Source organism: Myotis nattereri (assembly GCF_964212035.1).
Source record: "Myotis nattereri genome assembly, chromosome: 2".
NCBI classification, from domain to species: Eukaryota; Metazoa; Chordata; class Mammalia; order Chiroptera; family Vespertilionidae; genus Myotis; species Myotis nattereri.
In genome coordinates, this window is record NC_138076.1 from 59706366 (window position 1) to 59967813 (window position 261448).

The following is a 261448-nucleotide window of genomic DNA, read 5'->3' on the forward strand; positions in this document are numbered from 1 at the left end:
CAAAATTGATACTGGAGCATTTAATTAGATTGCTCAAAATCACCCAGGACAAGATGTTTTGTACTCAACTCCTGACTCTGAAGCCCATATTTTGCCACTTGAATGTGGCCTAAAGATAGCACTTCAAGTCTCTAATTTGCACCCAAGCTCTGAAGCATCCTACGCAGACGGTCCTGGTGCGGCCTGCAGCTCTGTGTTAATGTCACCTGGATGCACCAGCCAGCTCAGAAGGCAGCAGCTCCCTTTTACATCAAGCTGTTCTCCTTGGCAACTTCTTTTCTTTGGAAAGCAAATTAATGTATTGATAGCAAAACAGAGACCTCTGGCATATTGGAAACATTTTGACTATTAGATATTACATGCATGTGCTATGTTCTTTACTGTTGCATGAAAATATGGGGACAGCATCCATCAGAATCCGTGGAGGAGCCCTTGGATGATGAGTCAGATACGAGAAGAGTGAATAAATGCCCCCAAAATGAACAAATTCCTGTGTCTTCCTACCTCACTAGTTTTCTATCAAAATAACTGGGCTGGGGTCCATAGAACTTTAATTCCTCATCCTTGCCCTCCCAATTACTAGCAAGCTAGGTTCCTTGCCCAAAACGTCTACCTCATAGAGCCTCTGCCTTCTCATTTTCAAAATGGTGTCAACAAAGTCAACTTCAAATAGTTGCTAGAAGCTCAAATGAGTCTGTGTGTATCTGAAAAGGAGTCAATAGGGTAAGTGTAGCCCACATATATATTTCATTTAAATAGAAGAACAGTTTTTTAAAAAATATAAATGAATTTGGATTTAAGAGGGTGATGCATGTCCCAGTTGGCCACAGTCCCCACCATACCCTATTGTCTTATTCCAGGCAGCACCACCCATTGGCACTATCTGCCTGACCCCTGAGATATTTAAGTTTGTATCTGATATAGTCCTCTATGAACTATAAGGAAATATATGAATAATGTAAACATTATATATTTCTCTGAGGACAACAATCAGATCTCAATATCTTCATGTCATGATAATATACAACAGAATGCCAGGCAGATACTGAACTCTAAACAGAAGTTTCTGGAAACACAATCTTATTGGTGGTGTCTTGGTAGAAGTTGTGGCACTCTCTACAGAGAATTCATCCTCACAAACATGATCAAACTGCAAACACCAATTTCAGAGGACCAAGACACTAACCAGCCTTCTTTTTTGCTTTTCGGACAACACTCGGATTCTTTTAAGGAAAGAATGTTTGGTTTGGATTGAAACTTGTATTTGTATTCTGCTGCAATGGTTCAGGTCATGGACACTTTTCAAGGAAATCAAATAAGTAAATCAATAGTACAGCAACTGTTTACCCCAGGGCCCATCTGCTACCCTGTGGTTCATTCCACTACTTATAGTTGCCATGATTAGAGTTTCTCCCTTGTGAGTTCAAGGAATAAGCAGTATTTTGAATGTATGAAAAGTTATTATGCATTCATCTAAACAACTTCCAAAGAATCTTTATGCTCCACTGAGTCTTGGGTATTGCATGGCACTGAGGCGGGGTGGGGAGAAAGGGGGAGGTCGGGGGAGGAGGGGCTCAGCCAAAGCCTGAAGCTGAATTACAGGTCAGGCTAGCTGCTGGAAAGGAAAACAAAAAGAATAGCTATTTCAGTCCCAACTTTCTCTTGCAGGCTGGGTGTCTTTATTTCTGCCTACTAACAAAAAAATAAAATATATGTAAGAAAATTTATATACTGGTCCTCTTATGATTAAGCTGTGTAAATGGGAAAAACCCCACAAGTTTACATCAGTTCTACTTCTTTATCCATAATTGGACAGTTTTCTCTAATGGCTTAAATAATACCACTCAGCCAGAGCGTTCAGATTGTTGCTTCTTATTAACTTTATTCCTCTCAGTCCCCTTTGAGCTGGGTTAATTACAGGAGCACTGACGTCTTTATGTTGCACATAAAAAGGGAGACAAAATGATTAACCCCAAGTCCCAATCCAGCCCTAAAAACTGGTCACTCTCCCCCGGTTCTCTTTCTAGCCTCACATCGTATTGTTGAGATACACGCTAGGATTGCCAAGGACCACAGGCGGCAAGTTCGGCTCCACCAGGTGTAAATAGTGGTCAACACAGACATAAGTAGGAGAGAATACATTTCAGCCAGGAGACTCTGCACAGTGCATCTCTGGGAGAGGTTAATAAATCATCTATTATTTTTGCTTTTCCTGTATAAAGTAGTAATCCCAATTAGGGATCACCCAGAGATTTAAAGAGCTAATTAAAAGAGGGGTGAAAGAATCTATATTTTCAAAGCATATATCCTCAAACATTGTCTGTAGATGGCATAAGGTTTTTGTACATATGGCTTCTATTATTTTTTAATCTGTTTCATTTATATGTGCTGTTCTGATTTATGACATGCCAATGACTTGAAGTGCTATTAAATTCATTGTGGTCTTGTAGTTATGCATTGCCACAATTATATGATAAAAATACAAATACTATTAGGGGGAAAAGGGAAGTTTGGGGTCATTTAAAACATTGAGGTCCACTACCTGAAGGATATGCTCCAGCCTATGTTATAAAATAATTGATACAAGAAACTTTGTTTCTTTTTGAGTAATGAATAACTTGAAGCAAAATTTTCACCCTTTTATTCTTTCTACATTTTATTATTTCTAGTCATACCTTCATGTGCCCATTCTTAAAAAGTGTTGCTTCCCAAGAAACATCTATTAAATAATTCCTTATTTGATATTTTCATAGCAGACATATGCTCTTTATATTAGGACTAGAGGCCCGGTGCACGAATTCATGCACAGGTGGGGTCTGGCCAGCCCGCCTTAATTGGGGCCAATCGGGCTGGGCCAGCCGATGGGAGAGGATGCCCCCAATCGGAATGGGGAGGTGGTGATCAGGGGCAGGGCCAACAGTGGGGGAGGGGCCTCATGTGGTTGGCCAGCAGGCCCCAAGCCCCGGTCGAGCTCCCGGTCGAGTGTCCAACTCCCACTCGAGGGAACAATTTGCATATTAGCCTTTTATTATATAGGATTCTTTTTAAAAAATATATACTTTATTGATTTTTTTACAGAGAGGAAGGGAGAGGGATAGAGAGTTAGAAATATCGATGAGAAAGAAACATCAATCAGTTGCCTCCTGCACACCCTCTACTGGGGATGTGCCTGCAACCAAGGTACATGCCCTTGACTGGAATCAAACCTGGGACCCTTCAGTCCGCAGGCTGGCACTCTATCCACTGAGCCAAACTGGTCAGGGCATATAGGATTCTTTTTTAAGTTCAGTCTCTTTTCCCTATTCATTTTCAATTTAGAGACTCCTCGTTAGAAATTGCAGCTTTGACATTTTGTTTTATTTTGATACTATTTTTATATTGATCACAGAATGTCCAGCAGTGTTTTCTCTGCTTTGGAGTCTCTAATAAACACATGGGCATCTAATCACCATATCTATTTTCAGCACTTTCTGACATTCTGCATCACTTAGTTTAGTGATAGTACTATAACCAGTGACATGGCCTATGTTTTGGAACTGGCCCCAAGCCCGGTAAGTATGATTTATTCCTCTGCAGAAAGAGTTTTATTTCCCAGGATTACAGAGGTAATACCCCAGCAAACTTACAGGCAATACTGATTCAGTATAGACCTCCCACTGGCCCACCTGTTGACTAAAACACTGCTGCCTTCCAACAGAGAACCTGGAAAAGGGGCAATTGTCATGAAAAGAATTGTATGGTTTTTTTCTATTGTTGGGAAGTCTGTGAGAGATTAAAAGCTCAGAAAAGAAAGAAATCACAACTCTCTTAACCTAGAAGAATAAAAATATACCTGAGGCTGACTGTGGCATTAGGTAAATGCCTACCTACAGTAGCCATGGACTTGGCAGTGATGGGCAATTGACAATGTTGGGGTGGTTTACATGTATCATCATCATTATTATAATCATTACCATTGTACAAAAAATGAAACCAAGGCTTAAAATATCACATGTTCACTGGGCTTCATTATAAACTTAAAGACATTTCAAATGCATTACACACACACTGTAAAGACATGCTGTAAATCCTACTGAACTCCTTATTCACTTGTCCTTTTGCTCCAATAATTGACGTTTGTACACAGGGGAACAGTCCTGGATCTCAACCAGGAAGTGAGGGAGAAGTCTCAAGAAAACGTCAAGAACAATAATAGAACATTCCCTCGAACAAGTAATTTCTCAAACATTATTAAAATCACCCGGGAAATTTTTACTTTGTAAACGCAGCTTCTAACCCTCTCTGACTAAAAGTTCAATGGGTCTGGGTCAGAGCCTAGCATCTGTATTTCTTTAACCCACGAGGTAAATCCAATAATCATCCAGGTCTGGATACCCATCACTTGACCTTCTGTTCTTGGGATGTCTTATATCATTTCATGGCCCCTAGCTATTCCTCAGCACCCACCCATAGCCCATGTGGCCATCAATCCCAGTCTTCCCTGCACCTACAGCCCTTCCCCAAGTGGCATCACCACCTCTTCCTCGGCTGCTGGCAAAGACACAGTGAAGTACACGCTTGGACTAACCATATCTAATATTTGACACTTGCCCTCTACACGAGTCTTGTATAAAGATCAACTGTGCTGATGGTCCCTACATGCATGCGCCCGTCCAGTTGTACAAAATTGTCAATGTCAACACCAGTGCCAACCAAGTGAGGAGCTTGGGGCCATTTTGAGTGGTAAGCTTGTTAATAAAATAGAACATAAGGACTAAGCAAAGGCATGTTCAGAGTTGAGTAGTGATATTTAAGGAAAACATTTTGGAGGAGATATTTTGAACTTGGTATTAAAAATGAGAAGTAACCTATACGTGGTGAGTAAGAGAGAAGGGTATTTCAAATGCTAGGTAGCATTAGGAAACATATATTGATTTTCATGCTTGGAAATAGCAAGTCCATGCAAAACCCTAGCTATAGGAGTAGGAAGGGTGCAGAACGGTGAAGGTTGGATGGGAGAATTTGTGATGAATCCTCCTCTGGGCATTGGCAGCTAGGCTCAGCTCTCCCTTGGGCACCAGGGCAAGAGCTGGAGAAGCGGCAGCCTGTGTGGGAATGTGGTGTGGGCCTCAGAGCTACCTGGGATGCATGCAGACAGAGCCGGTGAATACAGCAATGTTCCAGAAATACTGTCATGCCTTCATCTCTTCTATACTAGTGATTTCTATGATTCTATGAGATCAGAATCGCTCATACAGAGAGAAACGTGACCCTGTGACTCTCTGCCTCTGGGTGACCTCCGTGAGGAGTGGGCCCTGTGCACACACTCATGAGGCTGGGAGAGGAGGGAGCCGTGGGAACACGCATGAAATAAAAGCAGGGTGTGGCTTTTCAGAGTTACATTGAATCCTAGTGTTGCCAGCTGAGTGATCTTGGACAGATTACCTAACCTTGCTGAGTTTCAGGTGGGAAGGCGTGTACAATGGCCACTTTAAAAAGTTAGTTGTACAAGTTAAAGGTAACATGTTCATCACAGTGCCTTGCACATATGAAGCACTCAGTAAACGCTAGAACTTACTGTGATATACAGTACAGGCAACTGAACCCAAATAACATGAAGTGTGTAACCCAGAGTTGAGAGTCCTCAAAGACCCTAACAGAAACCCTGTATTTTATTTTTTTTAATAATTTAAAATTTATTTACATTAAAACTTTTTATTGTTGACTCCTGAGTGACAAATATGCAAACACCTCAGGGGTTGTATTTGCCTGCCCCCTAGTGGTAACACAAACCCACTTCAGGCATGAGGCAAAATATTTCATTTTATTGTTAAGAAACCAGAACCTGGAGAGGTCAAGGTTCCCAAGGTCACAAGGTTTAAAAGGCAGAATTCAAATCCAGGTCTCCCATGCCTCTGCATGACTTTTTCTAACCTCCGCAGGACTGGAGAGAGCTGATGCAAAGTACTGGTCTCCCTTTACTGCACCTCTCCTAAGCAGTAAGGCTCTTTCCCTTCGATCACAAAGGGGTTTATGTTGCTTGACCTCCTATAAAGCCAGGTGTAAATGATGGTTGAAAAACAGCAGGAGGCCTGCCATGCTAGCGGTCAGATAGGGCTGGGCTCCCAAGGACAAAAGGAGCCAAGTCAAAGTGAGGAGACACGGGGAAGCAAGGTAGTCAGGAATTGGGACCGTGGGGGTGGGGTGGGGGAGGAAATAGAACCCGAAAACCCAGCTGGACAGAGTTACTAGGACAACCCAGCTGGTGGGGAAGGAAGGGTGCATGCAGGAACCAAACTTTAAAACGTATAGCTGTTGCTAAGACAGGCAGCTTGCAGATAACCAATCACAAGACATCGAGGCATATAACCAATCCCAAGGATGTTATTAAGGCAGGATTCTTTGGGAGGACCAATCAGGAGCTAGCCACTCCCTAAATTAAAAGGGTGTGCTTCCTTTCACTCTCGCTCCTCTCCCCTGCAGGCATGATGTTCCTGATGTTCATTCCTGTGGCGGGGAGCACAGCCCTGCACCCACGTGGCGTAAGGCCATGTGGGCCTCCACACATGGACCATTAGACTTTAATTAGCTTGGATGCTAAACTACTTCGGACTGTCACATGGAAAGGAGGCTCTAGACACTGGCCTGCTCCTGGAACCCCAGATGCTCCTTTTCCAGGACTGGCTTCTCCCAATAAACTTTGGTTCCATCCATCGTTTTTGTTTGAAATGTCATTCTTCAATTTCACAGACAAGAACTCAGACAAACAAACACCCACATTTTTTTGTATTGAAAGCATATGAAGAAAATTCTGATTTAGGAGCCACCAAGAATATTTTCTACCAGGAAACTGTGGGGTAGGGCCAAGGGATAAAAGCCCCCTCACCTGGGGAGGTGTTTGGCTGAGGATGGCATGATGGGCTTGCAGCCAGATGAACTGGTTGAAATCCTGCTCATGTCTCTTATTTGCTCTTTGGTCTTAAACTAATCTTCAGAGACTAGAGTTTGTCATCTGTAAAAGCCTGGTCTGAGAACCAGTCGTTGGGAAAGTTAAAAAAGAACTATATCTGATTACTGAAGGGGTTCAGAACAGGCCTCCCCTTGCGGTGCCACTTTGGCATGTGGATTATTTTGAATTGAAGGCAATTGAGACCCCCCAGGCTCTTGAGAAACTTTTACCTCTCAAAGAATCTAAATTGGGGACCATGTCCATAATTAGAGTTATTACCAGAGATAATATTCTATGACCTATCTCAAGGGCAGGCCAAGCATCTAATTACTGAATATCTGCTCTTCTCATCATCCTGCAGTGACCTTCCTGCCCTCCAAAACCCCAAGGCACCTTACCTCATCCTTAGCTCAGAACACTGTGTCCACCTCATCTTAACTTTCTGTCTCTGAACCTCTCCTGTACATGGGGTCCCCAGACATATGCATGTAATTAAATTCCGCTATTTATTTTCTCTTGTTAATCTGTCTCATGTTGATCTAATCATTAGCCCAAAATGGCATCTCTCGATACCATGATACCAAATCTTGACTTCATACCTGACCTAACTGCAGTTTTGACCTTCCCCAGGAATGTAATCTTAATCAACCAGTCTGGAATATTCTGGTCAATACCAGTGAGGTAATTAATGTGTCACTTGGACCCTGCCCATCCTTCAGGGAAAGAAGAGGCGATCCGCATGACAAAGCCCTTGCTGTTGCCTTCCCCACCAAAGATCTCTTGGTCTAAATCAAATTATTTCTTTTCTTTTGTCAATAGCTCCCCTGCCCCACCTTCTTCCTATAAAAGCCTTCAACCTCTCAGAGTACCTTTCTAGTTTCTAGATGGGATGCTGTCTGATTCATGAACCCTTAATAAAGCCAGTTCAATCTTGAAATTTATTGGTTGCATTTTTGTTTTGTTAACAGTAGCATAATGTCTAGATGTTCAATAAATATTAGTTGAAGCTAAAATGAAAAGAGGCAACCCTCACTTTTTTTCCCTGCCATCATCCACCCTAAAACCATAAAATACACCAGGCAAGAACTGTGGTAGGCAGTTAGACATGAGCAGAGCAAGGACAATGGGCCAGGCACAGAAAGTCACCAGGGCGGAAAGCCCTGGGTGCCTAGCAAAGGACAACTATAGGGTGGGACTCACCCCCAGGGTGGCCTTTCCTCCCCTAGCCTATCGCTGGTCACTCGGTTTGAACCCCCTGACCTTTCCTCCCTAAAGATAATATGTAGTTCTTAGCTGTATTTCAGCTCCAGACCCAGAAGAGGCCAGGTGCTTGGATAATGACCCTTTGCACTGGGGCTGGCCAAACAATCAGTGGAGACCATAACCCTGAAAGGACACACCCAGAAAACTGCAGAATATGCTATTGAGATCTTCCCTGGGACCTCCCCTAAAATCTCCACCCTTAAAGCCCTTAGGACAGAGGACACAGGGTGCTTCTCCCTTCAGAGAGCACATACTGGGACCTTCATTTGCAGGGGTTTTAAAGGCTGGGTGTTTAGGGGAGGTCTTAGGGGCAGATCAATAGAATATTCATCAGCTTTATGCTGATGGGCCAACATGAGATTTATTTTCTTAATTTGTCTTCTCCTTGGCTATGGTTGGCAAATGGCATTTAATTGGATTTTTGTTATCTGTCTCCCTGAGCAGGGTGATTTAAGCTATTTACCCTCTGGTTGGGGAGAAGTGCAAATCATTTACTCTTAAATGTCCTTGGTTTAGGGAAGATAGGATTTAATAGGTGGACCCAAACTGCTGTTTAACTGTCTGTCTCAGCTTCCCTATTCCGTTTTTCCTGGAATTTTCCTAGCTTCTTACTATTCTATAACAGAACCAGAGAAGAAACTCTGATCAGTCCATTTGACAATTTGGTCAGAAGTTTGGTTGACACAAAGATTATGATTCTGTGGGTTTACAGATACTAGTAAATAAATCACCCTCAGTAAACCTGGCCCCAGTAACATGACAAGGTGCCATGGCTCTATTTAGAAAAATCTGCCTTTCCTTTTGAAATTTAGGAAAGAGAATTTGATGAATTTCCAAACTGTGTTCTATGAAAGTATAAGATTTGGAAGGGTTCCCAGGTCCCTGGAATAGAGGGATAATAATATATAAGGGGGACATATATTGGGGCTTCTGGACCCCCACTCTGGTTCAACACAAGCAGTCATATTTTATATGATTTTATTTGGAGGGAAAAGTTTCTGCCATAAGACACTTAAAAGTATGACAGGATTAGACCATAGCTCTCAGGAGGTCTGGTGGCAACCCCATCCTGATTCATTGGCCTTCGGACAGGTTCCAGAAGGGGCACTGTGAATGCCAATGACTTGTCTTACCAGAGGGGATGGATGATGGCAGAGGAAAGAGGCTGAATAGGAGGCAAATGGAGAGATCATTCAAGTAGCTGACATGTACTGCTCACTTACTCTGTGCCAAGCACTGACTTACACCAAAAATTAATTCAGTTAATGCTCATTACAACTGCATGATTTATATGCTTTCATGATCCCCATTTTATACAGGAGTGTGGAAGGCAGTTAAACAGACATGAGCAGAGCAAGGATGGTGGGTGAGATACAGAAGGTCACCAGGGCGAAATGCCCCAGGTGCCTAGCAAAGGACGACTGTAGGGTGGGACTTCGCCCCAAGGTGACCTTCCCTCCCCTCGCATATCGCTGGTCAAGAGGTTTGGACCCCTGACCTTTTCTCCCTAGAGATACATCTAGTTCTCAGTTGTATTTTAGCTCCAGGCTCAGAAAAGCAACAAAACCAGCCATGGCTGACCTCAGGACCAGCCGCACTGAATAAATGACCCCCTGCCCTGGGGCTGACCAATCAATCGGGGAGACCTAGACCCTGATAGAACACACCTGAAAAGCTGCTGAATATTCTACTGAGATCTTCCCCTGGGACCTCCCCTAAGATCTCCACCCTTAAAACCCTTAGGAGGGAGGACCCAGTATGGTCTCCCTCCCAGAAGGGGCACTGTGAATACACGCTGAGCCTTTCCCTCGCCCAGGTGCATTACCATTAGCTTCCTCATTCCCAAGCTCCAAGGGCCCTTCCTTTAGCTCTAGAACTTGTTTCCTAAGCCCATGTCTTCTACAAATTACTTCTTTGACCTCTGTACTTTTCCAAATAAATGTTCTCTTATAGTTTGAGTCTTGACTCTGAATTCTTTCCTAGCCAGAACTCAAGTACCAAGTTTGCTGAACCCAAGTCTGGTCTGACCCCACCATTCTAACACCTGGTGCCAGTGCCTGCCACCCACAGCATGAAGAAACAGAACCACTAACCGACCAGAAAGTGAGTGGTGCATCCAGGTAAAAGGCACAGTTTCGCATCAAAACCTGCACTCTTAACCTCTGTGCTATAATGCTTACCCACAATCAGGTGAATCACCATAACTGAGAAGAAAAACAATCAACTCCAGTGTTGTCAGGAGTGTCCCACAAGGGGGCACAGGATATTACAGGATGAAATGTTTAGTCTAAATACACTTCCCTAAGTGTCCTACTGGGGAAGCCCCAACAGCAACAAGGCTGTATGGTGATGTCCATTTAGCAGTCAAGGGGGAAATTCTTCTGGAAGCTTGTTTAGCCTAAAAGTTCACATGCAATCAGCATCTATAATAATAAAAGCGTAATATGCTAATTAGACTGGATGTCCTTCCTTTAGGACAAAGCCGTGGCAGGCGGGGGCTGACCCCCCACGAATTTCGTGCATCAGGCCTCTAGTACTTTATAAATGGGTTTTACATAATTTAAAAATATTTCAAAATTGAAATGACTAGTAACTTAGTAAAGTGACCTATTCCCCTCTTCCCCTTCACCGACCACCACCACACACCCAGTAAAATCACCATCCCCAAAGCTGCCAAGTTTATCCCGGGGTCTCATCTGACCCTGTTGCTGAAGCACAGAACACAAGATGAGAACACTGTCTGGCACAGCCTGTTGAGTATGTTTTGAGTTTGATTATATTAAATTATTCTCCCAAACAAATCCCACACTCCTGGACCTCCTTTTCCTTCAATGACCGAACAGTAGGGCAGGTATATCTTCCAAATCGGGAAGAGGTGGGTTTACCATGGACTTCGTGAAGCTTGGGGTCCGGGCACCTTACTTGTACAGTAATGCATTGACATCGTCATAAGATTTTTGTAGTTTGAAAAAAATACTTTAATCAGAATAAGTTTAAGTCCTCTTATCTCTTTCCATTCTTCCTTTTTCCTCTTGTCAGAAGGCAATGGAGGGGCCCTGAGCATTTCTGGGAGCTGGCTAAGGGGAAGTTGACTCAAGGAAATGTTCTTTGTGTGCGATGTACCCGTGTGGCATTCAGTCACTTCTGTGTGTTGTTCGCTATCTTAGCACAGGAAGGCCTTCCAGGAAACGCCTGCCCTGCTCCGAACTGACCCACCCTAATGTCATGATATGAAGCTAGGAGGGCAAAAGTCAACTGAGAGGAGAATGTGGTCCCCTGGCACCCAGCTTCAGAAGTGTTTGGTCGTAGGAAAAAAACAGGGTTGACAATGAACCAAAACAATGATCTCTGTGGAAAATTCTTTCCAATCTTACAGCTCATATTTGAAAGAAATTTTTGAGGTTTTTCCAATTTTGAGATTCTTAGAAATTTACATGACATAACCAAAAAGAAGTGTGAAGCTGAAAATTTATAAACTGTCAATATTTTGCTTAAGCATAGTAAAGACTAAATTATCTTTCTATTATCTCTGTAAAAATGTATTATACCATCAGTCACATGAAGAAGCAATCAAGAGTAAAGCAGCCAAGCCCTAGCCAGTTTTGGTCAGTGGTTAGAGTGTTGGCCCATGGACCAAAGGGTCCTGAGTTCAATTCCTGGTCAAGGGCAGGTGCCTGGGTTGTAGGTTTGATCCCCTGCATGCCCAACCCCAGCGTAGGAGAGGCAACCAACTAATGTGTCTCTCTCACATTGATGTTTCTCTCTCTCTCTCTCTCTTTCTCTCTCTCTCTCTCTCTCTCTCTCTCTCTCTCTCTCTCTCTAAAAATCAATGGAAAAAATATCCTCAGTAAGGATTAACAAAAACAATATTTGTGGGTTGAATGAACAAGAATGTGTGTGTGTGTGTGTGTGTGTGTGTGTGTGTCCGTAGAGGTAGAGAGATATATGCTCAAATTTAGAGAAGAGTCGATCTGCCTCCTGGGAACTCTTTCGGCTCAATCAACACTATGAAAATCCAGTTCAGAGGAGAAGCTGGAGCAGTCAGTCTCCTCCCTGTGGGCCCCAGCCTAGGCCTTTGTCCCTGCAGGTCAGCTGCCTTTTATTTTTTCATTTTAACCGTGATGACTCCAGCAATCTACTCTCATCTTTCTCAGAGAAACCCCCAGTAAAAATCTTAAAACAATTAAAAAAAAATTCTTTTTAAACTGCCGGTTTTTAAAGTCAGGACATGAATGTTGTGGCAAACACTTGCCTCTCCTACAGTCAGTCAGAAATGACTGCAGCAAAATCCCACCGCAAAGTGTAGTTGGCTCATTAGCTGGGGCGGGGGGGGGGGGGGGGGGGGGGGGGGTGGAATGGGGCTCCTGAAACAGGACAGCCTCCCAAAGCTGCAGCAGCGGCTTCCTCACATCCACGGCAGCGCAGAAGCCCTAAGCCCCTGTAACCAGCCGAGAGAGAAATAAGGCCCCGCTTCTCCACGGTGCAACAGCCCGGATTTACTCCGTCCCAGGCAATGATCATTTAACGTTCCTGTTAATCCTTCAGCCTCTTTCCTGTAGGACTGAGCGCTGGGAGTGCCCAGACTACTAAAATTGAGCTGATCCGTGATTCAAAACTTATCTAGAAAGTTATAACACAGGAAGGGGAAAAGGAGACACTCTGGTGGGGTGTTGTTTTTCAATCTTGTGCCAACAGTGCCACCTAGTGTTCCACATACATGAAAGGAGCGCCGCGAGTAAATCCGTGCAAAGAACTGCAGTTAGGAACACAATTGCACTCCATGCTATTTACTGTCGATTTTTCTAAAATTGTGTCGATGGTGTATCATCTCAAAAGCTGAAATGCCGTTTTTAGACGATAGCTTCTTTATTTTTTTTTAAAACTCCGCATTCACCATTCAGCTCAGAGTTAACATGCATCGTTCGGTTCTATTTGCCAGACCTTTTCCAAGAGCTTTTTCCATGAATTGACTCTGTTCTGGTCGCAAGAAGCTTATGAGATATATAAGCCCCGTATTAACTGTGTCTTACACATAAGAGAGGCACGGAGAGGAAAAGCAAGGTTACACATGTAGTGAGCAGCGAGCCACAGACCATGTGACTGTCAACACGCATTAAACCAAACTGCGCCTCATTCTAAGCGCTAATTGCCATTAACAAAATAATTAGAAAACAGAATTACCAAACTTTTCCATTAACAAAATAATTACAAAACTTGAAGTCAACCACCAAGGAATTGGGAAACAAACACAGCTCTTCATGGGAAATGCAAAATTCAGGGTGAGACCAAGTGTTTTTATCTGATTAACCACAGCTTTTCACATGGAGATTTGATTCTCCGGAAGTTCAGGTTTCTGCCCAGGTGTATTATAACCAGACGAACAATAGCATGAGACCCACTGCTAACGGTCCAGTTCTCCAACAGGTGTAAAGGTGTTTTAGCACAATACCCTTCACCTAGAGCAGTGGTTCTCAACCTTGGCTGCACATTGGAATCACCTGGGAATCTTTTTAAAATCCTGATTTCTGGGCCTCATCCTCCGGAAATTCTGTTTCTTTGTTACTAATGTTGTGGCCCCACTCCATAACAAAGAAACAGAATTTCCAGAGGATGAGGCCCAGAAATCAAGATTTTAAAAAGATTCCCAGGTGATTCTAATGTGCAGCCACGGTTGAGAACCACTGACCTAGAGTAATAAAAACACATTAAAAGGATGTAAGATAGGAAAAGCCCGAACAAGGAAAAGCCTAATCTCTGGTCTGAGACGCTTTCATCAATTCACTTCACTTCGTTGGGTTCAGTTGCCAGGGCTGTAAACATTTTTAATTCCACCTTTAAAATAATGTATGACCTCAGTTTAGAAAACTTAAAATGAAAGAGAAGCACATAGCCCCTGATATTAATATTTAGGTATAAATCATATAAAGCAATATAATAACCTGTGTACTTACTAAAATATGCTAAAAATAGAAGGTAAAAAAGATGTAAGTATAAAAGGCAGTATTTTAAATTATTGGTATAAAAAACCGTCCTCATAATTTTTTCTAGATATTTTTTGGGAGCACAGTATAATTGAATATCCTCTAATTTTCAAAAAATCTTGGTGACAAAATGATTGGGAGGTTTGATTGGAACGAGTGTACATGGCTGTCACAAAGGGCCGGTGGGAAGAGTTTGTGCTGGGCTGCTTTAGGTCATGGCGCTCACGGCTCAACGCCATCTCCCATGCAGACAGACCCTGTGCTCACAATAAGCCGGTAAATTTCCATCCCACTACAGTCACTCACGGACTCTTCCTTCCTAAATATTTGTGTATATTTAAACAAATCGGTTCAAACTCTGCTAAAATATATCATTTGAAAATATTTTTCAACATATTTGTTTCCAGTGAGAAATATTGTTGAAATATTGTTGTTTTGTAACAAAACCATATAACCATGGAAACTTTTTAATCATGAATTTTCAAAATATTCTCTCTACAGCATGTTTCTCTTGGAAGGAGTAATTCTTTATTCATTTTTAAATTATCGCCTTTATTGTACAATATTAAGTTTATGTTTTTGTACTTTAAATGTCTACTAGGAAAACTATAGATAGCCACTTATCAGGGAAAAGGTCAACAAATTTAGAACACTTTTTAAAATTTTTTCCCTTTATTGATGATTAAGATATCACAAATGTGTCCTTATCCACCCAATCCTGCCCTCACCCTCACCCCCTGTTGTCCACATCCATCACTTATGCTTACATGCATGCATACACGTCCTTTAGTTGATCTCTCCCCCTAAACCCCCCCCCTTTTTTTTGGCAAGGAAAATAATGCATAAAATCTTCAAGTTCAACTACTGGCAAACAAAATAATGAAAGTAAAACCTTCAAACTGTGTTGCCATCAAGTGTGTAACAAAAAAAGAGACTTTCATGGTAATTCCCTATCTCATTACAAAGTTATTCTACTCTAGTAAAGGTCTTGTTTTTATAGTGTAAAAAGTGTTTGCTAGGGGCTAGGGAGTGGGAAAACAGGGAGAGGTTGATAAAGGTTATGCATGTTCAGTTGTAAGATGAATAACACCTGAGGACCTAATGTATAACATGGTGATTGTAGTTAATAATACTGTATTGTACAACTGAAATTTGCTAACAAAACAGAGCTTAAATGTTCTCACTAAAAAAAAGGGATAAATATGTGGGGTGATGAATGTATTAATTTATCCAATTAGGATATTTTTTCACGATGTATACATGAATCAAATCATCACATTATATACTTTAAACATTTTCTAATTTTTTTTATATATCTTTATTGATTTCAGAAAGGAAGGGAGAGGGAGAGAGAGATAGAAACATCAATAATGAGAGAGAATCATTGACCAGCTGCCTCCTGCACGTCCCCCGACTTGGGATTGAGCCCACAACCAGGGCATTCCAGTCCCTTGACTGGAATCAAACCGTGGACCCTTCAGTCCGTAGGCTGAACAGGCCACTGAGCCACACCAGCCAGGGCTAAACAGTTTCTAATTTTTAAGCTGAAAAAAAAGATCTTCTTTTTATAAAAGTAACCACATTTGTACTAGTAAATATCTGGCTATAATTTCTTTGAGGCTAAACTTGCAATAAATGATACATAAAAATAGTTTAATGATAATGATAATATAAGACTCTGTAACCATATTCTAGAATTTTTTTTATTCTAAAACTAGAGGCCCCATGCACGAATTAGTGCACCAGTGAGGTCTCTTGGCCTGGCCTGCGGGATCAGGCCAAAACTGGCTCTCCGACATCCCCTGAGGGGTCCTGGATTGCAAGAGGGCACTGCCAAGCTGAGGGACGCCACCAGTGCACTATCAGGGTGGGGAGGGACATGGGAGGTTGGCCAGCCGGGGAGGGATGGCAGGAGGGCTCCAGGGCAGGTCCGGCCCATTTCGCTTATTGGCCAGACTCCAGCAGCAAGCTACCAGAGTGTCTGCCCCCTGGTGGTCAGTGCACGTCATAGCGAGCAGTTGAGCGTCCTTAGCATATTACACTTTGATTGGTTGAACAGAGGACCAGACACCATATTAGGCTTTTATCTATATAAAGAGATAATATGCAAATTTGTCCGGGATGCCTTAACAGTCATGACCAGCTCCAAGTCTTAATAGTCACAACCGGAGCAGCGGACACACACAGGGCTGGGGGCCTGTTCCCAGCGGCCATGGCGTGGCTCAGAGCACTCCCCCAGCAGACACACACAAGGTGGCCTCTGCGTGTGAGCTGCAGAGGAAACACCTTTTCTGATTGCTCATTGGCTAAGCTCCCTGTACACCGCCACTAGCAGTGTTCTTGGTAACTTGGGTAATAAGAATCCAAAAGGTGATCTAGGGTTTTTCCCCACACTCCTGGAGGAAAAACTGAAGGTCCACTGCTGGAGGGGCTAAGATATGTCATATCCTGCCCTAGCCGGTTTGGCTCAGTGGATAATGCCTTGGCCTGAGAACCACAGGGTCCGGGTTTGATTCTGACCAAGGGCATGTACCTAGGTTGCAGGCTCCTCCCTGGCCAGGGCCCAAGTCAGGGCTCATGCAGGAAGCAATCAATCGAAGTGTCCCTCTCACATTGATGGTTCTCTATGTCTTTCCCTCTCTCTCCCACACTCTCTAAAAATCAATGGAAAAATATCCTCAGGTGAGGATTAAAAAAAAAAAAAAAGGAAGAAATGTCATATCCTATGAAAGACACATCATGAAAATGCCTAAAGAAAGTTGTCATTTTTTTCGTGGTGAAGAGACTGGAGTCCATGTTTATGAAAACACCTTGTCGGCCGGCAGTGATCAGCAGCAGCAGGGGTGGTGGGGGTGGCGCCTTCCCCTGATCAGCCCAGTCACCTCCTGCAGAGGGAGGCCAGACTGTGGCTTAGGCCCACTCCCCATAAGCCATCAGTAAGACATCCCCTGAGGGCTCCCGGACTCTGAGAGGGGGCAGGCTGGGCTGAGGGAACCCCCACCCCAGTGCATGAATTTCATGCACTGGGCCTCTAGTTATATAGAATAGCTGTTCCATCAGTGGGTAAACATACATAGTTTAACCATAAGTTACTATTTTTAGTAAAAGTAATTTTCTGTTCTAGTTGATGGTTCATAAAGAAATAGTTCTTGTATTTCATCACTAAAACCACTTAGCAAATACAATAAGCTGAGATGTGATGGAGATACCTAGACTAAATAGCCAACCTCCCACACTGTATTACTTGTTCTTATACTTATTTCTTCTTAACTTCAGTGATGTTTCTTGTGCCGCCTCCAGGAATATTTGCTGATAAAGGAATACACTTGTGTCAGTTTCCATGTTATTTTCAGTATATTATTTCAACCATTTTCAACCTCAATAGGAAGAACAAGGGTATTTGCCTTTCTACCATCTACAAAAGATGCTTATAAATATTTACCATTGTATGTAGTATGTAAAGGATGGGTTAATTCTTACTTGACTTTAAACATCACTGGAAAAAGTTGTAGAGGTTCTTCATGCTCTTCACACTTAGTTTTTAAATCTGACTTGCAAGGTGATGCCACAAGAAAATTGTATTACATCACAACATGCAAAACACGGGCACCACTGTCACCCTCCATAGTGTGAAACGCTTCAGCCCTCAGGAGGTCTCACGGTGTCTCTGCTACATGTGACTAATTTAGCCATAAAGACAGGCATGTTTGTGTCAACCCTTCCATGATATATTAGAATAGCTTAATTTTTTTTCAAACATAAAAACATAAATAAATGTTCTAATATGTTCTTCCTGCATGCACCTCATTTTAGAGACCACGCATAAGAAATGAGTTACAACTGGCAAAACAGGCAATGTAGAGGTCATTGGAGCAACCACTATCTCACTGAAAATCAGGTGGACTTGATACTATAAATGCCATTATTTCAGTGATGAGCACACATTTATAAATGCAATTTAAGTACTTTAATATTTTTAATCAGAAATATCCTAGTGTACTTCCTTTATTTATTTAGTTAGTTAGTTATTCCTCCCTGGATTGATACTTTTTCCATTGATTTTTTTAAGAGAGATTGGAAGGGAGGGGGAGAAACAGAGAGAGAAACATTGATCTGAGAGAAACACATGGATTAGTCGCCTCTCACACGCTCCCCAACTGGGGCTGGGAACCGAGGTTGCCATCGAGGTACGTGCCCTTGTCCAGAATCAAATTCGAGACCCTTTAGTCCATAGGCCTATGCTCTAACCCAGCTGTGGGCAAACTACGGCCCGCGGGCCGGATCCGGCCCATTTGAAATGAATAAAACTAAAAAAAAAAAAAAAAGACCGTACCCTTTTATGTAATGATGTTTACTTTGAATTTATATTAGTTCACACAAACACTCCATCCATGCTTTTGTTCCGGCCCTCCGGTCCAGTTTAAGAACCCATTGTGGCCCTTGAGTCAAAAAGTTTGCCCACCCCTGCTCTAACCATTAAGCCAAACTGGCCAGGGCCTGGTGTACTTTCTCTAAGTAAACAGAGGCATGAGGACAGGCTATTAATTTCCGTTTTTAGTTGGTAAATATCAAAGTAACTGTCTTGTGCTGAATAATGTCCCCACCCTAGTCCCTGGAACTATAAATCTGTCACCTTATCTGAAAAAGGGGCTTTGCAGATGTGATAAAGGACCCAGGGACAGAGATGACCTTTGGCTGACAGAGCAGGCCCGATGACCCGAAGGAGTGCCAGGTTTGAGGTGTAGGGATGGATGCCGAAGCTGAACGCTGGACAGGCTGTGCTGCACAGATCTTCCAGACGCTGAGCAGCCGGAAGGTGGACACCCCAGTGGATGCCATCACAAAGGGCTAACGATTACAAAGACCAGACAATAGATGCTCCGGTGAGCCAGGGAGAAACCAGGGAGAACAACGCGCTCCCCAGACCCCCCACAGGGCCAAGACTCCATCACTGTGTAAACAAAGGCCAAAGGTCAGATGCCAACTTCAGGGAAGAAGAGGGGCTAGGGAAAATCCTGATTTGACTGTTTGTATTTTATTTCAACTATAAAAATGTTCATTTTCATAGTTGAACTTTATAGTATGAAAATACCACACTTGTTACTGTGTCCCTAATAAACCTGGCACACAGCCAGTACCCAATAAACACTTGTCCTACCTTCTCTCTCCCATCCACTTTCATCTGGCCTCCTCTTCAGCTATGAGCTATATTCCTGAGACTAGAATTTAAACATATTCAGAATGGAGGCATCATGGCCATCCCAGACCTCATTATACTTCTGAACTTGAATGTATGACTAAGGGATTCTGAGAAGCTAGTCTGATTTGGAGGTAGAAATAAATTTAAGAGCACATGACTTGCAAGCTTGACCCGGGCGTTCTGGCATCTTTGATGGATGTTTTCCTGCTGCCAGAGAACAGGTTGAAAGGGAGAATGAGTTTCTGACAAATGTTAAGAGGAACTCTCTATTTAGCCTGAAATGGCAACAGACAGATCAATGCCTCACATGCAGGTCTGTGACAGTGAATTCATTATAGATCTTATAAAGCACTTAGCTACAAAAAAAAAAAAAAGAAAGGTAGCAGCAAGTAGCATGCGAAAATATGTAAGTTACAAGCCTGAATGGAACCTAGAAAACACTGCTGCACCATTTTCAGGTTCTAATAGTCCTTTCCTATGGAAATGCTGTTTTTCCTCCAGTCTAATTTTAAGAGCAAGGAGTTTTGATAATCTCCCACAGGATTGTGTTATAAAATTGAAAAATACTATCCATGAAGCGCTTTGAGGATATTTATAGTGTAAGCATTAACAGTTATCAAGCAGAAATCATCAAGAGAGCCACTGAGTCCCCTTAACTGTGTTCAAAGGTGTCTTGGGATTACAGTGTATAAACTCCATCATCTTAAGTTTAAAATTTAATTATTAAAAGGTGAGTATTTAACACATGATTTCCTTTCATGAATTTTTATGTAAGAAACTTGAAAAAGCATGAGACTATTTTTCATACTTTACATTCACAAAGTGTTCACGGGTATTCTCAAATTATTCAGGTCCCTGGTTTGATTTTTTTTTTTTTTTTACTTCAGCACCACCATGAGCTGAGCTTTCTTTTACATTTGCTTGAACAGATCAAATTTTCTACCAACTTTTTTCCCTCAGGTAATCCCTGTTGGGTACAATCAAAGGAAATATTCTTGTCCACTCTCCTGTTCTTTCTATATTGTTCCTTAAGAAACCCACTAACTTACAAGGTTTTAATTATGAAGGCACTGGGTCTAGAAGAGTGCAAATAATGTTTGAGAATTCATCAAGGCTAACTGTGATAAGCACTGTGGTTGACTCTCCAACCCTGACTCCAGCAGACTCCCATTAATTACCAATAGCCCGATTGGGAAGTTTATTCCCATTAAGGAGGTTCTGATGGCCAAGAGATGAGATTACCCTTGGTTCAAAAATGGGAAAATCACCCAAGTTTGGCAAATGTGAAAAGAAGGGTTTTGCTAATGGCTTCTGGGAAAGTTCCCTTACACATATAAGAGCCATGAGAACTCAGTCTTGCAACCATGGTAGTGACAAGCCTTTGGATCAGGCCACAGTTGTAGGTGGCCAACCTGCCTGAGATAAATGACACAGGTCTTCACTCACCTTATTGAACTGCTAGATGAACCGACCTTCTTGACTTCCTCTCAGGTGGGGAAATAAACTTTTCATTGAAGTCAATTCAAGCGTGCAAACAAACATTAATAGATGCCATTTCTTTCTCCTGCGTATACTCAAACACTTCTCTCCAGTTACTGTTAGGCACTTCTTATATGTCAACCCTGCAATATATCCAGAACAGACCTCATCTCCCTCCTCAACAATATCAGTCTCTAAACGACCTAAGCTTGAAGTTCCAGAGTTACTCTTTCACTTCTGTTCAGGTACCATCATGGTTTCGAGTCATGATCTCATATCATCCACTATAGTTCTAACCTATTCCAATACAGTTCTCATATCCTGAAATTATCCATCCACTCCACTCTCATTATTATAATAGAATCAAGCAAGTTTATATTTTTCTCAAAGCATGCTTCAGTGTTTTATTCTTTAATTCCCACTCCAGATTGCAAAACATTAGAGATATCAGTATTTTTACTGTACACATTTTCTAAACTCATTGTTATATATTTTTTGAGAGAGAGAGAGAGAGAGAGAGAGAGAGAGAGAGAGAGAGAGAGAGAACATCAATGAGGAGAGAGAATCATTGATTGACCGCCTCCTGCACTCCCTCTACAGGGGATCGAGGCCACAACCAAACCCCGAGATCCTGGCTCATAGGTCAATGCTCAACCACTGAGCCATGCCAGCTGGGCTCATTTTTATCACTGAGGAAGCAAAAGAATAAAGATTTTATGCAAATGATCCAACAATTCACCATTCACTTCACCTCTTACCATAAAAATGTACTGCATTCAAAAACAGCTTCCCATCAAAAATAAAGTTCCTTGTTAAAATTTTTCTATAAAAACAGCCGAAACCGGTTTGGCTCAGTGGATAGAGCGTCAGCCTGCGGACTGAAAGGCCCCAGGTTTGATTCCGGTCAAGGGCATGTACCTGGGTTGCGGGCACATCCCCAGTAGGAGATGTGCAGGAGGCAGCTGATCGATGTTTCTAACTCTCTATCTCTCTCCCTTCTTCTCTGTAAAAAATCAATAAAAATATATTTAAAAAAAAATTTCTATAAAAACAATATCAAGAGTGTGGTGATAGTTTCAGAGGTATACATTTACGCCCAAACTTGTCATATTGTCCAGTTTATATATGCAATTTATGATGCCAATTTATACCTCAGTGAAGATGGTAAATAAAACATCACAAAAAGTCACATACTGAAATATGACTAAAGTACTTGGAAGGTAGACACACAAAAAACACACACAAGAAAAATAAATAAAAAAAGAACCACTCCTTAAATGCATCAGCAATTTTATTTACAAATACAGTTGGACAGAAAGGCTCACTACTTCCTGGTATACAATTTTTGGTATACAAACTATAGTGATTTTTCATTAATGAAAAGCAGCAGCTTTCTATTGAAAACTGGCTAGTGACAATTCTAAAGAAAACAGGGCTCCCCTCATCAAGCAAATAGCATTTCATATAAGCTAATTGTTTTCAAATCATAATATATAGCTGAAAAGAAGGATACAGAAAGCAAATTTGGGGGTGCATTTTAGTGACATTTTCCATATGGTTCTGTATTAATTTAGCATACATTACAATAAACAGCAAATGCAATTATATATTTATATTAACTATTTCAAATAATGTTTTAGAACCTTTTAAAAAAACAATAAAATAACCCTCTTCAAAACCCCACTGATCATTATCAGCCTCAAAAATATTTTGAAGTTCTTTTTACCCTTGTGCTGTTAGGATGCTGAACTCAGAAAGTAAATACTGCACTTTTCCCCACACATAATTACCTCCTTATAAATAAACAACAACAAAAATACAGGTTCTACCAAGTCTATACTGCTCTGATGTAATCTACAGAGGCAAAAAAAAAAGTGTTATTCTTTAAAAAAAGAGAGAGAGAGAAAGACATACAACATATATTTATAGATCTACATCAGCAGCAACCAACTCTTCTTCTATCTGCAACAGCGCTTTCGTATGGAGGCTTACATCACATGGCGGTTGGCCGTCCAGCTGATCAGGCAGGGAGAGAAGAAAGAACAGCGCTTAGATTCAGAAACTCTGGAATATTGCCGTTTGGGATGCATAGCAGTAATCACTCAGAGAATGGCCTCTCGAGGTAGAAAGTCACCTTGTCACTCACTGAGGATAAAGCGAGGCAAATCACAGCCTCTGGATACTAGAAGTCTTGGAACTGCTGGTATAGAAGTAAGTTACACTCAACTCTCTTTTATTTGTGTTGGAGAAAAGGCATGGGTACTTTTTCCATGGTGAGTCCCCCAAATATAAATTCTATTTGGCTTTGAAATTTGATTGAAGAGAGAAAAGCACACACACATATACACACTCCCCCCCATTGCACACCCAGCCTTGACATTCTCCAAGCTCAGTGGCAGCATCCAGAGAAGGACTGGGCTGCTGGGGTAAGAAGACTCAGACCCCGCTGACAGATAAAAGAGAGTTGACTGGGCTGAAACCATTTCCAAAGCACTCTTCACATAAAGGGCCATATAAATACCTCTGAGTTCAAAAGCAAAGGGATTTGCTGATACCACTTGTAACACCCTTTCACATTGGGAAGAAACACATGTTACCAGCATCAAGGTTCAAAACATACACGGCAGTAATGGCTGTCTTCGTGGAGCTATAAGCAATACGCAATCTAATCGCGCTACCCGCGGTTTCATAGCACACTTAGAAACAAAAACATGATTAGACGCAAAATAGCATGTGACGTTGTTGAAAAACTCAACTTTTCCGAAAATAACAGTGAAGTGCCATATAATCAGACCTCATGCTCTCCTTTTAAAAATGGGTATGCTGATATCTGATTACGTAATAACGAAGCATAAACTGACTATTCTCTATGACCTTTCAAACCACAGTTTTTAAAACTGATCATATTCTAAATCACATAATCAGAGCCCCTTGTTAAATAATAGAAATCAGCTAACGGCTAATGATGAGAGAACACTTGATGACAGTCTACACCAAAAAGTCATGTTAACTGTGTTTCGGTTTGTTCAGATCCTCAGGTCATTGGCAGTTTCTCCAGACGAAGCAGACCCCACAGGACATCGTCCTGATTCGGGCACACGCCCCTCTCCAGTTCCTCAGCCCCACACCCACCCTGTGTGACTGCACTCCCGAGCTCTGACCCACCCACCGTACCCTCTTGGAATGGGTGGGCCACACTAAGGTTCCTGAGACCTGGAGTTCTAAGGCAGAGAGCTCGAGGGGGAGATGGACGCAGGTTCAGGGAAATGCATGGGAACGCGCGGTTTCCTTAAAAGATTAGAAATTTTCTCCCTGATTTGCTCTCTTACATTTGAATCGGAGATAGCAGTTGTTGCAGTAGAGTTGGTTGTTTCGGATTCTGACTTCGGCTCCTGAGGAAGAGCCTCCGAGGTCACACTCACAGGCAACACACTGAGAACAAAAAAAAAAATGCACATGCGATGAGCTCAAGAAAGGTTGGGGCGCTCCTGGAAAAAACAACTGCGCAAAATGCAGCTAATAAGCTCTTAGATATATTTCAGGGGAAAAAAAGCCAAAAGATAATTAGTAGATTAAAATCAAGCCTGCTACATGAGACATTAAAGAATTCATAGAGCCAATTTTAAGAGCCAAGATGATCATTCTAAATATATCAAAAGAGCGAAAACAATTCATTGACTGGCTTACAGAAAGCGAGTCTTCTCTTCTCACTGGGGAATGAGTGAGGATAAAGCACCACATGAAAGGACCGTGGGAGTGAATGGATGCTGGGGGTCTGGCACTCCGCTCTGGCGTGGGCCTCGCCCAGGGCTCCCACTGCACCAGCCTGGCAAGTGTTCGCACCTGAAGGCTGGGCATTTTGGTTCCAAGTGCTCCAACACTAATAATTGTGACTCATTCTGCTTTCCCTAGAAACTGCCCACGCCAGCAATATACAAGCTTAAACAAGCTGTGGTCTGTGGGACTCTGGGATCAACAACCAGAATCACTCTATGGCCCAACACAAGTTCAAGAATCAAATAGATGTGTCTCTAAAGACAGTTACCGCAAAGTAAAGTCATTACAGCCTTAGTTCTTCTCATGTGTAAGCAACCATCAAGTGCAAGCAGCTATGCAACTGTAAAAATATTTCCCATGCTTTTCCTTAGTCAAAGCTAGGCTTTTAGATACTTTTATAATTGCACGTCCCTTCCCCATGCTGTTAATGACACTATTAAATTATATTTCAAATATGCCGAGGACCGCATGACAGAGAAAGCATTTATGCACTGTAAATTTTACTAATGGAATCTTCACAGATTGGAGATGGGGAGTGCAGAGCATGTCTACAACTTTTGAAGCCAGGTTCAGGATTTGAGAACTAAGTAGTAGCAAGCCATTTGCAAATGATTCCAAATGCAGCACAGATCGACAAATACAGCAGCACCTAGCTCGCTAACGGCACGTCCATCCCCAGCGCGCAAAGCAGCCATGCGCTCTCCAAGCAAAGCTTTGCAGGGCAGCAGCGGCTGTTTATCTTAATCTCACCTTAAAACAATATAAATGATAACAAAGACCCAGGGACTCGATGATCATGGCAGCTCCTTTGCCCAGAATGTTATTACAGTAGGAGCACACGCGCTTCCCACTGACTGACCTAGATGCAGAACGAGAGTGGAATGGAGGCTTTCATCTGTGCAGCTCAAGGTTATTATCTTACAATCACACTTGGGTGTTAACAGTAACAATTTAGGAAAGTCTCTAATCTGTGGGAGGAAAAGTTTCACCAGCCAATCAAAATGTGCCCTGATTTTATTATACCTTGAAGGATCTCTGTGATGGTTCAGAAATCCTTGATGCCTATTCAATAAATGAACAATTTTGGTGTAATTAGTGCACTCTGCATTTCGAGAGGCTATCCTCCTTAGATCAACTTGTATTCAGCAGTCGTCTCCCCTCTTCCAAAGCACAAGTCTAATCATGTCATCTCTCACCAAAAGAGCAGCCCACCACTTCTTCCGAAAGGCCTTGTAAGCTACCCTCCCAACCTTAGTTTCCCATCCTCTTTTTCATTCGCCCAATATTTCATTTAAACAGAAGTAGCTGCTTTCCTTACTGTGCCTCTGGCTTGAGGACTGCCTCTGGAGAGAATGAAACGGAAAATGCCTGTTAGCTACCATTTAGATAAGTAAGGAGAGTTTCTACCTCCCTTTGGATAAAAGTCTCACCTTTTCTCCAAGGCGGGAAGGGGTAGGCCACTTCTTACCTCTGGATGCCACAGTACTAGCCCAGCACTTCGGTGGCACTGAAAAGTGCACAGCTGTGGAGTGCCTCATGTCAGAGCACCACCTCCCAGACACAGGCCTTTTCAGCAGAAAAGCCCTTGCCCGTCTCCTGTGTGTTCTCCCAGGGGGGGCTCTCAGGAAATGGGTACTGCCCCCCCCCCCCCACATGGCCTTCATCTCCCTTTATAATTGACCATAAATTCTCACCCCACCTTCTCTCAACTCAAACTCCCTGACACATTTTATAGATCCTGGTACAAGCAACATTTTTAGATGCATCTAAAATATATTCTCTTAAGAAAAACCCCTTATTTAATGGGTAAAAAAAATCCCAATATAAATCATTGTGTTTCTACTTTTCAGTATTTCATTAGCATGAGAAGCAGTATACTGGTACGCTAGCAGCACTACCTTTGGGTAACACTAGAAACACTGCTGTGTGTGTGGCTTCATGAAGCCTCAGTGATCAGTGGGGAAGCTACGCAGATCTAAACGCCCAATGCCTGCTGCTATCTGAGCCTTCCTCCATAGCAAAAGGCAAGTGTTTATTCAAGACCTATGGTTATAACTCCTCCACAGTTCCCATGGCATATGATCCACAGAATCAGTTGATGTCGTCTGAACAAAATGTCGGCAAACCAGTAAGAGGCAGGCAATACTTTTGAAAATCAAGAACCAAAAAAACAAAAAACAAACAAACAAAAAAAAAACAGTATCTAACTGCTTAAAAGTTCCATAGACAATGGAGCTTGGTTGCAATGCTTTCCTTTTACACTCAGTTTCTGTAAAATGAGTTTGTATTGTCTCATTAAAGCAGTCAACCCTTTTACAAGACTGCTTTTGCTCATAAATTTCAAATGCATTCATAGACTACTGTGTATCTGTATGATTGCATACTGAGAACGATCCAGGTACATCTGCACCCAAGTCACTGACCACAGCACTGGCCAATGAGACAGCGGCAATGATGCTGGTATTTGAGAGGTCACCAAGGGCTTCGGGAGACATCCATAAATGCTCTTAGAAAGCTATGAGGAAAGCCCTTTGAACTGATCTGACAAAAGAACACAACTTGATACATTCAAAAAGGCATGGCTTTCTTTGGGAAGCTTGGACAAGATTTGGAGGGAATTTTAATGAAAAAATACCCCTGAAATTAAGAAAAGGAGAAACCCAAAGGGCCTCACCTGTTACGTGGCTGGGATGGGGAAGTTGAAGGGAAATGGCTGCGTGGAGTGGGCGACGGTGCGGGGCTGGTCTTCACGGGCCCCGCTGCAGGCGGGGGTACGCTGGAGGACGGATTTCGCATGTAGGCACGGTTGGATGTGGACACCAGCTGAGGGGGTGGGCGGCTGAAGTCTTGGACAGAGGAAGAAGCATAGACCCCAGTGGACTGACTGAGCCAAGGCGACTGTCTCCAAGAATTGGACCTTGGGGACTCCAGGTTATCTAGAGATTCGCCTCTGAAACAGAAAGGATTAGCCACAATTACATAACACAGTCAACCAGAAATTATTTAACATTACAGTCACTAAAACATCACTTTTATATATTTTATAAGCAGGTGTTAATCTAACAAGTCCAAGTATATATAAATCTACTTTTAAAACTGAAGTTTCTTTTCATCAGAGGCATCCTGGTGTTTCATATTCAGTTAACCTTCATTGATTTCTATTTTTATTTACTTGGTGCTTAGGTTAAAGAATAAATACCAAAGTAGAAAGGAAAATACAAAGAAAAGTATTTTTAAATAAAATACTCAAAGACCACATATATTTGCCCTTTAAATCTTTAACTGTTTAGACATACCAATCTTCACTTTTAGACCCCAAACAAATGAAACCACACACATCTTTTTAAACACCTACATATGTCCGGTATTAGACTAAACACTGTCACAAAAGTATTGAATTATTTAATCTTCACAATACTATGTATATATATATATATATATATATATATATATATATAGTCTCATAGAAGTTAACTTGTCCATAATAAAAAGAGCTCGCCAGTGGTGGACTGGCTTTCAAACCAGTCTCCCTGATTCCAAAGTAATCCAGGCCATTGCTACTGTGTAGCCCTCATTCATTCACCACCAAAACCTCATGCAAATACAAAGTTTGGGAAATCCCTCTTAAATGAAGTAATATACTTACATTAATTCTTATCTATAAAAAAATGACTCCAAATTATGAGGGTATGTTTCTACCTAGTCAATTTTGTTATTATTTTTAAAACTTTATCTCTTATCCCAAATTTTAAAAATATATATTTTTTCTTTTGAAGTTATATAAGTACTACATCATCATGATGAGAAAGACCCAGGCAGTAGAGAGGGGTATCTGAAGGAATAAGGTTTTCCCTTCTCTCACCACAATTTACCTGTGCTAATCCCAAAAGTTACCATTATTAACTGTGTATCCTTCTACAAATTGACATATGTGAGTATAGCAATGTCTATAGTCAGATGCAATATATGTGATATGTTTACCATTCTTAAACAAATAGGATTATTCTACAATGCATATTCTTCATTGCTTTATTCCATATAATATATATGGTCTTAGAACTATCTTCATGTCAGTTCATGTGATATGACACTTTTGCGGCCCCCCAATGAACCATCCCTCCCGGCATCTGTGCCCTTGTGTAGTCCCCTCTCACTGATTCTGGGCTTGGCCATGTGACATGTAGACCTTTGGGACATGAGCAAGCATGATACAAATGGAGGTTTGCTAGTAAGCATTAGGGCTTATCCTCTTGCAAGGTTTCCTCTTTGAATCCAGGTGCTGTGTCATGAGGCTGCCCAAGCAGCTATGTGGAGAGCCCACATGGAGAAAAGAGGCTCCCAGCCGAGTTCTCAGTGGAGCCTTTCCCTCAGGGGTGAGCAAATCACAGCCAAGGCCAGCCTATGGACAACTCGTGGGCGAAAGGTATTTCATATTTTCAGTCATAAAACAACCAGAACAAAGAAAATCTGATGGAGACTTATGTGGCCTACAAAGTAAATTATTCACTATCTGTCTTCATACAAAAAAAATTTGCCAGCCCGGCTCTGAATGACTACAGCTGTCCAGGTTCCCTGATCAACACCATGTAAAGAACTGCCCAGTTGACCCTCAGAACTGTGAGATGTGAATCATTATTTTAACCCACAAAGTTTTGAGCAGCAATATGCTTCTTTCAATTCTTTAATAGTTGTATCATATTCTACCTAATCTGTGAGCCACCATTTAATTAGTGAGTACTAGGGACACTTTTTTTTTAAATTGTATATTTAATAATATTTAAGTACTAGAGGCCCAGTGCATGAAATTCTTACATGGGAGGGGGTGGGGGGTGACTCTCAGCCCAGCCTACACCCTCTCCAATCTGGGATCCCTCTCACAATCTAGGACTGCTGGCTCCCAACCACTCACCTGCCTGCCTGATTGTCCCAACCGCTTTTGTCTGCCAGCCTGATCACCTCCTAACCACTCCCCTGCCAGCCTGATCAACGCCTAACTGCTCCCCTGCCAGCCCAATTGCCCCCAACTGCCCTCCCCTGCTGGCCCAGTCACCCCTAACTGCCCTGCCTTGCCAGCCTGGTTGCTCCTAACTGCCCTCCCCTGCTGGCCTGTCCCCCACAACTGCCTTCCCCTGCAGGCCTGGTCCCTCCCAACTGCCCTCCCCTGCAGGCCTGGTTCCCCCCAACTGCCCTCCCCTGCCAGCCATCTTGTGTCCACATGGGGGCGGCCATCTTGTGTGTTGGAGTGATGGTCAATTTGTATATTACTCTTTTATTAGATAGGCGAGGCCCTGCATAGGTAGCTCAGTTGGTTAGAATGTTGCCCTAATGAGTCAAGATTGCAGGTTCAATCCCCAGTCAGGGTACACACAAGAATCAACCAGTAAATGCATAAATGGGTGGAACAACAAATCTCTCTCTCTCTTCCCCCCACCAAAAATCAATAAAGTAATAATAATAATAAAGTATATATTCTTTGATGTATCTTTGCATACTTAACAGAACATATCCAGAAGATAAAGTGCCAGAAACTAAAGTGCTCACTGGGTACAAACAAATACTTCTGCTCAAATAGAGTTTGCTAATAACTGAAAAACTGTCCAACCAATCAGGAGAATCCCTGTTTCCTTATACATTCATCAATACTAGACTTACACACTCATTTAACTCTCTACAAATCCCATATATGTTGATCTTTTATATGTTTAAAGACTTTATTTCTATTTCTATGAACTATCTGCTCTTATCAATTATCTATATATATAAAAGCCTAAGCGACCTCAGGACTGAACAATCTATGACACACACTGACCACCAGGGGACAGACACAACACAGGAGCTGCCCCCTGGTGGTCAGTGCATTCCCACAGCCAGAGCACCATTCAGCTGACAGACTCATCCCAGCAGTCCACCAGCCCAGTGGCAGCCACTCACTCCTTCAGTAGTCCTGCAGGTCCAATCTCCGGAGAATGGGCCAGGCACCAACAGACCAGCACCGATGGCCTGCTGGAAGTCGGCCTCTGGCACTGCATCCACTTCCCTTCCCTAGATGCTCCACAAGGAAGCATATAAAAGCGGCTACCAGGTGGTTCCCAACAACCAGTGCAAATGTCAGTGGAATGGATCCGGATCCCAGGCCGGCAAGGGCATCCCACCTCCTGCCTGGAGAGCCAATCGCATCCTGGCCTTTCCACCCCCCTGGGGGACCCCACCTGTGCACAAATTCGTGCACCAGGCCTCTAGTCTGTTTCTATAAAGCCATCAGGGTTTATCTACTGATTTACAAGTTAGTTGTGCATTGAGATAATTAGCTCTTTGCCTGCAATGTGTTGCCGATAATTTCCTTAGTTTCTTAGCTGTGGAAATACTGAATAAAAGTAGCCTTCGTATTCATTTACACAAGATACATCTTTTAAAATGTTCATCCTCTCATCTCCAATTAATTTATATCTATATATTTTTCAGGAAGTTCAAAAAATTGAGTTTTCACACTGTGAACACTATTATGATTCCAATCTAACCATTTTCACACTTTGTGAACACTATTATGATTCTAATTTAACCCTGGATAGGTAGCTCAGTTGGTTAGAGTGTTGCTCCAATGAGTCAAGATTGCAGGTTCAATCCCCAGTCAGGGTACACACAAGAATCAACCAGTAAATGCATAAATGGGTGGAACAACAAATCTCTCTCTCTCTTGTCCCCCCACCAAAAATCAATAAAGTAATAATAATAATAAAGTATATATTCTTTGATTCATTATCTCATTATAAACAAATAAACAGAAGCTTAATTTTAAGTCCAGCATCCAAGGAAGCACCAAGAACTGCATGAATTATTTAAGTGCCCAAATCACACTTCAGACTTTTACATCCAGCTCTGAAACCTATTAGTCATTTGGTTTTGTCCACATGTATTCCCTGCTGGAGCCACAGTCTCCTCATGTGGAAAACAGGAAGCTTATCCCTGCCTCAAAACATTTTCCCTGACAAAGCAACTGGTACGGGTCTGGCACCTGAGTGCCCAATGACATTTGCTTTACTTCCCTCTCTCCCACTACATCTTGGATTAAGAGAAGAAATTATGACATCTCTTGACCCACAGTAGCCAGCATGTCTAGAAATTAAATATTTGCCTCACAGCACAGAAGAGGAAGTAATTCCTAAAATGTCTCGTACCTTCTCATAATCCCAGGCAGACAAATGGGCTCTTTATTGACGCTGGAACTGCGCTGACGGATCCAGCTGCTGTCGGTGTGAAGGGATGTTTTCTTCCTCATTTCTTGAAGGATCTGTTGCCTCTCCAACTCTGCTCCTGATGGACCTGGTTCCTTCTTGGCGCTCCTCTGTGTTAAGCTCCCGTTCCCAACTCGGTCTAAATATTTATGGCTTCCTAAATTAAAAACACACCCAAAGCTGCAGGGTTAGCACATTAAAAAAGGAAGAGTGGATGCATCTCCAAATAGAGTGTAGCAAAAAATGAGCCATTGTGCACATATGCTAACATTATCAATTCTCAATGAGGCTGCTGCCTGGGAACCTACTCCTGGAAATTCCAATTCCACACCCAGAGGCACATCACAGAGCGCACTCCGGAAACCTAAGGAGGCTGCCTGAACAGGAGACAACCACACTGATTTCAGCAATAGGGAGTTACTAAATGCTCATCCAGAGGCGGTTTCTCTTCCACCTTTCCCTTCCTTACTAAATTAAGTCCATCGAGCTCATGCTCACTGAATGCTTGCTGTGACAACTCCACAGGGAGCTGGGTGTTCTCTCAAAAAACTTACACGTCCCCTGGGGAGAGAGTGAAGACATACAAGCATGCATCTGTAGATGCCATGACTAGAGCCTCCATGGTATAAGTCTATGACTTTAAGTCACGACCAAATTGAAGAAATAAGAGCATATTCAATCACTCCACTGGCTTTTGTGACACTGAAAAATAGCCACGTCGCCCGAAGGACAACCAAGGGATGTTATGAGACTTGTTTCTCTTCTAAGAAACTGACAAAGCGACAAGTCAAATTTATGAATGAAAATTAAGTCAAGTTTTATCCTGCAGGCTTTGTCTCATTGGATTTGCTGGTTACTTTCTGGTTTGGTTAGAACATCCATAACTTTGAAATCCTCCCCACCTTGATTTGGATTAGGAAATTTCACCTAGTGATATATTTTCTTTTCTTTCCAGATTCACTGCTATTGACATTCTTTCAAAATTCATGATGTGTCTCTGCCTTAGTTCATCTTCAAGTAAGCCATGAATAAGGCTGCCAAAGGTTCCTTATGTACATCTATGTTTATATTTGTGTATCACACAACTCACCAATTTCGTCAGATTTGAATTGAAACATTTTCTATTTTAAAAGTACCTTATTGGCATAACCAAGTTTTTTAGTAAAATATTTGATAACTTCCACTACCTGCGATTCATTTAGTTAAGGGGAGAAGACATACATGCCAGAATAATCAGGTTAACACCAGCCACAGATACTAATGAGTCAATTTCAGAGAGTCACACTTGCCATTACTAACACGTCATGTGTTTAAGTTCAGGAGAGAAAATGATCAATGCAGGTTAACAATGTTTCACGGCAGACAGAAGTACTTAAACCTTCATTTCCAGGGTGGTTAGTGGCAAATTCAGGGGAGAAGAAACTAGAAACCCAAATAGGTGAGACCAGAAGAACCAGGTCAGAAAGCATCTGGTAAGTTGGAGACTGAGAGAGAGAACACTTAGGTTATAGTTAAGCGTTCCTAATGGGAACAGCAGCAAACGAGGCTGGAAAGATAAACTAGGGCCAGATGACGAAAAGGAAAGGGGTGATCATAGAACCTAATAAAAACTGTAAATTCTACAAGTTTCAACAAGAAGTGACAAACTGACCATTTGGACCTGTACATGTGGTTTGGCTCACAGAGAGCTTTCCATTTTTAAATTCCTTGTCAGTGCTTAAAATATAACACAAAAATCCAGAGTTTGTGTGTTTGTTTTACTTCTCTTGCAACAGAAATGGTCAGTAATCACAGGCTTGCACTCTCCCACTTGGCAGTAACAGGCTGGAGCGGGTAGGAGTGGCTGTCCACTTAGATGGGTGTGTTCATGTTCACCAAGCTCACCTCAACCCTCACCTGGACCTCCATTCGTTTACATAACTGACCAAAGCCCTGCTTCCACAAAGCCTGGTATGCAAACCTTGCTTAAAATGATGCCTTTTTCTTAGTTTTTTTTTTCTTAGTTGTATAACATCAGCTACATGTGTGCCTAGCAAGGCACTCTATACTAACAATATCAGGTTCCAAATTGTTTTTGCCAAGTTAGTAAAATCATTACCACTTTGGGTTTTTTGACATCTAAATGTACAATTTCTACTTTATATGCAATTTTTAAGTCCTCTAGGGTTCTGCAGAAAACTTTTCTGTGCCATTCCTTTAGCTACAAGATGAAATCTACTATACAAACCTCTATCAGCAGCACTTGGCAAAATTCCCACATATTTCATTAGCTGTTTAAAACCATTTTAAGCTCCCAGTACTCCCCCCATTATAAAGTAAAGCCAAAATAAGCAAAAGATAGTTTGGTTTTTAAACACAAATGCTAAGAATATTCGGTATTTTAACTATGTAATCTTAATGAACCGGAAATATCTTGACCTTAAAAATACTGATCGTAGCGTGTGATAGCATAAATAAACAATTTTGGAAAAACTTCACATTTACCATTTTTATTTGTGGAGAAATCATCCAGCTCAGTAGTGGACCTGGATTTATTCCTAGAACACAGAACACAATGTATTACACATGTCTCATTAAGAACATCCTTTTCATATTTATGAAGAACCAAAAATATAACTTTTTAAAGAAGCAATTTATTTTCTATGTCTGTTGAGAACTACATTTATTTTTATATCAAGGATTTTTCATGTTGCACAAACTAGCAGGAAACAGTGACATCTCTAGAGGAGAGAAGAGCTTGATGCTAGAAATATATAATCATGTGAAAATCTTCTGCATCTTGTATGATGACTAATCTTACGATTTGACCCAATTATGTACTTCAACTCTCTTCCAAACCCCAGTCTTACCGGATGTACAAAGCTTTTGTCATCAGGGTTCCTAACATCAGACAGTCCTACTTGCTTCATACTGTCCAAGGGTCAAGAAGTCAACTTTTGGGGCACTAGGGTGCTACTCTGAAAGAGCAATTTACCAAATGCTATCCTAGCATTCTAAAGAGGCACTGAAGTGCACTGGCAGAAGCAACTTACGAAAATGCCTGACTTTGTAATGCCAACTGTAGGTCTGCATAGCAATACTTGCTGATCTCATTCTCATTCTACTAGGCACTTTAGCTTCAAATAATAGTAATAAAAATGAATGATGATATATGTTACCATACATATGTATGCTTGTCTTACATATGTACATGCATACAAGATATATGTGTGTATGTATACATTTAATAGTGGATAATATATAATGTAACATGACTGTTAGCAACATTTATGAATGGTTTCATTTGTATTCACATAGAAGAAAATACTTTTATGACACACTCCTTAATTCCTTGAGGGCATGCTATATCACAAATGCCTAAGTATTTCATATTTTTGAGGATTCCTTAAGTTTCCTATCTCTGCAATCTAATTATTTTCTCCAGGTAATGAGCTATATAATTAAAGCTTACTTAATTATACAAAGAAACCCATGGCTTTAAAAAGGAGATATACATATTTTAATCATCTACAGGTACCCAGAATCACGTATTATAAGTCAGGTGATTCACCACTAGAGCTTTTTCCTGCTGAATATCAGCCCGCCATTACCTGTATAGTCCTCTTCTTTTCCTATCTACTCTGAGTCCCAGTCAGTCTCCTGACTGCCTATACAGATGAGTCTTTCCTTATCTAGAAGGCAAACTTCCTTAAGAAATTTCAGCTCTGAAAACACAAATCAATGGTCATACACTGGATATTTTTATTCTGTGTAATGATTTCAAAAGTGGAACTCATTTTTTAAATTATTTAAAAACATTAAATTTAATGCTTTCGGAAATTTTGAAGAAGCACATATAACTTTTCAGATATCTGAAATCCTATCTGTATTCTCCCAAAACTGACCAGTAGTTCTAATCAAATTAAGAGAGGGGCCACATTTCTCATTGCAGATGTCCTCATGTAACTTCATTTTGGGCAAGCCTATGCCATGGCTTACAATCACTTTTTTAAAAATTGTTAAGGTAGATTGCAAAAAATGAACACAATTCTCCCCCTGTGCCCATTCCCCATGCATTATGGCCCCTCCCATAAAGAGGCAGAGTTCTTCCCCTCTCTGTGAACTTGGGCTGGCCCTGTGACTTTACTTGAAATAGTAGAATGCGGCAGAAGCAATGGTGTGCCAGGTCAGAACTGGGAGTGCGAGGTGCCCGGCATGCTTAATTCTCCTTAATTCTCTCTCTCTCGGCTCTCCCAGCCACCACGTATGCAAGGCTGCACTGCTCTGCTGCATGTTGAAAGCACACAGCCCAGTTGGTCTCCTCGCTCCAGCTGACAACCAGCCAACTCCCCGAAAGTTTACCTAGTAAACTGGTAGTAGACGCAGGATGAGCGCAATCAACTAAAAGAACTATCAACTGAGTTCAGCCCAAAAAGCTGACCCACAAAATCATAAATTAAGTTACTAAGTTGAGGGGTAGTTTTACATATCAACAAGCAAGTTCTCTTTGCATCCCACAAAAGATCAAGAGCTATAGTAGTTCTACAAAAACACCTAGGCAAGCCCTCAGAAATTCATATGAAGTCAATTACTCCTACCAAATTACAAGGAAATGTTCTACACACCTGTCACTAGGAAGCAAACCTGAAGATTCTTCCTCTCCCTTTGGTATATCATAGGAATCAACAGGCCTGAAAGATGGAAAAGGTTTATGATAAAAATAAAACTTTGATGCCTTCCCTGGGTTTAAGAAATAGATAAAAAAAAATCATGTTATTCTAGCACCTGTATGAGAATGCTCTCTTGTTTGAAAACTAAACACACAGAAGTATTTCAATCAATCATTGAAGAAAACAGACCTACAGCTACCAACAGACATTTGCAATTCATTCCACAAATACATGCTGTGTGCCTGCTATGACCCAGTAGGGTTCTAGGGAAACAAAACAAACTTATTGGCCCCCTAATGCTTACATTTTAAAGGGGCATGCAGGCCAACCACAAGCAAATTAATGCATATTATAAAGCAGAGAAGGGCACATGGAGGAAAGGGGTAGGGAGAGCCATGTTTCTTAGATGAGGCAGTTTAGAAAGTCTGAGGAGGTGACACTGCATCAGAGACTTAAACAACATGAGTAAGACAACAAACATGTGAGGGAACACTTCTCCAGGCACAGGAACTGGAAAATGCAAAAATCCAAGGGGCAGAATACGTTGTGCGTTCTCCAGATAGGAAAGGGATGATAGTGCAGCTATGACACACCAAGTGAGGGGAAGTCAGAGGAAGGTAGGTAGACCAAAGGGCCAAGACACTTCATACAAGCCTCCTAAGGCCCCAGAGAGGAGTTCAGGTGGTATTCTAATATGAGGGAAGCCATTTGGAGACACTGAGCAGGAAAGTAAGGTGATAGGCTCAGATTTACAATGGGATGGGTTCACTCTGGCTGCTTGTGTTCACTTGTGTAGAGAATGAATGGTAGGGAGCAGGAAAACCAGTGAGGTGCCTTCGAAGTGAGGAATGGATACAGCTAAGCCAAGCCAACTGAAAATGACATGCACCCATTGGCAAGGGAACAGACCTTCTATACTGGTATATTCTGACTGATGTCTCCCGCTCTCTCTCTGCCTGGTGCATCTGTTCTTCTGTGCGACGCTTCTGCACCTCTGCCTGGCGCTTCTGCTCCTCGGCCTGGCGCTTCTGCTCCTCAGCCTGGTGCTTCTGCTCCTCGGCCTGGCGCTTCTGCGCCTCAGCCTGGCGCTTCTGCTCCTCGGCCTGGCGCTTCTGTTCTTCTGCGTAGCGCTTCTGCGCCTCGGCCTCAGCCTGACGCCGCATCTCCTCCTGCTCTTCCTCATATTGTTGCTCCTTCAGTTCCCTCTCTTTCTCAATAGTGAGTTGTTCCTGCAGCTTCTTTCTTTGGTCCTCAATCATCCCTTCCTCGTGCCCCTGTCTCCTCTCCTCTTCTCCTGCTCGGGTTCCTTCCCTGTCAGAAGACTTGGACCCTTCATCCCAGGTGGCTTCCAAGGTGGCAACAGGAGGCTCCCGTGTGGTCAGAGCTATGTTTGAGTTCAGGACCATCAGCTCCTGCACAACCAGGGGGTGAAATTTGATTAAGATATGTCTACATTCAGTTTTTGATTATATCTATTGTAGTTGGCCCAGAATTCTATTGAAATGACATTAAATTTTATCACTAACAAAGCCACACGTGGGTGATGGAGATGTAACTTAGAAGACGATACACCTAGAGTCTGTAGATAGAATAATTTAATTATTGAGTAGAGAAACTAGGAGAAATGTTGAAACATCAAAGCAAAGTTCTGATAAATCAGAGCTCATTGTATTTTTCAAAGAGATACGTTGGCGAGTGCATGACAAAAGCCAAGTGAAATGGACAGTCTTCCTTTTTTCAGCAGATTTCATCAAGACAGAGAAGGAAGAACATGTTCTAACATTACCTCATTCAAGAACTTGTCATTCTCTCTCTCAGCCTCCTGCTGAGCTCTTTGCCACTCTTCCCTTAGTTTCTCCTGCTCACGTTGGTATTTTTCCTATAAAAAAAAAATGACAGCATATTGATTAATTAGCTAATTACTAGCCTGATGTTAATCTTTTTCATTAGCAGTTTTGTTAGCCCCGCCTTTCACCTCAATCTTTAAAGACAGAGATATTTATTTTAACCAATCAGATTTTAGTCCTCAAAATAGATAATACCTTAGATTGAAGTAAAATGCTGGTGCTGGGAAAGGGTAGACATTCAGAATTATACCCAAATGCACCCTTTAGCATGGTTGTAATTCATTAAAGCCCCTAAAGCTAACTGTAAGGGGGACTTAATTTCTCTGCAATAAACTGGCAGTAAGCCTCACAAAGCCTCCTACTCATACATGAATCTTATGTTCACTGCAGCATTATACACTATGGCCAAAACATGGAAACAACCTAAGTGTCCTGCGATGGATGACTTGATAAAGAAGATGTGAACATATATTTACTTGAATACTACTTAGCTATAAGAAAGGATAGAATATTACCATTTGCAACAGTATGAATGGATCTTAAGAGTATTGTACTAAATGAAATAAGTCAGAAAGAAAAGGACAAGAACCATATGGTTTCACCCATATGTGGGATATAAAACAGAAAACAACAAACAAACAAAAAGATACAAACTCATAGACACAGACAACAGAATGGTGGTTAACAGAGAGGAAAGGGATGGGGGGAGGAGGAAGAGAGTAAAGGAGGCCAAATATATGGTGATGGAAGGAGACCAGACTTTGGGTGGTGAGTACACAATGGAATATACAGATGATGTATTATAGAACTGTACACACAAAAATTATAAAATGTTATTGACCAGTGTCACCCAAATAAATTTAATTTAAAAAATAGTACATAGAAAAAAAAGAAATCCAAACTAGAGTGCCTCATATTTTCTAAAAATAAACACAAGGGTTAATAAATGATTTTAAAAGGAGGATTCTGGAAATCGTCAAATGAAAGGTAACTGTCTTTGTGTTTTAATAGAAAATTATTTTTAATACAAAAAATAATAATTGTATGTTAATACAAAATGCACTACCTATCAAAGTATTTGTTAATTATCAGGTTACTGGCTTTTTAAATTTATATATATATATATATAATTTTTTTATTGATTTCAGAGAGGAAGGGAGAGGGGGAGAGAGAGAAACATCAAAAATGAGAGAGAATCATTGACTGGTTGCCTCCTGCACACCCCCCCCCCCCCCGGGAATCTAGCCCACAACCCTGGCATATGCCCTGACCAGGAATCAAACCATGACCTCCTGATTCATAGGTCGATACTGAGCCACATGGGCCAGGCGAATTTCTTTTTTAATTTGCTTCTCAGTACTAGTGGCATTTACAGTAACAACAGGCCTACTTCCTGTTGCTCCATGTTATTCTGCTCTACCTGCAGCAGGCGGTCCTGCTCCTTCTGCCACCTCTCCTGCCGCTTTCGCTCCTCCTCTTGATCCCACGCCCAGCGACTCGGGGCACTGATAGTTGGAACTGGAAGCTAACCAGTTATGAGAGAAGAGGTGCAAACAAAGAATATGTTACATCATTAAGTCACCTATGGAAGCATATTTGCATACATAAGTTATTCATATCACCCTGTGTCTAAGTTATACTAAAGGACAGTTGGCTTTATATTTCAAAATAGGTCGCTTCAACTTAAAGAGACTGGGTCACCTTATTTATTCCAAAAACAAGTGAATGCTACTTACATCAGGAACCACAGAATCAGAGCTTCCTGTATGGCAGCATGTGGGTAAGGAAGAAAAAAACACAGTATAAGACTTTTCATTTCTATGAAATAATTTCTTTCAGAGAGTTATGTCACTAGCTGTTTCTATGCCAGTATACTAAGTGACATCATTTTTTTTAAACAACAGGAGTAAATCCTTCTTTTCCTCTTAAATTCCATCTGTTTGTTATCCATCTTCCAAATTCAAAGTCAGTTTAAAAGAAAAAGGAAAGAAGAAAGGGTCAACCATGGGTGCTAAGAGTACAACCAATTCTAGGTACAAGCGCTGGATCAATGGTGTATTTATGAATAAGTTAGAGGGTTTGTTTATTAATAGACTGGGATGCTATCTCATAGTTTGGCCTACTTAAAAAAAAAGAATTTCAAATGTTACAATATCTACCAAATCTAATTTTTACTTGTCACTATTCAATTATAATGTGAGAACTCTAAGCTAATTTTCTTAAATAAGCCATCACATCAAACATGTTCAAGAAACCTTTCTTTTTCCTCTACTATTATTTGAAACATAAATATTCAAACTTCATATGTATGGCATAGTGTTATTCTTTTGCTTTTTCACAGTGTTACTCTATTTAGTCTTAGCGGGGTCTACATAAGTGTGTGTCTGTCTGTAGTACAATGAATACAAACAAGTAAGCAAATTTCATAAAATACGTATCATATAGTACCTTTAAATTTTCCTGAAACCTCAGCTGTCAAATAAATTATTCACTTACACAATTATATTTTTAAGAAAACTGTTTTGAGACTTAGGAAAATATTCTTCCCTAAAATAGCCTGCTGAAGAAAAGTGAGTAAAAATTAGGATAAAGGAGAAAAATATTTGCTTTATTTTAGTCAATCTGAGCTAGAAGTATCATACTGCATCAATTAAGTTACCAGGGAGAAACAGAAGTTTAACAAAAATATATCGAAACCACTAAGAATACTGACACAGGTAAACCTGGTGCATGCACAGCTGGTGAACTATTGCTATGTGTGGTCAAGAGACCGTAATTCAACAAAGGAAGACTACCAGGAGACTGACAAAATATAAAAGTCCAGTAAACATCGTGTTACAAGGCAAGTTTGTAAGTCTTTGATCATCTTAAAAGTAAGAAACCATAACATTTTAGACACCAACAGCACACACTCCCCACTGACCATGCCATTGCGTCTCAAATGTTTGGATATTACTCTTAAGTTCTTGACAGTGAATCACAGAGCTCAAACTGCATTCATGAGACAGAGCATCAGGCACACGTGAGAGGGAAGAAGATGCCACATGCATAGCACATCGTAAGGGAGCATTGCCCAACTACACCAACACAGAGCACCTCAAAATTCACTTGTTCACAAATGTCACCAAAATTTATTTACTTTTAATTTACTTCTAAGTCAACAGAGCAGTACTATCAATACTCCAAAACCGCCATCCCAATAATAATAAACAGCTCTGCTTTTTTATTGGGAACATTTTCCAGAACCAAAAAGCAGAGGTCTTTAGAAAGTTAGCCAATGATATGTTGGTGTAATCTAAGATTATGCAATTTGTAGGAAGTAGTAAGGCTTACATGAAATGCCTCATTTCTTACTGTCACCCAGTGGGGAAAAAAGTGTGTGTTTAATAGCATCTCAATTTTTTAATTAAAAAAGAAAAAAGAAACTTCAGAGGTGCAAAGGACACGCAAAGACCCATTACCACAGAGGTAGACCCACGAGCTGTAAGAAAAGCCTGATGGCCCTGGGGAAAGAACGGAAATGGGTTATGTCGTTGGTCACGATGACAGCCACACCGAAGAGGCTCAGTGCCCAGCACCACAGACCATCAGGAAAGGTGGAGGGTGGGAACAATTCCATGAAAATGCATGAATTGTCAGCTTGGTGGTTTACCTTGTTCAAAAAATTGTGATCGCCTTTTTAAGTTTTTCAAAGAAATAGGTTCAGATGCTAGTTGAAAAATACAAAAAAAAAAAATCAATAAGATGTCATTCATTTTAATTTCTCACCACTGGAAAACTAAATGATACTTGCTATATATATATTTCTCATCTATAGCAATATTATTTTTTAATAATAAAAATGACAAAACTGATAGCCACAGAAGATATGTATTATTTCAATGCACAGAGACATACATATTTTTAGTAGTCTATGCTATATTCAAATTAGTAAAAGGAACTAATATTTTGATTAATAAATTTTAGCAGATAAGCAGTCTAATTTCACAAAAGTCAAAACAGCTTTAGGAAAGTAGAAATTAAATATTTTTGCTTAGGTCAGTAAAAAATCTCTTCTAGTACAAGGAACATTGTTTGTAACTAAGAGTCTTCACAATACAGGTGAGTAAAATAGAAACTAAAGAATAATGGGGAAGAGGACAAGAAAATAAATAATAACCAGAGAAAGAGAAAATAAAAGCAAGTGCTAAACCTAAATCATTCTTCTAACTAGAATACTTTGCCCTCATTTTCAAGATCTTTCAGCCTCCAACTTTAAGTAAAACAAATGGAGTCCTGTCAAATAGAAAGAAAAAGAAAAAATTCTGACTTCTCCTATGGGTCTCTCGTGAGATTATGGCAAATGATTATCATACTTCAATATATTCATAAACTATAAATGCAGTTATTACTTGATACTCATTGTTGTTTACTTATCTAAAGAAAAAACTGAAATGACAGACCTGTGTAGTGCCACAGTCACTAAGGAGTTAAGTGTCTTATCAGTTTGCTTTGCCTGAGTCACTGGCAGAACAGGACCCGGATGTCTTATATTTAAGATCATGAAGAAAAATAAGCCTTGCTTTAAAAACTCCTTTGATAAAGAATGCAGTATCAAACAAAACATAGTCACTTCTGATGGTCAGAAACTAAGTATAAAGAGAGGGAAATTTATAAACTTAGTTTGGCTTTGACATTGGACTATGAACTGGCAAATGCAGATTCAAAGCCACCAGCCTGCTGAGAAAACCCAGGCCGATTCCTGGCAGTCTAGTTTCATGTTAAAAGAAATTGCATCTTCTGTGGGTCGCTTTCCCGGACTATTTCTTTTGTATGCCTATGGAAACATGTGGTAGCTAAATTATTTATAAGCCAACAGAAGGAGGAAGAGAATGATAACTCCATAAAGCAAAATTATCCTCGATACTATGCCTGCTTTTTTATTACAAATGGGTACTTTTGCTAACAACTGTTACTGCCCTTGGCATTTCCCTATTAATACTAGCCGCCTCCAAGCTTGTCCCTTTCACAACACTAAAGGGAGAAAGGAAACCTCATTCATTATTTTGTATTTAACCAAGATTCCCTTTGGCAGCATCCCATAGCAAGAAGGCTGATGGCCTGGGCAAAACCAGTCTTTCTTCATTGGCTCAGGCACACAGGCACTCAAAGCTGTGGACATGCTGCCAAAGCTTTGCTTGCCGTGCCTGCACCATTCTACTCGGGAGCCCGGAGAGAGCCCTTCCACCTGGCTGCAATCCGATCTGGGTGCTAACCTTTTAGTTTCAACTTGCAGTGGATCAGTTTTTCTTTCACTCACAGGTATTAATGTTTATATTAACAGAACTGCGGTGCTATGACTTTGCTTACACTATAAATGTAAGTTATAATGGTGGTGTTTACCTTTTAATTCAAAAGTACTGCTTTCATCACGAATCCCATTGATTTCCTTGGACTCAGTATTCTGGAAGGAATACAAATGCCAGTTAACAACATTCTCTCCAGCTGGACTTTGGGCTTAAATAATGCATTTGCTGTTAATGCAAATATCTTTTAGTCAAATGAATTGTTGAGGATATTAATGTATTCTTTACAGCCTTTTACATATACAGTGGGGCCTTGACTTACGAGTTTAATTCCTTCCGAGACCGAAGGAGCTCCTTAAAGAGCTCGTTAACTCAAATTACTCTATCAACTCAATGCAAAAACTCGGAGGAGAGACAGCTGGTATCTCAAAAAACTCGTTAGTCGGGACACTCGTAAGTCAAGGCTCCACTGTAATAGTTACTTTTATTTTACTCTTTAAAATTTGTGGAAGGATTAATGACCAGCTGCAAGCATGGATGCCTTTAAGTTCAATCAGTCATTAATTTTCTAAGAAACAAATAATGATTAGTCCATTTGGCTTGTATTTATGAGTAAGCAACATAGTTATATAGGATTCTCTAACATTTATACTTGTCTTACACAATGTAGCAGGACCTCCTTATTAGATAAAAGAGGGTATCATAGGATAACAATAATATATCAGGGAGTCAATATAAACATTTATTTGAAAGTTTAAATCTAAGTATTCCTCTGATATTTAGAAAACTTTCTACATTATAATTATTTTAATCAATTAATGTAACAGGGTATCTTTTAACCACATACATAAATCTGCCCACCAAATTCACCTACTCAAGATTAAAAATACTTCATGGGGTTTTAAATTGCACACAATTACTATACTTATTTTACCAGTAAAGACCAAAGAAAGCATAGAAAAGCCATAGTATATAATTTTACATAATTAATACTTCACATTCACAAAGATCTGAGAAATGGGTATAATGATGAAAGATTGGTAAGAAACACCTGCAAAACACCAGTATGGGATCTTTTGATTTTACCATTATATAACTCATTATTACTCTAATTATTAATGAGTAATGCTCATGATGTTTAAAAATACATTTTACTCTCATTACTATAAATGATCTTATTTAATTATGTGGTTTTTAAAGTAGCATCAAAATTGTTCAGACAAAATAAATTCTTCTCCCCCAACACACATTTCCTACAGTTGCTTTGCTCTAAACAAATATTCCTCCTCAAAATACTTACAGAATTCTGAAGGCTTTCTGAGAAATCAGTCATTATTGATAGATTTGAAGATCTGTCTGAGTTGTAAATTCCAGAAGTTGCATCAATCCACTTTGTTTCAGGTGAACCTATAATTTTGGTAGCCATACTGGTGAGATTGAGGGTTTTATGCCGTATAAATGGCAGGGAAGGCTGGTCTTTGCCCCAATCTGATTGGCACGTGAAGATCAAGAAATGAGTACACATAAATGTTGAAGTGGAAAGAACAAAGTTACTGAATGCACACATACAATATGCACATACACAAGATAGACAAACAAATCAGGCAGTGTGTGAAAGAAACGAAAAGATTAAGGATTGTTACCAAGAGACCACCTTCCGAAAACACAAGGGTTAGATCATGTTAATAATGGAAAAGACTAGCAAATTTGCTGAATCTTTCTGTAAACCAGGACTGGAAATTAGTTTTTTTATATCAAAAGTTGGTAGGTCTGTGGTGGTTGAATGTCCATTCCCATCTAACTTCTGTAACTAAGAAACACAGTAATGAAATGTAGTTTGAAAGTTTCTTGAGAATGAAAGGCCATCCCCATTTCACTTCTATAAATAAGAAATGTAATAATGGAATGTATTTTGAAGGTTTCCTGAGAACGAACAACAGGAATATGGCCTACCATGTTCTCTCTTACACCGGTTACAGTTTTGGTGCTGTAGAGAAAGTCGAGTCGTAGTCTAATTCTTAATACTCAACATAATTACATGACTCCCCAATGCAGATACAATTACAATAGCCTTCAAAAAACATGAGAGAGATATTTGAACGAATTTTTAAAAAACAATAATCTTCAGTTGATATATGCATTCAAAGTCAGCCAAGCATATAAGTCAGTCACTAAATAATGTAGAATTCAGTAAATTTGCTAGTGAAAAGTTTTCAGACAGACTATTCAAGGAAGTATTACTCATGATTCGTCTTGACATAACCAAAAAAATATCTTTAAGCAAAAAATTCAAAAAACTAAGAGAAAAAATTGTTATTGAAGCAAGTTGTTATAACCACTTGCCAAAGACCAGTTCCCAATTTAAAAAGCCAGACACGATGATAAGCCAACTCACCAGACTTTCCATACCGCCTAATATCCATTACTAGGTTTCCAGTTTCTTGAGCATGAGCCATGGCTTCTTCCCACTCTTTTGTGTCCTTATATGAAAACTTGGTATTGTTGATGGCAATAATTTCATCATCTACCTGTAGCTGAGAAAATTCTGCTGGGCTACCTAAATAGAGCAAAATAAACAACCAATTTAAAAATAAACAGGTCCTACAGTCATTGATTATTTAAATTAAAGAATAAATGACTTTTTAACCTCAACTAACCATTTCTCATAATTTTTTAGGTGAAAAGGAGTCACAAAATTTCTTAGTTATCAAACATTTGAGTATCAACAATACACAAAGCACCAGAGGCATATTTTATTATATAGTATATGTCATCTTCATTAACATTTAAAGGACAAATGATAAGTTCATCTGTTCAAAAAAACTTTTTATTAACCTCCTAAGAAAAGAGAAAATGTTTATTTTAAAATTTTAAATGTGTAATAAACTGCATTTTAGTTGAGCTTCCAAATCCATATGTATTTTGGAACAGAAGAAAAGAGGGCCACTTAAAAATGATTAAAATTACTACTTACCATTATCTCATTGGAGAAGTCTAGAACTTTCAAAGGAAAAGCAATTTAGCATGCAATTTTATGTAGTTAAAATATGCAAATGAGGAACTCCTCTTAAATACCATAGTTTCCTTTTTATTTTTAGGCCCTGTGGTAAGAGTTCAGGGCTTGACTTGGCATAGTCCTGGGTGGGGGTGGGGCAATCCTTTTGTAAAAGTCCCAGAGCATCCTGAGGTCTCCATAGGCCCTAGTTGTATTAGGACGCTCAGAAAACACCATTTAATTATATAGCACAGAGAGATCTACCACATACACAGATGATTGGGTTCTATTAGCATTTTCAAATATTAAGCCTAACATTTTGACAAATATATTCTGTAAAAGTCACAAAAATAAGACTCTTCAAAACTACAATTAGTTAGGTAAGGAGAACAAACAACATGTAGTTTGTAACTCAACTATCAGTCTCAGGGAAGAGGATGTATCTTCTCACTTTACTGCTGCATTTTCCACATGTGTGCTCTCCTGTATCAAATAAACCAATGTCTGGGGGTTGGGGAGACAACATAGGGTAGCAAAGGAGAAGAAATTTCAGTAAAGCAAAATCTATAAATTACCTGCTTCCACTGATGCTATGAAGATCCCGGAAATATCCCATTTTACTGTAAACCCAAAGTCAAGGCCGTTCCCAGGCGTCTGGTTTATGCTGATTCTCATATCACTGAACTGATCCTGAAAACAAACATGAAACGGTGTGATCAGGTGTCCCTGGCACCCACGTGGAGGAAAGTCTATCCATGAAAGAAGGGAGGCTGCAGGCAAGGGACACTTCAATTATTTCATGATCAACTGGGAGCTTCATTCTTTTTCCTGGGTTTAGAAAAACCTTCATTTATATAAATATTACCAAGTTTATTATTTTTCTTCTAAATTAGGGGAAATTTATATCAACAGATGTTTTTCTTCACATTAATATAATAAATCAGTTGGCCATTGATAAAGCTTATGCTTTTGCTCACCATATAATTGGGTCTAATGTAAAGACTATTTGTTTATACCCAGGAATGCAGTTGAGTGAGAAAATGTGTGTGTGTGTGTGTGTGTGTGTGTGTGTGTGTGTGTAATGGAATATTCTTAAGTCCTGAGAAAAGGAACATTCTGCCATTTGCAACAACATGGATGAATGAACCTGAGTGTACGGTGCTAAGTGAGATAAGTCATGCAGAGAAAGACAAGTACTGTATGATACCATGTATGTGTGAAATATAAAAACGCCCAACTTGTAAAAATAGAAAATGGTGTTTACCAGGAGATGGAGTTGGGAAGGATAGGACAGATGTCGTTAAGGGTACGCACTTACACAAAGTCGTTAATAAGCCCTAGGGATATAATGCACAGTAAAGTGAACATAGACAACATATTATATTAAAATCATCACACCTGTTAGAGAATAGAACTTAATGATTCTAACCTCTAAAGAGAAAGAGTAATTATGTATTGTGATAGAGGTGCTAATTAACACTACATTTATACAGATATAAATGTATCAAATTAACATGTTGTACACATTAAATTTACAGTGTTATGTCAAATTCAATAAAATGTCAGTTTTGAAAATGCAAACAAATATGTAAATAATTTATTTTGAAAATGTCATTATGCTTATAAAAAAAAAAAAAACTTCCAACACTGAATTTAGCTGAATCATTTCAAGGGGTTCACAGACACATAATTCAGCGACCAGCAGCATGCTTATCTAGGACAAGTACCACCCCTAAAGAGCATTTGAAATTTGGCAGGGCATTTCTGCTTGCCCCACTGCCACATGAAGACAGAGCTGCTAGACAGCTGCAAGATGCTGAACTATGTGATCTCTGAGGAACCAGCAGTAAGACGTCAAAACACCCCCTATTGAGACACCCTGAGCTGTAGGCCACCACTTCCTTGAAGTGACATTAGCTCAATAGCCACTTCGACAATAGATAGAATTTTATTTCTGTGTCCATCATTATACTACACAGCAACAAATTCTAAGTTGCACAGACTTTCTTAAAGCCATCTTCTAAAACAAACATTTTAAGTTTTACAGTATCCCATGCCTGTGGAAATTTAACTATGCTTCATCATTTGCATGCTTTGTTTTGGGTACATGGCAGACATGAAGTTTAGCATAATGAGTTTTCCAGACTAGTGTTTTAGTTCTTTGATTCATAATCATAAAGAACTTAGACTTAAGAGTTTAAGATATATATATATATATATATATATATATATATATATATATATATCCTATATAATAAAAGGCTAATATATAAATTGACCAAACGGTGGAACGACCAGTCGCTAAGATGCGCACTGACTACCAGGGGGCAGATGTTCAATACAGGGCTGCCCCCTGGTAGTCAGTGTGCTCCCACAGAGGGAGCGCCGCTCAGCCAGAAGCCCGGCTTACAGCTGGCGAGTGCAGCAGCAGCGGCAGAAGTCTCTCCCGCCTCCGCAGCAGTCAGACATCACCTGAGGGCTCCTGGACTGTGAGAGGGTGCAGGCCAGGATGAGGGACACACCCCCCCCCCACCCCCAGTGTACGAATTTCGTGCACTGGGCCTCTAGTATATATATATATATATTCTTAAAGCCACTGTATTTTTCAGAAAAATAGCTACAACTTCTGCATTATAATTTGGCAGTTAAACTGAAACTTAGGCCCTACTGAGCAATTCCTAAAGCCTTATTTTTAATTTTTTAACCTCTAAAACAGGTTTAAAATCCAAGTGACAATATCTGAGAAAAAATTTCTCATTATCTAAGAATTAGAAGGAAGACAGTAAATAAAGGATTGAGAGCATATTATGTAATATGGGCACAAAAGTTAGGTGCTATAACAATACTCACTTATTCATTTGCTCAACATTCATTATTGTACATCTTATTCTGTATATGACACAGTGCTTAGCATGCTGGGAAATACAGATGGATTAGGCATGGCTCTTGCTCTTGAGAAATAATTACTGACTCTTCAACAGTGGGTACGGAATTTTTTAAGAAAAAGTTTGTCACCAATAACATAAAAAGATTTCATCAGAAAGCTTGTAAAGCAGTTCAAATATGGGAACTCAGATGCAGCTAGTGAGAACACTCATTAATAATCAGCCTAAACACCAATCCCCAGAATAAAACTCTGCTATGAATAGACAAAATTACTGGTTAGTTCTACTCCTTAACTAAAACCACCATACACTTAGAGATGACTCAACAAAAATAATTGGTCATCTTCACCATTCTTACCCTCCCAAATTCCAACTTAAACCCAATTAAAATGCAGAATCTATTGCTATATAAGGGCAGAGAGGCAAATGATAGGTTAGATATTCAAGGCACTAACTGAGGTTTTTATCATGAAGAATAAAAGACAGGGTGGAGACTTAATAAATAGTCTCAAACTACATAAAGAACACTTTGTGGGAGACAGCAAGTGAATATTATCATTTTCTGGCAAATATAGGATAAAAGTGAACAAGTTTAAGCCACAGACCGAAGTCTCCCAATTATATTAGACTAGAAGAATTATCTCACAAAGGGCTGCTCTTACCTTGGAAATAAATCTCTACTTGAACATATTCAACAAAAGGGCAGATAACCACCTCCCCGGAAGTTAACAGAGGACAGCCCCACTGTGGCTACAGCCTGACAGACTGTTGTGTGTGGATCCTTGGGACTGTACACAGGCAAAGAAGAAGAACGAACCACCTGGACAACTACAGTCCATTCTGTCAATAACCAGGTGACCTCAGGCATGTCACTGCGCCTGACAGAGCCTTCTCGCTCACAAATACATTGATTTTCAAGTTTTTGTTTTTTAAAACCCTATTTTCAAGTGAAATCCTGATGCATAGCATGTCCCTCGGAAAGCAATATATAGAAAGGATTAAAGTGGGTGGTTATAGTTTCAGGTTAGGGGCCTCAGAGCCCCACCTGCATGGCCTCCTCATGGCAATCCCTCAAGCAGCTCTGTGGGGGTCAAGGTTATTAAATTAGGTTATCCCTGAGACTTCTTACAGGGCAATAAAGCTATAATTATAGTCAAGCATAAACTATTCAGCAATGATTTCACTTAGAATTTCTACTTCCATGTTTTTCTCTGCATGATGCATGTCACATGAGTATTCTACAAAGGATCCATGCTTCAGAAGATAATGGAGAATTACCTTTTGAACTGGATGGAACTATGAATATAAATTATGGGGGGAAATCTAAATTCTTGATGGCTGACAAACTACTATCCCAAGTAGTTTAAGTACTCTATGCCAAGAACAGTAAAATATAGTTACTAACATATCAGCACTTAAAAATGAAAATAATTTCCTTCAAATCAGGTATAATTTGAACAGAAATATATACTGAAAACTGTGATTTTTAAACAAAAACATGATGATCGGGAGTAGTAATAATAATATTTATTTTTATGAGATCTAGTGAACTAAGATTCTCATATATCACCACAGATGGGAATTAATGAAAAACAGGGTCAATCTTACAAAATAACAAGAGTTATTCTCCCCAACTTTTCCAATTAGATAAATGTTTACTTAAGGGAAGCCTACTTAAGTTGATAAAATTAAACACTAAAAGTAGATTCAGACTATAAAGTGAGAAATTCCAGAGGACATCAATAATCTTGGGTTTCTGTACACATGGCATTCGCGTGTCTTTTTTTTCCAGGGTGTAAGGTGAGCCTTCAAATCATGGCTCTGATCCGGCACTGGACTAGCCTCCTTCACCAACGAGACTGTATACCTCCTTCCTCCACTTCCCCATTCCAAAGACTCAGGGCGTTTCCAGCTCTGCCACTTACTCAACCCTTTCCAAGCTTATCTCCTACACGCCCCACACTGGGGATCAAGCCCACAACCTGAGCATGTGCCCTGACTGGGAATCAAACTCTGACTCCTGGTTCATGGTTCAATGCTCAACCTCTGAGCCACACTGCTGGACACCAACAACTATTTTTGCTTCTAGGAAATAGTCTTCCAAGTCATCCATTATTTCACTTTCTCTTGCCTTTCTCCTCCATCTCTCTGGACACATCAGTTTCATTAGTGTTGTTCTTCTTTCTATTTTCATTTTGTTGTTCCCTCCGTAGTCCCCCATCTTTGTGACTACAGGCTTTCCAGAGTAACCTCCTTCACTGCTATATCTTCAGCTACTAACTAAACCCAACATTTCCAAAACTACATTCATTATCTTCCTCCCCTCACCTGCTCTTCCACCTCTTGTTTTTTATATATTGGTTAATTACATCACTATCCAACCAGATGCCTATGTTAGAAACACCAGCTTCTTTCTGGGGCTCTTCCTCTTTTCTTCTCCTAACTGCCCCCCGTCCCAACTCCACTCAATGATCCTCACCTGCACTATCCACCACACACACATGCATTTAATAGTGTGGTCAAGTCCACAATCCATAATTCCACCTGGAGCCACCCGTCCTTCCATCTTCCTTCAGGTTATCGTCTTAGTTTGGTGTCCCCTCTACACTACTGTGGTGGCCTCCCAATAGGCCTCCAGTTTACTTTTCCCCATCTTCCACACAGCTGCCAGAACCTGAGTAAAGAACATGGCAATCATTATATTACACCTTATTTAAATGCGCATAGCTCCTTACTGTCTACTGCAGTGATGGCGAACCTTTTGAGCTCGGCGTGTCAGCATTTTGAAAAACCCTAACTTAACTCTGGTGCCGTGTCACATATAGAAATTTTTTGATATTTGCAACCATAGTAAAAGAAAGACTTATATTTTTGATATTTATTTTATATATATAAATGCCATTTAACAAAGAAAAATCAACCAAAAAAATGAGTTTGCGTGTCACCTCTGACACGCGTGTCCTAGGTTCGCCATCACTGGACTCTACTGGGTAGATTTTAAACCCTACAATTCAGAAATAATTCAGCTCTGATACATATATACCTTTCTCAAAACAATCTTAAGAACTATTTTATCTTTATAAACCAGAAGGTATTTCCGTCCCTGTGGGCTCCAAAATTGTAAAGACAGGGCAAAGTTAAAATAAGTGAACATTTGGTGTTTTTCCTTAAGGCAGTTCTCAAATTTGAGCCTGTCATATTTCATAAATATTAAGGTCAGGGAAATCATAATTGTGGCCTGATCATTTAACTGGCCTGGAGCATGAATATAACTTTCAAATCTCAAGAATTTCACTGGTAATAATGTGGATGATACCACCTACTTTGCAAGGTTATTGAGAGGAACAAATGAAACATTTAAAAGGTGCCAAGGCAGGTGGTTGATGCCTAGTAATTACCTTCTTTTTCCCATGGAAACAATGTTATCCATTACATATATGCTGGTTAAGCAATTAGAGAAAATCCTATTTAACACTCACAAACATAGCTATGAAGCCAACAGCACTCAATCAGCATTCAGCAAATACAGATCCAGGCACTGTGGTAATAGTGAGCAAGACCGGCTTGTTTCCTGCCTTCACACAAAGTCAGCTCTAATGAAGGTGACAAGCAAATAAAATGCATGGTAGAAGCTGTGATAAGAGAAGCCCTGGGTGTTATTAAAAGGGGCATTTAATAGGCTCAGGGGTCAGGAAATGGACATGTAAAAAGCTTCCTTTCTGCCCTAACCAGTTTGGCTCAGTGGACAGAGTGTCGGCCTGCAGACTAAAAGGTCCTGGGTTCGATTTTGGTCAAGGGCATGTACCTTGGCTGCGGGCACATCCCCAGTAGGGGGTGTGCAGGAGGCAGCTGATTGATGTTTCTCTCTCATCAATGTTTCTAACTCTCTATCTCTCTCCCTTCCTCTCTGCAAAAAAACAATAAAATATTTTTTTTTAAAATCTTCTTTCCTTCCATACCTATCATCCTACATCTGGGTACTGCTTTAAAAAAAAACTCTGGGGAACAGATTCCAAAATGTGGGCTTGGATGGGATTTGAGAATTCAGGGCTCTGACTGGACAAAATAACGTGAAAACGTGTAGGTAACACCAATTTGGGGGGAAAAATTAAAGCCACATCTGTGGGAGGTTTGAAGAGGATGAAGGACTCTCTCCCCTTGCTCAGGGTCACCCCCAGAATTGTCCCAGCAGCCTGGACTGGCAAGGGAAGCAGGCGACGGAGCAACACAAAAAGAGAGATAGGGAGAAAAGGAACAGAGAAGACTAAAACCCCAGAGCTCAGCAAAGGAGAAAGGAAAGAAACCCCTGTAGGCAGGAAATGAGGTCATATCGATTTCTTCCCTTCATTATGCCTTTCCTTTTTTATGGCATAAACCCACAATTCTGTGATAGGTTCCTAACCAGTCTCTGCCCCAGACTTCATTTCCTTAAAATAGTTCTATGCAACATCACAGTGCTTACGTTCCTAAAACACCCATTAATCTTAAAATTTCCACATTAAAGATCCTATAGGACCTAAGTTACCTGCTGGATCAAGTTTATACTTCAGTCTAGTAATCAGGGCCATAAATGCAAATCAAGTCAGTAAACACTTCCAACTCTGTGCAAAGGCTGTGGAGGGTATAAAGAATACCAGTGACGAGACACAGGGAACGCATGGAACAGGAAGAATTCAGCAGATGAAGCTTTCAAGGGTGGAAAATTCAATTCCGACTTGGGGAAGAAGATATTTGTATTCACAAAGGAAATGACCCTCCTGGGCTGAAAAGAACAGGAGGACTTCTTTAAAAGACAGAAATGGGTGAAATAAACAATTTCAAATGAGGTGACAATAAAAACAAATATTTGATGTGTTGAGGAAAAAGGACGCAGTCTCATTTGGTTAGGTCACCTACTTCCTTTCTCTTTCCCACAACATAGTGTGGTGTAGGTAGGTAGCTTGAGTCAGACTGCCTGGGTTCAAATCCCGACGCCACCACTCAGTACCTTGCACGGCCTTGGGCAAGTACTATGCTCACTCCGTGCCTCAGTTTCCACAACTATAAAGCAGTGATCCCAAGGTCACTGGGGACTAACTAAGATAATGCCCTGAGACACCTGGGGTTGGCCCATGGTAATCCCTCAATAAACAGCTGCTCACTGCAGTACTAAAGGAGTTTGAGATCAGTGACGAGGGACCTCAATACTCCCCTGAATGCCCCGAACTTCACTGCACAGGTCACTGAGGCTTTGCAGCTGAGAGATTCGTCCAGCCTGGCACCACACGGGTGCCTCCGATGCCAGCCTCTGTGGAATGCACAAACACACATGACTATTTACAAAGCATCTGCATTAATGGGGACAAGCCTGAACTTCCACTGAAGCAGGGAGAGAAAAATATAACATCAAGGAAGATTCTGGAGGAAGAAAGAAAAGGACATTACTAGCAAAAGTGCAAGTAAAGAACGAGAATGAAGGCCCAAAGAACAGTTATACAACTACCCAGACATCAAGTTCAGCCACGCACTATGCTTTTATTTTTCCATTCTCTGAACTTCTGGAATTATAGTTTGGCCAAGAGTTTGGAGGAGGGTTCCATATGCCTTGACATATTAATGACCAACTGTTTTAGGCCTTCACAGTGTTTTCCCCAAGGCAGTGAGCCCCTTTTCAGTGACAAGGGCGGGGGGATGCTACATAAGCTACTTTCCTCAGAGCGCAGAAGTGACACACCAGGCATCTTGGTGATGGGCCAGTGGCCATATGGCACATACCTATGTTCAAGAATTCTAATGGTCCCACTTGTTATCTGAAGCCTAATTTTGCTTGGGAGAAGATCATTTCAAGTTTGGTGACAAAGAAGCCTAAACCCATTAAGGGTGAAACCTGACACCATGCCATGCTAATTCAGGTTCCTCTGATCTGCACTAACCTGGACACACCCACTCACCACACTTCGCCTCTTTTTCTTAATCCGTGGATGCAGCTAGTCAACTGTCGCCCTGAGGGAGTTGGGTGCACCTAGCGCCAACACACTAATCAGGCTGCTTGTTTGGATTTGCTGTTTGAAAGGGGAAGGCTTACATGCAAGTCCATAAAACAAAAGATACCTGGCTGCTGTTTCTATTATTCATCCACTAGTACCTTATGTTCCCCAAGTATAACATAGGCTATTGTTCTCATCTGAAACTCATAATGCTAATTAATATTTCCAATTCTTTAAAAATGAAGTTAAACACCTGAAACTGATACAAAATTTCATTAAATGTAAACTGTAATTGAAAAATAAAATTTTAAAAATAGAACAAAATAAAAAGTTATAAAAGTAACTTACAAGTAATGGTTTTAGCAAGCTGCAAAAATTTCTTTTAGATATAGGTTTGTAAATATGCATGGGAAAAGCTGAAAGAAATATACCTAAATACTAGCAAAGGTTACCCATTAATGATGGAATTACTTTCCTGCATTTCCAAATTTATGCAACTACATAGTACTTTATAACCAGAAGAAAAAGTTTAAAGCTGTAAAACTTTATAGAACTAATAAAAATCCAATATACCAAGTAAATATGCTATTTCGAATTATTTCACATGAAGTCACTTCATGAATATAACTTAGGCCAAGTTGTATACTTCATGTTGTACCTTGGGAGACAAATAGGAAGGAACCAGAGAAATCTACACTAAGCTAAAGAACCACAAAAGCTCCTCCATGCAAAGAGATTAATATATTAAAGTGCTTCCAAAGGGTTTTTTTTCTAAAAGAGAAAAGCTTGATCCAGACAACCAACAGCTATATAGCCTGCATGTAAAACATACTAAAAGAACAGTCATTACTTAATAATTCTGTTGTCATCTTTGGGGATTTGAAGAAGGAAAAACTACAAATACCTTCAGTCATTCTTCACCTGATGGTATATTTGTTTGGATTCCAAATGTTAAGGAACACAATTGTCATACTATAACTAAACCTCAATATTACCATTAGGAGACAGTGAGTGGTTCAAAATTCTAGACTTTCTAAAGTATAAATGAGCATTGAAAGTCACTAGCAGGTTAATATGATAGAGGAAGAAATGCCATGTCCCTAGAGGCCCGTACCTCTCGTGTGCACCAATTTCTCCTTGAGGTCAGTTAATGTCCCTGAAAAGGGGCCTTTATTACCCATTTATCTATTAGACCTGCATCTAAAGCTTCCTGAGTGAGTCCTGCACCTGAATCCAGGACTGCTGTGCAGCATAAAGGCAGCAGCTGCTGAAATGGGCGGTAGAACTAACACCCAGATAAACCCCAAGGAGACTGGCCAATGGTCTCAATACACCCAAGTCACAGGGTCATCTGAATCCATAAACTCAGAGTTGAAAGAGACCTACTTCCTCCCAGATCTGCTCAAAATAAATGCAATCTCACATTCCACAATATCAGCCCACGTAACCGATTACAACGCCTAGAAACATGGGCTAGAGGTATGGGTTCCAGTTTAAATACTTGTGTTTCTGAGCCTGGATGATTAAACGCCTTCCCAAACTCACCTTTGATCGTGACACCTCTGTCTGTGGTGAGCTTCTCCCTTCTCCAAGTTCAGACATTGAATTGGGGCCAGATACTGAAGACCAGGTAGCATTAGAAGTGGCAGCCCAGTCCTGGGAGAGAGATGAGAAGGGGGGTGTAGGAGAGGGCAACCTCATCACACCCTCTCCTGATGTCACTGCCTCTTTTTCACCAAAGTTGCTGGAAGCCAGCTGGCTTGGGTCAGATTTTCGCACAGAGGTGCTGACCGAACTGTACTGAGTTCTCTTAATGCCTTCTACATCTCCATTATACTTCCAAACGTCATCCATCTAAATAGGAAACATCATTTTAAACTTGGTATTGTTAGATTTCTGTTTTAAAATGTGTACAGTAATATTTTAGTAAAAATTACTAAAAGCTTGGAGCACATTCTTTCATACCAGCGTAGGAGGAGGAGGTGTTGTTTTCATAAGTGTTTATATTATAAACAGACCTCTGAAATTGCTTTGCTCATTTACATTAGTCCAGGTCAGTAGATAGAACTCTACTCTTATTAACTGTTGAATACTCTATAAGTATGGGTATCTACAATTTATTTATGTGACATGCATTCAGTGCTGTTCAAAGTTTTCTGTAACTTCCAAAAACATTGCAACAGATACCCATATATCTTTATAATCAGAATATTTTTATACCACAGATTTCCAAAAGTGGACTTGCTAGACCAAAGGATATTTATATATAAATATAAATTATATATAATATCTTTAAAAAATTATAGCAAAGCACACCCTAAGCAATGTATAAAAACATCTGTTTCACCTGGCCAGTATGGTTCAGTGGTTTAGCATCAACCCATGCACCAGGAGTTCACTGGTTCGATTCCCAGTCAGGATACATGCCTGGGGTTTGGACTTGATCCCCAGGGGCTGGTGTGCAGGAAGTAGCAGATTGATGTTTCTCTCTCATCAATGTTTCTAACTCTCCCTTCTCCCTTTCCCTCCCTTTCCCTCTAAAAATCAATAAGAATATATTTTTTGAAAAAGAATGTTTGTTTTTCTGTATCCTTGACAACACTAGACATTCTGAATCTGATGGATGAAAAGTTGTACACCTCATGCTTGTTCTAATGAGGTTGAACATGCACCTGGGTCCTTTATGTTATCAGCCATTTAAATCCCCTCTCTCTTGAATTGGCTATTCATTTCTATACCCATTTTCCTACTGGTTTATCTTTTCCCTACCAACCTGTAGGGCCATTTTAAACCTTAGGGATATTGACCCTATATTTATAATACATTCTACTAATATCTTTCCAAGTCTATAAATTATCTCTTGACTATGATAAAAATGTCTGTCACGTAAATTTAATTTTATGTTGTCAAATTAAGATGATGATCAGGAGTTCTTCCTGGCTATTTAGACAAGTTTTCCTCACTTCAATTTTTTTTAATCATATTTTTTTCTCTTTTAGATTTTAAGATTCCACATTGGCAGAGAAAAAAGAAACTTGAATATTGATAGTAAGAAGTGTATTGCTTCCTTTTACATAATGAAACTTAGTAAACCTACTTTCAAGTTTGTGATACTGCTTTATTCTGAGGGCAAATGATACCATGTTTTTAAAAATACTAATAGAAGTAAATATGCAATTTTTGAACATAAGATACATTTTAATAACTACACTCAAACATATCAAGTTCTAATGAAGTAGAAAATGGGGGAAAATAAACATTTGTACATAAGAACTGAAAACATTTAAGTCAAACCATATGGAACTGCTGTTTTGTAAGTCTAAAAGAACTGACAGCTGGCAACTTCATATAGTTCAATCTAATACTTTACAAAAGCTATACCTGAGAAAATTTGATGTTAAAAAATAAATTCTCTGCCTTAGAATGTGTAGCTTATTCATTCTTCAAAATGTATCAGTTCTCTTTTCTTTTTTTTTTTTCATTGAATTTTTAACTTAATCAATTCTGCATCATTGCTATATTTTAAGCATTAAGTAGCATTAAATATCTATGGGATCTACACTGGCTAAAATAAAAATTGCGTTATATATGTTATGTACATTTTACATATTAAATATACATAACTCAAACTTCTGCACAAGTACACCAACAGTTTGCTCATGAGAATAGAGTATATGAACTGAGAACACGTTTTTACCGTGTAGGATCTCGGGAGCGATGAGATTCCCCTTGAGTGAGAGCCAAAAGGTCTCGGTGTGACCACAGATGTCAACCTAGCTGTATCAGTTTTCTGGTAACTTCTGGGGAGAGAAGCTGAAACTCGAGTCGACTCCATTTGTGTAGTCAGTGAACGCTGGGAAGACGAAGAGGCTGGGCGTTGTTCTTCCGTGGGGCGCTCAGAGGGAAGCCGAATTTCAGCTGGTCGAGTGTCCTCTCTTTTCACAACAGCTGTAGAATCTTGTTTAGGAATTTCTGTAGGAAAAGTTGTTCCTTTCTCTTCTACTCTCTCACCCTGGTGACTTGCTTCTGACATAGTTAGTGTCAGGGGAAGCTGGTCTTCATTCAATACATCATCAGAAGAATACATTCTACGCCTCGATGTGACTGTAGACGTCTCGTTTCGGGATTCCCTTAGCAGAAACACACCATAGCCGCAAAGTTATGCATTTGGCACTCAAAGGTTGGGCGACAGATCTTACTTTGGTAATTAGCATACAAAATGAGCTGGGAATAATGGGCAATATAATACTAGCTTCACACCATGTGCAATATAATACTAACAGGATATGAGGACAAATACATGCAGTTGTTTTATGCCACACTAAGAAATATTGTAAGAGCTCGACTTTTCAGAGAGGCTCTCAAATTTTTCACAGAGATTTTTTTTAAGTTGTAAAGATAAATAAGGAAATGAAAATTTAATAAGGAATTATTCGCCAAACTTATCCACAAGTTTATAACTCTTCCAAAATTGACACACTATACATATAACTGCCTGACAACCAATTTGAACCCTCCAAAGGTGTAGATTCCTTGTCAGCCCTGTATTTCCTGTACATGATTTACAATAATTTAGTAAAAATAAAAGACTGCAAAAGACACAGACTTCCATTAAGTTCAAGTTATTACCTAGTTTCATACAGTGTCATAGAATTTGCACAGACAGTTATTACAGATTAAAAGTCACCATTCATACATATGGAGAAAATGATGAAACAGCCTCATCTCTAGCATTTAGTAAGGAGTGCCTCTGAAGCTGACAGTTGCATTTAAGTGAATGAAACTGTGTTTGCAGTTGGCTTCTGGGGCATAAAGGAGCTTTGTGTAATTTCACCTGACAGCACATTTCCTTTTTGACATTATCCTTAAAACATATTTGCCATTTCCCTGAGCTGTACCTATCCCAAGGTTTCACAGAGTAACTTCTCTAACAGGAAATTTTAATTTGACCTTTATTCTGTTATGTTTCAATGCAAAAAATAAACCCTCACAATTTCTTTTTATATAGTCTTCCTTTAAAATATAATGTTAATTGTACCACTGAAACATGAAAAATAACTGTTACATTTTATACAATTTAGTTGAGTGTGGGAGCTGGTTTTATTTGACCATTTCATTCCTAAATTCATTTTAAAAGGAGAAAAAATAGTTCCTTTTCTGTGCCAAATACAGCCAACACCACCCAATTCTGCATATGAATATTCAATGTAAAATGAAGAAATAATGTATATCTATTTAGTACAAATTTCTTTTGTCAATCCAAGCCACTATTTATCATAGCAATACTTTGCTTTTTCACGGCTAAGCAAAATGCTGAACGTTTCATTGCATATTTGGTTACAGTTTAATCACCCTGCACATGCACAAAATGTCCATTTCTAACCCTGGTCTCTCTGACCAGGAGATCTATCCAGCCTATTACCTGTCCTGCAGCATTTCCTTAAATGTCTTAGAGCTTTTCTCAGATTTCTCCAGCGCCTGCTTTTCAATTTCTTCCCTCTCTTCTTTTTTCTTCTGCAAGTCTGAAGTGTAGCTTTTTCGACGATCTTTCCATTTTGCGAGGTCCTAACAGAAGAAAATCACATCAGCACAGGCATACCTGAATTGCTACACACCCTTTCTAGCAGAGAGAGCGTGCCAGCGGATCCCATTACATTGCTGAAACTATTCACTCCCACTTGATGCCAAGGTGCCCTAATTTTGCTTTTTATAGCCAGCGTTTCTGTACCAAGTCTGTATCTCATGTGTCTGCCTAAAAAACCTGACCTAATAAGATAGACCCCATTTTTGTTTTCCTGCCTCGTTGCCCATTTCACAAAGAATGCTAAATGCTTGTAATTAGGTGCCAGGTCAGAAAGAGCAGGAACTGTTTCAAGTTCATTTTCATCTCACTCCAAGAATCTGGCTGCTGTATGAAATGACATGTCTTCACCAGTAAAACTGGAAAAGATGACTATTAAATGGTTAAGCGTGGGTGTACATGGGGTCTTCCATTGAACGAACCCTGAGCTCAGTCCCCGCTTGGAGGCCAAGGGTGAATAAACACAGATAAATCCGATGTGCTCCCCCCCTCCCAGGAACTCTCAGCCTAGAAGGGGAAGACAGGCATGTAAATAAAAACTCAGCAATGAGTGCGATAGGGTTGCTGAGAGAGTCAGGGTCCAAAGGAGAGCATGGCCTACCTCAGGCAGGGGTTTCAAAAGGCTTTCCTGGGGAGGCCAGCCTCGAGTACTGACTTCTTCAGAGTGGAAAGACTTTACATAAGGACAGGGCAATAAGGAAGATCAAACAGAACAAGGGGACACCTGTTCCCATATTCCTAGGAAGGGAAGTCTCTCCCAGCCAGGTGAACCCAGGACAATCAACCTAGTTCACCTGGACATTCGCCCTGGAAGTCTAAGATGGTTCTGACACCCAGGGGTTCAAGGCATTTTCAATGGTACAACCTTTTCTATGTCTCCCAAACAGAGAAGTCCCATACTCAGACCTGCTAGTCATTCCAGCCCAAATAGGAGCCTCTCCAAGTTCTCACACTAAATGGAATCTCACTCCTAGGACGTGCAACATTAAGTTTGGTTTAAACCCTCTGGGAGCAGACCAAGCTAGTCTGCTTTAAAAACAGCCTGAAAACTATATGAACTATTTGCAGAAAGAACAAAAGCAGTGTGCATTTCGTCCTATAGGATCACAAGCATGCATTTTTATCTGACCTAACCTAATTGATAACTCCTCAATACTTACTATTTTCACACCCAAACAGTTACCATGTATGTTGGCAAAATGACATTGAATTCCTGTTTCCTGACAATTAAACTGAGTCCCCCAACTCAAAGAGGCACTGGAATTTTGAAATGTGGCCACAGCAGGGGGTTTCTCCTTCATGAATTAGACCTTAATTCCTTTGAAAAATTAAGATTTACTCTCTCTGGGCCTTTTGTTCATGCTACCACTCAACGCTATCACCATAAAGATGTCCTCAAACATCTTTGGGTTTGCTTTCTATAGCTTATCATACTTATACACTGCTTTGGTTTATAACAATTATCCCTTTCAAAATAGGCCAAGCTCCTTTCTGTAGGAACAAAACTATGACAGTTCTGTGAAAACACCTAACTTTGATTCAGATTATACAATTACATTTTCAATCAAACTATTTCTTCTTAAATCTCCTCTACTAACTCTAAGAACCAGTTCATCTCTCCACGCTGATGCCCAGACTCTGCTGAGCCCCTGCCCCTCCACTTCCCAGACCCTGAGCAAAGCTTCTTCCTTTCACAAGCATCAGTAACAGTCCCACCCGAATTCAACTACCAACACACGTCAACAAGTTAGCAACACTGCCAGGAAGGACCTTCTCCTATTGGAGAATTCAGAGAATATTAGAAGATAAACAGCCTGTTGCGTTTTGCACAATGGCCTTTAAAATATACAACCGTAATGGACCAAGAAGGTTTAAAAATCTTCTTAAAGGAAGATGGTCACATTTTCTACAAGCCTGAATTCTTTCATAGCAAGGAAAATCACCTCTTGAGTACACTGACTTGCTTTGCAGGGAAGCAAAGAAAAGTCAAACCCACACACCTGCCCAGTCTTCCCATCTCCCAATACAAAGCATACTCACATCCTGCCATTTCTGATCTTGCTCTTTTAATTGGGATTTCATCTTCTGCATCTCCTCGTAACGCAGCTGCCGCAAGTTCTGAACATCCTCGGCGCTGACATCGCTCATGGACTTACTCCTATAACAAAAATACCCACGGTAACCAAGGTTCACATGACTGGATGTAGAGTTAAAACTGGGAGGTTGGGCTTAGACTTGGAAATTCCATCTAAATTTCTGCTGTACTACCTAGATGCTTTAGAGATAATATCACAGAAATAGCACTACAGAGATAAATGGTGTTTTTCCAAAACGCAGAAACAAGAGCCTTGCATGCAACTCAAGTGTGAATTCTTTCACAAAATGGCTAAATGAAACCTCCCAAGTCTGAAAAAAAAAATCCAATGCTCATATTTAGAGTGGTCTCTGCATAAAAGAATTGTTTCAGAAAAACAGTAATTATTATTAGTCACTAGAATCATTTGTCTTTATTTTTCTATCTCTCCCCAAGATAATCTTTTAAGGTTTGGCTGCCTTTTCTGGACACTTATTAAATAATTTAATGATTACCTGATATTTTCTCCTCAAGTTCAATAGCATGAATAAGTGTGCTGCCTTTTCTCAAAGACTGTATACCACCTGCCCACCACTGCACTGGACTTGTTCTCAAAGCACCACAGGTAGTTTCTAATACCCAGTTATAAGATAGCCTCCATAACTTTCTTTTTATTAAGGCAGCTCTCATGTCTTCCATGGGTGCCCCCTGCCATGAGGATGCACTGAGAGTTAGCTCTCAGAGAGCTCAATCTAGAGTAGAAACCAATGAACAAAGTTGGGTGTCGGACACAAGGCACATGTGTGCTACATACATGCACCCATAAAAAGTTGGGGTAAACTGCCCCCAGAGATGGTGAAACTGAGGGGGGAAGAAAGAGTGGAGTCAGGTCTAATATTGAATAGCAGGTAGGAATGAGTGAAGAGAGAGAAAGACAGAGCTTTTGAAGGTGAGGTGCCCAAAATGCTCTCTCCTACAAATCTTTTATATGGCACTACTGATTTTATTTCATTGTAACTGACTCCACCTTTATTCATTTAAGTAACACGACACCTCCTTCTTGGGCCCCTAAACTTTGCCTTCCCCTAGATCTTGCCATCACCACATTACTTAGCTCAGGAATTCAATTATAATCTATATAGATGACTCCCAAATTCACAGACAAGGACCAGTCCTCTCCTTAGACTCAATTCTAATTGCTCATTAGATAATTATCTCTGCATGGACATCCCCTAACCATCTAAATTGTAAAAGGACCAAATGAAATAATATCAAAAAGGATTCTGTAAACAGTAACTCACTAAACACATGGTTATTGTTAATGTAGCCAAACTCAATTCTGTCCACAGCCCTGCTTTTTCTCCTATAGCTGTTAGTAGTGTTACCAGCCCTCCAATCATCCACATCTGAAACCAAAGAACCATTTTTCACCTTTGCCTCTCCCTTCTCCTTACTTTCAATTAGTTATCAAGTCCTCTTACTCAGTGTCTTTTTCTTTCCATTTCTATTGCCAACACCCTAGATCAGAGCACAGTCAACTCTTAACTAGACTTTTTAAAAAGCTTCTTAAATTATCACCCAGTCTCCAGATCCCATGATGGTCTTGTCTGAACTGTTCCCTCCACTCAAAAGCCCTTCCCCAGTATATATGCCTTTTCAAATGCCCCTTTGTCCTCAAGAATCCTGCTAGACTAAACTCCAGATGGGTGTAAGCAATGTCCACTTGGAAGTCTAACAGGTTACTCAAAGTTGTCACAGACCAAAACCATGATTGCTCATTCTACTATCTGCTCAAAACCCATCTTTCTCATCCCAATAAAAGTCAACACAACGTTCCAGATTGTAGGCCAAAACTCTTGGAGTCATCCCAGACTCCTCTCTTTCTCTCATACTTGTCACTGATCTCCTTAGTAAAACCTGTCACTCTACCTTCTGAATATATCTAGGATACAATCACTCCTCATCACTTCCTTGCTCCAGGCTATTAATCTTTTGCTGTATTATCACAATAATCTGTCTCCCTACTTCCACCTCTTCCTGCCCAACAGCGTATTCTCAACATAGCAGTCAGAGGAGTCTCAAAATTGCACTCGGATCATGCGTCTACTCAACACCCCAATTCCTTCCCATCTCACTCAAGTTAAAAACAGGTCCTACCAAGAATTACAAGGTCCAACCATGACCTGGTCCCCACCTACATCTCTGCATCCTGAAATGTTCTCCTCCACTCACTCGGCTACTGCCAACTGGCTTCCTTGTTCATGCTCACATGTAAGCTCTTCACCCAAATATCCATTTGGCTTACCTCTCACTCCCAGTCACCTGCCTAAATGTTATCTCAGTGTTTCCTTGCAAAACTAGCACATGTCCCTCTCCCCTGGCCCACCTTTCTCCATAGCATATAATGCCATCTGAAATGTATGCTTATGTCAACATCACCTGCCTTGTCCTATAAGATTACAAAGCAGGAGTTTGTCCGGTTTGTTTACGGCTATATCACCTGTGCCTCAAAGAGAGCCCAGCCCATGCATGTGATCATAAATGTATTAATGATCTAGATAATATTCTGCCACTTTGATAAAGTCTTCCTAGCTCCTCCATGCCAAAAATGGTCTGTCTGTCCCTTCTCCCAACTTCTCTAGTGCTTTAGTTCTACCTTTCTCATGGTATCTAACAATCAGCATATTGTGTACATAGTGTGTGCACAAGCATGTTTGGCTTAGCTCCCTCACAGGTTCACACGTTGCCTGGGAGGAAAACATAGCACAAGGCATGCAGGATACATGCATTTAACATCTGTGATAAGAATAAGGAATGTTTTATCACATTCAATCAAGCAAAATAAACTTGAAATGTTTCTAATATTCTGTAAGAATGTATAACTCCTCCCCAAAGTTTTATAAAGAAAGCTTTATAGCACTTATTAAGGAATACTTAAAGAATTACATATAGGAAATATATGAATTTACATATGAAATTATATATTACTCTATGAATGTAATATTACTTAACTAGGTATGACTATATAAAACTGATCTGTATAAATTTGAGGATATAAATTTACTTAACTCACAAACTGCAAAGAATTGGGCTATTTCAGCTAATACTATAACAGACTCACCAAAAGAGGCAAGGAAAAATGTTCACGATCAAGACATGAAGGGAATCTGGATACTTAAAACACAAGGTTACGAAAATTTCAGAACAAAAATGGAAATGCAAATATGATAGTAATATTATGGTGGGGGGACAGCTGGCAGGTCTCAACTGGCCCAGACTTCTACACCGGAGCTCTTTGAGACCTCACCTCCTGCAATGCAGAACCTGAACTTGTGCCTTTTCAAAAAACATACTCATCATGGGCAGGGCAGCCTCCTGAGAGCCCACGCACAGAACCTGGCACACAGGCAGTGCCCAACGTGAACAAAGTGAGCCAAACACTATCAGGAGCTGACAAGTCCCTGCACTGGGCAGGAATGTGAGCGCCTTCTGTTCCCTGGGGAGCATAAAGTTTCCTACATAAGCCTGAGCACTTTCCATACAGGCTGAGCCAGGCACTGGAATGAGACAGGAGGTGGGGGCTCCAGGCCTGCCCGTGGCAACAATTTTCACCCCATCCTAACATCGTTTCACTTCTCTGAGCCTCAGTTTCCCATTCAAGAAAGGGATTTTTATGAGACTTGGGTAGGTTATGTGGACTGCATGTCAACAACCATCTCGTGCTATACACCAACTCTTCTTATGAAGGCAAATGTAACTGTGTGGGATCTTCTGAAAACTAACTCCCAAAGCAGTTTCAAATTAGAGAGGTCATCCCAGGCCACACTGATAAAATCTAGAACTTTTGGAGTGCGGGAGTGTTCTAGCCAGATCATGAAGAATTCTTTCTTTCCTTATCAGAGTTGACAGCATAATAAACTTCTGAGGGCTTACTGTGAGCCAAGCAGCCTAACCGGGATTATCTCATCAGACAAAACCTCAGTCCGGTTCTGCCACTCGCTAGCTGGACGACCTTGGGAAAGCTGCTTCCCTTTCTCCATGTTTCTAAAATGCATATAATACCCACCTGTCTACCTTACAGAAATGAGGTGAGCACCAGAGATAGTCTCAGGAAAACTGCTTGGGAAACTATAAAAGGCTGCACGCGCTACGTTCACTAGCCAATCACAATTCTTAAAATTCATTTATCTGCCACCCTTAAATCTGGAGAGGCTTCCATTTGGAACTGCTTTGGATTTTTTACAAAAATGAAAATACAGTTCTAATACGTGGCATTTTTAGCTGAATCGACTTTTCTTTAACAGCACTTGGGGTGAAGAGAGAAAGAAGGGGAAAGGAAAAGGAAAAAGGTATCTACACTAATAAAAGAGAAAAATGGTAATTGGCGTACGACGATACCCTTTTCATTGGCTAATCAGGGCTATATGCAAATTAACTGCCAACTATGATTGGCAGTTAACTGCCAACTAAGATTGGCAGTCGCCGAAACCGGTTTGGCTCAGTGGATAGAGCGTTGGCCTGTGGACTGAAGGGTCCCAGGTTCGATTCCGGTCAAGGGCATGTACCTTGGTTGTGGGCACATCCCCAGTGGGGAGTGTGCAGGAGGCAGCTGGTCGATGTTTCTCTCTCATCGATGTTTCTAACTCTCTATCTCTCTCCTTTCCTCACTGTAAAAACTCAATAAAATATATTTTAAAAAAAAAAAAAGATTGGCAGTTAACTGCCAACAAGATGGCAGTTAATTTGCATATGTAGGCACAATGCAGGGAGGCGAAAGGGAAAGCAGGAAGAAGCCCCCTACCACTGACAGTGATCGGAAACCCAGGGGGGAGCTAAGAGCTGGGGGGCAGGGCAAAGGCGGCCCTGGGGCTGCCTTTGCCCTGCCCCCCAGCCATGAACGGAGAATCAGGTGCCTTTGCCGCCCTGGCCAGTGATAGCAGGAAGTAGGGGTGGAGCCAGCGATGGGAGCTGGACACCGTCGAAGCTGGCAGTCCCAGGAGCTAGGGGTCCCTTGCCTGGGCCTAAAGCGGAGCCCACGATCGCGGTGCCCCCTGCTGCCACTGCAGGTCCCCGCTGCCTGAGCCGGACGCCTAGGCCAGAGGCGTTAGGCCTGGGCAGGGGCGGAGCCTGCAACCCCGGGGAGCTGGGGGTCCCCTGCCCAGGCCTGACACCTCTGCCGGAGGCCTCAGGCCTGGTCAAGGGGCCGATCCGGTGATTGGTGATCGGAGGGTGATGAGGGTCAACTCCTCTGGCCGAGGCATCAGGCCTGGGCGGGGGGCTGAGCCGGGGATTGGGGGGATATGATGGTCCCCTTGCCCAGGCCTGAAGCCTGGGTCAGAGGCGTCAGGCTTGGGCGGGGGGTGGAGCAAGCAGTCAGAGGGAGATGGGGGTCCCCTGCCCAGGCATGATTCCTGGGCCAGAGGCCTCAGGCCTGGGCGGGGGCCAGAGCCAGTGATTGGGGGGAGATGGGGGTCCCCTGTCCAAGCCTGACTCCTCTGGCGGAGGCGTCAGGCCTGGGCAAGGGGCCGATCAGGTGATCAGAGGGTGATGGGGGTCTACGCCTCTGGCTGAGGCATCAGGCCTGGGCTGGGGGCAGAACCAGTGATGGGGGGAAATGAGGGTCCCCTGCCCAGGCCTGACACCTCTGTCAGAGGCGTCAGGCCTGGGCAAGGGGCCAATCCTGCGATTGGAGGGTGATGGGGCTCAACGCCTGAGGGCTCCCAGTATGTGAGAGGGGGCAGGCTGGGCTGAGGGACACTCCCCTTCCCCCCACCCAGTGCACGAATTTCGTGCACCAGGCCCCTAGTAGATTATAAAACAATATTACTAAAATCTTAACTCTCTTCTCCCATGATACTGATCAACTGCTACTCTCCTGGCACTTTATGACTAGTTTTATGATGCATATTATTTTAGAACTCAATTTCAGAAAACTTATAGATGAATATCTAAGGAGTGAGGGATCAAAAAGGACCAGTATGTAGCAAAATTTTCTTACTGTAAAAATCACTGATAGCCTCATGGGGCAAATAGAACTTCTATGATACTAAGTTAGGGGGCCCCAACCTTCAGAGGAAGATATAAATATACTTATTAATGCACCTCCAAATACAGAGTGGGCAAAAGTAGGTCTGCAGAGTTTATTCTTGTACTATTATTAATTATTTTCCATATGAACAACTGTAAACCTACTTTTGCCTTACCCTGTATACCTCCATTAGATGTTGCAGGAATTCACTAAACTAAAGGGTAATCAATACTAAAACCAGGGTAAGAGGCGTTAGAGCTGCCACAAACTAGATTGATAAACAATATAAAGGAAACTTTTCATGTATAGGTTTATAGTCTAAGTCAGGGTTTCTCCAGAGCAGTACTATTGATATTTGGGGGCCAGAAAATTATCTGTGGTGGGCGGCTACCCTGCCTCCTGAAGGACATTTAGCAGCATCCCTGCTGTAAAGGAACTAGATGCCAGTAGCAATGCCTGCCTCCCCTGCCCCTCCAAAGGCTCACCCAGTATGACCGTCAAAAAGTCTGCAGATATTGTCAAATATTTCCTGGGAGCATAATCCCCAGAAAGTAATTCACATCAACATTTTTTTTCCTTCCTTTTTGTTGTCTTGGCAATAAAAAGATAATTGGCAGCAGATTCAATGGCTTAATCATATTGCAAAATTATAACTGTATATCCTTACATATTTGTCCTTAGAGCGTCCACCAAGACCATAAAGGCATAAGTCCATGCAACACAAAAGCACACATGTGAGAAATGACTGCCACACACAAAGCGTCTTACTAAAAATACACAAGTGACAAGTGTTAAATGCCAAATAAAAAGCAAGCCAAAAATTAATAATCTAAGATTTCAAAATCTAATACACATTTCTCTTTAACCTGGTTCTTACCAAAAAAAAAAAATAGCATTCATTATTTTTCAACCATAGGATGTTGAGCAATAATGATTTTCTAGGTAACATAAATTATGTCCAGAGAAATATCACCCAGGAATATCAGTTGTTTTATCCTTATAAACACTTATGAACATCTTTATAAACATGAAATAAGTTCCAGATTAAAAGCCTATATTCAATCCAATTTTTTGTTTTCATTGCAGATCAATTTAAGAAAAATATCAGTAACTGACAGAATGGGGGGGGGGGGGGAATACCATATAATAGATTTTTTATTACAAATGGCCTAAAATGCACTTGAGTTTTGTGAGAACATATTTGTATTTGTGTTACTTTCCATTATTTGACAAGGCAAGCATTACTAGTATTCATCAGTCTCAATTTACAGACAACCTTTATTTGTGCTGTTCCCTTGCCACTAAATTGCCTTTATAACAAACATTATACAAGGCAAACAGCAGTCTTGAAATAATCTACAGGAGGCATTCACTCCTGCTAGTGACAGCCCAGAAAAATCCTTTGCTTTCTGAGTCTTGGCATTTGGGTTTCTCTCTTTTCTTAACCCAGTTATATAACGTATCCTTTGAAATAGCTGTACATGTTTCCATCCCTCACATGACTTGTACTCAGGGTACTTGTATCCACTTTAAGAAAAACAACCTATTTACATTATAAAGTCTTATTTACCAATGAAAATTCTTCTGAAAATTATCACTCAAAATACTTGAAGCTGCAAAAAAGATTTTTCATCAAGTTACAACAGCTTTGCCTTGATGAATCAAGATGAACGGGTGCTTAAGCATCTTGTTGAAGTTGCCGTGTTCACCCTCACTGATGAGAAGGCTTTAATACCTGAGGAGCTGGGGCGGGAACAACGTGTCCTTGCATGGCATATTCAAAACAGGCTGGGAGCCTGATTTTTAAAATCAACAACTGAGAAGTACTTGCAATGATGTGCCTGTGGTTCAGTTACACATTTGACATCCAGAATGGTTATATTGCTTTAAACAGCAATTTTAGCAACTTTCAAGACCTCTACACTATCAAATTATCAAAACTAGAGAATCTTCGAGATGAATTAAATCTTAGAGATGAATTAAGTAGGGAAAGATACTTAGCTACTCAGTCTTAGGCCTTAAATTTAAGATACTTAATTAAAGATTAAAATATTTAAGTTTTTCTTCTTGCTCAAAAATGTTAGCAGTTAGATTCACAACATCAAAGAAAGTTTGATGGAAAATATATGTGCCACCTGGTTATTTTTTACTAAGAATAAATGATTCTATACAGTTAGTATGTAGTAAAAAGTAAAAGTAATATTTACTTTTAACTCTACTATTCTGGAAATGGAAAATATTTCCAAAAGTTATTTTTATAATATTTATGTCTATCAGGAGACTAAAATTAAAAAAAGACAGACAAAAATTAAGAATTAGTTATAAATACAGTCTTTGCAATAATACTGGAAACTACCAAGATTTTAATTTGTGCAAGTTTTGGAAGGCTAATTTGACTCTATAACATAGAATGTTTCCAAATCCTACTAAGGGAACATTAATGGCATTCACCAACCAAACTAAGAAAGCCTCCATATGTAGGAGTATTTAGACAATGCCAACCACATGTATTCCAACCTCAAAGTAAATGCTAATATCCTCTTTCCATCACAAATTTTTCTAAAATGCAATTATGCAGTATCCCACAGCTAGAAAGGAGAATTTAGGTCTATATAATAATCAAATACCAAAATAAATATACCCAATCTCAGGTAAGTGCTTTTGTTACTTTTAATCAACTCCTTAAAAAAACAAACAAACAAACAAACAAAAACACCTGAATTTTGAACCATTAAAACAATTCTATTGTTGTGATATAGCAGTTCATGCACTGAGCACTCAGACACACTACCATTAGGTTGCTAAATTAAGAAAAATATCCCATTTTAATATCTCATGCATAGCACGCAGCATCCGCGTTTAGTAACATGCCAGGATAGAAGTGCAATGACACATTACACAAAGGACAAACAATGTGCAGAGATTTCTTTTTTGCTGCAAACCACAACACTTACCCATTCTCACCATAAATCTTTTGAAAGAGTCTAAGAAATCAGAAAACCAAAAATTAAAAGTCATTTCTTCCAGTGTGTTATTTTTTAAATGTTCAACGTTTTTAACTTGTGTCTAACAAGAGATGGACAAATCTCAAAAGGTTGCTTTTCCAGTCACATTCTTGATCATGTCTCAAATTCTCATTGATCTCATATCTCAAGGAATTCACATTAAGTAAGATCAAGAGTTTCCGGATTTAGCTTGAACTAACAAATCCAAAACAAAAAGCTTTATTAGTTGCCAGGAACTAATAAAAAAGTTAGATTTGCATCTCCTAAGTTTATTCAACCTAATCACATTTGCCCATCCCGAAGTTCAACAAACTGAACATTCATTCATCAAACATCAAGTTGCATAACACATAAATGTGTTCATTATTCTAAAAATGGTCATAGTTACATACATGTAAAATTTAGCAGGCAGCAAATAATATTCATGCATTTTAATCAAGTTTGCACTACACTTTGAAACTATAAATTTAGAAATTCACACACTTATAGTCCAAGAAACCTAGGTCAAAAACAAAAGTCAAAAGCAAGTTAAATGAAATTTGCAATGCCATATTTTCAGGGAAATTTTTACACAAAAATCACACACTCCAAAATGAGAAACACATAAAACCACACTACAACCGGACTGTTTCAGAAACGCCTGGACAGGAGAATAAAAGTCTGTAAATGTAATCAGAAAACATTTTCATGAAACACCATGTCGCAGAACAGTACCACAGTCTCTCCTGAAGGCCCAAGGCAATGACTGTGTACACACTTTCTTAAACAGGCCTCGAATAGGCGATTCAGTGAGGTGCAAATATGGAATTGCACTTTTTCCATGAAATGTGCAAAGGTTTCTCAAAGCAAAATAAATGTTTAGAGGATGCTTCAAAATGGCTCATGACATGCAGTCGGGCAATATGATGCCACTTTCTCACACAAGAAAAGTAACACAAGACCATCCATTCAGTACAAGCAAAGTCCTTGCAGAAACACACTCTGACCTCTCAACCATCAGCCGTTTCCTGTGCCTAAGCCTGCTGGCCTCCCGGATGGCCTCCCACTTCCGTAAGTCCGCCTCACTGCAGGGACCAGGGATGAAACTGATGGGAGGCACAGAAGTTCCCAGCTTCCAATACTGGATCTTACGGGTCAACATGTCATCTGTCTTCCGCCGATATGAAGGAACTAGTACTCTACAGCTATTACTTTTCTCTTTGGATGGGCACGTCCTTTCAAGTACACAGAGAAACTTTGCTTGAATTTCTGGAGGAAGAGTCCAGGGCTCGGGGAAAGGGATTGGTTGGTATCTATCTGGGGCCCCCGAGAGAGGCACCTCTTTCTTCTGCGCTGGAATTCGGCGGACAATCATGTCATCTTTCTCTAGATCTGGAAGTACGAGTTCACCTTCTCTGCACTGCAGAATTATATCTCGCTCTACAGGATCATCTCGCCCAGAAAACCTTCTGAAGTCTTCGAAAGCTCGGAGGACACATGGATTGGCATGGAAAGCCCCAGTCTTTCTGACAAAGAAATCGTCATTCTCTAAGTCAGGATCGAGGGCTGACATCTCAAGGTCACCTCTTCTATACCCTGGTGCATAAGAGAGATGCCTCCTGCGAGTTATGAGCCTTGGGCCAGCAGTGGGATCAAGTTTGATATTTGTTTCAGAAGATAAGATGTCATCAGAATATGTTTGGAGGGCCTGAAGTAATAAAAACGGACTGAAGCACAGAAAAGAAAAAGGAAGGGAGAATCTTATTAAGTGCATTAAGGAGAACAGGTAATTAGGTAGCAGACCAACTAGCCATTATTGTTTAATTATAGGGGGCATGGGAAGGACTCGTGTGTGGAAGAAAGACTGGCATTGAATGCCACCACCTGTGCCTTTCCTGGGTACCACTTAAAGAAACAAGAGCAGAGGATACAGCTCAGGAAAGGTGGGCACCAAGCAGGCCAAGTGACAGGAGTCGAACTAGGAAGAGTACAGCTCCCTGAGATACAATGCAACTCTTGCTGTCACCTCTTCCTCATTCCATGAGCCACAATGACCTCATTCTCATCCCAGAGACACAGGAATGATCTTGAAAGGTTTTAGAGTTGGTCATGAAGCACTGTATGCAATAGGCACCGGTAGGAAGCAGACATTTAAAAACGACAATGCTCTGAAGCTGTACAAAAGACCCTGATGACTCTTCTCTTTGCATTTTCCCACCAGACTTGCCTGTCCTCCTGTCCATCTGAAAGTTATTTCCTTTATATCTCCACACATAGCACAACTGTAAAACTAGGTCCACTTTTCTTTTTCTTTTTTTAACATATTTTTATTGATTTCAGAGAGGAAGGGAGAGGGAGAGAGAGATAGAAACATCAATGATGAGAGAAAATCATTGATTAGCTGCCTCCTGCACGCCCCCTACTGGGGAGCAGGCCTGCAACCCAGGCATGTGCCCTTGGCCAGAATTAAATCTGGTACCTTTCAGTCTGCAGGCAGATGCTCTATCCACTGAACCAAACCAGCTAGGGCGATCCACTTTTCCAAAGGCCTTTTAGAAATGGTTTTCCAAAAGAACTGTCTATGCCACATGTAACTCCATACTGTTTTATACATGACTATGCTAAAGAATACTTAATCCTATAGACTTCCAAGCTTACATGTCTGCACAGAAAGCAATATGCTATACATTAGGCTTTTATACTAAATATTAAGTAAGTATAGTTTCATGATTCAACGCATCATGGTCAGAGGTTAATGGCGCAGCAGAAGCTGGCTGGGTGTTGCATGCCAGACTCCAAGCAGGAAGGCTCATGCAGGCAGGTACACCTGGGCTCCTCTGAAGCACCACTGGTTCTCCTGGCTGCATGGGTGTCCCATGTGCTCCTGGCTACTTCCATCAGGAGTGAGCGTCTTTGGCAGGTGCCGTCTAGCCTACGCTCTGCTTTCTGCATCCTACTAAGAATGGCAGAGCTTCTGTCAGAGCCTGAATCCTCATCCTCAAAGTCTGGGCTCCATCTACTGTGGAATGAGGCAGAGAAAGGAAGGAGAGAGGGAAGAAGACAAAGAATTGGAGAAAAATATAACTAAATAGTGTCAAGCTCTGACTATGTATAGAGGAGGATGTGTTAGGATCCAGATCCCAACTTTTACATTTAAATGACTTTTTTTTTTCAGTTACAGAGGTTCTAGAGATGTTGGAAGGAAATCAGTCTGTCTCTTTCATAAAAAGCACACACAGAACGCACCCAGCCAGGGCACTGAATAAACACTAGACTGACAGAAACAGGCATAAAGACAAACCTGAATCCCTGAAATTCTTTATACCATGGCTTATAAGTTTCCCTTTTTATTCTTTTCCAGTTCACATCTTCTGGGATCCAACATTTGGGAAGAAACTGATCAAAAGTGTTCCCTGGGTTTGGCATGATGGGGCTTAGCTTTCGCACATAAAGGTCATCCTTTACAGTGTCGGGGATGCTTGTCCTTTCTTCTTCCTCCTCCAAGTAACAGAAGGAGTCTGAAGTTTCTTGTACTGCTGTCCAGTTCTCCACATGTGTGCCCCAAGTTCTCCTCTCGTTACTGTTCAAAACATCCAACCAATTAAGATACTGCATGATCAACGTGTGACAGAGAACACAAAAGGCATGCTTCCTGGCTCACAAAGTCTATACCACTGTGAATGAAGCAAATTAGTTGCCCTTCTCATCATTATCGCTCCTAGAACAAAATTACGGCAGCATCACAGCACCTCATTTTAATTAGACAATAGCTTGATACACGAGGGCCGAAGATAACAATCGGTGCTAACAGGAGACAAACTGCAGACAGTTTGGGGGATTACTTTATGTAGCACAATCAACAGGATGGACATGTGGCCCCAGGAGAAATTTTTCTGACCTCCTCAGTTCGCATAGCCCGGTGGCTACCAGGTGAGCAGAATAAAACAAGTGTGAGCTAGAGTTAGGAGAGAGAGTTTTTGAGATGAAACTCTCTGGGCTCTTTCTCACCTGGAATCTAGGGTTGGCTAAGTCATCCAAAACTACAGGAAGGCAAAAAAAAACAAACAAAAAAAAAACTACAGGAAGGCAACCTTTGCTCATCCTCGGCATCCGATCTACTTTCGGGACCGAATGCCTCCTTCTGATAGGAAGCTGGATTTGAAAAGTCACACTCTGCTCTGCTAACCTGATGAGAAATCAACAGGGGGGTGGGGGCGGGGGTGGAAGCAGCTGCACAGCTGAGCTCCCAAGGAATAATGTAAGTCACCCAGTAAGCTGCAAGATACCAATAATGCTAAAGGCAGGCATCTAAAAAAAGAACCAGCAAATCATATGCTGACATTTTTAAATGGAAGATATAGCTTCAAGATATGAATGACTAAAAATATAGGGGGGGGAAAACATTTTCATTAATGAAGTTTAAAATATTATCTATGAAATACAGGTTAAGGACCATTCCTTTTACCACATTTAAAATATCCCAGCACATTTGCAAACACAGGAAATTTTAAAGCTCAATCATCAGATCGCATCCCAGTACCTTGGAAAGGTCCCATCAGCTTCTGTGCCGACCGGGCTTGCCCAGCTTCTTCTGTTATCCTCATGTCTGTCCGGCTTCTTCTTCCTCAAGGGCGCCGGCACGTAGGAAGGCTGTCTACTCTTGTTGGGTAAGAAACGATTGAATGGTAAAGCAGACTTTGGTTCAATGGCCGAAATCCTTCGATAGGACATATCATCTTTATTATATTCCTGCATTTTGAAGGTAAATTCAGAATCTGTGTCGCTTTCACAACCTGTAAAAATAAAAAGGCACAAGAACTGGCTTTATTCTCCAGATTATTCGTCTCGCTGAAACCCACACGGCATGCCTGCTTCGTCTTTCCCTACTGCTAACTGCGGGAAATATTTTTAGAAATTTGTCATGAAGTTGCGATAAGATCCATTAGGAGGAACTGGCTTTGCATACTGGAGGTGCCTGCGGTACATTCTTTCACTGTTGCACATTCTACGCAGAAAAAGTCCCAAATTACAGCTGAAACCCTTTTCTTCTTGACTCTCCTTGCCCATATAATTTTTTCATCAAATTTGTTGATGGAATACATGTCAATAAAACCTAACAATACATGTCCATAAAACACACTTAAAATGAGATATAAAAATAATTCTTGAGAGACAGTAGTTCAAAATAAAGCATGCAACCATCTAAAATTTGTGTGAGGTCAGAGATAAGGGAGGACACAGAAAAAGTAGGAAGCACAGAAGATCTTAAAGGGGGTCGGTAGACCATTCTGAGACCCCTATCAGCAAGAACCACACATTAGGTCTGAGACAGAACCAAATGTCTTCTAACGTCCCATAGGAATGTCAAGTCTCATACCTTAATGAGAACACAGAAGTCAGGCTTTTTCTAAGGGTGGCCGTGGGAATTACATTTTTGATACAAAGTCATTTAAACACAAATTCAAAAGACTACACCTTAAAGTCAGATCCATACAAATACAATCCACTCTCTTAAAACTAACTAAATAGATGTGCTCTTTTAAAGACGGGAGGAGAAGAGGTACAGAACACTGCTACAGATCCGGGCCAAGTTGTCGCCGGCTCCTGCCCTTTTTTCCTTCCTGCCTCTGCGTATTTCTCCTAGTAAAGGAAGTTTGCTAACGTGGCTTGCTTCCCACCTAGGCCGACTACCTGAGCACTGCACTCTCTCAGCACACAGAGCAGAGCGCCTGCAGGGTTAACCTGAGCCACAGGCGGTCTTCTCTCCTCCCTCCCGCCTGGCAGGAATCTACAGTAAATAACAGGGAGACTGGCCTACAGGAAGCGGTTTAACACACAGCTATGTAAGCAGGAGACCTAACAGGGTGAAGGAGAGGAACAGCAAAATGGGAGACATTTAACCAGCTCTCACCAGGAGGATTTACGGTCAATCATCTGGTGCTCCGTTTGCTTTTACCACCTCCTACATAAACAGTACATTTTTTGGAAATGAGAGAAATGTCTTAATTCTTGCCAAAATTTGTACATGTGAAATCTTAAATGCACAAAAGATTGTGCTACTTGGGAATATTTTCCCCATCTTTATTGAGTATAATTGACATATAATAGTGTATATGTTTTTGTTTTAATACATTTTTATTTATTTCAGAGAGGAAGAGAGAGAGAGAGAGAGAGAGAGAGAGATTGAGATTGAGAGAGAGATTGAGAGAGAAGCATCACTGATGAGAGAGAATCATCGATTGGCTGCCTCTTTCACACCCCCCACTGGGGATCGAGCCCACAACCTGGGCATGTGCCCTGACTGGGGAATGAACCATGACCTCCTGGTTCATAGGTCAATGCTCAACCACTGAGCCATGCCGGCCGGTCAATAGTGTATGTGTTTAAGGTGTACAGTATGATTTGATTTAAATATATTATAAAACAATTACCACAATAAGTTTAGTTAGTGATGGATAAGTTTACTTATCCATCATTCTTATACAGATACAAAAAAAGACCAAAAAAAATATTCTTGTGATGAGAACTCTTAGGATCTGTTTTCTTTTTTTTAATATATTTTTATTGATTTCAGAGAGAAAGGGAGAGGGAGGGAGAGATAGAAACACCAATGATGAGAGAGAATCATTGATCAGCTGCCTCATGCATACCCTCTACTGGTGATAGAGCCTGCAACCCTGGCATGTGCCCTTGACTGGAATCGAAACCTGGAATCCTTCAGTCCACAGGCCGGTGCTCTATCCACTGAGCCTAACCGGCTAGGGCAGGATCTACTTTCTTAACAACTTTCAGGTATATAACAGTGTTAATTAACTATAGTCATCATGTTGTTCATTTTATGAATTTTTAAAGTTATCTTTTTATTTTTGAGTCTAGTACAATGCTCTATAGCAGTGATGGCGAACCAATGACACGCATGTCAGAGGTGACACATGAACTCATTTTTTTGGTTGATTTTTCTTTGTTAAATGGCATTTAAATACATAAAATAAATATCAAAAATATAAGTCTTTGTTTTACTAGGGCTGCAAATAACAAAAAATTTCTGTATGTGACACGGCACCAGAGTTAAGTTAGGGTTTTTCAAAATGCTGACACACCATGGTTCGCCATCACTGCTCTATAGAGTAGGCAAATATTCTTGATATAGGGAGTTTCATATAAACCTAAGGAATTTGACCTTGCAATTCTGTTAACCTAAAAACATTATCCTAAGTTGTGGTGATTATCAATTTTGGACTATAACCTGGCGGGTAGCAGAATTTTAATATACTAATCACACAAAACAAACGTTTATCATCCTGGTGGCCCCCAGGCTCTTTTATGACCCCCTAGTTATAATTACCAAGTCTTCACTTCCACACCCTTTAACAAGGTCTGTAACTCCTTTTCCGAGATCAGGAAGCTGTGTGGCAGTGGCCTCTGCTCTTGGTCACACGGACAGGCACCAGTCCAATGAGAATCAGAGAAGACTTGGAGTCCACACCACAGGACCACTGCATCTGAACTGTCTCAAGGCTGCATATTCCCACAGTGCCTCAATCTTCCTCTCTTTCATTGTTTGCTGGCCAGATATAAATTTAAACTTTAAATGTTTTCACTTCTCTGGTCAGGACAGAGTAATATAATGAGTTCAGAATTTCAGCCTGTTTTTACAGCTTTAAATTAAAAATCAGATTCCATTTCTTTAAAACTATTATAATACTCATCTAGTCTATAAAAGTGTCACACCTAAATAGCAAACAGCCAACAACTGCAGCAGTAATTATAAAGGTTAACTCTTCCCTAGCCATTCACATTTTTCACTGTTAGTTTTTAAATGCCATTTTTTGTGACCATGCTTGACACTTTGCTGATTTTTATTTTTGAAAGACAAATTCATCGTACTTTGCATTTATGTAAATTTACCTAAGAACAACAAATAAAGATTGAACTCTAGTTAATGACCTGCATGCTAAAGTATTTAGGACAAGCGTAATGTGCTCTGAAATGCCTCCAAAAAATAAGATGGATAAATTAATGCAGGGAGAGGCGGGATAGGTATGTGATGAAGCAGATATAATAAAATGTTATGGCAGAATTATGTGGTGGGTACATGGGTGTTCACTGGAAAATTCTTCCAAACTTTGATGATGTTTGAAATTTTTTATAATAAAAATGTTAGAAAAGTCACTTAATATTAAAATAATAATCAAAATGAGCCAGTAAAATTCCTAACAATCTAGTACAAACTCACAACCCAAACTCTCAATTTTTTTCACATTAATGATAGAAGCACAGAAATACTTGAAGCAACTTTACTCATGGTTCCAATCTAGTCCAATTTGAATTGCTAGAGGTATACATTTAGGAATTTCTCAGACCACCCAACATTCATAGGAGTAAGACTTAGCATTTAATTAACTGATCTGACCAGGACACTGACATTTTGAAAGAAGTCTCCTCCCCAAAACAGGATGACTTTCATTAACATGCTCCTTTCATACTTACTCTGTCCTGGATTAGCTCTGACCCTTACAGAATCAAAAGATGTCTTTTTAACACCATGCTTATATTGTTATTTAATCAAAGTTTAGCACAATGTTATATCATGATAGATATCAATCATTTCTTCTCTTAGAGATCATTAAAAAGATGTCTGTCCTGTTCTTTTTCTTGAGAATTTTTTAAAATCTTTTTTTGGGGGGAGTAAGAGAAGGGAAATAAGAAATTAACTCAGGAATTAGAACAAACTTTTTAGGACCTTTTTTATGTTTAGATATACCAGTCAATAGGCCTCATAGGCACAGATTATTAACCCTGAATCTGGAGAGAAAATAATCAAAATATATTATCACTGATAAAACAGATCACAGTTAATGGTTCCTCTTGTCTCCTCTGAAAATGGGAAGAAAGAAAAATTGAAACCACTACCCCTCTAGTGGTGATACAGTGAGGGAGGAAAAAAAATTATTTTTCAATTACACTTCAGTCCAGCCAGTGTATCTCAGTGGTTGAACGTCAGTCCATTAACCAGGAGGTCGTGGTTCAATTCCCAGTCAGGGCACATGCCCGGGTTGCAGGTTCGATCCCAGTGTGGGGCGTGCAGGAGGCAGCCGATCAATGATTCTCATCATTGATGTATGTTTCTCTCTCTCTCTCTCTCTCTCTCTCTCTCTCTCTCTCTCTCTCTCTCTCCCCCTCTCCCTTCCTCTCTAAAAAATTCAATAAAAACATATTTTTAAAAATTAAAAATTACAATTTAATCTCTATTTTCTTGGTGAAATTTTTGCCCTCAATAGTTTTCACCTCATTTTTCTACTTTCTCCCATTCCCAATTTTTTCTTAACATGCAAACAAATTCAAATAAACTGCCAGTCAAAAATACGACTCACTTTACCTAGCAGGTTTGGCTCAGTGGATAGCATAGGCCTGCGGACCAAAGGGTCCCTGGATTTGATTCCGAACCAGGGTGTGTACCTTGGTTACAGGCTCCTCCCCAACCTGGGCCCTGGCCATAGCTCATGCAGGAGGCAACTAATCTATGTGTTTCTCTCACATGGCTCTTTCTCTGTCTTTCCCTCTCTCTTTCACTCTCCCTAAAAATCAATGGAAAAATATCCTCGGGTGAGGATTAACCAAAAAAAAATGCAACTCACCTTCACGCCCACCCCTTAGCGTGATATCAGAGGAGCAGCTTGTGAAGGACCTAGAGCCCAGAGAGTCCAAGCTTTCAAATGAATCTTCTCTCCTATGGCTGCCTGGGGGCACAGGGAACTCTCCCCGGTCAGCACACCAGATGTCTCCGTACCCACTGTCCCTGCCACTTCGTTTCAGGCAGCTGGAGTCTTCAAGTGCCTAAAAAAATTTTTTAGAGAATAAGTTAGCATAAAATCCCAAACTGTAGTTAGTCATTACTTGTTTGTTTGCATAGCTCAAGTTGTGCTTCATTTGATAGGTGAGGCAACAAGGTCTCCTGTTAATCATAAAAATCTGATTTTAAAAAATCAGAAAATAAATCTGCGTTCCCACAACTAATAGTTGGTCCTCATGTAACAACAAAGAGGTATTCATTATTATTTAATAAAGTAGTACAATCTATATAAAATTAAGGGAGGGGAGACATTTTAATACGAAAAGCTACTAACTAAATTAATATACTAAAATCAATTATTATCTAGAGTTATTTGGCAATAAATATGGAGTTAAATAGAAAAATCAAACTGGACTTTGATATCCAAAAGAAGACAAACAAATTAATCATAACCATCCTACATTCTGCAAATAGTTGAGGAGATATATGTTAAATAAAAAAAGTAGTTAAATTTTTTAACAAAAAGTTTAAAACAGAGAGGAGCAAGTACAGCAGGTATACACGTCACAGAATTTATCACTTTCATTGATTAAGAAACCTAGATCTGAACCAAGAAAAGCAGACTTGTTGGCTGACATACAAAATATTTTCCCTGAATCTAAATTAAATATTTGTTTGGCTCATGTAAGAGGTGCACAAAAACATGGCAAATGTCAATAACTATAGGTTTATAAATCACATAGCATTTACACAAAATCCGTATTTCTAATTAGCATTTCTCTATGAAAGTACATAGCAAAATACAACTGGATTTTTTAAAATTAGGATTTAAGTAAATGTATAAAGCCCTTAGCAGAGTCATGATACAGAGTAATAATTAATTAATGAATTAATACAGAGTAATAAACTCTTAATGTTTTAATATGGTGAATGTAACTGTCATTATAGTAAAAGTCAGGAATGTTAGCTTCAGGTGACTTCACTAAAACAGAGATGGTTTAAAGAACCTAGGGATTCCCAACAACCAAACGTAAGATGTGGGCCTTAATTAAATCATGATCCACACAAAAAAGCTATGAAACAGAGTTGGGAGATAATTGGGAAGATTTGAATATGGACTGAATATTAAATAATGGGGCATATTTATGAATTTTCTTAAGTTTAATAGATATTGTGGCTATATGGAAGAATTTCCATATACCAAAAATAAAAACTCTTATTCTTAAGACATGCATACTAAGTATTTAGGGGTGAGATCTCTGCAATTTACTTTAAAATGATTAAGTAAATAAAACATAGATGGATGAACAGATACATAAATAAAGTCAATACGGGAAATTTTTAATAATTGAATCTGATGACATATTTGTTGTACTCTAACTATGAGCATATTATAAACATTCTCAACATAAAAAAAAATCGACAAAAGAACATTTACAATGAATAATCAGCAGCTCCGTCAGGCATACTTTTGGCTAAGGCTGGATTTGTCAATCTGTAGTTGAATTTTTGGACAAGTGTTTGAAGAACCAATAAAGTCGAGTAGAACTAGATTTTTACATCTTTGGATGCCAGACAAACTGGTGTTAGAATTAACATCCTGTCATGAAAATGTAAGCACCTACCTTGTACCTTATTTCTAAGCAGATGGGGAAGCTGGGCCTAATGCTGGTATCACCTAGATATGTCTCATAATATAAAATGATTAAAAATTTCAAGTAAATCTTTTTTTTAATTGATTTCAGAGAGGAAGGGAGAGGGAGAGAGAGATAGAAACATCAATGGTGAAAGAGAATCGTTGATCAGCTTCCTCCTGCACACCCCACACTGGGGATTAAGCCTGCAACCCAGGCATGTGTCCTTGACCGGAATCAAATCCAGGACCCTTCAGTCTGAAGGCCAACCCTCTATCCACTGAGCCAAACCAGGTAGAGTGTAAGTAAATCTTTTGATCCATCAGGCTTCTATGGACATACTGTTGTAGACATAGGGTCCTCTCACTACACAGCGAGACGACTTTTGACCTCATAAATGTTAAAGTATTTATAACAGGCCACCACAGTTATAAAAGAGCCTGAGTCTGACCCTGGTGCCTGGTTATGTAGGACTTCTCTCTGACAAGTCACCTAAGTCACCTCCAACTTATAGGGTAACTCAGGTGCAACAGCTTATCCCAAGTGTTTTTTAACTGATATCTTGGGTTGGCCATTAATCATTATCTACTTAAGTTGGAAAGTTTGATGAACACAATGGTTTTGATTTTTAACAAAACGGATGCCAAACAGGTTACAGATCCACACACCTCTTATGGCTATTCCCACTCTATAATAATGGAATAAAACCACAACTATAGTTTTTAAGTATCAAAAAAAATTTTAACTGACGAAAAATGTTTACCTACGTCTGGTGACAGGAAACAGCCTGTAGAGCATTCCCAGCACTTGCACTGCACCCGCCTGATTCAGCCTGAGTCAGACTGCCATAAAAAGGACCAAGGGCTGTTGAGAACACTAACACAGGGGCCAAAGTCCCATATTGTTTTTAACTGGATGTTTTCTTAGCTGAAATAACTGAGGCAAAGCTATGATCATGCCCAAAGCCTCCTGCATGTTCCTCCATCAGTCTTACCCTCCTCTACCCTCATCCACTGCAGTGACTTATCTGCTCATCTGTCTCCAACAGACAACTGTGCTGCACAAGGATGGATTCTTTGTCTTGTGTGTTTTCCCAGCACCTGCTACAAGGCTTGTGCATGATAATATCTCAAATATTAACTGAATTAACTGTTTCAAGAATTTGAAAAGAGTGCTATAAACTCTTTACAATTCAAAAATAATAAAAATAAGCCCTGGCTGGTGTGCTAAATGGTTAGAGCATTGGCCCATGCACCAAAGGGTCTCGGATTCAATTCCCGGTCAAGGGGATGTACCTGGGTTGCAGGTTCAATCCCCAGTTCTGGTCGGCTCATGCAGGTGGCAACAATGTACCACTCTCACATTGATGCTTTTCTCCCCCCCCCCCCCCACCCACTCCACTCCCTTCCACTCTCTCTAAAAATCAATGAAAAACATATATATCCTTGGATGAGGATTAAAAATCATCATCATCAAAAAGGAAGACCTTCTAAACTATATAATCCCATCTTTCTATAATGTAGATGGCTAAACTCGGGCAAAACTAAAGATTAGGGTACATATAAGGCCTGGTAATCATTTTCATCTTGGTCTAAAATTACTATCTTCCATTTATGATAACTATTTTCATCCTGATCTACAATTTCTATCTTCCATTCATGACAACTAACATTTATTACATCTTTACAATGTGCTCGAGACTAATACCAAATGCCTTTTTGGTAAAGTATCACTTCATCATCATCCATCAAAACCTATGGAGCAACTACAATTAATTAGACGGTGATATATTATTTTGACTACCTATTTTCTTCTGAGCACTGCAAACTCCCCTAGACATATATCCCCTAAGAGAAGTTAATTTTCCCATTTGGATCTTATAAATGAAGATTTGGCAGAACTACAGTCAGACCTGGCACTCAACTCTCCTCAAACTGTCCTTAAACAATCAAAAGCATTACAATAAGCATTCTAATTTTAAAAAGCCATATCATGTTTCATGTAACAGCATTCACTACTCCTTAGGAAACAGAAGCAGTATGTAGAATTGTGGAGATATAGAAATATAGGCATTAGAGGTAATCCTCCATGAATAAAAGATACTAAAAATTTTTAAAAATTGCGTAGCTTCCATACATTTTAATAACCCTGAAGAACCTTTCTACTACAGGTTGAATTCATAATGAACATAGAAAGATTTAAGTATACAAAGTATCTAAGAAAGGAAACGAATGCCTATTGTGGAGTTAGCTAGAATTAAAAGATAAATGCCTAAATCCTGGACACTGTTCTGAAATAGACTCACTCACTCCCTAATGGTGGCATACAAAGCCAGTCAATGAGTAACACTCCTCTCTACCCATCCCAATCTAGACCAGAGCAAAGATAGTCAGACCTTCCACATTTGCTATAGAGAAGGAGAAGAATGAAATGGAAGGAAAACCGAAAGGGGGAGGGAGAGAAGAAGAGAAAATAGTATTAGTTATAGTGATCATCTCATACAGATATAGTTTCCTTACCTTGGTGAGAGCTTGTCCCAAAAGATTCTCAAATGCTTTCAAATTAAGATATGGACCATTATAGTAGGGGTTACTTTGTGCTTTTCTTCCCAGCCAGTACAATGTTATCAAAACCTTTCAAAAAATTTCATAAAACAAAAGGATCAGACTATTTATAATAGCATCTAACTGCAATCTCAAATGCATGTGAGCACTCCGGATAAAAGAGCATATCTATCTATAGCTGAAAGATTTTTCTTTTAAATTATGGGAAGGAAAAGGGTCATTAAAAATGTGATTCATTCTTCCTAGATTTCACAGTTAGATTCCTGGTCAGAGCACATGCCTAGGTTGCGGGCTCAGTCCCCAGGTGGGGGCATTCAGGCATTCTCTGAGCACATTCTCAGACCAAAAGCCCAGATCCCAACTTCGTATGTACCAGTAGAATTCATTCATGCATTCCACTGGTACATATGAAGGGGGGGGATTAAACTTTTAAAGCAATAAATATTTTTCTAACAACAAACTTAGTAAATGGACACTTTAAATCAATAAGTCTCAGCTTTCCTAAAGGTACTGAGCTCTTATGTGTCTAATAAGCTGTCACATCAGAAATTCTTCTAATACATGTAGAATATTATACATATTATACAAGTCCACATTGAATAATCATCTAGAGTTCTTACACATTCAGTGATGTTCCTTACAGTCTGATTTGATGGTTTCTGACTTACTCCCCTAAAAATCTTAACGTGTGTTTATTTGCCTTTACCACATTACTAACATATGAGAAACCACTTTCTAAGTTTAAACTATCCTCTTATTACCATGAAGACAGACAATATGTTTTAACCATATTTTAACATATTTAGAGTTTGTGACTGGTTGGTTTCAAGCAAAAATTTCATTGAAAAAAAAAGATAACAGAGAATATTAAATATTTTTAGATCCCACTGCCTTATTACATAACAAGTAAAAAAAAAATCTATAATATTCCATTAAACATATCTTACATTTTTCACTCTCCTATCGGTCTCTTCTTGCCTGTAAAGAAAAAAGAGAAAATACCTATTAATATCTAAGAACTTTAAATTATTAATTAGTAACTGAAGCTCAGTTCTATGGATATTAATACCACCTGGAAGCTCAGAAACTTCAGAAAAAAATTTCCTGCATTCATTGATTTCATGAAATATAAGCATCAGTTTCTGTTAAAAAGGTTGTATTTTCTCATTTTATTCATTACAATCTGGTTTCTAAAATGCAGTATTTGCATTTTTTGTATTTATTTTAAACAATGCTTAAACCCTATCAAAGGGGGGGAAATGTGCTCATGGCAGAGGGATCAGAAACAGGAAAAAGAAAAGCTATTTTGCACTGAGTTCTCATCTTCATCGTCCACATCAGTTTTCTCACCCAAACTCCCCAGAGCAAACTGCTGACCCCACAACTCTGCAGATGTTGGAAGCAATGTTTAAAAAATAACTGTGAGCCTAGCCAGCATGGCTCAGTGGTTGAGCATCGACCTATAAACCAAGAGGTCATGGTTAGACTCCTGGTCAGGGTCCATGCCCACGTTTGAGGCTCGGTCCCCAGTGGGGAGCATTCAGGAGGCAGCCAGTCAATGAATCTCTCTCATCATTGATGTTTCTATCTCTCTTCCTCTCCTTTCCTCTCTGAAATCAACATATATATATATATATATATATATATAAATTTTTTTAAATAACCATGAATCTCCCCCTGAAGAGATTTTGCTCTATTACAAGAATCATGGGTGTTTTTTTCCTTTTACTTATAACAGGACATGACATTTATGGGTGAAGTTAAAAATAGGCTGATGTCACCACAATGTTGAAGAAGCAACAATATGAATGAATTAATAAAAGGAACTTAGGTTGCCCTAAAACAATGTGCTTTCAGTCGTTAGAGACACTTCAGCAGGATCAATGTGAATTCAGAGAGACTTTAGAAGCCTGAGCTGGATGACTTCTAGGTGGCTTTTCAGTCTAAGAGTCTATAAGGGGTACATTTGTAAGATAACATATATATACACACACATATTCTATGTTTAAGGCATACATAAGACACATATAAGATATAGGAAGACAGAAAGAGAAGAGGGGAAAAATGAGCGCACAGATATTTAATTTAGCTTTCAAAGACTCAATGAGACAGCTATGACCATTCCTTTCCATAAAAAAAACTTGAAATAAAATGAACCTAAGAACATTACACCTCCCATCTACCCGCAAAACATCATATCAAAAATAACATTTACAAGCTTTCACACTACTGTGAAAATAGAAATTGGTACTACTTTAACTTTTAGCCTACTCAGAAGTATCTATTCAAGCTGAATATATTCATATTCTATGACCTAACAATTCCACTCCTAGGCATATACCCAACAGAAATGCTTACATAAAGTCAGCTTAAGTCATATATGACAATGTTTGTAGAAGCACCACTTAGAATTAGCTGTAAGCTACACAGAATTCTTTAACATTAGAATGAATAAATTGTGGAATATCCACACAATTAAATATTATATAACAATTAGAACAAATAACCCACAATTGCATTCAACCATATGGTTCAACCTCACAAATGGGAAACAAAAGAATCCAGACACATAGAGTACATAGATTGTTACCTATCATTCATGCCAAATACAAGAATAGGCAAAACAAAGATATGATGTTAGAAGTCAGGACAGAGGTTACCCTGATGGGAGAAGATGGTGCAAGTGACTGAAAATGTGGGGGTTTTTAGGACACTGATAATTTCTTGTACTTTGATTTTGAAGCTGACTGCTTAAGTGTGTTCCATCTCTACAGTCTTTGAATTGTACACTTATAAATCCTTTCTGTATGTATATTATCTATAATAATAAAAGTGTAATATGCTAATTATGCTGGACAATAGAACGACCTTCCAGGCGTCCTTCCCGACAACCTTCTGGACGAAGCCAGAGCTGCAAGGGCCAAGCCCCTTGCACGATGTGCATCGGGCCTCCAGTAACTCAATAAAGTCAATAAATAGAATTTCACAGCCCAAGTGCTCAAATCACAGTTTACTTCTTGAACAAAAAAAGAAAATCACCTTGTAAAAATGAACAACATTTAATTTTGGAAGTAATAGAGGCAAAAATCACTAGAAACTACCAATAAAAAATAGTACATAGAGTTGTGAAATATATAGCTTCTTTTTTAGATTAATGACCAACATACACACCTCAGATATGGAATTAGCCAAAGCACGAAAGAATAAGCAATACTCAATGCAAAGGATATACTAGGCTGAAAAATCACTACCCTATTAAAAGTGGGATGCTTTGTGTTGAACGTCATCATAAGCACACTGAGGGCAGAACAACAACAGAGCTCTCTTGAACCCCAGACTTTCCACAGCCCTCTATAAAGGTTCTAATCCAAAACACTCACTTACTATTCACGTTTTATTATGATAAAGCAATCGCTGTAAATACAAGGTATGGCCTCTTCTGTCATAAACAGGCACAATAATCAGTGAACTTGGCACTACAACCTTTCACTCTACGTTCCCTTCTAAATATGGGCATTTATAATGTGCTCTTGGACATAATGATACATAGGCCAGCCAACTTAGTGTCCTATCACTGAACGGCAGCACCAGGAATTCAAGTAGTCAATGATTTGCTGGAGTCATGAGACGCCACTTTCTGACACACAACACACTCATCCCTCTGCATGGAAGTCGGTAACCAGGCAGCTCTCTGCCTGCTGGGGCCAGGGCACGAGCTCAAGGCCTTTTAAATAGAACAAGCACCAGGGAGGAGGCTCATAACACAACACTCTCCCTGAGCCAGCCAAGCGCTGCCCAGCCAGTCAGAGCCAAAAGTAAGGTAGCCTTATCTCCAAAGTTGGCTAGCTCCTCCATAACAAATATTTCGAGAGTTGACTTAGCAAAAACACTGTTTAAGAGCAGGCCTTGGGTCTGATCTGCGTCCCACGAGCCATGTTTGTCTTGGCAATTTACTTGATTCTCAAACCTTCAGTTCCCATTCTGGAGAAACTGGCGATAAGATCCTCTAGTTCAGCAGTCCTCAACCTGTGGGTCACGACCCCTTTGGCAGTCGAACGACCCTTTCACAGGGGTCGCCTAAGACCATCCTGCATATCAGATATTTACATTACGATTCATAACAGTAGCAACATTACTGTTATGAAGTAGCAACGAAAATAATTTTATGGTTGGGTCACAACATGAGGAACTGTATTTAAAGGGCCAGAAGGTTGAGAACCACAAGTTCAACAGAGTAGCAGGAAATGTACACAGGTACTTAGCAGAGCCCCTACCCTCTTGGCAGGTGCTCATCAGGAAGCAGTTAATAACACTAAGCTATGTGAGAACATGAGAACAGAGTCCATCTTATTCTCCAATCTACACACAAAGGCTTCCCAGCAAAGCCATGTGGGACCCCAGTATTTAAAACTGCAGCCAGTCTGCCTGACACACCCATCTCTCATCGCTGCTTTATTTTTGTATTTATAACCATCTTCTGCAGGCATTCATTTATTAACTCTTTCCTCCACCAAATCCAAAAAAATTTTGTGGTGTTGTTTACTAGCATATCCCAAGTGTCTTTAAGACAGAGTCTACCACCTAGCAAGCACATAAAAATATTCTATTAAAAATATCTAATACAGCCCAGCCAGTGTGGCTCAGTGGCTGAGCGTGACCAGGAGGTGATGGTTCAGTTCCCAATCAGGGTACATGCCCAGGTTGCAGGCTCGGTCCCCAGTGTGGGACGTGCAGGAGGCAGCCACTCAATGATTCGTTCTCATCTTTGATCTCTCTCTCCCCCTTCCTCTCTGAAATCAATAAACTTACATTTTAAAATAAATAAATAATGTCAAGCACAGTGCATGGCACACAGAGGCTCTCAAACACTGACTGAACACATTTATTTAGCTTAAAGAAATGTAATTTAGCAAAAGATACCTTGAAATAATAAAAGCCAGGAAGATTCCTAATAATTATTCATATGATGTCAAAGAACAGTTAAATTGGACTAGCTTATTAAAATATACCCCAAAAATAAAATAAAATATATCCAATTTTGATTCAAATCATATTGAGATTCACAATTGGGTTTCTTTTTTAAGCTACTATCTTGAAAATCGCAATAAAATGAATTCTTTATAATCATACATCAGTAACCCAGAAAAGGGCACAGACTCAAAAACAAAGACCAACTTCAAAGCACTGAGTACAAAGATTAACTGCTAATCTCTCAGAAAAAACACTTCCCAGCATCCGGGCAGGTGTGGCTCAGTGGTTGAGCGTGTACCAGGAGGTCACTGTTCAATTCCCAATCAGGGCACGTGCCAGGTTGTGGGCTCAATCCCTAGTAGAGGGATGCAGGAGGCAGCCAATCAATGATTCTCTGTCATCATTGATGTTCCTACCCCTCTCCCTCTTCCTTCCTCTCTGAAATCAAGTTTTAAAAAAAGAAACACTTCCCAGCAGAGTTCTGAAAAACAGAGGCCAAAGAATCCAAGCCTACCTTGAAACCCGAATCTAACATAAAAAGGTGCAGAGATAAAACATTAATAGTTTGAAAAAAATGACTATGATCAGTATGTTGCTAGTATTCCCTGCATATCACACACTAATTTTTATTTTTTTCAATTACAGTTGACATTCAATATTATTTTATATTAGTTTTAGGTATACAGAAAAACGGTTAGACAACCATATCATTTACAAAGCAATCTCCCAATATTTCATGTACCGACCTAGTACCACACATAATCATTACAATATTATTGACTATATTCCCTATGCTGTAGTTTTTGTACACTAATTTTTAAATATTATATTTGATATTCAAGAAATAGCAAGTATAACATAAATATAATCTTCCACTCTGTTAATGGAATAGCTCTGGTAATTTCTTCACTACCTGACGAAGCCTAGAAGATACATATGCCCATTATAGACCTCAGAACTCTCTGTTAGAGGTCAGAAAGAGCCACTAACTGTCAAGTGGGCCCATCAGTAAACACATCCATCTGTCACCATCTTATCCTAACAGCTGTCAGGTATACTTACAGCCACAAAGCTCTGGGTCTGATCCCTTCTGTATTCAAAGCTATTTTAGAATACCAGTACAAAATATTAATGAAGAAGTACCACGGCTAACCAAAGGCCAGGGAAACAGAATCCATGTAGGTGCTCTGGCTCCCTGCAGGAGATCCCATGCCAGGCCCTTTCCTGAGATGACAGCTTGGCTAAGAGGGCAGGCTCTGGGGTCAGACTTCCTGGGTGTGAATTCTGGATCCACTCTGATAAGCTGTGAGGACTTGCTCATGTTTTCTTAACTCCATGTCTCCATAGTATCACCTGGAAACAACATACTGATCTCACTGGGCTTACATGAGAAGTTTAAAAAGTGCTTAACCCAGGCAGATCAAGTAAAGGAGATGTTTCAAGACTATCCTCCAATTACCCATATCAACCAACAGTATGGAGGAAGGGAAGTAGCCAGAAGACAGCCAGGTTTCCCAGCACAAAGTATTCCCTCCAGTAAAGACATTTCTGTGAAGCGCAATCCATCATTCATATTATGCTTTCCTTGCCCTCTTGTTATGCAAGATTATGAACAAGAAATTATTTCTAGAATAAGGGCAAACAAAAGGCAAGGCAAACTGGGGTGATATTTCTGTCATTGACCAAACATCCATGTTGATACCAAGCCAGCCCTCCTCACCCACCCTTTGTCTACCAGGGACTGCTCCTTGGCCAACACCCTACATTTTCCAAAAGCTCAAAATCTGAGGGGGAATAATGTGCATACATTGCCAAAATCTATCTCCCTCATATCTGAGAGCATAGTTTGAAGACAAAGTATTGAAGGATGGAATTATAGTTTCATTATAGTTTGGGACAGCCAGTTGTGTACTAGGGCCTCATCAAAATATTTCCAAATACCTTCTGTTTATTGAAGAGCTAACCCAGAGCCCACATGCATGCACCCACAACAGATGTTCCTAGAGTCTCCTCCGGTGGACTGCAAAGAGCTGGAACCATACCTGACTCATGGTTACATCCCAGAATTCAAGCATTCAGATGTTCATGTACAAGTTGCCTACAGCCACTCATGGAGCTAGTCCAGCACAGCAAGGGCAGAGAAAGATGGAGGGTATTTCCCCAAAAAATAAGATAAAGCTTCATGGAGTTTGAAACACAATCCTATTTCTCTTTTTATGTTCCTCTCCCATACTTGACATACCTTTTTTTCCTCAAAGTACCAACCACCTCATTTGCAACTCTGCAGGGTCCAGTCTCCTCATGTTCTGCCCCAATATCATAATAAAGAATGGAAATATCTGTGCTCCAAAAGCCTCTTTCCTTCTCAAATCCCAACTCCCAACTTGTCCAGTCCAACTTCTGTAGACATCAAACACAACAATCTTATCAAACCACCATCTGAGGAAACATATGATTAAAAACTCATGCTGGAATTTCTGATAGAGGAGAAGTATTTCCGCCCCAGGTACCATGAGAAGTTTGGCTCCACCTGCCACCACCCCAAGCCTCTCTGGCTAACAAGGAATCTGGAAGGCTGTAAAGGATCCCAGTATAGCTTCCTACTCCACCCAGTCTCCTCCCTGCCACACACAGTCATCCTTCCTTCTACCTCAACTCCTACAGTCCGTATAGTCCCTATTTCTTGACCCAGAATAAGCCTCCATCTTTATTCCTCAGAAAAAATACATGCGATTCACTGGGTGATTATGTTCCCAGGCATCTACTTCCTGAGACTACTTCCCAGAGTAAAGCATGGATTCTTCCTAGGGACCCACCCCATCTATAGTTAGTTCTAGCCCTGCCCTGCCCAGCCCTGCCCTCCCCTGCCCTGTCCTGCCCTGCCCTGGGTAGCAACTAGCTGAACTGAATGTTGCCTCTTGGGAAACGAGGTTGATGTTAGAGAAGTTGAGCTCACAAGTTCCTTGGTCCTTCTCCAAGCCACTAAGTAACCCTCCCCCTCCAGTTGTTGCTTATGAAGTCTGGCCACCTGTTCACAGCTTTAAAAAAAATTTTTTAAGAAATGGGGTCCTGATTCATGATTTCATAACCTGTCAGATGTGTATGGGGTAAGGGTGAAGGTGTATATGTGGCAGTGGGAGACCACTGAGAAAATTCAAAGCCAACGTCCTCCTCATGACAGCAGTGGCATCATTTGTACATATGAAACAAGACAGGCTGCCTCCAAATGGGCAGAAAGGAGGAATTCCAAGCAACTGGAAGATACTAAGTGAATTTTTAAGAAAGACTGTGCGAAAATTTCTAACACTACTTAATGTCTCTGAGAAAAAGGGCTGTTTTTATTCCAAATGCAGAAATCAAAGAAGGATATTAGGAATATATTAGGTAATGACTCCTTTTTCTATTAACATAAGTTCTATTTTTCTAATAATGAAGCTCATCTAATGCATTATTTAAAATAGAGCAAATACGACCACTTTTTTCTAATGACTATCAAATTATAAAAAGAAGAGATTTGTGAATAAAAAGCTAAAGAGGAATTGTTAGAAAACTGAAGTTATTCCTTCCTTCTCTCAAAAAGCAAAATACATTTAAAAAAAAGAAAAAGGAAACTCTTCCTTTCCTCCCACTCCCTGAAAATGAAACTCTATTCTAATTGACAATCTTCCAGTCATGTTAGACATATGTGACTCATGGATTTTGATCTGCCTTTGTTACCTGTGGAAACTGTAAAAAAAATAAAAAAAAAAGACACTTGAGAAAATAATACCACATCTGGAGGTAATCAGTGACCAGAAGTAGATAAACATGATGATTCCTGTGCTTAATTATGTAAGAAAAAAACTATTGGAAATTCAACAGCTTTTGCCTCATAACAAACACAGTGTTTATTACAAACATGACAAATGAGTAAGTACCCTCATGTTAAAAATAATTTGTCATTAAATTTCACACCCCTCCCACACACTACTAAAAATAGCTGTTTCACTTAAAGAGAAAGGAAATAAGCGCAGGCATTCGATTTGATGGTGGTGGCACACAGTTCCACTTAAATAATGAAGAGTGCTGTTGTGGGAGCTGGAGGGTGGGTTTTATTTCTAACTCTCAACCAGGCTCTTTTTGTACTTCTTCTTTTCTACTTTGTGCAAAACGTTTGCTATTACATAAAACTGATTTCACAACTGAGACTCACACCTGTACGTCCCCTGTGAGATTGCAACCCAGAAACAGACAGTCACTGAATACGGAATTTAGCATCCGTTATATGCTCTGGGTACTAAACGGAGTTATGACATTCACTTCGATCAGATGTGTTGGGGAGAGGCTACAGGGGATGTCAATTATAGACTTACCCATAATTTTCCTTCTCTAGGTAACAATGCTAGGGAGCAGCAGCACTGAAAATAGTTGGTTTGGGTTTCAGACATTTTACGTTTGAGACACTTATCAGACAAAGTGGGAAAGGTGAAGTAATTGATCATTAGACATACAAAGTAAGATGGTCAAGCTGGAGATCTAGGTGGAGATATAAGCTAGGGCAGTGATTTTCAACCTTTTCCATCTCATGGGACACATAAACTAATTACTAAAATTCTGCAGCGCACCAAAAATATATTTTTGCCAATCTGACCAAAAAAAAAAAAAGGTATAATTTTGGTTCACTCACACAGGAAGGCTATTGTGTTGGCTGTTGTCGTTTTCTTATTTGAAAATTTAAGGGGAGAGAGGTCAGTGCTTGTGACTAAATAGTTAAGTTTTGCATGTTTTAAAAATTCTTACAGCACACCAGTTGAAAATTGCTGACTAGGGACTCGTCAGCATGCAGATGAAAGGTAAATCCTAAAGCTAAAATGAGATCATCCAACAAAGAAGTGTAGATAGAGAAGAGATCTAAGGATTGAGCCCAACGCAAAGGGGTTAAGAAGTAGAGGAAAAGTTGGAAAAGCAAAGAGGAACCTCCAGTGTGATAGGAGTGGTGCTGGAGGGAAGGAAAGCAAGACGGAGGGAGCAAGTGTCAAAAAGGCTGCAAGGGCCCTAGCCGGTTTGGCTCAAGGGATAGAGCGTCCACCTGCAGACCGAAGGGTCCCGGCTTCAATTCCAGTCAAAGGCACATGTCTGAGTTGCGGGCTCAATTCCCAGTAGGGGGCGTGCAGGAGGCAGCCAATCTCATTCTCTCTCAATATTGATGTTTCTATCTCTCCCTCTCCCTTCCTCTCTCTGAAATCAATAAAAAAAAATAAAATAAAAAGGCTGCGAGAGCTGAGGAATGACCACTGGATTATTTTCTTAGCCCTTGTAATATCTTACAGATATACACAATTACTAATTACGTCTCCTCGAAGGAGGAAAAATAATATATTAACACCAACAAAAATCTTGTCGAACCCCTGATATTCCTAAAGATGCAATTTAGGAGAACACTGCACTAGAAATCTCATGTCTCCTCCTACACATTTGAGCCCATGGTTTTGAGCAAAGTCAGGATGAAATTTCACTACAAATAATAAATCTTTAGTCCTTAACATCATGATTTTGGAACAACAATGACATGCCAGGTGAGGTACTTTTTTCTTTCTTTCTTTTTTTACCAACATAAATTTTCTGTTTATTTAAATAGGAATATTTCCCACCTTGGGGCAAAAAAATCTATCAGTCACTGTTAACAAATACACATTTTTAAAATTGTGGACAAACATACCTGGTATGCTTCAAAAGAGCTTTGGAAAAAATAATGTAAAATACAGGCTGCTGCTTCTTTTTTTTTTCTTTTTTTTTTTTTTCTTTTTTTGGTTATTCCTCACCTGAAGTTATTTTTCCATTGATTTCCAGAGAGAGTAGAAGGGCAAGGGAGACATGAAGCACTGATGTAAGAGACACATCGATTGGTTGCCTCTTGCACACACCATGACCACAGCTGGGGATCCTGCAACCAAGGTATGTGCCCTTGACTAGAATCTAACCCGGGACCCTTCAGTCCATGGGCCATTGCTCTATCCACTGAGCAAAACCGGCTAGGGCCAGGCTTCATCTTTCTGAAGTGGTTTGGGGGAATGTTGAACTACTGAAAAGGCTTCTTCAATAGAAAGTCAATCAACTCCAAGAACAAGTAAACCTCCAGGTCATCTCTATCCACCTTCTTACATTCCATTTAACTCCAGTTTTACAATCCTTTATTGCCATCAACTTGTTAACTATTGTTGTCTGAATGTATAGAATAATTTAGGATTCCTATTCCCTCATACCAGTCAAGGGCATGTGCAGGAGGTAACTAATCAATGTATCTCTCTCACGTCAATGTTCTCTCTCTCTCTCTCTCTCTCTCTCTCTCTCTCTCTCTCTCTCTCTTTTTCTCCCTCCCCTCCCCTCCCTCTCCCTCTCTCTCTCTAAAATCAATGGAAACATATCCTCAGGTGAGGGTTAAAAAAAGGGGGGGAAAAAAGAATAATTGCCTTTATTAAGCATTTTTATAGTAATCATTACATTGACTATTCAACATCAGCTCCTTCAATCCACACAATGATCTAATGATTTACAGGTTAGGAAACTGGAACTCTAAAGCTTAAGAAACTTTCCCAAGGTCACGAAACTATTAAGACTTGATGTGACTCAGACTTTCCATAGACTAAGCTCTATAGACTAAGACCAGGATTTAGTATTAGTGCAGTCATGCTTTCAGCGTTAATGTATTTTTAAAATAATTTACTTCTTAATCCTGAAAAATAGTTGTCTCTGTAATATCCTGAAATAAGCCCCTGAATATTCTTTCAAAGTGTTGGCTCAAAACCTGTCTATGGCAACAATAATTTCTGCTTAAATTTGTCTCCAAAAGACAATGACACACAAGCTCCCCATTACCACCACTTCTGGCAAATTTTAGATATGTGTTCCACTATCTTGAACATATAACCCATTATGGGATTCCCCAGATGGAAAATTGCCAAAGCTCTTTTAAAAAGACATCTAAATGAAATAATCACAATAATTTCCATAGTGAGAGAACCACAAAATATAGAATTCCTGTGTGTAACCACTGCTAAGCTTTTATGAGTACAGTTTCTGTATAGTACCCTTCAATTATAAACAAATAGATAATAAATTAAGCATGAATAAGATTAAAAATGAAGATCTTTGGGTTAGTTTCCTGAAGGCATATTTTCTTACCTTAAAAAAAAACTATTATCTATACCTTTATGCTTGTGAATATTAAAACAGATTTGAAGTGCCTAGCATGTAAGCACTTATTTCTTTGCACACAAAAGTTCTCTGTAAAGCATAAGATGACATAAATTATTATTAGTCAGTTATCATTACACCAATTCCTCGGGTATAGTTTATATAAAATGTACTCTGTGGGTGTAGAGTACATATTGTCAAAGTATTACACACCAAACTAAGTTTTTCACATTATGTAATCTGAAGGTTCATAGGCTATATGAATTTAGAGTACGGTTTCTTGATCTTGGTGATACTGTCATTTTGAACCTTATAATTTTTTGTTGTGGGGATTATCCTGTGCATTGCAGGATGGAAAGCAGCATTCCTGCCCTTACCCACTAGATACCAGCAGCACTCTCCCCACCTGGGCAAGTCATTACACTCAGAATATCCAGACATTGCCAATATCCCCCAGGTGGGGGTGAGGACAAGGGGTGCCCATGGTTGAGAATCATGTATTAGAGATCTAAGAATCTAACTAACTCCCCTTAATCAAATAAAGCATACTCAAGGTTCCCATGGACCTAACATTAGCTGAAAAGGTCATTTAATGACTATAATCTAGAAAGTGATATCAAATACATGAGAGCAAAGCAAACAGCCAAGCAATTACTAAACATCTGAGAAGTTAATGAAAAACATATTATCAGATCCAAGGGCAAGACCTAGCCCAGTGCCTGAATTGTAATTGACATTCAGTAAATATATACTAAATGCTGAACAAATTATAACTTAGTGTAGCTAAGAGCTCAGTATTCTCATTACCTTAGGAAAAATGTATGCAACCCCGCGTGTCTCTCAGACTTCAGGTGGTACAAAATGATGCATTGGGGCTTCATTTTTTTCCATTACAGCTGTACTGCAATATATCCCTTATAGAGTCTGACCAACTCAGATGCTCCTCCAATTAGACCTTATCTAAGCCATTATCTAAAATTTATAATTTTAGGTTCCATATTCATGTACTCCAGAATGGTTAAGAACAGTCTTTAAAATACATCTAATCTAATAATAGACAAACATGGTGATTGACCGTACCTTCGCTATGCCTCCCATTGGCTAATCAGTGCGGTATGCAAATTAACCACCAAAAAGATGGCGGCTAATTTGCATACTGCAGGCAGGGCAGGCCAGCGTGAGCTGCCAACCGGGCCCCTGTGTTCCGCCAAAGCCCCGCCCCCAGCCGAGATCCCCGTGTGCGGCCCTGGGGCGGCAGGGCTTGGCGGAGTGCACAGGCCACCTAAGCCCCGCCCCCAGCCGGGACCCCTGTGTGCAGCCCTGGCCGGGCGGGACCCCCATCTGCGGCCCTGGGTGGAGGGGTTTGGCGGCGCGATCGGCCCGAGGAAGCCCTATTCTTGCAGGAATCCTCCTGCAATGGGCCTCTAGTCTACATATAAAATATATGGTATATGGAACATTCATGTTGTACTACCATAAATTTTTAGATTAGAACAATGCCATTTCTAATGTTTTATACCTGCTCACAATATTGATAATTTATTGAATCTTCTGGTAGGCTGAATACTGAACACACACCCCCAAAAATGTTCATATGTCCTAATCCCTGGAATTTTCTAATGTTACCTTATGTAGCAAAAGAAACTTTGCAGATGTGATTAAGTTAAGAATCTTGTGATGAGGATATGACCTAGATTCCCAAGGTGGGCTCTATATGTAATTACAAGCGTCCTTATTAGGGAGAGGAAGAGGGAGACTTAACTACTATACAAAGTGATGTGACCACAGAGGCAGAGATTGCAGTGATGCAACCAGGAGCCAAGGAATGCCAGCTGCCTCTAGAAGGGAAAAGGCAACGAACTGATTCTCCCTCTGGAGGCTCAAGAAGGAACCAGCCCTGCTGACACCTCGAATTTAGCCCCTTAAGACTCATTTTACACATGTGACCTCCAGAACTGTAAGACCATAAATTCGTGTTGTTTTAAGTCACTACCAACAACTTGTGGTAATTGGTTACAGTGGCAACAGGAAACTAACAGAAGCACTATATCAGCATTGCATGACACATTTCACATGAAGCTTAACTTCACCTCCAACATAGCTCTATATTTCATGGTGTCCCCATTTTACAGATGAAACACCAAAAGTTAATGAGAAGCAATCTTCTAGAAGTCACCTTTCTTATAGTTATAACTTAAACCCAAATCTATGTCACTTAAAAGCTTATTCATAGCAAGATGACTGTTTGGCTAAAAAAAGCACATCTACTGCTTATTCTCCATTTTAACCTTCATCCAGAGCCAGCCACCTGCATATAATTTGTGTTAACTCAATGCAGAGCTGAAATTTGTCACTAAATCTCATATGAAATTATTTAATTCCAAGTTTTTATAAATCCAATAAGTTTTTTAAAATCTACAAAGATAGCAACTTTCCCATAGCAGAATTACAAATATGTAAGCAGTACAGGTGACATTAAAAAAGGAATGAGATAATGAAAACTTTTTCTCTCTTTATGAATACATGAATAATTTCTCCAACCTCCCAAGATTAATAAGACCAATCTATCTCATGAGTCAAAATAAATGAAGTCTGCAGAATTGACTAACTACTTAAGAAAGATAAAATATTAAATTAAAAACAAATAATGACTAATCTTATAATTTGCATAAAGCTACCTATCTTTCATTAGAAAGTCAACACCATGCATTATTTATAATTTTCTATTTACATGTACTACCTTTGCTAGAGTTACCATTTCCTACTTGGCCTTCCATATAACACTGGAAATGTTGAATGTTATCCAAAACATCACCAATCACCCTGTATAAACCTTTGAGAAAAAATGCACATGCTTCTAAAGAATAATATAATTGGCTTCCAAATTCAAATTAACATATATCTCCCCACCTTTCAATTAATATACATCCAATACACATTCAATCCGGACATTCTTCAGACTCACATTTATTGTAATCAATTACAATTTTCCAATTTCATTTGTGAATACCTTTTTGAAACTTCTGAGATTAATGAATCTAATGAGTTTTTTTCCTCTCTCCCCCTTCACCATATTTAGTCCAAACCAAACTCAACTAGTATTTCCCAGACAACTTTTCTCAGGAAGGTCCTTTACATTCCAACTATGAATATCCCAGTTGAAAATTTAAAATTTAGTAAGTGCAGGCATCATCTAATCTCTAAGCCTGTTCCCCCTTCCACACGCTCTGCCTGGTGCAGGGCCTCAAGTCTCAAGGCCTGAAAGCTACTTCCTCAAACTCTCACTTGCCCACCAACCAAATCCTATCAATTTTAGCTCTTAAATATCTCTTAAATTCACATCTTCTTTCCCAGAGGTAATTCATTTCCTTTCTTCAGTCTTTCCCCACACCTCAGCCTCCTTCCTCCCTCCACAGAGATGCCTCAAGAACCTTCCTAAAATGGACTCCTCTCCATAGTTTCCCCCTTAAAATTCTGACCTCTGTGGCACTTATTTCCCTTGAGCAGTGGTTCTCAACCTTCCTAATGCCGCGACCCTTTATATAGTTCCTCATGTTGTGGTGACCCCCAACCATATAATATTTTCGTTGCTACTTCATAACTGTAATTTTGCTACTGTTAGGAATCATAATGTAAATATCTGACATGCAGGATGTATTTTCATTGTTACAAATTGAACATAATTAAAGCATAGTGATTAATCACAAAACAATTATATATGTGTTTTCCGATGGTCTTAGGCGACCCCTGTGAAAGGGTCGTTCGACCCCCCAAAGGGGTTGCGACACACAGTTTGGCGACCCACAGGTTGAGAACTGCTGTCCTCGAGGAAAGTCCACAATGTGGCATTCACATTCATGATCTGACCACCCTTAGTCACCTCATTTCTTGACCTGCCCCAGTATAAACCCAAAACTCTGTCCCTGAAACTCTATCAACAGCCCTGTTCTCTCCCATCTTCATATAAGGGACCTAAGAGGTTTTCTCTTCCCAGAAGGCTCTTAACTGTTCTCTCCCTCTTTTGTACTATTTCATCCTTTCATATATATTAAGCTCACCAGTCTCTGAAGCCTTCATCTCCTCAAGGCCTCACCCATATGAGCCCCTGGGTAACTCAGACTGCTTTAAAGCATCCCACTATATTATGATGCATCATGAATATCTTCCCAGCCTCTCCCCCTAGAGTGAGAACTCCACAGATTCAGAGATAGAATGCATTTATCTCTGGCTCAATACTTAAAACATAGGCACTAAAATACTACTGAAAAGAATGTACAGATTAATCTTCAGCCTCTCTCTTTAAATATCTAACCCAGCAAGCATCCAGAATCCTTTTAAGGAGCCATTTTGACCATGTCTTTTACTCCCTTTTGTTGCCATTAAATTACAGGGCTCCCCAGGCTTTAACCTGAAATTTAACTGCAGTTATATCCCCCATTTCCATCTTGCAGCCATTTCCCACTGCATCCCATCCTGCTCTGACTTCAGTCAAGCACAACAGAACTTGTTTACTCTCACTTCAGGGCCAAATGTGCCAGTCCTTGAACCTAAAATGCCAGAATCTGTCACACATTTAACTCTCAAATGTCAATTTCCAGGAAATTCCCACAGATAACAGCATGTAGCTGAAACACCACCCTTTTAGAGACCCAATAACTCAACAAAATACGGAGCCGCACCATTACTCATCCATACGTGTCCATTACTGATGTCTCACCACCTCCAACGGAACTTTGAGGACTAATCTCATTTTCTTTTCTCAAACATTATTCATAAACTGGAGATTTTGTTGAGTATCTATGTAAGCGGAAGTAAAAATATTCTTAGGATAATACATTTGAGTTGGTCCCACTGATTTATCTCCTACTAAAATATAGGTTCTCAAACCATGGTTCCCAGATCAGCAGCATCCACGGTACCTTAGTACTTGTTAGAAATGAAAATTCTCAGGCTCTACTCCATACCTACTGAATCAGCAACTCAGGAGTTAGTGGTCCAGTAATACCATCTCAGTGCACCTTCCAGGCGATTCTGATGCATGCTAACGATTGAGAGTCACTGAAATATACCCAAGTTAAAACGGCATCTTAAGGGAAACTACAGCTTCAACTAGTGGAACTGCTTCTTTGAAAAAGGAAGTTAAACTGAAACATAATTCCTCTAGCCTTTCCCAATTAGAATCTAAAACACATAATAAAAAGCACAAAGAAACTCAAAGTTAAGCGAAAGCCTGGAACTAATGTCAATAATTTTCAAGTGTTGACTAAAAAAACTCAGTGTGCTTCATTGCACTTGGGCATAATTAAGAGAGCACCACACACAAATGCACTCAACTTGCCGCTGTCACTGCACACTTAGGATGTCTTGGTCCAGAGATCTAAAGGGCGGGAAAGGTCACTGAGTTCATTACTTAACACTACACCAGCACCAGCACTCCACGGGATCCCAGAGAGAACACCTAACAAAAACAAACATGCATGAAGTCCACAGAACAAAATATTTCATGAGCACAAAAGTGATTTCTTCTGTAAGTTTTCTGAAAAGTCAACCACTGCCAGCTTTAAAGGAATGCTCTTCAAAATGTTAATTTTGTTGCAGTCATCTTCCAATTTTCTTATAATATCGTACAACCCTGTTTTAGGTCTTTGAAGAAGGAAAATTCGTGAGAAACCAAGCCTGGGTATATTTGGGAATTACCTAATCTCTAATTTGTTTGGCCCAGTTAAAAAGAAAGTCTGAATTAAGTAACATTGGACTAATTTGTCTGAATGTGGTGAGAGATTAAATGACCGTGAATATAAGGCCACCTTATTAGAAAATTCTAAACACAAAATTATAATCCAAAATTGCTTCCATAAAAATAGTTGTGTATAAATAGAATTATAAGGCACCCCTAGTAAACATTAGCACAGACCAACTTGTTGAAAACAAGTACAAGTCATGGATAAAGGAAAAAGTGCACTGGCTGCACAAATTACCACTGGTAAACTTCTTTATATACTGGAATGCGAAATAATGTGAAGATATTCTGGTCTGAGTAACACAGGTAGTAGTTGCCTTTGAATTTAAGTCTTGCCCTTATTTTATTCAAGTTATTAAATCTGAAATAGAGCAATAAATTAAATGTAGATAGAGTAGCCATATTGTAGATGTCACTTATTGATATAAGAAATGAGGTTAAGCCCAGCCAGAGTGGCTCAGTGGTTGAGCGTCGACCTATGAACCAGGAGGTCACGGTTCAATTCCCAGTCAGGGCATATTCCCAGTTTGCGGGCTCGATCCCCAGTGTGGAATGTGCAGGAGGCAGCCAATCAATGATTCTCTCTCATCATTGATGTTTCCATCTCTCTCTCCCTCTCTCTTCCTCTCTGAAATCAGTAAGAAAATATGTTTTTAAAAAGGATGAGGTTAAATCTGGTAAAATGAAATATTAAACTCATCTCAGTCTTTTGTTGTTCTGGTTGAGCTGGCAGTGCGATACAGTGGAAAAAACTACACCCAGCTCAGTGGGTGGCCTCGCAATAGCCACCTGACCTCCAACGGACCACTGATCCTCTTTTGTGGAAGGACTACATGGGATGAGATTCTTTCTAGTACCTTTCAGCTCTAATGTTCTGATTTTTACATCTTATAAAGGAGTATTCCCTAAAAGTATGTTTCTCAAGTTAAATATTCCCACTGCAATTTTAAGATTGATATGAAAGGCAACAGTTTTATGAGTCTCCCTAGAGAGCCTCTCTGGTTAAGTACCAATAAAACAGTCAGCAGTCACATCAACTTAACACATGACTAGGCATTCCAAACTCATATAAATAATGTTCCCATGTATTACTTGATAATCATTGTGGGGTGATGTGTTCCAGAGTTGAAGGCTGATAACTTTTTGAATATAGTATTTACCTCCTCATATATGGTATCAGAAATTACTGAGTTATTAAACAATTTTCAAACAATAAAAAATAAATTTTCCAATGATGTAACCCCACATTTCTTCTTGGAATGCAAGAAAGAGATCAAACATGAGAATATATACCTAGAAATGGTAAGAATGTCCTTTCCACAACAAAACTGAGTCCCCAATGCCTAGAACAGTGCTAGGCACACAGGAGCTCAAGAAATGTTTGTTAAACTCATGCATTTGTCCATCCGTTTATTTATTCATTTATTGAATCAAATCCCTACTGACACACATGCTCTAAAATACTGTCATTTGCCCAACCTTGATGGATAGAAGTAGAAGCAATTTTTGGTTATAAAATTGTGTCAAGCTGAATCTAGTGTTGTTTTGCAGTCCATAGCTTTGTTTTTAGTGTTATTTGGGAGTAGGGTTTGCAGGGCTGGTGGAAAAACAGATAATACATTTTGTTGGAAGCAAACAAAATAGTCTGCCTAAAATAGTCTGTTCTGTGGGGAGCTGTATGTATTCTTGTCTGAATACTTGTTTACAAAAGATGCAGAATTTAGACTTAAAAATGACAACAAGAGAGAAAAGCAAGCAACAGCTCCTACTTGCGCTGTACATCCTCCTACTTGTGCTGTAGGAGAATGTACAAAGCAAAACAGTGGGGTTGGGCATGGCCAACAGTGGCCAGAGTTGTAGATACTACACAGTGGTATTTATGATCAAAGGACCCCAAAGCTAGGACATATGATGATGTTGGATTCTCTAAGCTGATTTGAGCACCCAGCTGGGTCCAGAGGACAAGCCCATGTGTTTCCCTTGAAGGGGTGACATTCCCACTACTAGTTATTCCAAAGCTTCATAGTAGTTTCTACGGGAGGAATCAGCCCTAACATTTCCAGAGGGCACTAGAGGAAACAGAATTTGAACTTCAACAAAAAGAGAGGATTTTTATCTCACTTTAAAAGAAGGGGGGGGAAGAAAATGTTCCAAGCTATGCTCATCAAAACAGTAAGCAGTACTGGCTGAATGGAACAGAGCAGTCAGAAACAGATGAATGCTTACATGGACAACCAAAGGGGGGGGGGAGCGGGGGCGGGGGGTGAGCTCTTAGCCACCTACTTCTCTCTCCACCCTCTCTTTCTCTGAGCTGGGCTTCATTTTCCTACAGATGTCTATTACCGTCTCACAGATGACTCCCCAATGTAGTACCCAGACACAATGTCTGAGTAAATACACTGACCACTCCTACATTTTCATTTGAATGCCCTCTGCCATGTCCAACCCACTGTGTTAAAGCCTCATCTCCATTTTGCCCCACCCCAACCCCACCCCCGCCTCCGCCTCCGTCAGTGGTCTTTCCTGCTTCTGCTAGTGGCACAAGCTCAGAAGCTGACTCTTCTTGCTCCTTCCCTCTAATCAACCCCCATCCTGTCATACTTCAAACACCTCTGGCGTTTCTCCTCATTTACATTTTCACTGTTCTCAGCAGTTGGCATCCTTATCCTAACACCCAGGAACCGCTACAATTTCCTAACATCTCTCTAGCCCCCAAGCTGATTCTCATTCAATCCACTTTATATACTATTCAATACCCCAATCTTTCTAAATTTCTACTTTTAGCATTTTTACTTCCTGCTCAAAAGCTTTTGGTAATCATCCCACTACCTGTGAGATAGTGTTTAAACTCCCAGCCAGGATGCTCAAGCTGGTCCCATCTTACCTGTCCAGCCTGCTGACAAACTAGACTACAGGCTTCTGCCTTATGTTTCCCCTCCCCACACACACACACACAAAGTGTAGTCCTCAAGAGTGGCTACCTTATTGGCTTTACTCATTGCTTTACATCTAAGAGGATCTGTAAAATACGGGACCAGAACTTCGCGCCTCTGTGCCTTTGGATGTGCCAATCTTCCTGCACAGGTCTTCTGCTTCTCACGCAAATCCTACTCCGCTTTTAGATCCACACTCAAGCCTGACATCTTCCCCAATCCCTTGTTAAATCCTCACTCCTGTGTGTGATCACTATTGTGTGCTTTCTATAGATCAAGTAACTTTATTTACAAAATATTTGAAATACATGCTTTTACTTTAGTTTATGATCACTACTGTTTATTGCTTAAATCCTTGTAGCTCATAGTGTGGTCCTCACTGGCATGACCTGGAAGCTTGCTCGAAATACACAATCCCAGCCCTGCCCAGACCTGATGAATGTGAATCTCCATTTGAACCAGATCCCAAGGAGCCTTACGTGGACATTGATGTTTGTGAGGCACTTGTTTAAAGAATTCTAACTCTCAAAGTTTGGTTAATCTCTCACCCATAGTTTCTAAAAATGACAAAATCCTCTGTATCTCCAGAACTTACATTATGCACAACCGACTTCATGGAACTCAGGTCTGACAGATACACATTAACATGTTAAAGAATTCCTTCATCCAATCTTGTTATCTTCCATTAGGATACACTTAGAGGCTGAGTTTTATAACGAAAAGAACACTGGGCTTGGGGTCATAATAAGAGTTCCCACTTGCACTAGGCATGTGACCTTGAGCAAACCACTGAGCCTTTCAGCTTCCATATCTATAAATTCAGGCAACCACCCTATCTTCTAACATGGTTGTAATATTACACAAGGCAGTAAGCAAACCATTCAAGTGTCATTTGCTTTCCACTCTCCTCCACTCCCACTCTCAAAAGCAGTATTTTTCCCTCCTTTTACATATTTAACAGCCTTAAAACAACTGTGTTCTGTTATTGCATCTAAAAACATTGTCCTTGTTTGTGTTCTTCCACTATGTTCCTATCTTGGGCTCCTATTAGTTTCATGTGTCTTTGGTTCTCTAAACAACACATCCATAATTTTAATACATTTCTCTTCCTTGTAATGAAAGGCAACCATTTCTGATGGTCTACATTTAGCCACTACCAGGAAATAATTTCCAATGACTTGGTAAGAGAAGACATGATCACTCCATTCACTGTAAGTCTTGGTAAAGAAATTCTTAAAGTGTTTCTGTGCTTGAGTCATTTCTTGGACTTTGCTTTCCTGAGTCACTATCAGATGTGCAATGAAAGGGGAGTTTCATCTTCCCGGAAGTAGACGATGCTATTTATTGTCACACTGGATGCTCTATGCTTGCCACCTGTTTCAAACCCTCCAATGACTACACTGATTGCAGGACTTTGCACCATGTGCTGAATTAATTTTTATTGTTTAATAGACTATGTAACAACATGACTACAACTTATCTTTTTGCTTATAGTTTGGGCTTCAAACAAGATTTCAAAGCAGCATTAAGTCGTTGTATGGAATTTAATACACAATGACCTAAATTGTAACAAAAATAATAACCCATTTTGTATTTTTTGAATAAGTACTTATTCCCAGCCAACAACATTTTGAGGAGAGAATCATGGTTTAGTTTGGTTTTAACAATATTGAGTAAAATAGAGAATCAAAAGCTGGGAAATAAGAAATTATTCCATATAAAATATATTTACCAGTTATATTTTTTATTATTAATCCTCACCTGAGGATATTTTTTCCACTGATTTTTTTTTTAGGAAGAAAAAAGGGATAGGGAGAAACAGAGAAAGAGAAACATCAACATGAGAGAGACACATCAATTGGTTGCCTCTCGCACACACCCAGGGACTGAGCCTGCAACCGAGGTACATGCCCTTTGACAGGAATCAAACCCAACAGGCCAACACTCTAACCCCTGAGCCAAACTGGCTAGGACACCAGTTCTATTTTTAAAGACAGGTTCCACGCCAATGCTATATAGTGCAAAGTGTAGTGGTATGATTCTGGGCAATTTAGATTAGGAAGGTTTGCAATCTTCGTCATCTAACAGGAATGCTCCATTAGCATGGCAAATATAATTGAACAGTTATAAATATCTGCACGACAGTCATAAAACCTATCAAGGCATATGTACACATTGCAATAAAGTCCAAATACTGTACTCTGTTATTTCTCAACTAGCCAGTGTTATAAGACCACACATGTAGCCTATTTCTATTCTGAGGCACACATGTGTTCATTTAACATTCCTAAAATTAGGAGGTCTCGGAATCACTGATCTTAGATTTGGAGGCATATTGTATGTTCATTTATAGTTACTTAGTTCACAAAGTAGGAAAAACATTTTAAAATCATAATGCAAAGATATTTGCTATGTATCAAATGGGGTAATATCAATTATAATCACATCCATTTTGGGTATAGCTGGCCTGATTTAAAAGCAACTCATGACAATTTCAGCTGCATCGTACTAGAAAGAATTTCAGTCAGTTTTTTTAAGGTTGCTTAAGTCTCTTTGACAATACAGTGGAAGGAGTCCCAGTTTTGTAGGCTAAGCCCCACCCACCCAAAATAAAATCCTAGCTCTATTACTCACCCAAGATTATATAAGGCAAGTTACTCTTCTCTTTTCATTTCAAGTATCTGCAGCAAAATGGAACTAACATGGCTGGGCTGTTACTAAGGTAGAAATAAGTACTGTAAAACCCCTGACAGTGCCTGCCAGCACTTACATCCAGGTTGTCTAAACCTGATGGAACAGCAGTGACAGGAGTCCCTCTGACACACTCTGGCACCTAGTCTAGTGATTTTCCCACCTCGCTGCTAGTCATCACTCCAGCATTTCCTTAGAGTTGTGAACTAGAAATCATTACGATGCTCCTTGAAACATAAAACATTACAGCTCCAGAAAGCTTTTCATCTTCTCCACTGGGTGACAGGAGAGGAGAAGGTTTTATTTCTCTTCTACCCACCCAGGATTCAGGATCTATAGCTGGTGAATGTTAAATACCCAATGAATTTCACTGATAAGCCACAAGGTAAAAGGTCTACAGGTGCCCAGCCAGGGTAGCTCAGTGGTTGAGCGTCAACCCATGTATCAGGAGGTTGGGGTTTCATTCCCAGACAGGGCACACGCCCAGGTTGCAGGCTCAGTTCCCAGTGGGGAGCGTGCAGGAGGCAGCCGATCAATGATTCTCTCTCATCATTGATGTTTCTCTCTCCCTCTCCCTTCATCTCTCTGAAACCAATTTAAAAAAAATTTTTTAAAGAAAAGGTCTTCAGGTGAGATGATTCAATACCCCTAAGTTAGCTTCGCATGCCCACGCCCAACCCCACCGTCAGGACTGTGTTGCTTCTATCTGCCCTAGAAGCAGTCATTTCTGGTCCCAGCAGCCCAAGGTTTACATCAATTGATGTCAGTCTTTAATTAAAAAGATTTTTTTTCCTGCCTCTTTCTTGTAAGTAGAATGAAAGGAGAATGGAAATTCTGAGAAAACACACAGAGCTCTATTTCTTAGTAATCTGGGAAAGACATGCTCTGGACACCCATATTTAATTATCGTATTATTCCTATTTACCCTCCAAGTCGCAGAACAAAACCCCTTTGGTGAAATGAGTTCTTCACCAAAATAACCAAGGATCCAAGGTCTCTTCAGATTGGTGCCTAATACAAAATTGGTGCCTTACACAAATTTTCACATATGTTCTCTTTTAGCGTGTGTGCTCTCTATTGGACAATATTTTGAAGGTGAATGCACACTACTAAACACAAAATAAAGCACAAGATAATAACTACCTGGCAGGGATTTTCCCTTTTCAATATTAAGCCAAAAGAAGTTCTAGTCAGCCAAAATGTTTACCCAGATACACTAACTGTCTTACTCCTTTCCTGACTCCAAAAGTGGAAGATTATTCCCATATCTCAGTAAATTGAAAAGAAAATAATGCAGAACAAAAGCTTTTCCAAAAAAATCTAGCAGCCATCATTACTATGATAATGTAATGGAATAGTGAAATGAGTTAACAGTGATATTTAATATTTATTTAGGGATTTTTTCCCCCAAATTGCTCAAAGCCCAGAGCAAACCCTTGTTGATAGCGGTTACTGTAAACAGAGCTTAATTCAAAGCAGCTGCTTCGCCCAGCTGACTGGATCCCCCACTTTTTCCTTTTTTAACTTATGAAAAACTGGCTAACCTGAAGTTCATTCAAGGCATGTTTTTAATCTACTCCCTTTTAATGGAATTTTATAACACTATCACTTACATTTAAGAATAACATTAAAGCGGGTTATTTATATGGCAAATTTACTTTTTATGTGTTCCTAAAATTAATGGTCTTTCACTATCACTATTGGAACTTGTTTTCATGGGTTTACTGTACATATTTTGTATCTAAATCAATGGTACTAAGCGTTTCAGAAGAAAAAAAGTGATGACACAGCACCCCACCCACCCAGTTCAGTAGGGATACTCAGAAAGGTATGTCTCTCTGAGGATGGAGACTAAGTCCATCAGCAACCAATTCCACCTTGGATGCTGCTCACCAGGTGATTATACCAGCATCCAATTGACAGGAATTATACCAGGGCAATTACCCCCCAAACAGAGCTACTTCATTAACCCAAAGTTTTAAAAATAAGCAATAAATAGTGAATAAACTTTTACATAGTCTATTTAACATCTGATAGGCTCTACTTTTTCAAAGGAAAAAAACATCAAATTTATAATGTAATATCAAATCACATTAACACAAGTATACTACCTAGTTTGACATTTTTTTCATTGTAGACAAGAACAACTGGAAACAAAGAACAAGCAAGCCTTTGACCTCACAAACAGTGCCTATTGCTATTTATAATTTTTTAGTGCCCTGGGTAAAAACCACAGATGTTGATAGTATTATCTAAAAGACATTTTTATGTCGTTTGTGTAGTAGTCTTTTGATGGACAAAATAGATGGGGACACCCAGAAGGGGCAGCTAAGTCTTCTGCCCAGAAACCATGGCGGCAATGCGCACTGGAGGTCAGTCAGGGCAGATTACAAACACTAATTCCAAAAAGAATAATTCATAAGCCCTGCAAAAGCCTTTTAGAGAAGAGTGTGTGCTCTTGCCTACCTGCAGGATATATATAGCCTCCTCATGACCAAAATGACAGGAGGAAAATGGGATAATAAAATATATACATTAAAAAACCGCGTGAAGTCTTAGATTTGGGTTTGTTGTAGACTGATTGGTTGTGGTTTCATGAAAGTGTTTTGGGGTTTTGTTTGTTGTTTTCTCTTTTTTAAGTATGGAAATAAACAATTTGTTAAAAGAAACAGATCCAAGTCACATTAAAACATAATATGTCAGAAAATACACAACATGTTGAGGTCTCAAAAAAAACACACAACTGTATTGGTTCTACATACACATGGGCAAGAGCAAAGAACCTAAATGTCTATTCTCTGGTTTCCTGCTTTGCGAGGCTAACAAAATAGGTAAATTGCAAAAGGCTGACTAAACAGAAAAATGTCAGAAAAATGTATCTGTTTTAGTATCTGCTCCCAATTATATGGAGAGAAGCTTAAATGGCCTACAGTCCCCTAAAAAATAAAGAGCCGATAGTTCATCATCATAATGTAAGTAGCCAGAGGCCAGATCCTTTTCTTACATGTTCTTCTACAGGGAATACATCGTTATAAGGTCAAGAAGAGAAAGCCAAATTATGAAAATGATCAGAATGATAATTCAAATCATTTATTGAGCACTACTATATGCCTAGTGCCTATGCACTTCACATACCTGTCCTTGTGTAGTCATTACAACATCCGTGTGAGGCAGGGCTATACCCCGGAAGGTATTATTTGCAAAGCTCCAAGAGAGCAGCAACTACAGCTTTGTTCACTGAGAAGCAAAGTGATCACAGGGAGGAAAATAACCTTTCTTAGCCTTTCAGCCACCACGTGACTGAATGGGATGGGAGTTGTAAACCCATGTTCCCGGACACCTACAACCCCTGCTCTCATCCAAGATGCTTATCTGTTTATGGCAACTGATGTACATCAACTAAACTCCAGCCAAACTCCTTGTTCCATCCCGGGGAGTAGACCAATAGTTCAAATGAATGCTTAAGAAATCTGCTCAGTTATATTCTTGTTTGTTTGTTTTTTAAATCCTCACCTGAGGATATGCTTGTTGATTTTAGAGAAGGGGAGGGGGAGAAAGAGAGAGACAACCATCAATGTGAGAGAAAAATATCCATCAGTTGCCTCCCGCATGTGCCCCGGCCAGGGATAGAACCTGCAACCTAGGTATGTGCCTGACCTGGAATCAAAGTTGCAACCTTTTTCGGTGTAGAGGATGATGCTCCAACCAACTGAGCCACAATGACTAGGGCACTTAAAATAGTTCTTATCATGACAAAGTCAACGGTAATTTGTGGCTTTTTTGGAGGGGGGGGGGGGGGGGGGCGGGGCTTTGATGTTTAATGCTAGGCTAAGGTAAGAGGTACCAAAGCAGGTATCTTGACTTTGGAAGGAACTTCTATAAACTTGGAAGGCTTACTGTAAACTTGTGGGTAAATTTCATTAAATTTTAATGTTTCCTCATTAAGAAGCCACCTCTATTATAAGTTCCTGCTGTTAAAATTTTCTATTCCTTGTCCTTGAGTTTCTACATGATACTTCAACTACCTATATAACCATTATATTTTTCCACCCAAAAGTCTTAAACATGAATGTAGATTAATTTCACAAAATGAAAAGTGATTGGTGATGATATAAAAATATTAAAATGTTTCTAGCCCTAGCCAGTGTGGCTCAGCTGGTTGGAGCATCCTCCTATACAGCAAAAAGTGGCAGGTTTGATGACAGTCAGAGTGTGTGTGGGAGGCAATGGGTCAATGTTTCTCTCTCTCCTCTCTCTCTCTCTCTCTCTCTCTCTCTCTCTCTCTCTCTCTCGCACACACATGCTCTCTCTCTCTTCCTCTCTCTAAAAATCAATTTTAAAAAAGAATCAAATGTTTCTAAAACACTCTTAGTATTTATCATTTGCATATCAACATAAAGATTAAAATGTGCACCATTTGAGAAGCGCATGGTCCAAAGTTCCAATTTTATTTATTACTCACACATTGAGAGGAGACACACATTCTTTTAGATTGTGTAAATTTTAGATTATGTTGCAGTCTGCCCGCCCTATCATTATTCTGAAATGATAAGGGAAAGGCAACCAAAACCAAAAGTTCAATGACTGCTTTGCCAGATCTGCTTTGCAATTATGAAAGATGAGAATAGAAAGAGGAAGGCTTGGCAAGGAAAAATCAGTGCTCATGTTCAAAGCCTATTCTAAAACCTCAGGAAATCTTTGTAATGAAAATATAATTTTCAAATACACATTTAACACTTAAAGTGTCAGAGACTAAGGAGATAAAGAGAATGAGGTACTGTCTTTGTTCTTGGCTAGTTTCAAGCCTAGGGAAGAATTAGATGTAGGTGAACACAGTGAGTGCTCCAAAGTCCGGAGGAGAAACCAATGTCACTTTCAATGGAAAGTGTTCCCTGATTAAAAAGTTGAAATGCTTGTTCAACTCCATATTCCCAGAGAACCTGTGCATTTATCTTAACACAATGTATTCTAACTGTGAATTTATGGGGACATTTCCTCAGTTATAATGGAAAGCTCACCAAAGGCAGGATCCCATCTTATGTATGTCTGTGTAAGTATATGCCACAGAGAAGACGCTGAATCAATGCTCACACGACAAACAAGTGAACGATTTCTCTGAAACCCAAATCTCCCCTTCCTGCATTAAGTGCCATTTACTACTCTGTGGCTCTGGAAATAGATGTGAGGACACATACCTCACACATATATCCTCACACAATCAACTACATCAGACCAGAATACAGCATGACACTCAGAAAAACAATGCTTAGCACCTCTAGTCACTGGTGAAGCTGTCATTTTCGAAAATGACTGACTGGATTACAGATATTATAGTGCACGTTATTATTAAAACTTTGAGTAATTCAACATAGGCAGCCCTTTAGGTGATGACTAGAAAGACAAGAATCCCTACAGGAAATCTGAAAAACAGAAGACTCTTTTCACAACAAAAACATCTCTCTGTTCGGTTTAACCTTTTTTGAAAGACGTTGCTATAAAACAAATGCTACCTGGTCAGGAGAAGCAAATCCTAAATTCTCCCATGAACTGACTCATAACTCTAAATCAGATGAGCCCCCAGGTGAGACCCTTTGGCGCAATAAATACAAGTCGGGTTCCTTGTGAAGGTAAAGACCCTGCCCAGAAAAGTCCATAACGTGGAGAAAGTAGAGAGCTGAAGGAGAGCTGGTATCCAGAAACTTGTTTATCTGTCCAAGAAATAAATTAAGAACTAGAAATGGAGAGAAACAAATACCAGATAAAACTTTAGTTATTCTACAGTCTGTCCCAGCAACAGACCTGCCTCACTCCCACAACCTTTCTCTGAATCTAAGCTGACTCTTAGATATTCCAACTTTACAATTAAAGAACATTTGAAAGCATGGCTTTCCCTTTGCACTGCTGGCGTTAAACAGAGACTTTGGCAACCCAAAAGAGTTAACATTCCCCTTTCAGCACCTACCTAACACCAGGCCTGGGTGGGATAGAGATGTGTGTGGTGCAGCAAACTTCCTTTCTGTTTTACTCTCTCCCAATGGCTTGGGAGGAAGGGCACATCCTAAAATAGTAACATGAATTGACAGGTGGAAGTTCCCATGCTCAAGTTACAGATCCAAGTTTGGATACTATGAAGTTTACTTTAAAAAAAAAAAAGATTAAGATGTCGAGCAGCTCCTTTGAAAGACATGAAAGAAATGTAAAACCAGGTTTAAGTCAGAAAAAAGTAGAAATTACATCAAAGTAGCTGCATTTTTACCTACAAGAATAAAAATCTTAATCAATACACATAAACACATTAATATCTCAAGCCCAATTTGGCAGACTGCTAACAGTGTGCCATCTGGGAACCCAATTGCTAAGAAATAACCTTACAGTATTACCTTAAAATCAAGCACCTTTTTGAGGCTTTAGAGAACAGTTAAATCCTTAAAATACAATTTTGAGCCTCCCTTATTTTCACGAAGGCAATATGTTAACACTAGTTTTGTTTCCAATTACTATTCCTTTGGCAACCAGCATGTGTAAAAATAAAAAATAAATTAAAAGATTTTTCATTTCTGTACCCTCCATTTAATAAATAGATCTTTTTAAAAAACTCAGTAAATATCAACATTTAAAGTTACATTTTAAACCTAGTATTAATACCCTAAATAATGAAAGAGTGTACTAGAAAAGAATTTTTCTTTGCATGACTGAAATATTGTGTTCAAAAACACTGCCATCCTGTAACTGCATCATGAACAGAATGTATCTAAGAAGTGCTAAAAACTGGATTGGAATGATAAGTAGACAGAAAAAAACATGTTGAAAATATGTCAAATTCTCAGCTTAAAATTTTCAATATAATTGTTTAGAGCAATGGTTTAAATACAGGACTTAGTTTATGAGTCAAGCTCCTGTACATAAAATCAAAACCTTTAATGTTCAGACATATGTAATACTTTCAACAATAAAGAATTTTTAAAAAATTTAATGTTCAACACTACCTTCCTGCCAACTTCCTCCCTCCAATACAGGACGTCTGGACGACTCTGTTGGGTTGCTTTTATAACGTGCAATTGCCATGTGCCTCTTCATGGCCAGCAGCGCCACAGAGACCAGGACATGCCCATCGGAGCTGTCCAGTGTCTGTGCCTGGCACCAGGGTCGCCATGTTTGCTCTCATGAGGCCTTCTATAGAGGGTGTGCAGGCACAGCGAAGTGGGAGTCACACCACCTCTTCTCTGTGGGTTGTGTTTGCTTCTGAGTTCAGTGTGAACATACAACATGGTTTATTATAATGATGCAGCTATTCATTCGTACAGAAGGTAAATGTCATGGCCTCAGTAAACATCTGGATGTAAACATCTCAAAAAACCACTAGGAAAAGTTTAACTTCAATGTACCACTCATGGAGACGGAGTCACAAATTTATGTATTAGCCTTTTTGGGAAGAAAAGTAGTAAAGATGGATTCTACCCATTAAAGTCAGGGATGTCACAATTAAAAGTACCAACTGACTTTTGAATACATGAATCCCAAAGTAAATGCAATAATTCAAACATACTTGGAAAAATTTAAACTACATCTTGCAAGAAGTAAAATAATCCATTTAGAAAGTTAGATCCCATGTTACTATGCATATTTAAAGAAAATTATGTCACATATTAATATGTATAATTACAGAAAAATGAAGAATACTCTAGTTTGATTTGACTGGTACAACATTGTTCTTGCAAATTAAATTGTAAATCTCAAATTGTTGGAAAGTTAGGGTTTATGGTTAGGGTCTGGATTATCGACATTGCTCACGAGCAAAGGATCTTTAAATTGATTGCTCCTGCTACTCATTCTCACCACACACAACTCTCCTAGGCTCCATATGCCACTATGTTTTTAACACTCCTGTCCATTAACAAAAAACGCCTCCCATGTGCCAATGTGGAGAGTATAAACTGCTCTTTCCTCTCAGTATGTCACACAAATATGTATCTTAGATGGTACTTGCAGCAAGACCAACGGCAGGTCTATGAACTGTTAATGCAGTCTTAGACATTGAGTTTTTACAGAGCATTTAAAATAATCAAATATTTTGCCACATCTTTGCTAATTTTAATGTATACAGATGAGCAAACTAATGCCAAAGTACTCACATAACTTCACGCAAATTATAGTAATCCTTCCATTTTAGATGGACATACTAGCACAGAAATATATGAATTATTATATGTTAATAAATAAAAAGTTACATTTTAGGAAGACTGTCAATCAGTATCCTTCCTGCCCATATGGTTATCTTGCTGGCAGACTAGAAATAAGTAATAAACTCCAAGTCTAAGTCAGGGTTTGTCAACCTTAGCGCCACTGATATTTGGGACCAGAAATTTTGTTATGGGGACTGCTCTGTTCACTAAAGAACATTGAGTAGCATTCCTGACACACTAAGTGCCAGTAGCACGCCCCCCCTCCTCCCGCAGCTCCATCAACCATAAGTATCTCCAGGTCTTGCCGGTATCCCATGGGGGACAAAGCTGCCCCGAGCTGAGAACCATCAGTCTAACCAACTCCAAGTCCTTTCATCTATAATAAGGATAAGGCAGGATTTGACCAACAGGGGACTCCACGTTACATAAGAACAAAAACTAAAAAGAAATGCATTACTATTTAGTTAAGCAATCATTTGCTTTCCTTTAAACCTGCTTCCTTTTTGTAAGAATGCTATCTCAGGGCATAAGATCTGTGGCCAACGTTGTTTAATAAGCCAAATGCCAGCGTTTCCTAACCCCCTGATTCCATCTCAGCAGACCCAGGGTGGACGCCGGTGCCGCGCCAGTCCCAACAAGATGGAGTGGTCAGGGGAACTGTTCTCCCTCAGGGGATCTGGCCCGTACTCCTCAGGCACACCTTCGTTTTATGGCCTTGTGGTTTCAACTGAAACAAGTTGTTCTGCATACTTCCTACTACAGCTGTAACTGTGACCTCTGGTTTCAGTTTGTCAGTAACTTCACTGATACCTGGGCCCAGATATGATTTTTCCCAAACACTTTAGACCCAACATTCCACAAGGCTCCAGGGCAAGATTTGCTCAGAGCACCCTTGGAACTAGGAGCCAACAAACAAGTTTTGCCTAGTCCCCAGCCTACTCAAACATCAGCTATCCAGTTTCAAAACAGTATGATTTTAAGGGGAAAAGACATTCGACAGCGACAGCTTAAAAAGAATTTCCAAGTCAAAAATCTCTATGCCCATCAGATAGGTCTTATGAGAGAATGACGATTAGGAAAAATAAAACAAGTTTTTCCAACGTTATTGTTCAAGGAAATTAAACATGACCCCACATACTGCAGAAGTAAAAATACCACACTGACACTGAAACTTAGGATCAATCAACTACTTCAATGAGTCAGAATTAATCAGAAATGCAGACCATTGCATCCCTGCCATGCACATATCATTGCTCTGTACCTTAGAAAAGCGTATTCAACAGAACTCAAAGCATATAGGTTCAAATGGCTTGTTCATTTAAAAATATTTATTGTTAGGCTCTGAAGAGATTAATCCTACCTGGGATTTTAGGTTATACTTCTAAAAGATATGTATATATAGGGTTACTTGTTTTTAGAAAAAAATGTTGTCCCCATTTAAGATTTTACAGCCAATTTTTTAATAATTATTGAAGCTACTACAACAGGGATATTAACCACATAAACTAAATCTTTGCTGGAAATCATAGAAACTAAATTTTTCCATTTCTATTATTTCTATAGATAAATACTTTATTCTATTTTTCTTCCTTGGGAAAAAAATGTTTATTAGGTTTAAGAGCCATATTATAAAGAGGTGGTCATCATTACAAAATTAAATCATTTTCCTGTCACATTTATCTGATAATAGGAGTTTATTCTGATTCACTGAAAGCAGATTTATAGGGAAAGAAATCTCACAAGAAGCTCAAAACCAGATTTCCCAAAATCATATGAACACATGAACACCATTTTTCCACCTAAAACCCAACAGCATCACCTGCACACGTTTTCACCGCCCCTCACTTTCACTTTCTCATCCATACTATTAAAACAGTTCATTTTTTAGAAACCAGCCACAATTAACAAGGTAAGCTTTGCTTGCTGGTCCTAGGCGCCTCTGCTTTATCACTGTCCCTCTCTCATTTTTATGTTTTCAGTTAGGTCTCGATTCCAAACATATAAAAACTATCTTTAAATAAGTATTTTTACCCTGCAAGTTCTTACATAACTTTTAAATTAGCTTTATAAGTATAACAAGCAGTGTCACCATTAGCAACTGAACACCACCAGGCTGGACAAGCATTCAAATATAAACTGCCATTTCAGTTAGCAGGGAGATTTAAAATAAGACATGGCTTGTTATCGATTACAGAGAGCTTTCCCGTCTCAGTCCCCACGCTATTTTTTTAAGTAGCCTATTTTGGAAAGAGAACAGAGGAAGACAGAGAGAGAAACGATCTTTCAGTAACCAGGAACTCTCGGGAATCCTTTTCACTTAAGCCACAAAGCCCTAAGTTTAAAAAAATATATAAGCAGCCGGTGAAACTTACTTGACAGTGACTCGATTTGATAAATCCTGTAGATCCCCAGGATGGAAAAGCTGGGCTTCTTTCAATCCAATCTGTTCACAAGCTTTCAAAAAAACGTTTATATTATCCTGTGGAAAAAAAGTGGAAAGTGATTGCTTAGCCCAGAGCTCCGTCTCAGACAAAGGTTACAAAATTTTTATGATACAACTTCCAAGCTTCAAAGTCCAATGACAGCCAGCAAAAAAAGGAGACAGCAAGACCGATGAATACATGTATTAAAAAAAAAAAAATACACGGGCATGTATAGCCTTTCAGTCCTCCAGAGCATAAACGGTGGTGCTATCACCGGCATACGCCGTTTCTGTGATCTTTGTGACTGGCACGTTAAACATTACCTGTTACAGGACAAGTGCCTAGCCACTGAGCAGTAATCTACACTTTGATGTCAGCTCTGCTCTGCAAACAAACGCCCTCTTCCCAGCTTTGCACGACAAGCCTCACCTCTCCTCTTTAAAAATAACTCCAGCTACTGACATTCACCCACCCAGAAACTGTTGGCAGGGAGGAAATAAGAGGAGGAACATTCTGTTTCTATGATTACAAATTACAGAAACACTGTGGAATACCACACCTGGAATCTGGGTTTGGTTGCTGAGCCGGCTCTTGACAGACAGGGAAACCATACTATAGGACCCAGGAGAAGCCTAGCTTTCATTGGCTAAGTCACATAGTTTGGGTGTGGCACATTACTCAACGCCCTGCAACCTGCCTCAGGAACTGCCTCCAAAAAAATAAAAACCTAGGTTGTCCTCATATCTAATTTCAAAGCCCAAACCATCCATTTACAAGCGAATGCTTTCCATTTACATGAACTGCTACACAGACACTGACTACAGTATATTCTATGCTACAGTCGGCTGCATTTCAGAGACACGTACTTGGTGAGCAGAATTAGCATGAGCTTTCGTCCACCTCTACTCTTCCTAAGAAAACCCTTTACGGGGTTGAACTTGTGATGATCCCACGTGAACTCTTGACCTTCACTTTGTTAGGGTTCTCAGGCAAGAGAACAGCCTCCTCGCTTGCCAACACGTCTGTCCACTTACACGTGCTGGCAACTCCATGTCTACGGTGTGAGCCTCAGAGCCTCCCTGAAGCCTCACCTCCTTCCCTAACAGCCGGCCAAGATAAGTAGGGATAGAAGACAAGCTGCACTTGAAGAAAGGCCACTGCTCCTTTCCCATGTTGAGAAGCTCATTCTCAGAGGGAAAAAAGGCAGGATGTTATGGCAAAGTGGGAGGGAATGATAAGGAGAGAAAGATGAAGGAACTAAATTTAATGGTTTGCATTCGTCAAGAGTGAAGGGATTTAGGGAAAAGGCAAGGAAATATATACCAAGAGAAGAGCAATACTGGTTGCTAGGAAACTCAGGCACATTTTTTTAAAAAAGCTTTGTAAAGTCTTTATTCTAGTGTACTATCAGTAAAAGGCAGTGTGAGCTAACCAGGGGAAAGCTCAAATCCATGATTCATTTTAAATAGGAGGTCAAAGATTAAAGGAATGTATAAGTCAAAAGTTAAATAGCTCAATTAAAGGCATTTTATATGATCCTATGTGGGGGGAAAAAAGGGAAATAACGTTTTGGCAAAATTACAGGGGGAGCAAAAGTGGCCATTTTGTTGGTAAGCTCACATAATTTCTAGAAATCATACTATTTGTATACTAAATGATTCAAATTCATGGTTCTACGACTGACCCTCAGACAAGCAGACAAGAGTAAGTGGTTTGGTATACCAGTACCCCAAATCCTATGCGATGCAAATCTCATACCCAACAAGGAAAAATAATCCATGAGAAGTCTTCCCACAAATTCAATTTGGTTCTGAAAATTTTAAATGTTATAAAACATTAAAACAAAGTTAAATTAAAAGTAAACTTATGTAACTGACAGCCAAAATTATTCTTCACATATTTTATAGAAACATAATCACATTCATTCAGTTGACAAATATGTACAGGCTGATAAATGTGTACATGCCTCAAAACCCATCCAAAGTATTAGGAAGGAACCACTTAAAATATAACATGACAACACTTGATTGGAGACAAAGAAAAAATACAATTAATAGGAATAAATTCTAATTTTAAATAAAGCCTGTACAGTAAAAAGCAGAATCTTTTAAACAATTTGATGATGCTCAGGTATAAAACAGACAAAGTTCATAACAAAATCACCCATGTCCTAGGCAGCAGGAACAGGTTGGACTGGAATCAGAATTGTAACCTAAATCATGCTTACTGGACTACAGCCCATTGGTAATTTATTTTATGCGATTTCAGAGAGTTGCCTAAGGGAAGATACAAAATTATAACATTTTCATGTCTGATGAAACATCAAGAAACCACACCCAGCTCAACATATTAGAAGGGAAGCATGTAGTCCTCATCTAATGGAATCATTTTTACTTGGAACTCACAAAGACAAAGTAAAAACAAAGGGCAAACCTGAAACAAATCTTATCTCACTGAACAGGTAGCCAGGACTCCAAGTTAGTTCTGTCAGCAACCAACTATGCGGCTTTGGAAATATTAACCTTTCTAGCCCCATTTTCCACATCTGTGATTAGTTTGTGGATTTGTAAGCCGTTACCAAGGGCACACACTTGTGTCTGCAAGGGCAGGGAAGCCCAGCCGCTCCTAGCCCAGCCCTCCACACAAATGTTTCATAGCCCAGCTTACATAAAATACTTCATGTCAAAAGCCTGCTCTAAACATCGGTAATTCCTACACCTTGAGGACCAAAGGTGGCTTCTTAAAAATAAGCCCCCCAAAACGCTGATCCCTGAAGATCTGATATAGCTCCTTTTAGGTTTAAGTTTTTCTCTGACTATGTATAAAAACAAACACTACATAAACAGAAATAGCAGGATGGCTGAAGATTTTCATATTCTCTCAAATCCCCTCTCCACCCTTTGGCCTTGAATCAATTATGAGGGCAGTCATGAACAGGTGTGGGGTGGAGGGCAGAAGGGTAAATTAGAGAGAGATTAATGAGTCAGGAACAGTACTTGCTATATAACAACTGAGGCAAGAGGAGGAAGCCACAGAAATTTACAGATTCCCAGAGTTATATTAGTCTACTGTAGTATCTCTACAGATTATCTACTGCTGCAGAGCAAGTTGTCCGAAAACTCAGCAGCTTAAAACAATAAACATTATGATTACACACAGTTTCTGAAGGTCAGGAATTTGGGAGTGGCCTAAACTTGATGGTTGTGGCTTGAGGGTCTGTTGGGTTGTAGACAGATGTCAGGTGGGGCTGCAGTCATCTGAACACTGACTGGAGGCTTGAAGAAGCTGCTCCTAAGGTGGCTGCCTCAGACAGCTGGCAAATCAGGGCTGGTTGTTGGCAGGAAGCCTCGGTTCTTTGTGGAAATGGAGATCTCCACAGGGCTGCTTGATAGAGTGAACCATCCAAGAGAAAACAAGATGGAAGTTGCAATGCCTCATAACCTAGCTTTCAAAGTCACACTCCATCACTGCCTCATGTCCTGCTGGTTACACAGGTCAGCCTTATTCATTGGAGGGAGGACTAAGCATATAAATAGAAAGGGGTGAGAATTATTGGGGACCATCTTAGGGACTAGAGACCATAGTTCACTTTCTGGCTCCAATGATTCATGTCCTCACGAACCCTTCCCAAGGTGCAGAAAACTCTCATCCCTTTATAAGGTGAGCTCACAACCTGGAATTGCATCATCTAAATCAGATCCAGGTACTCATGCGGTGCCTCAGGTATAGTTCCTTAAGTATAGCCCTTGAGCACAGTTCCTCTCAACTTAAATGCCAGTGAACTAATAAAACAAGTTACCTAACCTGCCCCCTACCCCCAACAGGTATAGGGTAACTCCAGTTCCAAGTGTGGAGAAATGAATGCCACTCAAATTCTGAAATCCTGCAAAGCATAGATTAGTGGGGTGAGCCACTCATTAGAATTCCAGGCCAGGAAATACTTCTTCATGCTTTTTTGCTTTACCCTCTGAACGCTTGGTTCACCTTGAATATCATTTTTCCATTTCTTTGAAAAGCAGCTTCTGTTTGCATCAGTGTTAGCTTTCTCAGTCGGCTTCCTCCCCATTAAAATTTGGGGAACTATAAGTCTCTTAGTTTCACAGTCCTCTCTCCCTTTCAGTTGAAGTTTAGGTGTTTCTGAAAATACAATTCTCTCAAAAATATCCTGTCTTCTGTGAATGGTATTGGACTTCTTTGGATACACCAAAAAGCCACACCCACAAATCCCTTCAAAAGAACACCTTTTCTATCTCGATCTGCAGAGATGACTGAGGGACACCACCCTTAAGCTTCTTAGAAGTCCCATTGCTGGTCTAGATAAATTTGTAAGGCAACACTTTGAATCTTTCTAAGATCTTAAAAGAATTTTACAGCCACACCCTCAGTTTCATCTTTTTTTTAATTTAAATCTTTATTGTTGAAAGTATTACATATGTCCCGTTTTTTCTCCCATTGACCCCTTATTGCCCTCGCCCACACCCTACCCGAGGCCTCCACCACCCGATTGTCTGTGCCCATGGGTTATGCATATATGCATACAAGTTCTTTGGTTGATCTCTTCCCACCCACCCATCCCTGCCTTCCCTCTGAGATTCCACATCAGCTTCATCTTTAGACCTTGTTTTCCAGGCAGAGCTCTGAATTTGATCTTTGCCAGAAAGCCATGTCTCAATTCTAGCATCAACTGACCAAGGAGGCTGATAATTCTCAAAACCAGCAATTCCTATGCCTGTCATGTTTATCATCCTAACCTTCACTCTCCTGCACTTTACTGTAATCAGCAGGAGGAGGCCAGACAGCACTTTGACATTCCACGTGGAAATCTTTTCAGATCACCTAGTTTATTAGGCACAATTTATAGGTAAAAGGGAATAAATATCAGGTGAGAATCATTGGGACCACTTTAGAAGCTGGCTACAATGCTTATACAATAAAGAATACACAACAGTCATTAATTTGTAGAAAATAAACTGTTTTAGAGATGTTGAGTTTCAGACATCCATACCGAGATGTCCAGCTAATAGTACTGGTACATTGGATTTAGAGCCCATGAAAAGTATCTGATCTTAAAATATGGTTTGGGGAATCAAAAACTCATTGGTAGTAGTTGAAATGAAGGATGTGAATGAGCCCTCTAAGGAAAAGCAAAGCTAGAGAAGGATGCACAGACACCAATATTTAAGAGGCAGTTAAAAAAAGAGGAAAGAAAGAAGAGAGGGAGAGGGAGAGGAGAGGGAGAGGGAGAGGGAGAGGGAGAGGGAGAGGGAGAGGGAGAGGGAGAGGGAGAGGGAGAGGGAAGAAAAGAAAAGAAAGAAAAGAAAAGAAAAGAAAAGAAAAGAGAAGAGAAGAGAAGAGAAGAGAAGAGAAGAGAAGAGAAGAGAAGAGGAGAGAAGAGAAGAGAAGAAAAAAGAAAAGAAAAGAGAAAGAAAGGAAGGAAGGAAGGGAGGGAGGGAGGGAGGGAGGGAGGGAGGGAGGGAGGGAGGGAGGGAGAGAGAGAGAGAGAGAGAGAGAGAGAGAGAGAGAGAGAGAGAGAAAGAAAGAAAGAAAGAAAGAAAGAAAGAAAGAAAGAAAGAAAGAAAGAAAGAAAACATACCCAGCAACCAGAGGAATTAGAGAAAAAGCAGAAGTGAATAGGGTCATGGAAAACAAGGGAAAAGAGAGTTTCAAGATGGGAGAGTCAGATGCTACAAAGAGTTCCAACAAGGCAAGAATAAAAACAGTCCAAAGAATTTGACAATCTAATGCAAATCCTTAGGGAGCATGAACTTCAAGGGGTTAAGACGCGAATAAGTGACATTAAAGATTGGAGCAAGAATCACTCACAATGCAGAAGATCTCCTTCTTAATGCCATCCTAATAGTCTTGCCTCCCACTCAAGTTTCCCATCACTTCTCCAAAAGCTACCATCTCCCTCCGGTGCTAGAATGCTCCATTTCTAGGAGGAGAGGAAGTGGAGAGAGCACCACCCACTCTCATTCTCCTGACCCCAAATGTAGGAATATGTTCTACTTCCTCCCAGCATTTTCTAGTTTTAAACATGAACAAAATTATAATTTCTATGGAGTCTTAACTCCTATCTCCATTATAAATCTTGAAAAGAAAGTTGTGAGAAGGACAACATGAGGCCAACACAAATATTCTAACACTAGATTCATAGGTAACATAGGTGTCCAGAAACACTTCCCCTATCAGAGCCTTTCATTCCACTTTCCTTCCCAAAGCACTTATGCAGTAATGGATTCCCACATCGTCTAGGCAGGTTTCTTGCTCTTTTATCAGGAGTGGAAGTAGCTGAGAGTGTCAGGGGCCCAGAGTCGAATTAATCATATTTTCACAAGCTCTTATCGGTCAATATAAAGGTTCTCTCTCTTTTTTAAATATTTTCTTCCTCACTCCATACCCTCATTCACTCTCACTTCTCTCCATGAAAAGATGCCTTCTCCCTAACTATATCCCCTAAAGAATCAAAGTGAGATGTTTGAACAAGTACATGCACAGGCATACCTTATCTCATTGCACTTTGCTTTATTGTACTTCAAACATGTTGCATTTTTTACAAATTGAAGGCAAGACCCTCCACAAACAAAAAGATCACAACTTACTTTATTGTGATGCTCTCATTATAGAAGTCTCTAACTGAACCCATATCTCTAAGGCATGCATATACATGCATATTGATAGCACTATCCACAATAGTCAAAAGGTAGAGGTAACAGCTAAGATGTCCATTAACAGATAAATGGATAAAGAGTGATATATCTATATAATGGGATATTATTCAGCCATAGAAAAGAATGCAATAATGATACATGCTACATCATGGATGACCCTCTAAAACATTATACTAAGCAAAATAAACGAAACACACAAAGGTCACATGGGATATAAAGATGAAGCTGATGTCGAATCTCAGAGGGATATCCATAATAGGTAAGTTCATAGAGACAGGATTCAGGTTGATGGTTGCCAGGGTTGGTGGGAACGGGGGAGGATAAAACGGGGAGAAACCATGTAATAGATAAGAAGTTTTACTTAGGAGTGATGGAAATGTTTAGTGGTTGAACACTATGAATGTTCTAAATGCCACCGAGTTATTCACCTTAAAATGGTTAAATTTATGTTATATGTTTCATCTCCATACATTATTTTTTAAAAGGTGCCTTCTCGCCCTAACCGGTTTGGCTCAGTGGATAGAGCGTTGGCCTGCGGACCGAAAGGTCCCAGGTTCAATTCCGGTCAAGGGCATGTACCTTGGTTGCGGGCACATCCCCAGTAGGAGGTGTGCAGGAGGCAGCTGATTGATATTTCTCTCTCATCGATGTTTCTAACTCTCTATCCCTCTCCCTTCCTCTCTGTAAAAAATCAATAAAATATATTTTTTAAAAATAAATAAATAAATAAAAGGTCCCTTCTCTAATGTTCTTAAAATGTAAATATCCTTTAAAGTGTGAATTTATGTATGTAATCTAATTTATATAAATAGCATTACAGTCTACATTTTTCTCTTCCACATTAAATCATTTTGTTACACGAAAGACTAAATCCTCATTAAAGTGTATACTACACCACCTGCGGCTCTTACTCAACCCAAGGTCACTTTCATTTTTACTAGAAGGAAGTGTGATGACTTCCAACAAACAAGGAACTCTCTACTTGTGAGATCAAACCAATGAGACCCACTTATGCAAAAGTTTCCTGCATGTACAGGTCAAGAGCTATCATAAACAAAAAATGGCTTCATTATGATCAAATCCTAACCAATTCTGAAAAACAGCAAAGCTGTGCTCAGGGCTGTGACCTGAGGGCCATGCAGGCAACACCTTAAACCGAAGCTGCCAGACCATCCCCAGGAAGTGCTCCCCGTCAACAAATCCCACGTTCTTCCTGCACCCACTTTGGCCTGTTATTCCCAGTGAGGTCCTATGTTCCATGCCCACTTCAGATGTTTTCAATTAAAAAAGGGAGTGCGTTATGCCCAGGTCCTCTGAATCTGAGCACAGACCAATTTATCCCAAGGCCAAGAGACTTGCTGACCTCAGTTCCTTTTCTATTTATGATAGGACACCAAAGCCCCTACCTCCTCTCCCTCTGGAATGGAAAGTGCCAAAAAGTTAGCAAGTATGTGCCAGCAATCAAGCGGTTGTCACCATTGTTCGAGGCAGAGAAACTGAACCAAGTTCATGCTTTAGAACAGCGGTTCTCAACCTGTGGGTCGCGACCCCTTTGGCGATCGAACGACCCTTTCACAGGGGTCGCCTAAGACCATCCTGCATATCAGATATTTACATTACAATTCATAACAGTAGCAACATTACAGTGAAGTAACAACGAAAATAATCTTATGGTTGGGTCACAACATGAGGAACTGTATTTAAAGGGCCAGAAGGTTGAGAACCACTGCTTTAGAATAACGGTCTGGTCAGCCATACCAGAATCACCAGAGGGAGCGTACAGAGTCAGCACTCAGGTGATGCTGATGCAAAAAGTGGAGAACAGCTACCCTGGCCTCTTGCTACACAACGTGTGGTCCACGCACCAGGAGCACTAGCATCACGAGAGAGCTGTTGGACATGCAGACTCTCCAGACTCATTTCCTCCTTGGGTGGAGGCGGAAGTTGGGAGGAGGAGCCCTGGGAGTAGAGCACAGAAAACACAAAAAGACTCTGAAGATCAGCCCCGATGAATCAGTGCTGACTGTACAACAATCTGAATGCGAAAAGCAGTCCAATGAGAACGAAGCCATCCAATGGATGCAGGGAAACTGGGAGAAATCTTTCCTGTTTTCTGCTCTGGATGCTGCCTTTATCATGGGTAGTTGGCACCTAATGAGCAAAGGAGCCACATTTGAACTGAGGAAGCCATTAGCGCTCTGGCCTCTGACCCTCGCAGTCTTGGGCACATTCAATGCTCTTGACTGCTGTCTACATGGTGTACCTTTTGATGGCCAAAGGCCTGAAGCAGTCAGTTTGCGACCAGACTTTTTACAATGGGCCTGACGGCTAATTCTGGGCTTGTGCATTTGGGCTAAGCAAAGCTCCCGAATTAGGAGATACAACAGTCATCATTCTGTGAAGCAGGAGCTGATCTTCCTGCACTGGTGCCACCACATCACTGTGCCCCTGTTCGCCTGGACTCCTGCAAGGACATGGTTGCCGGGTGGCTGTGTCATGACGCCATGATAGTCTCACTAGGCCTGCGAGCGATGGGTTTCCGAGTCCCCCGGAAGTTTGCCATGTTCATCACCTTGTTCCAGATCACCCAGATGCGAACAAGCTGAGTCACTAACTTCTACTGGGTACAGCATGACCACTGTCTCTCTCACTTTCAGAACATCTTCTGGTCCTCACTCCTGGGCCTCAGCTACCTTGTGCTCTCCGGCCAGATCTTTGAGGCCCACGTGGGCAACTGGGGAAAACCACGAAAAAGGGATAGTGTGGGAACTGAGGAGGAAGCCATAGCTCAGGGTCAGCAAGAAAAACAACAGACAGAAGAAAATGGCCCAAGGAATCACACATAGGGTGCAGCTGCAACAAAACAAAACAAAACATATGAGCAAACACAAAACCCAAGGCCGCTTAGGGATAATTAGGCTGATGTAACCCAGTAAGCCTATGACCTTTTTGGGGGTGAGGACTCACTGAGTGCACCTCTGTCTCAACGGACTGCTGCTGGAAGACCCCGTTCCCTCTTTACCTGTCAACTTTAGGGCAAATGAGAGCAAAAGTGAGCCAGATACAGAGAGAGGGAGGGAGACAGAAAACAGGCTATTGACACTGTAGGAAAAGTATGTACTAAGTGTTATATTTCTCTAAGAATGAAAGAAGTTTTCTTAAGAAACTGTGAGCACAAGCATACACAATCCTTTCTAATCTTTCTGACACTAAACTAGAGCCAACAGAATAGAAAAACATGGAAGAGGCACAAGGTGTATGTCTAGGGCATTAATGCTGTTGCAAAAATTAAAGCCTTTGAAAGGAAGGTTAGTACTTGTAGCCCCCATCAAAAAAGATGTCTTGATCACCTCTTACGAAAACAGATGTAAACAACTATATCTCAACTAAGAAAGGCTGGTGTTTTTCCCTTCGCAGCACGCCTCAGGCTAGTGACTGCGCCAAAACCAAACAGGCCAATATTTTTCCAAGGTTCTTGCTGGGAGGATGAAAACAATGCCGCTCAGTGCCGATGGGGGCAGCTCCATCGCAGAGCATCTCTGATAGGTAAACTGCAATTTCTACGCTTAACTGAGATGAGATATCCTTGCATCAGGTGCCCCAGAGTTTTGAACAAAAGAGTAAATACAGAACAGGAAAGATAAAACTCAACCAAACGGTCTGAAAATGGATTCTGTACTACATGTAGGTTCAGCCTAATCCCATTCTTGAGCTAGGAAAGGGGAAGTGAGTCAAAGATCAATAAAATGTATACCCCTCCCTATTTAACTTCACGCATACTAATAACATTCTACATGAACCCCTGTGGTACAGTCCAATTATATAGTTGATCTGAGAGAGAGAGAGAGAGAGAGAGAGAGAGAGAGAGAGAGAGAGAGAGAGGAAGGGAGACAGAGAGGAAGAGAGGACTAGAAGGAGAGTGTGAGGAGAGGAGGAAAGAGAGAGGGAGGGAGGAGAGAGAGGGAGGGAGGAGAGAGAGAGAGAGAGAGAGAGAGAGAGAGAGAGAGAGAGAGAGAGAGAGAGAGAACAATTTATTGGTGCACTTATTTATGCATTTATTGGTTGCTTCTTGTATGTGCCCTGACCAGAGATCGAAACCACAACCTTGGCACATCAGGAAGACACTCTAACCACCTGAGCTACCTGGCTGAGCCCATATTTTCTATATTTTTGTGAATTTCAAAAAGAAATCTTCAGGGCTCTTTCCTGATAACTGGGTGAAAACTGTTTCAGCATCATCTGTGTTTCTCCCTTAAGCAATGTAAGGTGTGTAAAGTGCTCTCTGCTGGTTAAGTAGAGATACTTCAACAAACACTTCATGGGAGTTTGGTTGGAACAATTAACAAAGTGTTCCCTATAAACTTACCTCCAAATTTTAAATGATATAAAATACACGTCATACTTTTGGTCAAATCAGAAGACATTCTTCCTGTTTCAAGCCGCTTCAGAAGTGTTTTAAAAGGGACTTTTTCTCTGGGACTCAGAAAAATCAATTTATTAAGAGCCACACTCTTTAAAATAAAAAGCTTGTTAATATATTATTGGAATATTTCAGTCCTTTACAAGCCAAATAAATGTGTAAACATTCCTAGTATTTCAAAGAGGCAATTATGTTAACTTGTTCAATGTGATATATTAGTATCTCAATTGGTTAAGTGGCTTAATGATTAGACAAACTAGTTGAAAAGACTGGGGACTACTACACTGCATAGATTATATACACGTAACTACACATGTATACACACACATGTGGAGATACACTGAACTTCCAAGCCCAATTAAATAGAAACACTTTTTCTGGCTAGCAGGAAAAGAAACTATTATTTATCTTTCTTTTTTAAAAAATATATCTTTATTGATTTCAGAGAGGAAGAGAGAGAGAAACATCAGTGATGAGAAAGAATCATTGATCGGCTGCATGCCCCCCACTAGGGATCGAGCCAGCAACCTGGACATGTGCCCTTGACCAAGATCGTACCCAGGACCCTTCAGTCCGCAGGCCGATGCTCTATCCACTGAGCCAAATCGGGTAGGGCTGTTTATCTTTCTTGCTTTATTTGAGAGTGGACCAAAAAAGGGACTTTCCCCAAATTTTTATTTTAGCTTTCATTATACTGTCATTCATGAGCCAGAGCTCTCTGTTCCTCTTTCAGAGAAGACAAAGGCTTTCTCAGCGTCTTGTTTATGTGTGGAACTTAAAAGAATAAAATTGTATCCCATTCTGTGTGAATGGTTTGAACAATGAACAAAGAATCCACACAGAAGCTGTTACATCTGTGTTAAATTATTGAGAACATCTATGATGGCTTGACATTGGTTCATAGATGTGAAACAATTGATGGAGAGAGTATTATTATTATTATTATTATTATTATTATTATTGCAAAAGCTGGCATGAGCTGAAAAGATAGGTCCTGCTATTGCAACTAATAGGTCATTAGGATACAACTAAAGTTATTTTGAGCTTTGAAAATACATGACACCGTGCAATAAGCTTTCTTTTCCTTATAACAGAAAATAGGCAGAATAATTAAAATGGAGGAAAGGTCACATAAAAAACAACGCAGACTATCCAGCCCCAGCCCAGACCTGCTGAATTAAAACCCATAATTCTAAGAAGATCCTCCAGGTGATTTGAGTCTCTGTACTCATAAGTTTTCTGGTAAAGAACAATATAAGAAAAATATTTCCAAATATAACTTAAAGCAGTGCTTCTCAGTGTGAACGTGAATCACCTAGGTGTTAGAGAGTTCCCATTAGGCCATCATCAGAAGTACTTGAATTTGGTTCTTAGGACACACTGAAGGTGATCACTCAAAATTAACAACTCCCTAGCAGCAGTGTAATAACTACAATACATCCAAATTTGCATTTTAATTACACAGTTTCCCATTAAGAAAGCACGGTAGTCACAATTTTGATTAGCTGACACTAGCTTTTTTACTCTTTTGGAGAATTCATCCTCTATTTTATGGCTTAGCTAATAAATGTAAGCTGTGAAGTAACACCTACATTTTATAACTATGTTATATAGGCCAACACTCAGAGATCTAACTTCAATAGCTATTTGTGAGAAAAATAAGCAGCTAGTACGTTTTTGGGGTTGGCTTGTTTGTTTGCTTTTGAAGGTTTTCCTTGGGTCCTTATTTCTCTACAAAGACACACTGAGCCTAAGGAGAGCAGTAAGCTTTTGTCACATGTGAAAACAGGAATAGGAACCAACCAGGAATGCTTAAAAGGAATTGCCAAGTGACACCCAGGAGATTATCCATGATAATTATGCCAGAAGCTTGGTGATTTGATTTTCCTCCAGCACTGCTAGGCAGACCAGGAGCAAAAACCAGACCAAGAGAGACAGAATTAAGATTGGCAAGATAGGGCAGCAAAGGAATGAGGGCTGAGGGTTCTGGTTAAATGCTAGCTATTCAAATGCTTAATCAACTCAGGTGACAATTAACTACACAGAAGCAATAACAGGCTTTGTCAAATTGCAGCATGAAATATGGCACAGTCTTGCATATTATTCAAATTAAACTTTATATCAAAAGTGAATTCTAAAACGTAGTCACGCTTTTAAAATATGCTGAAATCGATGCTTAAGAAATTCTGACTGAGCACAGACTGGTGGCTGCCAGAGGTGGAGGGGTGGGGGTGGGGAGAAAGGAATGGGAATAAAAGAGAAAAGAGTTCTGACCTCAAATTATTCATGTTTTATGTTCCAAAGTAAAACAAATAAATAATTGCTTAAAGAAATATGTCATAATCACACTAACAGGCATAGTTTATGAAGCAATAAAGCATGTCTAATGAAGAAAAACAACATAGTAAAACTAGCTCACTGAGAATTCGCTTTCCTTCATGCAGCGGCTCCCACCCCCCTTCAGAGAATCGCTTTTACAAGTGATGCATCTGGATCATCAGATTAAGCTTTTTCAGCCTCAGGGAATCCCTACTTTATGAGGCTGACTCACTTTTAGTCCTTTCTATGTCAAGAAGGTTCCGAAATTCCCTCACTGTGATTGTAAGACATTGTCCCCAAGTCTAGGTGATATGGAGGCTGAGAAATCCCAGTCTGCCCATCAGCAAGCTGGACACCCAGGAGAGCTGATGGTCTAGTTCCAGTCCTCATCCAGACCTTGAGAACCAGCAGAGTCGATGTAATGGTGTAAGTTTCCGTTCAAAAGCCAGCAGGCTCAAGACTCAAGAAGAGCTGGTGGTTCAGTTCAAATCTGGAAGCAAGAAAAGACCAATATCCCAGCTCATCCCCTCAGGCACAGTAGTTTCCTCTTACTCAAGGAGGGTCACCTTTTTGTTCTAGCCAGGCCCTCAACTAATAAGTTACAGCCCACCCACATGAGGGAGGGAAATCTGCTTTACTTAGTCTACCAGTTCAAATATTAACCCTCACTGACACACTCAAAGTGATGTTTGACAAAATATCTGGACACCCCGTGGCCCAGTCCAGTTGACACACAAAATTAATCATCACAACCACTGAAAGTGTTCTTTAACTGGCTCTCCTGTTTCTCTTCTTGATTTGCTTTAGTCTATTCTTCACACACCAACTAGTGATTCATTTACATTTTTTTTTTTTTTACATTTTAAATGCAATCTACTCACCAAAGTCCATGAAGCCTTACGAAACCTTGAGGACTACCTCTCCACCTCACTCTGTTTCAGACCCACAGTTCTCCTCGCTGGCCCAACTTCATCCTGCCTTGATACCCCTTCTCTTCCTTCTGACTGGAAAACTCCCACCCATTCCCATATCTTCCCACTCCCTCACTTCATTCACACCCTGATAAATGTCAACTCCAGAAATGAGATGTCCCTGAGCACCTTCTCTAAACTACTTATCATACATGCACTCAATCAATCTCTACCCATTGACTTATTTTTTCAGTGTAATTATTGGTAATGACAGGTATTACATATTGCTCACTGTAGTGATTGACATCTACCAGATTATTATTGACTTATTGACTGTGCTCCATTAGAGAGGAACTTTCTCTGCCTTATTTATGGGCATGTCCCAAATTCCTAGAACAGTACCTGGCATACAGTCAGTGTTCAATAAACACTTTTAGGAAGGGAGAGATAGTCATGGGCCTAAAAACCATCAAGTAACCAAGGTCCTCATACCAGTCTTACACTGAGTTCTACTTCTTATTACCTCATTTGCTTTTTCCTTTCTAATTTCTACATAACAAAAAGGTGCCTAAAGAGAAATGTTCCAAATGTTTTTGTATCTGCATAAAACCAGATATAATCCTATGTACGATATACTCCTATTCTGAATCATTTTTTTAAAAAAAATACTCCACAAGTTAATTATAGTGCTGCTTTAAGAATTCTAATTCATTAATGTTTAAAAACAAGATTGCCCTCAAGGCTGAAAGTTGGCATATAAATGTTCATCTTAGATTTAAAAACAAGTAAATTTTGGCACTCTAGGGAAGAGCTCTACACTTGTGTCAATGCCATGACTAAGAGATTGTGGCTGGAAATAAAACAGGAGTTTCCTGATCTACTGTGCTGCGTCATTATGTAGGCATTAGAAACAACTTCAAAGCTGGCATTAAGCTTTTAAGTTTACACCCTTGGCGATACTTATCTGTAATTGGGAGTTGGAGAGAAGGAGAGAGACAAGGAGACTCGGGAAGAAATCTCCTAAAAATGCTTTATAAATAACTTCACCATTAGTGACTTATTTATATGCCATTATGTGGAGGTGTTAGACATTTGGATATTTAACATCTAATATTGGTTACTTTGAAGACAGCCAATGCACACTCCCCATTCCATCTATTTTCTCAGACTTACTAGTAATTATTGGATAACACCAAACTATTTCAAAATACAGGTGGTAATCCACAGAAATTTCAGTAAAATATACATTAGAAAAAAGATTATTAAAATACAACCATGGAAAATGTCATTTGCATAGTGTAGAGTGGCCTTATTTTTAGTAAATGCCTAATTTATAAATATAATTTCTTGCACAAGTGTAAACAACACATTAATAATGGCAATACTATAGGACTCTCCTATATCTTAATTAAGAAGAAAAAGTACTCCCTGTTTATTGTTACTGGTGTTTTCTTTATAAAGAAAATAATGAAACTGACATAAGAGTGGTTTACATTTTAGTGTTTGAGGCATAATTACATAAGTTGTCACAACGGTTTAGCCTTCCTTTGAAATACAAACATTTCTTTAGCACAGTTTTAATCATGAAACTACAATTGAGCAGTTGTAATCTAGTTTATTGATATCGTTTAACCTTTACTATCTCCATTAGAAAATAGAAGAAAAGGAAACAAACCATCTTTTAATTCAACAAAATACCAAGATCTGATCCAACACATATAAATCGTCCCAATACAGTGATATGTATGAAATGAATAAGCGTTAAAGAGAATGGTAATTTATAGAAACAACTAGCTTTCATTCTGTATCAGTTGTGAGGAAGTCAAGAACATGAAAACTAAGTCAGAGCTGAGGCAGAGCAGTGCGATGAGAGGGGGCCTCCAGGTCTGTTCCCCATCCATTCGGAGATGGGGATCATGGCAGCCAGAATCAGCTCTGTATGGACGCTGCTCTTGCGGGCTACGCAATCAAACAGGCAAGGATGAATGGATCAAAAAGAATTTGCTTGGTGAAAGCCCTTCCCAAATTTGCTATGCGAAAGATCTCTTCAAGCAAATGTATAAAATCAGCAATAAAATTCAAAAACAGAGAAAAGACTACTGATCTTACCATTAAGTGGTTATTCTAAACTAGCTCTCCAATACCATCTTTCCATGCTGTCACTTGTTATCAGTATTTTCTATACATGAACATCCAAATACATTCACAAAAATATCTTGCTTATTATCAACTATATTCTCTCTGAGACACATACTGGGTTTGGCCCGACAGAGAATAACTCTCAAATTACCACAGTGGTAAGCAAAGCATATATTGGCTGCTCATCCAATTTTATATTCCATTCTTATTCCTTGAGTATTTTCTTCTAACCATACAGAATCTATTTCTGCCTCCTACCCAGAAAAGTGCTACCCTTAAATGAAAATAGTAATTATACTTGTGTTTCTTATATTATTTCAACTTGGATGAGAAAGAAGAGGAAACCAAAGTGGGCTTTCTTTCCCCCCTAAAAACTCTCTGTCTTGAGGTCTCACATTTTATTTTCTTATTTGTGTTTATTTGATTTTATTTATAGAAAGAGCTCACAAGCTCAGCGTCCCACAAACCTCTCCTCTTCCCACCCCCTCGGCTCCTTTACCCCTGAGGAAAGGAATGGGATAGAGTCCCTGCCTGAAAATGTTTTTTTTTAAATCACATAAAATCTTGATAAGAATGTTTTAAATTACATAGCTGATTCCTCAGGTGAATTTTCTATCAGTGCTGCAAGGGAAACACTAGATGTTTCAACAGTGACCTTGGCACAGACTAGCTCGCACTACCTGCTGACACCCAGCACAGGTACAAGAACGTTAACCACTAATAATCTTGTGAGAAAGGGCAGTTAGAATGGACCCATAAGCTTGCCTTATAAACTGACAAATCAAACAGCCACTGACGCTGGCTGGTATCTTTGCATTTCCTGCATTCCTGAGTGAGGAGACAACCTGCCCAGCCTCTACAGTCACACCTTACACATTCCACTCTCCACAGTAATCTGAAAGAGGAACCCTTTAGGCAGGGCAAAGATGTTCAAATTCAGCCCATATTTTTGATGCAAGTGTGGGTATACTGAGGATTTTTCTATTGAGCCCACTGATAAGACACAAACATTCACATAAATGAATGGCTCAAACCAAGTTTTCTGAAATACCATTGCTTTTCAAAGGGAATGACAAGCATGAGTAGGTCAATGAAATCTATAGTCATTCAGCAAACTAGTCCATGTACTAGTAAAGGGGTAGTGTTTACTTTCTTGATTCTTTAGCTCAGTGGTTCTCAGTGGTTTTACCTTATAGGGTCACTGGCAATAATGAGATATTTTCAGCTGTCACAAATGGGAGTGGGGGTGGGGCATGATGCTACCGTTACCTAGAGAGTAGAGGCCCAGGCTGCTGCTAAACATTCTATAATGCACAAGGCAGACATCCACAACAAAGAGTTATCTGGCCCAAAACATCAAAAGTCATTAGGACCAAGGCTGAAAAATCTTGCTTTAGCTAAATACAAATAAGTCATTGCAGGTCCAAGATTACTATAAGTCATATTGTATTTCATGCACACTAACACATCAGATGGCAAACATTATTCTGGTTCAACAATTTTCACCATCAGAATATCTTGTTTGCACAAAATAATACTAATGTAAAGTGTAATTGAAAAAAATTAAAAATTAAAGAATTATCTTGCCTGCTTCTCGTGGTTTTGTATTGAGCTTGAATCTTTTTATTCCCAAATAAAATTATCATTTTGAGTTTCAATGATTTAAACATACCCACCATTAACACCAGCTACGTTTTTGGAAGACTCAAAACTCCCGAGTTAGAAATTTTTTTCTAGTATGACTTTGTAAAGAATAGGAAGGACAGAAAAGATAAGGGGAAATCAATCCATATATATATATATAAAGCCTAAGTGACCGTTCAACCATTGGACCGTTAGCTATGGCACGCACTGACCACCAGGGGAGGAGATACTCAATGCACAGGCATGGAAACATGAAACAGACTGATGTATCTCAGAGGGAAACAAGGAGGGGAGAGGGTGGGAAGAGGTTAACCAAAGATCTTATATGCATACTAAAGGCCCAGTGCACATATTCGCTGGGGGGATTGGTCCAAAACTGGCAATCTGACATCCGCCGAGGGGTCCCGGTTTACAAGAGGGTGCAGGCCAAGCCAAGGGACACCAGTGTATTTATAACATAAAACTCACTCAAATAAGAAAAACCACATCTCTTTGGTAACATGGTTACTGTCTTCCCAAATAAAAAATAATAATAATCATGAATACTTCAAGCAAAGCAGTCAATATATTTCTAAATTATCTAAACATCTCTTCCTGTATTGTCATTGCTTATGTTTTTCACACAGGCCCATGTGCACAGGTAAATCCATTGCCATGGCTGCCAAGACAAATATACATGGTAACTGACATAAAATGAACACATTATAGCTGCAGGAAAGAAAATAAGAAAGGAGAAATGGAAGGGGGGGATTGGAGTACTACAATCACTCAGGTTAACAAACTTACACAGAAATTGTGTAATTCTTACTGTATTTGACGTAACTTGATGTATCTACCCCACACAAGCCTCATTCACAGAACCCATGTCAATCCACACACATGAACTAAGTGGGCCAAAGGGAACCAACACTCCTGATCACAGCCCATTTGGCTAAGACGACTTCTCAAGGAACTGGTCGTGCACAGGCTGGCCATGATATCAGTAGCCCGGAATGAAAAAGTAACCTGATCTATTCAGATTTCTCTCTTGAGAATCTCAACTAGGAGACACCATTCCCAACAGGAAAAAGGTAATCATGTGGAACGCAGTTGCCATGTTTATGCTTAGCACTGGAGTAACAGGAGAATTCTCCCAAAATCCTTACAATAGAACACTCTACATCTCACTTAGCTTGAAAGCATTACTAAAAAAGCATTAACTGCATGCAAAACTGGTAAATTTTGATCAATGCCTTTGGATGTATCAATGTCAACTTCCTGTCTTTATTCCTCCAATGTCCTTACCTGTCTTTGTTCCTCCAATACATCCCTATAAACTAGAAAAATGCTTGTCCCAATAGGCACTCCATTATTCCTGGTTTTACTACTATACCCATAGTTAAGCAAGAGGTTACCATCTGGGGGGAAATAGGTGCAGGGTACTGGTTGTCTGGTTTTTTTGTTTTGTTTGCAACTTTCTGTGAATCTACATTTATTTCAAAATAAAAAGTTTTTTTAAAGCATGTGTTAACTGAGACATTTATCTGTCTGTATTAGTTTCCTAGGACTGCCATAACAAAGTACCACAAAATTGGTGGCTTCAAACAACAGAGATTTATTGTCTCACAATTCTGGAGCAAGAAGTCCCAAAATCAAGGTATCCCCAAAGCCAGGCTCCCGAGGAAACCTGTTGGGAAATTCTTCCTTGCTGTTGGTTTGCTGTCAATCTTTGGTGTGCCTTAGCCTGTAGATGCATCATTGCAATCCTCAGTTGTCACACCACACTCTTCCTATGTATCTGTCTTCATATGGCCATCTTATCATAAAAACACCAGTCATATTAGATTAGGTGCCCACCCCACTTCAGTATGACCTCATCTTAACTAGTTACATCATCTGCAACAACCTTATTCAAAAAAAAGATCACATTTTGAGGTAGTGGGTTTTAGAACTTCAATATATTATATCTTTGGAGACAGAGTACAGGGGGCACAATTCAACTTATCACACTATCCCATTAAAAAAAAAAAACAACTAATTTTAGGGCCTATCATTTTTCACAATGGAAATCATATTTATTCATTAATTTAAAAATCTTTGATCTCCTATATGTACCAGTCACTATGTTATATGCTGTGAACACAAAAATTACTAATATGAAGTCTGGCTCAGCTTCTTCAACTTTCTTTTCTATAAATGTCAAAATCTAAGCCTTCTGACTTACTCCTTTTTTAAAAAATGATTGATTTTAGAGGGAGGAAGGGGGAGGGAGGGAGAGAGAGAGAGGGAAAGAGAGAGAGAGAAGCATCGATGTGAGAAACATCAATCAACTGGGGATCAAACCCACAATCTGGGTATGTGCTCTGACTGGGAATCCAAACTGCCACCTTTCAGTATATGGGACAACACTCCAACCAACTAAGCGACACCAGCCAGGGCTGACATACTCCTTCTTAAAGAATTCTTCGAGGTCAATCTTCATAGTCCCACTATAACTGCTCATGGATGTCAAAGTCACAGTCTACTGTAATTCTCTGTAGAACATTTATTATCTGATGCTTTCTTGCTCATTTGTCAATTAATTTGCTTGATCCCTATTCCCTATAAGCACTTTGCAGGTAAGGTCCTTACTTGTCTTTGTTCCTCCAGTGCATCCCTATAAACTAGAAAAATGCCCCAATAGGCACTCCATTATTTATTAAAAGAATGAATGTGCTACCAAAGAACATTCATTGAATATCTGTGTGTCAGACCATCTATATATCATCCATTCCCATCCTCATAACAACCCTACTAGATAGATACTAGAGCTCTAATTCACACTTGAAATTAAGGCTTTGGGGTTTGCCACAACCATTATTCCACACAAGCATCAGAGGAAGGAATCAAATGAGGCATGATAACAACTTCAAATCAATTGCTTAGTCCACTTCTGAGGCTATGGTCACACTTCTACTCCTACATTCAGCTGAAAATGCTCATTGTCCTGTATTTGGGAAATCATCCAATTTAATATGCTGGAAATGCATTTCATTTTAGTTTCTAGAGATAAAATCCAAACCAGATAGAATTTCTGATGCTTGAAATAGAAGTATTTGGAGAGATCTTTGGATTTAAAATTACATTTGTGATTTCATCTCATCACAGAATCAGGAGATTGAATAAAACCTCTGGGACCAACAACAAACCACCACAATTCGAGCATTCCAAATAGGCAGGGTGTTTGAGATCAAAAGCTAATTTCATTTAAAATGCATGTAATTAACCCAAGAAATGATTTAAAGTCTAAGCATTAAACTAAGACTAGCTTAAGCCATTGGAGAAGACAGAGAATACTTTCAATACAGTTTGAACTTTTAATTTTCACAGAAGTTATTTTAATATAAAGTATATTTCGTTTATTAAACGAATATTCTTAGAAAGATTTCAAAAACCAAATTTCTTTAATTTATTCCTTAATACCTTGCAATGTACTCTATTACTAGAAGTAATTCATATATATTCATATGATACATTCATATATAGCTAGACAGATATTTTCTAATAAAAATACTCCGCAAATAATTCATCTCTGTCAAAATTATGATGAGATTTTATTTTAGTTATTTTTTAAATTAAATTTATTGGGGTGACATTGGTTAATAAAATTATACAAGCTTCAAGTGTATAAGTCTATGATACATGATCTGTATATTGCATTGTGTGCCCACCACCCAAAGTCAAATCTTCTTCCATCACCATATATTTGACCCCTTTTCCCCTTTACCACCTCCCCACTCCCCTGACTCAATTTTTATGACAACTGCAAACCCAAATATTTTGGTATTGGTACATTTAATTCTTCATGCCTTTAACATCTGCATACACATCATAGCCAAACAGAAGGTTTCTGAGAATATTATAAGCACAACTTAACTATTCTAAAGAATATTTTTTCCTTTACATTCTAATTATTAGCTCTTACACTTAGTTTTTTGAAATTAAATTTCTTAACGGAATTCTAACATCAACTTTGATTTTTAGATATTGCTAACATTTTCAATATTATCCATCATTTGCATTTTAATTATAAATTACTTATTTCCAAAGACATGAACCCACCTTATTATTGGTCTCTTCAGTGTTTTCTTTTTTTTTCCCCTTTCTTTATTTTTAATTGAACTTATTGGAGTGACAATGGTTAAGAAAATTATACAGGTTTCAGGTGCAAAATTCCACAACACATCATCTGTGCACTGTATTGTGTGTTCACCACACCAAGTCAAGTCTCCTTTCATCACCATCTATCCCTCCTATAACCTTCCCTCCTTTCTTTTTTTTTTAAATTTTATTGTTCAGATTATTACAGTTGTTCCTCTTTTTCCCCCCATAGCTCCTCTCCACCCGGTTCCCACCCCACCCTCTGCCCTTACCCCGCCCTCCCCCCCCCCCTCCCCGCCACTGTCCTCATCCATAAGTGTACGATTTTTGTCCAGTCTCTTCCCACACCCCCACACCCCTTTCCCCTCGAGAATTGTTAGTCGACTCCCTTTCTATGCCCCTGACTCTATTATATTCACCAGTTTATTCTGTTCATCAGATTTTTTATTCACTTGATTTTTAGATTCACTTGTTGACAGATATGTATTTGTTGTTCATAATGTTTATCTTTACCTTTTTCTTCTTCCTCCTCTTCTTAAAGAATACCTTTGGTGGTGATGAACTCCTTTAGCTTTTTCTTATCTGTGAAGCTCTTTATCTGACCTTCAATTCTGAATGATAGCTTTGCTGGGTAGACTAATCTTGGTTGTAGGTTCTTGCTATTCATCACTTTGAATATCTCTTGTCACTTCCTTCTGGCCTGCATAGTTTCTGTTGAGAAATCAGCTGACAATCGTATGGGTACTCCCTTGTAGGTAACTAGCTCTTTTTCTCTTGCTGCTTTTATGATTCTCTCTTTGTCTTTTGCTCTTGGCATTTTAATTATGATGTGTCTTGGTGTGGTCCTCTTTAGATTCCTTTTGTTTGGGGTTCTCTTTGCTTCCTGGACTTGTAAGTCTATTTCTTTCACCAGGTAGGGGAAGTTTTCTGTCATTATTTCTTCAAATAGGTTTTCAATATCTTCTCTCTCTCTTCTTCTGGCACCCCTATAATTCAGATGTTGGTACGCTTGAAGTTGTCCCAGAGGCTCCTTACACTATCTTCATATTTTTGTTGTTCCGGTTGGGTGTTTTTTGCTTCTTCATATTTCAAATCTTTGACTTGATTCTTGGGATCCTCTAGTCTGCTGTTGGATCTCTGTATAATATTCTTTATTTCAGTCAGTGTATGCTTAATTTCTAGTTGGTGCTTTTTCATATCCTCAAGGGTCTCACTAGACTTATTGAGGGTCTTACTAAATTTATCGGCGGTTTCTAGAAAATTCTTGAAAAACCTTAAAACCGTGGTTTTGAAGTCTATATCCAATAGTTTGCTTTCCTCCGTTTCTGTCATTTGTGACCAGTTTCTTTGTCTCTGCATTTGGGCTGCTTTCCTGTGTTGATAGAGTGGTTTCCTGTGCTAGGTGTCCTATAGGGCCCAGTGGCTCAGCCTCCCCAATTACCTGAGGTGGACACTCTTGGTGCACCCTTTTGTGGGCTGTGTGCACAGTCTTGTTGTAGTTAAGCCTTGATTGTAGTTGGTATCACTGGGAGGAATTGACCTCCAGACCAATTGGCTGTGAGATTCAGCTGTGTCTACGGTGGGAGAACTTCTGTGCTGGAGACACCCTTCTGGGGCAAGACTTGCTTCAGTGGGGCTTTGGTGCTCACTGAGTCTGCCCCCTGAGTGTGTCCCTTATGGATCTGAGGAGTTGTAATCTGGATAGTCTACTCTGACCACTGGGTACACTGGCTGTTGGATCTCTAAGGAGGTGCTAATTTAGCCTCTGCCTGGGGCTACCCAGCAGGAGCTACGGAGAGATCTGCAGAATCCTCTTCTTTGTTTGGGGTTTGGAGGTGCCCAGATGAGGCCCAGCTGTGAAGCAATGCAAGCTGCTGTGGGGCCTTGGGCCTTCTTTTGGATGATCTGGGTCTCTCTGACCCAGCTGCAGTTTGTTAGGTAATTTTAGATTGCAAAGGGCCAGCCCATTCATATGCAAAAGCCTCTGTGCACAGCTTGGGTGGGGCGGGGTCTCAGGGAATCAACAGGGAGGAGCAAACAGCTATGGCTGATCCTCAGCCCTGCCCTAAGAGGTCCGGGGTCTCAGTGGCCCAAGGTAACTGCTGCAAGCACCTCTGAGAGAAAGCCACCCTCAAGTTCTGCCCACTGCCAGACAGTCCAGTTTCTCCCCATATGAGTCTGGGTCCCCAGAGACTCACCGGGAACTGGAGTCAGGGCCATTGGGAGCTTTTGTCTCCCACCCAATTGAAAAAGACAACTGTGTCGCGGAGCTCGGAAAATGGCGGAGGTATAAGCGGACGTGTCCTGTGCCTTGTCCTGGAGCAGATAAGGGTGAGCAGCTGAAACGGGTAACATTCAGCCCGAATAGGTAGAGGATTTTCAGCTGAGAGATTGTCTGCAGCTAGGAAAGACTGAGAACCCCCCAGGGAAAAAAAAAGGACGGTTGGAGACTGCGGCTGAAGCCTCTCCTGGTGCGCCAGCTAAGCAGCGGAGACTGCGCCATCTTGGGTGGTTGTTGCCGGCATCCAGAGACCAGCTACTAACCTGGAAACAAGGGATCTCAAGCAGCGTGACTGCGTGAACTCAGACGAGCACTGCTTCTTCTCACGGAAAGGTTGGACATCCCCTAAAGGTGCGGTTTGCAGTTCGGGTTGGAGGGAGGACCGAGCTCGCGCGCGCGGGGCGGAATCTGTGCCCCACAGAGTCCACAGCCGTTGGGACCAGCGTGACCCGCGAGTGGGGAAGGGGCCCCACAGGGCTGCTGGCAGAAGGGAATGCGAAAAATGAGCCCATAGCTGGACTGGATGTAAAGGAGCAGCCTTGGACTTTGCCAATCTGCTGGCTGCTTGGTGCCAGGGGCGAGTGGGCGCTCGGAGACTGCGCGCGGAGACTGGGCGCAGACCTGGAAGGTGGAGGCTTGCGAATTCGCACAACTATCAGGCTCTTGTTACAGTTCCCCTTAGATCTGTGCATTTGATTATTAAACCCAGCGCATGGGATTCCCCAGTTGGGGTCATTCGCAGAGCCTGTAGGGGAAAGTTCTTTTTGGGGAGCCTGGGAAACAGCGGACAGTGGCAAGGAACCAGCTCTGGGCAGTGGTCTTTCCCGAATCAGTTCCAAATACCATAGAGGACAAAACCCTACTGATAGAGAGGACTTAGAGCCTTGGAGGTAAATCCAGACACACTGCCACCCAGAGGCAGAGCCACGAACTGTCTCTTTTGCGATCACAAATAAAGGCAGTCTGGTAAAAAAATACAACCTGCCTTAAAATCAGGTCTGTGGTTTACTGCACGGAGGGACAGTGTATCGCAGGGAAGTTCAACACTCCCCTGAATGCCTGGCAGGACTGAGGCATGCCAAAAAGAAGAGTGGAAGATCTGAAGCACCTTCACTTCCGAATATTTATATATATATTTTTTTTTAATTCTTTTTTCACCATTTCATTAAGAACCTATTTTATTTATTTTTTTATTTTTTATTGTTTTCATCACCTGATTTTACCTTTTTAATTACTACATTTTTTAACCAGTATTATTGCTATCCTTTTACCATTTTTTCAAGGGTCATTTTATTTTTTATTATTTTTTTTTATTTTTCTTTATTTTATTTTGGGATTAGTGTTCTACACTCTATTTTCATCGTTCCTTTAGCATCATTTTCTCTATCTCACATTTACCCTTAAGCCAAAACTCTCTTCCTCACTTTTCCCCTTTTGTTGTCCTGTTTCTCTTACCCTATTCCTGCTTTGGATTTTACCTATTCCTTCTTTCTACCCACTGTCTAAATTTCACCCTACTTATATATCTAATTTCCAATCCCTCGCTCTCCCCATACAAATAGCCTCTTCCCCACCTCTATTTCATTCTCTTAATTTTTTTTTGTTTTTGTTGTTGTTGTGTTTTTCTTTGGTCTTTTTGTGTTGTTTTTTTTTCTCTCCCTTTTCCCAATCTCATTTCAGCACTCCTTTTTGTTTTTTATTTTTCTCTCTAATATTTTTCTCTTTTTTCTTCTTTATCCCCTAATTCTCTTCGCTCGGGGGGGTCACCTTTATTTGGGGTTATTAATATCGTGAATGCATTTAGTTCGGTGCCTTGTACGTTGTGCCTTGTTGTGTTGTATTTTGTGCCTTTGAATCAGCGCAACAGAGAGAGATCTACATAACCAAACACCTTGAGAAGAGAAATCATGGTGAAACAAAGAACCAACCCAAATATGAAAGAAAAACAGGCATCATCAGAAAAGGAAGTAAACGAAATAGAGGCAATGGAGGCAAGCAACCTGTCAGAGAAAGAATTCAGAGTAATGGTCATAAGGTGGATGAAAAGAATGGAAGACCAATTCAACAATATGTGTAGGAACCAAGAGGAAATGAAGAGAAACCAAGAAGAAATGAAAAACGACATCACTGCCATAAAGAACTCAATAGAAAGCATCAACAGTAGACTAGAAGAAGCAGAGAACCGTATCAGCGAGCTAGAAGACAAGGTAGAAAAAAATACCCAAACAGAACAGCTTCTAGAAAAAAAAATTAAAAAGCAGGAAGAGAGCCTAAGAGAACTCTGGGACAATGCTAAACGAAACAACATCCGAATAATAGGGGTGCCAGAAGGAGAGGAAACTGAGCAAGGAATAGAAAACCTGTTTGAAAAAATAGTAACAGAAAATTTCCCTGATATAGGGAGGAAAAAACTCACACAAATCCAAGAAGCTCACAGAGTCCCAAACAAAATGAACCCGAAAAGACCGACACCAAGGCACATAATAATTAAATTGGCAAACACCAACGACAAAGCAAGAATCTTAAAAGCAGCCAGAGAGAGACAGAAAGTTACCTACAAAGGATCCCCCATCAGACTAGCGACCGATTTCTCAACAGAAACACATCAGGCAAGAAGGGAATGGAATGAAATATACAAAGTCATGCAAAGGAAGGGTCTGAATCCAAGAATACTATACCCACCGAGGCTATCAATCAAAATTGAGGGTCAAATCAGGAGCTTCACAGACAAAAAAGGTCTACGGGAGTTTATTACAACCAAACCAGCAATGCAAGAAATGCTAAAGGGTCTGCTGTAAATAGAAAAAACAGTAAACAAAGAAGGAACGCAGCAGTAAAGAACAAAAATGGCGACTAACAAGTTTCTATCAATAATAACTTTAAATGTAAATGGATTAAATTCCCCAGTCAAAAGGCATAGGGTAAATGAGTGGATAAGAAAACATGACCCATATATCTGCTGTCTACAGGAAACCCACCTCAGAAAAAAAGACGCACACAGACTGATGGTGAAGGGATGGAAAAAGGTTTTTCAGGCCAATGGAAGTGAAAAAAAAGCCGGGGTAGCAATACTTATATCTGACAAATTAGATCTCAAAGTGAAGGACATAAAAAGAGATCAAGAAGGCCACTTCATAATACTAAAGGGAGCAGTCCAACAAGAAGAAATAACTCTGGTAAATATATATGCACCCAATATAGGAGCACCCAAATACGTAAGAAATCTTCTGGAGAAGATCAAGGGAGAGATTGACAGCAATACAATCATAGTAGGGGACCTTAACACCCCATTATCGCCACTGGACAAATCCTCTAAAGAGAAACTCAGCAAAGAAACATCAATCCTAAATGACTCACTAGATCAGATGGAATTAATTGACATCTTCAGAACATTTCACCCCAAAGCCACAGAATATACATTCTCCTCAGGTGCACATTTGTCATCTTCAAAGATAGACCATATATTGGGTCACAGACAAAGTCTCTTCAAATTCAAGGAAATTGAAATCATATCAAGTATCTTCTCAGACCACAAAGGCATAAAACTGGAAATCAACTACAACAAAAACAATCCCAAAAAATCAAACACATGGAGACTAAATAGCATGCTATTAAACAACGACTGGGTCACCAGTGAGATCAAAGAAGAAATAAAAAACATCATGGCAACGAATGACAATGAAAACACAACAATCCAAAACCTATGGGACACAGCAAAAGCAGTCTTGAGAGGGAAGTTCATAGCTCTACAAGCCTACTGTAAGAAACAAGAAACAATGAGAATCAATGACCTAACTCTACAACTCGAAGAATTAGAAAGAGAGCAACAAAAAAAGCCCACTGTAAGCAGAAGGAAGGAAATAACAAAGATCAGAGCGGAGATAAACGACATAGAGACCAAAAAAACAATACAAAAGATCAACAAAACCAAGAGCTGGTTCTTTGAAAGGATAAACAAGATTGATACACCTCTAGCCAGGCTCACCAAGAAACAAAGAGAGAGGACCCAAATAAACAAAATCAGAAATGAAAGAGGAGAAATAACAACAGACCCCATAGAAATACAAAGGATTGTTAGAAAATACTATGAACAACTCTACTCCAACACACTAGACAACCTGGAGGAAATGGACATATTCCTAGATAAATACAACCTTCCAAAACTTAACCAGGAAGAATCTAAAAATCTCAATAGGCCAATAACTATGGAGGAAATCGAAGCAGTAATCAAAAAGCTTCCAGCAAACAAAAGCCCGGGGCCAGATGGCTTCACAGGGGAGTTTTACCAAACATTCAAGGAAGACCTAAAACCTATCCTCCTCAGACTATGTCAAAAGATCCAAGAGGAAGGAACACTTCCCAGCTCATTCTATGAAGCCAACATCACCCTAATCCCAAAACCAGATAAAGACAATACAATGAAAGAGAATTATAGGCCAATATCCCTCATGAACATAGATGCCAAAATCCTCAACAAAATCCTAACAAATCGGATCCAGCAGTACATCAAAAAGATCATACACCATGACCAAGTAGGATTTATCCCAGGGATGCAAGGATGGTACAATATCCGCAAATCAATAAACGTGATACATCACATAAACAAATTGAGAGAAAAAAACCACATAGTCATATCAATTGATGCGGAAAAAGCATTTGACAAAATCCAACACCCTTTCTTGATAAAAACTCTCAGCAAGATAGAAATTGAGGGATCATACCTCAACATAATAAAAGCCATATATGACAAACCCACAGCCAACATCATAATCAATGGGCAAAAACTAAAACCATACCCCCTAAAAACAGGAACAAGACAGGGATGCCCCCTCTCACCACTCCTGTTCAACATAGTACTGGAAGTACTAGCCATTGCGATCAGACACGAAGAAGAAATAAAAGGCATCCAGATTGGAAAAGAAGAAGTAAAACTGTCCTTATTTGCAGATGACATGATACTGTACATACAGAACCCTAAAGACTCCATCAAAAAATTATTAGACTTAATAAATGAATTCGGCAATGTAGCAGGATACAAAATTAATGCTAAGAAATTCATGGCATTTCTTTACACCAATAGTGAACTTACAGAAAGTGAAACTACAGAAGCAATCCCATTTACCATTGCACCAAAAAAATTAAAATACCTAGGAGTAAACTTAACTAAGGAGGTAAAAGACTTATATGCTGAAAACTACAGGACACTGAAAAAAGAGATAGAGGAAGACATAAACAGATGGAAGAATATACCGTGTTCATGGATTGGTAGAATCAACATCATCAAAATGTCCATACTACCCAAAGCAATTTATAGATTCAATGCAATCCCCATTAAATTACCAACGGCATATTTCACAAATCTAGAACGAACGTTCCAAACATTCATCTGGAATAAAAAAAGACCCCGAACAGCTGCAGCAATCCTGAGAAAACACAAAGTAGGTGGGATCTCAATACCAGATATCAAACTGTATTACAAAGCCACTGTTCTTAAAACAGCTTGGTACTGGCACAAGAACAGACATATAGATCAATGGACTAGAATAGAGACCCCAGAAATCGACCCAAACCACTATGCCCAATTAATATTCGACAAAGGAGGCAAGAGCATACAATGGAGTCAAGACAGTCTTTTCAATAAATGGTGTTGGGAAAATTGGACAGATACATGCAAAAGGATGAAACTAGATCACCAACTCACACCATACACAAAAATAAACTCAAAATGGATAAAAGACTTAAACGTAAGACGGGAAACCATAAAAATACTAGAGGAATCCACAGGCAGCGAAATCGCAAACATATGCCAAAGAAATTTCTTCTCTGATAATGCTCCTAGGGCAATGGAAACTAAAGAGAAAATAAACAAATGGGACTACATCAAAATAAAAAGCTTTTGCACAGCAAAGGAAACCATCAAAAAAACAACAAGAAGACCCACTACATGGGAGAACATATTTACCAATGATAACACCGATAAGGGTTTAATTTCCAACATATACAGGGATCTCATGAAACTTAACAAAAGGAAGATAAACAATCCAATAAAAAAATGGGCAACAGACCTAGATAGACACTTTTCGAAAGAGGACATACAGAAGGCAGAAAGACATATGAAAACCTGCTTAAAGTCACTAATTATACGAGAGATGCAAATCAAAACGACAATGCGTTATCATCTCACACCTATCAGAATGGCTATCATCAACAAATCAACAAACAACAAGTGTTGGAGAGGATGTGGAGAAAAAGGAACCCTTCTGCACTGCTGGTGGGAATGCAGACTGGTGCAGCCACTGTGGAGAACAGTATGGAGCTACCTCAGAAGACTAAAAATGGAACTCCCATTTGACCCTGTGATCCCACTCCTAGGAATATATCCCAAGAAACCAGAAACGCCAATTAGAAAAGATATATGCACCCCTATGTTCATAGCAGCACAATTCACCATAGCTAAGATTTGGAAACAGCCTAAGTGCCCATCAGCAGATGAGTGGATCAGAAAACTGTGGTACATATACACAATGGAATACTATGCTGCGGTAAAAAAAAAAGGAACTCTTGCCTTTTGCAACAGCATGGATGGAACTGGAGAGCATTATGCTAAGTGAAATAAGCCAGTCAGAGAAAGATAAATACCACATGATCTCGCTCATTTGTGGATTATAGAGAACAACATAGACTGATGAAAAGGGACAGACCCAAAGACTGAGAAACAGCGATCAGGCTATCAATCCCCAGAAGGAAAGTAGGGGAGGGCGGGGGTAAGGGGAAGAGATCAACAGAAGGACTTGTATACATGTATATAAGCCAAACCAATGGACATGGACAACGGGGGGATGGGAGCATGAGTTTGTGTGTGGGGGGGAGGTTGGGGGTTAAAGGGGGGGATGAGGACACATTTGTAATACCTTAACTAATAATAATAATAAAAAAATAGTAAATTAAAAAAAAAAAAAAAGAAAAAGACAACTGTGTCCTCAGTTGCCAGCCCTTTCCACATGCGCCTCCGTACCTCTGCACTTTACTTCCACACCTCCTCTGAGTCTCAGTGTGCTTTTCTCTTTACTTCTAGTTGTAGAATTTCCACTCAGCCAGAATTCCTGTGGTTCTAGATGATGTCCGTTTTGTCTTTTAGTTGTATTTTTGAAGTGGTTGTGCAAGGCAGCAATTTCAGGTGTTTACCTATGCCACCATCTTGATTTCTCTCTTCAGTGTCTTGACCCACCAAAATATTTATATAATGACAGTGTGGGGTATTTTTCATTTGCAAAATTCTAAATTTAAAGCTAAAAATATAGAGAATCATCCATAGCTATGGATAATATTACTGAGGAAAAAAAAAAAAAAGACATGTCCAACATCACACAGGATGTTGGTAGGAAACCTATTACATAAAGTAAACAAGCCAGGAGGTCTTGGGCATTTTATAAATACACTCCAAGACCCCTGTGCTGGGTGAGGGTAATGCATAAGCAGGAAGCACCAGAAACGGAACAAAGGGTAAACATTGGACAGTTTCCCTAAACTGTGGTCCACTAGCAAACAATGTATGCAGGCTGAGCTTCAAAGGAATGTGATCACAAACAAATGCAATTTGTAGAAGAAATAAGCCAAGAAAGGGGATATATGAGGTTTGAGGGCACAAAAATCAAAACAAACAAAAAATAAATTAAATAAAATCTTCCAGCTGAAGGGAAACAGAGAGAGGTACTAAAGGTGTGTGGAGGACATCACAAAACATGCTTTTTTTGAGCAAAAAATCCCAAACCTAATTTCTATAATAATTCCAGATAAGAGAACCTGTCATTTCAAAAACAAAGAAATCTAGTTTTGAAGACAATTTATTACTTACCAAACCTGCTATTGGCGTGGACAGTCTATTGATCTTCTTTATGACACCAGGTTTAAGCTTATTAATCAAACTGAAAGTGAATAAAGAAACAAGATAAACAATTACAAGAGTGCCAATATCAATTTAATGTTCTTTTTAACATTCTCAAAAATCATATATGTCACTATTCCATCCCCAATATGTTATTCGGAGTTAAGAGCCCCAAAGAAAGCAAACAGCTGAGAAAACAATTCCAGAGTCAGAACAGTCTGCCAACAATGGTGAGTTGTTCTCTTAGACCAGAGACATACTTCTCCATCCAAAGCCAAGTCCTTAAAATAGTGAGCTCCCCATCTATTAAATAAAGGTAATATTTGATTGTTGCAAACTGCCAGTTTAAGAATTGCTTCAATATAATTTAATTCACTTGGTCCTAAGAATACTGTTTTCTATTAACCATTTTCATTGATTCTTTTCTCAAACCAACCCTTTCATAATTTTATTTGTATGAAGATTGACAGCACTATTTATTCCTATTTACCCTTTTATATGAAAAATAAAAAACAACAATAAATTAATGCAGCTATAAGTAATTAATAATGTTCATAGGCTCTTTCTTAGAGTTCAATATAATATATATATATATACACACTTATGTAAACATTTGAATGTCTGAATGTAAACAGATCCCTATTTTAAAAGTTAATTTCAACGCTATATACTATTCTGTCATATTTAAAGGGTGCAGTGGGAACTCATCCTCATAGCCAACTAGTTCTTATGGGTAACTCATTCAAGTCCATGATTGATTGCTTTGTTATCATAGCAAAATGACTGAGTGAAAAATTAAATTAACTGTGCCAGAACTCCCCAAAATAACCTGAAAGTTACCTCAAACTCTAACATTGAACAAATTTAAACTGCTATGACAATCTACAAAGATATGTGTCTCCGCGCTCTAGAATACCAAAATAGAACACAGCTTTGATGACTACAACTTGGAGTACACTTTTTGGTTCTAAATCTAGATTATTGTGAATTCTATTTTTTTGTGGTTCACTAATACAGTGCCAGGCCACAGAGAAATTTAATACTAAAAGAATGCTTTTCTATTAGCTCTAGCGTGGTTAATTAATCATTAATTACTGCCATAAAGCAGTAACTTGAAACAATGACTTTCCACCCACAAAAAATAAATAAAAATTATTTATTCTGTAACTGAGCTCCACTAGGAAAGCAAAGAAAGGAGAAAAAGAAATCAAACATTATTAATTCACTGGTCTCCTCTCCACAATAAACGACAGAAAAAAAAATCTGACACTTGTGGAATGTCACTCGTTCAACATTCCAGAGATTTATATACACACTTGAGTGTGCTAAAAATAAAAAAGACAAAAGTCTCAATTTAATGACCTTCAGAATGTCGTTCAACTGGATTCAAAAGGGTGGATTATGAAGACTTAGTCTGGTGAACAAAAGATGTTTTTCTGTTTTCATAGTTTCTTGACACAAAGATCTTTAGAAAATTTAATAAAACCATCTCCTCGACTTTAAGCATTTTCTAGAAGTGTTAACTCCTTGATTCCTAATTTCTTATTTATTCACTAAAAGCCATGTGGGAATTGAACAGGCTCATAAGAAATGAGAGTTCCAAATTAACTATTCTAGCTGTTCCTTATTAACCCAGTATTTCTAAATTCCATTAAAAGTGGCATTCTTACAATGCATAGAAGTAACAACTGAAACTTTACTTAATAGGAACATATTCTGCACAATATAAGTCAAGAAACCTGTGGCAGTTGACCCCTAGCTTGGCAGTGACTTTCCAACAGTTAACTTGGATCTTAAAATATAGCCTTCCATTGACATTAAATGTTGAAGACCAATATGAGACAGGGCAACTCAGAGATAGAATGTCAGGGAAGGCTAACATTCATGGTCCTTGTTAGAGGAAGAGTGTCATACATCCCGCCTCCACCCATTTGAGTCACTAGGGACTTTGTCCAGATTATTCCACTTACCTGTTTACTTCACTGATTATTTTTGTATTACAGTGTTAGTAATATCAAGAGCACTTTTTAAAACGACAGTTTCTGGGATGGATAAACTCTCAATTAAGTCAGCCAGAGGAAGTAAGGGATTGAGGTAAAGAAAACAGCCGGATAAATACTGTCTCCCTGTAATGAGTTGACTCCTCCCTCATCAGAAGGTTCCAGAGCTATTACTTAGAAACAACAAATGCACAGTGGACTGGAGCCCCTCTCCACTCCTGAGCCTCCTAGTACAGGTACAAACTCAGAAATAACCATGGGGACAAACCAACACTCTGGATAACACACAAACTACCCTCTAAAAAGTGTATCACTAGAGAAAAAGGCTGTTTTATCTGTCAACTGTTAAAACGACATCAGTTCTAAGCACTAGGATATGGAGAAAATGCAGTTTGAGCAAATGCTGACCATCCATAAACAATTATTTTCATATACAATTAAAGGAAGACCTTCTAGGAAGAAAAATAGGTTTCAGAAAATTTAAATTTCTGTGACATTTAAATATATCTAAAGGAATGCGGCATAGTCTTATGTCAAATAAAATACAAGTATCATGCAAGAGAAATACTGTTCTCTTTTGCAAATAAAACTTCTTTGTATAATAAGTGTTCTTTGATTATACATGTTTCTAAAGGCAATACTGACTTCAGGTGACTGGCTCTATTCATGAATGAGCCAACATGATAACCTCCCAGATTCCTCTAAGCACAAGGGACCATTTCCTCCTCTTGCATCCCCATATCCCATCCCTCTAACCCCATGTAACATTACACAGCCACCTTGGCAAGCCTTCTCTCAGGCCATGGCAGGAACCTGGTGCTGTGCTCTGATAGCTCTCAGAGGTCTGCTCATTTGGTGAGATTAAAACCAGAATGGAAAACGCTGAGTCATTTGGTACCCCCCACAGTAGATCGCTCTCACAATTCGGCCTGCAAACCTCTCCTTCAGCTCATCGTGCCAGTTGCAGTCTACTTCCTTTTCCTCTCTTCCCCAAAACACTCCTACAAGGGAGTTCAGTTGAACAATAGATGCGAGAAAGGGGCTCTGTTCCAAACCCTTGTCGCCGGTGAATGTGACATGACCTGTAATGAAACTCAGAAGTGAGACTCAGAACTGCCCATGAAGCTCAATGTGATGTCCAGCTCAGTTATAGGTTTTAATCAGAATTTGATGCTTGGTCTGTTAGTCTCCAGAAATTAGTTTCAAATGCCAAACCTCATTTCCCCTCTTATCAGGAAGCTCCTCAGCAGAAGTGCAAAATGTAGGGACATCTTTTGACTTCCTATTTCCAAAGATTTTCCAAATGCACCAGAGAGACTGACATCAAAGAGCACGTCAATCCACTGAGAGTGAACTTTTAAACTATAAATTATTTGGTTAGTCATTCACACATACATTACTAATATCTTTCTGTCAGCCATGTTTTTTACATATATATATACCCCCACAGTAGTCAAACTTTTCCTATTGGTAACTAAACTTTTTAAAGATATAACTAAGAGATTACCCATTTCCTTACAATACTTGTTTTACCCATTATTTGACATTTTCTCATTTGCCCAGTTTTCTTCTAGATGCCAACTTTGCTCAACAAGCCTTTGAATGCTTCCAAAAGATTCTAGACAGTGGTCAGCCACAGAGCAGCCAGACAGTGACAGTGCTACGCACACACAGGCCTGTCCTCCCAACGCAAACAGCACCTCCTAGCACCCAGCAAGCTGCCTGGCATTTAGCAGGTGCTTTAAAATACTGGCTAACGTCCACTAACTTTTAATGTGGAATTTTTTCTGTTAATAATTCAAAACCTCTATCTCTTTATAGAAACAACTTTACTAAAAAACCTTACCACTGGTTTCATTCAAATGCTAGGGATGATTTTTTTGCTTCTCCCAACAAGGACACCTCTCATTTTTCTGTTGGCAGACAGAGGAACTGCAGTGTTCTCTCCTAATTGTCAAATGTTGACCAAGAGAGTAAACTCTTTATCAGATATATTAACTGGATTGGTTATCTTTTTTTATCATGTAAGCTGCTTTTTACTTTATTATATTGTCCACAGAAATAATATACATCTATAGCATAAATTTTCGTGACCTGCATATAGTCCCTTCTGTGGATGAATCAGAATGTACGTTAAAATGTTCTATAACTGTTGGACTGATTATCTTAAATAAATTCCTTACTAAGATTTTAAATTAATTGCTTCCTTCTAAATTCTTAAGCTGTAATATTTTTTTAAATAATATTGTTGGGGGAGGCCCTGGCTGGTGTGACTCAGTTGGCAGGAGCATCATCCCATGCACCGAAAGGTAGCAGGCCCTGGTTAGAGTGTTGGTCCTCATTAATTTAATTTAGACTATATTCTGATATATGATGAGTTTTAAAATTAATTCTTACCCAATTATTTATCCCAATACAATGAACTGAATGTTTCATCTCTTCTCCATTTTCTCATATCTTTTATCACAAACTCTTATGTAATATAATGTATTTCTGGACCTTGCTCTCACATTCATATGTACATTTATAAAGCAACTCATAATTATTAAATACTGTGTTTTGTTGTACTTTATCATATGTTCTAATATTAGATTAGACTCATTCTACAAAATTGTATTTTTAGAATTTTTCTTATTCTCATTTGTCTATTATTCTACATAAATGTTAATTCTTTTTCTAAGAAAATTTGACATTTTATATAGATATTAGATTGAAACTATAAATTAATTTTTATATCTATTACCTTATACAGAAATGTAGTTTATTATTCTATTTCTTAAATCTTGGAACTAACCATTTTTCCTACATATAAAAATAAAAGCCCAACATGTTTCTCTAAAGTAAACAATGTTCTAAACTTCATCACTTGATAAACTTTATCAACTTGATATAGTACTTTTTTAATGATTTTCTGCTACATATTATTACTTTTATCCAGCTAATATTCTGATTAGTGTTACTAATCAGAATTCTAGAGACTAAGTTTCATATAAGGCAATTACTCTACTTTTAATTTATGTGATACAGTATATTTCTCCTTTTTACAGTATTCATTCCCCTTATTTAATTTCTTTCTCATTGCACTGAACAGAATCCCCATACTTTCATCATTTTACGGCCAACACAGTGTTATCCACATGTTCACATGAGAGCCTTCATTACATCAAAAACCTACTTCAATAACTTTCCGCTGATCAACTTTAATATAATTTATTTATATCACATAAACTGAGTACATCCATTTCTATCTTTTATTTTTAGTACACCATCATTCTCATCTATTTCTCAGAGGCCCCATCACTGAAATCTTTTAAGTTCTCCTTTTGGTAACTTACGTTTAGGGTGAGAAAGCCCTGTAGACGATACATGCAGGTTCATAAAACATACATAAGCTTTCTACCTTCAAGTTTGAGGCGACAATATAAAAGACTTCTACAAAATTGGCAATGAGCCTGTACAGTGCGATTGCCTTAGCAGAAGTAATTTTTAAAATTAATGTTTTCCAAGCTCACCTTCAACTTTTATACTACTCTTTTTTGAATGATGTTCTCGCTACATATAGATATAAAATTATGGGGGCGGGGGTGGGGTGGGGAGATTGACCATGAAGCTGAAAAAGAAAGCATACAGATGATAACCATAAAATACTGCCATGAAAAAAAAAGTTTAAATTTTTTAATTATCTATATGAAATTGAACACTTGTATCTTTGTTTATGTACTGTTAGATTATCAAATAATATGGAAAACATCAAAGTTTATATTACTTTAAGAAAAAATAGTTTTTATTACTTAAATTTCAATGGCTGTCATATGGATCAGGGTCAATATTTATGCTGGAGAGCCATATGGAAGCAACTATTCTCAGGAAATTCAATGCCAGAAAGGGCTCTAATAAAAAGCCCTCAAAGACATACAGCTTACAAGATTTACCATTTATTTAAAAGTCTGGGCTTCTAATATCTGGCTTCTGAACAACTGATTTTGCTTTCCTTATAGGCATTATAACTCAGGTATAGCTGTGATCAAACAGAGGAATGCCTGCTAACAGGCCAACCAGGTAAGTTTTCTTCAGTTTTGGATTTATACAGAATAGTCACCTGGACTTTTTTCCCAACACTGCACCTTTTAGATTAATATTATCTCCATTAACCAATGGCTCTACATGTGACTCACAATTAAGAGAAAGATTATTTTAATACAAATATCATGTAGTGTCCCACAGAAACTACAACTGCTGATTATCGCAGCTGAATGTTTACTTAGGCGCCTTTTGAAAAACATTCATTTGAAGAATACTAGGTACTAAACAGATTGATTAGACTTACATGGTAATGCACCATACCTCAAATTGGTGTTATTTCAATTAGGAGACAATCTAAGAATGAGCTTTTGGAAGTTGTGAATTAAAGTGACTTTTTTTCATTTTTATTTAATTTATTGGGGTGGTGTTGGTTAACAAAATTGTACAGTTTACAGGTGCATAATTCCACAACACATCATCTATATACTGTATTGTGTGTTCACCACCCCAAGTCAAGTCTCCTTCCATGACCATTTATCGTGCCTAAACCCTCCTCCACCTTTTCCCACTCACCCTACCCCAGCAATCACCACACTGTTGTCTGTGTCTATGAGTTGTTGCTCTTTTTTTTTTTTTTTTGCTCATTCCCTCCACCACAAACCTCAGCCCTCCAAACACCCCCACCCCCAGCTGTCAGCCTGCTCTATATCTGAGTCTCTGTGTTGCTTGTTAGTTCATTTTGTTCCTTAGATTCCACATCTGAGTGAAATCACATGGTACTTGTCTTTCACTTAACATAATGCTCTCCAGGTCAAAAGCCATTATGTCTCTAAACATTCATCAGAATGTTTGCTGTGATCATTAAAGTAGAACTTATATATTTATTCTAAAAGTACTGCTTGTGGTCAAAATAGTTTTTCATCAACTCTGAATATTCTCACTAGAAATAGGTTGGATATAGTTTTCAGAAATTACCTCAAGTCACTCAGACCCCAGGCTGGTGCCTAAATTGCATTTTAAATAAAATTTAAAAAAACAGCATCACTATCAAGTATGCTTAATGACCTAGTTATGGAAGCAATGCCCCAAATGGGGGGAACTCTCTAAAAAATATTTTGAATAATAGTTCATCACTGGAAGTATATAACCACAAAGTGACTTCTTTGAAAACATCACCTATTTGGACTATATGCTGTCATACGTCTGAAAACAATTCCATAACTCATAGGCACACTTCCTACATAAACCTGCCTAATTCCTATCCTGTCTTGTGGGGCTTACAATTGACATCAAAGTTATTTGGCTGTGAACCACTAAATAGTGTATACCAGCGATTTTCAATATCGGTGTGCCACAATAATTTTTAAAACATACAATACCTGACTTTTTAGTCAGGGGCACTGACCTCTTTTCCCTTAGATTGTCAAATGAGAAAATGACAAAAGCCAACACAACAACAGCCATACAGTGTGAATGAATCAAAATTATGCTTATTTTTTGGTCAGGTCAGCAAAAGTATTTTTTTGTTGTGCTGCACAATTTTAGTCATTAGTATATATGTGCCATGAAATGAAAAAGGTTGAAAATCACTAGTCTATACTCATAGCAAAGTAGTTTTCAGATCACAGGCGTCTTTCTAACAATCATTTTTGTCCTTTCATGTTCTGAACACAATAGAACGCATCCCATATAATAAAGAGTTAATATGCAAATTGACCATCACTCCAACACACAAGATGGCCACCCCATGTGGTCAAAGATGGCCGCCCCCATGTGGACACAAAATAGCCGCCACAAGAAGGCCAGCTGGGGAGGGCAGTTGTGGGCGATCAGGCCTGCAGGGGAGGGCAGTTAGGGGTGACCAGGCCGGCAGGGGAGGGCAGTTGGGAGGGACAAGGCCTGCAGGGGAGGGTAGTTGGGGGGAGCCAGGCCAACAGAAGAGGGCAGTGGGGGTGACCAGGCCAGCAGGGGAGGGCAGTTAGGGGCAATCGGGCTTTCATGGGAGCAGTTAGGCGTCAATTAGGTTGACAGGGGAGTGGTTAGGGCAGCCGTGGGCAAACTACGGCCCGCGGGCTGGATCCAGCGCGTTTGAAATGAATAAAACTAAAAAAAAAAAAAAGACCGTACCCTTTTATGTAATGATGTTTACTTTGAATTTATATTAGTTCACACAAACACTCCATCCATGCTTTTGTTCCGGCCCTCCGGTCCAGTTTAAGAACCCATTGTGGCCCTGGAGTCAAAAAGTTTGCCCACCCCTGGGTTAGGGGGTTATTAGGCTGGCAGGCAGAAGTGGTTAGGGGCAATTAGGCAGACAGGCAGGCAGGCAGGCAAGCGGTTGGGAGCCAGCAGTCCTGGATTGTAAGAGGGGTCCCAGATTGGAGAGGGTGCAGGCTGGGCTGAGGGACACACACTCCCTGTGCACAATTTTCGTGCACTAGGGCTCTAGTTTAAATCATATAGTTTTCAAATCCAAACAAAGTAATTTTCAATCTGTGACCAATTGGGCTGACCATATCACCTACTAAAATTAGTTTAACACTATTTAGCAACAATTCAGAATGTGACATCAGAAGAGGTTCAGATGCATCCCTGAAACCTTCCTGTGGCTCTTCTTCATGTGCCTGTCCTACAACATATCAGCTGGAACCACATGAAAGTGACATTTCTACAGGTCACAGATGGTTGAATAGCAAAAACTTGATATGGCTTAACTTAATAATATTGCTCTACAGAAGTTCCAACACCCATCAACAGATTGTTATCTACATGTCCACCAACCTATGTATTTCTACACAGTTTGATAGTTTACAAAAACCTATAAAGTTCCATATATCTTACGGAACTTTGCAAGCCTGTAAAGTAGGCAGATTAGATATCCTGACCTCCACTTTACAGGTGAGAAAATAAGGCTCGGATGTTAAGTTACTTGCTCAAATGTCCAAAAGTAATGGAGCAAGGAATCAAACCTACACCCTTTGACTCCTTCTGTTTGCTGCAAACAACCTTCCTTTAGAAGAATAATCAAAACCATCTAAGTGAAAACACATACACTCCCAATGCTTATTTGTGGACAGATTCCATCAATACCTATGCAGTAAGTGTCTACATTGAAACACTTAAATGCTTTCAAAGCTGTACTCAAGTACATTCTTATAATTTATTGACTCACTTCTGCAACCTGTACCCTCACACATTCATCCTTACATCCCATAGGCCAGCCTGCCCCTTACCCCCAAAGGTCATATACCAAGCTAACTGTACTACACATCCATTGAGGAAGAAACCACTACGCTAAAAACACAATGTAGGCTTCATACCATCTATCAAGGCACAAGACTATTATACTTAAAGACAACCAAAGCCTAGGATGTGATTCTCAATATATGTTAATTAAATGAATGGCCCATGACTCCAATTGATTGTGGTAATGTAATGACTCCACTTACAGCTTAGAAGAAACATTTGCTACTGCCTAAATTTGTTCTACAATCATTACTATTTATGGATAAAAGAAAAAAGTTTTATATAAATTTCTAATACAGGCAATTCCATACATTAAAATAATCTGCGTAAGTGACAGGTGGTACAATGTAATAAGGCTTTCTCCTCAACCACCCACCCCTACTGGCCCATCAAACAATAATAGAATCTTTCTTGTTTACTAATTTAAAATAATATATATTTCATCAATGCTATCTTTAGATACAGAGAGTGATAACCCCTTCTTACTGTCTGGAACTATGGGGTGTCAATTTGCAGGGATCAAATCTCACTTGTTACCAAGAAAACATATCTGTGACTATTGTAGCTAGCCATGGAGAAGGGAGTGAAAGTAGACATTCTTCATAACATGCACACACACACACACACACACACGCGCACACACACCTTTGCTATTAAATTGTTTGTAAATGCTTTAAATACTTACTCACACAACAGAACACCATTCTCTAGAGAGGCTCGAAAATCCTTTGTTTCAAAATTCTTCTCTGTTACTGCCTGAAAGACAGATTTGGGTATTAATTTTCTTTTAACCAAGAATAAGACACAAGTCAAATTCAGATTAAGTGATATGATTCTAATATTATCACTGAAGGATATGCATATATCAAAAGCTGTTCCACAAAAGAAATTATATGAAGCTCCATGTTACAAAGAGAGAGGTTAACCACTTCAGTATGAAAAAATATAAACAGGAAAAAAAAAACCCACAATGAGCATTTTCTGTAATGTAACCATTTTATGGATAATAAAAGTTGGAAGCTAAATTTTGAACATATTTTGTATTTAAAAATCTATGGGTGATCTATTTTACTAAAAGTAAATAAAAACAGTAAATAAACTTGAAACACCAACTATATATGCACATAATTAATTTCAATTCCATCCTTAAATTCCTCACATTTCATTACAAAGATAAATAGCAGAGAGCCTGACTCTCCTTAAATGTATTCATGAAATGGTCTGTGTAAAGAGCTATTTACTTAAACATCCGAGGGAGAAGACTGTTAAATCCTAACACAGAGAAACAAAAGATTGAGAGAGGGTAGACGGTAAAAAATTCAAGCAGACGATTCCCCACTTAAGACTCTTATATATGAGCAGGCCACCTAAGGTTACCACCATCAATGTTCTTAGTAAAACTGCTGGGAAAATCTCTCCAGATTCTGTTTCTTGAGGATAGCAGAGATGAGAGGGAAGGGAGTTCCATAGGGGAAGCAGTAGCAGAGAAAACAGGGCGGGGGGGGGGGGGGGCGGAGACTGCTCCAAGAACAACTCTTGGGACTGGATCCCCAACTAAGGGTGTGGGCAAGAGAACCACCATCTGCTAGCAGGAGTCCTTGTTCCACCTGCCACTTCAGGAAGAAATATAATCTTGGGGATTGTTTTGGAAGTAATTCATCTTAAATCCTAGGTGAGCCACAGTGCCCCTCTGTTCTTATTCACCACTGCTAGCTTTACTGTCCACCTAGAATCCCTATTATGTCTTCTGCATCTTTTCCACAATGCCCAACATAGCTCTAAGCTAGACATACTGCCTGTTAACTGACAAAACAATGGGTAATTTTAGAATTAAAGTTAGTTTCTCACGAGATGGTTCTATAAATATGGACAGAAGCCAAGGCTAGGAGGTGACACACAGAAAAGCAGGAGCATCCTGTACATGGCGGGGGATTCTTCCCTCAAGAAGTTCACAGCCGCGCAAGTAAAAGACAAAGTTTAAAAGCACAGCAAATGCAAACAGAATGGTACGTCTAGGGGGAGATAACCTTGAATGGCCCATGGATTATCTCAGGTAATCTGTGTAGCACAAACTCTTATTTTCCCCAAACAGATCCAATACAAACTCAAGATGAGCATTGATCCCAACTAGTGAAAACATAGTGATATCTAACCTTTCTGGGAACTCCTACCCAAAGCCAAAAAAGCATAAAAGGGCCCAGGAACATCAAAGTCCATTTTCTCTAGTCATAGGAAAGCCACTGAGAGCCACCAATACTTAATTGTCCTACTCTGAAATGATCTAGCAGTTATTTTTCCAAGTCAAAATAGATTAGAAGCAGTGGTTTAGAAGATAAAAAGAGCTATGTCCTACAAACACATGGAGAGCAGTAAAGAGTAGCACTCAACAACACTGAATGGTCCAATCCAGAGGGCAGAGTGTAGCAAGTGACAAAATGGAAAGAGAAAGGGCTCACCTCGGGCAAAAGTATATTCAAATCCCACTTTCATTACCTAATAGCTGTGTGATCTTAAGCAAGTTAAATAATCTCTCTGAACTCCAGTCTACTAATCTGAAACAAGGAAAATATCACCTATTTATTAGCTTGTAAAGATCAAGATATTGTGCAATCAAATAGCTGAGGGTAGTTAACTGCAGTATATGCTTAACCTCATTACATGTATTGACCTTCAAGGTAACACTCTGACAACACACTCCAATAATTAACCCTCAAAGGAATACCTCTGTACCATATAATCAGAATATTAATTGATAAAACAGAAATAATGGAATTTACAGAGCTATTCAGAAAACCCAACTATCCAGAAAGTTTCATTTCCCCCAAAAAAACTCTAGAAAGTCAAAGCCATAGTAGATTTAGACCACCCTCCTCCAGATATCAAAATATTAATGTACTCTTGTACATTTATACTTACCAAATCTAAATAATTATGCTATAATACCAGACCAATTTATACTGTTTATAAAGAAGATGATAAAAAGTAAACAAAGATTTTTAAATAACAGCCTATATTGTGAGTTTATGGGAATCTGGCATGTTCTGTACAATAGCAAAGGTTATATAAAATGATACCACAATTCTAGAAGGCAATTTGTGATATGTATCTGAAGTATTGAATATGCTTCTTCCAGACATATTATGTCCAGATCTAGGAATGTACACCATGACAACAAGAGAACAAGACATAAGAAGGACTGCTTCACAACACTGAGTATAATAGCAACAATTACAAACTGCCTGAATGCCCAACAATAAGAAGCTGATTACATTACGATATAACTGTAAAACAGAAGTTTGCATGAAATTTAAGCTCATGTTATGAAAGTAGATTTACTTGTAAAGAACCCTTACTGCATTAGTTATAAAGCAATTCATTAAATACATGAGTAGGATCCCAATTACTATAACTCTATAAGTATGCATTACATAAATAAATATTAAATAATTATTTCTAAGTGGTAGAATTATAGCTAATATCAATGTTTATTTTTTATTATTAATATTCTGTAACAACCACAGGTGTTTCCTGTGTCATAGATATACAATTAATATTTTTTAAAACAACAGGCAAGAGAGACAGATTTAGGTCAATTTTCTGTGTCTCTTATAGCTAAAGGATAAAAATCCACTAGACTACCTTCTGTGTCCTGGAAACTGTAAAAATTATAGAGATCTATAAAGGACCTCAAAATATAGCGAAGACAGTTTGCTCCAAAAAAATTAAATCATGCTTTAAAAAGTGAACCCATCTTTATTTTAAGAATTCAAAATACTGAACGAAATTTAAGAATTTTCAAAGAACAAGTGTTTGTCTAGTAGTTCTAACCTAACAATTACTCACTGCGTTTTCAATAATTCTGAGCCTTACTCATTAGAATGTTATTTGAGGTGTGACACATTTTATGTAATGAGATGAGTCACAGGAACTCTAGGCCACGTGTTTCCCACTTGAGTTATCAAAAGTCAACACCAACAGGAGTAATCACTATGTAGTCAAGAGCCACACCTTACCTTCTATAAAAACTTGGCTATTAAAAAAAAAACTTGCCTATTTTCCTCTTCCTTGTCCCTTTCCATAGTTTTTAATACAATTAAGTAAAATCATTACCACCTGAGACATACATCAGATGATACTTGCGATTCAATCCTGAACAGGTATTGACAGACTTTTTTTTCCCAGAGAGGAAGGGAGAAGGAGAGAGATAGAAACATAAATGATGAGAGAGAATCATTGATCGGCTGCCTCCTGCACACCCCACATTGGGGATCAAGCCCGCAACCTGAGCATGTGCTGTGACCAGGAATCAAGCCGTGACCTCCTGGTTCATAGGTCGATGCTCAACCACTGAGCCACGCCAGTTGGGCTACGAACTTCTGATAAGTCACTGCTCCATCCCCTACTTTTAAAGGGAAAGAAATATTTGCCCAACCCACTTCACATTACACAAATGATATGTGAAAACATTTGACCCTTTCAAAAAAAAGAAGATGAAGAAGACTACACACTACGCAGTGATGGCGAACCTTTTGAGCTCAGCGTGTCAGCATTTTGAAAAACCCTAACAACTCTGGTGCCGTGTCACATATAGAAATTTTTTGATATTTGCAACCATAGTAAAACAAAGATTTATATTTTTGATCTTTATTTTATATATTTAAATGCCATTTAACAAAGAAAAATCAACCAAAAAAAATGAGTTCACGTGTCACCTCTGACACGCGTGTCATAGGTTCGCCATCACTGCACTATAGTCAGGGCTACTGCTTCTTCCAGCCATGCAGCCCTGGGTGCTGATGAGTCGTCCTGTTGGAAAGAAAGCTAAGAAACTTACAGGGCCAAGGACTCTTCCTGGGAAGCTGTAATTACTCTCCCAAGCATATTAAGGGCGGAGCAGCGTGCGGAAAACACACCTTACACAATCACGGCTGCCAAACCTGTCCTACCACCTGTAGCCTCTGGAGAAGCCCTTGATACGAAGCTTTTAAAGGGCATATTTTGTGAAAGAAAATATCAGCTACATAAATATATAGGCAATAAGTGCCAAGACCACAAATTTCAAAATAGCCATTGCTTCTCCTATGAGAAGTATTAATTTAGTAAACAAATGGGAATTAGCATCACACCCTTTTTTGTTAATGGTTTTATTTTAATCCTCTCGCTGGATGAGATTTCCCACCAATATAAGCAGCAAGTTTCTCTAAAGCTGCATCTCTCAGTTCCAATTTTGACCACATAATCAACATGATTTAAATCCCAGACATTCTGGGAACATCTCGAAGACCACTTCATACCAGACGGGTTATCAGCAAAACACCCACTAATGCAAGTCAGCAGCCACTCATCTTGTTTAAATTTTTCAATTCCTGTTAAGCAGTCATTTTAAAGACATCTAGAATCCCAAAAGCACTCTCTACCATATTTTTGTGGGAATCACAGTGCAAAACCAGTGCCCATTTGAACTGTTTCAAAAGAGAGGAGATGTTTGCCAACAAAAAGTAGGCTATGAGCTTCCACCGGGCTCAAAGTTGGTTCCAAATTAAGTTACTTATTGATTGATCAGCTACTGGACCATGATATTTAAGACACATGCATACCATCATCATCTTGCCTATCATTTATTTCAACATAAGTAATGCAACACAAAACAAACACAAAACACAAAGAACATTTACCATCAGAAGCCACTATGGAACACAGGTACCCCTTCATGAAACAATTCCCCAAAACTGGCTTTGGCTTAATTTTCCATTCAAGGTGTCAGCATTTACTAGGTAATAATGTGGATTTTTTTCAATAGATGGCGTTACACATATGTTGATATATATGCGATTTGATATGTATGCTATTTTGTTGTATTGACAGCAAGCTTCAAAATTCATATGTCAAATTTGCTGAAGATGTTAACATCATAGATATTTTTACGCTTAAAAACGTCGAATTTTGTGCCAAAAAAAAAAAAAAAGAACATTCGCAGGAAGTTTTAATTCATTACTTTATTTTGAAGAAAAAGTTATCATATACTTCGGGAAGCTTATGGTGAACATGCTCCATCTCAAGATATTTGTGAACGCTGGTTTAAACGCTTTAAAAGTGATGATTTCAATGTGAAAGACAAAGAACTCCCAGGTCAACCGAAAAAGTTTGAAGACCAATAATTACAAGCATTACTAGTACTGGATGAAGATGCATGTCAAACTCAAAAACAACTGGCAGAAAGATTAAACGTTGCTCAGCAAACAATTTCCAATCATTTACAAGCAATGGGAAAGATTTTAAAGGAAGGAAAATGGGTGCCACATCAACTGAATGAAAGACAAGTGGAAAACCAAAAAGTCATCAGTAAAATGTTGCTTCAATGGCATGAGAGAAAGTCTTTTTTGCATCAAATTGTGACTGGTAATGAAAAGTGGATTTATTTTGAGAATCCCAAACACACAAAATCATGGGTTGTCAACCCATGACTCCCAGGTCAACCATCAACATTGATTGCAAGGCCAAATCGCTTCAGAAAGAAGACAATGCTCTGCATTTGGTGGGATCAGGAAGGTGTGGTGTATTATGAGCCTGTAAAACCAGGTGAAACCGTTAATACTGATCGCTACCAACAACAAATAATCAATTTGAACCACGCTTTGATCGTAAAATGACCAGAAAGTGCCAGAAGACATGGCAAAGTAATTTTGCTTCATGATGACGCACCATCACACACTTCAAAACCAGTTAAAGAGACATTAAAAGATCCTGCCTGGGAAGTATTAACCCACTTGCCATATTCACCAAACCTTGCTCCTTCAGGTTACCACTTGTTCCCATCGATGGTACACGCACTTTCTGAGCAGCACTTCAAAACATACGAAGAAGTGGAAAATTGGGTCTCTGAATGGTTTGCCTCAAAACAAGAAAAGTTCTATTGGGACGGTATCCACAAATTACCTGAAAGATGGGGAAATATGTAGCTAGCAATGGACATTACTTTGAATAAAGCACTTTTGACGTTTCTCTTGAAATTATCAAGTTTTTTCTGATTACAAAATCCGCCATTATTAACCGGTAGTAAATGAAAGAGGCATTGTTTCTGTAGCGAGGAGCCCGGGGCCCACACACTTCAAGATGCTGGGTCTTTTCAGGCAGTCTCTAAAACTGGCAGTGAATTTAAAACACCCCTTTCTCCTTTCCTCCATTAAACCTCATTTTTGAAGCAACCATTATATGATCACTATGATTCCACAAAACAGGACCAATTTTTACAGTGAATTCCGTGAAACGTCTCTGTCACTATTTATACTGCAATATCTCTGACAGATCTCCTTGAGCACTCATGCCAAAAACTTACAAATGCAAGGATTATGGCACACAGTCAAAAACACCAGGTAAAAACTAAACATAATTTAAATAGAACAAATGTCTACCTCCTAGCTCTTTCCTTTCCCAGAGTGAAATTATTGAAAAAGTCATTCATGATGGTAGAGAAGCCAGTTCCTCCCACAGGAATGGGCTAAAAATAAAAAATAAAAACAGGAAGTTGGCCCGGCCAGTATGGCTCAGTGGTTGAACATCAACCTTACAATCAGAAGGTCAAGGTTTAATTCCCAGTCAAGGCATATGCCTGGGTTGCGGGACCCCCAATGTGGGGCGTGCAGGAGGCAGCTAATCAATGATTCTCTCTCATCATTTATGTTTCTATCTCTCTCTCTCTCCCTCTTCCTTCTCCTCAGAAATCAATAACAATATATTTATTTTTTTAAAGGAACTTGGAGTCAGAAAAGCTAAAACAAAAGTATCAGACTCCTTCCTTGGGTAATAGACACAAAGTCTCCCAACTTCTCCAGGCCTCAGCCTCCTCAACTATAAAACAGAAACCCAGACTATGACAACCAACACTTACTCTTTACTTGTGCAGAATCTACCTTAATTTTCATAGCAACCCCATGTGGTAGGAGCTCTTACCCATTTACACAGGAGGAAACTGAATTGCAATACAGTTGCTTGAGCTAAAACCATGTCAGTAACTACTAGTAGCTCCCTACATACAAGTATTGATCAAATGAAAGTGTCTGTGAAAGCACAGAGTGAACTCTACAATGAAATTAGCAACCTACCTCCCTATGCTCTGGGCATCTGAGTCTACACTGCTTACTCTGGGTGGGCAGGACGTTTTACCCAACTTCTCATGGGCTGAAATGTGGTTTACACATACTAATCACGTATGTTAAATCTAATTACTCTTCCTATGAACATTTGCACTACAAATATCTAACCAAGGAAACACAAAACTAAAATAAAGACCAAAATGATGGTTAAATTTCAGGGGTAAGAGGGGAGGGAGGATTGATTGTGTTCTGATGGAAGAACCTCCCTCAGTTCCTGAAATCACTTTATTAGCCTTCTACTGCACAGGAGTGAAATCATCCTAGCTTTGTCCATAGCTCAACAACAAAAACAGACAAGAGTTTGTGGAAACATGTTACTCTAGTTATACACCTTTTTGAAAGGGAAGATTCTTAGACAAAATCTTTAAAATTAAGAGCTTGTCACTACTATTGATTGCTACATGCAAGTTTTTCCAGGCTAAGGAATATGCTAAAATTCAACTTTCCTTTTAGATAATCTGTCCTACTTTTATAGAAGATATTAAGGAAGTATTCATTTATTCATTCATTCCAAAATAATGTAATGAAAACTGTTATGCCCGTACCTGGTATGATATTTGGCAACTGGAATATAAAAAGATTTAATAATACTTAAAAATTCCTCTTTAAAAGTCTAACCCTGTTTTGAAATGTTTGGTCAAAATGGCATTTTAAACCTAAGTATCTCTCAAAAATATGGTTAACCCTCTGAATTATAGCATGTTCTTGGTTACCTTATAATCAGCAAATTAGTGTATAATCAGCAAATAACATTGCTCTAAGTGGCAGAATTCTCAAGTCACTGGCTTCTCTTAAAATTTGGCATTGTACTACATAATACCCCAGAGTACACCAGGACTATGTTTGCCAATACTAATATCACTTGATAGCTAAACCAAAGCCAACTCACAGATTCCAAGATAGTGGTCATCAGAATTGCACAGATCGCTGAATTCTAAATGGAATCCCAAAAGTCTCACAGTGGTGGAAAATCTAAACATTCTTCCTGCACCACCACCCCCCTTCCAGCACCACTGAGCCCTTCATCTCAATGTCTAGTGTAAATTACATCTCCCACTTCACCTTCTCTTGGGAAGGGCATGCAAGTCCTTACACAGCCAGGAAGGAAAAACAAAGAGCAAAATGCAAAGCTCTCAGTTGTATACCTGGATAATTATAAGCCAACTGTCTTTATAAACATTCAAAATTCTCACTCAATCATCATTAGCTCAAATGTCAACCACACTCAGATTTGAGGGAGGGGACACACACACACACACACACACACACACACACACACAACACAGAGTTTAAACATAACTTCTGGTCCAGAAGTGGCCACTTCCCTATACCATTACCAACTTTTAGCTTCCAGCCTCAAATTATTTTTGCTAAACCACAATTATTAATAAGCCAAGAATGAAAAACAACTGGAAAGAACTAAATAAAACAAAGGGAAGAAAGGAAGATTTGCTCCAGGGTTATAATGTACGTGCCAGGTTTCATCTAGACATGAAATCCAAGACAACCTGAGCCCTATTGGAAGCTAGTTAAGTTCACTGAAAACATCACACTCAAAAATGTACTCAAGTGTTAAGCTACACTTTGTTTGGCTAACAATCACAAAAACTACTTATACAAGGTGAAATTTAACGCACATTTATAGACAATACGGGTTCATACTCCAGCGTATGCTGTTGCAGACAACCGGGAAAATATTCCAAGGGAAAACAGTGTAACAAAGGCCTAATCTGGGCATAAATTATTATTTTTTTCTAGACCAAGAAGTTTTTAAATAACTAGCACACAAGGCACACATAGATGTGAACACCCATTATCAGGATACTTTAAATATAGTTCAAATGCTTAACATAATCATGGGTTCTCAAGAGTCAAGAGGTGTCATTGTTTTTTGCAGAAATGTCTCACACAGATTAGCAAGTCTCAACAATTACCTGCTTATCTGTCTGTGAATTACTGTGAGAGTCATCACTATGGGAAACATTCATTTTGGGAAACAGTATATCTATATTACAAGTGAGAGCCACTACTTATTTCATATGAACTTCAAATTGATAGTTACAACCCTGATACCTCAGATATGCTTAACCCTCCAGTCTAAGTTTGGTACTAAGGAATGAAGTTGAGGCAACCTATAACACAGGAGTGCCCTAAATGATTCTTGATGGATTTCTACTGCAAGCTGACAATGCAGTCCTGTTGATAACCACTCATCAGCCTTCCTTCCATTCAACAATGAATTTCTAGGTAGCAAAGAAGAGTTACAATTCTAATCTTAGGTATATAACCAAGAGAAGTAAAAACATACACCCACACAAAAATTTATACATGAATGTCCATAGCAGCATTACTCATATTAATCAAAAAAATAAAAACAACCCAAAATTCATCCACTGATAAACAAAATGTGGTATAACTATACAATGGAATACCATTCAGACATAAAAGGGAAATAATACATGCTACAACATGGATGAACCTTGAAAACATGAGGCTAAGTGAAAGAAGCCTGACACAGAAGACCACATATTATATAATTCCATTTATGTGAAATGCCCAGAATAGGCAAATCCGTAGAAACTGGAGGCAGATTTCTGCTTTCCAGGGGTTAGGGAAAGGCAAGAATGGAGAGTGACTGCTAATGGCTATAGAGTTTCTTTTGAGGTGATGAAAATGTTTTGAAATTAGACAGCAGTGATAGTTGCACAGCTATGTGAATATACTAAAACCAATGAATTGTACACTTTAAAAGAGTGAAGTAAGTGGTATGTGAATATCTCAATAAACATTTTCTAAAAACCTCAATGAATTGTAAACTTAGAATTGTATGCATTTTTTAAAATATATTTTATTGACTCTTTACAAAGAGGAAGGGAGAGGGATAGAGAGTTAGAAACATCAATGAGAGAGAAACATCGATCAGCTGTCTCCTGCACACACCCCACTGAGTATGTGCCCACAACCAAGGTACATGCCCTTGACCGGAATCGAACCTGGGACCCCTGAGTCCGCAGGCCAACACTCTATCCATTGAGCCAAACCAGTTAGGGCAGAATTGTATACATTTTATTCAAATTCAATACAGATGCCTTTTAAAAGCCACTAAAGGCCTGCAATAGCATCTCATACCCCATACAGAAAAGAAATTCAATATAAGTTAAGCTATTAAAGTAATTTCTGTACTCAATGTGCCTACCCCCCTAAAAAGTTATACATCATTTTATAGGGATTGGTCTAAATTTGGTAAATGGAATTTCCAGCCCCTCTACCTCACACACAGAAAGTCTTACTATTAAATTATAGTATTTCTTTTATATATTTGCATCTATTTTTGTTTTAAATGTGTCATCTTTGCATCATATCTAAATAATTCCGCAACACTAAGTTTTCTAAAGTGTATTTATGGCCTTTTTTCAAAATAACTTTCCTTAAATGGTTTCAAAGCAGAAAACACACTTCAAGTGTAACAAAGCGGGGTCCTGAGAGACAGGCTTACAACACCTCCACATTAACTCCTGCTGTAAATTAACTGCAGTCCCTATAGCCGAATGGTTAAGAAATCAGTTTTCCTAAAACAACTTAGTATAACAAACTTTCTAATTTTGAGAAATAAAAACACAGATATGCGTGTTCTCGGGATAACAGGAGAAAGACTCTGCCCATTGAACGAATGAGTTTACTTTCCCCCAAATAAATATTGGTGACCTTCAGAAAGTCCGCCTGACCTCGCTCAAGCAGTGTTGATGTCTCTCTCTGCCCCTGCTGCACCTTCTACTCTTGTCTACCCATGACGTCCCCAGCACTGTATGGCAAACGTGTTTTCTCATTCCTGGCTATCCTACTGGCCTACGTTCCTAAAGGAGAGATCCAGTTTAAAGGCTGATTCCAACCTGTAGGCCTGTTTTGTATGGTCCACACAGTATGCTGAAGTTGGGAAATAGAAAACAAAGATGTCGATTGCTAGCTTCTCTTTAAAAAAAGAAATACTCTGGCAATGCTGGGTATGCATTACCTCATAGCACAGCTGCCTGCCCTTGAGTAGACAACTGGCCGCTCTGAAGTAACACCCTCTCCATATAGTGACAAACGCATCGGCTTCCACCCACCTGACTGACCCAGTAGGCATGCCAGTTTGAAACTACGGGAGTTTCTTCCTTGTATCCTCAAGGCCCAGCACAGCTCCTGCCCTCAGGAAGGACTCTCACTTGTTGACTCAGAATTTAGAGTGTAGAAGAGTCACCTGCAATGCTTGTAAACAATTAAGGTTCCAAGCCTCCCTCTGAGTCTAAGAGATCCTGATTCATCTGCTAGATTGGCACCTGGAAGTCCACATTTTCCAGAAGCGCCCCTATTGAGCCTTGCTAAGGATGGTCTCAGGTAAACACTGTTCTAGTGTTAACTACCTAGGAATCTTATGAGTCTTGATTTCCTCACAAGAAAAAAGAATTTAGATTAAATAATCACTCATCTCTTCACAGCTCTAAATACTTTGGTTCTTTTCTTTATTATTGTTGTTGTTGACACTGCTACAGATGTCCCCATCGCCCCCTTGCCCACCTGCACCCAGCCTGTTGATATGTTCTTTTTTATTATTATTTATTTTATTTTTTTCATCACCATTTATCCCCCCATACCCTGTTCCACCTCCACCCACCTCCCTCCCCCAATCACCATGCTGTTCACCAAGGCCATGCATTCTTTCTTCTATTTTTTTTCCTTTTTGCTCAATCTCAACCCCACCCAACACCCCCCTACCACCACCAGAGCTATCTACCTACTCTCTATGAGTCTGTCTCGATTTTTCTTGTTAATTCAGTTTGTTCATTAAATTCCACATGTGAGTGAAATCATATGGTACTTGTCTTTCTCTGATTGACTTATTTCACTTAGCAAGATCTGGAAGCAGCTCAGTGTCCATCAGTAGATGAGTGGACAAAACAGCTATGATACATTTACACAATGGAATACTATTCGGCCATGAAGAAGAAGAAAATATTACCTTTTGAGACAGCATGGATGGACCTGCTGGCATGTTCTTGATATTGCAGATGGATAAACTGCAATCCTGGGACTACTGCGCTCTATTTTTTAATGTTTAGAACCAGATACATCAAAAATACAACAAAAAAGCTTAAAAGCACATCAAGCTACATTTGGCAAGAAGAAAAAACAAATATCTTACCATTTTACTTGTCAACTCTACCTCAACAAAGCTGAATTTTTTTTGACTGAAAGTAATATAATACCACCAGACTGTCACTTTATTAATGCTACAAGAGCTTCTGCTATTTTCCTACAAAACTGGTTTTCCTAAATACATCACACAAATAGATCTTGAGACTCTCTATGGAACAGTCTACACATTAAAACACACAGTTTGTTTAATTGTAGATTTGGGACTCACTACATGAAACAACTTTCTACCATAATAAAGAGTTCCAAAATGAAATAATCTGCATTTTTGGAGAAAGAAAACTCCTGGTATAGAAAATGGCATGGGCCAAACATATGTAATCTGCCTTGATTGGGTTAGATTTCTAAGATTCCTCTCAATACTCTGGATCATTTCTCTCCAGTAAAGCAAGCATCAGGGACTCATGAGTTTGGGTTATACATGGATTCTGCTCTCCATACCTAGAACTGTAGTTCAGAGGGAGGTAACATGGGCAGGCAGCCAATCATAACACATTGAAAATCTTTGTTTAGGCAAAACCCGAGAAGAGTTGGGTGTGACAGAATGAGTGGGAGGCAGGAGAAAATGGGTTAATCTGGAAGGCTTCCCAAGGATGATGACTTCACCCTCCTCGAAACTGTGAAGCTTGACCTACCAACCACTCCCTTCTTCTAACTCTCCCTGAGCTCACCTATCTGGTGCTCTTCCTCCACCTTCTAAACTTTAACCATTTAAGTACAAACTCCAAGCAGGTAGCCCTACACTTACAACCTGCTGGTCCTTCCCCCAGGCATCCCTCCAGCCTCACATTTACAGCTGGCCGTTGAGCATTTCCTCTTGAGCACCTCACATCACCACAAAGCTGCATGTAAAACAGGCCTCACCCTCTCACCCACGACTGAACTGCCACACCTCACTCTATTGAAATCCTGATACTAACATTCTCCCCGCTGTCCAGACTCAAAGCATCAGAGTGAACTTTCCTTGTCCCTGAAAATCTATAGAATTCTCTCTACCCCAGGTCTAGAATTCCCTCCTAGCAGATGTAACACTTCAATAATCTCCTAATTGCTCCACCTTAATCTTCTGATCTACTCTGCATTTCAGTGCCTACCTATCGTTCCTTAAACATCAAAAAGGCTTTCTCCCGCGCTCTTCTAAAGGTCCATTTGGGCAGTAGAGTGGGCCTTCCACCGTTCCATCAGGCCTTTCAGCCCTGGATTCTCACACAGGAGTCCTTGATTCTCCTAAACACAAGAGCTCAATATCCTCCAACACTCTCCTCTCTCCATCTTAGCAACTTAAACTATGCATCTCCACTGTGCTCCCCAAACACCACTGCCCCCAAAAGCTTCCTTCTCCCTCCACATCTTCTCTGACACTGACTTTCTGAGCCACTAATTCAGTAGTTACCCCATTCTGCTGAAGGTCATCATTATTTGTTCTTCTTCTCTTCTGTCCTAGATTGAATCTTTATCAAGTCAGGAACCTCCATCAAGGGTGTACACATCTTCCCCTGCCCTCCCCTGCTGGGTAACATATATAACAATAAGTATTTGTGAATAATTTAAAAAATCTTATTTCATTTCTTTGAAAGGCAAAGGGGTTAAAAGAAAAGAGAAATTGTGGCTTGAAGTATTCAGAGGTTTTAATTCCAATTCAGAGACTCAAAGCACACAGCTCAGAAAAAAGATTTTGACCTGAAAAAAAAAAAAAAAAGCACATAGGTGTGATGTGGTGGAACCAGATTAGGAAGCTGCCTGACATCCACAAGAGGCCTCCTGCCTGTCCAGCCACGAGTCAGAAATAGGAGTCCCAGATTAGACAGATGGTACCTACACCATGGAAAATGCTCTGAAACCTAACCAATGTTGTCAAGGGGAAGGGAAAACCTAAAAACCAGTGTTAATGAATATTTTCCTCCCCTAACAGAATAAGTTCAGGTATTCCACATCCTGGCCCAGAGAATAGAGTCAGAAGACAGAAAGCTGGAGGAAAGGAATAGCAGAGTCAGTAAAGGTAGGGAGGAGGACCTGGGAGTGCACATGAAATAATTATCACCCAGCCTGAGGCAAAGCCAGATGGCAGCCACGGACCACGGGCCCCACGCAGATATTAAATCTTGATGAGTCCTTTAATGGCCACACAATGAAAGCCCATATTCCAGAAACAGGCTAATAATAGAACAAAGGTCACTATCACACAAAAATACTTAAAATTGCCTTCTTTATTTGCTCATTCTACATTTTTCAAAATGTGTTTATTTAGTAAGAGCTTTCACTGATGAAAACAATGATAGTTCATGTCCCGAACACTAATGTTTTTTTGAGCCCTAAGCTGATGTTCCAGCCACTGTGCTAATTGAATTACCACAAAAGGCCTGATAATACAGCCACCCACACGCTTGACCCAAAATGACAGCTACAGTCATGGATTAGGGAGAAGTGTACATGCCACTTCCCAGCATCTCAACTTGAGAAATCAAGCAGAGTAACAGCTTCTCTAACAACAAATTCTTTTTATTTTAATTAAGGCACACTGTTAGCCTTTTTTAAATTAAATTTATTAGGATGACATTCACTAATAAAACTATATAGGTTTCAGGTGTATAGTTCTATAAGACATCATCTGTATTGTGTGTTCACCACCCCAAGTCAAGTCTCCTTCCATCACCCTTTATCCCCTTTTCTCTCCCCTGACACCTCTTTCCCTCTGGTAATTACCAAACTGCTGTCTGTGTCTATGAGTTTGTTTTTAGGGTTTTTTGCTCTATCCCTTCACCTTTTTCACCCAGCTCTCCAACCCCACCCTCCTCTGACAGCGGTTAGTCTGGTCTCTGTATTTATGAGTCTGTTTCTATTTTCTTTGTTAGTTTATTTTGTTCATTAGATACCACATATAAGTGAAATCATATAGTATCTGTCTTTCTCTAACTGACTTATTTCACTTAGCATGTTACTCTCCAGGTAACTTTCTATAGATGAGTAGTATTCCATTGTGTAAATGTACTATTCCTTTTTTAAAAAAATGTTTTTATTGATTTCAGAGAGAGGGTGAGGGAGAGAGAGATAGAAACATCAATGATGAGAAAGAATTATCAATCGGCTGCCTCCTGCTCGCCCCGCTACTGGGGATCAAGCCTACAACCCAGGCATGTGCCCTGACCAGGAATTGAAATGTGACCTCCTGGTGCAAAGGCTGATGCTCATCCACTGAGCCACACCAGCTAGGCTATACTACTGCTTTTAAATCCACTCATCTACTGATGGGCACTTGGGCTGCTTCCAAATCTCGGCTATCGTAAATAATGCTACAATGACCATAGGGGTGAATATATTCTTTTGAATTAGTGTTTCGGTCTACAGCTATACCACCCTGAACGCGACCGATCTCATCTGAATTAGTGTTTCGTATTTTTTTTACTATATTCCCAGAAGTAGAATCACTGGGTCATACGCAGTTTCATTTTTAATTTTTTGAGGAAACTCCATATTGCTTCCCACAGTGGCTGTACTAATCTGCATTCCCACCAACAGTGCTTGAGGGTTGCCTTTTCTCCACATCTTCACCAACACTTGCTGCTTACTGATTTATTGATGAGAGCCACTCTGACAGGTGTGAGGTGATAGCTCATTGTGGTTTTAATTTGCACTTCTTTGATGTTAGTTGAGCATCTAGTCATATGTCTATTGTCTCTCTGTATGTCCTCTTTGAAGAAATATCTATTCAGATCCTTTGCACATTTTTTAATTCGATTGTTTTTTGGTCTTGAGTTTTATAAGTTCTTCACAAATTTTGGATATTAACCCCTTATCAGATGTATCATTGGCAAATATGTTCTCCCATTCTGTGGATTGTCTTTACATTTTGTTGATGGTTTCCTTTGCTATGCAAAAACCTTTTAGTTTGATATAGTCCCATTTGTTTAGTTTTCTTTTGTTTCCCTTGTCCAAGGAGATATATCAGAAAAAAATATTGCTATGAGAAATGTCTGAGATTTTATTGCCTATGTTTTCTTCTAGGATTTTTATGATTTCGAGTCTAACATTTAAGTCTTTAATCCATTTTTAATTTATTCTTGTGTATGGTGTAAGAAGTTGGTCAGGTTTCATTTTTGTGCACATCTGTCCATTTTTCCCATCACTTATTAAACAGACTGTCTTTACCCCATTGTATGCTCTTGCATTCTTTGTCAGTATTAATTTACCATAAAGGCATGGATTCATTTCTGTGCTCTCTATTCTTTTCCATTGATCTATATGCCACCCAATTTCATTAGTTATTCTTATGTCAGTATCATGCTGTGTTGATTACTATGGCCTTGTAATATAGTTTGATATCGGGTAGTGTGATTCTTCTAACTTTGTTCTTTTTTCCCAAAATTGCTGTGGTTATTCAGGGTTGTTTGTGGTTCTGTATAAATTTTTGGAATATTTTTTCTAGTTCTGTGAAATATGCCATCAGTATCTTGGTTGGAATTGCATTGAATCTATAGATTAGTTTGAGTAATATGGACATTTAAATTATATTAATTCTTCCTATCCATGAACATGGTATGCTCTTCCACTTATTTGTATCTTCTTCAGTTTATTTCTTCAGTATCTTATAATTTTCTGAGTACAGGTCTTTAACATCCTTAGTTACATTTACTCCAAGGTATTTTTTAATGCAATTGTAAATGGGATTGTTTCTTAGTTTCCCTTTCTGATAGTTCATTATTAGTGTACAAAATTGCTACAGATTTCTGGTTATTTTGCACCCTGCAACTTTACTGAATTCATTTATCAGTTCTAGTAGTTTTTCGGTGGCATCTTTAAGGTTCTCTATCTACAGCACCATGTCATCTGTAAATAATGATAATTTTACTTTCTCCTTTCCAATTTAGATGCCTTTTATTTCTTCTTCTTGCTTTGATTGCTGTAGCTAGGACTTTCCAAGACTATATTGAATAAGAATGGTGAAAGTGGACATCTCTATTATTCCTGATATTAAATGAAACACTTTTAGATTTTGTCCACTGAGTATGATGTTGGCTGTGGGTTTGTCATATATAGCCTTTATTACATTGAGGTATGTTCCCTCTATCCCCCTTTGCTAAGAGGTTTTATCATAAATGGGAGATGAATTTTATCAAATGTGTTTTCTGCATTATTGATATGATCATGTGATTTTTATCCTTCTTTTTGTTTATGTGGTGTATCGCATTTATTGGTTTGCAAATATTGTACCAACCTTGCATCTCCAGAGTAAATCCCACTTGATGATGTTGAGTGATCTTTTTGATATATTACTGGATCCAGTTTGCCAATATTTTGTTGAGGATTTTAGCATCTGTGTTCATCAGGGATATTTGCCTACAATTTCACTCTTTGTAGTGTTTTTATCTGGTTTTGAAATTAGGATAATGATGGCCTGGTAAAAACAACTTGGGAGTCTTCCCTCTTCTTGAATTATTTAGAATAGTTTGAAAATTATAAGCATTAGTTCTTCTCTGAATGTTTGGTAAAATTTACCTGTGAAGCCATTGGTCCAGGACATTTGTTTGTTGGGAGTTTTTTTTTATCACTGCTTCAATTTCATTCGTTGTAATCTGTCTACTCAGATTTTCTGATTCTTCCTGACTCGGTTTCAGAAGATTGTATGTTTCGAGGAATTCATCCATTTCATCTAAATTGTCCAATTTGTTGGCATATAGTTGTTCTATAACAACAAATTCTTAATTCTCAAAATGAGCAGACTGATTTATACAAGAGTATGCACAGTGCCTTATTAACTCTAGCTTATCTAAGCTAGGCAAGATGCTTCTGAATTGTTTCACGTTTGCCCAAAAGCTCATCTTTAGCTCCCCAATTAAAGTCAAAATAAGACTAGAAGTCATTGGTGTGTGTGCCTTCTGTAAGAGCCTTGACAAAATGAGTTAAATCTCCTAGAGAGACCATATTCTTCAGGAAGACACTGTTTGAGGAAGCACAGCCATGTGAGGACTGATTGAAAGAGCTAAAACTTGACTAGATAACCTGGAAGGAACACGAGTACCTGTAATCATTTGTACAGGACCACAGGAAGGGAATTTATGGGAATGCAGCACACCTACAGGTGTTAGGGAGATACCTCTTAAATAACAGACACTGAAGGACTAACAACCCTGAGACTAGCTGGGTCTGGTGACTGATGACCCACTCCACAGAACCAGAGTCTGGGTGATCAGGAGCTAGTGCAGATCAAGAAGACCTGAGCAGACTGTCAACAGCCAGGTTCTCTGAGGTAGATGTGTAAGAACAATAAAGCAAGTTTGAGGATATTGTCAAGAAAGTGGCTTAGCCTTAGACTGTGCACATGACACTACACAAGGAAGGAAGCAATGACAGGAGACTGGTAAGAAGGAAGGAAGTAAAGATATTTTGACTAAGCAGGTTTAGTTGAAGCTGCAAAGTAAGATGTTGGGCAAGCTGCAGAGTGAGGTGTTGGGATTTCATAATGCGAAAGTGAAGCCCTCAGAGGAAATAAGTATATCCTGGGTTAGGATGTTAAAGAAAATGGTAAGAGTAGAAATGGAAGTCAAGGATTGGAAGAGAAGAGAAGCTGATGGGCTCTCCTGGTCTCCACTGTATTCTCCCAGCATGATGGCAGGGTGTGTAGCGGGGGAGAAAACACTGGGACAGGTGCTCAAGTCTGCACTGAATAAAGCAGAGAAATGAGAGGTCAGAATAATAATAAGAATGAGAGCCTGGCTGGTGTGGCTCAGTGGCTGAGCATCGACCTATGAACCAGGAGGTCACGGTTAGATTCCCGGTCAGGGCACATGCCCGGGTTGCAGGCTCAATCCCCAGTAGGGGGCATGCAGGAGGAAGCCAATCAATGATTTTCTCTCATCATTGATGTTTCTATCTCTTTTTCCCTCTCCCCTCCTCCTTAAAATCAATGAAAATATTAATATTAATAATAATAACAATAGGGAGGAGATATCTTGGATAGTTTAACCAAGTGGTAGAAGGCACAGATATTTCTATATGAACATTTCAGGTTAACTGTCTGGAAGTGGCACTTCTTCCAGCTCTGAGGTTTACAGGGTATGGGAAAGACAGCAAACGCCACTGGGGAAGACTTCAGGAGAAAAAAGAGGACTGGGTTTTTCTAACAGCAAAGTGGCAAAGAGAAGGTTTAAGAAAGGGGTAAACATTGGGGCATTCACCACAGAAGTGCTCCAGAAGGCAGAGTGGAAAGCTCAGGGAGAAGCCTGGGCACTGGCCAGAAAGCCAAGTGTAAGCACCATGACCGAAACTCCTCCATCGTGGGCAGTAACGTAGGCCGACAGGAAGAACACATGAGGTTAGAGGGCTCCAAGAATGACTTAGAAATGACAGTAAACATTTCCTCATTCCACTTAACAGTAAGTCGTGACACTAAGTCAGCGATGACCATACAAATCTTGCGCTTTTTTCCTATTATAAATACCTTTCTGCGTTGTGAAACTAAACAAACATCTTCTACTCTACACACACCCAGAAGATTGATGGGATGAATAATACTTCGAATATTAGATCATTGGTCTATAAACACTGAGATATTTTGGCTATATTCACATTACCTGAAGCAAAACTAATTTCTTTAAAGCATTTTTTAAAAACACTCTGCTTAGCTCAATTTGGCTTAGAAAAACCTGCCAGTTTTGCTTGAAGAGAAACATTTCAAATGGATTTATCAAAACTTTCATTTACTAAAATCAAACCTCCAGTTTTAACTACAAAGTAAATATTTACACGTACAACATACATGATCCCTTACGTGGCCTCTGAAAACTTCCTTGAAGCATTATCAGAAAAAGTAGCTGTAATTATTATTCAGCCTTTGGAAACAACAATTCATCCATCCATTCTACATAAATTCATGTACTTTATGCATTTGCTTAGTGCAATGTTAAAGCAATATGGTAAACAAAATAACTCATAAACCTAATTTTATGTTAAAAATTATACCAGGCATGGGCCAACTAGGGCCTATGGAACAATCACAGGCCTAGCACTTGTTTTTATAAATAAAGTTTCACTGGAACACAGACTCTAATTGATTGCAATGAGGCTCTTCTTATAATGGTCAGAGAGAGGTGAGTAGTCCTAACAGAGACTCCATGGTCCATAAAGCCTCAAGAATTTACTATCTGGCCCCATACAGAAAAAGTTTGCCAACTGTTGTCACTGAAGAATTATCAAGTGCTTTCATATATTCATTCAAATACATTAGTGCCAAGTGCTGAGATAGATAGAAACAGACACAGAACACCCTGCTCTGGAGAATCTCAAAAATACAGGACAAAACACAAAATAAACATGGGCTTGGGCTCCTGGTCTGGAGGGCCTGTCAGGGGCCCAGCAAGGTGAATCGGGTCAGAGAAGATCCAGCCAGGCCCATACTTTTCTCAGGAGGGACAGCTCAGCATCTTCACAGTTTTTTTGGTGAAAAGAGGTTTCTCTGTCCCACACCAACCAAAGTGAGAGGGAAATGGACTGTGTTTGCAACTGCTGTAGCCTGGAAAATACCTACAGTTCATGGAAATGTCAACAGGCCAGAATCCTACCTGGTTCTTGAGCTCATAGTCCTGTGCTCAGAAGGGAATGTTTGCCACTGGGACTGGGGTGAAGCTCTGCCCCAGAGCCCCAGGCAGGAGAAGGGGTGCCTTTCTAGAGCTACCCTCTCGAAGACCTGAACTTTAAGAAAAGATATGGAGTGGACTGCTTGCTCCTGGCCTAAGTGCTGTTGCTTTGAACTCAGAAGATGAAACCTAAATTCACAGGAAGTGAAAAATTGGATAATTACAAACACAAATCTCAGACTTCTCTACAGATGGACCAAAAACTGAAACAAAGGCAAATATAAATGCTTGTGAAGCGTGTCCTTCTGGAATTTCCTTAAATATGTGGGGAAAAAATGCAAGAATTACATGAAAAACATTCCAAACATAAAACCCTAACCTCAAGATGGGATTGAGGGGCGGGAGGGCGGGGGGGGGGGGGGGAGAACGGGGTGGAGAAAAGAGAAATTCTCCAGTAAAGATACACTAAAGAATGAATGGGCATCTCATAGGAAATAATCTATACTAATAAAAGGATAACATGATAATTAGACTGGATAGACCGGACAAAGCCGTGGCAGCTGCAAGGGCTGAGGACTGGCAACTGCGGGAGCAGGCCTAAGCAACAGTCTGGCCTCCCTCTGCAGGAGGCCAGAGGCAGCAGCAGCGGAGGGGTGATGGGGGCAGTGCCTTCCCCTGATTGGCCTGGTCGCCTCCCACAGAGGGAGACCAGACTTTGGCTTAGTCCCGCACCCCACGGGGAGCGGGCCTAAGCCAAGCTGTCAGTAGGACATCCCCTGAGGGCTCCCAGACTGTGAGAGGGGGCACGCCAGGCTGAGGGACACCCCCCCACTCAGTGCATGAATTTTCGTGCACCAGGCCTCTAGTCTTCAAATAAAGCCCAGTGAAAGGAATGTATTCAATATTTGAATCAGTGATAGGTTTAAACAAAAAAAAAATGTTTAATAAATCAGGTGTTCGAGAGCACAGACCAGGACAACTGAAAGATGGAGAATGCGGAGGAAAGTGGCGACCAGCTGTCAACCAGGGAGCTTGGTGTAAAATGTGGCAAAGCTCTTGCCAGATGCAACTCTGTAAAAGGATGCGGAAAATCCACAGGTTGTTTGAGAAAAGAATAAACGTGTGGGGTTGAAGCAAAAAAATAGGTGGGAAACCAAAACAATTTGGGATGTATGTAACTTGTCTGGTATATATTTGTGAGCTCCAAGTACTCGATTTACGGAAAAGATTTTCCTACTTGTGTTAAATGTGTCAGGAAATTGACAGAAGTAGAAGAAATAAGCATAATATTTGGGAGATAATTATCAGATCTTTTCTATCTTTTTTCTAAGGAGTTTATCCTAGTGAAATGAAGATTTATGTTCCTTGTACAAGACATGTAAGCATCCCCAAAGAAAATATAAGTGCTACATAAAAATATGTACTGAATGCTGTGAAATAACTCTGCCTGGAAGAGAAAGAAAAAGTTTGAGAGGAAAAACGATATTTATTGGAGGTAGCCAAGTATAGGAAAGTGGCGGGGGCGGGGGGGAGCATAAAATCAACACAAAATTGTCTTCACTCTGCAGGCTGCTCTCCTTTCCCACAGTTCTCAATGATACTCTACATGGAGTTCAGTAAATATTTGTTGAATACTGCCCTCTGGTGGCTCAGAAGTGCCATTGCCCACTGTCTCCCATATTACAAGGATAGCTCAGTTATTGTAGGTGCAGTTCCAGACCACTACAAGAAAGCGAACATTGTGACAAAGAAAGTCGCCCAAATTTTTTGGTTTTCCAGTACATATAAAAGTAATGTTTACATCATGCTGTAGCCTATTAAGCTTTCAAAAGCACCATGTCTAAAAAAACTATGTACACACCTTAATTTAAAAATACTTTTTTGCTAAAAAATGCTAACCACCATCTAAGACTTCAGTTGAGTTGTAATCATTTTGTTAGTGAAGGATCTTACCTTCAGTTTGTGAAAAGCACAATATCTGTGCAATGTGAAGTGCAATAAAATAAGGTTTGCCTGTACCGAAATTGTATTTGTTGTTCTGGAACTTTCCCAAGTCCTTGTCCTTCAATACCAACCCATCGTCTATTCTGACATGACAGTCAAATATTTCTGACCAAACAGCCCCTCATGCAGTCAGGTTTAGCCCTCCCATCTAACGGGTAGTCACCTTGTAGAAACAGCCTGGAAACACTACCAATATATCCGGAACGGGAACAACGCCTTCAGCAGGCTCAGCCTGTATGTGTCCGCAGGCCCCACGGTGACTAACTGCACATGCATCTGCCTTCTCCCGCAGGTCCCCCAGATCTTTCACGGTAAGGATTCGTTTCCAGACACTGCTCCCACAGATTCTGCCTAGACCCCCTGTCACACCTAAAACCTCCACCCACAAAGCCAATTGCAATACATTTTATCCATTCTAGGGGTTACAAAAAGGTAAGAGGGAAAATTTTGACTTGATGGGGCCTCATTTCCCAGTAAATTGATATAACAGAGTAGCCATTTCTCCCTATTCATCACCCCTTATTTCACATACATAATGATAGATGACAGTTAATTTGTATATTGGGAACCACAAAACAGAAGCCACCCCAGTAGCCCAAATCTATGTAAGTCAGCCTGCACTTACAGGAAACTCCTCCCGATCACAATCCTCCAAGATCACTTTCTCTAGCTCACTGGCTGGCCTTACAAGGAACTACCCAGCCTCCTGTCAACCATGCCCCATTCCCAGGATGCCTCCTCTAATGCTCCACTCGCTCTCCCCCCAAGTCCCTCAGGAACCACTGCTTGTGAGGTGCTGTTTGTCCCAACCCACAGACTGTTTTCCCTTGAATAAAGGCTATCAAACTCATTACTAAATTGTTTGTGGGGTGTTGTTGTTTTTTTCCATTGGACCCAGTCCACAGATACTTCCTCTATATTCAAGATGCTAAAAGCTTCCTCCATCTTTTCTCATTCGCAAATGTTTGGATCTGTCAACGCCAACACAGGCCTCTGAGGGCTATGCATTCACAGGTGAGGCTGAAAGCCTGGGTTTCCTTTCAATGTGTTCTTCACGAGCCATTTGGTACAAATTCTGAACAGCGAGTACTGAGTCAGTTTCCATAGGACAAATCCAAGTAAATACTCCACAGGCTCCTCTGCTTCCTCTCTGACAGGGCCTGGGGGCCACGCAGGATGGGCAGATGTGAAGATTAAAACGCACTGCCAGGCTTTCATCTGTTAATTGGTTTCTTTCCTTGGCATTCTTTTGGAAGACAATAGCGTGGGATGAAGCTTTAGTTTTCTTCCACTTCACACAAACAAGAGTCAACTGGGGGGGGGGGGGGGGGGCGGTGTTAGACACTCTCACATGCAGCTTCATTCCCAGTGACCACCAGGGTCCAGAGAGGCTGTGAACCAGGTTCCTCCCGGGTCATGACGCCTTTTTCAGGATGTTTACTAAGTCTGTGCAAAATGAAATGGCAAATTCCATGGCCTCTAAACCAAAGGACACTCAGAGGCAAAACCTTTTCTTCTCATCTAACAAATTCTGAAGAAATTACCTGCACGATTAAGGAACGGAACGCATGCTTAAAATTTCTAATATCACTGCTTTTATGTAATAATTTACAAATAGCTGAAGATAAGTGGAATTTACCAGAGTTCAGCCAATAAATCACAACATCAGAGAAAATCAAGCCTTGAAAGTTACCTAACAGCTGATATCTGAAGCTCTCGGTAAACTGTAAATCATTATATATAAGATGAGGAAACAAAAACTCTCTGAAAGAGACAAAGAAAAGTAAGATGGTTCGTGAAGAATGGACAGGATACAGTAACAAGCACAAGCTTTGGGTCGGACACCCCGGCTGTCCGTTCCGGCTCTGCCACTCTCTAGCTAGGCTACAGATTTCTAAGTCCCTATTTTTAATTTTATTGAACCGAATTTTAATAAGGTTGGACAACTCCTATGTCCTTTCCACTAGACTTTCTGCCTTCCATTGTAAAAAAAATTTTTAAAAACTAAGATATTTCAAAGTGTCATGGTTTGGATACATGGGAAATATTCTTTTCCACTACTCCATACTTCTAATGGATGTATTTAACATACTGCCCATGGGTTTAGAAGTACTGGAGAAGAATGGCATAGTTCAACAGGGATCTGTTAAGAAAACAGAAGTAAATGATTGCGACAATAATTAGTGCTGGGAGACAACTACTCTTTGAAAAAGTTAAGTGAATTTTAAAAAATCAAATCCCTGGAAGAAAGTTTTGCAAAACATTCTTTTATATTGTTTGCAACAATAACTGGCAAAGGACTTGTATCTGGAATATAGAACTCTAGAAAACAAACGACCCAAATTAAAAGATGGACAAATCATCTGAACAACCACTTCATCGATGAAGATAAATGGATGGCAAATAAGCGCACACAAGGGTGCTCAACATTATGAATGCATTAAGAGAAAGACTCTAGTTTTGGTGTTAGCACTCTGACAGCTTTCAAGCTCCCAGCCCTCCCCTCTCCTCTTTGCCCCACATCTGGTCAACAGGATAAGTAAGTCCATGTGCACCATCAGTCCCTTGGCACCAATGGAAATTTCAAACCACACAAGCCTGGCTGACAAAAGGGCCCATCCATAAGCCACAATAACAATCCCAAATCACTGACCCCTTCCTTACTATGCTTCACTTCAGCTCCTGGTTATAACGCCAAAGAGTCCTCTCACTCTTGCCTCTTCCTTAGGCCCTGCTTCCTGATGAATCCTTTTGCTACTTACTATGTGAGTAATAAACATCATTTCACATCCCTTAGTTCCTGTGTGTCATTTCTCCTGCCCTGCATACTGTTCTTACGGAGGGAAGGGCTATCGCCTAGTGTCCACCAGAGGATGCTAAGTACTCAAATAAACCAGTCATTAGGAAAATGCCAATTAAAATCAGTGGGAGGTACTACTGTTATTGTCATAATTATCTCATTATTAATATCTATAATAATAAAAGCATCATATGCTAATGGGATCGGATGTCCTTCTGGACGACCTCCGCACGACCTTCTGGATGAATCTGCGGGGGCGGGGGCTGAGGCCACCATGGCAGGCAGGGGCTGAGGTAGAGGCAGCCGCCGCCAAGGAGTGGGCCCGAGTCCCTTGCACAAATTTTGTACATCGGGCCTCTAGTTAATAACAGAAAGAGAGCAAAGGGGAGGCCAGACATTATTAGCATGGTCATCCGGGCAGCTTCACCAGGAAGCTGCAACTTTACACTCGGGTCCATTCCCTGCAAATCATGGGGGAAAGGGATCAAACAAAGGGGGTAAGGGTGCCTGTGCCGTGAAGGTCCTTGCCTGTCAGTGTAACCTGGGAACAAAGGTAATTAGCTAGGAAGACGCAGTCACTGCAAGCGTGTGAAATCCTCAAGGGCTCATTGGTTAAGCTCCTGGTTATAACGCCAAAGAGTTCTCTCGCTCTGGCCTCTTCCTTTGTTCCTGCTCCCTTGCACTCTCTCGCCCCCTGACCTACACTCACCCGTGCCCTAGCCTGCCATGTGACCTTAGCAGCCGCATGGCCCATGGCCATGTGGACCCCACACACAATGGAATGCACCTGGGAGCACAAGGTAAGCTAGACAGGTGCTGGACTGGACTGAACTTTAATATGGAGCAGAAACTCTGGGCAGTGGCCTTAACTCTTGCACTGCTGAAGACAAGATTGGACTTTTTCCATGGCGAGACAGAGGGAGATGGGACCTTGGAAGGAAACCCCCATAATTTTACATCATCAATAAAGCTTCCCACAATACCTCATCCTCCTGTGGGAGCCTCAGGGAATTCTTTTCCCTGTGGCACCCCAAGAACTCCACTCCCACCAGTAACAGGCGGAGACACAGAGGGCACCCCACTGATAACACTACTGCACCTACAAACATACCACAACTACATTTTAGAATGGCTAAAATTTTAAGAACTCACTATAACAAGTGTTGCCAAGTGTGCAAAAGAACCTGAACGCTCCTACACTGCTGATAGGAATGCAAAATGGTGTGGCCAATGTGGAACACGGTTTGTCAATTTCTGATAAATTTAAACATATACTGACCATCGGACCCATCAATTGCACTCCTCAGCATTTACTCAGGTGAAATAAAAAACCAATCATGAATGTTCATAGTGGCTTCATAGTTGCCAGAAACTAGACACAACACAAATGCCCTTCAAATGAGTATCAACAAACCATGGTGTGTCCATTCCAGGAATACTACCCAGCAGTAAAAAGGAACGAAGTACTGACGCTAACAACACTGACGAGTTTCAAATGCATATGTTTAGTAAAAGAAGCCAGAGAGTCTAAAGTCTACACATAGTACGATTCCAATAAAAAGAGAGAACATGAAACATAACAGACAGGTCGCCATTATATGAACAGATATTAAAGAAGGTTTAAAATAGAGATTCTTTTTTTTTCTTTTTCTTTTTTATTGTTTAAAGTATTACATATGTCTCCTTTTTCCCCGATTGACCCTCCCCACTGCCACTCTCTCCTCCCAGAACAAGCCCACACCACCCCAGTGTCTGTGTCCACTGGTTATGTTAATATGCATGCATACAAGTCCTTTGGTTGATCACTTACCACACCACAGACCCCCCAACCTTCCTCTTTGAGGTTGGACGGTCTGTTCAGTGTTTCTTAGTCTCTGGATCTATTTTCATCAGTTTATATCGTTCATTGTATCCCACATATGAAAAAGATCATGTGATATTTATCTTTCTCTGACTGGCTTATTTCACTTAGCCTAATGCTCTCCAGGTCCATCCATGCTGTTGCAAATGGTAAGAGTTCCTTCTTTATTATAGCAGCATAGTATTCCATTGTGTAGATGTACCACAGTTTTCTAATCCACTCATCTGCTGATGGACACTTAGGCTGTTTCCAAATCTTGGCTATGGTAAATCGTGCTGCTATGAACATAGGGGTGCATATATCCTTTCTAATTAGTGTTTATGGTTTCTTGGGATATATTCCCAGAAGTGGGGTTATTGGATCGAATGGGAGTTCCATTGTTAATTTTTTGAGGAAACTCCATACTGTTTTCCATAGTGGCTGCACCAGTCTGCATTCCCACCAGCAGTGCAGGAGGGTTCCTTTTTCACCGCACCTCTCCAGCACTTGTCGTTAGTTGATTTGTTGATGATAGCCATTCTGACAGGTGTGAGATGGTACCTCATTGTTGTTTTGATTTGCATCTCTCGGATGATTAGTGACTCTGAGCATGTTTTCATATGTCTCTCGGCCTTCTGTATGTCCTCTTTCAAAAAGTGTCTACAATAGTGATTCTTAAACTGAACTGAGAATTAGGGATTAACAGGACCAACTGCTAATATTTCAGATTCCCCCTCCTCCTGCATTCATGAGTCCATGGTGCAGTCCATGGGAGTTGGGAATCTCCAGCTGTAACAACCATACTAGATTATTTTAATGCAGGTGGTCCAAAAACTACACTTTGAGGGTGTTTTGCAGCATTATCATGGCACAAGTGCCCCTCATCTGGGTAAGTCTTGCTCCTTTCCTCTGTTACAAAGACAGAAACAGCTGTGAGCAGAGAGAGCAGGGCCTACTACTCCTTGGAGGGAGTGGGCATCATAAATATGATCAAATACCAGCCGCTGCATAAGGACTTTTCCCAGCTTTCAGTTCTAGGAGAGCTATGGATTTCTGATAATCATCTGTTTAGTGTCCTGAACCCTTTTATCAAGCTGGCAAGACAAGAAAGAAATTAAACCCATAGATGAGCACACATTAATATGACAACAGAGGTTAATCACAGAACATCTAAGCCACCATGGTTAAGGCAAATTTCAAAGAGAAAAATAATTATTTTCTAATATTGATCCACTTCTTTATAACCCAGAGTAGTACATTTATTTTAAAAAAAAAATACCATGCTGAATTCCCATGTGTAAACTGAAGGGAACAGAGCTGGTCTAATAAAAAGGGTATGGGGTGGGGAGTGGGATGGCATTAGTTTCTGAACATCACTGAAAAGCCATATAGCCCGTAAATCCCATCCCTACCTCACTTCCTGCAGGTCAGCATGGAGAGCTCTGCCCTGCAGGGCCCCACATTACACACACACACAAAAATGAGGTTGCAGGGATAAATGCACTGCCTTCTGTTAGGACTCACAAGAAATCTAGCTCGTTTCCACTATACAATTTTCAGCAAATTCAGTACATTTGGCTGAATTATGTAATAACAGGAGCACGGTAGCTATTCTATATCCCAGACACCTAAAAAAGTCACTGACCCATAGTCAGTACTCAAATATATATTGAATGAATGAATATCTAAACATAAAGCAGCTGCCCAACCAGCATAGCTCAGGGGTGGAGCATATGAATTAGGACAAGCATGTCAAACTCGTGGCCCGTGGGCTACATGCAGCCCACAATGAATATTTTTGCGGCCTAGTCAATATAACGGTATGTAAGAAACGTTTTAATAAAAGTTTTGTAACAATTTTACAATATCTTGTTATACATAACTAGAGGCCTGGTGCACGAAAATTCATGCACTCGGGTTGGGGGGACCCTCAGCCTAGCCTGCGCCCTCTCACAGTCCAGGAGCCCTCAGGGGATGTCCTACTGACGGCCTCCCTCTGCAGGAGGCAACTGTACGGGCGATCAGGGGATGGCGGCAGCCGGCACAACCCCACCCCCGCATCGCCCCTCTGCCACCACTGGTCACTGCTGCCTCCCCTCACCCCCATCGCTGTTCCCTCCCTCTGCCTGCAGGCAGGCGCCTTGGTTGGCCTGGCGCCACCTGCTCACCGGCCCCACCTGCTGCCAACTGGTCGTTCCACCATTCAGTCTATTTGCATATTACGTTTTTATTATATAGAATTATTAATAACAAACTACAATGTTCTTTAATGACTGATTACTATAATCATGTTGCATTCATTTCCCTTACACGCCTTATGCGCAGAAGCACTATTTATCTCCACTAATACTAGCAGCGAATATTTTAGCAGCCAATTACCACGTCTTTAGCCTTGGACTTGTTTGGTGTGCGCAACAGAAAATATTTCGCTTTCATAGAACAAGAAAAATAGGTTTATTTGCATTGCGCTTATTAATTTGTGCAGTTACTCAGTGTCTGGTAAGTTAATGTTCCAGAAAATATTAATTTTTATTAAAATGTTCTATTATTTTATGTTAATGATTACTCATTTATTTCAGCCCTTTGTATTCAGCATGTCTCTATTGAAATAAACCTACGTTTCTATGAAAATTGAAGCTTTTGGTTTTTTGTGGCCCACATACACTTAACCCTTGTTTACTTAGCCCGTGTTAGCCTTTGAGTTTGATATGCTTGAACTAGGAGGTCACAGTTCAATTCTTGATGAGGGCACATGCCTGGGTTGCAGGCTCAGTCCCCAGTGTGGGTCATACAGGAGGCAGCCAATCAATGATTCTCTCTCATCATTGATGTTCCTGTCTCTCTCTTCCTCTCTGAAATCAATAAAGATATATTTAAATATATGTATGCTTAATAAATACATACATACATACACACATATGAAGTAGCATATAAGCATCAATACAAAACATATCCAGTGTATTCAAAATATGATTACAGATATTGTTAAGAACTGAATGACAATGGTTAATTCTCCCAGAGGAAAAAGGCATTTTTTAAAAACCTTAATTACATAAACCTCTAATTCAGTGGTTCTCAACCTGTGGGTCGCAACCCCTTTGGGGGTCAAATGACCCTTTCACAGGGGTCGCCTAAGACCATCGGGAAACACATATATAATTACATATTGTTTTTGTGATTAATCACTATGCTTTAATTATGTTCAATCTGTAATAATGAAAATACATCCTGCATATCAGATATTTACATTACGATTCATAACAGTAGCAAAATTACAGTTATGAAGTAGCAACGAAAATAATTTTATGGTTGGGGGTTACCACAACATGAGGAACTGTATTAAAGGGTCACGGCATTAGGAAGGTTGAGAACCACTGCTCTAATTAGTTAAAAGTATTAGAGTAGATTTCTGTAAAGGACTTTCCATGGTCTATATCCGCCAGCAGCCATGCTATCACTCCAATGCGCCAATCCTTATTGGTGTTTAATTATATTACTGGCTATGTCGCTTCTCAATTGAAGTCAGAAAAACAAATCCAGGACAAAAGTATTCTTGGACTCCTTCTATACCGTTCGTAAGGCTTTAAAGGTCTTTTCTTTTAAATGGTAAGCTGTTTTTATCTCAGGCACAAAAATAGAAGTTGTACTACCAAGGATTTGATTCAAAAGAAAAATCTCACAGCTTTCATATCAACAACTTCAACTTAAAGTTGTAAGTCCAAGTTATAGTTTCAAACAGTTAATAGGTTAAAAGCCTTTGAAGAAAACTTTATGTGCCATCATTAAAGAATTGTCACCTTGTTACTGAGGAGCACCCCCAATAGTTGTTTTTGTTTTAGAAACAATGGGGAGGGTTGTCCTCAAGTTATTTACCTACGGAGCACCCCTCTTAGCAGCCAAAAGCTTTAATAATGCAATGCCTTCTCGTCTTTGTTAGCTAGTGAAACAAGGCTTGAGTTTCACATTCAATTGGTAGCTGCTGTGGAATGCATTAAATAAGGAATGTTTTATCCACAGCAGAGCAAACCTAATCTTCAGGTGTGGACTGATACAAAGAGAGGGACATTCACAGAATTCAAGAGAATCAACACCTAACAAAGTCTAGCTCCCCCGCCCTGGTGTTACCTTACCTGCTACATTGCTTTCAGGTATGAAATATACCCCTGCAGTCAGAGATGCTGGGGAAGTAGGTATTCACAGTAATGTAAAGAAGCCAGTTGCTAATGCTTGATTTCTTTGTACATAATTGAGATACAAGGCAAGTTCTGAAAAATATTTTTGTTATTAACTGTAATTGCACTAACAATCGTAGAGATTAATGAGTAGCAACAAGTCAGTCAAATATTCAGGCTGGAGAAGCTCACATACTTAAAAATTAATATGCTATACTTGACAGCATAATTTTATTGATCCATTCCACCAATATTTACTAACTGTCTACTATGCTCCGGGCAGCAGAATGCTAAGGATACTTTTAACAGGAATGTGACTGCACCTAACAGTGTATACATATTTAATAGTCACTTGATTTGTATTTACAGTCTTTCACAAATGTGTGCAATGTTAGGGAAAACTTGGCAAATTTTCCAGTAAGTGTGTGAGTGTGTGTGTGTGTGTGTTTTACCAGGAGGAGAAATTTATGAACAGGGAGATGAATTTATAAAATATTCTTCAATTTTATGTAACCAGTATCATGTCTCATTGACCACCTTCTTCAGCTAAGTTAATAACCATTCTTTGTCTGTTTAGTAGACAATAGCATTCCAGCAATGAATGGCTGGGTAACATTTAGACACAGAGCTAGCTCTCAGAGAGCTCACCCACAACCTCAGTTTGCCTCTAGCAACAAAGTTGTCTTGGGATTTGCCTCCTTGGGTCAGACTTCCACCAACACAATAGAGGAAAGAATATCTGCCAAAAGAGCCTGTTTATTTATGAAGTTAAAAGAACTACTAAGATTAGGATGGGGGAAAAGGTGTATCAATCTGAAAAAAGATGAAGCCTAATTTCCTAAACAAGTTTACTTAAATATTGTTTTATGAAAAATACTAGAGGCCCGGTGCATGAAAATTCATACACTGGAGTGGGGGGTCCCTCAGGCCAGCCTACCCCCTCTCACAGTCCGGGAGCCGTCAGGAGCAGGAGGCTACCCTGCAATTAGGGGAAGGTGAAGCCCCATCACAACCAACAGTCGGACATGCCCCTCGCAATGTTGTTGCTGCTGCTGTTGCTACGTGGCATCTCTCTGTACTGTGGTTCATACTCGCCATGCTGGGGTTGCGCCCCAGGTTCATGATGTTCAAGGCCTGGCCCTGGGGGTTCAGGCCTCCCATTGCTTGCTGCTGCGGAGGAACAGCAGGCCATGGCCCACTGGCTTGCATGGTGTTCAGGTTCAGCAGGCTGGGCTAGAGCTGAAGGCCGAGCTGGTGGCCACCTACTTGGCTGTGTGCTATTTGATGAGAGCTGCCATCAGCTGAGGGTTTGACTTGAGGATGTTGAGAATGTGCTGCTGCTGGGGGAGCTGGGAGACATCAGGGTCTACAGCAGGTCCTGCAGGGCACCTGGAGAGATGTTCTGAGGTGGCTGCACCTTGGGTCTGCATAGACATCACGGGTCTGGGCATGCCTCACATTGACTGTTGCTGGAGGATAAGTGCCAGCTGCCACTGCCAGGGCTGGGGGGGGGGGGGGTGGGGGGCGCAAAATACCAGGCCCACTGACCTGGTGGGTCACATTCAGGCCCATGGGGGCCACCTGGCTCTCAGGAGTCACTGTGCCTCAGGGGCAAACCGTTGTTGGTGCTCACCCAGTACAGATGTTACTGCTGCTGCGGCTCATGTGCAATCAGCCGGCCGCCTCCACTGCTGCAGGTGGGCCTGGGTGGGGGGCAGTGGGGCTGGCACCTGGTTAGTGGGCTTCTCAGTGGTGGGGGTCTGAGTTCTGGCGACGCTGGAGAAGCCGGCTAGTGACACGCTCACAGGCGAGGGCCGGGGCAGAGTTGGGGGCTGTGGTGTCCAGGGTGTGCTGGGATGCAGTGTCGGGGGCGGGGTGGTGCTGAAGGAGGGGAAGGCAGACTCGGCTGAGGCGTGGTGCGGGTGTTGACGGTGGCATCCGCTGGCGCATGAGCTACATGTGCTGCCGGTGGTGCTGTGTCTTCTGCTGACGGAGCTTCTGCCTGATGTTGAGGTGGTAGGGATGGGGCATGTCTTCTTGGCCGTGTTTGGCATGGGAGCAGCAAAGGGCCATGAACTGCTTGCACACTCCGCAACCTCCATTGGTCTTCCGCCCGCAGCCCCTGGTGTGCCGCACAAACCACCTCATCTTCTGGCAGGATGGCTGCAGGCAGTTGGCATTGCGGTCCTGGCGGGCATGCCCCAGGGACTGGATGCAGCACTGGATGGCCTGGCACTGCCACTCCCAGAGGCTCCTGAACTGCGGCTCCCCCGCCACCGCTGCAGGAGCAGAGGCAGCCTCCCCCCCCCCCCTCCCCCGCCTCCTCCACTCTGGCTCCGCAGCAGCGGTTCCGCCTTCTCCCCAATGGCTGCCTCAGTGGCATCAGCGCCGGTTCGGTTCCTGAGCAGCCGGCAGACGAGCTCTCGGGACCCTCTCCGGCCCGGACTCGCCAAGAAACAGGCTGTTTTGTAGCCAACTTTTAATGTACTTGCCGCAGCATGAAGGAAGCATTTCACCAGGCTGCTCACACTGCCCGCTCTCAGCGGCCGCCCCGGGGACTGGAGGACTCCAGTGGGGCTGAGAGGACTGGGGCCACCATCTTGTGGCGGAGTGATGGTTAATTTGCATATTTAGGATTTGTTTTATAATCAAGAAACCTAACTTAAATTTGGTTTACAAAAGACTTTATAACTAAGAGGGGCATAAATGCAGGGCACAAATACATTTGAACTTTCTTCTGTTAAAATTTAACCTGAAGATAAAATTATAAATAACAGGAATAGGGAGTTGAAATTGATGCTGGAATCATATACTCACTACAAACTATTTGCTGTGCCTGGCAGATTTAATCAGTAATTTCAATGAATTATTACCTGTATTTTCTTTACAATTAAATCTCTATTTAAAAAAAAAAAAAAAAAGACTGCCTACTACTTATTCCATTACTCTAATCAGAATATTATCCATACACTGAAACCAAATGGATCATTTCTTTGGGGCAGGTTTTCTCTTTCAAAAACGCATCTAAAACCCAGCGAGAGAGGGAAAAAAAATGCATATATTGGTTTGAGATGCCATCATATGTCAGTGTAGTTTTGTGTATATCCCAACTCTCAAGTCCAATTTGGAGAATAAAAACTGAGAACCGAGTCCTCCCATTCAGTAGCATCCTCCCATTGTACTTCCCTCTGCTTGGAGTCTGCCAACATACACATGCACAGAAGCACTCTGACCTCTGCTGCCCGACCCTGGAACTTTTCCACAGGTGTTTGTACTTCTGTTATAGTTTTCACAATTACCTGTGCGATTTTCACAGCATCCATAGAAATGTTTCTTAAAGTGTAATCCACAGTAATTCCCACGATGGCCCACGAATGCTGGACATCTTTATATCCTCATTCAAATTGGAAAAGAGAGTCAGGGTAAGACCAAAGGGTTATGCCATCAGTCAGTCCCTTTTTGCCTGCAAGGCACTAGCTCCTGGAGGCTCCACATCCCCGTCCTCGGTGACTCATGGCCACCTCAAAGGTGTCTGAGAAGACAAAACTTTTTATCTTGATTTACGAACATTCTCATAAATGTCAGGGTGGTGAAGAGAGAAGAATGGATATCAAGTGAGCAACCTTTAATGTCTGCCAAAGGTAGATCATGTTCAATAACAGCAAAAAGGGAATCACCTGGGTAGCTATCTGAGAAAAAATAAAATTGTATCCAATGTTCATGCCTTAGATCAGGGGTGGGCAAACTTTTTGACTCGAGGGCCACAATGGGTTCTTAAACTGGACCGGAGAGCCGGAACAAAAGCATGGATGGAGTGTTTGTCTGAACTAATATAAATTCAAAGTAAACATCTACACTAATAAAAGAGAAAAATGGTAATTGGCGTACAGCGATACCGTTTTCATTGGCTAATCAGGGCTATATGCAAATTAACTGCCAACTAAGATTGGCAGTTAACTGCCAACAAGATGGCACAATGCAGGGAGGCGAAAGGGAAAGCAGGAAGAAGCCCCCTGCCACTGACAGTGATCTGAAACCCAGGGGGGAGCTAAGAGCTGGGGGGCAGGCCCTGGGGCCGCCTTTGCCCTGCCCCCCAACCATGACTGGAGAATCAGGCGCCTTTGCCGCCCTGGCCAGTGATAGCAGGAAGTAGGGGTGGAGCCAGCGATGGGAGCTGGACACGGTCGAAGCTGGCAGTCCCAGGAGCTAGGGGTCCCTTGCCTGGGCCTAAAGTGAAGCCCACGATCGCGGCGCCGCTGCAGCTGCCACTGCAGGTCCCCGCTGCCAGAGCCAGACGCCTAGGCAAGAGGCGTTAGGCCTGGGCAGGGGCGGAGCCTGCAACCGCGGGGAGCTGGGGGTCCCCTGCCCAGGCCTGACACCTCTGCCGGAGGCCTCAGGCCTGGTCAAGGGGCCAATCCGGTGATTGGTGATCAGAGGGTGATGAGGGTCAACTCCCCTGGCCGAGGCATCAGGCCTGGGTGGGGGACGGAGCCGGGGATTGGGGGGATATGATGGTCCCCTTGCCCAGGCCTGAAGCCTGGGTCAGAGGCGTCAGGCTTGGGCGGGGGGTGGAGCAAGCGATCAGAGGGAGATGGGGGTCCCCTGCCCAGGCATGATTCCTGGGCCAGAGGCCTCAGGCCTGGGCGGGGGCCAGAGCCAGTGATCGAGGGGAGATGGGGGTCCCCTGTCCAAGCCTGACACCTCTGGCAGAGGCGTCAGGCCTGGGCAAGGGGCCGGTCAGGCGATCGGAGGGTGATGGGGGTCAACGCCTGAGGGCTCCCAGTATGTGAGAGGGGACAGGCTGGGCTGAGGGACACTCCCACACACACACACACACACACACACACACACACACCCAGTGCACGAATTTCGTGCACCAGGCCCCTAGTTATTACATAAAAGGGTACGGTCTTTTTTTTTTTTTTTTAGTTTTATTCATTTCAAATGGGCCAGATCCGGCCCGCAGGCTGTAGTTTGCCCACGGCTGCCTTAGATGAAATTAATTCCAGGTTGATCAATGACTTTAAGGCACACAAGAATACAGAATAACCTAAAGAAACTGGGACATTTGTTCTCTGGGAATGAGAAAGGTCTCTATATATAAAACCCAGACACCATAAAAGAAAAGCATAATTAACTCAACTACATACCAATAAAAAGAATTTCTTCCCAGAAAAACAAAACACAAAGCAACACACACACGCAATTTGCACTTCATATATGCTAGACAAAGAGCCAACTTCCTTAATTAAAGAAGAGCTCCTACAAAGCAGGGGTGCAGGTGGGAGAGGGGATGAAGAATTAACAGAAAAGACACAAATTGTTCTTAAACTATTAACAGATTATCAATCTCACTTACTAGACAGTTACAAAATCAAAACTACTAGATACTACCGTTATCTTTCTGATTGACCAAAAATAAAAACAGAGGTAACGGATCCTCTCCTAACTGGCTGCTGGGAACATAACCCTCTAGAGAGGAAAACCAACAAGTTGGCAGCTGGAAACCATCCTACAATTATAACTGCACGCATGCAAAATAACCTATGCCCAATGTTATTCGTTGAGACATTGTTTATAATTTAAAAAATAACTTAAATATCTATCAAAAGAGGACAGGTTGGGTAAATTCTAGCTCAACTCTTGAATGAAACACAATAATTACAAATATTGCAACTGTAAAAAGAAAAACTTTTTAAAGCCTTTGATGTGCCAACATATCAGGGCAGTCCAGCTATACTGTTAAGTACCAAAACCAAGGAACAAAATAGTATATATACTAAGTTTCCATTTTTACTTTTAAAATTTAAGCAATGAATGAAATAAGCAGACTACGCAAGGCACTCAGATTTCTCAGAAGCCATTTGAAGACTTGTGTCACTGACGAGGCACAGTTAGCCTGCACTTTCCCACCGAGCAAGGCCAATGCAACGTGATGCGGAGCCCTCACAGAGGAGAGCAAGGCTGCAGGCTGGCCACGGAGCTGCAAGTCCACAGCCTACTTGATACGTTTTACTCCTTGAAAAGAGGCTGAGCAGAGTAGGGTCCAAAATGCCTTTACCACAAATTTAACCAACTATCAATCCATTTTTAGCAAATTTCTATTATAAGAATTGGATATTGCCGAAACCGGTTTGGCTCAGTGGATAGAGCATCGGCCTGCAGACTAAAAGGTCCCAGGTTCGGTTCCGGTCAAGGGCATGTACCTGGGTTGCGGGCACATCCCCAGTAGGAGATGTGCAGGAGGCAGCTGATTGATGTTTCTCTCTCATCGATGTTTCTAACTCTCTATCTCTCTCCCTTCCTCTCTGTAAAAAATCAATAAAATATAGTTTAAAGAAAAAAAAAGAATTGAATATTGATGGAGAATTGGCTCCCATTTAATATTTGATGAAATATCTTCACCATTATCTGGTACAGAGGCCCGGTGCACAAAACTTATGCACTGAGGGAGGGTCCCTCAGCCCAGCCTGCACCCTCACAGTCCAGGACCCCTTAGGGGATGTCCGCCTGCCAGCTTAGGTCGGGGATCGGGCCTAAACCAGCAGTCAGACATCCCTCTCGCAGTTTGGGTCTCTCGCAGTCTAGGACCCCTCGCTCTTTACCGCCCAGCTGCAGTGGAGGTGGGAGAGGTTCCCACCACTGCCGCTGCACTCATCAGCCATGAGCCTGGCTTCTGTCTTAGCGGTGCTCCCCCGTGGAAGTGCCGCTCAGCCAGAAGCCTGGCTCGCTGCTCCTTAGCACTGCTGCGGAGGTGGGAGAGGCTCCCACCACCACCACTGTGCTCACCAGCCATGAGCCCAGCTTCTGGCTGAGCGCACTGACCACCAGAGGGCAGCTCCTGTGTTGAGCGTCTACTCCCTGGTAGTCAATGCGTGTCATAGCGACCAGTCATTCCGCAGGTCATTTTGCGGTTTGGTCAATTTGCATATTAGGGTTTTATTATATAGGATTAGAAGCACAGTGACACTTGACAGCTTCATTAGGCAAGGAGGACAAGAATAATTGTGCTAGCCCTGACCGGTTTGGCTCAGTGGATGGAGCATCGGCCTGCGGACTGGAAGGTCCCGGGTTCGATTCTGGTCAAGGGCATGTGCCTTGGTTGCAGGCACATCCCCAGTGGGAGGTGTGCAGGAGGCAGCTGATCGATGTTTCTCTCTCATTGATGTTTCTGGCTCTCTATCCCTCTCCCTTCCTCTCTGTGAAAAATCAATAAAATATATTAAAAAAAAAAAAAGAAGAAGAAGAATTGTGCTAAATTAGCTGACTTGGGTGAGGAGGGCCTACTGGGAAGCAGGGAAATGTCTACTTCTCGGTGGTAGAAAATAAAAGAAGCAGGAATGAACCACAATAGCTCATTTGCAACTTTAACTTAAAGGACATTAGGCTGAGTCCAGAAAGATACCGAATCTCAATCCCCCCTACTTCAGGTTACCTTTCTGATTCCCACACTATTTCAGCCAAGTATCTTCCCATCTAATCACACTCCTCTCCTATGAAGAAAAGAGAACCAAAAAGGGGATTGTTAGGATACACTAGCCCTGGCCTCTCCTGTTCGGACCTGTTTTCTGAAATACACTGTGATAAGTTTTTTCCATAGCTTGAAGCAACGGCCTGCACATGCAGAAGATAAGGACACTCCCCAGCCGACTCAGGCGCTCACTCCCCTCTGCCTGAGTTGTGCGCCCACCAGACATCCTATCTTCCAAGGACGTCCTGCTGTTCAGGCAGCTACCCCAGCTGGCTGGAGCAACCCTGAGCCAGTCCCTATATAAGAGAACATACACACTCCCTCAGGGGTGACACCAGCACACTGGTCTCAGCCCGCTGTGAGAGAATGTAATAAAAATTTCTTAAATTCTCACAGTGTCTCTTGGCCTGGCTCCTGTTGGCACGGACCTAACAGGGATTATACATTCTATATTTTCCTGCTTCTCCTGGACAAAGTTCTGGCCTATAAAGGATACACCTTAGGAAGTCCAGCCTATGGTGTGTACAACAGCAATCCCTCCAGGGACTGGGACTATCCAGGCATAGCTGTAAGGGAAACCTTGCACCAGAGATGTTCTCTACACCCTTGGCACTGGGACCCCTGTTTCCACCAGATCGTGGACCTATCCCAGGTCCTGGAGCCTTTGCCAGGGAGCCCCATGAAGCCCTTACTTCATGCAGATGCAATAAAAGGTGCTATAGGAAAAGAACACCCTAATAAAGAGAAAAATAAGTCCTGTTGTCATGGCGCTCATAACCACTTTGGGATCAAAAGCTATGAACGCACGCATGCCAGCCCACACGAGCAGTCCCTAGAGTTTCACCATAGAGCAGCTTTCACAAACTGCACTGGAAAACTCCGAGTAGAAGCACAAAGGAGATAGTATGGCAAGTGGCCTGGACAGGCCAGGCCGGGCGGAGCAGAGCAATGCTTTCCTTAATCTTATTCCTCTCTATCAGGCAATCTCCCCCCTATCATCCAGACTTCCTGAAAGAGAACTCTATACTCGCTATCCTTGCTCTGCATCTCCAATTTACTTCTCAGTGACTCCAACTTGTCTTTCACCTTCACTCTGAAATGCTCTAAGCCACTAGTGAGCTACAAATTTGCAGATTAGAGATTTTTCAGTCACTTTTCTGAACTTCAATCTGATACTGCTCATTTCAAGGTTTAACTATTTGTAGGTCACACAACTTCTTTGGAAATTTAATGAATGGTATGAACCCTCACCCCAGAAAAATCATCCACATCCACATCCACACATACACACACACACACACACACACACACACACACACACACACACGGTAGAGGGTTCAGAAACCCCCTGAGATTTTTTTCTAATTTATTTTTATTGTTGACAGTGTTACAGATGCCCCCCAATTCCCCCCTTTTCCCCTTCCACCCATTCCTGCCCCACCTCAGGCCTTCACCTCACTACCATCTGTGTCATGGGCTATGTAAATATGCATATAAGTTCTCCTGCCCCAACTAGATCAGTAGATCCCAAGTTAAGAACTGCTGACCACTATGATATAAATGTCTAACCCAGTGATGGCGAACCTTTTGAGCTTGGTGTGTCAGCATTTTGAAAAACCCTAACTTAACTCTGGTGCCGTGTCACATAGAGAAATGTTTTGATATTTGCAACCATAGTAAAACAAAGACTTATATTTTTGATATTTATTTTATATATTTAAATGCCATTTAACAAAGAAAAATCAACCAAAAAAATAAAGTTTGCATGTCACCTCTGACATGCGTGTCATAGATTCACCATCACTAGTCTAACCTCTATGCTGCACACCTGAACCTAATATAAAATAATATTGAATGTCAACTGTAATTGAAAAAAGAAGAAAACGAAACAAAAAAAAACACTGCTGACCACTAGCTTGGTTTCTGTCAAACTTTCTTTTATAAATTACTCCATTTATTTTTGAATTTCCTCATTGGTTTCCGCTTCCTAGGCCTACCTCTTAAACATGGCTGCTCCCCTGGGATATGAATTCAGGTCAATGCTTTCATTCAAAACACCCCTCCATACCTCCTCACTATCTCAGTCATTAGCAGCATGCTTAGAATTCCTAAATCTGTATCTCCAGCCCAAATCGCACCTCTCAGGTTCACACACCACAACTACTACCAGTTGGATAACTCCACCTGGGCTATGAGCATACTCAACATGACCAAAATTGAATTCATCCTCCTCCTCACTTCCCCACCACTCCCACTTAATTAAGTTGTTTTTATCATCTTTTTTCTCAGTTACTAATGCCAACAAAATGTCATGATTCCATGTCTAGGATGACCAAGTACCTCCTATCAGACCAACTCTCCCACAGATAAAGACTATAAACTCAGGACTCAGAGATATTTTTGTTTTTGTTTATTTTTAATTGATTTTAGAAACAGAGGAAGGGAGAGAGAGAGAAACACTGACTTGTTGTTCCATTTATTTAGGCACTCATTGGTTCATTCTTGTTCGTGCCCTAACCAGTGATCGAACCCAAAACCTTGGTGTATCGGGACAATGCTCCAACCAACTGAACTACCCGGCCAGGGCCTTATCAATTTTTTTTGATTTCGGAAAGCACTGGGGAACAAATGAAAGCAGGCCATTACTGAGTAACATGCAGAAGAAGGAACTGCACTAGAGGAGTTTCCAGTTTTTTTAAGGTTTAGAGCCTGAGGACAAGCCCCAGCCTGTGCCATGCAAGTGGCTCAAACTTTGGTTAAAACACACACACACACACACACACACACACACACACACACACACGTCTCACTAGGCTCAGAACTAGAGGACAGAGTCCAGGACAACTGCAGTCACTGGAAAATGAGAGGAAAATTCCAGGCAAGAGAGAGGTAGAGAGGGGAAGTATAAACTCCTCCCAAATCTCTCGATGGCCCCTGAGGCGCAGATGGACAGCCAGTCTCCAAGCGTTCTGCTGCGCCAATGAGCTGCACTGAGACCTAAGCAGTCACCACTACAGGAAAAACAGAATTTGTAGTCTGAACCCAGCCAAACTGAGTGCCTGCTTTAACCAAGTAAACAAGCAAAAATACAATTTTTTGGCAAAATGTAACAAACTTGAGCGTTCCCACAACATGTCCCTTATAATGTCCAGGATACAATCCAAATTACTTCAGATAAAAGCAGGGAACTGGGGCTCGTTCCTAAGGAAAATGATAATCAAGACACCACGGTGTTCCAGGCGTTCTAATGAGCAGGCAAGGATTTCACAGCGGCTGTCATTCTAATACTCGGGTACAGAAAGGGAAGAATGCTCATCATTACAATGAAAGGAAACCTCAGCACAGCAATGTAAACTGTAACCCTGAATAACAACAACAAACGTGCCAGATGAAAACTCGAGCACTGAAAAATAAAGGATCTGGAGTAAACCCTTACGAGATGGGATTGACAACAGCAGAAGCTGATAGGAGTCAGTGACCTCTTAGACGACAGATCAATATAAACTATTCAATCTGAAAAAACAGAAAGATGACAGACTGACACAGTGAATCTCAGGGGCCTGGGGAAAACATTAAACCGCCTAACACTGCCCTGGCCAATGGCAAAAATACCCTCAAACACGAGGGAACGCACTTAGCAATTCAATACAAAACACAAATCACTAAGATAAACAAAGAAATACAAAGAAATGATATCAGACGGCTGAAAGCTACGTGGAACCAGAACATCTTGAAAGCAACCAGAGAAAAATGACACATTGCACCCAGGAGCGCACTGATGGGCATGACAAGCTCTTCCCATCAGTGACAAGGGAAGCCAGGAGCTGCAGCACACCTTCGAAGGGCCTGCGAAGAGAGCTGTTCACTCGGGTAGGATAGCACTGGCTGCCAGTATTCCACGTCAGAAACCTGGGAGCCAGCCGCCTTCTTCCTCATACAAAACTTCCTTCCGGGACTACTGATCCTAGATATTCAAGATCTATTTGTATCACCACATCTATGCAGACAAAAAGCAGCTTGAGCCCTTGGGTGTCTCCTGAGTGACAGCAGGAGCTGTGGAACTAGTCTCTCTGCCCCAGGCTGGCCCCTAAGGCTGGCCTGTCTCGCTTTACCACCCAGGCTCAATAAAAACACCCTTCACCTCATCTTCTTGCAAAAGTCACTCAGAACCCAAACTCTTAGAGCTGCATTCTCAGTCCCTCGGTCTCAGGACCCCTTTAGACTCTTAAAAACTATTGACGGCCCCAAAGAGCTTTTGCTTATGGAGGCTTATCTATCAATATTTACTGTTTTAGAAATTTAAAGTGAGAATGTTTTCAAACACAAGAATCCACAAGTCCTCATCCCATTAACCATGAGAGCAATGATGTCATCACACATAGCCTCTGGAAAATTCTCAGCATGCGCTTGAGAAAATTAGGGTGAAAAAGGCAAGTAAAATCTTAGTATTGTTTTGAACTTCTAGACACCCCACCCCCTACTACCACCACCACCACCAGACGGTTGAGCTGATTCTCTGTGCCCAGCCACTTCTCTAAGCTCCAGCTAAAGTTCAGGGAGCTCCCTGAGAACAACACATTCCCTCCTCATGTTCTACACAACCTGCTCCCTATCAGATGAAAAGCCTTTCCTTTCCACATTCCCAGCTAACACCTACTAATTCCCAAGACTTGGATTGAGTACTGCCTCTTCAAAAAGCATTCCTTACCATTCCCCAACAGTCTGATTCTGATGCCTCGAGGGCAGACATTCTAACCACTGAGCAGAATCAGCCAGGGCTCAAGGCAACTTCTACTTTTTTTTTTTTAAGATATTTTATTAATTTTTTAGAGAGAGGGTTAAGGGAAAGGGAGAAAGAGAGGGAAACATTGATCAGCTGCCTCTTGCATGCGTCCCCACTGGAAATCAAGCCCACAGCTCAGACATGTGCCTGACTGGGAATCAAACCAGCAACCAGGTGTACATGACAAGACCCAACTAACTGAGCCACACTGGCCAGGGCTCAAGGCAGTGTTTAGATTAAAAAACAATATTTAAGAATTCATCAGCAGACTTCTTTATATTCACCTTTCTTTATCCCAAAACCCCATTTACAGAATATAAAAATGTTTTTAAAAATTGGAGAGCAAAGAGAAAATATCACAGAACATAACACTGGGGGGAAAAAATTGGGCACAGGGGTAGAGCATTAAGAGAATTTCTAGAAAAAAAACTACCTAAAAAAAAAAAAGTCCAGAAAGGAGTTTACCCTAAACAATGGATAAACATTTTCAAAATAAACTTATTTTACTTTATCAGTGTGTTTAATTCAACAAGAATTAAAAGTCATAAATTTACTCTTACATTTTCACAGTGCGAAAGGATTTCTATCTAAAATGGAACCGGAGGATATGAAACGGAGATCTCATGCATGCACTATCAGAACAGAACTTAAGAACCCACAGACTGGTTTCCCGGAAGTGCCTGGTTTACAGGAGACCTTGACCTATCTCTTGGCGAAGAAACATCGGCCAGCAATCCCAGCCGTCCTCAAGCCAAAGCACTTACTGTTTGGGCTCCAGCTGGACTTCCGCCTTTGCACTTGACCATAAATACAGCCCATCCCAAACCCTCAACAGATTCTCCTGTAGCTGCTACCGCATGCATTTCCCAAATTACAATTCCTCTGCTATTGCTAAGTAAATTCAATTTCTGGTCATTTGTTTACCTCTTATTTAGGTTGACAACAGTAATCAAATAAAAATGAGACACATAAATCATTTTTCTAATTGAAAACTCTACTTTTCAGCTATCAACCTCAACCATGAAACACATTTTTCCCAAGAAATTATGAGCGGGAACACACATATATAGTTGCCTTACAGAGATATTTATAAAGATCCTTTCAAGAACCAGAAGTTATCTAAATTAAAATCAACCTTGTTATTGGATTCCAAGGTATCATGAAGAGTTAGTAAAAGGAAAATCAATGTTTTATTTGGCAAATACAGACACGAACACATGGGGACAAAGATATTAATTGTTCCCTAGTCATTATGTTACTTGATTTCTATTATATAAAAAATCATATTCATGTAAATATTTCAAATTTTTCTGTATCATTGGGAAGTGATACAGAAGTGTTTTGTGTCTTAAACATTGGACATGAAGACTAGAAATAACCCCAAAACTAAAATATACTAGTATTCACCATTAGTGCTGATGCTGCCCAAGATTTTGATTTAAACATTTGGAAGTCCTGCCCTAACTGGTTTGGCTCAGTGGATAGAGCGTCAGCCTGCGGACTCAAGGGTCCCAGCTTCGATTCCGATCAAGGGCATGCACCTTGGTTGCGGGCACATCCCCAGTGGGAGGTGTGCAGGAGGCAGCTGATTGATGTTTCTCTCTCATCGGTGTTTCTAACTCTCTATCCCTCTCCCTTCCTCTCTGTAAAAAATCAATAAACTATATTTTAAAAAAATAAAAATAAAAAAATAAACATTTGGAAGTCCTATTTTGATTTTTTAAAATAAAACAAGCAAAATAATTAAATTTACAGTACAGTGAATTTTATGTCACATTTTTTTCATCACACCACAGAAGAATTTTGTTGTTGCACTTAGGTTTGTTGTTGTTTTTACCTTTCAGCAGTATGCAATGTCCTTATCCTGTGTCCCTCAGCATAACAATAGGTAAATGATTAGCTTAAAGACAATTAAAGGTAACTCTAAACCCATTTTCTATTACAATTAACATTTACCCCAATCATGCTAAGACCGGTATGACTAGCTCCACCAAACCATTACCACAGGGAAGTAAATAAAAACATCAGCACTTTATTTTAGTAACTTCAGTATTATTATGTACACTATTTTACATTCAGATTTCTTAAGCTAATATTTTAAAACATTAAAACTCTGAAATTTTAATTCAGAACTGTACCTGAAATTATATCAAATTAAAGAAGAATGTAATATAAACAGGAATTAATGCCTGAACTTTGGAAAAAAAATGTATGACTAGGTTTTTTAACTTGAATGTAATATAGATATAGCAGAAAATTCTTTGATACCTAAGTATTATACTAAGCAATTAAAACAAATGTACTATATTTGCTATGATCAAATACACTCTATACACAGTCATGAAGGACATTTCAAAAGCTCATTAGTAATCTTCAATATTCATGTCCCCATATAACAATTCATCTCAGTTACTGTCAGCATCAAAAGCACATCAAAAATTAGATGCATTGCTCTTTTTAAAGACATTATTTAGCTAGCGCATGCTACATGTGCTCCTTTAAACTCGCAGCATTAAAGTCAGAAAACTTCCAAAAGGGAAAAACTGGGTGGTGAGGTAATTAAAGAGAATTAGTAAGAAGTTCCCCTCTGTGAACAGGGTCAGGGCTTGGTTTATTCCACAAGGCCGGATGCTTTCCTCACAAGGACAAGTTCTCCTTTCTCCTAGGCAAATACCAGAAAATAGATAAATACTCACTGGTTAAAATTGAATATTAAAAACTTTGCCTCTACTTTTAATTAACAAGTAGAATAACCCATGGGAAAATACACTCAACCTATAAATGATATTAGGGTTCAGATCAGAGGCCCTTAGCTCCACCATTTGGAAGATGTATATAAATCCCTTAAGTAGATTTCACTTTCCTCATCTGTAAAATGGGAACTTCATTTGCTACTCCTAAAGGAGAACCTTCCAGGATTAGATGAGAATAACAAGGACGGACGTACTTAAAAGCCGGAAAGCACGAACATCAATATGAGAGGTGTGAACCTGGGACACCTAAATCACCATCTTTGCTCACACAGTCCTCTTTAAGGGTTAATTACTATCTCCTCACTGGTCCTCACAGGGTAATTATGAAAATAGCCCAACACTTTAAAAATGTAAAGGTAAATAAGAAGACAAAAAGGCAGCTGAAAATTATAGCCCTTGTTAAATGATCAGTTTCTAAAAATTCCATGAGTGCCACACAGAAGAACCTTTGGAACATTAAGAAATTTAGTTTAACACATGATTAAGGGTGAGGCACAGTCAGGCATGAGTAGCCATTCAGTTTAACTGTGTCACTTTTCACTTACTATTAAAATAGCAAGTGAAAAAGAATTTTGGTAACAAAAGAAGAAAATTAAAAATGGCAGGTAAAGAAGAAAAAAACATTTACAATCTCTAGCAGCAGAAAGGCACACCCATTTAAATAAAGATTGCTCAACTGCAAAAGTAACCCTACATCATTATGACAAAGGGGGTGGGGGCGGAGGTGGGATGCTTGAGAATCTTTACTGAAGCACAAGACTTCTTTGAGAGCCCAGCCAGTGTGGCCCAGTGGCTGAGCGTTGACCTATGAACCAGGAGGTCATGGTTCAATTCCCTATAGGGGCACATGCCCAGGTTTCGAGCTCGATCCTCACTAGGGGCCGTGCAGGAGGCAACCAATCAATAATTCTCTCACATCATTGATGTTTCTATCTCTCTTTCTCCCTATCCCTTCCTCTCTGAAATCAATAAAAATATTTTTAAATACTTTTATGGGAGGTAAATTATACTTCAATAAAGTTGTTAAAATATAAATAAAATAAAAATTAAGTACAGAAGGAGAAAGTGGAGACGCACTCTGGATGTGACAGTAGCAGCACAAGGACATTTCTCATGCCAGCTGTACTCCACCAGCAAGAGGAGGAGGAAGAGAAACTAGAAACAGGTGGCAGTGGTTGGAAGGGTGTCTGGTTACCAGTCACTGTCCTTCCTTTGTGCACTCTCCAAGGTCTTCGTTACCTTCCTGGAACGTGGTGCTGTTCCTCACTTCTGGTGGCCACAACTCTTTACTTGCCTTGTCTCATCCCCCAAACCCCATGAAGCAGGTTCTACTACCATTTTGCAATAAGAAAACTAAAGCACAGAGAAGTTCAGACACTTGCTCGTGGTCACATTTACAAAGCACTTTCAGACATGTGAATTTTATTCTTGGCTGTCCAGTGTCAAGAAGCTACCATTTCTTCCTCACATCAGTATTTAACAATAATTAGTTTAATACACCTCAACCATTTTGGCATCTACTATATGTACACAGTACTATTGGAAACACAAAGATGGAAAAAAAACAGGGAAAATGGAAGATAAAGCTAAGCAAAAATCATTATTTTAAAAGAGATGGTTACTAGTATATATACACTACAGGTAAAATTAAAATATTGAAATAACACCTAGAAGGAAAAAACATTGCTGGAGAAAATAACCAACACTTCTTAGAATAAGTGATTTAACATGAACAGTGAAAAAACTAAATGTGAAAATACGTTTGCAAAAATGTCTGTGGCCTTGTGTTAACATCACTCAGGGAGACTCCATACTCCCTGCTAACATTCTTAAATGCCATTAACAAAGTACCTTTCTTTTTTGTTTTTATAATTTTTATTTTTTAAAGTATTACAAAGAGTATTACATATGTCTCCTTTTTTTCCCCCCCTTGACATTCCCCCGGCCCCTACCCCCCGGTGTCTTGTGTCCATTGGTTAATCTTATATGCATGCATATAAGTCCTTCGGTTGATCTCTTAATCCCCCCCAAACCCTCCCCAGGCTTCCCACTGTAGTTTGACAGTCTGTTCAATGTTGCTCTGCCTCTGCATCTACCACTGTTCATCAGTCTATACTGGTCCCCATTATCTGTCCCAACCTCACTGGAGCAGTCCCAACCTCAAAGGGGCCGTCTCAGCCTCACCGGGGCTGTTTCAACCTAACTGGAGCCATCCTGACCTCACCGGGGCCGTTTCAACCTCTCCAGGCCGTCCCGACCTCACCGGGGCAGTCTCGACCTCACCAGGGCCTTCTCTATCTTTCTGGGGGCATCCCGACCTCACCGGGGCCGTCCTGACCTCACTAGGGTCGTCCCGATCTCACCGGGGCTGTATCATCCTCACCGGGGCCATCCCGACCTCACCGGGAAACACGAAGTTTGGCCCTCTGTCCCCTGCTGGGCAGCTCTCCCCAGACAAAATCTCCAGGAGTTCCTGGTGGCTGAACATCCAGCACTCCTGCTCGGACCACGCCCTCCTCCAAGTGCACAGACTGCCCGTCTGCCGTCCCCCAGCGCCCCACGCGAGACTGGAACAGGTGGGCATGTTTGTGCGCCTGCTGGTACAGCGGTTCCACAATGCCGGCCCAGCCAGGCCCAGCCCCGGCCTGCCCCGAATCCGACTCCGCCCCCCGACTGTGTCCGATGCGAAGAGCTGAAATCTGCAGCCTGCTGGGTTGGGCTCTGTACTCGGTGCCTCTGTACATCCTGCTCAGTCTCAACGCTCTTCTTTCTATGCGAGGAGTTGAAATCTGCAGTTTGTTGGGTTGGGCTCTGTACTTGGTGACTCTGCACATCCTACTCAGTCTCAATGTTCTTTCTTTCCTTCCAGTTGTAGAGCTTCCACTGGGCCAGCTTTCCCATGGTTCCGTATGATCGCTGTTTGTCCTATAGTTGGTAGTTTCAATGTTGTTGTGTGAGGCAGCACGCACAGGTCTCTTCCTTACGCCACCATCTTGGTTCTCCTGGGTCTGCTTCTTGAGTGTGTCTCCCATGGCTGCGAGCAGTTGAAGTCTGCAATTTGTTGGGTTAGGCTGCAAAAGCGCAGGTGGGTCTTTTTGTGCACCTGGCACAGCTTGGATGGGGATGTAAATTGATTAGGGCTCGGTCTCAGGGAGTCCCTATGGCGGAGCAAAGAGCACTGGCTGCGTCTCCGTGCCCCTCGCCTCCCCAGGACACCAGGACTTCGCGTCCCTCAGTGCCAGCGAGTAGCCGTGCGTCAGAGCTTCCCTCGCTTTCCAACCGCTGCAAGGCCATGGCCGCCTCTCCCCATGGAAACTGGGGCCTCAGAGACCCGCCCCGAGCAAGCCCAGAGGATTCGAGGGTTCGTAACCGCTTCCGATTGAAAAAAAAAACCGCGAATCCAGTTGCAGCCCGCCTGGCGTGTGACTGCATACCTTTGTTTTTGGCGCCTCCGTAGCTCCCACTCAGTCTCACTGGGCTTCTTTCTTTTCTTCCAGTTGTAGAACTCCCACTGGGCCAACTTCCCCATGGTTCTGAGTGGTGGTTGTTTGCCTCATAGTTGGTAGTTTCAATGATGCTGTGAGAGAGCAGCACGCACAGGTCCACTCCCTACGCCGCCATCTTGGTTTTCCAACAAAGTACTTTTCATCCAACCCTACCTCATACCTGAAACTTCTGACAAGGGATAAGGCATCTCTACTACTCAGAAATAAAATCTCAAAAAACTCCAGAGGATGGGTTTCTAAGGGTAGAGACCAAGAGATATTTAAGAGAGAAAATGCCTTCTACTCATGCACAGCACATGCCTACTCTGCAGCCTCCTAACACCAAGGTGCCCCACCACCACTGGGGAGCAGAGGGACCTGAAGAAAGCAAAAGTAGTGAAGACCCTGAGAGGAGAGAAGGGGCAGGACACAGAGAGTCACCCTGCACAGTTACTGAAGGCAACACACCCCCGTGTGAGGCCTACAGGAGGCAGCCGTTCAATGATTCTCTCTCATCACTGATATTTCTATCTCTCTCCCTCCCCCTTCCTCTCTGAAATCAATAAAAAACTATATTAAAAAAAAAAAAAACTTCAGCATATCTTTTCTAGGAGACACAGTTTAACCCTTAAGAATAAGGACAAGAGGTAAGAAGAGAGAAACTTATCCAGTGCTAGATAGTGTGTAGCTGTGGGTATCTCCTGGAGGGCAATCTGGCAAGTATTTAATGGTTAAAATAAATGTGTGCATAGCCTATGATCCAGCAATCCCATTCCTGAGTATATACCATTGCGGTAAAAGCAAATGAATTAACCAACATAGAATACACTTATCCCTCTCTCTCTCTCTTCTCCAACCCAACTTTAGGTCTAGATTGAGAATTTTCCTTGCAGGATTTTGACCTTAAGAGTCCTTATTTAGCCCTGAATGGTGTGGCTCAGCTGATTGTCAACCCATGTACCAAAAGGTTGCCGGTTCCATTCAGGGCACATGCATAGATTGCTGGCTTGCTCCCCAAAAGGGGGGGGTGTACAGGAGGCAGCTGATCAATGTTTCTCTCTCACTTAGATGTTTCTCTCTCTCCCCTCCCCGCCTTTCCTCTCTCTCTAAAATCAATAAAAGCTTTTTTGTTAAAGAGTCCTTATTTAGTATTACATATCTGTTTCATTACTCTTGGTGTATTATTGTTTCTTCTTCCCTTCATCTTCTATCTCATAACCTCTATTTATGCTTAATTATATGTATTTCTTATATTCTCCTTGGATCCCACTTTGGATAAAAAAAAACTATTGGAATCTTTGAGATCTGAAAATATCTTCCTATTACCTGGTAGGTGAATGATTGCTTGTCTGGCTACAGAAGTTTTAGATTGCAGACTTTGTCCCTCTGAAGTCTGTCCCCTTCATTAGAGAAAAACAAATCTATTATCACTTGTACCCTAATGATTTCAAATAGTATTGGAAGGCAGGTATAATTTTTTTAAAGTAAAAATGATATCCAACTCACAGAAGCTCATGATTGCTTAGGGATTAAAGTTATTATTTTTTATTTAGCCGCCTGGCTTTAAATTAATACTAATGACTCCAGATTTATATTCAAAACCTGGATTTCTTCCCAGAACTATAGACTCGTATTTCCAATTACCTCCTAAATAGTAACAATAAATCACAGGATCCATTATTAGAAGAGTTAATAGGATTATAATTTGGGTGGTCAGTGAAGGTTGCCATGAAAGATTGGCATTTATACTGAATTTTGGAAAATGAATACAAGGTGAAGTTGAAGTTGGGCTGGGAGAAGGGTACTTTCAGGGGAAAAGAAACAAAATTCAGCAAAAGCTTTGAGCCAGAAAGAAGCCTAGCACATTTAAGGAATTGAAAAAAGAATGTTGTGGTCACCTGTGAGCACACTACAGGAAAGTGGTATAAATAAGGCCCAATAGGTGTGTAGACAAGGGTCCTCCATAGCCCTTTCTTTAAACCTTGCTAAAGATTTTTATTTTCATCTCAATAACAATGAGAGGTGATTAAAGAATATTCAGCAGGGTTACTAAATGATCAGATTTTGATTTGGAAAATATGTTATTTTTATGAAAATTATTGGGGTGACATTGGTTAATAAAATCACATAGGTTTCAAGTGTACATTTCTACGATACATGATCGGTATATTGCGTTGTGTGGCCATCACCCACAGTTACATCGTCTTCCATCACCATATAATTAGCCCCCTTTTCCCTTAACTACCCTGTACCATACTGCAGTCTGTGTCTATGAGTTTCCATTTTATATCACACAGATGAGTGGAATCACATGGTTCTTAGCTTTTTCTGACAGACTAACTTTGCTCAGCATTACATTCTCAAGGTCTACCCATGTTGTCACAAATGGCAGTATTCCATCTTTTCCTATTTCCTACATCATATATATGTACCACCTCTTCTTTATCCAATCCTCTACTGAAGGACACTTTGGTTGTCTCCATGTCCTGGCCACTGCGAATAATGCTACAATGAACATAGGGGTGCATATGTCTTTGCGAATAAATGTTTTCAAGTTTTTCAGGTAGATACCCAGAAGAGGAATTGCTGGGTCATATGGTAACTCTATTCTTAATTTTTTGACAAACCACCATACTGTTTTCCATAGTTCCTCTACCAGTTTAAAATTATTATTAAAGTTTTTGTCAGGCATACTAGTAAGTAGCTTTGACGAAGACTCAATTGAATTTTCCTGGGGGAGGGGGGGGGATTAACAAATTCCATGCTTTGCATGTAATATTGGTACTATTAATTCTTATTTAAAGACAGCTGAGCCTCAGTGGCTTAGACATGTAGCATCTGGAGGAAAGAAATGCTGAGTAAGAGAAGGAAAGCCATCAGCCCAACTGGAAGCAGTCTGCCACGGCCCCTGGTATTTTGTGGTTAAGGGGGTATTCTCCAGGTATCTGACAGAGCCCAATAAATAGTTTGTGTTATCCTAGTGAATTTAGACCTGAAATTCTGTTAATCAATAGGTAATTCACAACTTGACATTAGGAATCCTATCTAATAATAGACAAACATGGTAATTGACCATACCTTCGCTACAGCTCCCATTGGCTAATCAGCGTGATATGCAAATTAACCACCAACAAAGATGGTGGCTAATTTGCATACTGCAGGCAGGGCGGGTCAGCACCATCCCGCCTGCCCCGCCACCATCTGGGCCTGCTATTTGCCACCCAGGATGGTGGGGTGGGATGGTGCCATCCTGTCTGCCCTGCTGCCATCCAGGCCTGCTATCTGCACCCCAGGGCGGCGGGCGTCCCGTGTGCAACCTGACCCAGGGCGGCCGGACAGGGCGGCAGCGATCGGCCAGCCCGCCTGGGCGTCCCATGCACGACCCGACCTAGGGCGGTGGGGCGGGACAGCATGGCTCCTCTGTCACCCCAGCTTCCTCATCACAGCTCCCTTGGGGGCCTAAGCCTTTAGTCGGACATTCCCCAAGAGCTCCCTGACTGATAGAAGGATGTGTGACTGCAAGCTGAGGCCTGATTCCCTGGGAAGTGGGCCTAAGTCGACAGGTGGACATCCCCCAAGGGGTCCTGGACTGCAAATGGGCGCAGGCCAGGCTGAGAACACCCCCCCCCACCCCCCCGTGCACAAATTTTTGTGCATCGGGCCTCTAGTATTAGCCATATTTACATACTACTCAAACATAAACTTAGGTCAGGTTGCACTAATCACTTAATGTATTGTGACCACAAATTATTAAAATTCATTGTGTACCTTTCTTTCTCTGCAGCCATAGTGGATCTCTCCATGGCAAATATTGAAATCATAAGACAACACTGAATCTAGTTTCTTCCATATAAAAGATGCACCTTCCTCATTTTCATCAATACACTATCCTCTGCCCTCCCCCGAGAAAAGAAATTTGGACTATAAATCAGGATTCTAGCAGGAAACCAATCACACTTCACAGGATTTAAATGAAGAGGCTAAAGAAGGAAAGCTCTTACAAATGCATATCAAGAAGGAAGGGAACAAACTAGGGATGTCAAGACACAGACGGTAGCAAGAGTGGGAAGGCATCTTCCTGAGTGGCTGAGAAGGTCAGAGAAAGAAATACTATTAATGAAAACCAGAAAAGAAATCTGGCCGTTGAGGACAGGCAGATGGAGTTTTAGTTGTGAAGGTTCTTGAGAGGCAGTGGGAGGGAATGAGGAAGAAACCTCTGATCCTTCTGTTTTTCTTCCTATCTCCATCTGACACATCCTAATGGTCAAATCCAACGGAGAGGCTAATTGGCTAAACAGCCAAGATGATGCAGACCTCAGGGGTGCCCCGTGGCAGGTGGCACAGGAAGGGAGTATGTGAAATTACACTGGACAATAATTGTGACTCTCACTCAATCCACATTTTTTCTACTCTTTTATTTTATGATGCACAACTAAAATATACACACATATATTAGATTAGAGGCCTGGTGCATAGATTCGTGAACTGGGGGGGGGGGGGGGGGGGGAGAGGAAGGGTGTCCCTCAGCCCAGCCTGCATCCTCTCGCAGTCTGGGGCCCCTCGGGGGATGTCCACCTGCCAGCAGTCAGGCATCCCTCTCGCGTTCCAGGCCCCTCGCTCCTTACAGCCCACCTGCAGCAAAGGCAGGAGAGGCTCCCGCACCGTCGCTGCACTCACCAGCCATGAGCCCGGCTTCTGGCTGAGCGGTGCTCCCCCTGTGGAGCACACTGACCACCAGGGGGCAGCTCCTGCATTGAGCATCTGCCCCCTGGTGGTCAGTGCACATCATAGCAACCAGTCGTTCCGCAGTTTGGTCGATTTGCATATTAGGGTTTTATCATATAGTATTTCTGGTTAAACACAATGAACTGGCTACACACCTCTCTTCATTGCCTCCCAAAACCCCACCAAAATGACAGCATGAAAATTTAAGGCCTTTATCCACAAAAACAAAGGGAATCAGAAAAGAGATAATAGTAGAAGAAAACTTAACCAAAACTTTTGGGAAAAGAAAGGAAATTTCAACTTCAGAACATGCAAAGGGATACTTTAGAGGAAAAGCAGATGTTCCGGTAGAAAAGACTCAGAGTCTAGAGCAGTGATGGTGAACCTTTTGAGCTCGGCGTGTCAGCATTTTGAAAAACCATAACTTAACTCTGGTGCCGTGTCACATATAGAAATTTTTTGATATTTGCAACCATAGTAAAACAAAGATTTATATATTTGATATTTATTTTATATATTTAAATGCCATTTAACAAAGAAAAATCAACCAAAAATATGAGTTCGCATGTCACCTCTGACACGCGTCATAGGTTCGCCATCACTGGTCTAGAGCCAACAGGTCCTTCGGGTAGAAGAGGGGTCATAAGGAAGACGGCTGGATATAAAGAGGTTGACAGAAAATCTAGAGACCAATAGGACAAGGATCATCAGAGATTTAAAGGAAACTTTCAAAAGACCATAGCCAAAAGAGAAAGAACAAAAAAGAACAAAAAAAACCTTGAAAGAAACGCAGACAATTCATGGAACAAAAGACTTAATAATAATATACTATCCTCAGAGAGCTAAGACATTAGATTGCAGTCATAACAAAGCAAAATGCTATGAGAAAGGAACAATTGGAAAATAATTGCAGAAACTTCTTTGTCAACATTGTCAACATCTTCCTCCTTTGTCACGAAACCCCAATATTGCTGGAAGCAGTGATGTGTCCAGCTAAAAACATTTTCTAGACCCCCTTGCAGATAAGGGTGACCAATGAAAAGTAGAAATATATAGGTGCACTTACAAAAAAGTTCTCTTTTACAGCACTGGCAGGATTTCGAAATGATCTCCTTCCAGCCTGGACCAGCCACAGCTAGTCCAGAAATGACTGGTACTTTTGAGTCCCACATTACACCAAATGCTGAGAATGCCACATCATAAGTTTGTACCCCAAAATGACACACCCAAAATGCAATTCTCCCCCAAAGTGTTTCGGTTTTGCAAAGGATTTTCATTTCACATTGGTCATGACAAGCACAGAGAGGGTTGCTGTTAACTAAAATGAATGATGAAACCTGAATTTTAAATGACTTGGTAATAATCAAGGAGTCAGAAACTCATCTGGAATTTATTAAGCAAAGTAGATTCATTTCCTTACACAAAAAAGGATTACTGTAAATTGCAGTGTAGCTGTCAACCACATTCCTTTACCAGAACTAAGGCCACATTTCAAAAGTATCAGCAATTTGGCAAGTTATACCTTTAAGGACTTACAAGCGTTTTCCAAGTCTAAAAATGTTTGCAAATTGGCTTAAAAACAGCCAGTTGTATAAACCATCCTTTGAACAAAATTTTTTTTAAATGCATTTCTTTTTTTTTCTTTTTTTTCATGGAAACCACAAAAGCTTCTCTTTTCTAAAATAGCTCATTAGGCTAATTTTTAGTATGACATCATAAAAATGTTCTTGGAAAGATCTTACAATTGCCCCTTCCAAATTGAATACAGCAGAAGAGCTAAATTAAAAGGATGACTCAAAGACACACAAAACATGAAAAGTAACCTAATGGACAGAAAAGATGCATAATGAACAAAAAAAAATTGAGATAATTTATTTATCTACTTATTTATGTAATGAAAAGAAGAAACATAACACATTGATCTACACATCCCCTATTCTCTAATGTGAACCTTCAAACAGATACTAGCTAAACAGAAGAGAGGAGTGAGTACAAGAACATATGACAATGTTTTCAACAGTGTGATAAATATGGAATTCTTTTCCTTCAATTTAAAAAATCTCAGGTAAGTCAGCTAACCTTAGATTTACATTATAAGTCCATTGAGAGAAAAGAATCAATAACAAAAAAAAAGTGCTAAAATGACCATGAGGATCCCTAGAGAGAAGATGACAGAAGTGCCATCAAGAAATAGAACCCATTACTCTTAAAGTATTTGTTCATCCCAACCTCAGTTTCTCACAGATTAAAAGATTTTTATTACAGTTTAAGAACAATATAGAAAGAACTTAACAAAAACCCACAATCACAAATTAGAGGTTAGGATAAACAGTAAGTTATCTAAGTGCACTGAGGGATTCACACACACACACATATACACCAGACCTTAAAAATCTGCCATTCTAGGAAAGACAAAAAAACTCACCACTTAATAGTGCATTTTTTTTATTATATACAGATTTGAGTAGACTAATAAGAATCAGAATAATGATGGCACTTACTATTTGCTGAGTACCTACATACATCCCAGATTCTTTTCTACAACTTATCACCACTTTGCAATCTTCACTGTATAGGTGTAAGAATTTAGGCCTGGGATGCTACATGCCTGGTTCACAGTCACACATTTTAGTCTGGGATCTGCCATGTACAAACTGTGCCTGTGCACCATGACCCCAACCCTGCCACTCCTGCCACTGCACCATGCTAGAACACAGAAGAGACACAAAGACACAACATGCCAAAAATGTACATTTTCATGGCAACGATGTGTACCTATATTTAAAAGTTAGAAATGTTTTATTTCTTTTCTTATTAGTATCTGTTTCCAGATTAATAGGACTGGAAGCTTCATAGAGTCATTAAATCAAGCTAAGATACATGTATGCTAAACATTAAAAAAAAAAAAATCTCTTCACCAAATTATTATCAGGTAAAAACCCTGGGGACAGAAGAAACATTTTCCCTGTTTAGAAAAGAGGAAATAAATCCAAAAGATTAAAGTGACTTCCAGATGGTCTTTAGCATGTCAAGGTCACAGATTTCTAAAATATAGTAGAGTGCTTCAACTTTAGTACTTTATATAGCAGACCACAATGATTCTTTCAGACCTCTTGTCCTAAAGTATTCTTCCCTTGAATATGATGGCTTTGTACTTCTAATATACCTAATAATGTAGGCTCGGGGGTAGGAAATGGTTTTGTTAACCCAAATGAAGAGACTATTGATTTCTTAGTAACTCTTCTTACCTGTTCTCTCATGGGGCACTTGCTCCTATACTAAGGCTTTCCAGACGAATTTTCTGAACCTTGGTTTGGCTTTTAAACTAACACTCCAAAACTGCACTGTAAACAAGTGAGAGACTGCTATCTTTCCAAGTTCAATGGCCTTGTTCCTAGTTCCTTCCCCCTTTATCAATTCTTCTAGTCCTGAACACTGTTGACAATCCTCTTCCTCGCTATCTTTCATGAACCAAGGGTTCCTTTAGGATCCCTAACACATTCTTGGGTATCTGCCTAGCTTTTAGACCAGGAGTGGGCAAACTTTTTGACTCCAGGGCCACAATGGGTTCTTAAACTGGACAGGAGGGCCGGAACAAAAGCATGGAGGAGTGTTTGTGTGAACTAATATAAATTCAAAGTAAACATCATTACATAAAAGGGTACCGTTGGGCCGGATCCGCCCACGGGCCATAGTTTGCCCACGGCTGTTTTAGACCATAACCTCCCTTTCCTCTTCCTGCTCCCTTAATAGAAGACAGCCCGAGGCTAAGACTTTGTTCCTCTCTCTATGTGATATGCCTTTTTCCCTCCACCGACCCATTCTGTCCCATGGGCTCCAGCATCACCTGCTATGGCAATTACAGAAAACAATCAAAAGTCTTTATCTACAATTTGGTCTTGTAATTCTCATTACCTTCAAATAAACACCTTCCACACTAAGTAGACTCCTAGCTTCATTGTCCTGCAACAGGAAAGCGTATTGGACCCTTGCTCCTGCTAGTACTACCACTGCCCAACTGAACTGCCCTCCACATTACTTTCCACCCATTGTCTTCCTGGTCCAGCTCAAAAAGGATCGTCTCTAGTAGCTTCCAAGTGGTTTTCCCATCCTCAGACTTCCTGCAGATCCGCTGTCCAACATGTCCACTTTCATTCCACGCAGCCCTGGGACAGTCTCCCCCTGTCAGGACAAGCCTCAGAAAGAACCACCATAGCCAGTGTCCTGAGGGTCCCCTTCCTTGCCACACCCGCACTGCTGATAAGCTCATCGCTTCCCAACAGTAGGAAGTTACAGTCAAACCTCAGTTCTCGAACATCTCCCATCTAGAACAATTTGGTTCTTGACCAATTTGTTCATGGGAAAAATGTCTTGGGTGTCAAATGAAACTTAGGTCTTCGACCTGGCAACCATTTCATGCTGATACCTCGGCATGACAGAAAGCTTCTCTCAGTCAACAAAGGAAAGAATGCTTTTGTTGCTGGCAAAATCGAAGATTAACTCAATTTTACAACATAACAAGGCCATCAAGAGTGCCAATGTGCCCTACCAGTGAGACTCAGTGGTTGAGTGTCGACCAATGAACCAGGAGGTCAAGGTTCCACTCCCGGTCAGAGTACATGCCTGGTTGCAGGCTCAATCCCCAGTAGGGGGCGTGCAGGAGGCAGCCAATCAGTGATTCTCTCATCATTGATGCTTCTATCTCTCTCTCCCTCTCTTCCTCTCTGAAATCAATAAAAAAATATTTTTCCAAAAAGAGTGCTAATGTTGCTAAGGGTATGAAAGAAACAAGGATCACAGGTAATTGAAGAGGTAGAAAAACTGCTGTTGATTTGTATAAAGGAAAAGCAGTTAGCCAGTGACAGCATTTCAGAGGCAGTGATGTATGAACAAGCAAAAATGCCACATGCTGACCTGAAAGACACCCCAGGAATGAGTGCTGAACGTGATTAGTTTAATGCTAGTAGGAGGTGGTTTGATAAATTTAAGAAAATAAGTATTTATAGATTAAACAGTACATTAGACATGTATGGTATATAGAAAGGTTAAAACAGGAAGTCATTTGTGGGTCTTGAACAGATTAATTAAATTTGCATTCTTTCTAATGGGGAAAAATCACTTAATTTTTCAAACAAATCGCTTCTGGGACAGCCTTCTGGAACTAATTAAGTTCGAGAACCCAGGTTCCAATGAATTCACATCTTCATGTGAATTTATACGGTGCCTTATATAAAGTCTAAGCCAGTGATGGCGAACTTTTTGAGCTCACGTGTCAGCATTTTGAAAAACCCTAACTTAACTCTGGTGCCGTGTCACATATAGAAATTTTTTGATATTTACAACCATAGTAAAACAAAGATATATATTTTTGATATTTATTTTATATATTTAAATTCCATTTAACAAAGAAAAATCAACCAAAAAAATGAGTTTGCGTGTCACCTCTGACACGCATGTCATAGGTTCGCCATCACTGGTCTAAGCACTTTCCTATGCTTCTTAACTAAGCCCTAATTGTGAAATAAGAAAAGCGGGGAAGGGGGAAGACGTGAAAAGAGACAGAGGCAACATGTAGCATAGCTAACGGCACAACAGAGTGTGTGTGCCGAAACAGCAGGTACAACCATGAACAGGGAGGGAAACAGAGGAAACTAAACAAAGTGGTTGAGAGCTTGAGTTTTTGTGTTAGAAAAATCCAACTTCAAATGCTGGTCTATCAGTATCAGCTGTGTGGGTTTGGGAACGAAAACTTCTCTAAGCCACTCTTTTCTCATCTATATAAAATACATATATTTATAAAAAAAACAATATCACTTAACTCATGACAGCTAAGAGGAGTAACTTTTTTTAAAAAAGTTAAGTGAAAATTGGTTTTAATCATAACAGAGAAGGAGTTTTATCTTCCCTTTTCCCTCGTTTCTGAACAAAGCTCTTTGGCAGCCTCCTCTCCTCAAGTTGCGTGTGCCATTTCAGCACTATTCCTGACAAAATGGAATAAACAGCAGCACTTTGGAAGCATGAGGTAGGCCTCTGATGTTCGAGTTGGGGCAGAGGGAAGGCATGTTCCTGTTCTCAAATTTTAACTTATTTTCTTCTATTTCTAAACAAGGTAAAGCTATTTCTTGCTTCTCTATCGCCAATTAGCACCTAGGTATAATCCATGCTCAAGCTAGAGCTCACTCATCAGTGAGTTGTAAGATACTTTTATGACTAATCCTCAAAGTTTCATGACAGTGTATTGTCCCTAGTGCAGAATACTCAGCTAAGAAGACTCATCTTCAAATTTTCTGAGATGTTTATTATCCTATATAATAAAAGCCTAATATGCTAAGTGCCCGGTCATCCAGTCATCCGTTCAACCAATCAAAGCCTAATATGCCAATGATATGCTAAGGCCACTCAACCACTCACTATGACATGCACTGACCACCAGGGGGCAGATGCTCCAACTGGTAGGTTAGCTTGCTACTGGGGTCCGACCAATCAGGACTGAGCAAGACGGGCCAGACATGCCCTGGAGCCCTTCTGCGGTCCCTCCCCAGCTGGCCAACCTCCTGCATCCCTCCCTGGCCCCAATCATGCACTGGTGGGGTCCCTCAGCTTGGCCTGTGCCCTCTCGCAATCCGGGACCTCTCGGGCGATGTCAGAGAGCCAGTTTCGGCCCAACAGCAGAATGACTGGTCTCTATGACACACACTGACCAGCAGGGGGGCGGACTCTCAACACAGTAGTTGCCCCCTGGTGGTCAGTGTGCTCCCACAGGTTCAAAACAGGCAAGTGCAGCAGCAGTGGCGGGAGCCTCTCCTGCCTCCGCAGCAGCACTAAGGTTGTCCAACTGACGGCTTAGGCCCACTCCCTGCAGGGTTGAGTGGTTGAGCAGGGAGCAGGCCTAAGTCATCAGTCGGACATCCCCCAAGGGCTCCCAAACTGCAAGAGGGCACAGGCTGGGCTGAGGGAGCCCCTCCCCCCACACACACACACACACACAAGTGCACGAATTTCGTGCACTGGATGTCTAGTCTCATGATACTTGTTTACCTTGGGAATCTTTACAATTGGATAAACAACGCCCATTTCTCATAGTTTAAACTCCCTTTGTTAAACAACATGCTTTAAACGATCTAGAACTGAACTTGAAGTAGAAACCCTAATAAATCAAAACCAACTTCTCTTGTTGAATGAAGCACAGCCCGCAAGACAGTCATATCACAGGGGTAAAAAGGAAGAAAAATCCAGAGGACAACTGAAGGACATGTTTCCAGAAGGGAGGTATCAACTGTGTCTGATGCTGTTGATAGATTGACAATATTTGTTTGGACAAAAGTTCCAAACTGATTGTACACCACTCAAGAAGTAAAGGTTAAATGTTTATTTTTTCCTTCCCCGGATAGAATGAAAGGCTCTAAAGTCTAATGAGAAAGAATTCCAGAATCAAAGTTTATAATGAGATTGGCAATGACTGCCCTTCCTTTGGATATTATAAATTGGTGGTGTAAAAAATAATTCAGTTATTTTCTTCCCAGCTCAGACATCTAGGTCAAATATCAATCCAGTCAAGAAGGCAAAACCTTTGATTATGGTCTTTACTTCAGTACTTACATGACTAAAACATTAACTAGAAAGTATCCTCATCAAAACAAGGCATATATTTTGAAAACACTGTGCAATAAAAGTCTGTAGTACTTGTGCTAAGCCATGGACTACTAGATCATATAAAAGAAGAAAGATCCTATCAAATAAAGAGGGAATATGCTAATTGACCCTCAAGCCATTGCAAAGATGGCAGTGCCCACAGCCAATAAGGAGAGAATATGCTAATTGACTGTCCCACCCTCAAAGATGGTGGCACCCACAGCCAATAAGGAGAGAATATGCTAATTGACTGCCCCGCCCTCAAAGATGGTGGCGCCCACAGCCACAAGATGGTGGCGCCCAGTCCCCTCAACCCTGCCAGGACCTTGCCACGCGCCTGCCTCCAGATTCCCCCAGTCCCTTCAGCCCCACAGCCACCCAGGGCCGGCCCGAGGCGCAGGCAAGTCTCTGATGGCAGCTGCCCAGGGCCGCCCGAGGCTCAGGTAACCAGGGCCGGTTGAGGCTTGCGCTGAGGCAGTGGCAGCAGCAGAGGTGTGATGGAGCGTCACCTTCCCCTGATCACCAGGTCGCCTCCCGCCCCTGAGGGCTCCCAGACTGTGAGGGGGGCAGGCTGGGCTGAAGGACCCCTCTCCAGTGCATGAATTTTCATGCACCAGGCCTCTAGTACTTTTGTAAATGGTAATAATATAGAAGAAACTAGTTACATAAAATTTATCTCCTACTCCAGCTCAAAATATAACTCAGTAGCACCATATAAAAACATTTCTCTTTTATAACACTTTAAATAGTTTACTGAGCACTAATCCATTCACTTAGACCAGTGGTCAGCAAACTGCGGCTCACAAGCCACATGCAGCTCTTTGGCCCCTTGAGTGTGGCTCTTCCACAAAATACTGACTTCTGCCTTCTGCGCATGGGCCACGAAGTTTCAATTGCACTGTACGTGTGTGCCCGCACGTGGTATTTTGTGGGAGAGCCACACTCAAGGGGCCCAAGAGCCGTATGTGGCTCGTAAGCCGCAGTTTGCCAACCACTGACTTAGACACATGACACATACATCTAAAGCTTGCAATTGCTCAGAGTGTCTATCAGCAGCTCTGTAGCTTATATAATACTGTAATTGCTCATCACGTGCACTCCAGGCACTAACATCACAAGATAGAACCTGTTGTGTGCAGGACTAGTCAAAAATGGAAAATAGCTGGTCTTACCACTTTCGGTGGAATGAAGACCAGGAGCCCATTCTCTTCCTGACTTAGAAATCGTTTACCAGGATTACTGATCAGTGTCACTCGCCCAGGCAGTTAAGAATGTAGGGATTAAGAAGTGAGGCTATGGAATCAAACTGTCTGGGTTCAAATTCCCAACTACCACTTACTAGTTCTAGTGTTCCTTGAACAACTTATTTTACCTCTCACTCTGCTTTTGCCTCATCTGGAAAAAATGCCCTGAGGTAATAATGGCCCTTGGTTCTAAGGGTGTGCATGTATAACACACTGGCCACCACCTATCCTGCACATGGCGGGGGAAATAAAAGCAACACCAGTTGCTCCAATTGTCAGTTACTCACCTTCTCTTGTAAAACCTTCACTAGTAGGTATCTCACTATTCAAGTCAGCCCATGCTGGTGTAGGGCAGCTCTTTATCAGGAGAAGGGTCTTGAAAATACTTGAGCCAAATAAAAAGTCTCACTGTAACCAATCAGTGATGACCAGTTCTGCCCTTTAAAAGCACACATTTTTCTAACTTCTCTCCTTAAGAAAATGCCAGTCTATTTAAAGGCATAATGCCTGGTGCTGTGCAACATCATCTACTAGTAAATTCACTCAAGCACCAAACTGAGCATACTGTACCCAGAAATTAGAGCCAGTCTTCAAGCACCCCATCGGGGAAGAAGTTACAATCTGGGAAGGCTGCTTATGGGGCTGTGTTCAGATTCATTTACAGAATTTGCTAATGTCCATCTCCTTAGAGCAGAGGGGCAGACTGAGAGCATTAAATCTCTGTTCTCCAAGTTGTGCACATGTGACAGCTCTTACCCTGATTAAGAGCTTTGGGTACATCCAAGGTGCTTTTAAAGAAACACACCCAATAATTACCTTCAGAAACTAAAGAGTAAGCACACGTACGCATAACTTATTGTTCCTTGGACTCAAATACATTTGTGACAGACACTTAACAGGCTTAAGACGATCTGCAAACATCAGTTAAATAAGCCAAGCTTTTTGACTGGACACAAAACGTTCATTCCTTCAACAAGAACTTTCTGTAGGACAGGGGAGCAATGCAAACAGCTCCATCTGCAGATGGTAACAGATGAAGCAGTTCACCCTCCAAAGTCTAGTTTCTCCAAATTAGAAGAGTCGGGCAAATTGGTTGAAGTTGTGTATTTCTTAACATTCTCGAAACAAGTGCTTTTCTAGAACTCAAATGCTGTTATGCTGAGAAGGAGTTTAGAAAGGAAGGGGGAGGTCACAGGAACCAGTTAGTCCCAAAGCAGTTCCTTAGGGGCCAAAGCACCCTGGCATGCAGAGGGAGACTGCGCTCAAGCACTGCATGGAAGGGCAGGAACCAGATGGGCTGAGTAAGTCAGCACACGCCCTGCCACACATCAGGGCATGATTCCTCTCAGCCTGGGAGAAGCTTTAAGAATGTCTAGGCCTTACAAACGGATGAAGAAACATCAAGGTGCTCTGCTTCCTCAAAACGGTCAACTGTTCCATTCTTCATCTCATCATTTTGTTAAGAATTCCAAAGGTCCATCTCCAAACAACCCAAACGAAAAGCAAGACAACCCAGGGACACTTCCTTAATGGCCCTCCCATATCCATGACCTTGGAGACTTGGACACCAGGGCAGACTCTGAGCCTTTTGTGATCTCCTTTAGAGGGGACAGAACACACCTTGTATCAGCCTCATCCTTCCTCACTGGGGAAACCCAATAAGCCCACCTCTCTAATGGGTTCAGGGACACTGTTTCATTAAAGACACCGTCCTTTAAAACAGGTCCACTTTCAGCTCTCAGTGCACCAGCACACTGGGAGGATCCAGAATGACTGACACTGTGCTGGAATCCTCCCAGTTCCTCAGGAAATACCTTGAATTATCTGTTTATACTTCCTGGAGTCAGACTATTTTAAAGGCATCCCTACCCTGGTTCCTATTTGTGTGAATCAGTTCCTTCCCAAGAGGATTTTTTGAACTCCCTCTTCCACCACCCTTCCTGTCCTAGGATCCTTTCTTCCGTGTTTGCCAACCAAAGAGGTATTTAAGTGATAGTAAAATGCTGCTAAAGTAAAAAAGGAACAAACTGATATCAAGACATTGTATGGCTGTTCAAAACTACAATGAGGTACCCTAGCCAGTTTGGCTCAGTGGATAAAGTGTCAGCTTGTGGACTGAAGGGTCCTGGGTTCAATTCCAGTCAAGGGCATGTACCTGGGTTGCAGGTTCCCTGGCCCTGGTCGGGGTATGTGCAGGAGGCAACCAATGGATGTACCACGGTCACATCAATGTTTCTCTCTCTCTCTCTCCCTCTCGCTTTCACTCTCTCTAAAAATCAATGGAAAAATATCCTCAGAGGAGAATTAACCAAAAAATAAATTTTTTTTTAAAAAAAAACTCTCCTAAGAAAGCTATCAGAAAGAAATCAGGAGAGTGGTTGTCTGTATGAGAAGTAGAGACTGACTCCTAGAAGGGAATTTCTTGAGGAATAAGAAATTTTTTTATTGATTTGAGAGAGAGAAAGGGAGACAGAGAAAGAAAACATGCATCTATTTTTCCACTTGTTAATGCATTCACTGATTGGTCTCTTATGTGCCCTGATCAAGGATCAAACCTGCAACCATAGTGTATCAGGACGATGCTCTAACCAACTGAGCTGCCTGGCCAGGGCCAAAATGTTTTATGTTCTGATTGGGGTGCTGGGTACATGAGTATATATATTTGACAAAACTCCTGCAAAAGCACACTTAAAATATATGCATTCCACTGCATGGAAACATAATCTAAGTAAAAATAAAGTACCCTGAGCAATTGCTAAAAGTTGTGCTGAATGCAACTTCAAGATCTCACAACTAGTTATAAAGCCACGAAGTCTTAGCCCAGTGGGCAAATGTGTTAGCCCCACTCCAGCCTCATCTCAAATGCTACCTCTTCTGTGAGCCTGCCTGGCTCACCAGGCCGACTCAGGCTGCCTCCTAAATGCCTTCACTACACACTGGGCAAACTTTCATTATACCAACTGTCCTTAAAGCCCCATTTTTAAATTGTGTTAAAGCCGCAGTCTTTTCATCAGACACCATGCCAAAGCCTCCCGCGAAAGATAAGATACTGCTCCTGCCCTCGGTGAGTTTACAATCTAAAATGGAGAGATGGATAGAATTATACCACAGTATGCAAAAAGACAGATTTACACAAGCAACAAAGAAGAGGAACAATGGGTGGGGTGAAGGTTTGGTGGTTCAGAAAAGGCCTCCCATAAAGGTTGATTTCAACCCAAGTTTGGAGGAATGAGAGCGAGTCATGGGTATTAGGTAAACGAGGAATCAGGAGCAGTGGGGTCACAGCAGGCTGGAGGGGGGGAAAGGGCACCCTGGCGTGAGGAACCCACGCAAGGACTGGGGAGCACGAACGGCGTTTCACGGCACGACCACCCGGGGAGGCTCAAAGAAGAACTCTGAGCCCCCAGGAGCGACAGCAGGGCCAGGACTGGCACAGTGCTTTGATTCCAAACTGTGCTTCCTCCTTACTTTTTTCCCCCAGTTATTGAGGTAATTGACATACAGCTCTAAGCCTAAGGAGTTCAGCATAATGACTTGACTTACATACCAGTATATAGAGAAATGGATACCATAGTAAGTTCAGTTAACACCCATCTCCTCATGTAGTTACGCACAAAACACATTTTTTTCCTTGTGATGCAAACTTTTAGGACCTACTCTCTTAGCACCTTTCAAATATATATACAGCAGTGTTAACTGTGGTCACCCTAAATTGGCTGAAAGTAGTCAAAAGATACAAACTTCCAGTTAAAAGATAAATTAGTACAGGAGCCTGGGCTGGGTAGCTCAGTTGGTTGGAGTACTGTCCTGTACCCCAAAAGGGCACCTACCTGGGTTACGGATTCAGTCCCTGGTTGGGGCTCGTATGGGAAGGAACTAATACTGATCAATGTTCTCTCTCTCTCCCTCTCTCTCTCTCATCCTCTCACACCCTCTCTCACTACAAACCAATAAAAACATATTGATTTGAGGGAGAACCAAGATGGCAGCATAGGTTAACGCCTGAGTTTGCTGCTTTGAACAACTACTTCAAAAGTGAAACTAAAAGACGGAACGGACATCACCCAAAACCACTGGAAAGCTGGCTGAGTGGAAGTCCTACAACTAGGAGGAAAGAGAAACGCATACGGACACTCAGAGGAGGCGCAGTGCTGAAGTCAAATTCTGAGGTGCGGAGTGCGCAGAGCGGGCTGGCGGCGGAGGGCGCGGTTGGCGTTTTCAAATCGGGAGGGAGTCGCAGACTCTGAGCTCCAGATCCGGGCGAGTCTTTAGGGACCCAGACTCAAAAGGGAGAAGCGCGACTGTCTGGTTTCAGTCAGAGCGAGTGCAGCTTTCTCTCCGAGGTTTGCAGCGGGTGCTGGGACTCAGAGAGGCAGAGCCCCTGGGGACAGGCCTGAGAGCCGCCATCACTGCTCTCTCCGGCCCACTCTGTTGATCCTGTGCGACCCGCCCCGCCCAAGCCCTGCACAGAGGCATTTGCCGGATAGCCTCAGGCAAACGCCAGATTAGCACCTCCCTAGAGGACAGAAGTTCTCTCACTGCAGACACAGCTGATTCTCATAGCCACTTGGCCTGGAGGTCAAACCCTCCCTGGAATTAGCTACAACAATCAAGATTTATAAGACTGCGAACAAAGACCACTAGGGGGTGCACCAAGGAAGCACAACAAAATGCGGAGACAAAGAAACAGGACAAAATTGTCAATGGAAGATCTAGAGTTCAGAACCACACTTTTAAGGTCTCTCAAGAACTGTTTAGAAGCCGCCGATAAACTTAATGAGATCTACAAGAAAACTAATGAGACCCTCGATGTTATATTGGGGAACCAACTAGAAATTAAGCATACACTGACTGAAATAAAGAATATTATACAGACTCCCGACAGCAGAACAGAGGAGCGCAAGAATCAAGTCAATGATTTGAAATGCGAGGAAGCAAAAAACACCCAACCGGAAAAGCAAAATGAAAAAAGAATCCAAAAATGCGAGGATAGTGTAAGGAGCCTCTGGGACAGCTTCAGGCGTACCAACATCAGAATTATAGGGGTGCCAGAAGATGAGAGACAGCAAGATATTGAAAACCTATTTGAAGAAATAATGACAGAAAACTTCCCTCACCTGGTGAAAGAAATGGACTTACAGGTCCAAGAAGCGCGGAGAACCCCAAACAAAAGGAATCCAAAGAGGACCACACCAAGACACATCATAATTAAAATGCCAAGAGCAAAAGATAAAGAGAGAATCTTAAAAACAGCAAGAGAAAGAAACTCAGTTACCTACAAGGGAATACCCATACGACTGTCAGCTGATTTCTCAACAGAAACTTTGCAGGCCAGAAGGGAATGGCAAGAAATATTCAAAGTGATGAATACCAAGAACCTACAACCAAGATTACTTTATCCAGCAAAGCTATCATTCAGAATTGAAGGTCAGATAAAGAGCTTCACAGATAAGGAAAAGCTAAAGGAGTTCATCACCACCAAACCAGGATTATATGAAATGCTGAAAGGTATCCTTTAAGAAGAGGAAGAGGAAGAAAAAGGTAAAGATACAAAGTATGAACAACAAATATGCATCTATCAACAAGTGAATCTAAGAATCAAGTGAATAAATAATCCGATGAACAGAATGAACTGGTGATTATAATAGAATCAGGGACATAGAAAGGGAATGGACTGACTATTCTTGGGGGGGGGGGGGGGGAAGGGGTGTGGGAGATGCGGGAAGAGACTGGACAAAAATCGTGCACCTATGGATGAGGACAGTGGGTGGGGAGTGAGGGCGGATGGTGGGGCGGGAACTGGGAGGAGGGGAGTTATGGGGGGAAAAAAGAGGAACAAATGTAATAATCTGAACAATAAAGATTTAATTAAAAAAAAAAAAAACATATTGATTTATTGGATTTTTTTTTTAAAAAAAAGGAAAACCATCAATAAACAACAAGAAAGGCCACTGCATGGGAGAACATATTTGCCAAAGTTATCTTAGAGAAGGGTTCAAGCTCCAAAATTTGCAGGGAACCCATACAACTTAACAAAAGGAAGATAAACAATCCAGTCAAAGAATGGGCAAAGGACGTAGACACTTTCTGAAAAAGGACATACAGAAGGCCAAGAGACATATGAAAACATGCTCAGAGTCACTAATCATCCAAGAGATGCAAATCAAAACAATGAGGTACCATCTCACACCTGTCAGAATGGCTATCATCAACAAATCAACAAACAACAAGGGCTGGCCAGGATGCGGAGAAAAAGGAACCCTTGTGCACTGCTGGTGGGAATGCAGACTGGTGCAGCCACTGTGGAGAAGAGTATGGAATTTCCTCAAAATGTTAAAAATGGAACTCCCATTCGACCCAGTAATCCCACTTTTAGAAATATATGCCAAGAAATCAGAAACACCAATCAGAAAGAACATATTCACCCCTATGTTCATAGCAGCACAATTTATTGGTACAATAGCTAAAATTTGGAAACAGCCTAAGTGCCTATCAGCAGATGAGTGGATTAGAAAACCGTGGTACATCTATACAATAGAATACTACACTGCTATAAAAAGAAGGAACTTTTACCATTTGCAACAGCTTGGATGGACCTGGAGAGCATTATGCTAAGTGAAATGAACCAGTCAGAGAAAGATAAATAGCACATGATCTCACTCATTTGTGGAATATAATGAACAACATAAACTGATGAACAAAAATAGATCCAGATACAGAGAAACACTGAACGAAAAGTCAAACCTCAGAGGGAAGGCCGGAGACGGGGTGGCGGGGGGGGGGAGACACGGGGGTGGGGTGGGGGGGGGCGGCGTCTAAGAGATCAACCAAAAGACTTGTATGCATGCATATTAGCATAACCAATGGACAGGGACACTGGGACGATGGGGGCTTGTCCTGGGGGGTGGGAGTGGCCAGGGAAGGGTCGATGGGTGAAAAAAGAGACATATGTAATACTTTACACAATAAAAATAAAATGAAAACTGTAAAAAAAAAAAAAAAGATTAGTACTGGGCTGTAATATACAAAACTGTTCTCTTAATCTCTATGCTATCTTGCAACTACACAAATAGTTATGGATAAACTGGCTTCAAAATAAAGCTAGATATGTGAGCAGAGACTAGATTATAAAGTGTTGTGAAATGCTACACTTTATGGCATTATGTAAGGACTAGAGGCCCGGTGCATTAATTCGTTCAGGGGTGGGGTCCCTTGGCATGGCCAGCGATTGGGGCTGATCAGGGGGCCAGCCGGCCCTGAGAAGGGACTGCGGGAGGTTGGCTGTGGGGGCACACTGACCACTAGGGGGCAACTCCTGCATTGAGCATCTGCCCCCTTGTGGTCAGTGCACATCATAGCTACCAATCGACTGGTCACTTGTTTGCTTAGGCTTTCATATATATAGATTGCTGATTTTAAAAATCTTCTCATGACTCCCCAAAAAACAAGGATAACAAAACCAGGTTTTTATTCTGAAAACATAATTTTGACAGCAACAGCTAGTATAAGAATTCGTTGGGGGGGGGGGGGGGGTTTGTTTGTTTTTTGGTTTTCTTTGGTTCATCCTCTCCTGAGGATATTTTTCCATTGATTTTATTGAGAGAATGGAGGCGGAGAGACAAAGAGAGAGCGAAAGAGAGAGAGAGAGAAACACCAATGTGAGAAAGACACATGGATTGGTTGCCTCCCACATGGGGATTGAGCCTGCAACTGAGGTATGTGCCCTTGGCCATGATCAAACCCGGGACCCTTCAGTCCACGGGCCAATGCTCTATCCACTGGGCCAAACTGGCTAGGGCAAGAATTGCTTTCTAAACTTTAAAATGTTTAACAAATATTTACCATCATAGGATTTTCCATTTTAATTTCCGTTAGTTGAAATTCTATTGTAATTACCCAAAAAAGTTCTATGAATTCAGTAACATTTTCCAATGAATGTTTGTCACTCTCCATACATCTGGAAAGCAACAGTACAAAACCATGAGAGCTGCATCTACAGACAACACTGGCATGCACAAGGATTCATGTGCACCAGGCAAACCCTTTCAGACCAGACACTAGGAGAAGGGAAGCAGTTTACAGGAAAGAGGAAAACCACTCGGAAGGATTTTGCCTATTTCAATGGGGTACCTGCACAGTGCAATTCTTTCATGATTCAGCACCAAAGTTAAACACAGGTGGTGACTAGAACATCCCTGGAGGATAATAATGGGGGCTGGTGGAGAAACAGACCAGCCGGAAGCACTAGGGAAGGATTCATATTTGGTTGCCAGGCATGGCAATGAGCTCTGTTGGCATCCCTTCAGTCCTTCTGCAGGGTGACAGTGATACTAAAGAATCAAACCCAGCGATAACAGGAAGAGCAGGTGAGCAGGGAGGTGGTGAAGTAAGGTAGCCTCTTCTGCTCTAGCCATAAATATAATTACTGTATTTAAACCTCAACCTGGACAGGTACGTTAACTCACACACCGGAAACAGGCGACCAACCAATGCAATGAGCCATATACCCAGTGTCCAATCTCACTGGTATTTTGACTGATTACTACAAGGCATGTTAATGCCTCAAAACAGAGAGACAGAGGAAACTATTAGGCACAGAAAATTAAAAGGTGCTGCAGAGAAGGACTAAAATTAGAGGGTTCGCGCTGCATTTTCTACCACTGCATCACCCACTCCATGACCTTCCTGAAATCAAGCTTCCCCTCTGCCTTTGCCTTCAAACCACTACATATTTGGTTTTAAACTAGTGTTTAATCATAAACCAGCTCTGCTACATTATTAATATTCCAAACAGCATTTCCAACCAGATACTATCCAACAGAATTATGTTGAATTACCTCAAAGAGAAGCATTCCTACATTTGTTTAGAATTGAAAACTAAACTAGCCTGAGGTTAGGTATAAATATACTATAAAGTATCTATGTACAATTTGAAATAAATAAAAACAAGAGTCATAGAATGATAGTAATTGGCAGAATAACAACCACTAGCCCTTACCTCACTCCTTTGCCTTCCCTCCCAAGATAAAATAAATAAAACTTTAACTCTGATGTGGCAATAATACATTAGCTATGTAAAAATCACAGATGGAGAGTGGAAATGGCAAGGACATACTGACATGGACTCGGGTCACCAAAGTTTTACAAGGTTATTGGAGTTTCCTGACCTTGGGTTATTCAAAGCAGCAGCTAAGAATAAAGATAGAAGATCATATTATAGATAATGTACATATTATATAATGTTCTATTATAATGCATATATGTCTATATACATACACACACACACACACATGAATGACCCACTTATGTTTCAATATATGTAAAGTATAGCAGAAAGGAAAAATGGAGCAAGAATATTAGCAAGCAAGAGAAAAATTTACACTATAATCTTCCTCACTTTCCAAAATACTTTATAAAATAGGCTTTGGAACCAATATTTTATCTTCAAATTAGGGGTTCTCAGAGTTAAAGAGGTTGTGGCCATGAGAGAGTCATTCGTTCGGCTCCTTTTGGCAAAAACAATACTTTAAATTATGTGTTTTGGTTGTAAAGGCAAAGCTAAGGAGACAAGTAAATCTGGACACTGAAAATAAACCCAAAAGTGAACACACTGCTGTCGTTTCAAGTGCCCACAGCAGAGCAAAAAGTATGTAAATATATGAATCCATTTATTCACATATCTGCAATAAACACACTGCCTTCCTCCCTATGGCACCAGGAAAAAAATCGCTTATTTTAGCTTGATTAATTACATTAAAATCATATACCAAAACCTTTAAAAAGATTTGGCTCTCTGCTAATGATGAACAAAATACTAGAGTTGCCACATCATTGCTGAAAAACACTTTTAGATGGGGTGGGATGGGAGTGGGAAGATGAGCACATTTACCATGCACTATATCTTTTATCAGAAAACACTTCCCCAACTTTTTTAAACATAACTTTCTCGCAGAAGTCCTACACAAATTATGAGCAAGCTACAATAAACCAGGAATTTCCAGATTTCAAAAGTATGCATACTAAAAAGAAAATGTGTGAAATCATGCATAGCCACAGATTTCCTGAAACAAATACACAACATGCAGATACAAACTCCACACGGAAGCCATGTGTGACCAAAAAAAATGTCCCCATATGTCTTCCCTTCTCCCTCCCTCCATCCCCAACACTCAAATGCAAAAAGGGGCATTTAATTTCTCTTCTAAAATTATGCAACACAAACACTACTAATGGGAAATTACCTTTAGTAGCCCTGACTTTTCCAAGTTGATGAATGAGGTAAGTTACTTCTCCTAACTACATTACTGGGATTTTTCCACTCTCAGTTCAATTCAAAATACGGTGTTTATTCTTCTCCCAACCTCCTCATACACACCCCCCTTCACATCTTTCTAAGTCACCTTCAGATGCTCAAAGTTTCAGTCCAGAAAAGACACCAAAAGTTAATTTCTTAGACTTCCCCTACTGTCTAGTGGATAATGCTACTCACATTTCACATTCCTTTATTTAGAGTAAAAAGTCTAATGTTGAAAGTTATTTTATTTTTTCAACGTAAGTATATTTATTTAAGGATAAATGAATTATTTTTCAGCCCTTTGCTTTGGAATTCTTGAATATGGTGTTTTCCATAGCATAATCTTTAAACCTAATTTTCATTTTTAAATACTTTAAGACATATTGAAATATAAATGAACTGAATATGTATTAAATTTGAACTAAGAATAAGCTAACACCTGACATCAATAACTCCTCAATGACTTCAAGGCAGGTGCAGGCAACGATTGCAATTGTTCTTGATTCACATCTGCTGGGAAGACTTCTTTAGCGTCATTTAGAAAGTCACCTTTTTCATCCAGAATAATGGCCAGAAGCCTGGAGTTAACCTTCAACACATGTTAACCCTAAGATGTTGATGAAGAAGCCTCTAAAAGGCCGTCTTCTTTTTTTAATGGGAGAGAAGGGGATGGAAGATCTTGCCTCTGAGGCACAGCTGGGAAAGTAACAACCCTTTAGTGAGGAACCCCAGGATAGCTCATCTCATCAATGCAGACTTTGAATAAATACAAGCCCTGACTTTCACCCACCCCACCTCCACCCTCCACCCCCCACCCCCACGCCCATCCCGGTCCCCAGGGCTCTGGATTCCTCAGAGAACGCACCGCCCCACTCCCCCACCAGCCCTCCCACCCAACACACGCGCCCGTGCAAGCGTGCGTCGGGCATCTCCACATCTTCCACAGAAAAGCACCGCAGGACCTGGGGCCGGCTCCGTCCCTCAGGGAGACACCCCAGGGGCCCGGAACCTTCGTGGGCTGGTCCACAGGGATGCGCAGTCCCGGCACCCGGGTGGGTCGGCGCCGGGACGTGCCCTGGCAGAGGAGCTCTGGGCACCTCGGCGAGACCGTCGCGGGGGAGGGCAGAGTTAAGCTTCGCTGGACGTTAAAGAATCGGAGAAGCAGAACTTCCAAAGTCCCCCAGCTGCCTGCGCAAACCAGCCCGCAGCCAAGCGCCCGGGAAGAGGCTGAAGCGCCCTCGCCCCGGGACGGGAGTAAAGGCACTCACCTCCACCCATCTCTGGGCTTCGGCGAACGCCACGGCGCAGCCGGCCTCGTCCTCCTGCATCGCTGCCAGGACCGGGGCGACAGGGGGAGAGAGACGCGTGGGCGCGGGGAGGGGCCGGGGTCGCTCGCGGTCTCGGCCGCCCCCCCCCCCCCCCAGCCGCGGCTCCGACTGCGAGGCGCTCGGGTCCTCCCTCCCTTTGTTGCGCTCCGCAGATCGGTAAGGTCTCGAACCTACAAGAACTTGAAGACGTGGCTCTCTCCGGACTCTAGAAAACTACCCCGGTTCCGCCGGGACACAAGCAGCGGGGAGGGCGACCCGTGGCGGCGCGCGGCTCCGACAACTGTTCGGACTTCAAAAGTCGCTGCAAGTCGCTGGGCGCCACTGCCCTCCCCAGTGGCCCCGCCCCAGCCCACCCCGGGCCGCCCAGTCTCCGCTTCCGCCCGCCCCCCTGCGGCTCCCCCGGGCTCCCCGGCCGCCACTGCCTTTGTGGTCAGCCTGTCTGGGCCCGGGGATGCCACGGGCAGCCCGGGACCCGGGTCCGGGCCAATCTCCCGCTCGCGCTGCCCGCCTGGACCGCAGCTCCACCCCGAGGGGATGCGCCCCCGCGCCCGCATCCCTCCCGCCTCCGCCCGCCCGGCCGCCTTCCCTCTCCCGGGGCCGCTGGAAACGGCGCCCCGGCGACTCGAGGCCGCCTGAATACCAGGAATAGCTGCACACAATTGCACCTTTCCCGGCCAAGAAACTTCCCCCGCGGGCAGCGCGACCCCGCCCAGCCCGCCGCCCGCACCTGTGGCCCGACCCTCGGCGCGCGGCTCCCGCTCCAGCCGAGCCCGCGGTCACGGCTACGGCCCCGCGGCCAGGTGCGCGGTGGTCCCCACCCCAGGCTTCCCAGGCCCTCCTGGCGGCAGGTGAGGGTAGTGGCCTGGGCGCACGCCGCCCATTTCCCCCAGCCTAGCGCGCTCCGCCCTGCTTCCAGGTGGGTGAGGGGGGTACCTGCCCGCGCGCAGCGGGTTGGAGTGGGGGGATCCGGCTTTTCTCCCGCCCCTTGCCCTCTCCGCCCGGTTCGGATCCTAGGACCGCCCTCACCCTGAGCGTCCGTCCGTCTACCCGCGGTGGTTTGGGTACACTCAGGGGCCATGAGCTGACGTATCCCCAGCGTCCCTGTGTAGGTGCACAGTGCTGGGGGGTTGGTTCGCTTGGGTTCTTTTCACACACAAATCCGATCCTAAAGGAGCCAGCTCACCTGTCTTGACTCCCGTGGGACCGCACTCAGATGCTGCTGAAACCCGGTAATGGCAGCAACCAAAGGGTAACTGCAGCAACCTTGGAGGAATGTAAGAATGGATTCTTCCTCTTTTAAACTCCCTTTTTCTTTCTCCTGGTTGATTGTTTACTCTTGATGATGAAATACGACATCAAATATTTAACGATTGTTTACACTTTGCCTTATTCATCACCTTTTCTGCTGAAGTTTTTTTTAAAATATATTTTATTGATTTTTTACAGAGAGGAAGGGAGAGAGATACTTAGAAACATCGATGAGAGAGAAACATCCATCAGCTGCCTCCTGCACGCCCCCCACTGGGGATGTGCCCGCAACTCAGGTACATGCCCTTGACCGGAATCGAACCTGGGACCCTTCAGTCCGCAGGCCGTGGATCCATCCACTGAGCCAAACCGGTTTTGGCTCTGCTGAAGTTTTAAAGCAAAGATATTGTGATATTTCACTCCTCAATATACATCTCAATTTTAAAAGAACACTTTCTACATAACCATATTACCATTTTCACAATTAACTAAAGCTAAAAATAATTACCTAGTATCAATTGTTATAGAACGGAAAGTGTCCACCTACTAGCTGAGCCAAACACTAGACACTAAGAATTGAAGTGGAGAAATGTTACCTTTTTTAAAAATATGCTTTTATTGATTTTTAGAGAGAGAGGAGGGGAGAGAGAGGTAGAAACATGGATCAGCTACTTCCTGCCAGCCCCCTACTGGGGATCGAGCCCAAAACCTGGGCAGGTACCCTGATTGAAATCAAACCAGCAACCTCTTGGTTCATGGGTCTATGCTCAACCACTTAGCCACACCAGTCAGGCACTGTTGGCTATTTTGTTAGGGAAGAGTTAGGGAAGCTAATGCTCAAAAGCCCGATGGAGTGTAGGTTACAGATTATATAGGGCAAAACCACAACACACCATGGGTTGTGGGGGTTCCATTGAGCGGGGAGCTGATTGTTGTGAGGTGAGGTAAAGGTAATGAATTATTTCTTCAGGTCTGGAGGACAGCTCTGAGGTCTGTTTCCAGTGTCCCTGTCAGGTCTCATGGGAAAGTAGGCAGGGTGGTCGTTCCAGCTTAGGAAGTGAAACCTAAAGATGTTACCTTTAGCCTGGCAGAGGTCCAGACCTTTGGACCTTTAGTCGGGTCCCAGCTGCTGTCTTCTGCTGCCTGGAGGGTCGCTGATTATCTGGGGGTAGGCTAGGTCTCTGAAGAAGGGGAAGGAGAGGAAAGAGAAAGGGAGACAGAGAGATGATTTCTAGCGTTAGGATTTAAAGTTAATCAAACTCATACGGACCCTCGGTTTTACAATTTATAGCCAATCCAGACTCAAATTCCCCCTGCTGATCCCACTATGTCTTTAACAGCTGACTACGTCAGACCAGGCTCCAAACAATGACCACACATTGCATTTGTTTACATCTTTTTTTAACCCAGACTAGCCTCCCCCATCTCCCTGCCATCTATTTTTAGAATGATGTTCTCATAAAAGAAACAGAGGTAGCCTTCTGGATTTATGTTATGGTGTCTTTGTGGTGTCTTCAACATAATTCTATTTCCTCTGTATTTCCTGTTACCTGGAAGTTAGCTCTAAAGCAGCGGTTCTCAACCTGTGGGTCGCGACCCCTTTGGGGGTCGAACGACCCTTTCACAGGGGTCACCTAAGACCATCAGAAAACACATATATAATTACATATTGTTTTGTGATTAATCACTATGCTTTAATTGTGTTCAATTTGTAACAATGAAATTCGGGTCACCACAACATGAGGAACTGTATTAAAGTGTCACGGCATTAGGAAACTTGAGAACCACTGCTCTAAAGGCTGGATTACAACCTATTTACTCTTCTGAATAAAGATTTCACCCACATTGTTCCTGTTTGGGGTGACTTTTTTTTTAATAAGTTACATAAATTCTGGGTTAATTTTATTTTTTTTTAATATATTTCATTGATATTTTACAGAGAGGAAGGGAGAGGGATAGAGAGTTAGAAACATCGATGAGAGAAAAACATCAATCAGCTGCCTCTTGCACACCTCCCACTGGGGATGTGCCCGCAATCAAGGTACATGCCCTTGACCGGAATCGAACCTGGGACAGACTGACACTCTGTCCACTGAGCCAAACCAGTTAGGGCTGGGGTGACTTCTTGAGAATGATTTTTATTTGTAGGTTTATTTTGTTTATTTTGTTCAACCATTTTTTCATTGGCACTCTGTAATCAATAGATTTTTTTTAGCAGAGCTGAGAATTGTTCTTGCTGAAGTGGGAGGCCATTGACTGGGCCATCTCTTTGCCTCCTGGCTATACTGTGATCAGACCAAACCAAAAATGAGAATGAAAGGATAACAGAAAATATTTTTCTCTTTCTGGCTATTCAACATCTATTCTGTTAAATATTTAGTGACCACTTTATGTATGTAAAGGGCTAGATGTCATAAGTGATATAAAAATTTTTTAAAAAATTTAGACACTGAACTTCATGTACTTCCAGTCTAGTAGAAAGACAGACATTCCTCAATCTTCATGAGTGTCGTTATGACAGCTACTCTACAGGTATATTACACTGTTTAAAGCTGCTGCTCTGTGACTTGATTGATAGCTTTGGGGACAGCAACCCAGAACCACAGGAAGTGCCCGGGCTTGGGAGTCTGACTGACTAAGGTTAATAAGTTTCCAAACTCTCTGAGCTTTAGTTTCCTCATCTGAAAAATGTGGGAAATAATATCTACTTCAAAGGGTTCTTATGAGAATTAAATATCACGGTATATGTAAAAGCTCAGGGAATTGCTGCTATGGAATAGACTCTCAAGAAATGATGGTTATTTCCCATTAGTGTCTCTCTCTCTCTCTCTCTCTCATAGTAATGTGTCAAATATGGATTTTTTCCTAATAAATGGGAATTTCTTTTGTTTTCTCAGATACTCACATGGAAAGAGCTGCAAGGTACTGCAGATTCTGTTTCAAGTCAATTCTTTGCCTCCTAACATCAATCATTAGAGTGTTTTATCCTTCTGGAAACTTGTATATAGAGACCTATAGAGAAAGGTAACCTGCCTTGGAAGTTTAAAATAAAATTCACAATAATGAAACATGAAGAATATCATTTATTTTCCAAAGAAATGTAAGGTATTTTTCAACATTTAAAAACAGTACATATGAGGTCACATATGTAATACCTTAATCAATAAAGAAAGATTGAAAAAAATAAAAATAAAAACATAAAAACAGTACAGTTGTCATGTTCTTATTCGTAAGTGATGAAATGAGCTGTTGGTGGGAGAAAGTGGTACAATCTTTAAATATATATATATATATATATATATATATATATATATATACATATATATATATATATATATTTCAGAGAGAAGAAAGGAGAGGGAGAAACATCAATGATGAGACAGAATCATTGATCAGCTGCCTCCTGCACGGCCACTACTAGGAGTCGAGCCAGCAACCCAGGCCTGTGCCCTGACTAGGGATGGAACCTCCTGGGTTCATGGGTCAACACTCAACCACTGAACCACGCCACGCCGGCTGGGCATTACAATCTTCCTCTAAGGTAATTTGGCAATACATATTAAAAGCTTTTTAAAGCGCCCGTGGGGGTCATGCAGGAGGCAGCCAATCAATGATTCTCTCTCACCATTGATATTTCTATCTCTCTCTACCTCTCCCTTCCTCTGTGAAATCAATAAAAATATATTTAAGAACAAAAAAAAAAAGGTTTTAAAAGCCCATGCTCTATTGCAGCAATCTCACTTCTGGGAACTTACCCTAAGGCTATGAGCAAAGACATATGTACAGAATGAACATCTGTGGTTTGGGCATTGAGATGCAATAGCTAAACCTCCCTTTACAGGGGGAGCGTGGTCAGCAGACAGCCTCCATCTGTCAGCACCTGTGAGGTCTGCCTCAGCTGCAGAGCAGAGCCTCACAGCCCCAGAGCAGCCCCCATGCGGTGACTGAGTGACATAAAAGACATTCCCACCCGAAGCAGGACAACTGTGATGGGCCCTCTCCATAAAGATGGCTTCTGTGAAGGCTATAGGCCCGTGTCACAGTTCAGCTTCTTCCTGGCCCATTTCTGCTTCCTCCCTCTCCGGTCCACTGGGATTGATAAATACCTAACACTTCAAACACCATATGCTGTCTCTGGAGGACTCATCAGTGATGGCATTGAGCAGGATTTATTACAAATAAGAATCCCAAAGCAATCTAAACCTCCAACAATAGAGATGGTGGAGTAAGTTATGGTTTTTCCATAAAGTAAAAAAACTGTGCAGTCATTAAAAATATAAAACAATAGCCCTGGCCAGTGTTGCTCAGTGGTAAGAGCACTGAAGGATCACTGGTTCCATTCCCATTCAAGGGTAGGTATCTGGGTTGCAGGTTCAATCCCAACTGGCTTGAGGCAAGTATGGGAGGCAACCAATCGATCTCTCTCTCTCTCTCTCTCTCTCTCTCTCTCTCTCTTTGCCCTCTCTCTAAAAGTCAGTGGGAAAAAGTGTCCTCTGGTGAGGATTAAAAAATAATAATAAATAGGTAAATAAATAATAAAACAATATTTAATGACACCAGGAGATGTTTCAAATATATTGAAAAAAGTGTATAAAGCACCCTAATTTATGACTGTATTTTTAAAATGCATAATTTTCTACATAGAACAAATTGGGGGGAAAACTTCCCCCAAATTTTGTACTGGCTATTTCCAAATGGAGATTTTGTACTTCTCTAACAAGTGGGTTTTTTTGTTGTTGTTGTTTTGGAGGGGGGTTGTTTTGTTTTATTTTGTTTGCAAAAGACATGTATATTGCTTTTATAAGTGAAAACATTTTTGTATGACACAAAGATATGTCCAAATTTGATTTCTATCTTGTCCTACCAACTTCACCCTCTTTTCTGATTTAGTAAATGGTACCACACCTGAAATTGGGAGGTCATGCTGGACTTCCTCATTTCTCATTCCCATATCTACCTATTTCTAGTTCTGTCCACTTTTATCTCCTAAATATCTCTCCAATTGGCCCTTCTTCCCCATCCCTATTTCAACTGCCTTAGTTAAGGCCCTCATTAGCTCTCACCTTGATTTCAGAAATCATATGACCTTTCTAAAATGTAAATCTTACCATGCTACCAACACATCCCCCCAAAATTTACTCCTCATTCACGGCTCATGGTGCCTGTCTGGACTAGCTGAGGTTGCCAGCAGTCCACTCCTCTAACCATGTACCTTGACACATGTTTTTCCTTTTGTAGGAAATGTGCTTCTCTTCCTTTCTTTATCTGGCTTTCTCCTGTGTATTTTTCCATGCTCAACTCAGGCCTCTTCACAGAATGCTTCAAAGAAATCTTACAGATCATCGTGGACTAGATTAGGTATCTCTTCTTTATGCAGTTATAGCCCCTTTCACAAGGTATAAGATCATCTGTCTTCCTTCTTGAACTATGAGCGACTTAGGAGTGCCTGGTTCAGTGCCTGACACATAACTGATGTTCAACAATTGTTTATTGACTGGAGTGTGTGAGTATACAAAACTTATAATTCAATGCAGAGAAGTAAGAAAACATTGATAGTAACAAAGTAAAAAATATTGTCTACTGCAGCTAATACAAGAATTTCTTTTTAGCAGGGTTTCTTAACAGAAGTTGATAAACTATTATCAATTTGGGCTGATAATTTTTGGTTATGGAAAATTGTCTTGTGCATTGAGGGATGTGTAGCATAATCCCAGGCCTCCACTCACTAGATGCTGGTAGCACTTCTATAAATGTGACAAACAAATATGTGTTCAGACATGTCGGGGGTGGAGGGCAAAAATCACTCCCAGTTTAAGAACCATTGCTCTACAGGGAGAGACTGGTTTTGTTAGTTCATGCTTTGGTATAGTACTGTGGTCGGCAAACTGCGGCTCGCGAGCCACATGTGGCTCTTTGGCCCCTTCAGTGTGGTTCTTCCTAAGCCTTAGGAGTACCCTAATTAAGTTAATAATAATGCACCTACCTTTATAGTTTAAGTTTAAAAAATGTGGCTCTCAAAAGAAATTTCAATCGTTGTACTGTTGATATTTGGCTCTGTTGACTAATGAGTTTGCCGACCACTGGTATAGTAGAAGTGTAATTCAGGCTGGAGTTTTCTTTGAAGCAAGTGTGTAAAGTACAACAGAGAGGAGTAACCATGAACTGGGGGGCAGGGAGGGCTATTCTGTATTATAAAGGAGGAAGGGGCAGAAGAGAAGTGGGCTGGATGATGACTGGGGCAGATTATAAGAAAGAAGGGACCTGGTAGCTGAAAAGAATTGGAAGAAGACACAGGAATACTGGGAATCCTATATAATAAAAGGCTAATATGCAAATCTACCGAAAGCTGGAATGACCAGTTGCTATGACATGCACTGACCACCAGAAGGCAGACACTCAACACAGTAGCTGTCCCCTGGTGGTCAGTGTGCTCCCACAGGGGGAGCTTCCCTCAGCAAGAAGCAGGGCTCATGGCTGGTGAGTGCAGTGGTGGTGGCGGGAGCCTCCCGCCTCTGAGGCAGCGCTAAGGATGGACTGCCTAAGCTGTCAGTCGGACATCCCCAGAGGGCTTCTGGACTGCAAGAGGGTGCAGGCTGGGCTGAGGGACCCCTTCCCCCCCCCACCCACCAGTGCATGAATTTCGTGTACAGGGCCTCTAGTTCTTCTAATAAAAGAACTGAAATTTTTCACTATGGTTGGTAATGGTTCATAACAGTGTCAGCCTTTTTGAGTTCAAAGATAGCCAATATCTGAATTGCATGTATACGTCTCATGTTATATAATAAATGTATTAATAGGAAGAATTACTCCAGAAGGTAGAGGGGAAAAATATTAAATATAATGAAAATTGTCTTGGTTTGTAGATGATATGATCTTATGTAGAGAAAATTCTCAAGACCTCACAAAAAAACTTAAAACTAAACAAGAATTTAGCAAAGTTGCAGGATACAAAATCAACATACAAAAATAAGTTGCATTTCTATACCCTAACAATTATCTTAAAATAAAATATTTTAAAATTCCCTTTTATAATAGCATTAACAAAATAAAAATGTATGAATAAATTTAACCAAGGAGGTAAAAGGCCTGTACAATGAAAACTCTAACACATTGATGAAAGAAATTGAAGAAGACACTAATAAATAAAAAATATTCCATGTTCTTGAATTGGAAAAATTAATATTGTTAAAATGTCCATACTACCCAAAGAGATCTACAGATTCAGCCCAATCCCTGCTAAATGGCATTGTTTACAGATACAAAGCAAACAATCCTAGAATTCATATGGAATTACAAAAGCCAAAACAATCTTAAGAACGAACAAAGGTGGAGGCATCACACTTCCTGATTACAAACTGTAGTACAAAGCTATAGTAATCAAAAGGGTACAGGAATAAAAACAGATACATAGACCAATGGGACAGAATCCAAAGCCCAGAAATAAACCCAAATATACATGGTCCACTAATATTTGAAAAGCGATCCAAGAATAGTCATTTGGAAAAGGATAGCTTATTCAATAAATAGTGTTGGGGAAACTAGATATTCACACGCAAAAGAAAGACATTGAGCCCCTATTTTACACCACTCACAAAATTTAACCTGAAATGGATTAATACCTGAAACAGTAAAACTCCTAGAAGATAACACAGGGAAAACCTCCTTGACATCAGTCCTGGCAATAATTTTTTAGATATGACTCCTGAAGCACAGGCAACAAAAGCAAAAATAAACAACTAGTGTTACATCACACTAAAAAGCTTCAATACAGCCAAAGAATCCATCAAATAAAAAGAAAACCTACAGAATGGGAGAAAATATTTGCAAATCACCTACCTGATAAGGGGTTAAAATATAAAATTATATACACATAGATATATACCAATAGCAAAACAACTACCCAATTTTAAAATGGGCAAAGGACATGAATAGACATGTTTCCAAAGAAGACATTTGAATGGCCAACAGTGTGTGAAAAAGTGTTCAACATCACCCATCACCAAGGAAATGCAAATCAGAACCACAATGGGATACCACCTTATACCTGTTAAAACGGCTATTATCAAAAAGACAGGAGATTACAGCTGCTGGTGAGGATGTGGAGAAAAGGGAACCTTTGTGCACTGTTGGTGGGGATGTAAGTTGGTACAGCCACTATTGAAAACAGTATGCAGGGTCCTCAAAATTTTAAAAATGAAACTACCATATGATCCAGCAATTTCACCTCTGGGTACGTACCCAAAGAAAATGAAGTTACTGTCTTGAAAAGATATCTGCAATCTCATGTTCATTGTAGCATTGTTTACAGTAGCTGAGACATGGAATCAATATAAACATACAACAGAGGAATTTATTTTTTTTAAGTGACACACACACACACTCGAGTATTATTTAGCCATTACAAAAAGAAGGAAATGTAGACAGTATTGATGGACCTTGAGAGCATTATGAAGTGAAATAAGTCACGCAAAGAACGACAAATCGTGTATATTCCAATTTATATGTGGGATATAAAAAAGCCAAACTTGTAGAAATAGAAATGGAATGGTGGTTACCAGGGTCTAGCAGGTGGGGGGAAATGAAGAGACATTGGTCAAAGGGTACAAACTTTCAGGTAAATGATAAATTCTGGGGATCTAATGCAGAGAATGGTGACTGTAGTTAACAAGACTGCATGATATACTTGAAAGTTACTAAAACAGTAGATGTTCAGTGTTATCACTGCAAAAAAAAGAAAAACTGTAAGTGATGTGATGGAAGTGTTAACTAACCTTATTGTAGCAATCATTATACACCTTAAACTTACACATTATATGTCAATTATATCTCACTAAAGCTGAAAAAAATAAAAATTCATGTAAACGAAAAAGAATACACATATCCTATATAATAAAAGCCTAATGTGCAAATTGCCCCCTCAACTGGAGTTCCGCTAGGAGTTTGACAGCTCAACCAGTCGCTATGACGCGCACTGACCACCAGGGGGCAGATGCTCCAACCAGTAGGTTAGCTTGCTGCTGGGGTCTGGCCAATCAGGACTGGGCAAGACGGGAGAGAGAGGGCCAGACATGCCCTGAAGCCCTTCTGCGGTCCCTCCCTGGCCACCAGCCCTGATCAGCCATGATCGGGACTGGGTGAGATGGCCCTGATCGGCCCTGATCGCCGGCCAGGCAGAGGGACCCCACCCGTGCATGAATTTCATGCACCAGGCCTCTAGTATAATAATAAAGTCCTAATTATTCCATCTCTATTTGCAAAGATAGATCCTTCAGTGTTAGTAATTAGAGGATTATGCCATTCTCAGTCCTTACATAATGATATTCAACCAGGTAGATTCAATTCTATATTTGGAAGTGTAAGCCAGAGAAAAAAGAAGCCAAAAATGTTACATGTAATGATTAAAAAAATGAAGCTAGGAGTGGGGAATGCAGATGATCCAGAAAGCAGAAGGGGAATGAAAACAAGGTGAATCCATGTTTTACCACTCCCCCAAGAGGCAGACAAACGTTGAGGACAGTTCAGTACCATCTTGGGATGATGAGTGCTTTGCTCAGTGGATGAATCCTCTGGATGGTTAACCAAGAAGGGATAGACAAGAAGCCCTTGGTTCTTATCGACCATCCCCCTGTGTGCTCAGACATCTCATTATGAGATCATCTGAGATGGTAACTTTCAAAACATGAACCAACCCCATAATTTGAATGGCAGTTGGTTATTTTCTTCCTACTGCAAAAATTTTAAAGGTTTTGGTTGTTTTTTGTTTGTTTGGTTGGTTTTGTTTTGTTTTTTAACAAGTAGAAGAGTTTCCTACCATTGAACTCAAATTATTTAACATAAAACCTAAGACCTTTTTTTTTTTTGTAAAGTCCTGCATTCTAGCCAAAATTGCAAAACTACATTATAATTCTTTAAGTGATAGCAATGAGATCAAAGGGACTCACCCTAGAATTAGCTTTAAAGTAAATGACTGGGGCTTCCGGGAAAGGAGAGAATGTGTGTTTAGTAACCTTCTCTCCCTAAAGCCCAGTGAAATGAGTAAAATAAACTGTCCTTTCCCTCAAAGGATATCTTTAGGAATGATAATCAAAGATAATAATAGTCAAGTTCGGACTTCTTTAAAACTTTTAAATCTTTTCTTCTGGCTTTTCTGTTTGGGGACAAAAGTTCTACCTGACCTCTCATTAAGTTTACTTGAAAGAAGCAACAACCTTACTATCTGTTCAAATTGCTCCGCTAAAAATAGCAGAAAAAAAAATTAAACACAGTGTCGTTTACTGTCTTCTTAATACTTTACAACTGTAACAGCCATTTTTGTTTACATTTTGAAACTGGGCCCAGAGAAGAAAAAGCCCATCCATTATAGGAAGCTTCTAAAAGTTAAAAGCACATGTTTTTCTAAGTAACCCTTCATTATTCCTTCCTATTCTGTGGATATTGGATGGTGCTGATAATACAGGGATGGGCAAAAGTAGGTTGACAGTTCTGAGTGTGCAAAACACAGCATTTATTCTTGTATTATTATTATTTATTACCTCATTGTTCATTATCATTATTAGACTGCTTTTTCCCACCCCCGTATATTAGCTTCAACAAGGAAAGGATTCTCCTGGTTGGCATGGCTCAGTGGTTGAGCATCAAGCTATGATCCAGGAGGAGTCACAGTTAGATTCTCGGTAGGCGATTGGGGCTCCATCCCCAGTGTGGGGCATGCAGGAGGCAGCCAATCAATGATTCTCTCTCATCATTGATGTTTCTATCTCTCTCTCCTTCTCTCTTCCTCTCTGAAATAAAGAAAAAATATATTTTTAAAAAATAAAGAAAGGGATTCAAAAACTACAAAATGGACTGGAAACAAAGGACCCCGCTGTGCTCCTGGGTTTACTGCTGGTTCCCCCCTAACCAGCCTCACTTTCACCTTCACGCAGGATGAGGAAGCCTTACCGACAGCCACGGAATGAAGCCTTGGCTGTTCTTCAGAGCCCAGCATGGCCACACCATCTCTATCGTCAGAGGCGGGTCTGGTGCTCCCCGCACGCTTGGAAATAATCCCAAGAGAGGCCAGCCTTGGACCCAGCCCAGCCAAAAGTTCTGTATGAAACAAGGCAATGGCATTTCCTTGACCGTGGGCATCAGTTCAGAATGCTCACAAGGATCATGAACAAAACCAGATGATCTCTGAGGTAAACCATCAAAGTCTCCCAGGAGTTCTCGCACTAAGAATGCCCCATCCATGACTCCACTCTAAACTTTTTTAATCCTTGTGGACAGAAATAGACCAGTCCGGCCAAACCAATTCAATCCTATGTAACTAAATTTTCTTTTTTTTAATCCACGATATTGGGACCATCTCAGGACAGAGAGAGAAGACATCTACCTACTACTATTCGATTTTGCTTCAACAAGGATCAAGGCTTCACTCACACACACACACACACACACACACACACACACACATCACACACACACAAATCTCTTCTTTTGTTGGCTCTTTATAGTTAGGGCTACCTGGCTGTGTTATTTGAAGACGTATTATAATCAGTGTGGCGAGCCGGCACGGCCATGGCATACTCAGCCCATATGTGCTGAGCCAGCTCAGCCAGGGTCCGTGAGCCTGAGAGGGGATGGTGAAGGATTGAGAAAAGACAGACAAGAGAATAAAAGCTTGGTCAGGTTGGGAGGCTGTCCTCTATGATGGAGAGCTAGCAATAGCGCCATGGCCTGTAAACCGTCTCTTTATTTTATAGCCAGATTCCACGAGGCAATGTAAGGGCATGGTTACAATGTTCCTGTGGGTTTCAAATCTACTCAATTACATGCACCTGATCAAGCTTTGTTTACTTGCTGCACCTCCTGCAGCCCATATCACTTAGCCACGTGGGACCACAGGTTCGGACCATAGGTTCAAGCTTACAATTATAGCCTTTGGCTATAACTGAGTTGGGAGGGCTTTGCCCTCCACGCTGGGACTTGCACGTGGCCATGAGAGAACTATGCCCTCTCATTAGTCTGAGGCTTGAACCTGTCCAAACACTGTAGCTGCTCTCCACAAATCAGCTCCATTTTATTTTTGCAGAGAAAGACCTCAGAGCCAAGTCTAGATAATGAGAAGAATGTTGGGGGTGGGGGGGGGGGGTGGATAAGACCTGAAACTTTCTTCTGTAAAATATAAAAGGCTATTCGTTGTGAACAGGGAACAGTATTTGCAAGATATTCTGGCTTTAAAGACTTGTTTCCTTCCCTTAATGTGGATTTCAGACTGCCCAATACCTGAGAATAATTGTTTGACCTTGAGAGATCTTCTGTGAATGTGTGTTTTATCTAAAGGCACCCAGAGGAGATCAACAGACATTAAGAAAACTAAGAGCCGTAGCCGGTTTGGCTCAGTGGATAGAGCGTCGGCCTGTGGACTGAAAGGTCCCGGGTTCGATTCCGGTCAAGGGCATGTACCTGGGTTGTGGGCACATCTCCAGTGGGAGATGTGCAGGAGGCAGCTGATCGATGTTTCTCTCTCATCGATGTTTCTAACTCTCTATCCCTCTCCCTTCCTCTCTGTAAAAAATCAATAAAATATTTTTTTTAAAAAAAAGAAAGAAAACTAAGAAAAGTCATGTTTACTTCCTGTATTGTTCTGCTATACACATGTGCCCCCATTCCCACCACTGCTCCCATAACTCAGACTGGGAAAATGAACTACTGTGTGCATTCTTGTGTCTAAGGGTATCTAGTAAGTCCTAGAGTGAAACCAACTCCTGTAGGCAGTGAGTGCAATATTGTTAAAGCAGGGTACAGATAGGCCCTGTGAACAATGTACAAAAGGTGCTCTCTCCAACAAATGACAGCAGGGCAGATGGAGGGCAGAAAGGCAGCAAGCTGGATATACCTGCAAAGGATTTAACTTTTTTGCTCAGATTCCAGAAATAGTTATATTCAAAGCATAGGCTTATGGTAGTGGACATTCCGACAGGTGTGAGGTGATATCTCATTGTTTTGTGTGTGTGTGTGTGTATGTGTGTGTGTTTGTTTTAATATATTTTTTATTGATTTTAGAGAGAGAGGAAGAGAGAGGGAGAGAGAGAAACATTGATGTTAGAGAGAAACACTGTTCAGTTGCCTTCTGTACATGCCCCAACCAGGGATGGAACCCAAACCCAGGTATGTGCCCTGACCGGAATCAAAGCAACAACCTTTTGGTGTACAGGATGATGCTCAACCAACTGAGCCACTCTGGCCTGGCTCTTTGTGGTTTTAATTAGGATCTCTTTGATGATTAGTGACACTGAAAATGTTTTCATGTGTATTGGCCTGAAATATGTCCTCTTTGAAGAAGTGTTTATTCAGGTCCTTTGACCATTTTTTTAATTGGGATGTTTGTCTTCTTGATGTTGACTGGTAGCCTTATGCTCTCTTAATATCCTCCATCACTCAGGCATATTCTACAGTGCAAGAGACCTCTAATCCTAATGATTACAAAATTGATAAGAGGGGGCTAAAAATTTTTCATATTGAGGCTACTGACAATATAAGTTCAAGTTAAATATGCCTGAGGATACTCTGCAAAACGGACTTAATTTCATCTCCACTGGAGTTACATAGGCCTGGGGATACTCTGCAAAGTGGATTTCAATTATGTCTTAATTTACTTCTTAACCTGCTACCTACATTCTTTTTTATATGCATATGTTCTTGAAGAAAGCCACATGGAGAGATTATGCATTATTGCTTTCAAAGCAACAATATAGTAGTCAAAGAACTATTATCTTTTGTGCTGCTGGCTCCCTCCCAGCCCACACACGCCCAGACATGAGCACTGATCAGTTGCCTCCACTTTCCAGAACTCAGAGGTCTGTTCTCAGCATAGGAAATCCAACTGTAAAAAGTAGGTATATTGTGCCCTGGCCGGTGTGGGTCAGTTGGTTGAGAATCATTCCATGAATGGAGAGGTCACTGGTTCGATTCCCAGTCAGGGCACATGCCCAGGTTGAGGGCTCAATCCCCAGTAGGGGGTGTGCAGCAGGCAGCCAATCAATGTTTCTCTCTTTCTCTCTCCCTCCCTTTCTCTCTTTCTAGAATCAATAAAAACATATTTTTTAAAAAAATAGAAATATTGCCCGGCCAGCGTGACTCAGTGGTTGAGCATCGACCTATGAACCAGGAGGTCACAATTTGATTTCTGGTCAGGGCACATGTTCAGTCTCTATTCCCAGTGTGGGGCATGCAGGAGGCGGCCGATCAATGATTCTCTCTCATCATTGATGTTTCTTTCTCTCTCTCCCTCTTCCTTCCTCTCTGAAATAAATAAATATATATATACTTTTTAAGTAGAAATATTGTATGTCCTAATTTTCTTCATAGAAGTTGTAATAAAAATTAAAATAGGTTTATACCATAACCATATATTGAAATTACCTGACCTTGTTTTGCCACTCTAGCACCATATTGAAATTAATCAAAATTCAAGTAGTTGTAAATGAAGCATGAATAGAAATAATAACTTGAAATGCTGAAATAATCTCTCAGTTATTTAGATTGTATAAACATAGCAATAAAAGAAGCAACAGCAATCTTATCCCCCAAGAGTAGATGATTCAGATAAAAATGTTTTTCTAATAAGTAGTATGCTTTGGTATGGTATTATTAAAGGAAACATGAAAATTCCAATCATCCTTGCTAAATTGCATGTCTGCTAACTTCAGCTATTTTGAGATTTTTAAAAAGTTAAACCGTTTCTGAGTTACAGAAAAAATATGCACAGTTCCCTTGTGCATGGAAATGAAATGGAATCTATTCATTCCATCTTGCTATTTAAATTCCTTAGAAAATTGGGTGAATCTGATGATTCATGAAACAAACTTTGAAATTATGTTCAATACAGCTTATTGCACTCTTGGGGTGATTGCGATAATTGCATTTACCATTTCTGCATGCTGGCTTTTATGTACGACATTTATACCTCTCACCAAAAAACCTGCCAGAGAGTACTTTTACGTAAGGTGTTAATAGTTTGCCCAAGATCACTCAGAGAGCCAAAATCAAGCCATGTCTAAAACCAGAGTCTGAGCTTTGTTCATGAAGCAATGATAGTTAGATAATTCATAGAGATCGGAATAATGTCTTTTGTTTTTGTAGAACCACTACAATCTCAGTATCATGCTATCAATCAAGATTGTAAGAACACTGAAATTCTAAATTACCAAGGCCAGATGTTTTCTAGTAAAGCAATTTTTAATGTTTTTTTAAAATATATTTTTATTAATTTTACAGAGAGGAAGGGAGAGGGATAGAGAGTTAGAAACATCAGTGAGTAAACATCTCATTGATCAGCTGCCTCCTGCAGCCTAGCAGGGGATCAAGCCCGGGATCAAGCCTGCAACCAAGGTACATGCCCTTGACTGGAAAAACCGGGGACCCTCCATTCATTCTGCAGGCTGACACTCTATCCACTGAGCCAAACTGGTTAGGGCTTTAATATGTTTGTTACTGAATTTTGAGAGAGAGAGAAACATTGATGTGAGGTCACACTCATAGGATAAAATGATATGCAGGAGACATAGACCTAGTCTTCAAATGACTATCTCCAAAATTGTTTTGACATAGATCACTACTGACTCTATAATTTGCCAATTTCAGTAAGCATTTTTCATTGATTATGAGATGGGAGGATCCAGCTATCTTCCATAAGTCAGATATTAAGGAAATTTTGCAAAAATGTAAAATAATCCTACTCTTCTTGCTTTTTAAAGAAAATAGCTATTTTTATAAAAATAATATTTATGTAATTTATTTTTACATGACTTGATACATATTTTCAAAATTTGCTTTATTCTCTAATACAGATCAACAGATATAATTCCTATAAAAGTTTCTGGTCTCCTCAATAATTTTAAGAATGTTTGGAGGCTTCTGAAACCAAAAAGATTAAGAATAACTGGGTCCCATTTTCAAATTGGGTTAGTTGCTCAACAAATCCCTAACATCTACATAGTTATCAATTATAGCCTTAATATCAGAGGGACCTGAATAAATTTGCCTAAGCATTTTTCTCCTGAGGGTGAAAAAGGGACTCTGCATACTAAACCTGACAATCTCAGGGAGGCCTGCATGGTGGCCTTACAAACTCAGAGCCTGAAAGTAACTACATAGGATGGTCTGAAATTAAAACTTTATAACTAAAGGCAGGGCATGGCAGAGAGTCATGTCGTGGTCCAGTATTTTTCCTGACAAAGGTCAATCTGTACCTTAACTGATCCTGTCTATAATCTTTTTGCATCTTTGGAATTTCAGGGTAATTTCCCTTTTTTTTCCAGACCCTTCTGGCACAACCACACACCAGAGCAGAGACCACAAATCCCCTCACTGTTATTGTTATCATGTTAATTATTGACTGTTAACTATCCTAAAATCACAATTGTAAAATAATTATGTGGCTATCCATTTTGCTTTTTATCCAGTCCCAGAGAGTCCACCCCTTCCCTTTGCTTTCTTCTGCTTCCCTAACCTATCACCAATGAATTTCTTGTGACTCCCTTTCGTCTTCCTCTTTGATTGTAATGCATAAAATAAGTGGTAAAAACTGCCATTTTTCAGAGCATTTTCTCAATCCATTGAGATTTTGTTTCCCAACAATTTTCATCAATTTGGCTCAAATAAACGCATAAAAATTCTCTACAGGTTTGAACATTTCTTACATTGACATATGTTTTATTAATTTAGCTACAGATATCACTTTCTCTAGGCATTCCACACACAGTAAGGAAACCATAGATGGCTACTAGCCCTAAAATCTAAAAGATCTTGGGGTGGAGTGGGAGCCAGGTGGAGAGGGGCTATGGGGGAATGTAGGGGGACATTTGTAATACTCTCAACAATAAAGATAAATTTCACTGGAATATTCATAGCAATTGAGATATAAGCTCTTGTCTTCTGAAACTGGAAAAGAGCAAGGTAAAACAGGTGAACAGTTGGCTGTAAACATTCTTCCGTTATTTATTTTGCCCCTAAGCCATATTTTCTACAGTTCTTAAAATAAAATCAGTACTTGTCCTGAATACTTCATATGTACCTGATTATTAAGCTACTAGAGGCCCAGTGCACGAAATTTGTGCACGGGTTGGGTCTCTAGGCCAGGCCGGTGATCAAGGCCAATCAGGTTCCCTGCCTCCCCATCTACCCCCCTCCTTCCCTCACCACTAATCAGGCCTGCTGGCCAGGGGGAGGGGCCATGGGAGGTTTCGATCCCCAGTTTGGAATGTGCAGGAAGTAGCCGATCAATTATTCTATATCATCATTGATGTTTCTATCTCTATAGCCCTCTTCAAAATCAATCAAATAGTGCGGCATTGGTGGTGTAGTGGTAAGCATAGCCGCCTTCCAAAATCAATCAAATATATATTTTTAAAATGCAAGGTTTTTAGAGGAAGAAAGATAGGGCAAGGGAGCTATTGGGGGGAAAAAAGACAGGAGGTGGCATTTGAGATCTTGCTCACATTTCAAATAGGATAACATAAGGTGGTCCTCAGGGGGTGACAGGTGAGGAGTGGCAGTGGGTGGAGCAGGGCACTGCGGGCTGAGGAACAGGCTGTAATGACTGGGAATGTCTGTGCCAGTGACACCAAGTGTGTGTTGGGGCCATCTCTGGGATTATTCATCCCCAAGAGGTTTTGATCCCGGACGGGCGGAGAAACACGGAGATCAGCAGGCCTTTCTTAGCCTAGAAGGTGAGGTGGGGGGCAGGAGCGGGCTGCCCTACTTCCCTACAAATGTAAACAGTGTAACCGGACATGGATGTCAGTCACGTGGCCAAATCGATGCCCAGCCAGCCCTGGTGGCTGTGTCCTGCCACTCTCTGGCTGTGCTGTGGTGCTATTGGCCGGAAAGGCCGAAGCCATGCCCCCGAGCGCACATAGTATACAAAGGGGCGGGCAGGAAGCTGGAAGCTGGAAGCCAGAAGCCGGAGCTGACCTGGCTTGGCCAGGCAGCACTGCGTCAGCCATGGAGAGGGATGGGGAACAGCTGTTGGCACGACAGGCTTTGGAGTCACCATGAGCCTCAGGACCAAGGGGCAGTGGGGTGGGGGGCACTACCATGGTCGGTGCGTGGTTCTTCACAGCATGCCAGCCGGGCTGGGCGGGGCCTGGGGCGGCTTTTCCCTCCTGGAGCCACTCTTCCCAGGGCCGCGGCATCCCGCCGCTTTTTTAAATTCCTTTTAATAGAAAGCAAGCTCTGGGCTTGCGGTTCCTGGGATCCCTGGGCCATAGCGTGGGCATCCAGGCCTCAGTGCGTCCCCGTCCCCCTCCTTCTGTGTTGAGCGTCAGCCTGGCCTGGGCCCTCTCACAATCTGTGACCCGTCGGGGGATGTCCGACTACCAGTTTAGGCCTGATGGTGGGGATCAGGCCTAAACCGCCAGTTGGACATCCCCCAAGGGGATGTAGCAGTGTGCCAAATGGCAGGCAGCCAGGGAAGAGCCCAAACCCGGGCTGGGCGCCAAGCATCTCACGCTCATTCTGGCCGCTGCGCCTTCTGCCGCCACTTGGTGGTGCTGCGGTGGATCACCAGCCATGCGCCCGGCTTCTGGTTGAGTGAGCTCCCCTGTGGGAGCACACTGACCACCAGGGGGCAGCTCCTACATTGAGCGTCTGCCCCCTGGTGGTCAGTGCACATCATACCAAATGGTGGACTGGTCTTTCTAGTCATTCTGCCATAACAGTCGCTGGACTTTTATATATAGAGATACCAGAATATGGCCATAAGTGCAGTTATTTTTATCATATTAAATTGAAGAAATATTTACGCCATTTGCAGTTTTCTTATAAAACACATCAATTTATCAAAGGAACGCATTTTTTAAATTATGAGCAGACTAGGAAATATGCTTTGGTCTCAATGGCAAAAAAATATGAATAATGTAACATCAGCATTAATTCTACACTGTTATCAAATGTGCATACTTCTATGCTGGTGGTGGAAAGGAGGAACTTCTGGATTCAAATATTTAGTATTCAGGGCAGAATAAAGAAAAGTAACTAACACTTAGCCCTAAAGGAAAATTCAAATGTAGCCTTTTGTCATTGTGTACCACTGGGAGTTAAATTCTCAATAGGCAACTTTCCATCAGACAGGCTTTACAACATTCTTTAAGAATAGTCTAATTTACAGCCTTTGCATGCATGTACTTTGTCTTTCGTGTTGAGGATACAAATAAAGCCTCAAGCAATTTATTTTCATCTTATCCTCCAGAACATGTGTAGGACACAGAGATCTTATCCTTTAAGCTCGTAAAGGATACAATATTGAACATAACCTGAATACCAATTTCGTTTATCTATCTATATAAAAGCCTAAGCAACCATTTTGAACAGTCATCTGAATGACCGGTTGACTGGCCCACTATGACGCACACTGACCATCAAGGAGCAGACGCTCAACACAGGAGCTGCTCCCTGGTGATCAGTGCACTTCCACAGCCAACCTCCCACAGCTGGCCAACCTCCTGTGGTTCCTCCCCCAGCTGGCAGGCCCCGATTAGCCCTGATGGGGACTGGGCAAGATGGCCCCTATCGGCCCCCATTGCCGGCCAGGCTGAGGAACCCCACCCGTGCATAAATTCGTGCACCGAGCCTCTAGCATACTGATAAAGGACACAGACAATCAAATGTGTCATCCATATCATTTGGGATTTGTTCTTGATCACGTGAATTTTTATTTTAAGTTATTCAATTTATACACATACCTGTCTTATAGATTAAAATGTTTTTTATATATTTCTAAGCATTTTAAATTATTTTAAGTAATCCATTTTGCAAAATAGCTTTCAGTAGAGGTTATGTAAATGTAATGCCTCTAAACCAAAGATTACCAACCACCTTATCAATTAGAATATAAGATAATGCTCATAATATATATAGCTGTTATTGTCTACATAACCTCCTACAGAATATCTAGGTGTGGAGTGTAGAAATGTCAAACTTGGGACTCTCCCCTATCAATTAGGTGGAAGCAACAAACTGGTTCAGGATCACCATCCTAAACAAAGAAGTCAAGAGAAAAATGTAGAATAACTTTTATTGAAAAACAAAACAAGTAAAAACATAACCGTAAACTAAGGCATGGTGTACTTACCTGATCCACTGATATCATTGACACCAAAAAAATAAATGCCCTTCATGACATGGAACCTTCAACACCACAATATTTTATGCACTTAAGAGGTCAAAACTTCAAAATCAAAAGAAGCAAAGTAAATGATAAAACTCAATTTCTGCGATCTGAAAAATTCAGCATATGCTACACCTGGTTTTTAGTTGTTCTGTAATTTTGTTGAGAGCAAAAGGGACTTCATTTTAAGATTTTACAGCAGACTTTTATAAGCAAAAAACATTAACTATTGTGCTGCATAATTTTAGTAATTAGCTTATGTGTGCCACGAGATGAAAAAGGTTGAAAATCGCTGTTCTAGACACTTGACCCTTATCACATATATTATTTTCAAGTGTTTTATTTCATTCAGAGGATCTTTCATCTTCTTGATGTATTGTCTTTTGAAGCATAAAGTTTTAAAATTAAAAAAAGTAACTATTAAGATTAATGTATGTGTGTACAAAGCCTTCTAAGTTAGCTCTAAAAACCATTTAAAATGATGACACAGTTTTCAAAGTGATTTTACTTTAACTTCAGTCAGGGATTTTTTTATTTTTTATTTCTCACTAGAGGCCCGGTGCACAAGAATTTGTGCACTCGGGTGGGGGGGGGGGGCGGGGGTCCCTCAGCCCGGCCTGTGCCCTCTCAGGGGATGACCCCTGAGTTTGGGACCCCTCAGGGGATGACCACCTGCTGGCTTAGGCACGCTCCCCAGGGGATTGGGCCTAAGATGGCAATCAGACATCCCTCTGGCAGCCCGGCAGCCCTCGGGGGATGTCCACTTGCCAGCAGGGAGCAGGCTTAAACTGCAGTTGGACATCCTTAGTGCTGCTGAGGAGGCAGGAGAGGCACCCACCACCACCGCTGTACTGGCAGCCATCAACCTGGCTTGTGGCTGAGCAGAGCTCCTCCCATGTGAGAGCGACCTGACCACCAGAGGGCAGCTCCTGCATTGAGAGTCTGCCCCCTGGTGGTCAGTGTGTGTCATAGTGACCAGTCATTCCCAGTCCTTCTGCTGTTAGGGGTCAGTTTGCATATTACCCTTTTACTATATAGGATAGAGGCCTGGTGCACGGATGGGGACCAGCTGGTTTGCCCTGAAGGGTGTCCCGGATCAGTGTGAGGGTCCCGCTTGGGTGCCTGGCCAGCCTGGATGAGGGGATGATGGCTGTTTGCAGCTGGTCACACCCCCTTCAGGATGGGGGTCCCCACTGGGGTGCCTGGCCAGTCTGGGTGAGGGGCTGAGGGCTGTTTTCAGGCTGGCGGGTGACTGAAGCTCCCAACCTCTCCTTTTTTTCTTTTTTTTTTTATTCTGGGATTTATTTACCTTCTATGGCTGTCACTGGAGCTGAGAGCAGGCTTTAGCTCTGAGGCTCGGCTCCAGCTCTGAGACCTCGGCTGCTGAAAGTAGGTATCTGGGTTTGTTTGGGTTCTATAATTGTAACACTGTTGCGGTCCTGCTGGCTCCAGCTCTGACAGCTGAAAGCAGGTTTCTGGAGCTTGTTTACCTTCTATAATTGCAACATAGTTTCTTAGAGTGCAAGCTCAGAGGCCGGTAGCAGCAGGCAGGGAACCTTGGCTTCCTCCTTCACTGGAGCAAGCAAGCCTCCTGTTTGCTTCAGCTGCCTGGCTGCCGGCCGCCATCTTGGTTGGCAGTTAATTTGCATATCTCGCTGATTAGCCAATGGGAAGGGTAGCGAAG

At 40.7% G+C, this 261448-nt stretch overlaps 1 protein-coding gene and 1 pseudogene across 8 annotated transcripts; one reads left to right on the forward strand and one right to left on the reverse strand.

The window, feature by feature from the left end:
* Positions 1–22122: 22122 nt before the first annotated feature.
* Positions 22123–238693, reverse strand: LMO7 (LIM domain 7; the record flags this gene model as incomplete). 7 transcript variants are annotated; one of them, XM_081084180.1, is made up of 33 exons in its annotated part: positions 22123–22867; positions 24181–24283; positions 25379–25487; positions 27303–27578; positions 31804–32017; positions 34345–34397; positions 36465–36530; positions 37419–37921; positions 38296–38388; positions 39777–39881; positions 40093–40118; positions 41818–41859; positions 42009–42065; positions 43739–43799; positions 44942–45129; positions 46037–46198; positions 47212–47326; positions 57033–57341; positions 59185–59617; positions 60910–61052; positions 63109–63226; positions 72125–72154; positions 73162–73881; positions 74982–75170; positions 75456–75734; positions 76695–76947; positions 81793–81991; positions 86101–86214; positions 87093–87123; positions 120209–120315; positions 152619–152688; positions 162603–162673; positions 238305–238693. In XM_081084180.1, 33 exons carry the CDS (start codon positions 238362–238364, stop codon positions 22845–22847), a joined length of 5322 nt encoding a protein of 1773 aa, XP_080940306.1. In that variant the 3' UTR covers positions 22123–22844. The 7 variants fall into 7 exon arrangements, with proteins under 7 accessions (XP_080940306.1, XP_080940305.1, XP_080940308.1 ...); XM_081084179.1 differs by having other exon boundaries at positions 74982–75173; XM_081084182.1 differs by lacking the exon at positions 41818–41859 and having other exon boundaries at positions 44942–45048.
* Positions 128830–129776, forward strand: LOC308511666 (very long chain fatty acid elongase 6-like; annotated as a pseudogene). Its single transcript has one exon. The product of its transcript is annotated as a very long chain fatty acid elongase 6-like (transcript).
* Positions 238694–261448: the final 22755 nt, after the last annotated feature.